At 44.8% G+C, this 233,675-nt stretch overlaps 1 protein-coding gene across 1 annotated transcript; it reads left to right on the top strand.

Moving 5' to 3' along the window:
• Positions 1 to 36,763: 36,763 nt before the first annotated feature.
• Positions 36,764 to 192,855, top strand: LOC120994873 (arylsulfatase H-like). Its single transcript, XM_040423745.1, has 10 exons — positions 36,764 to 36,816; positions 42,718 to 42,870; positions 77,089 to 77,210; positions 118,650 to 118,772; positions 123,931 to 124,351; positions 126,800 to 126,936; positions 182,273 to 182,404; positions 183,632 to 183,794; positions 189,473 to 189,594; positions 192,467 to 192,855. The coding sequence occupies exons 2-10, from the start codon at positions 42,725 to 42,727 to the stop codon at positions 192,817 to 192,819; spliced, it is 1,719 nt and encodes a 572-aa protein (XP_040279679.1). The 5' UTR covers positions 36,764 to 36,816; positions 42,718 to 42,724; the 3' UTR covers positions 192,820 to 192,855.
• The last annotated feature ends 40,820 nt before the right edge of the window (positions 192,856 to 233,675 follow it).

Below are 233,675 nucleotides of genomic sequence, written 5' to 3'. Positions count from 1 at the left end.
ACGGGCATTACAGTCCCCGTACACTACATACCCCACTGCTTTATGCTGAGTACAACCTCGTACTCCATCAGGGCTCGCCCAACTGGAATCTCTACCTGAAACAGAAAAACACATGCAGGCATACATATATGTAATTCATCTGCATTCACATTCACATCAGGTCCAATTGATAAAGGTGAAGGGTAGTGACAAGGGGCGTCGTTCTCTTCTCTCAGGATAATGAATGGAACTGGGGCGCTGACCTGGCACAGCGTAACATTATAACCAGGATAGTCCATGACAATGAATAAGTCCTTAATAGAACAGTAAAATAGATAAAACAGTATAAAAGTTCTTGGAGGCTCAAAGAACAAACATGAGTCCGTACCCAGGTTACTTTCTTATTAAATCACAGAGGCTCTCGTACGGTGGAGTCCATCTCTGGGCACATTTCCTTTCAAAAGAGCAAAAATCTCAGAGGCTCAGGTTCTTTTGAGTCTGTCTCCGGGCACGGTTCCTTAGTATCCAGTTGCACAATAAAATGACAGCAAAGGCAAGTGCTGCGATACCCCTGATCAACCTGAAAAAGGGGTTAAGGGTAAAAGGTGCAACTAAGGAACAGGCACAACTTGGCGTGGGGTAGCAAAAGCAGGCAGGAGGTCCTGGAAACAAACTTGGCTTCGTCGGCTTTAATACTTCAGTGGTCAACACCTACCACTGAGCCGTGGATAAAATGGCAGCAGCGACAAACGACCAGGAAACATAGGACTCCCGTCCTGGAATGGTTAATAACATCATTCTTTGGCGAAATAAATCAAAGGCCTAGCAGGCTGATTCACAGGGGTTTGTCATAATTACCCGGCTCTGCTGGCAAATACGGCCTGTAGTAGTCCTCTACAGGAGGATGGGCCCACATAACGGTGTTAGGGGGCAGCTGCAAGGTAAAGGGGCCCCTAATAGGTATTGGCCCCATGGGCCTAGGGGTAAACCCTTGGGTGGACCGTACCGGTCCCGGCATAATAATTGTGGGATGAAGTGGAGTTGATACCGCCGCCGCAAGGGGTCCGGTGGGCTCTGTGCAGCAACTTCCAGCAACAGGGGGTCTTCTTTGGGGCACCGACGGAGCGGTGGTAGCAGAAGGTGGTCTACGGGTGGTGACAGGCACCCTTACCTCGTCCGTCTTTGGCGGCGTCTGGATCCTGGCGGTCGCGATCTTGCGCAGCTCCCGCAACTTCTCCTCCAGCCGGACAATCTGCTCACCGATGCTCTCTGTGTCAGAGCCGCTGTCATCTGCTGGCGCCACCGGCGCAGGTACTGTCAACGATGGCGCGGACTCGGCCTCTGCAGGTTCTGGTGATGCCTCGGGTCTCCGACCTCTCCGGATGGTTTCAAAGGTATTGCGAAGTCCTTTTAAGTTTTCCATATCTTGTATGGTCTTCTCCCGACGGGGCAGCTCGGGGGAAGGATAGGGGCTCACCCATTTTTCCAACACGGTTGGCTGCCAGAAGACGTTAGGCCCAATGAAGGAGCTCCGCTCCTGGAAGGCGTGATGGGCCGGCTCTGGAGAGCGTTCCGGTTCCCGCTCGCAGCCAGAGTAGTCTTCTTCTTCTTCTGCCTCCCAGTCCTCAGGTCCTCACTTGGGACGGGTCACGGCAGTTGCATACGGGCCTCTCAGGCTCTCGGCAGGGGTGAACTCCACTTCCTCTCCCTCGCGGAGGCTGTGCTGATAGGAAGGGAGGTAGTCTCTTTTGACAGATCTTCTGTTGACATACAAGTCTCTGCCAGTTAGGTCATCCTGGATGAACCCGTAGCCACGGGTTTTGTCAAAGGACACCACCAACCCCTTTCTCCTTTCCAGGCGGGGTTGGGTGTTGGTGTGTCGTTCATGGATAGTCTTGGTCAGTTCCTCATAGTAAATTTTAGTCTTTGTATTCCGCTTGATAGCGGCCTCCCGGATCTCTGCCATCAATGAAGACCACTTGAAGGAGGGCTGAAAGAAGTCTCTCCAAGAGCCATAGCAGGGCTCTGGTTCTTTCTCCCGTGGCCGGCAGGCGGGTTTCTCCGGTCCCGGAGAGTAGGCCGGTGGAGCCTCCTCTGGCTCTACACCAATATCAGTCATCTCTGGTATTTCAGGCGCGGACGTTGCAGCAAAGCTCTGTTCACTCTCCAACATGCTCGATCCTTCTCTGGAGAGCGATAGGGTCACGTCCATTAAATCAGCCAGCTCCTCCCATTGCACGGGGAGGCCGCCCCCCAGGTATTCCAGGATATGGAAGGCGGAGTCCATGCTGGCAGACATGCAAATGTCCAGATAAGCAGTGGCGCCTGACCTTGAACTCATTCCCGCTATTTCCTCAGAAAGGCGCCAATTTTTCCCGCTTTTTCGGGATGAAGATGATGCAGCAGCTATTTCAGTAGCCTCAGCGGCCATCTTTGGGTAGAAACGCTGTCTATTCACTGACAGCAAGCAGGATGATGAAAAGTCCACAAAACCACACTCCAATGCGGCAATTTTCTTCCTCTTGATAGCGCAACACTGCACAGCGCTTTGTGGAGGTTTTTGGTACACTTTGGGTATGTTTTTCAGTCCACAAAGTCCACTTTAATAAAACAGGCAAATTGTCACTTTGGTCACAGGGCAACGGTATAAGGCCCAAAGTTCACGCTTCTTGCACTATAAAGCGTGCGAATCCTGTTCGTGACGCCAAAAAAGAAAGGTGCAGCGTACTCAAGTTGTGTTTTAGAAATGTTCCTGGGTGTTGTAGTGCAATGGACACTAACCTGAGACGCTGACTCTCTGCAAGGGTAGGGGATGATAGGAAATGTTCGTGACGCCAGTGCCAATTAAACGGTGGCACGCCGTTTGCTGCTAGCAGGAATAACTGAGAAACACGTGATGTTAAAGCAGAACTCCAACTTTAGTAGTTATCATGATTACAGGGACAATAACGGAAACACAGTTCCTTTGCATACAGTCGATCTTTCAACACGGTTGATGCAGGCAATACAGGTGTAGCAAGGTGACATTCAGAGTGTGAAACACAGGACTTGCAGTACAGGCAGCTTGCACTCTATTCCTGTCTGATCCTGGAATATAGAAATTCTTCTCCAAGGTCCAATGCCCTAGCTCTGGCGTATATCCTTGGTTTTATCTATTAAAGTACCTCCTCTGTTGTCTTGAGTACCTCTTGCTTTCCTTGGCTTGCCTCTGTCCCTCTCAGCTTCCTCAGGCTCTTGAAATGAGATATTCCTGCTTCTGCATATGGGATCTCAGGAGGGGAACCTTCTGACTTGGATTTGGAACCCGGTTACAGGGACTTCAATACCCTCTCCTGGTACGCAGGCTTCAGGCCTGGACTGGTCTCTGACATCGTCTAATCTCTGGTTAGACTAGACTCTGGACTAGACTCTGGACTAGACTGACTTTCCCTTCCTTGACTGGGCCTTATATAAACTAGGGCTCCCTAGCTCCCTCTAATGACCAAGAGCTGGAATGACACCCCTAGCAGGCCTGTACATGCAAGTTTCACAGTAACAGGGAAAAACATAGCATTACATTACATGACATTTTATAAAGATGACATATACCAACTTCTCCATAAGTAAGGGGGGGACGACAGCACACCAAGTGACCCTTTTGTAGTGACGGGCATTACAGTCCCCGTACACTACATTAGTCTCTAGGCACCAACACTGTGATGAGGTGCGTGCACGATCCTACCAACCCAGGTCTGCTTTGCATCCGCTGGTGAATCTGAAAATAACAAATGTCTCTCCAACAAGCATGCGGTACAGCAGTATATGTTGCTTTGTTCCTCTGCTCTCATCAGCATTCCTGGCAGATATCCTCCTTCCTCTGGGCAGAATCAGGATCTTGGACACGATCAGCTTCACTTAGCTGCAGCTCTGGTCACTGAGGGATGCTCTCACACCTGAAAGCCATCAGATTCTCTGCTCACACAATTACTTAGTTTCATCTCTCTCTAAGATGGCTGCTCTCTCTTTCTCTTCTCTCCAGACTCTGTGTAAAAACCCCACCTCTCTTCTGGAATATATGTGCAGAATGTAGCTGTGTTTAAGAAACAGCGGCATATAACTTCAGGACAATCATGATATGGACAACTTTTTTAATGTTTGAAGCAACAGTTTTGGGAACAACTATGTTTCATGTTACCCATCCGTGCAAGCTGTGACACCTTTGCACTCTCCCACTCCACTCATACAAGGTCCCATGAACAGTGGATCACAGTCCTATTTTGGTAGCCTTCAGTGTAATTATCCCATAATTCAGGCCTCTCCTGAACCCCGCTGATCAGCATGTCCAAGTGGATCTGTGACATTGTGGCTAGACAACACTTGGCACACCGTCTGTGGTGTAGGAGGCAAAGCCAAACCAAACAATCCAGTTTGGCATTCCGCTACGGGGATCAGTTGTCCTCATTTAACTGGAGCAGCAAACACATATGCATGTCTACTTCTCCATTTATCTCTGTGGGACTGACGGATATAGCAGGGTACAAGTGCTTGGCTATCTCCAACATCCCCATAGAGCTAAATGGAGCAGCAGTGACCATGCATGATCGCTGCTACATTCAAATTATGGAGCACAGGCCCCGGTTCTTGTGAATGGAGAAGGCCCCCATGGTCAGATCCCGCCGATCAGACACATACCATATCCAGTGCATAGGGGATGTGTTGTCTTAATGGTACACCCCTTTAATTCTACCTCAGCGAAACCTCTCTGGATGAGCTTCTAGCAATACTAAAATCTACCTCAACGAAACCTCTCTGGGTGAGCTTCTAGCAATACTACAACTAACACTAGACCCCTACACATAGAAGACTGATGGCAGAAAAAAGCTGCATGGTCTATTGCATCTGCCCTTACGTTATTTCCTTATTATTTTTCTCTTAGGATAGATATGTGTTTATCCCAGGCATGTATACATTTACTTACTGTCTTCCCTAGTAACTGCCAGCCACCGGACCTAGTGCAAATGGTATAGAAGCAATATACATAGTTAATTACAGAACACACAGTATATCCTCATACAGTGTATATACAGATTTACAACAAGAAGAGGAGATCTGTGGCACTCATCGATACACAAAAAACATTGTGATTCCAAGCAATTAAAATATACAGCATGATGGATATATAGACAACACGGGCAATAGTCATCTTGTGCTGTGTGCACTTAGGGCTGAGCACCACCATTTACTGCTGGAATGATAAGCTTGAGATCTGTGAGCGTTGATGTTTCCTCTCTTCAAGCCTGGCTGATATATACATAGCTTTAGGTTATCACATCCAACTTCCATACGTTTGGATCATCACATCCAACCTCTATATTGCCAGCAGTGCCAAGAGGAATAGTAAACGTTGCCATGTCTTATCCCAAGTCTGTCTACAAGGAATTGCAACAAGATGTGGCGCAGTCATATACCCAAAACTGCTAAGGGTGGACCCACTGGTAACAGAAAGGTGTTCTGTTCACTCTTCAATATCTGGACATCCTGGGTCCTATGTTGCTTTTTTCACCAGATGTTTTAGGATAGATTACTAAAGGTGTTTTCCCAAGACTTTTTATACTGATAACCTATTCTCGACACGCAGGATTCCCGCCGATAAGCTGTTTTTTTTAAGGCAAAGGCGCTCACAGCAGACTGAGCTGCGCCTAGGCCTTGGGAGTGAACAACGTGACGTCACATGGCCTAGGTTATGCTGCAAAAAAGCCGCAGCGCAGCCTATGTCATCAATATAAAGGTTACTGAAAACCTTTTTACTGCTGCGATGAATACACTTTATTAGATAAAGGAAAAAGTTCTGTTTCAGGAACAGAGCCGTTAATGTTCATGGACTAATATCGCATCTTAGCCCCGTTCAAGTGAATGATGTTAAGCTAAAACAACAGATACAGCCCATGGACATAAAGAGCACTGGTTCTCTAGAAGACAGGCCCTTATTCTATTCCCATATATCCTCTGTAAATGCTAAAACTAAAATATGACATCAAATTTATCAATAGAAAATATGTGATAATGTATATTCAAATACATTGTGTCCCTATATTATGGAAACTGAGTGAAACCATCTTGTAAACCACAGAACTGTGACTTCACAGTAAGAGATATGTCAAGGCACTTCTAGAACTCCAGTACTGTGACCTCACAATCACCAAGAAATATGCCATAAGTCATGTAATGACATCATTACATTCTAATTCCAAGTCAAACCACTTGACCAAATCACTGCCTCTTGCGACTCGGATAGGAGAGGTGGTCGCTGTGTGTTTCGTTTTAAACGAAGCGATTATTGACATTTACAATGATTTTATTGGAGGAAAGAAGAAGAATCCTAAGAGAAGGGATTCTTCAGAGGATGAGACGGATCATGGGAGATCCGAAACCTTTGTTCACTGTTGGACAAAGGAATCAGCAACCACTGGATATGGATAGTGACACCTCAGAAGTGGTGTCCAAAAGGAAAGATCTGGAGAGAAAAAGAATGATCAAGAGAGATGCGATCCTCACAGAAAAGAGGATAATGGAGAGCCTCAAAGAGGCTGACTCTGCAATCTCTGCCTATAAACAACTGCAGAAGACCATTTTCAACAACAGAAAGAACATCAGAGAAGAGGTACCTGCAAGACGGAGGATCAACAAGGAGAAGGTCCTCAAACAGCGCAGAAATATTAACAGCGCAGAGTTAGTACTAGAAGAGCTTCTCCAAGTAACACCAAAACGCATCACTTGCCCCAGATCTGAAAGCTCAGTGAGTCTAAACCTCCGAAGATTGGAAACCCAGAAAAGGATTAAGAACAACAGAGACTGGGTTCTCCAGAGTAGGAGGAGACTCAGATATCTGAGCCCAGTGGAAGACAAAAATGGCGCAAACAGGTCCAGGCCATCATCTATCAACACCACATCCAGACAATACGAACATCATAGCTGCATGGTGTCTCCAGCCAATACATCAGGTAAGATGGGAACAGGGAAACAGAATCAACCTGGAGGTAGATGATGGGGTTTGTACTGTTATTTTATTGCGTCATGACATATAATATATAGGATATAGATTTGAGTTCTGTGTTATGTAATATATTATAAGTGCAGATGATCTACAATTACCTGATATTTTTAATGAGGGCCTATTTTAGAGAGCATTTCAGGCCATAACGTGTATAGATAAATAGAGACAATCAGAATCCGATTCTATAGGATATATAAAATATTTCTATTACACTAGTTTTTAATGGTCATTATGTTAATCAGAAAAACTAACTATCCTGATAATGGACTGTGGAAGTATATTTAATAATGTATTTATTATCTCAGCAGGTGAAAGCCTAAAGCCATGTCCTGGCATTTGGCTCATACCAACTGAGCACTCCAACATCATGGCCCTACCAACAAAGGGCTCAAACATCTGGGACATGCCAGCAGACAGCTCTGATATCTGGGATATGCCATCAAAGGGCGCTAACATCCAGGACATGCCAGTAAATGGCTCTTTTAAGAACTGGGATGTGCCGGCAGAAGAAAGCCTTTCTCCATCATGTGGTCTTATTAACACCAAAACATCTATTGACCATGAGGACCTCCATTTCCTTAAAGAACTCGGAAAAGGAGGCTATGGAAAGGTAAGTGATTGATTTATATCCATTCATAATAGGAATGATCCGTGTCCCAACCAACTTAATAGTAGCTGTAGAGGCCGAAATATAATTTTATATCTGAGTAATCATTTCATTAGATACTTTACTGAATCGCTGTCCTGTGTCTTCTCCAGGTTCTTCTGGCACAAGATCAAGACACTGAGGAGCTTCTGGCTGTCAAAATAATGGAGAAAAAGCTCATGAACACCAAAATCTCAGTAGAGCTTGAGATCATGGAACTGGCTGTCGGGAGTCGCTTCCTGACCTACCTGCGAACATCTATGGAGACAGCAAAGTATTTCATCATTGTCATGGATTATATGGCCGGAGGAGACCTGCGCCAATTTATGGCAGGAAAGCTGCCTCTAAATATGGACACAGCAAGGTAAATGTCTTACTGATATATTTGCACTGACGTCTCAGAATGAACAGAAACATGTTTTGGATATGACAAGAAATAGATGTCTCATCATTGTGTGTTCTGTGTATGTTCCTGTATATAACACTGATCAACTCTCTTCTCCACTTCACAGATTCTTTGCATCAGAAATGGTCTGCGGACTTCAGTTCCTGCATGAACACGGCATCATCCACCGGTAAGTACAGCTGTTACATTTGATGACAGGACACAAGAGAACATTTAGATACTGTTTTATTATATCCTTTCCTGGATTGTTATGTGTAAAATATCAATGACACCGCGCTTACCCCAACCTACTGCTGTACACTTACTACACAATGGAGCAGTCACAGACCAGTGGGCTAATCGCTGGAGCTGCCGTAACTTCCTAAGAAGGAACTGCCGTACCTGTGTCCCAACGGTTTTCTGGTACCAGCTACGATCCGTAGCTGGAATAGTGACGTCACTATCCACTCGTGAGCGCGCGAAGTACAATTTGTAGAAACGCATCGTGCCACCGGCCGGGGCACGTACCGTGTAACAAACAACCCCAACCAAATACCCGGTACCACTTTTAACTACAGTCTACAGGAGCAAGCAGCCACGGAACAAGCATTGGGACACAGGTACGGCAGTTCCTTCTTAGGAACTTACGGCAGCTCCAGCCTTTAGCCCACTAGTCTGTGACTGCTCTATTGTGTAGTAAGTGTACCGCAGTAGGTTGGGGTAAGAGCGGTGTCATTGATATTGAGTTTATACTTTTACATTTGATAGCAGTTTGTGCGATTCTGCTACGGCACTGCAGCTAAGGATACAGAGGAGATAACAAGCGCCAGGATTATTACTTTATGTGTAAAATAGTTTCATCTAATCCCCAATCTAATACTTTTACAATGTTTCTCTCCCCAGTGACATAAAGCCTGCTAACGTCCTCCTAGATAACATCGGACACATCAGAATCGCTGACTTTGGACTATGTGCCATTGGCGTATTTGGGGAGGACATGCAGACAGGCTATGCAGGGACAGTTGGATACATCGCCCCAGAGGTAAGGAATATTCATTATAAATTATTACTGGGCAAAAGAGCTGCAAATGTGTCATGGAGGATGGGATCACCTATCGGTGTAATGTTTGGCATATGTGGACTGTACAAGCGTTACCATATCTGTAGTCACATTTGTATATCTGTCATTAGGAGGGTAGATACGATCAGTTTGGGATTATACTCAGAAAAATGTAGGTGAGAGATAAGATCCTTATAATATATGAGAAATAACAATGATCTGATAAGTGCCTGTGTGCATTTCCATTTACTTGCATCAACTTACCTCTAAACTGATGTCATTACAGATGATGAACGGAGAACCTTACAATCATCTGGTGGATTTCTTTTCCTTTGGCGTCACCGTATTCAAGATGCTAACAGGTGATCAGCCATTCAACAGCTACGGGACAAAAATGCAGTATAAACGATCTCTGCAAGAGGATGAGCCTTATTATCCAGCATGGATGTGCCCAGATGCCATCAACATCCTACAAGGGGTGAGTAGGATCATCAGGAGAAGAATGAGGGCAGGGAATAGAAGAAGTGGTGTCAGAACATTAGATTTAGACAAGAGAGAGGAGTGTGATTGTGAAATCTAATCCTAATCCTATACAGACCTTTATAACGTGACCTATTTTGTTATATTTATCTGTAATAATCCAGAATAATAATGGTTGATGGTCTCTCATTATGTTTTTAGCTCCTCAGCAAGTCCCCATGTAGCCGCCTGGCAGTAACATCTACCATCAGATCACACCCGTTCTTCAGACCAGTAAACTGGGCCAATGTGGAGTCCGGCAGCACCCACCCACCTTTCCATATGGACATTGTAAGTGTAATACATAGTGACACCTATAGTGTTATCATCCAGCTCTGTGATATCCATATATACAGTATAATTCTCATTATTATGGCCTATGATCTACCTTCATGGCTGCAGACAAATCACACATGATGCACTTGTAATTGTATTAATATGAAATACTTACCTGGAGGTGTCTGTGTGTCCTCTTACAGCGACCATCTCACAGTCCAGAACTGGAAATGAGAAGACGATCTTCAACATCGTCATCGTCTTCAACATCTACAGACTCCTAGATCCTGGCAAGTCCACAACATCTGGACACCTCATCTAATATATTAACATCAAGGAGCCAAGGACAGAAGAGTCTTATAATTCACCCTTAAAAAAAAAAAAAATTCCCTACCTTACCCTACCCCATCCGTCCCCACCCTACCCTACCCCATCCGTCCCCACCCTACCCTACCCCATATAACCCCTTAAAAAAAAAAAAAAAGAGAAAATTTCCTAACCTACACTACCCTACCATACACTACCCTACCCTACCTCACCCCACCATTCCCCACCCTCATCATAACCCCTTAAAAAAAAAATGAAAAATTCCCTACCTTACCCTACCCCATCCTTCCCCACCCTACCCTACCCCATCATAACCCCTTAAAAAAATAAAAAATTCCGTACCCTACACTACCCTACCCTACACTACCCTACCCTACCACACCCTTCCCTACCCTCATCATAACCCCTTAAAAAAAAAAATGAGAAAATTCCCTACCCTACACTACCCTACCCTACACTACACCACCCTAACCTCATCATAACCCCTTAAAAAAAAAAAATGAGAAAAATTCATCACCCATTTTCATCTCCAACCCTTTTCCCCTCATAATCACCAAAAAAAGAAAACAAAAAAATCTCATCATCCATCACCCCATCATCCCTTTCCCTTTTCCCCATTCCCCCTCCCCCCCAAAAAATAAAAAAATCTATTTGCATGATAGTGTCATCTTTTTTGCAAATGTTCTTTATTTACATGATAAACATCCTTCCATCTTTAGTGCATATGATAAAGATTTTACCATCTTATATTTGACTGTAGATACATATTCCTGGTTGCCAGCCATCCGTAAATGTACAGACAATCCCCAAATACTTGTTTTTCTAAGCCTTTCATTTTTTTTCAAGCAGAAATTTGCAAGTCAAATGCCATCTGCTATGAACAGTGCAGACTGACAGGGTCAGTCAGTGGCGTATTGTTCAAGCCAATGTGACTCTAAGGCCTGTGATCGACTGCAGGACGAGACCAAGACGCTTACTGGTCCAGCCGAGAATGGCAAGACCTTTCGACAGGTTAGGGTGGGTTCACATCGTTTAACATGTACAAAAAATTGTATATGTTAACGGATGCCTCAGCCTGATCCATACAGTGGCATCCGTTCACTATAAAGTTGCAGTATTAAAAAAAAGTATACTGTTTTTTTACCGAACTTTGCAGAAAACAAAAGCGCGGTGTGCTATGTTTTTGTATTCCTTTTTTCCCCCAACGTCAAACAGGTGGCAAAAACATGATATAAAGCCACCCTTAGACCTCATGCATAAGGCCGTTGCCGTATTGCGGCCCACATAGAGCAGGTCCGCAATACACAGGCATCGGCTGTGTGCATCCCGCATCATGGATGCGGACCCATTCACTACAGAGTGTTTCCGTGGTGTTTCTGTCCCTGCCTCCGCACTGCAAAAAAAATAGAACATGTTCTATGCCGCCGCATGGATGTTGCCCGTGGATTGGGGACCACAAATTGCGGTCCCCAATGCACGAAACAGCTGCACAATGGCCATGTGCATGAGGCCTTAGTGTGCATTAGGCCTTAGTTACAGTGAAGTCACGAACGAGGAAAGCAACCCCAACATCAGCTTTTGCCAAAACAGAATTTTACTTAAATGTGGCAATAAACACAACTACAAATGCTGGGAACATAAAATCAATTTACATACACCCAGCCCGAAGGCTGAGACCCTTGTGCTGCACAGCACAGCGCCGTCCGATAGATGGAGGAAAGTGCTTTAGTTTACCTACTGTCGGGCACAACTAAACTGCCACACCTTACCTGTTATTACCCTAAAAACATGAACCACTGTATGGGTGTGTGTTACGGGCTATACTATGGTGCAGCACAACAGCTTACAGTCTTATTAAGTTCTACAGTATTCCCCCTCCCATAACAGGTCCTGTAGCACGTGCCTGAGTATTCCCCGAGCAAAAAAATTCCAGTCTGGCTTGAGTTTGTGAGAATTTTATCAGCTCTCCAATGTGAAATGAACAGTAGTAACACTTGTGGCCTGACACAAACAAAAACCCTAACAAACTAACTACAGGCCTAGTCTCAGTCTCTAGGCGCCAACACTGTGATGAGGTGCATGCACGATCCTGCCGACCCTGGTCTGCTTTGCATCCGCTGGTGACTCTGAACAGCATCCGCTGGTGACTCCAACAAGCATGCAGTACCACAGTGAATGTTGCTTTGTTCCTCTGCTCTCATCAGCATTCCTGACAGCAATACTCTTTCCTCTAGACAGAATCTGGATCTTGGCCACGATCAGCTTCACTTAGATGCAGCTCTGGTCACTAAGGGATGCTCTCACACCTGGATGCTGTCAGATTCTCTGCTCACACAGTTCCCTAATTTCACCTCCCTCTAAGATGGCTCGTAGAGTCCCATAGGTAGGATGAAGGCCGTCTTCGCTTTGTCCTTCTTGGCCATACCTGACAATACTCACTGGCCTTGTCAAGAGTCGAGAAGAAATTCGCATGACTCAGGACGGACAACGACTTCTCAATCCGCGGAAGGGGGTAGGCACCTCGGACGGTCTGGGCATTCAGCTTCCGATAATCCACGCAGAATCGGAGACTCCCATCTTTCTTCGGCACCAAGACTACTGGAGCAGCCCAAGGACTTTGACTCTCCTGGATCACCTGGTTTTCCAACATGCTGGCTACCATATCCTTCACCTCCTGGTACATTTTAGGCAGGATTTGCCGGTAACATTACTTGATCGGTGAAGCATCGCCGGTGGTAATTTCGTGTTCGATGGCGGAAGCACACCTGAAGTCCTCATCCTGTCTCGAGATTGCATCCTAAAATTTCCAAAGGGTGTCTTCCAGCAACTTCTGTTGTCCTGGAGTCATGGTCTTGCAGTCCACCCCTATCCGGGCCATGATCATTCGACAGCTCCACTCATAGGCTGATCTCCTATCTGGCTGTAGCATGAAGCTCCTTCGTCGAGGAATATCCCCTTCGGACACATAAACTTTGGCCAGCAAGGTATTCCCAGGAGCGATTAACTCGCAGTCTTCAACAATGAGGCAGCGTGCAGGCACACATCCATCCTTCAAATTAGCGAGGGCCTGTGCTACCAGTGGGGAAGTCTACGTGTCCTCTTGATAAGCGGGCTCAATCCGGACCTCCAGTCCATTCAATTGTCATCCAGCCCCCACCGGCAGCATCAATATTTGTTCTTGTCGAGGTGGGATCTTCACCGGACATGTTGCCCTTTCGTAGACTACAGATCCTCATCATCTGCTGTAGAACCTTCTGGGTTGGCGTTGTGTGGTGGCCCGTTGCCAATACTTCGGCCCTTCTTTGGCATAGAGTTGATGGTCTAGGTCTCTCAGCACGTTCATACCTATCATCACATCCATCCCTCTCTGGGACGAATGGTTCACCAGCACTACCCCCTTCTTGACGACGTCTTGCCCAAAAAGCCGTACCCTTCTGGCCTTCCAACTCGGCTTCCATAACAGTGCTACTGGCATACAGGTCGTGTTCCTCACGCATTGGGCTTAGCTTATGGTGTACCGCCACACGACGCCCAGCTACTGCTGCGGTCAGAAGTTTAACGTCAGCTCGGACTTCATCTGTTCTGGGCACTCTCTGGCCATATGGCCGTACTGTCGACAAGCCCAACAGAGGGGCCCCCTTTTGACGTGCCCCCATGCCTAAGTTATCCTGGGTGGAGTTATATATATGAATATTTTCTCTAGGGTGTCTCTCTCAGATTCGGGCCTTACCATCACTATCCGTCTGATGTCACCCTCTAGAGCCCCCAATGCAACCTCTGCCCGCAGCTCGGGGGTCAAGTTACACATTCTAACCGCACTTCGCACCCTTTCAGTCCAGTCCTGCAAAGTCATATTTTTACCATCAAATTTTGGCAGATGACGCAACAGCGCCCCCATGGGGATATACCCTACTGGGACGGGCATGGCAGGGGCAAGCTGTATCAGCGGAATTGGAGCAAGTTGGTCTTGCACTGGCGCACCCTAAGCTGGGTCCTGGACCGGCGCCATTTACACAGGGGGAAGATCGACCGCCGCGTTTCCGTCAATAACGGTCGATGTATCCTGCCGACTACACCAAGATGTAAGCCGTGTACCAGGGTGGGTTCCCCAGGATACAGTGAAGTCACAAACGAGGAAAGTAACCCCAACGCCAGCTTTTGCCAAACGGAATTTTACTTAAATGTGGCAATAAACACAACCACAAATGCTGGGAAAATACACTCAATTTACATATACCCAGCCCAAAGGCTGAGACCCTTGTGCTGCACAGCACAGTGCCCTCTGATAGATGAAGGAGGAAAGTGCATTAATTTACCTACTGGCGGGCACAACTAAACTGCCACACCTTACCTGTTATTACCCTAAAAACAAGAACCACTGTATGGGTGTGTGTTGCGGGCTATACTATGGTGCAGCACAACAGCTTACAGTCTTATCAAGTTCTACAGTATTCCCCCTCCCATAACAGGTCCTGTAGCGTGTGCCTGAGTATTCCCCCTGAGCAAGAAAATGCCAGCCTGGCTTGAGTTTGTGAGAATTTTATCAGCTGTCCAATGTGAAATGTCACTTTAAGTTATGGAGTCCTTGAAATGAACAGTAGTAACACTTGTGGCCTGACACAAACAGAAACCCTAACTAACTAACTACAGGCCTAGTCTTAGTCTCTACGCACCAACACTGTGATGAGGTGCGTGCACGATCCTACCAACCCAGGTCTGCTTTGCATCCGCTGGTGAATCTGAAAATAACAAATGTCTCTCCAACAAGCATGCGGTACAGCAGTATATGTTGCTTTGTTCCTCTGCTCTCATCAGCATTACTGGCAGCAATCCTCCTTCCTCTGGGCAGAATCAGGATCTTGGACACGATCAGCTTCACTTAGCTGCAGCTCTGGTCACTGAGGGATGCTCTCACACCTGAAAGCCATCAGATTCTCTGCTCACACAATTACTTAGTTTCACCTCTCTCTAAGATGGCTGCTCTCTCTTTCTCTTCTCTCCAGACTCTGTGTAAAAACCCCACCTCTCTTCTGGAATATATGTGCAGAATGTAGCTGTGTTTAAGAAACAGCGGCATATAACTTCAGGACAATCATGATATGGACAACTTTTTTAATGTTTGAAGCAACAGTTTTGGGAACAACTATGTTTCATGTTACCCATCCGTGCAAGCTGTGACACCTTTGCACTCTCCCACTCCACTCATACAAGGTCCCATGAACAGTGGATCACAGTCCTATTTTGGTAGCCTTCAGTGTAATTATCCCATAATTCAGGCCTCTCCTGAACCCCGCTGATCAGCATGTCCAAGTGGATCTGTGACATTGTGGCTAGACAACACTTGGCACACCGTCTGTGGTGTAGGAGGCAAAGCCAAACCAAACAATCCAGTTTGGCATTCCGCTACGGGGATCAGTTGTCCTCATTTAACTGGAGCAGCAAACACATATGCATGTCTAATTCTCCATTCATCTCTGTGGGACTGACGGATATAGCTGGGTACAAGTGCTTGGCTATCTCCAACATCCCCATAGAGCTAAATGGAGCAGCAGTGACCATGCATGATCGCTGCTACAATCAAATTATGGAGCACAGGCCCCGGTTCTTGTGAATGGAGAAGGCCCCCATGGTCAGATCCCGCCGATCAGACACATACCATATCCAGTGCATAGGGGATGTGTTGTCTTAATGGTACACCCCTTTAATTCTACCTCAGCGAAACCTCTCTGGGTGAGCTTCTAGCAATACTAAAATCCACCTCAACGAAACCTCTCTGGGTGAGTTTCTAGCAATACTACAACTAACACTAGACCCCTACACATAGAAGACTGATGGCAGAAAAAAGCTGCATGGTCTACTGCATCTGCCCTTACGTTATTTCCTTATTATTTTTCTCTTAGGATAGATATGTGTTTATCCCAGGCATGTATACATTTACTTACTGTCTTCCCTAGTAACTGCCAGCCACCGGACCTAGTGCAAATGGTATAGAAGCAATATACATAGTTAATTACAGAACACACAGTATATCCTCATACAGTGTATATACAGATTTACAACAAGAAGAGGAGATCTGTGGCACTCATCGATACACAAAAAACATTGTGATTCCAAGCAATTAAAATATACAGCATGATGGATATATAGACAACACGGGCAATAGTCATCTTGTGCTATGTGCACTTAGGGCTGAGCACCACCATTTACTGCTGGAATGATAAGCTTGAGATCTGTGAGCGTTGATGTTTCCTCTCTTCAAGCCTGGCTGATATATACATAGCTTTAGGTTATCACATCCAACCTCCATACGTTTGGATCATCACATCCAACCTCTATATTGCCAGCAGTGCCAAGAGGAATAGTAAACGTTGCCATGTCTTATCCCAAGTCTGTCTACAAGGAATTGCAACAAGATGTGGCGCAGTCATATACCCAAAACTGCTAAGGGTGGACCCACTGGTAACAGAAAGGTGTTCTGTTCACTCTTCAGTATCTGGACATCCTGGGTCCTATGTTGCTTTTTTCACCAGATGTTTTAGGATAGATTACTAAAGGTGTTTTCCCAAGACTTTTTATACTGATAACCTATTCTCGACACGCAGGATTCCCGCCGATCAGCTGTTTTTTTTAAGGCAAAGGCGCTCACAGCAGACTGAGCTGCGCCTAGGCCTTGGGAGTGAACAATGTGACGTCACATGGCCTAGGTTAAGCTGCGAGAAAGCCTTGGCGCAGCCTATGTCATCAATATAAAGGTTACTGAAAACTTTTTTACTGCTGCGATGAATACACTTTATTAGATAAAGGAAAAAGTTCTGTTTCAGGAACAGAGCCGTTAATGTTCATGGACTAATATCGCATCTTAGCCCCGTTCAAGTGAATGATGTTAAGCTAAAACAACAAATACAGCCCATGGACATGAAGAGCACTGGTTCTCTAGAAGACAGGCCCTTATTCTATTCCCATATATCCTCTGTAAATGCTAAAACTAAAATATGACATCAAATTTATCAATAGAAAATATGTGATAATGTATATTCAAATACATTGTGTCCCTATATTATGGAAACTGAGTGAAACCATCTTGTAAACCACAGAACTGTGACTTCACAGTAAGAGATATGTCAAGGCACTTCTAGAACTCCAGTACTGTGACCTCACAATCACCAAGAAATATGCCATAAGTCATGTAATGACATCATTACATTCTAATTCCAAGTCAAACCACTTGACCAAATCACTGCCTCTTGCGACTCGGATAGGAGAGGTGGTCGCTGTGTGTTTCGTTTTAAACGAAGCGATTATTGACATTTACAATGATTTTATTGGAGGAAAGAAGAAGAATCCTAAGAGAAGGGATTCTTCAGAGGATGAGACGGATCATGGGAGATCCGGAACCTTTGTTCACTGTTGGACAAAGGAATCAGCAACCACTGGATATGGATAGTGACACCTCAGAAGTGGTGTCCAAAAGGAAAGATCTGGAGAGAAAAAGAAAGATCAAGAGAGATGCGATCCTCACAGAAAAGAGGATAATGAAGAGCCTCAAAGAGGCTGACTCTGCAATCTTTGCCTATAAACAACTGCAGAAGACCATTCTCAACAACAGAAAGAACATCAGAGAAGAGGTACCTGCAAGACGGAGGATCAACAAGGAGAAGGTCCTCAAACAGCGCAGAAATATTAACAGCGCAGAGTTAGTACTAGAAGAGCTTCTCCAAGTAACACCAAAACGCATCACTTGCCCCAGATCTGAAAGCTCAGAGAGTCTAAACCTCCGAAGATTGGAAACCCAGAAAAGGATTAAGAACAACAGAGACTGGGTTCTCCAGAGTAGGAGGAGACTCAGATATCTGAGCCCAGTGGAAGACAAAAATGGCGCAAACAGGTCCAGGCCATCATCTATCAACACCACAGCCAGACAATACGAACATCACAGCTGCATGGTGTCTCCAGCCAATACATCAGGTAAGATGGGAACAGGGAAACAGAATCAACCTGGAGGTAGATGATGGGGTTTGTACTGTTATTTTATTGCGTCATGACATATAATATATAGGATATAGATTTGAGTTCTGTGTTATGTAATATATTATAAGCGCAGATGATCTACAATTACCTGATATTTTTAATGAGGGCCTATTTTAGAGAGCATTTCAGGCCATAACGTGTATAGATAAATAGAGACAATCAGAATCCGATTCTATAGGATATATAAAATATTTCTATTACACTAGTTTTTAATGGTCATTATGTTAATCAGAAAAACTAACTATCCTGATAATGGACTGTGGAAGTATATTTAATAATGTATTTATTATCTCAGCAGGTGAAAGCCTAAAGCCATGTCCTGGCATTTGGCTCATCCTAACTGAGCACTCCAACATCATGGCCCTACCAACAAAGGGCTCAAACATCTGGGACATGCCAGCAGACAGCTCTGATATCTGGGATCATAGGCGTGCGCACGGGGTGTGCCGGGTGTGCCTGGGCACACCCTAATCATCACCTCTGTGCTGCACTGCCATCTGCCAACTCCTGATGCGATCCTTCTCATAGGCTTCAGGCTAAGGGTCTGAAGCCTATGAGACAGTAGAGCGCTAGAATGGATTTGCACTAGGGAGGTATGATGTCGGGAAAGAGGCGGAGTCTCATCATACAGGGGGCGGGGCCTCAAGATATGCAGGAAATTCAACAGAGCACGTTGCAGAGAGGAGCAGAAGGTTAGAGGGGTCTGAAGAGAGGGGGTGAAGTGATATTTTTTACCTGGGGATTCAGGGACTGTATGCTGGAGGGGCTAAAGGCAGAGATAGTCATGTATTTTACATGGGACTGTATGCTGGAGGGGCTAAAGGCAGAGATAGTCATGTATTTTACATGGGACTGTATGCTGGAGGGGCTAAAGGCAGAGATAGTCATGTATTTTACATGGGACTGTATGCTGGAGGGGCTGAAGGCAGGAGGGGTGATATTATTTTACATGGAACTGTATGCTGCAAGGGCTGAAGGCCGGGGGAGTTTTGTATTTTACATGGGACTGTATGTTGGAGGGGCGGAAGGCAGGGTGTGATGTATTTTACATCTGTATGCTGAAGGGGCTCAAGGCAGGCAGCGAAGAGAGGGTGATATTATTTACATGGGACTGTATGTTGGAAGGGCTGAAGGCAAGGAGTGATGTATTTTACATGGGACTGTATGCTGGAGGGGCTGAAGAGCGCCATAATTATTACTATTAGGGTTCATTCACAAGTCCGCAGTGTTTTGCGGATCCGCAACACACCAACCAGGCACCCCCATAGAACAGCCTATTTTTGTCCACAGCTGCGGACAAGAATAGGACATGTTCTATTTTTTTCCAGAGCCGCGGACCGGAAGTTCGGCAGGCCGCTCCGGAAATGCGGATGCGAAGAGCACACTGTGTGCTTTCCGCATCCATTCCGTCCCCATGGAGAATGCATGGGTCCGCACCCGTTCCGCACAATTGCGGAATGGATGCGGACACATTTTGCGGACGTGTGAATGGAGCCTAATACAGAGGGGACCATTATAATATTAAGAATAATAACAACAACACAGAGGGGCCAGTATATATCATAATTATACAGAGGGCATTATATTTATGGGCACTACGGGTGGAGGGGGGGGTCTGTTTTCTGAGGAGGATAGTAAAGTGAGAAATCTAAACATTTTTCTGTGAAACTATGCAGATACGCGGCTGAAAGAAGGTATCATGGCGGTCTTATCTCCGAATGAAGGCGTTGAGGAAGGTCTACATCACAGGAGACGTCACTGGATGTAACAGGTATGTGCTGCTGTACTCTACTGTATAGTGTGCACCATTATATGTAATGTCCATCCACATATCTGTTTGGGGGGGGGGCTATAGGATTTAGTCCACACGGCCGCAGTCCGGTCCCAGACTTCAGGTCACACTGTGCGTGTTCTGAATTCTGGGGCCTCATACCCATCTACTACATTATCTGTACTCAGAGAGTTACCACTGTGTCATCTGTGGTGTTACATAGGACTGCAGGTGACATGTACTGCATTATTTGTAAAAAGATTGGGGGGAGAAATACTTGGCTTGTCCCGGGTGCTGGCAACCCACGCTACACCACTGGAACTCTGCCCTGTATGTTCCCTGCTGCTTGCTACCCCTCCTCAATTACACCCCTGTATAATGTACCCTGATACCCCTCAGTTATATGATACTGTATAACTAAGGGGTAGCAGGGTAAATTACAGGGGGTAATATAACTGAAGGATCAGGGTAAATTATACAGGGGGTAAAACTAAGGGGTATTAGGGTACATTATTATACAGGGGTAATATAACTGAGGAGGGCTATCTCAGGGGACATGATGAAGGGGTAATATAACTTATATAATATAAGTTATATTACCCCTGTATAATGTCCCTGATAGCCCTCCTCAGTTATATTACTCCTGTATAATTTACCCTGATAGCCCTTAGTTATATTACCCCTGTATAATAATGTACCCTGATACCCCTTAGTGTATTTGTGTATGTATGTGTGTGTGTGTATATATATATATATATATATATATATATACACACACACACACACGCACGCAGCGTGTGTTTGTGCTTTAGGGTGCACACCCTAATGCAATAGGCTGCGCACACCTATGTCTGGGATATGCCATCAAAGGGCGCTAACATCCAGGACATGCCAGTAAATGGCTCTTTTAAGAACTGGGATGTGCCGGCAGAAGAAAGCCTTTCTCCATCATGTGGTCTTATTAACACCAAAACATCTATTGACCATGAGGACCTCCATTTCCTTACAGAACTCGGAAAAGGAGGCTATGGAAAGGTAAGTGATTGATTTATATCCATTCATAATAGGAATGATCCGTGTCCCAACCAACTTAATAGTAGCTGTAGAGGCTGAAATGTAATTTTATATCTGAGTAATCATTTCATTAGATACTTTACTGAATCGCTGTCCTGTGTCTTCTCCAGGTTCTTCTGGCACAAGATCAAGACACCGAGGAGCTTTTGGCTGTCAAAATAATGGAGAAAAAGCTCATGAACCCCAAAATCTCAGTAGAGCTTGAGATCATGGAACTGGCTGTCGGGATTCGCTTCCTGACCTACCTGCGAACATCTATGGAGACAGCAAAGTATTTCATCATTGTCATGGATTATATGGCCGGAGGAGACCAGCGCCAATTTATGGCAGGAAAGCTGCCTCTAAATATGGACACAGCAAGGTAAATGTCTTACTGATATATTTGCACTGACGTCTCAGAATGAACAGAAACATGTTTTGGATATGACAAGAAATAGATGTCTCATCATTGTGTGTTCTGTGTATGTTCCTGTATATAACACTGATCAACTCTCTTCTCCACTTCACAGATTCTTTGCATCAGAAATGGTCTGCGGACTTCAGTTCCTGCATGAACACGGCATCATCCACCGGTAAGTACAGCTGTTACATTTGATGACAGGACACAAGAGAACATTTAGATACTGTTTTCTTATATCCTTTCCTGGATTGTTATGTGTAAAATATCATTGACACCGCGCTTACCCCAACCTACTGCGGTACACTTACTACACAATGGAGCAGTCACAGACCAGTGGGCTAATCGCTGGAGCTGCCGTAACTTCCTAAGAAGGAACTGCCGTATCTGTGTCCCAATGGTTTTCTGGTACCAGCTACGATCCGTAGCTGGAATAGTGACGGCACTATCCACTCGTGAGCGCGCGAAGTACAATTTGTAGAAACGGCATCGTGCCACCGGCCGGGGCACGTTCCGTGTAACAAACAACCCCAACCAAGTACCCGGTACCACTTTTAACTACAGTCTACAGGAGCAAGCAGCCACGGAACAAGCATTGGGACACAGGTACAGCAGTTCCTTCTTAGGAACTTACGGCAGCTCCAGCCTTTAGCCCACTAGTCTGTGACTGCTCTATTGTGTAGTAAGTGTACCGCAGTAGGTTGGGGTAAGAGCGGTGTCATTGATATTGAGTTTATACTTTTACATTTGATAGCAGTTTGTGCGATTCTGCTACGGCACTGCAGCTAAGGATACAGAGGAGATAACAAGCGCCAGGATTATTACTTTATGTGTAAAATAGTTTCATCTAATCCCCAATCTAATACTTTTACAATGTTTCTCTCCCCAGTGACATAAAGCCTGCTAACGTCCTCCTAGATAACATCGGACACATCAGAATCGCTGACTTTGGACTATGTGCCATTGGCGTATTTGGGGAGGACATGCAGACAGGCTATGCAGGGACAGTTGGATACATCGCCCCAGAGGTAAGGAATATTCATTATAAATTATTACTGGGCAAAGGAGCTGCAAATGTGTCATGGAGGATGGGATCACCTATCGGTGTAATGTTTGGCATATGTGGACTGTACAAGCGTTACCATATCTGTAGTCACATTTGTATATCTGTCATTAGGAGGGTAGATACGATCAGTTTGGGATTATACTCAGAAAAATGTAGGTGAGAGATAAAATCCTTATAATATATGAGAAATAACAATGATCTGATAAGTTCCTGTGTGCATTTCCATTTACTTGCATCAACTTACCTCTAAACTGATGTCATTACAGATGATGAACGGAGAACCTTATAATCATCTGGTGGATTCCTTTTCCTTTAGCGTCACCGTATTCAAGATGCTAACAGGTGATCAGCCATTCAACAGCTACGGGACAAAAATGCAGTATAAACGATCTCTGCAAGAGGACGAGCCTTATTATCCAGCATGGATGTGCCCAGATGCCATCAACATCCTACAAGGGGTGAGTAGGATCATCAGGAGAAGAATGAGGGCAGGGAATAGAAGAAGTGGTGTCAGAACATTAGATTTAGACAAGAGAGAGGAGTGTGATTGTGAAATCTAATCCTAATCCTATACAGACCTTTATAACGTGACCTATTTTGTTATATTTATCTGTAATAATCCAGAATAATAATGGTTGATGGTCTCTCATTATGTTTTTAGCTCCTCAGCAAGTCCCCATGTAGCCGCCTGGCAGTAACATCTACTATCAGATCACACACGTTCTTCAGACCAGTAAACTGGGCCAATGTGGAGTCCGGCAGCACCCACCCACCTTTCCATATGGACATTGTAAGTGTAATACATAGTGACACCCATAGTGTTATCATCCGGCTCTGTGATATCCATATATACAGTATAATTCTCATTATTATGGCCTATGATCTACCTTCATGGCTGCAGACAAATCACACATGATGCACTTGTAATTGTAATAATATGAAATACTTACCTGGAGGTGTCTGTGTGTCCTCTTACAGCGACCATCTCACAGTCCAGAACTGGAAAGGAGAAGACGATCTTCAACATCGTCATCGTCTTCAACATCTACAGACTCCTAGATCCTGGCAAGTCCACAACATCTGGACACCTCATCTAATATATTAACATCAAGGAGCCAAGGATTAAAAAAAAATAAAAATCCCTACCTTACCCTACCCCATCCGTCCCCACCCTACCCTACCCCATCTGTCCCCACCCTACCCTACCCCATCATAACCCCTTAAAAAAAAAAAAAGAGAAAATTCCCTACCCTACACTACCCTACCCTACACTACCCTACACTACACTACCCTACTCCACCCCACCCTTCCCCACCCTCATCATAACCCCTTAAAAAAAGAAAAATGAAAAATTCCCTACCTTACCCTACCCCATCCTTCCCCACCCTACCCCATCATAACCCCTTAAAAAAAAATGAAAAATTCCCTACTCTACACTACCCTACCCTACACTACACTACCCTACCCTACCCCAACCTTCCCCACCCTCATCATAACCCCTTAAAAACAAAAAAAGAGAAAATTCCCTACCCTTTACTACCCTAACCTACACTACCCTACACTACACTACCCTACACTACCCCACCCTAACCTCATCATAACCCCTTAAAAAAAAAAAATTGAAAAATTCATCACCCATTTTCATCTCCAACCCTTTTCCCCTCATAATAACCAAAAAAAGAAAACAAAAAAATCTCATCATCCATCACCACCATCATCCCTTTTCCCCATTCCCCCTCCCCCCCAAAAAATAAATAAATAAAAAAATCTATTTGCATGATAGTGTCATCTTTTTTGCACATGTTCTTTATTTACATGATAAACATCCTTCCATCTTTAGTGCATATGATAAAGATTTTACCATCTTATATGTGACTGTAGATACATATTCCTGGTTGCCAGCCATCCATAAATGTACAGACAATCCCTAAAAACTTGTTTTTCTAGGCCTTTCGTTTTGTTCAAGCAGAAATTTGCAAGACAAATGCCATCTGCTATGCACAGTGCAGACTGACAGGGTCAGACAGTGGCGTATTGTTCAAGCCAATGTGACTCTAAGGCCTGTGATCGACTGCAGGACGAGACCAAGACGCTTCCTTGTCCAGAGTGGGTTCAACATGTGCAAAAAATTGTATATGTTAACGGATGCCTCAGCCTGATCCATACAGTGGCATCCGTTCACTATAAAGTTCCAGTATTAAAAAAAAAGTATACTGTTTTTTTACCGAACTTTGCAGAATACAAAAGCGCGGTGTGCTATGTTTTTGTATTCCTTTTTTTCCCCCAACGTCAAACAGGTGGCAAAAACATGATATGAAGCCACCCTTAGACCTCATGCATAAGGCCATTGCCGTATTGCGGCCCACATACAGCAGGTCCGCAATACACAGGCATCGGCTGTGTGCATCCCGCATCATGGATGCAGACTCATTCACTACAGAGTGTTTCCGTGGTGTTTCTGTCCCTGCCTCCGCACTGCAAAAAAAATAGAACATGTTCTATGCCGCCGCATGGATGTTGCCCGTGCATTGGGGACCACAAATTGCGGTCCCCAATGCACTGAACAGCTGCACAATGCCCGTGTGCATGAGGCCTTAGTGTGCATTAGGCCTTAGTTACAGTGAAGTCACGAACGAGGAAAGCAACCCCAACACCAGCTTTTGCCAAAACAGAATTTTACTTAAATGTGGCAATAAACACAACTACAAATGCTGGGAACATAAAATCAATTTACATACACCCAGCCCGAAGGCTGAGACCCTTGTGCTGCACAGCACAGCGCCGTCCGATAGATGGAGGAAAGTGCTTTAGTTTACCTACTGTCGGGCACAACTAAACTGCCACACCTTACCTGTTATTACCCTAAAAACATGAACCACTGTATGGGTGTGTGTTACGGGCTATACTATGGTGCAGCACAACAACTTACAGTCTTACTAAGGCTACTTTCACACTACCGTTCAGAGCGGGTCCGTCTGATGTCTGCCCAGACGGATCCGCTAATATAATGCAGACTTGGTATCCGTTCAGAACGGATCCGTCTGCATTATATTGTAGAAAAAATTCTAAGTGTGAAAGTAGCTTCAGACGGATCCGTCCAGACTTTACATTGAAAGTCAATGGGGGACGGATCAGTTTGAAAATTGAGCCATACTGTGTCAACTTCAAACGGATCCGTCCCCATTGACTTACATTGTAAGTCTGGACGGGTCCGCTTGCCTCCGCATGGCCAGGCGGACACCCGAACGCTGCAAGCAGCGTTCGGGTGTCCGCTTGCTGAGCGGAGTGGAGGCTGAACGCTGCCAGACTGATGCATTCTGAGCAGATCCGCGTCCACTCAGAATGCATTAGGGCAGTACGGATGCGTTCGGGGCCGCTTGTGAGCCCCTTCAAACGGAGCTCACAAGCGGACACCCGAACGCTAGTGTGAAAGTAGCCTAAGTTCTACAGTATTCCCCCTCCCATAACAGGTCCTGTAGCACGTGCCTGAGTATTCCCCGATCAAAAAAAACTCCAGCCTGGCTTGAGTTTGTGAGAATTTTATCAGCTCTCCAATGTGAAATGAACAGTAGTAACACTTGTGGCCTGACACAAACAAAAACCCTAACAAACTAACTACAGGCCTAGTCTCAGTCTCTAGGCACCAACACTGTGATGAGGTGCGTGCACGATCCTGCCGACCCGGGTCTGCTTTGCATCCGCTGGTGACTCTGAACAGCATCCGCTGGTGACTCCAACAAGCATGCGGTACCACAGTGAATGTTGCTTTGTTCCTCTGCTCTCATCAGCATTCCTGGCAGCAATATTCTTTCCTCTAGACAGAATCTGGATCTTGGCCACGATCAGCTTCACTTAGATGCAGCTCTGGTCACTAAGGGATGCTCTCACACCTGGATGCTGTCAGATTCTCTGCTCACACAGTTCCCTAATTTCACCTCCCTCTATGATGGCTCGTAGAGTCCCATAGGTAGGATGAAGGCCGTCTTCGCTTTGTCCTTCTTGGCCATACCTGCCAATACTCACTGGCCATGTCAAGAGTCGAGAAGAAATTTGCTTCTGCAGATGGGTCCCTAACACTTAGGCCCCATTCACACGGGCGAGTATTCCGTGCGTATGTGATGCGTGAGTTGAACGCATTGCACCCGCATTGAATACCGACCCATTCATTTCTATGGGGCTGTTCACATGAGCGGTGATTTTCACGCATCACTTGTGCGTTGCGTGAAAATCGCAGCATGCTCTATAGTCTGCGTTTTTCACGCAAGGCAGGCCCAATAGAAGTGAATGCGGATGCGGTGCGATTTTCACGCACGGTTGCTAGGAGACGATCGGGATGGAGACCCGATCATTATTATTTTCCATTATAACATAGTTATAAGGGGAAATAATAGCCTTCTGAATACAGAATGCATAGTAAAATAGCGCTGGAGAGGTTAAATTTTTTAAAAAAATAATTTAACTCACCTTAATCCACTTGCTCGCCCAGCCGGCATCTCCTTCTGTCTTCATCTTAGCTGTGTGGAGGAACAGGACCTGTGGTGACGTCACTCCGGTCATCACATAGTCCATCACATGATCCATCACCATGGTAAAAGATCATGTGATGGATCATGTGATGACCGGAGTGACGTCACCACAGGTCCTGTTCCTCCACACAGCTAAGATGAAGACAGAAGGAGATGGCGGCAGCGCGAGCAAGTGGATTAAGGTGAGTTAAATTATTATTATTTTTTTAACCCCTCCAGCCCTATTGTACTATGCATTCTGTATTCAGAATGCTATTATTTTTCCTTATAACCATGTTCTAAGGGAAAATAATACAATCTACAGAACACCGATCCCAAGCCGGAACTTCTGTGAAGAAGTTCGGGTTTGGGTACCAAACATGCACGATTTTTCTCATGCGAGTGCAAAACGCATTACAATGTTTTGCACTCGCACGGAAAAATCGCGCGTGTTCCCGCAACGCACCCGTACCTTTTCCCGCAACGCCCGTCTGAAAGAGGTTTAACATAACTGCCTCTCCTGACCTTGACTAAGCCTACAATATTCAGGGCTGTGTAGAAACCAGCTACATATATACTCTTCTCAGAAGCCCTGGGGAGATGGACGGGCTGTGCTCAATCTAAAAAAGGCAGCTACCCTCAATATATACTGCAAGAAAATTTCGACTAGCACATTCATAGTCACAGATGCATATCCATAAAGCTAACATACAGGAAGCAAACAAAAACAGGTAAGGCAGCACAATATTTCACATACAAACAATAAAAAAACTGAAAAATAAGGATCACTCTAACTTAAAGTGGTATTATACCTTCTATAAAGGAAAAAAATAGAAGCTCTTTGCGCGCATTTTTGATCAAACGTGTATCGGGTCCATCTTCCAGGCGTCAAGGTGGCTTCTGCAGATGGGTCCCTACACTAACAGAACTGCCTCATCTGGCCTTGACTAAGCCTACAATATTCAGGGCAGTGTAGAGTACAGGGAGTGCAGAATTATTAGGCAAGTTGTATTTTTGAGGATTAATTTTATTATTGAACAACAACCATGTTCTCAATGAACCCAAAAAACTCATTAATATCAAAGCTGAATATTTTTGGAAGTAGTTTTTAGTTTGTTTTTAGTTTTAGCTATTTTAGGGGGATATCTGTGTGTGCAGGTGACTATTACTGTGCATAATTATTAGGCAACTTAACAAAAAACAAATATATACCCATTTCAATTATTTATTTTTACCAGTGAAACCAATATAACATCTCAACATTCACAAATATACATTTCTGACATTCAAAAACAAAAACAAATCAGTGACCAATATAGCCACCTTTCTTTGCAAGGACACTCAAAAGCCTGCCATCCATGGATTCTGTCAGTGTTTTGATCTGTTCACCATCAACATTGCGTGCAGCAGCAACCACAGCCTCCCAGACACTGTTCAGAGAGGTGTACTGTTTTCCCTCCTTGTAAATCTCACATTTGATGATGGACCACAGGTTCTCAATGGGGTTCAGATCAGGTGAACAAGGAGGCCATGTCATTAGATTTTCTTCTTTTATACCCTTTCTTGCCAGCCACGCTGTGGAGTACTTGGACGCGTGTGATGGAGCATTGTCCTGCATGAAAATCATGTTTTTCTTGAAGGATGCAGACTTCTTCCTGTACCACTGCTTGAAGAAGGTGTCTTCCAGAAACTGGCAGTAGGACTGGGAGTTGAGCTTGACTCCATCCTCAACCCGAAAAGGCCCCACAAACTCATCTTTGATGATACCAGCCCAAACCAGTACTCCACCTCCACCTTGCTGGCGTCTGAGTCGGACTGGAGCTCTCTGCCCTTTACCAATCCAGCCACGGGCCCATCCATCTGGCCCATCAAGACTCACTCTCATTTCATCAGTCCATAAAACCTTAGAAAAATCAGTCTTGAGATATTTCTTGGCCCAGTCTTGACGTTTCAGCTTGTGTGTCTTGTTCAGTGGTGGTCGTCTTTCAGCCTTTCTTACTTTGGCCATGTCTCTGAGTATTGCACACCATGTGCTTTTGGGCACTCCAGTGATGTTGCAGCTCTGAAATATGGCCAAACTGGTGGCAAGTGGCATCTTGGCAGCTGCACGCTTGACTTTTCTCAGTTCATGGGCAGTAATTTTGCGCCTTGGTTTTTCCACACGCTTCTTGCGACCCTGTTGACTATTTTGAATGAAACGCTTGATTGTTCGATGATCACGCTTCAGAAGCTTTGCAATTTTAAGAGTGCTGCATCCCTCTGCAAGATATCTCACTATTTTTGACTTTTCTGAGCCTGTCAAGTCCTTCTTTTGACCCATTTTGCCAAAGGAAAGGAAGTTGCCTAATAATTATGCACACCTAATATAGGGTCTTGATGTCATTAGACCATACCCCTTCTCATTACAGAGATGCACATCACCTAATATGCTTAATTGGTTGTAGGCTTTCGAGCCTATACAGCTTGGAGTAAGACAACATGCATAAAGAGGATGATGTGGTCAAAATACTCATTTGCCTAATAATTCTGCACTCCCTGTATATATGTAGCTTGTTCCTGCACTGCTCTGATTATTGTAGGCTTAGTCAAGGCCAGATGAGGCAGTTCTGTTAGTGTTAGGGACCCATCTGCAGAAGCCACCTTAACACCTGATAGATGGGCCCGGACACACATTTGATCAAAAATGTGTGCAAAGAGCTTTAAGCTACGATGATCCTTATTTTTATTTTATTTTTATTCTTTGTATGTGAAATATTGTGCTGCCATTCTTTTTTTTGTTTGCTTCCTGCATGTTAGTTTTATGGATATACCTCTGCGACTATGAATGTGCTAGTCTACATTTTCTTGTAGTATATATTGAGGGTAGCTGCCTCTTTTAGATTGAGTACTCCCCGACCATCTGCCTGGGGCTTCTGAGCAGAGTATATACAGGTGAAACTTGAAAAATTAGAATATCGTGCAAAAGTTCACTTATTTCAGGAAAGCAACTAAAAAAGTGAAACTAACATATGAGATAGACTCATTACATGCAAAGCGAGATATTTCAAGCCTTTATTTGTTATAATTTGGATGATTATGGCTTACAGCTTATGAAAACCCCAAATTCACAATCTCAGAAAATAAGAATATTGTGAAAAGGTTCAATATTTTAGGCGCAAACTGTCACATTCTAGTCAGCTAATTAATACATAACACCTGCAAAAGGTTCCTGAGCCTTTAAATTGTCTCTCAATCTGGTTCAGTAGGAATCACAATCATGGGAAAGACTGCTGACCTGACAGTTGTGCAGAAAAACATCATTGACACCCTCAATAAGGAGGGAAAGCCTCAAAAGGTAATTGCAAAAGAAGTTGGATGTTCCCAAAGTGCTGTATCAAAGCACATTAATAGAAAGTTATGTGGAAGGGACAAGTGTGGAAGAAAAAGGTGCACAAGCAGCAGGGATGACCGCAACATGAAGAGGATTGTCAGTAACAGGCCATTCAAAAGTGTTGGGGACTTTCACAAGGAGTGGACTGAGAATGGAGAGACACGCAATGCAAGATGCTTGAAGTCCAGTGTGAAGTTTCCACAGTCTGTTTTGATTTGGGGAGCCATGTCATCTGCTGGTGTTGGTCCACTATGCTTCATTAAGTCCAGAGTCAACACAGACGTCTACCAGGAGATTTTGGAGCACTTCATGCTTCCTTCCGCAGACAAGCTTTATGGAGATGGTGACTTCATTTTCCAGCAGGACTTGGCACCAGCCCACACTGCCAAAAGTTCAAAACCTGGTTCAATGACCATGGTATTACTGTGCTTGATTGGCCAGCAAAGTCGCCTGACCTGAACCCCATAGAGAATCTATGGGGTATTGCCAAGAGAAAGATGAGAGACATGAGACCGAACAATGCAGAAGAGCTTAAGATTGCTATTGAAGCATCCTGGTCTTCCATAACACCTCAGCAGTGCCATAGGCTGATAGCATCCATGCCAGGCCGTATTGAGGCTGTAATTGATGCAAAGGGGGCCCAAACCAAGTACTGAGTGCATATGCATGATTACACTTTCAGAGGTTCTACGTTTTTCTATTTAAAATCCTTTTTTTATTGATTTCATGTAATATTCAAATTTTCTGAGATTGTGAATTTGGGGTTTTCATAAACTGTAAGCCATAATCATCCAAATTATAACAAATAAAGGCTTGAAATATCTCGCTTTGCATGTAATGAGTCTATCTCATATGTTAGTGCAATAGAGCAGGACCATGGTACGGTTACACGGACACCAAATTATGCAGTGGGTCAGGATATGGGTATAATAGTCTATAGTTTTGTTCGTGACGCCAGCTGCAGCATGCGCAGGGTACTGTCGCAGGGCCCTTTAAGGTGTTGTAACTCACGTACCAGGTTAGTAATGCTAGAGTAGTGTAATGTCTCTGTATGGTAGTGGCAATGGTGTCTCCTACCTGCGTACGGCTGGACTCCTGGATCCTGGCTCATTTGCAATAAAATAAAGTGTGGTGCTAGTAGGAGTAATAGAGGGATTTGCAGCAGAAATTGAGATCCAGACCCTTGGTAAAGTTCAAACTTGTTTTTACTGATGGTAACTTTCATCCAAGCAAGGTACAGCTTTAGTCTTAGGTCCCAGCAGGTATTGGCAATGGTTGGCAGGAATTTATCTTCTGCTGTCTCATGTACCTGGAGCTTGCAGGAAAGGACGTCTTCTTTGTAGTTCTATACTTTGGCAGGAATTTGGCTTCTGCACTTTCTATATTCTGCTGTCTGGGGACTGACTAGCTGAGGATGAATATGGCTTCTCCTAGGGTCTCTGGACTGTACTTACAGTTATCTTCACAGGTTATGCTTTCTTCTTTTAACTGGAGGTGTCTGCTTGCTTTCTTCCAGCTGAGTCTGAAGGGCTCAGGCTGGGGATGATGATCAATGTCTAAGCCGAGACAAGATCCTGGCTTGATTCCCTATATCTGGGAGCGCCTACACGCACAGCCTTCTCCTAGCAGGGGTGGCTGGCACACTGACTTAACTTCCTTCTCCACCAATGAGGCAGGATGTGGGAGCAACCCATTCTGCTCACAGAGGGGGGAGCTAAACTGGAATGAACTATTCCAGCCTAGGAACACTAAACTGAACTTAAGTCCTTGCCAGCACATTGCTGCCACCTGCTGGTGAACATGAAGAATGACAATATATATCTAACAAGGCTTACAATGCACAATTGAGAGAATATGATGTAAAATTACGTGACATGACAAAGTAAATGTTTTTAACAGATTGTAGCGTGGTAAAAGAGTTTGGTAACATAACTCTGGGGTGTTACAGTTAGTTTCACCTTTTAAGTTGCATTACTGAAATAAATTAACTTTTGCACAATATTATAATTTTTCGAGTTTAACCTGTATGTAGCTGGTTCCTACACTGCCCTGGATATTGTAGGCTTAGTCAAGCCCAGGAGAGGCAGTTCTGTTAGGGTAGGGACCCATCAGCAGAAGTCACCTTGCCATCTGGTAGATGGGCCCGACTCACATTTTTCAGTTTTTGTTTGTTTGTATGTGAAATATTGTGCTGCCATACCTGTTTTTGTTTGCTTCCTGCATGTTAGCTTTATGGATATGCATCTGCGACTATGAATGTGCTAGTCAAAATTTTCTTGTACTTTGTACATATTGAAAGTAGTTGTCAAAATTCAGAACATAATTGTATGTTACCTTATTCAAACTGCATGCCCATAAACTCATGGTACCTTGGACAGTGCCTTCAAGTGTCAGTTCTTAGCGAGTTGTTCAGGGATGGGCAACCTGCGGTAACACATCTGCTGTCAAACTACAACTCTAAACAGGCCCTGCTGGGGAATAATAACCGTTGGCTGTCTGGCCATGATGGGATTGGTAGTTTGGCAACAGCAGGAGGGCCGCAGGTTCCGCATCCCTTGAGTATTGCATTGCAAAAATCTGTTTTCCCACATTCAAACACACTACATACAACACACATCCCAATACATGTAAATGTTGGTTATACATGTTAGAACAAGAGGTATTAGAGGATTACAGTAGGCAGAAAAATGTCAGCTTAAATATTATTTATACTCATACTGTCATGCCCTGCTCGGACGGTGTGCGGAGGTCTGTCAGATTGGCAGCACGTGTCTAACCTTTTGTTTGTTTTGGAATCATGCTGGATCCGCCTTCCTTCAGGTGCTCTGGGTGGGGTCATTGGCTTAAATTGCCTTCAATCCCAGAGGGCCGTGTGGGTTTTGAAATTCAGTCTGGCCTTGGATTCAAGGAAGAAAGGATTGTCTGTTCCAGCTCAGATAAGTTTGGTTTCTGTTTGTGTTGTTTGCGGTCTAGGCTATTTGTGTGTCTTCTGCCCCTTCTCCCCTTTCACCATCTCAGGGATTCTAGGGTGTTTGCAGTCCAGGCACGAGGACACATCATTCCTACCATCAAGGTCTGAATGTGGGCTTAGCAGCATAGGGAGAGAAGTCAGGGATGTGCTAGGAGGTGACCTTTCCCCAGCATCTAGCCTAGACACTTGTGTATTTGGTCGTCTGTGTATCTGAGATCCTGTCCGCCGTGACACATACACATTTAAATTGCACTGTAAATCAAGATCACTTTTGCCAACATATTTTTGCCTGCTATCAATCCCAGCCCGCAAGCTCATGTCAAGGGTCCTCTTTGTCTTGCGAGTTCCTACACTATCTTCTAAAAATAAAAAAAAACTGTCTAAAAAAATTAAATATTAGTTACACAGAGTTTAGATGTTATTATTGTCTGCCCTGAACTGCATCTATCTGCCACTCTAATGCACCCTCAGAGCTAGAGAAGTACTTGGCATAGAGTTCTTGAACTGCGAGTCCTGCATTTCCAGGCTGGCCATGAAAAGTCAGGTCCAATCCTCCAGATGATGAAGAATATGTTCCTGAATACTCCAAACCAGCATCTTAGGGAGCATCATGAATGATCATCATGCAGGATCACACATGCTTGAATAACAAAAGTGGCATTCTCCGGTGCCATCTGTAAGGATGACAGGAATACTCTCCACTTGGTAAGTACTCCAAACGTACACTCTACATATCGACAGGCTCTTGTCAGCCGATAGTTGAATTTTCTTCTGTTGTCATCCAGGTTGAGTCTGGGGATGGGTGGCATGACATGTGGTGTCAAAGCAAAGCCTTCATCAAAACAATTACAAAAAGAGCCAGTGGGCCAGAAGAACCGACAGCCTTCTGGGCTCTAGGAGGGCAAGTTGGTTTGCATTAAGTCTCTCGCTCAATCTAGAGGGACTGAAAATGCGCGCATCTGCAGTGCTCCCATAGGCCCCCCTATCAACAATTATGAACTTATAAGTAGTGTCTGCCAAAGCCAACAGCACAATGGAAAAGTATTGCTTATAACTGTAGTACCGGCATTCTGAGTGAGGCGGCTTCTTAACACGTATGTGCTTGCCATCCATTGCCCCTAAGCAGTTTAGAAACTAGATGACAAACTTTCAGCAATTTGGATCCAATCCTCAGCCTTGAGCTTTGGCATCACTGCTTCCTGGAGTCGCTGCCAAATTATTTGATATGTTTGACGAACGATTTCAGAAATCGTTGAGACTCCCAGCAGGAACTCAAAATGCAGTAAAGGAAATGGATTACCAGTTGGCAGAAATCCCAAAAAAACATAACAAGAAAAAAGAACAAATAGATTAAAACATGCAAGCAATGCAACATTTAATAAATGTACTAAATACACCAAAAAACAAAGATATATATATTTTAAAAAACATTAACAATACTGCATATATTTTACAAAAAGACATATACAACAAATATATATTTGACAGCATTTAAATTTACCTTAGCGTCACAATGAGCCTTTCTGTGGTGAAATGCTGCGCCTCATATTTGTGTCCTGGTGTTAGGCCAGGATGCAGAACCACTAACAAAATGTCAAAGCTGCTCACAGACATACGACAAAACCCATAGTTGGCTGCTGTCGGTGTTGCCGAGAATGCAGCCAGCACAGGAGAACCTCTTCCTCAGAGTCATCAGCCATTATACAACTAGTGATGAGTGGCAGGGGCAATATTCGAATTCGCAATATTTTCGCTAATATTTGGGTCGAATATTTGTCATATATTCGCGAATTTGAGATTATTTTCTTGATTACGAAAAATCAGTAATGTAATATTCACGTAATGCGCGCAAAATACAAGCTGCTAGAAGTTTCCTGAGACTGGAGAAAATGGTTGGCACGGCAGAACATTACAATAGCTTTATATGCAGATAGAGTGCTCCAATATATTCGAGATTGTGAAATCGGCACTAATGATGCAAATATTTTGGCGCAATACGTGCAACTTCACGTTTTAACAAGTCTAACTAAATATTAGTAATTGGTGCACTAAGTATTGTTGTGAACTTGTGACAGCACTATATATGTATGTAGTATGTATGTATGGACAGCAGAACCTATCAGCTACACTATATCACTATCTAACCAACACTGACTATCTCCCACTAACTATCTGTATTATATATATAAGCGAACTAACTATCTAATGTAATGAGAGGAAAGCAGAGAGCACAGCAATGACACTGCTGTCTCTCTCAGATCTGCAAAATACTGGATACAAGGGCTGCTGGGGAGGTTCCTATATAGTAAGGGGTAGGCAACTTTCCTATTGGTTGCTAGGGATGTTGCTAAGCTCTGACAAAGACATTGCAGCCTTCTTATTGGCCCACAAGCAAGAAGGGAGGTTACTGAATGAAAAAAATCTAGAATATTCGAAATTACGAATATATATCACTATATTCTAAATATTCGCAAATTCTCGAATTGCCGATATTCGCAATTAATATTTGCTATTCGCGCCCAACACTATATACAACCAATAGCAATAATGAGACCAATGCCAGAAAAACACCAGCTTCAAACCAAGCTCTCAAAAGCTGCAAAAAGCAGCAGGTAGTGTGAAAAAGGTGAAGAGTCTAAAAGGTAACTGATTCATGTTTCCGTTTTATATCTACAAAAAAACGGAACAGAAACAGAAAGCATACTGAAGCTATATGGACAGTTTTTTACGGAAAAAAGGACCGCAAAACACATATGGTCATGTGAAAGAGGCCTAAGACTGACGCCTGTCACCTGTCTGTCATACTGACGCACAGTAACTGTTTTACTACCACAACGGACTAGCTAGATACTCTCTCGAGAAATAACTGATTTATTGTGCACTTCGTGACAAACAAATTTAGATTAAATAAAAAAATTATTCGGCAAAGCGTCAGAATAGAATTTCTGAAAACTTCACTCATCTCTACCAGAGACCTCCACAGCCACAAGAATGGGAGTCCCTTTTGTTATTGGAGCAGCAGTGCACAGGCTTGACTGCCCTTCCATTTACTGTCTACGGGACTGTCATCAGTCTTTTTACTTTAATTATGTGTGCTATGTCTGTATATAATCTTAATTTGGGATAATTAATAGGTGTATGTTAAACGTGAAGTATCTTTTTCACATCAATCATCTGTGTTTGACATGGCTTATATAACCATGAGTCATATTATTACAAATTAGAAATGGCAACTCTTCTGAACCAACAGGTTAAAAACTCTCTATAAAACCAAGTATGCCCCCATTTGACCTCTGCATTACCATATCACAAGCAGATATAAATGAATAATCTCATTGAGGCAGCATACCGCTTAGTCTTCACAGACCATCAAGCAGCCAAGCACAGCACAGAGAGGTCTCCACAAAGTGTAAGTAACAGATATTTGTTGTATAAATAAAATACAGACATAGACTATATACACTACATAGACACACATAGAATATATACTACATACTTCACAATCTATGCTGAAGAAAACAAAGTCAATAAACTGGCTCAGTAGCATTTAGAAAATCTTTTTAAGGGTGATATCTTAGACTTTGCATATTACCATAATTCAGTATTACAATAACTAATCAGAAATTCTTCTCCACAAACATTAACTTTGTATCTACTTGCAGCAGGAATATCAGCAACCCTCCTGAACGCCAACTGGGGTGAAACTACAATTTCCAGCAAGTAAACTTGCTTGGTTAATCTCATAACTCCCACAATAGTGATTGGAGCATGCTGAGAGTTGTAGTTTCACAACAGCTGGGGTGTCAGAGGTTGCTGACCCTTGACTTGCAGTATTTCTATTGTTGTTCTTGTAACTATGTTTGAGGCCAATTATTGGCTGGATTTGTGGGAGGAGCCCCGCACATTTAAACCCCTCTGGTTCCGCCACTCACCCATCGGGACGATCGAGTCATCTGGAGCTTCGTTCAGGCTTCCGGCTTCCGACCCGTGCGTCATTCGGCTGCTGCTGTCCGGCCTCGGCTGCCTTTGGTATTGATCGGCCGTTTTTCGTTCCTCTCCTTGCAGCGGGAGATTCTAATTTTCAGGGCTTGTGAGTATGCCTTTGAGCTCTGCCGTTTGCAGTTTCCATACAATACAATGCTTTGTTTCATTTCAGGCTGCACGGCCACTGCCTACCCTTGCTCTAGCTCACCTGCAACTGAGAGAAAAAAAATAATAATGTGTGTTTGAATTAGAATTTTTTTTTTTAAAGGGGAAGTGACATCCATTTCGGTGATTGTGTTTTTTTGTTGCGCTTGCTGCCTTGCGGGGGGTGTTGTGCTTTCCGTGGTTGCTGCATGTCGGTGCCCTTGTTCGTGGATGGCGGACGTGTTGCATGTGCAGGTATGGGGGTTTCCTGTGTGACTGCACATGTGCAGGTTCCGCTGGTCGTGACAGGGGGGGTTGCGTGGCGGCATGTGTCTGTCTGTACGTGGGGGCGTTTGGACTGTTGGTATGTGTCCGTGGTTCGGCTGGCGTGGGAGCTGAGGTTGCGGGGATGCTCATGAGTTTCACACTGATGTTTTCATTTATCGCAGGTCTGAGTGTGCGTGTGGATCCGCTGTTCCCTGTGGGAATTTGTGCTGCTTACTCGTTACAGGTGTGTGGAACTCTGTCGAGGGTTTCCTCGCATTTTCAGTTCATTACGTGCGCACATCGCAGTGCGCTACACCTCGCTACTCCACATACACTATGTCATAGGTCGTGGTGCTGTGGGGGATGCATAGGTGTTTTTCATCAAGCACGTGGTTAGCAGCCGCATTGCATACACATAGTCTCTACCCCGACAGGGGTCGGGGGAACTCTGAGTGTCTTTGGGTTTGATTGGTCACCATTGTCCTCGAGTTCCCTGCTCATACGTCATACGTCATATGTTGTCTTGCCACTCTCCACGTTACTGGCCGTCAGACGGACTTTGTTCTGCTCCTAGTCATTTACCCGCGGCGTCTCAGGTGCCGCCACGTGCATACAGTGTAATTTATGGGTACCTTATTGTACGTTTGCCCCCCCTCTTACACATGCAGCATTGCACGCCGAGACCTCAGTGTGACATGCCTGTTCGTTCCAGGCCTCGGTCACGTCTCGGTTAGTTAGCCTACACACGTCACGGGCCTCATTCTGCCCCACGTCTGTGTTGCCATTACGTTGTTCACGGTCTTTCTGTTGTCTGGTTTGTCGGGTGTCTGGTGGTGGGTCAGAGCACGTTGGCTTTGGCGCTCGTTACATTTCTTCGGTTTTCTCATTCGTATTCACAGGATATCTCGGGCTTCGGATTTAGATGAGTTGGTCTCCGTTCCACCTTCCTCTGCCAGGGGCTCCGAACACGGCAGTACTCCGTCCCTACGAGCATGGACCATCCCCTGTCTGACGGCTGAATTACGGCATTGCGAGGTTCCGTTTCCGGCGACTGCCCGCAAAGCTGAACTGTTTTGATTATTGTTTCCTTCTCCCCCAGCCGCAGCTGTCCCGGTGGTTCCCGCAGCCCCCCCAGTGCTCTCAGCTATCTCTGCTTCACCTCCCTCTGTTACTCCGGCTCACTTTGTGCCCCCTAGCATCAGGAAGGACATCCAGGAAGGGAAGGATGTGAACCTCGCTTCCTTGCTGATGGCGTCGCAGGACATGACCGAGAACAAGGCCTTTGCCTGCGGGGACAACCGTCTCAACCGTAAGCTGTCCCTGCCCGAGGTCATGCTGGCGTTCAGCGTGTACAGAGACGTGGTCTGTTCGGTGGCACTCAACAGGAGGGAGGAGTTTGACCTGTATCTGTACCGAGTGGTGGAGTTGGGTCACAGGTATGGTGGTTGGGCGTTCTACGACTACCACAGGTATTTTTTGGCTAAGGCAGCTAAGGCAGCGGCCACCCTGGGTCAGTTCCAAGTTGTGACCAACTGGGGTGGGGTGGACATGGAGCTGCTCTGCCATCATTTTGCAGGTTTAAGGACGCCGGGGTGTGCCAACTGCCAGTCCTCCTCCCATGCCACCACTTGGTGTCCCTCCGCCGAGATCCCGTCCGTCCCGGGTTCTTCCAGATCGGCTGCAGCCTCTCTCCCAAATCCTAAGCAGGCGGTGCAGCTGGATAAATTGAGACGGCCATTAATTTTTTGGGCAAGGCTCAGATATGCAACAACTTCAATCATACTGCCTGTAACTTTGGGCAACGCCGCCTCCTGCACATCTGTGCCTTGTGCTTTCGGGCCCACCCCAAATCGGCTTGTACCTTGCGGCAGGGGGATTCAGCGTGACTAAGCAGGGTTGAAGTGCGGTTCCTGAGTCACTGTCTGGTGGGTCACCCATTCTCGTCTTTCCGTGACTTCCTGGTACAGGGGTTCACCCTGGGGTTCCACACGGGGTTCATCACTTTGCCCACCTCCTCTTTTGAGTGCAGGAATTTGCTGTCGTCCTCCGTGGATCCGGACGAAGTTGATGGATTGCTGGCTCAGGAGCTGGAAAAAGGTTTTCTCATTGGTCCCTTTGCTGCCCCCCATTTCCGAACTTGGAGGGTGAGCCTTATTGGATAGGTCAGAGGTAAATTTTCCAATAAACCCCGCTTAATTTATGATTTGTCTGCGCGAGTTTTCGCTTAAATATTCTTCTGTGGATCAGGCGATTCAGACAATCATTCGGGCAGGCAGGGGTGCCTGGTTGTCCAAAGCGGACATTTCCAACGCTTTTAAGCTTCTCCAGATCCGGCCTTCTCTTTGGCAGTGGCACGGTGTCAAGTGGAGAGACGGGTATTACTTTGCCATGAAGCTTACTTTCGGTTTCAAGAGTAGCCCGTGGCTGTTTGACAGGTTCGCCCGGGCTTCGAATTGGATTCTCACCAACGTGGTGGGCTGCCAGTTGGTAATCCACTACCTGAATGACTTTCTTCTGGTTGAGAATCCGGCTCGGCCCCCTGTGGATCTGCTGTCACTGCTGGCCTTTTTCGCCAAATTTAATGTCCCTGTAGCGGCCCATAAGATGGAGGATCCGGATACTGCTGTAATTTTTTTGGGTGTCCAGCTGCGCAGGCCAGTTTACCCCAGGATAAATTTGACAGGATCAAGCTCGCCAGGCGCGCCATGCTCCGGGCTTGCTCTGCCACCAGGAGGGAGCTGCAGTCTTTGCTAGGCATGCTTAATTTTGCCATGCGGATTATACCGCAGGGCAGGTCCTTCATCTCCAGGTTGCTTGCGCTGCTGCCTTCGGCTCCTGATGCGAAGTACTTGGTTTGCTTGGACCCATGCGCACGAGTGGACCTGGCGATGTGGGAGGAGTTTCTCAGTCGATGGAACGGTGTGTCCATGTTTATCCCGCAGGCCTCGGTGTATTCGCCTCGTGTGATTACCGATGCCGCAACCTCAAGGTGCTACGCAGCTATTTTTGGCCCCCACTGGCTAACAGGCCCCCACTGGCTAACTGGCCCCCACTGGCTAACTGGCCCCCACTGGCTAACTGGCCCCCCCTGGTCGGAAGAGGTTTTGGAGATTCCAGAATTTTCAAGGACCTCTTCCCTTTTCGAAATTTACCCTATCGTGGCTGCGACCACAGTTTGGGGACACTTGTGGTCGGGTCAAACAGTAACGTTTCTCACTGATAATCAGGCTACCTCTGATATCATCACTAAAGGCATATCCAAGTCCCTAGTCATTATGTCCATCCTGAGGAGGCTGGTGTAGTTGTCTATGCAACATAGTTTCAATATAGCCTGTTCGTTTATTCCCGGGAGGGTAAACACTGCTGCGGATACACTGTCACGATTTAATTTTCCCCTTTTTTTCCAACAGCACCCAGAGGCAGACGTTACAGCCACTCCGGTGCCACCTTTCTCTCTGCTAATTCTGGACTGACCTCTCATTGGGCCACCACCTGTCACATCATTGAGAAGTCGTTATCCGAGAACACAAGGAGGGCTTACTCCTCAGCCTGTCTCAGGTTTCTAGAATTTCAGGAGAGGTACCCGAGACTAGACTCGGGCAACATCAAATACATACTGTCATTCGTATCGTATTGCTACACCAACCTGGGTCTTTCACATAGTACCATCAACCTGTATTTAGCTGGGGTGCAACATCACATGTCCCTCCGGGACCATCTCTCTATTCAGCACATCCGGTTAAGGCCATACTCAGGGGAATCCAGAAGCTGCAGCCAGGGCCAAGACTCACCCGCCTTCCCGTTTTGGCGGGCATTTTTACGGGATCTTTATCGAGGGCTGTCGCAGGCACCTTTCGGTGTACTGCCCAGCCTGGTTTTGAAGGCGGCAATCTACTTAGTCTTCTACGAGTTTCTAAGGCTTGGAGAGTTCCTGGTTACCAGGCCGCAGGGTCACGCTCTTGCCAGGAGACAGCTGGTTCGTCACCCCACCTTCTTCTCACTTTGTTTGGAACACTCGAAGACACTGCAACCTGGCAAAAGCGTGGAGGTCAAGTACTTCCCTTCACAGAATGCCTGGGTTCCAGTCAGAGTTCTGGACCAGCTGCTAGATGCTCTCGGTCATTCCTCTCAGGAGGTCCACTCAGTTCCGCACATTTTATTAGATATGTCCAAATCCTCCTAGCCAACAGGGATCTCAACCCGGAGCAATATTCCGGGCATTCCTTCAGAATAAGGGGCAGCTTCTGTGGCATCCAGGCAAGGTGTTCCAGTGCACGTTATTAAGCAGTTGGGAAGGTGTAGTTCAGGGTGTTATGCTAGGTATGTGCCTGATCCACAGCTGGAAATGGCCAGGCATTCTCCAAACTTCTGCTGTAGTTGTTACTTTAATAAATGTATCCCCTTTCCTACTGAGTGTTTTTTGGCCCCTTATTGCATACTGACCATAGTGACCGTGGCACACCTCAGGTCAAGGTTAGGTAGGGCCATCACCTGCATGTTGCAGGTACGTATCAGTGGGGCTCAGACTACAAGTTTGAGGCCAATTATTGGCCGGATTTGTGGAAGGAGCCCCGCACATTTAAACCCCTCTGGTTCCGCCACTCACCCGTCAGGACGATCGAGTCATCCCACCCTCCCGTACCCCTTCCAACAGCATTACTTTGAGTATGCCCCCTTATTGCATACTGACCATAGTGACCGTGGCACACCTCAGGTCAAGGTAAGGTAGGGCCATCACCTACATGTTACAGGTACGTATCAGTGGGGCTCAGACTACAAATACTGTTATATGGACCGGATAGAAGTTGAGTTATCAAATATTCTGGATTACTGTGTGTACATGGTATATATGTGTGCATATTATTTGATAATAAATTCACTTCTATTTAATTGCCATTCATTTTTTCCTTTTCAGGCTTCACATGGCCAATTTACCATTTTTCTTTTTGGTCCTCGGCTTATGTCCAATAATTAATGAAGCTGCTGTTCGAAAGCCAAGCATATTATTGCTTTTGGCTGATGACCTTGGAATTGGGGATGTTGGCTGTTACGGGAATGATACTATAAGGTAAGTGATTGTTGAGATACGTCGGTTTTCATTTTACATTTTAATATGGAAAACTCATAGAGCAGAAGCATAACTAGAAAAGCTACAATTTCTGGGGAAATTGTGTGAAGTGTTTTTGCCTCCTCCAGTAGTCTACAACTGGAGTGTGCGGAGTAACTGGGTGGAGTGGCTTGAGTAACTGTTGTGTGGTTGGAGTGGCTGGAGTAACTGTGGAAAGGTTGGACTGGGCAGAATAACTTTATGGAGTGGGCAGAGTAACAGTTTGGAGTGAGTAAAGATAGTCAACATTACACTAACCAATTCATTTATTAAATTTAAAAAGTGCACATGGCAAGCTTGATACAGTGAGAAATGCATTTCAACTTTTATTTATTTATATAGCACATTTAATTGCAATGTTGTTGCCCAAAGTGCTTCAGAGTTACATTATAACATACATTTATAAAAACATTAGCAGCATTATCAAGCCTAGCAGATAAAAGGTATTACCACATGCATTTGGGGGGGTCTCAGCATCTTGACATAGAATGGAGGTGAAGGGGTGCTATCTGCTTGATGATAATCAGTGTTCACAACCACTGTTTCCTGGCAACGCTCATGCCCCATTTATGCAGGCTCTAAGCGTGTTCACAACCACTGCTCAAAACACAATACACAGGATCATGATAGCTGTAATAACTGCGCAGTAATCCTGATGGAGACAGCTCTGCACCCTGGAGATGTAAATGTGATACAACAGTGTGTTTTTTCTGTGGTGGCTGCCCAGACCAGTTGGGTATATCCTTTTGAGTGAAAAAGGTCAGATATTGGCTTCTTTGCTCTGGACAGAAAATCTTCATTAAAATCTCCACATAGTATCATAGGTTGGCAATCCATTATTTCCAAAAATTCCAAGAGGCCCAGCAGGTTAGTAAGGAATTGGCCAATACTGTAATCCGGTGGCCTGTAAACAACAGCGATCAAAGCTTGTACAGGGGACTCCAGTTTGACAACCAAGAACTCCAAGTCAGTCACATTGTGATGATACTGCTTTTCAAAGGCCTTGAAACGGTTTCTGACATACAAGGCGACACCTCCGCCACTTTTACTTGCAATGTCAGGAAGGTTCATGAGAGGTGTCTGTTGCGTTTGAACAGGTTGTAGTCCTCCAGCTGGAGACTTTCAGCAACAGAAGAGCCTGAGAGATGAGTTTCAGTGAAACATAAAATATCTCCAAGTATCAACTCGTGGTGAGATATAATATTTTCAATGTGAGCTGGTAATCCTTCCGTGTTGTGATGGATAATTGTTAATGTTTGCTGTTTGTCTGTTGTCTGTAGAAACTTTAAGAGGGGCATAACACTTTCCATTGATGCCTTCTTCATTGAGTCCATGGAGGCTGTGATTTCAGGATCAACAAAGATCTTCTTCTCATCAAAGTCGGTTATGTGCAGTCCTTGCAGTGTAGTCGTTCTACTCAGAGCAACATAGGCCATTCCCGGTTGGAAGACCCGTTTCAATTAGACCACTGCCTACTGTATGTCACAGTAGGTGAGGGAAGGGAAGCAAACCAAATACAACAAAACACCAGGCTAGGCCCCAAAGCTAGGGAACAGGGAAAGGTCCCCACCTGACTATCCCTAAGCCTTTCCCTGACTGCTGACAACATGAGCAAATCCTTAGGGTGGGAGTGCTCATGCGCTGGAACCTAAACCTAGCTGAAACTGAAATAAACCCTCAGCTAGGGAACAGAAGATAAGACAACCAGTTCCTAGCGCAAGGTGCAGGAACCAGTGTCTTTCTGAGTTGTAACCAGAACACACAACAAAAGGGAAGGAGTAGGACTTAGCTTAAGACGGACAGGGAGCAGGAGATCCACCAAACACCAGCTGATAACTCCAGAAGCAAATATAAACCACAAGGGCTATAGTGAGAGGCGGGTATAAATAGCACCACAAAGCAGCTAATGAGCAGAACCTGTTGGGAGGTGGGATCCTGCCCAAAACTACACAAAGAGAAACAGAACAATCTGTCAGACTCATGTGTAGCAAGTCTGTCAGATCTTCTCAGGCCTCTCACGGGGCAGGGCGTGACACTGTGACGACATCCCCTGACACTTATGAATCGTACATGCAAAAGCCAACTTCAGGGGGAACTGCCTGCAAACAACTCCTTTCTCAGGTTTTCCTCTACCCTTTCTATGTACACCAAGTTGTCAGCATCACCAGATGACTTGTCCTGCATTTGGATTGTCCAGCACAAGTCCAAGCTTGTTTACTGTAGAAGCACCATTCTCAGTCTGGATGATTATTCTTGCAATCTTGCCAAATGCCCCGTTAACAAGCCAGTCTTCAACATCAATGTTTCTTGTGATCATGATACGGGCACCTTCAGCTGCTTGCAGTGTGTCAATCAGATTGTCTTTGTGTCCTTTGAAAGGTTGGTGTTGCCTCTGCATCAGTCCTATTTTAGGGTCTTTTCTGTAATTGTCGGCATCTATGTTGGTGATGTTTGAATGGAGAACAGACACAGTTGCGGCATTATGTTGCAGGGATCCAACTCACCCCTGCCACAGACTTTTCATTCCCCTACCCTCTGGTAAGTGTCTTAGAGCCCTACATGCCTGCACCACTAGGCTGAAGAACAGCTTTTACCCCAAAGCAATCAGTCTCTTAAATGCTCAGAGACTATTGCCCCTTCCTAGGATAGAAACTACCACTGACTGAAAGTGACTGCTGCATTCGTGAACCCATGATGATCTCTTGTCTGCAGTGGTGTCTGAATCAGCGTGTATATATACTCATAAGCACTTCCTACTTTGCTCTTGCTATATATATGCAGTAAGCCGGATTGGGACAGATGCACACTGGCGCAATATTAATAGTTTTTAGTTCGTGACGCCAATTGCAGCTTGCGCAAGTACTGTAGCAGGGCCCTTTAAGATGTTATAGCTCACGTATCCGGTGAGGAATGCCAGAGGGGGATAATGTCTCTATGTAGTGTCAACGGTGTCTCCTTCCTTGGTACGGCTGGACTCCTGGATCCTGGCTCACTTGCAATAAAATTTAGTGTGGTCAGTAGGAGCAACTGAGGAACTTGGGTAATAGTAAATGAGATCCAGACTTGAGATATAATCCAACTTGTCTTTACTGAGTGGCAGCTTAAATCCATACAAGTATACAGCAATAGTCCTTTTTGGTCCCGGCAGGAATTGGCAATATGTGGCAGAATCTACAGGGAGTGCAGAATTATTAGGCAAGTTGTATTTTTGAGGATTAATTTTATTATTGAACAACAACCATGTTCTCAATGAACCCAAAAAACTCATTAATATCAAAGCTGAATATTTTTGGAAGTAGTTTTTAGTTTGTTTTTAGTTTTAGCTATTTTAGGGAGATATCTGTGTGTGCAGGTGACTATTACTGTGCATAATTATTAGTCAACTTAACAAAAAACAAATATATACCCATTTCAATTATTTATTTTTACCAGTGAAACCAATATATCATCTCAACATTCACAAATATACATTTCTGACATTCAAAAACAAAACAAAAACAAATCAGTGACCAATATAGCCACCTTTCTTTGCAAGGACACTCAAAAGCCTGCCATCCATGGATTCTGTCAGTGTTTTGATCTGTTCACCATCAACATTGCGTGCAGCAGCAACCACAGCTTCCCAGACACTGTTCAGAGAGGTGTACTGTTTTCCCTCCTTGTAAATCTCACATTTGATGATGGACCACAGGTTCTCAATGGGGTTCAGATCAGGTGAACAAGGAGGCCATGTCATTAGATTTTATTCTTTTATACCCTTTCTTGCCAGCCACGCTGTGGAGTACTTGGACGCGTGTGATGGAGCATTGTCCTGCATGAAAATCATGTTTTTCTTGAAGGATGCAGACTTCTTCCTGTACCACTGCTTGAAGAAGGTGTCTTCCAGAAACTGGCAGTAGGACTGGGAGTTGAGCTTGACTCCATCCTCAACCCGAAAAGGCCCCACAAGCTCATCTTTGATGATACCAGCCCAAACCAGTACTCCACCTCCACCTTGCTGGCGTCTGAGTCAGACTGGAGCTCTCTGCCCTTTACCAATCCAGCCACGGGCCCATCCATATGGCCCATCAAGACTCACTCTCATTTCATCAGTCCATAAAACCTTAGAAAAATCAGTCTTGAGATATTTCTTGGCCCAGTCTTGACGTTTCAGCTTGTGTGTCTTGTTCAGTGGTGGTCGTCTTTCAGCCTTTCTTACCTTGGCCATGTCTCTGAGTATTGCACACCTTGTGCTTTTGGGCACTCTAGTGATGTTGCAGCTCTGAAATATGGCCAAACTGGTGGCAAGTGGCATCTTGGCAGCTGCACGCTTGACTTTTCTCAGTTCATGGGCAGTTATTTTGCGCCTTGGTTTTTCCACACGCTTCTTGCGACCCTGTTGACTATTTTGAATGAAACGCTTGATTGTTCGATGATCACGCTTCAGAAGCTTTGCAATTTTAAGAGTGCTGCATCCCTCTGCAAGATATCTCACTATTTTTGACTTTTCTGAGCCTGTCAAGTCCTTCTTTTGACCCATTTTGCCAAAGGAAAGGAAGTTGCCTAATAATTATGCACACCTAATATAGGGTGTTGATGTCATTAGACCACACCCCTTCTCATTACAGAGATGCACATCACCTAATATGCTTAATTGGTAGTAGGCTTTCGAGCCTATACAGCTTGGAGTAAGACAACATGCATAAAGAGGATGATGTGGTCAAAATACTCATTTGCCTAATAATTCTGCACGCAGTGTATATCTATTCTGCTTCTTGTCATATGCCTAGTAGATCTGGCAGGTATCTATCTTCTGCTCTGTCTGTAGTCTGCTTGATATGGGCCTGACTAGCTGATGGAGGAATTTGGCTTCTCCTGGTCTTTGGATTAAACACTCACAGTTCTGCTCGCAGGGAATGGCTTCCTGGAGGCTGGAGATGGCTGCTTTTCTTGTCAACCAGCTGAGGCTGAAGGCTCAGGCTGGGAAGAGTGATCTTGGCCTCAACCGAGACTTGATCCTGTCTTGGGATCCCTGTTTCTGGGAGCTCCTGCTAACACAGCCTTCCCCAGCCGGGGGGCTGGTTCACACTGGATCTAACTGGTTTCTTACCTCCCTTGCTGCAGGGAGTGGGGCAGCCCACTTCTGCTCAAAGAGGAGGGGGGACTAAACACTGGAATGAACTATTCCAGTCTAGCTATGCTAAACTGAACTAAACACATTGCTGCCACCTGCTGGTGTACATGGAAATTACAGCATAATATATGAAACAGGCATAGAAAATACATATAATGGAAAATGAAATGTTAGACTACACAAGATGACAATACATATGCACCTGACATGTTGTAGCAGGGAGAAAGAGTTTAGTGACATACTCCAGGATGTTACATATATATGCTGTGAACTGTGAATAGTAATGCTTTCTAGTGCAATGTTTTGCTTTTTTTCTAGTGTAATGCTTTAGTTTAAATGTCAGTTCTTGTTCCTCTGTCCATGTCTAGGATTGCTCCAAACAACATTTCATTGTATTGTACATTGTATTACATTGTATTGTACAGTGACAATAAAGGCATCTTATCTTATCTATGTTTGTGAACCTCTTTGTTGGTGGCAAAGATGTGCAGCACGTCATTAGGGCAGTGGGTGGGATCTGTCAAAGCCTGAGCAAGCAGAGCTTTGTCATCATTGCTTAAGGTGCCAGTCTTCTGCTTCACTCTGATTCTATTCAAAAGCTCAGCAAATGAAATGTCATCCTTCTGTCACATGATCTCTGTTAGCGTGATCATCTGAAAGTAGTCTTTCCAGACGTCATTGGTATTTCTCTCAAACAGGCAAAGTGGCTTACTTTTTCCCAGCGGGGGGACCTGGTAAAAGTTTCTTACTGCTAGTACGGACATACCACCAAAAGGTTTATTACTGCCTTTGATTTGCTGTAATCTCCAGTTGATGTAGGCAAACAGGGGCTTTGAAATCATTGACACCTCGTCCATAACAATAACTTCAGCAAAGAATGCAAAGTGTTGCCTGAAATGTTGAAAGCTGCTGTTTCTGTAAATGCAGTTAGTAAAACGCTGGGCATGGATATGTCTGCTTCCTCACATAGTCTGGTAAGTTTACAGAGTATCTTTGGCGCCTCAGCATAGATGCACTATATCAGGTGTGATTTGCCTGTCCCTGCGCCACCAGTGACAAAGTAATAGAATGACAAAGACTCGATTAGAGTCGAAACGCGTCACTTACTTGTTCCTTCATGTGGCAATAAATAAGAAAAAGAAAGTATCCATTTCAGCGAGTGCCGCTCCTTTCTTTTGGATGTTTGCGGGACGCCGACCCTGACACGTGCACCGTGAATGAATATTGGAGTGCCGGCTGTTCTTCTTTGTTAAAGTAAAAGAATGGGTCCGGATTTAGTCCACGCACATGTAAGAGTCAGTCAGTCTTATATTCACCAAGTTACATTGCACTGACATTTCTGGTGATAATGCTTCACACAGGCTGTGATGTCCTCCTCCAGCCACAAGAGGCTGCTGTGTCTTGGAATAAGGGAAAGGACAAGCTGAAGGAGGACAATAAAGTTTATCCCGGGCTGTGCTGGATGTCGACTATAAAAAAAAATATAATAGCACTATATTAGCTAAATTACAGTCTATATGTGTATTTTCCGAATATTCGCTATATTGCTATAACTTTGTTTTTTTAGAATATGACGAATATTCTAAAAAACAAAGTTATAGCAATATAGCGCATATATTCGTTATTTAGAATATTCGTACCTTTTTTTTTTTTCAATCTGTACTGTTATTCCACTTTGGCATACTCCTCCCCGACAAGCATACCCGTCACCATGGGAACGCCAGTGGGTTAGAATATACCACCGGATCTGAGTTTTCACGATCTCAGGGAAAACTCAGATCCGATGGTATTTTCTAACTGTAGGAAGCCACAAGGATCCGTCATTGACGGAAGGTACGTGTCACCGAGGTTCCTGGCCTCGGTGAGATGGGAACCGGTTATTTTGTTGTCAGCCGCAGCTAGTGCTCGCTGACACAGTTTTTTCTTAGTGTGGCTGAAAAGCCGATCCGGGCCGGTTCTTATTGGGAGCAGCCAAAGTGCAGGGTGGGTGGCTGTTCCCCACGTCCAGGCCAGGTTTTGGGCTGGGGTTTAAAATTCCAACCAGCAGCTTAGCTGGGTGTGGAATGAACCTCCAGGTGATAGTGGAGCTCTGTGTTTTGGGAGCTGAGGAGTTCTACCATACTACAAGGCTGAGAGCTGCATGAGAGCTGCCAGCTGAAAGCCAGGCGCCCTAAAGCCTGCTGTGGACTGCCAGGTGACGTGTTTCTTGGAGTTCTGTGGACTTTTGCTGTGTGAATTAACACGAGGATTCCTGCAATGTAAATTAATACCAGGGCCCTGCCTAGTATTGTGTTTTTTCCTGCCTTTTTTTGTGTGAATAAACACTGACTTTTGTTTATCAACCGTGGTTTTGCCTCTGTATTGCGTCCGCTTACTCTGCCTACCAGAGCAAATCCCTACATAACCCACAGGGTTCCCATGGTGACGGGGATGCTTGTCGGGGAGGAGTATGCGAACAACTGTACAAAATAAAAGGCGAATATTCTAAATAACAAATACATTCACCATATTGCTATATATTTGTTTTTTTGAATATTCGTCATTTTTTTTCCATATGAAAACATGATTCCTTCCTGCTTAAGTTGCTTGTGGGCCAATGACTCATTGACCAACAAGAAAGAAGCATGGAGGAATCATGTTTTTAGATGTTAAAAAATGATGAATATTTGATATAGCGAATATATAGCACTATATTAGAAATATTCGTGAATAAGTGAAGTTGCGATATTCGCGGTTAATATTCGCTATTCGATGTCGCACGTCCCCGTGATGTTCACGATCCAATTGGATATCTGCTCTATCAACTTTCGATGTTCTTTTCTGCTCCTACCATGTTGATCAAGGTTAGCGGCGAATCAGGGTTCCACCCCGGAGAGGGAGCCTGAGAAAGAGAGACCACATCCAAGGGAGATCAATGGATGAAATTTAATTGTGATCGAGCGGAAATGTGGGAGAAGCTATTAAAACTGAAGAATTGAAGGAAAGGAGGGGGCGCGCGGCAATTACCCACTCCCGACTCAGGGAGGTAGTGACGATAAATAACAATGCCCTGGTATTTGAATTATTAATTAAAAAATTATAGGGAATGTCACTGCAGTATTTTGGATTAGGAAACGTTAGACAGGAGAGGCCCTGCTGCCACTTTGTTGACTCTTGATAACTTCTGCCTGATCGCACGTCCCCGTGACGTCCACCATCCATTTGGATATCCTCTCTATCAACTTTTGATGTTCTTTTCTGAGCCTTCCATGTTGATCACGGTTATCGGCGAATCAGGGTTCCACGCCGGAGAGGGAGCGTGAGAAACAGAGACCACATCCAAGGGAGATCAATGGATGAAATTTAATTTTGATCGAGCGTAAATATGGGAAAAGTTATTAAAGCAGAAGGATCGAAGGAAAAGGCCAATTAAAGACTAATTTTAGTCACCCACCAATGGAACAGAATTTTTTTTTTATTTCGGTCCCTGTCATCTATGCAGAGTAGGGGTTTATTCACGTCAATAATTGTAAAATGTCAACCCAAGAATGTAACAGAAAAATTTGTGAAATTTATTAACCTGTCTACTAGGTAGAGCAGGGGTATATCACAGCCCAAAATTTGTTAATTTCACCTGAAAATGTTTTGTTTAGTTTTTTTACCTGTCTAATGCTATGTGGTATATCACACCCAAAAATTGCTGAATTTCACACTAAAATGTAACAGACAAAATAGTGAAATAACATAAAATAAAATACAAACAAATAAAAAATAAAAAAAATTTATGAGGTGAAAGTCCATATGAAGTAAGATTTTGAGGAGGCGGTGGACGTAGCGGTGTAGGTGGAAGCGGCGGTGGAGGAGGACGAGGTAGCCAACACTGTTTTTTGGTTTTAATTTATTTTTATTTTTTATTAGGGTGCACCCCAAAAGAGTGTGAAATATCAAAAATACAACAATAAGCAATTACGCTGTAGTATAACAATGGCTGGGTAAGGCCGGTAAACATTTCTATTCTGCACAAGGTACGGACAAGTCCTGTGGGATCCATACCTGGTTCATTTCAATGAACGTGAGCTTGTCCACATTGGCTGTGGACAGGCGGCTGCGCTTGTCTGTGATAACGCCCCCTGCCATGCTAAACACACGTTCAGATAATACACTGGCTGCAGGGCAGGTCAGCACCTCCAAGGCGTAAAGGGCAAGCTCAGGCCATGTGCCCAATTTGGAGACCCAGAAGTTGAAGGGGGCAGACCCGTCATTCAGTACGTGTAGGCGTGTGCACACATACTGCTCCACCATGTTGGTGAAATGCTGCTTCCTGCTAAGACGTTCCATATCAGCTGGTGCTGCTAGTTGTTGTGGCGTGCTGACAAAGCTTTTCCACATTTCGGCCATGCTAACCCTGCATTCTGAGGTGCTGGCGGTGCCCCAGCTGCGTTGGCGACCTCTTTCTCCTTCTCGGTCTTCGCCTTGGGCTTCCACTGTGCCCCCGCTGTCAGGTGGGAATGCCACCAGCAGCGCGTCTACCAGCGTGCGCTTGCACTTGCGCATCTTACAATCACGCTCCAGTGAGGCAATTAAGGACGGTAAGTTGTCCATGTAACGGGGATCCAGCAGCGTGGCCACCCAGTAATCAGCACAAGTTAGAATGTGGGCAACTCGGCGGTCGTTGCCAAGACACTGCAGCATGTAATCGCTCATGTGTGCCAGGCTGCCCAGATGCAACGAAAAGCTGTCCTCTGTGGGAGATGTATCATCTGTGTCCTCTGTATCCCCCCAGCCACGCACCAATGATGGCCATGAGCTGGTCTAGGTGCCACCCTGCTGTGAACAAGGTTCCTCCTCCTCCATCTCCTTCTCCTCATCCTCCACCTCGTCATCCTCCAGAACTGTGCCCTGGCTGGACAATTGTGTACCTAGCGTTTGTGGGTGCAGGAATCCACCCTCAGAGCCACTTGTGAATGACTGGTTGGAAACCCTACAAAATGATCCCTCTTCCTCCTCCTCCTCCTCCTCCTCCTGTGCCACATCCTCTTCCATCAACGCCAGCAGTGTTTTTTCAAGGAGGCATAGAAGTGGCATGGTAACGCTGAGAACGCGTTATCGGCACTGGCCATGTTGGTGGAGTACTCGAAACAGCGCAACAAGGAACACAGGTCTCGCATGGAGGCCCAGTCATTGGTGGTGAAGTGGTGCTGTTCCGCAGAGTGACTCACCCGTGCGTGCTGCAGCTGAAACTCCACTATCGCCTGCTGCTGCTCGCACAGTCTGGCCAGCATGTGCAAGGTGGAGTTCCACCTTGTGGGCACGTCGCATATGAGCCGGGGAGCGGGAAGACCGAAGTTACGCTGCAGCGCTGACAGGCAAGCAGCAGGGTGAGAATGCCAAAGCGCGCACAGACGGTTTATGTAGCAGCTCTGACATATCGGGGTATTTTTTAAGGAATCTCTGCACCACCAAATTCAGCACATGCGCCAGGCAAGGGATATGTGTCAAACCGGCTAGTCCCGGAGCTACGAGATTTCGCACATCATCGCACCCCACCAGGCTCACTGGCACCAACCACTCATCGGTCTGTTGTTCAAGGCCCGTCCACAGCTCCTGGGCGGTGTGGGGTTTGTACCCCAAACAGATAAGTTTTAAAACTGCCTGCTGTCATTTACCCCTGGCTGTGCTAAAGTTGGTGGTGAAGGGGTTACGCTGACTGACTGAGGAGTCGGTAGAGGATGAGGAAGTGGAGTAGGAGGAGGAAGCAACAGGAGGCAAACTGAAGCGCCCTGCAATCCTCGGTGATGGAAGGACATGCGCCAAACTGCTATCCGCCTCAGGCCCAGCAGCAACTGCATTTACACAGTGTGCTGTTATAATGATATAACGTCCCTGACCGTGCTTACTGGTCCACGTATCCGTAGTGAGGTGCACCTTGCCACTGATGGCGTTGCGCAGTGCACACCTGATTTTATCCCCTACTTGGTTGTGCAGGGAAGGGATGGCTCGTCTTGAAAAGTAGTGGCGGCTGGGCACAACGTACTGTGGGACAGCCACCGCCATAAGGCCTTTAAAACTATCCGTCTCCACCAGACGGAATGACAGCATTTCAAAGGTCAGTAATTTTGAAATGCTGGCATTCAGGGCCAGGGATCGCGGGGGGTAGGGGGGTACTTCCTCTTCAGCTCCAGTGTTTGGGAGATGGAGAGCTGAACGCTTCCGTGGGACATTGTGGAGATGCTTGGTGACCCAGATGGTGGTGTTGCTGCCAGATCCTCTGTTTGCGGGGTGGCAGGTGGCGCTGTCACTCCATAAGTGGATGAAGAGGCCGAGACTGCAGCAGAAGAGGAAGCAGGAGGAGCCAGAGACCTTTCTTGGTTTTTGAGGTGTCTACTCCACTGCAGGTCGTGCTTTTCACTTAGATGCCTGGTCCTGCAGGTTGTGCTCAGGTTGAAAACGTTTATGCCTCGCTTCAGGCTCTGATTGCACAGCGTGCAAACAACTCGTGTCTTGTCGTCAGCACATTGTCTGAAGAACTGCCACACCAGGGAACTCCTTGGAGCTGGCTTTGGTGTGCTCGGTCCCTTGCTGCGGTGGGCAGTAGCAGGCGTACTGTCTAGGGGATCGCCGCTCCGCTTTTGCACCCTGCTCCCTCTTCTGCTGTGATGGGGGCTCTGTGCGACCACCGCCTCTTCCTCTGAACTACACAGGTCACTCGCATGACCTTGATTCAATGTGGGTCGAGGACCTCATCGTCCTCCACATCATCTTCCACCCAGTCTTCACCCCTGCCCTCCTTGTCGGTCTGCACACTTTTGAAAGCCCCAGCAGTTGGCGCCTGTGTTTCGTCATCATCCGAGACGTGCTGCGATGGTCCTCCCATGTACTCATCTTGAAACATAAGTGGTTGGGCATAGGTGCACTCAATCTCTTCCACTTCTGGGGCAGGACTAGGTGGATGGCCCTGGGAAACCCTGCTAACAGAGTTGTCAAAAAGCAGAAGAGACTGGTGCATGACTTGGGGCTCAGACTGCTTGGCTGATTTGCAAGGGGGTGAGGTGAAAGACTGATGGACATCGGCTGCAGGTGCCAACTCTGATCTTTCAGCAGGAGACTGGGTGGGAGACAATGTGAAGGAACTAGAGGCACTGTCAGCAACCCAATCTACTATCATCTGAACTTGTTCTGGCCTCATTATTCGTAGAGCCGCATTTGGCCCGACCAAATACCGCTGCAGGTTCTGTCGCCTACTCGCACCTGAGGAAGGGGTTTCACTTGTGCGTGTAGCTGGCACAGATCGACCACGTCCTCTCCATGCAACAGGAGCTCCACCAGCAGCACCACGACTGGGGCCACGTCCTTTATTTGACGCTCTCCTCATATTTCTCTAATTTAGGATCTTGCCCAAAATGGGTGTTTTTCTAATAGCAGAATGGAACCACAGTATCTAAAGTGTGTATCTCACAAGTACAGATGCAGACTAGGCCGCAATTAAAGATTTTTGCCCAAAATGTTTTTTTTTTTTAAATAGCAGAATAGAACCACAGTATCTAAAGGGTGTATCTCACAATGACATATGCAGCAAAGGCTGCAAAACTAAGTTTTTTGCCCAAAATGGGTGTTTTTTTTTACTTACAGAATATGAAAGCAGTATATAACGCTTGAATTTCACACGTGCAGATGCAGCAAGGGCTGTGAAATTGTGTATTTTGCCCAAAAAGGGTGTTTTTAAAAACCCTGAAAATTATATCTGTATTTCTAGCTTAAATTGCACACTGACTAATGCTGCAAAGGCACCAGATGTAGGATATTGTCAAAAAAGGGTGTTTTTTTTTTAAAACCAGATTATTATTGCAGTATTTCAAGCTTGGATTTGAATGTCACAAAAGCACATATGCAGTGCTGGTGCATTGAGCTTGCATAAAATGGCCGTTGCCGCCCACCTAACAGACGGATAAAAGTTTTATTTTTCTCTGTCACTGGGCTCAGGGCAGAGAAAAAAGATTGTGCACTGCACCCACACAACTAAATCTATGTAGATCGCTGAGTTCAATTGGAGTTCTGATTAAAGATTCTGTCCTATTCTCTCCCTCACAGCAGCAGCATCCTCTCCCTACACTAAGCACAGCAGAGTGACGTTCAGTGCTACGTGACTCCAGCTTATATAGAGGCTGGGTCACATGCTGCACTGGCCAATCACAGCAATGCCATTAGTAGGCATGGCTGTGATGGCTTCTAAGGTAACACAGTTAAACGCTTTTTCGGCTGCTCTGCAGCCTTACAAAAAGCGCTAAGAAATCGCCGAACACCGAACCCAAACTTTTACAGAAATGTTCGGGTCCGGGGTGCAAAAATCCTAAAGTTCTGTAACGGTCACGTCCACACACACACAGGGGGAAGGATAGTGAGCACTGCGCTCCACCCTCACCCCTGGCCCTGCCTACTTGCCTCACGAGTCCTGATGACAGGGGAAAACTGGACGACAACTTTGGATAACTTAGGATACGTGCAGGGAAGACAGACAAGACAAAATACGGAACGTGAACGGACCGGGTCAGAACCAAGAGAGCTACGCAGTACAAAGGGTTAAGCAAAGAATGGTCAGGAGAAGCCGGGGTCAAATAACAGGAGAGTAGAGAAGTACCAGAGGAGTTCGCAAAGAGTAGTCAGGTGGGAACCGAGGTCACAATACCAGGAGGGATGCGCAGTACAGGAGGAGCTGGCAAAGGATCGTCAGGGAACAGGATCAGGTGAGTATTCAGTAGTCCAACAAATAGCCAGGAACCTAGAATTAACAGGCAACCTGTGGCTAGCAGGCTGACTGTATTTATAGTGGGGAGTGAGGGTCATGTGACGTGGCCAGCGTCACATGACCGACAGACCAACCAGTTGAGCACCGAGTGATCAGCTCGGCGATCAAGGCAGACTTAGGAGCAGGAAGCCATCCAGCAGTAAAGCCGCCCTGGGAACGAGGTCAAACACAGATCCTCATTCCCAAAGCTAAGCAACAGTTCTGCGGGCAATGGGGGACCGAGTGCACCTTCAGAACCCCGTTACAAGTTCTGTACGAACCCGAACTTTACAGTTCGGGTTCGCTCAATCCTAATAGCCAAGATCTCCGGAGATCCAGTAGGCTTACTGCAGGGGTTCCACCAAACAGGTACGCTGCTGATCAGTTCATTTGGTCTGCCTGTATATATTGTGGACAATGTTGTACTGTCATTTAAATGTTCCCTTAACCACTTTGTTTTTATGGACTATATATCAAGGCCGAGGACGGCCACCTTTAAGTGGGGAGGCATTTAAGAGTCAGCCTTATATTCACCAAGTTACATTGCACTGACATTTCTAGTGATAATGCTGCACACAGGCTGTGATGTCCTCCTCCAGCCACAAGAGGCTGCTGTGTCTTGGAATAAGGGAAAGGACAAGCTGAAAGAGGACAATAAAGTTTCTCCCGGGCTGTGCTGGTGGTTGCCGAACTTGCCGTGTCTGTCTTGAGAGGGAGAGAGTCTGCCTGTTGGGAGGTATAACAGAAAGACTATAAGAAGTGATTTCTTCCTGTCCGCTGTGGAGCAGAATACAGGGACTGCAAAGTGTGTTCCAGAGGAATGAGATCATGCCATTCAGAGACCAGTAACAAGCCGGATTCCTCCTGTCAGAGCTGATCTAGGTGGATGCCTGCACCTGCTGCAATTCAACCAGAGAGAAAGAAAGACCACGCTGGGACAAGCAAGCAACCGTATCTGGAGTCAGACTGCACCTTCCGTCACGTACCGGACCAAGGACAATCTGCAGAACTGTGAGTGGCACCGGTGCTTATCTGCGATAGGTCATAGAGTAAGGGAATTTAGTCAGTGCGCTGTAGAAGCGTACCCTGGGTAGCACGGGTAGATAGGAAACTATTAGTGAAGAGTAGCTTGTAAGCTGTGTGTTTGCTGTTTTAGCTCATTCTGTTTCTATGGAAAATTCTATTAACCACTTAAGGACCACAGGTTTATACCCCCCTAGTGACCAGGCCCTTTTTTACAAATCGGCACTCCACAACTTTAGCGGTTTATTGCTCGGTCATGCAACTTACCACCCAAATGAATTTTACCTCCTTTTCTTCTCACTAATAGAGCTTTCATTTGGTGGTATTTCATTGCTGCTGACATTTTTACTTTTTTTGTTATTTATCAAAATTTACTGATTTTTTTGCAAAAAAAATTTCATTTTTCACTTTCAGTTGTAAAATTTTGCAAAAAAAACGACATCCATATATAAATTTTTCTCTAAATTTATTGTTCTACATGTCTTTGATAAAAAAAATGTTTGGGTAAAAAAAAAATGGTTTGGGTAAAAGCTATAGCGTTTACAAACTATGGTACAAAAATGTGAATTTCCGCTTTTTGAAGCAGCTCTGACTTTCTGAGCACCTGTCATGTTTCCTGAGGTTCAACAATGCCCAGACAGTAGAAACACCCCACAAATGACCCCATTTCGGAAAGTAGACACCCTAAGGTATTCGCTGATGGGCATAGTGAGTTCATAGAACTTTTTATTTTTTGTCACAAGTTAGCGGAAAATTATGTTTTTTTTTTATTTCTTTATTTTCCTTACAAAGTCTCATATTCCACTAACTTGTGACAAAAAATAAAAACTTCCATGAACTCACTATGCCCATCACGAAATACCTTGGGGTGTCTTCTTTCCAAAATGGGGTCACTTGTGGGGTAGTTATACTGCCCTGGCATTCTAGGGGCCCTTATTTGTGGTAAGTAGTTTGAAATCAAAATCTGTAAAAAATGGCCGGTGAAATCCGAAAGGTGCTCTTTGGAATGTGGGCCCCTTTGCCCACCTAGGCTGCAAAAAAGTGTCACACATCTGGTATCGCCGTACTCAGGAGAAGTTGGGCAATGTGTTTTGGGGTTTCTTTTTACATATACCCATGCTGGGTGAGAGAAATATCTCGGCAAAAGACAACTTTTCCCATTTTTTTATACAAAGTTGGCATTTGACCAAGATATTTATCTCACCCAGCATGAGTATATGTAAAATGACACCCCAAAACACATTCCCCAACTTCTCCTGAGTACGGCGATACCACATGTGTGACACTTTTTTGCAGCCTAGGTGGGCAAAGGGGCCCACATTCCAAAGATCACCTTTAGGATTTCACCGGCCATTTTTTACACATTTTGATTTCAAACTACTTCGCACGCATTTGGGCCCCTAAAATGCCAGGGCAGTATAACTACCCCACAAGTGACCCCATTTTGGAAAGAAGACACCCCAAGGTATTTCGTGAGGGGCATGGCGAGTTCCTAGAATTTTTTATTTTTTGTCACAAGTTAGAGGAAAATAATGATTATTTTTTTTTTTCTTACAAAGTCTCATATTCCACTAACTTGTGACAAAAAATAAAAACTTCCATGAACTCACTATGCCCATCACGAAATACCTGGGGGTGTCTTCTTTCCAAAATGGGGTCACTTGTGGGGTAGTTATACTGCCCTTGCATTTTAGGGGCCCGAATGCGTGAGAAGTAGTTTGAAATCAAAATCTGTAAAAAATGGCCGGGGAAATCCGAAAGGTGCTCTTTGGAATGTGGGCCCCTTTGCCCACCTAGGCTGCAAAAAAGTGTCACACATGTGGTATCGCCGTACTCAGGAGAAGTTGGGCAATGTGTTTTGGGGTGTCATTTTACATATACCCATGCTGGGTGAGATAAATATCTAGGCAAAAGACAACTTTTCCCATTTTTTTTATACAAAGTTGGCATTTGACCGAGATATTTCTCTCACCCAGCATGGGTATATGTAAAATGACACCCCAAAACACATTCCCCAACTTCTCCTGAGTACGGCGATACCAGATGTGTGACACTTTTTTGCAGCCTAGATGCGCAAAGGGGCCCACATTCCTTTTATGAGGGCATTTTTAGACATTTGGATCCCAGACTTCTTCTCACGCTTTAGGGCCCCTAAAATGCCAGGGCAGTATAAATACCCCACATGTGACCCCATTTTGGAAAGAAGAAACCCCAAGGTATTCAATGAGGGGCATGGCGAGTTCATAAAATTTAATTTTTTTTGCCACAAGTTAGCGGAAATTGATTTTTTTTTTTTTTTTTCTCACAAAGTCTCCCTTTCCGCTAACTTGGGACAAAAATTTCAATCTTTCATGGACTCAATATGCCCCTCACCGAATACCTTGGGGTGTCTTCTTTCCGAAATGGGGTCACATGTGGGGTATTTATACTGCCCTGGCATTTTCGGGGCCCTAAAGCGTGAGAAGAAGTCTGGAATATAAATGTCTAAAAAATTTTACGCATTTGGATTCCGTGAGGGGTATGGTGAGTTCATGTGAGATTTTATTTTTTGACACAAGTTAGTGGAATATGAGACTTTGTAAGAAAAAAAAAAAAATAATTTCCGCTAACTTGGGCCAAAAAAATGTCTGAATGGAGCCTTACAGGGGGGTGATCAATGACAGGGGGGTGATCAGGGAGTCTATATGGGGTGATCACCCCCCTGTCATTGATCACCCCCCCTGTAAGGCTCCATTCAGACGTCCGTATGTTTTTTACGGATCCACGGATACATGGATCGGATCCGCAAAACACATACGGACATCTGAATGGAGCCTTTCAGGGGGGTGATCAATGACAGGGGGGTGATCAATGACAGGGGGGTGATCAGGGAGTCTATATGGGGTGATCACCCCTGTCATTGATCACCCCCCCCCTGTAAGGCTCCATTCAGATGTCCGTATGTGTTTTGCTGATCCAATCCATGTATCAGTGGATCTGTAAAAATCATACGGACGTCTGAATGGAGCCTTTCAAGGGGGTGATCAATGACAGGGGGGTGATCAGGGAGTCTATATGGGGTGATCACCCCCGTCATTGATCACCCCCCTGTAAGGTTCCATTCAGACGTCCGTATGTGTTTTGCGGATCCGATCCATGTATCAGTGGATCCGTAAAAATCATACGGACGTCTGAATGGAGCCTTACAAGGGGGTGATCAATGACAGGGGGGTGATCAATGACAGGGGGGTGATCAGGGAGTCTATATGGGGTGATCACCCCCGTCATTGATCACCCCCCTGTAAGGCTCCATTCAGACGTCCGTATGTGTTTTGCGGATCCGATCCATATATCAGTGGATCCGTAAAAATCATACGGACGTCTGAATGGAGCCTTACAAGGGGGTGATCAATGACAGGGGGGTGATCAATGACAGGGGGGGATCAGGGAGTCTATATGGGGTGATCAGGGGTGAATAAGGGGTTAATAAGTGACAGGGGGGGTGTAGTGTAGTGTGGTGCTTGGTGCTACATATTACTGAGCTACCTGTGTCCTCTGGTGGTCGATCCAAACAAAAGGGACCACCAGAGGACCAGGTAGCAGGTATATTAGACGCTGTTATTAATACAGCGTCTAATATACCTGTTAGGGGTTAAAAAAATCGCATCTCCAGCCTGCCAGCGATCGATCGCCGCTGGCAGGCTGGAGATCCACTCGCTTACCTTCCGATCCTGTGAACGCGCGCCTGTGTGCGCGCGTTCACAGGAAATCTCGGCTCACGCGAGATGACGCCAATCGGCGTAAGTGTAGCCTGGGAGAGCCGCCGCGATGACGCCTTTCGGCGTTAGGTGTGCGGCAAGAGGTTAACATTCTAGCCGATTTATGTAAATCTGTTTATATCATTGCTGTCATTAATCCATTGTGCCTCTGGTGCTGTGGTACTGTACTGTTAATCCTATTTTCCGGCAGTTACATTGTGTTCTTTAATAAAGCCGGTGTATGCTTCAGCCTCCTTGTTTGCTGTACTGTATTTGAATCCTGCCTTGCAGTCTCTTCCTCGCCTGACCGCTACACACACGGTTAGTGCACCAGTCACAAACTGAGTAGAATGTCTGAGCTTGTGTCCGGTTAAGGTTTCTTTACATTTTCCAAAGGAAATCAGGGCACATTTGTAGGGCCTCCACAGTAAGCGCAATTCCACCTGTTTGTTTGTGACGTGTATACTCCGGAACATCATCTTGTTCATTCTCATGAAGTGGCTCCCCTTCTTTGCGTTCCTCTATACCAGGGATGCTCAACCTGCGGCTCTCCAGCTGTTGTAAAACTACTACTCCCACCATGCCCTTCTGTAGGCTGATAGCTGTAGGCTGTCCGGGAATGATGGGATTTGTAGTTTTGCAACAGCTGGAGGGCCGCAGGTTGAGCATGCCTGCTCTATACATTCCAACCTATCCAACTCAGCTTCTGGGGCAAAGATGATCCAAGCATCTTCAACAGGGCCGTTTTTTACAAAGTCATCCAAGACTTGTTCCACAATTTTGTTGTGTTATTCGAACTTCCTTTGGTTGCTGGTAACAATTGCAGACACTGCTCGGATTGCTTCTTCTCCTGTTAAGCTCACACAGGAGCCTTTGTAAAAATCCTGGTGTGTTGGGAACCTTACAGTTTGCAGTGATGACTCTGAATGGTAGGGTAGGTAGAGTTCAAGCAGTCTGCCATAGTAGTTCTCAGGGTCCTTCTTCTCTGAGAAGCGTGCGTACCTGATGGTTGCAGGCTTCCCTCTCGTGCGTTTTTGAATCATTCCCATTTCATTCAATAGGCTGACACGCTTGCTGTCTTCCTTTTGCTTGCCATCTTCCTTTTGCTTGCCATAGACAACCCTGTAATGGGATGCAAAATCTGCCAGACACATGGACTCAAACTCTGGTGTTTCGGGTCTGGCTCTGAATTTGTCGACAAAACTCGTCATCCACACATTAAGGGAATCAGCTGGTTTGTTCTGCAACGCACTGAGCGGGAGACTCATTTTCAGTGCGTTGTCACTAGTTGGCAGAAAAACAACCTCACGTGAGCAAGACTTAATTTTCAGGCTGCACATACGGGCCACAGACTCCTGGGCGCTGACCTCTCCGTGTTTTGAATAAGCCTGAAGAACTTCTTTCATTTCTTCTCATTCTGTTTCTGCGCTCATTTCTTTGACTATTGTTTTGAGATAGTCACTCAGCTCGCATTCTGGCTTGGATATGTAGGACAACATGCACATGATGCAACCATACTCATCAAGAATGTACTGGATGTCCATGTTGGCGTCCCAGGCCGTCAGCAAATGTGGATTGTAGTTGTTTACCCAGCAGTCCTTGACATCACGCTTCATTAGAATCACTCTTGAGGAGGTCAATGCCTTAATGTACGAGTTGTACTGATTCAAAGTCATATCACACCGTGCCAGTAGCTGTGACATGTCTTCAAGCTGCACTTTCGTGTTATTTAGCAAATCCCAGACTGGTTTCAGTTTGTTTTTGGCTGCTTGTGGTTTCATTGCACGATCTCCTTGTTCTTCTGGCATCGGGTAAGTTATCCTCGTTTTTCTAACAGGTGGCTTTGGAAATCCAAATCTGCATACTCTGTTACCTTTCTTGCACAATTTTGAATGAGATCTGCTGTGCATTTGAAGTGCTGTTACAAATCTGTGTTTGGCTTCATCAGGCAGCTGGCATGAGATGTTATGATCTATAAAGGCACACAGCAGTCATCGCTGTCTTGTCCAAATATAGGAGCTCCTGCTACCCAACAGAGACAATGTAAATGCGGGCTACCTCTCGCCTGAAATTCAACCTGGTAAAAGTAATCGATAACTTTACTGATTGGCTGTGCAGGACCCGACAGCAGCTCTCGCATTAGAGCATCAACCCGTCTGTCAAACATGCGCATGGTGGTCACTGGGTTGCCTCGAAGAATGTCACACTTTTCAGCCCAGTCTAGCTCTGCAAAATCCACCTTTTGACTTTGTTGCGCCTTTATTGCCGTTATTACTATCTGAATTCTGCAGCAGAGAAGGTAAGAAAAAAAGTTGGCATTCCCAATTGTCTGACCATGGCTAGCAAATTCTTCATATTTTTATCCCAGTATGCTGGACTCCCTCTCAGTGGTTGCATGAACCTTGTGGCATCTATGTTTCGCACCGACCTCTCAACCTCACGTTTGTCCTGTAGCAACTTGTTGGATTTTTTCTGTCCATCCCTGGTATTGGGTTTTCCTTTCCTTAACTGGATGGACATGCTGCTTTTGGCCATGTGTGTCTCTGTGACAAACTGCGCAAAGAAGAGGTAGCTAGTGTCTCTTACAAAACGAGTATCAACACAAAAAAGCCTTGCATTGAAATACATGCTCGGGCACAGTTTGACTTGTCTTGCCTGGTCCAATGTATTCTGTCAGTAGGGAACTGAACAGGGAAAGCCATTGCCTCAAGCCTAGGAACTTTAAAGAAGCTAAGTGTGTTTCCTTGCGCAGGTGCAATGCTGAATATTCCATCACCATGTGTCAGTGCTTCATTTCCAAGGTCAGATGGCTGCAAACAACTGTCTAGGCCAATTCCTTAGTGCATCCTTCTCATCCTCTGCATTGGGAGGTTGTAGGTCATGGCCTTTCTGTTGCTCAGAAGCAGCTGGTAAACCTGCAGACTGTACCTCTGATGGATCACAATTTGATGCGTTCAAGTATCTCCATCATTTCAGTTTCATCACAAATGTCGATTTCCATCCCATCATCATTATCATCATCAGCGATTGTCTCATCCACTCTGATTGAAATGTCACTGTAGTCGGGCTGTGTGTCAATGAGTTTTGACAGACCTACTACTACATTTCTCATGTTGACATTGTGAAACAGCTGGTGGCCTTTGTAAGTCAGACGACTTTTCAGCTTCACTCTGTGTAACTGGGATGTGCTGTGCGATCTTGGTAGAGTATTGACCGTGGTTTCCACCTCGAATGGCACACACCCTACAGCGCCGTGTATAGCTGCCTGTCGACCTTTGTGAAGTGTGATGATCTTGGCAAATGGCAGTATGTTGGCCAAAAGTTGTCTTTCCAGCACATTCAAATCGCAGAGCTCTGGGGGAGTGGGCACCAGCTCCATGTTAGCCACAGCGATGGATGATTTGTGTCCTACTTTTAAATGTGAATCACAGTTGTGACAAATCCATTCTTTGGTCCTTTCATCTGGTATGGTGCATTGTTCAGGGCCTTGACAGTGATTGTTACACACATGGACATATTTCCCTGTCAAACAGGCAGCCACAATGTGTAGATTCATCTTGTATTTGCTGTGAATGCAATGTTTCACTTGGTTAGGGAAAAGGGTGCGATGACACATCGTGCACACAAAAGTTGGCCCAGCCCTAATGCATTCATGGAAAGTGGATATAGCTGTCTGCATTAGGCTGTTGTCCACTGGTTGACTGCATTCCTGAATGACACGAGTCCATCATCTGTATTTCATTCTTATTTTGAAGGCACATTGCATGTTATAGGAAAATCTGCTTGAGTGTGATGCTTCATTTTCATGTAACTCATACACTGTTGCAAGTAACGTTTTCTGAAAGCAGGATCATTATGATATTTTCTGGTGATGTATTGCTTCTTCTTACAGTTAAAATTGGCATCTGTCACATATTTGCTGGTTGTGTATTGCTTCTGCTTTAACTTGAAACATGCATCTATTGCATATTTTCTGGTGATGTAATGCTTCTGCTTCAAGTTGAAATCGGCATTTGTCGCATATTTTCTGGTAATGTATTGCTTCTGCTTCAACTTAAAATCAGCATCTGATCTGTATCGGCTGGTGATGTATGTCCTCTTCTTATTGGTGACAGACATCTTTGTAGCCTTGAAACCACGCCTTCTTTCATTTCTGTGTCTTGTCTTCAGTTTTTGTTGTCGCTGTGCATTTAATTTGGAAAATGGCTTACTGTTCTTCCATATGCCCTGGGAGGATTTTGCATCAAGTGACCGTGGAGAATGCTTGCTGGCTGGGAATCCAGTGTGTGTTGCATCGTTGGTCATCTCCGTAACTTTGTTCTCCACATGCTTTCCATTATGTGGTTTGTCAGATTGCACCAGTGGGGACAGCAAACTTCTGAAAGACATCTTGCATGATGAAATGAGACTGGCATGAAGTCATACCGCAGTCCATCAATAGGGCCTCCGGTGTCTGTAAGGAGCAATTCATACAACTTATAAATCCTTTCCCCCATATCTCTCAAATGTGTAAAAGTGATCATAACAGCTTTTCCTTTTCCAGTGGCAGGAAGTCCATCCTTATTTCGACTATGAGAATCAAACAGTGCATATCTCCCAGACTTGTCTCTGAACAATGCAATGAAATATGGCACTACTATAAAAAGTGCATGTGTAACATCTGCATTGAGGCACTGAAGTCTTGTGGAGAGATCAACAAACCAACCTTGGTTGTCACCGTCTACCGTGGCTCTCACACATCCCGATAAGGCCTAGTTCACATGAACGTGTGTGATCCGTGGCCGTATTGCGGCCCGCAATACACGGCCACAGTTCCGTGTTCATTCCACATCACAGATGCGGACCCATTCACTTTAATGGGTCCGCAAATACGGAATTGCGGAACGGCCGCACGTGTAACATCTGCATTGTGCATGTGTAACATCTGCATTGAGACACTGAAGTCTTGTGGAGAGATCAACAAACCAACTTTTGTTGTCACCGTCTACCGTGGCTCTCACACATCCCGATAACACTGGAGATTTCACAACGTTATACTCATATTTGTCAGTGTTGACTCTGAGGGGCACTTCTTCCATTGTCAAGTGTTGGTGCTGATAGACATTTCTTCGTTTTACTAGTTTTTTTATTGTTGTGCCATACAAGCTGTTGCCCTTCTTCAGTATTTGATCAAGATCTTCCTTCCTCACATCATCAAGCTCACTGTGGTATGCCAAAAATGTCAGAGCCATGCATGTACACTGTTTGTTCCTTAACCTTCCATAGCCATGATGACCCGATGAAATGATGCCTGCACAGATATCTCACTTGGTACACATGGTTCTTGCATGCCATGGTTTTCAGAAGTGCCCATCACACTGTCACTGTGCTCTTGAACTTGACACTGAGTTGAACATGGGAATGACACCACAGGTTCACCATGTACCTCCTGGGCACATTCACTGTCACAAACCTCCTTTTCCACAATGCTGCTATGGGGCTTCGGATCCCGAATGTCACAAACCTCCATTTCCACTATGCTGCTGTGGGGCTCCGGATCCCGAAAGTATGGGTCTGAAATGTCCAGTTTAGTCCAGCGTATCTTTGCAGCTCTAGATCTCTTTCCTTTAGATGGCATGATGATATTCACACAGCTCTAATTTCTTTTCATAAATGTAGCTAGTTGAAACACCTCAAATACTCTCTACTGTATAAAACTTATTTCCAAACCTTTCACCAGAAGCCGGCCAAACTGTCACAAATTCTAAATTAGATTTCAAATAGGGCAGAGAAGAGCGGTTAAAAACAAACTGCTCCAAATTGCTCACTTCACTGGCAGTTGCCATCTTCAAATGGTATTAGTTTTAAAAACTATAAATCCTACAGTGAAGAGCTTTATATTGTGAGAATCCCAAGACCCAGACCTACATTTCAATGCATAGTATGTCTCTGAAATATTAAAAATGAAGGCACAGTCGCAGTTTAGAAATTGCCATTCAAATTTGAGGTAGCTAGAGTGGAGTTTGAATTAATGTCAATGGGCAGCGTAAGTTGCAAACAAATAGCCATATTGTGAAAACTATCAGGACTATGGCTTAGCATTATTTTTAGTGGCAGCAGGGATAGCTGAACGTTTTGATATAAGATGTGTGTAGTTGGGCTTGAAAATGAGGGAGTGGTGGCAGTTTAGAAATCATGTCCTGATTTTTCAGCTCCCACTCTAGCTTTTGTCAGCTCCCACTCTAGTTTTGAACATTCCGCCATTCATTTCTATGGGACCAATTTCGCCACAAAAACACGGATATTTCGTGAACCATTTGGCGAAACATTCCACAAAGTAATAGTACACCAATTGGGAACAATCCACACGTTTCGGTATATTACTGTCTATGTAGTGTAAAAACTGTGGGAGGCGTTAGGGTGGTAAATTTGGCTATAATAATAAGAATATACAGTCAGGTCCATAAATATTGGGACATCGACACAATTCTAAAAATTTTTGGCTCTATACACCACAATGGATTTGAAATGAAACGAACAAGATGTGCTTTAACTGCAGACTGTCAGCTTTAATTTGAGGGTATTTACATCCAAATCAGGTGAACGGTGTAGGAATTACAACACTTTGCATATGTGCCTCCCACTTGTTAATTGACCAAAAGTAATGGGACAGAATAATAATCATAAATTAAACTTTCACTTTTTAATACTTGCTTGCAAATCCTTTGCAGTCAATTACAGCCTGAAGTTTGGAACGCATAGACATCACCAGATGCTGGGTTTCATCCCTGGTGATGCTCTGCCAGGCCTCTTCTGCAACTGTCTTCAGTTCCTGCTTGTTCTTGGGGCATTTTCCCTTCAGTTTTGTCTTCAGCAAGTGAAATGCATGCTCAATCGTATTCAGATCAGGTGATTGACTTGGCCATGGCATAACATTCCACTTCTTTCCCTTAAAAAAACGATTTGGTTGCTTTTGCAGTATGCTTTGGGTCATTGTCCATTTGCACTGTGAAGCGCCATCCATGAGTTCTGAAGCATTTGGCTAAATATGAGCAGATAATATTGCCCGAAACACTTCAAAATTCATCCTGCTGCTTTTGTCAGCAGTCACATCATCAATAAATACAAGAGAACCAGTTCCATTGGCAGCCATGCATGCCAACGCCAAGACACTACCACCACCATGCTTTAATGATGAGGTGGTATGCTTAGGGCTTAGATCATGAGCAGTTTCTTTCCTTCTCCATACTCTTCTCTTCCCATCACTCTGGTACAAGTTGATCTTGGTCTCATCTGTCCATAGGATGTTGTTCCAGAATGTGAAGGCAAACTCTAATCTGGCCTTCCTGTTTTTGAGTCTCACCAATGGTTTACATCTTGTGGTGAACCCTCTGTATTCACTCTTGTGAAGTCTTCTCTTGATTGTTGACTTTGACACACATAAACCTACCTCCTGGAGAGTGTTCTTGATCTGGCCAACTGTTGTGAAGGGTGTTTTCTTCACCAGGGAAATAATTATTTGGTCATCCACCACAGTTGCTTTTCGTGGTCTTCCGGGTCTTTTAGTGTTGCTGAGCTCACCGATGCGTTCTTTCTTTTTAAGAATGCTCCAAACAGTTGTTTTGGCCACGCCTAATGTTTTTGCTATCTCTCTGATGGGTTTGTTTAGATTTTTCAGCCTAATGATGGCTTGCTTCCCTGATAGTGACAGCTCTTTGGATCTCATCTTGAGAGTTGACAGCAACAGATTCCAAATGCAAATAGCACACTTGAAATGAGCTCTGGACCTTTTATCTGCTCATTGTAATTGGAATAATGAGGGAATAACACACACCTGCCATGGAACAGCTGAGAAGCCAATTGTCCCATTTCTTTTGGTCCTTTAACAAGTGGGAGGCACATATGCAAACTGTTGTAATTCCTACACCGTTCACCTGATTTGGATGTAAATACCCTCAAATTAAAGCTGACAGTCTGCAGTTAAAGCACATCTTGTTTGTTTCATTTCACATCCATTGTGGTGGTGTATAGAGCCAAAAATGTTAGAATTGTGTCGATGTCCCAATATTTATGGACCTGACTGTATATGTGAGATAACAGTAAGTGGTCTTGCCATGCAAGAACACTTAATTAAATATACATAGATTGCAAATATCGGAAAACACGAACAGATACAGAGACCCTTCCCTTTATTCACTGGTACGATTGACTGAGGTTGCAGGTGGTTGCCAACAGTTGTCTTGATCATCTACTCTCACATTTGACATTTACATAAGACTGCTGCCAAAAAACAATAATCTACATTACAAAAAAATCTACATTACATTTGTACAGTGATTACCTTAACAAACTGCCGCCGCCCAGCACGTCCCTCCAGCCCGCCCATCTCCTCCGGAATGCGATGCTCCTTGTGCGCGTCTGTATTCGGCGCATGCGCAGTGAATGTCTGACCGCTTCCCTGCTCAGACATCTCCACTGTGCCTGCTCCTCGGAGCACTATGACGTCATCGGCGCAGGCGCAGTGGAGATGTCTGAGCAGGGAAGCCATCAGACATTCACTGCGCATGCGCCGAATACGAGGAGCATCGCATTCCAGGGGAGATGGGCGGGCTGGAGGGACGCGCTGGGCGGCGGCAGTTTGTTAAGGTAGACGGAGCCTCTAGGTGCTAATCACGCCCCCATAGCACCTAGAGGCTCATTTGCATATCTATATAAGTTATTTTTTAGCTAAACGGCAGGACAATAAGCTCTTATATTAGGATGGTTTGTTAGAGCAGACACTAGCGGATCGCTAGTGTCTGAAAGCTAAATAGGTGAAACGAAGTAGGAAAAGAGCTGTGAAAAGAGCCATTGTTTCTTAGATAAGATATATTTTTTTTTTATTTTTTATTCATCTGTACTAATGATTTATGCAGTTATGTGAAAGTTAGTGGCTGTTGAAAGCAAAATTGTTCTACAAGACTATTATCTAATGAATCAAACTAAACCTGTCATCCTAGTCAACCACTTGATTTCTTTATATAGCACCAACCAATTCTACATCACTGTATAGAGATCACAGTCTAAATATTTTTCTGGACTATCGGAGGCAGTGGCGTGTGTTTGGCACCCGGGGCGGGTCCTTTCTCTCGAACCCCCACCCCCAATATTTTACAAAAATTGTACCCCCTCACAGTAATATTGCCCTCATTGTACAACCTTTACAGTAGTTTTGTACAGATGTGTGCCCCCTCACAGTAGTCATGCCCACATTGTGCCCTCTCACAGTAGTTATGCCAACTCTGTGCCCCCTTCACAGTATTAATCCCCATTGTGCCCCCTTCACAGTAATAATCCCCATTGTGCCCCTTCACAGTAATAATCCCCATTGTGTCCCCTTCATAGTAATAACCCCCATTGTGCCACCTTTATAGTAATAATGCCCACTGTGCCCCCTTTATAGCAATAATGCTTATTTTGCCCCCTTCACAGTAATAATGCCCATTGTGCCCCCTTAATAGTAGTAATGCCCACTGTGCTAGTAATGCTCTCTGTTACCCCTCCATAGTAGAAATCCCCATTGTGCCCCCTTCACAGTAATAATGCCCACTGTGCCCCCTTCACAGTAATAATGCCCACTGTGTCCCCTTCATTGTAGTAACGCCCTCTGGCTCTGTGCCTCCTCCATAGTATAAATGCCCATTGTGCCCCCTTCACATTAGTAATGCTCTCTATGCCCCCTCCATAGTAGTAATGCCCTCTGTGCCCCCAGCTGTTTGAAGAGAGGGCAGCGCTCATATGAGAGCTGCTTTCTCTGTTCTGTTCATCTGCTCGCCGTAGCATTTGCAGTGATGAGCAGGTAAATAGAGCAGAGAAGGCAGCGCTCAAACCAAAAAAAAAGCAGACAACCCCTTTAAAGACATACTTGGAAAACATTACATACAGCGCTGTAGAACATACAGGGTCATACAGTGCCACATACCTCTTACATCCAGTGACTTCTCTTCTCTGATGTAGATATTATCTTTCTTCTTCTTCTCCTGTTAGACCAGACCACCATGGTGACTTCTTTCAGCCGCGCCTCGTCTCTGCACAGTTTAACAAACAGACATCTTACTTTCCTACTTCCTCTCACCTTCTCAACACCCCATCCTGCCACCACGAATACTGTCTCCACTGTGCTCCCCAATACTTTCCTGCAGAAACAGTCCCCATGAAAATACTGGTACCACACAGATAGTACATCAGTATAAAAACACCCCTTTATATTGTGCGCTAGTACAAAAAAATCCCCCCCTTTCTTTCAGATCAGACCCCCATATAAAACCCTAAATGAGATCCCCCCATCTCAGACCAAACCCCCTTTAGACCTCTATGTAAAGACCTCATATAAGACCCCAGTTTTAAACCTCAGATCAGACCCCCATTAGACCTCCATGTAAGACCCCGACCCAATATCATACCTCAGATAAGACCCCCATATAAGACCCCCATCAGACCTCAAACCAGACCCACATATCAGACCTCAAACCAGACCCCCATATCTGACCCGCATAGGACCTCCAGACCCCTAGTCAGACCTCCAGACCCCCAATCAGACCCCCATTAGACCTCCAACCCCCTCATTAGACCTGCAGACCCCCAATCAGACCCCCATTAGACCTCCAGACCCCCAATCAGACCCCCCAGTCATACCTCCAGACCCCCCAGTCAGACCACCCATTAGACCTCCAGACCCCCATTAGACCTCCAGACCCCCCATTTGACCACTCCAGACCCAGCTGTCAGACCTCCAGACCCCGCAGTCAGACCTCCAGACCCCTGCAGTCAGACCTCCAGACCCCCGCAGTCAGACCTACAGACTCCCCAGTCAGACCTTCAGATCCCCCAGTCAGACCTTCAGATCCCCCATAGACCACTCCAGACCCCCATTAGACCTCCATATCAGACCTCAGATCAGACTGTAAAATAATAAAGTAACTTACCTCTCCTGTCACCACTCTGCCTGTCCTGGCTGTCTTCTCTTCTCAGGGCCCACACTGCACTGCAGTCACCTGACCTCCTGCAGCGTCAGGTCAGAGTGCACTCTGTACGTCCTGACGCTGCAGGCAGCCAGGACACAACAGCGCGGGCCCTGAGAAGAGCAAGCAGGAGGAAGGGTAAGTACTGTACAGTGCTCACAGCACTTCTCTCCCCCTCCTCCTGCAGACTAGTGAGCGCTTCCATTATGGAAGCACTCACTAGTATTCCCTTTATAAGATGCACTACTGCATCTTATAAAGGGAAAAGCAATGAGCGCTTCCATCTGTATTGATTGAAGCGCTCATTGCTTCTGTTCTGGCACTTCCTTGAGAGCTAGCACCCGGGGCGGACGTCCCCCCTTCCCCCCCTGGGAACACTACTGATGGGAGAAAATCCCAGTATCCAGAGGAAACCCACACAAACACAAGGAGAACATACAATTCCATACAGATGTTAACCTTGGATAGATTTAAACCCAGGACCCCACTGAGCCTCTGTGATCCTTATGGTGGCTCCATGGAACAATCTCTCATACTGTATTCAGGCTTTATGGATGAAGCCTCCTTGTCCTCCTCTCTCTCCGATCCCTGCAGGGGCGGACTGAACGGTCGGGCACTTCGGGCATGGTCCGAGGGCCCGGGCGGGATGGGGGCCCGCTGCAGAATAATATTATTTATTATCAGCAGCGCAGTGGAAGAGTCTCTCCCTCCCCCTGTGCTGCTGCTGCTGCCGCGGCCAATAAGAAGAGGGACAGGGGGAGGGGCTGTGGCCAATGAAGATAACTGAGCTGTTAATACAAATACAGGAGGCGGGTGCCGGAATCAAATAGCGGCACCCGACCTCTATGACAGGGAGCTGCACCAGAGGGGTTAACTGCCGCTGATCGCAGCTCCCTGTCACAGAGGTCGGGTGCCGCTATTTGATTCCGGCACCCGCCTCCTGTATTTGTATTAACAGCTCAGTTATCTTCATTGGTGGCGCCCCCCCCCCCCCAGTATAATAAACATTGTGTGCGGCGTCCCCCCCCAGTATAATCAACATTGAGTGCGGCGTCCCCCCCAGTATAATCAACATTGAGTGCGGCGTCCCCCCCAGTATAATCAACATTGAGTGCGGCGCCTCCCCCCCCCCAGTATAATCAACATTGAGTGCGGCGCCTCCCCCCCCCAGTATAATTAACATTGAGTGCGGCGCCTCCCCCCCAGTATAATTAACATTGGTGGCGCAGTGGGAAGTGCCAATGAGGGTTAAAATAAATAAATAAAAACTAACTCACCTCCTCCAATTGATCGCGTAGCTGCTGCCGGTCTCCTGTTTTCTTCAGGACCTGTGGTGACGTCACTGAGCTCCATCACAATGCCCATTACCATGGTGATGTATCATGTGATGAGCACAGTGATGTCACCACAGGTCCTGCGTCCTGAAGAAAGTACAGAAGACCGGCTGCTACGCGATCAATTGGTGGAGGTGAGTTAATTTTTATTTATTTTTTTAACCCTCATTGGCACTGCCCACTGCGCCACCAATGTTTATATATTTATTATACTAGGGAGGGGGGGGGGGGGCGCACTGCCCACCAATGTTTATATATTTATTATACTAGGGAGGGGGGGGCGCACTGCCCACCAATGTTTATATATTTATTATACTAGGGAGGGGGAAGGGGCGCACTGCCCACCAATGTTTATATATTTATTGTACTAGGGAGGGGGGGGCGCACTGCCCACCAATGTTTATATATTTATTATACTAGGGAGGGGGGGGCGCACTGCCCACCAATGTTTATATATTTATTATACTAGGGAGGGGGGGAGGCGCACTGCCCACCAATGTTTATATATTTATTATACTAGGGAGGGGGGGGGCGCACTGCCCACCAATGTTTATATATTTATTATACTAGGGAGGGGGGGGGCGCACTGCCCACCAATGTTTATATATTTATTATACTAGGGAGGGGGGGGGCGCACTGCCCACCAATGTTTATATATTTATTATACTAGGGAGGGGGGGAGGCGCACTGCCCACCAATGTTTATATATTTATTATACTAGGGAGGGGGGGGTGCACTGCCCACCAATGTTTATATGTTTATTATACTGGGGTGTTGGGGGGGGCGCACTGCGCCACCAATGTTTATATGTTTATTATACTAGGGAGGGGGGGCGCACTGCGCCACCAATGTGTATTATGTTGGGGGGGGCGCACTGCGCCACCAATGTTTATATGTTTATTATACTAGGGAGGGGGGGCGCACTGCGCCACCAATGTTTATTATATTGACCTTCTACTACGCATTCTGCATTAAAGAATGCTATTATTTTCCCTTATAACCATGTTGTTATAAGGGAAAGTAATACAGTGAATAGACTTTCATCCTAGCAACCATGCGTGAAAATCGCACGGTTCAACCGGAAGGATGGATCCGGCATTCAGGCAAATCTTCTGTTTTTTTCGCCAGAGATAAAACCGTAGCATGCTGCGGTTTTATCTTTTGCCTGATCAGTCAAAAAGACTGACCTGAAGACATCTTTTCCAGTATTGAGCCCCTGTGACGGAACTCTATGCCGGAAATGAAAAACGCTAATGTGAAAGTACCCTAAAATATTAAGTTTAAATCCCCCCCTTTCCCAATTTTACATATAAAATATATAAACAATAAATAAACATATTACATAGCGCTGCGTCCGAAAAGTCCAAACTATTAAATTATTAAAAAATATCTCCTATGCGGTGAGCATTCGCCATTTTTAGTCACCTTGTCACCCCAAAAAATAGGATAGGACTGTTCTATTATGGTCCGAACGTTTCATAAAATGCGAAATGCACACAGCTTTTTTTGGTGTTTTTTTTTTGCACGGTATTGAGTATCGCAATACTTTTTTATGGTGACGAAAGCGAATCAAAACTTTGGTATCGAAACAACCCTACGCCAATCTGATCGGCGTAGCGTTGTCACGATACCAAAATTTTGATTCAGTTTTGATTTGGCGACTAAAAATGTAATTTGGCTCCTAAATTTTTCAGTTCAGGAGCCAATGGCTACTAGGTATTTTTTTTAGTCTGGAGCACTGTGCCCAGCACCCCGATTCCGAATGTTATGCTGGCCTGGTAATGGCAGCGGGGCTCGGTGCAGTCACTGTATTCTATTACACCGGGCCCCGCTCACTGTAATACTAATATTCATATGTGAACAACTTGAAATCCTCTGCGATCCTCTCCCTCTCTGTACTCACAAACTCAGTAGCAGGCTGGGCGGCAGCGCAACTCACTGACGTCACGCGCCTGCTCCGCCTGCTTCATTCATAAAGTAGGAGGAGCAGGCGCGTGACGTCAGTGAGTTGCGCTGCCGCCCGGCCTGCTACTGAGTTTGTGAGTACAGAGAGCTCAGAGGGAGAGGATCGCAGAGGATTTCAAGTTGTTCACATATGAATATTAGTATTACAGTGAGCGGGGCCCGGTGTAATAGAATACAGTGACTGCACTGGGCCCCGCTGCCATTACAGCACCAGATGCCGGCCCCCAGACCCTGTATTGGGGATCATTCACTCACAGGGACACTGTTATGGGGGGATCTGTGGATGACACATATATAGCATAAGGTGCTATATATGTGTCACCCACAGATCCCCCCCCCACAACAGTGCCACCCACAGAGCCCCCACAACAGTGCCACCCACAGAGCCCCCACAACAGTGCCACCCACAGTGCCCCCACAACAGTGCCATCCACAGAGCCCCCATAACACCTTTTGGTTCAAAATATTTTTTAATTTGGCTATTCCCCACCCCTCTTGTAATTGTTCCGCTACTTGTGGGCTGCGCGGGAATGAGTTCAGTCACTTCGGTGCGCAATCCCGTCCTGCAGCGCGTGATCCCGCAAGACCCGCCACTGTAGGTCACGGGTCTCGTGGGATCACGCGCCGCAGGATGGGATTGCGCACCGAAGTGACTGACATTGAATCAATGCTTTCCTATGGGGAAAAATTTGACCCTGGAGGTCATCATGCAGAGTGTGAGGACGTCCAGCGTCAGATACCGGACCAAAGGTCTGTTTTACTCCAGGAAGCCCTCAGGTGGCTGCCAGCCACTAGAGGCCGACTTATTGCTGGAACGTAAACAATGCAGTTTCTCTAGAACATTGCAGCTCGATTTGCAAAAGGGGACACTGTACCCAGACCACTTCAATGAGCTGAAGGGGTCTGGGTGCCTTTTGTGTCGCTTTAACTTTGAAATCTTATTAAAGATTGTGTAGGGTGTGGCTGGAGGCGGGGCATGGAGGCGGGACAAGGGTGGGGCTTGCAGCAGAACATGGGTGGGGCCTGTAAGGGGGGCCCTTGATTTATTTTGCCCGGGGGCCCTGAGGGTTCTCAGTCCGCCCCTGGATCCCTGTTTAAATTCTTGTCTGTGACCACAATGAGCCTGTAAGGAGGAAGGACTCTGTGGTCTCTGAAGCAGAAAGTGATGACATTTCAGTGACAGATGCAGATAGGAGATAATAATTTTAGATCTATTTAACAGTTTGATTATTTGATTGTGCTAATTAAAGTTTTCCTGACATTTCAGGACTCCAAACATTGATAGACTGGCCAGGGAAGGTGTGAAACTGACTCAACACATTTCTGCAGCCTCTTTATGTACCCCAAGTAGAGCAGCGTTTTTGACTGGCCGGTATCCTATCAGAACAGGTAATAAATACATAATTGTTGATTGAAGGTAACCTAAAAAAGGAAAATTGTACAGGGAGCCATCACAGCACTCCCAGATTTTCAGCACTCAGATGACATGGTCACATTTGACCACAGCATCTGAGGGGTTAAATGTCTGCAACTGATTGTTATTACTGATTATATACATTACCCCTAATGTCTGCTGTGTAAAACAGCATGCATCCAGAGGCTATGGTACTCATGGACAGGGTAACATCTTTAAAGAGACAACTTCCGACATACATTTAAGGCGCTGGTTGTCAAGGGGTTAAATAAGTAGTCTGGCTCAATTTTATGCACTATGACAAAGTAAAATTTGGGCAGTACTATGCCATTGAAAATCAAATATAAAAAATTGTCCTTCTACAAAAACAATAGGACCTTCTATATAGCTAGGGAACTCATTGTTATATACTGCAGCTGCAAATATGTTATCTTGTAGTTTAATAGTAGTTGTAGAATTTAGAATGACAGTATGAAAGCTTTATTGTTTTCTTGATAGCCCTAGAAAAGATGACAACAAAAGAGCATGGCATATATCTTCATAATGGGACTGTCTTACTTCAGAAAAAGGTGTTTATTATGTATACAAAGTTAAAACAAGGCCCTTACTAATGCATTGTGATTGTCCATATTGCCTGCTTTGCTGGCTGATTCATTTTACACTGCTTGTATCCAGGAGTTACGACCAACCTTCAATTCGTCATGAGAGGGGCATGGCCTATATGTCATCGATCGGGCGTGGCCTAAACATCATGAGAGGGGCATGGCCTAAATGCAGAGTCACCAAGGGGCTTGGTATGACAGCACGTCTGCACCGCGCTGCAGTGTCCGAGCCCCAGACTGCAGCGCTGGAGCTCGGACAGGCAAGTTGGTGACATTACCCCCCCTTTTATGAGGGGCCAGAAAGTTTCCCATAACTGTGGAGCTTTTTTTGAGAAGATTACATCAGGAAAAGGTGACAGGGGCTGTAATGCTAATATAGGGGTGCTATACTGCTCTACTGTATACTATGGGGGTGCTGTATACTGTATATTGTGGGGTGCTTTATACTGTGGGGGGCTGTATAGTGTGGGGTGCTGTATACTGTGGGGTACTGTATACTGTGAGGTGCGGTATTCTGTATAGTTTGGGGTGCTGTATACCGTAAGGTGCTGTATACTGTAGGTGCTGTATATTGTGGAGTCCTATACTGCTGTACTGTATAGTGTGGGGGGCTGTATAGTGTGGGGTGCTGTATAGTGTATAGTTTGGGGTGCTGTATACTGTGAGGTGCGGTATTCTGTATATTTTGGGGTGCTGTTTACCGTGAGGTGCTGTATATTGTGGAGTGCTATACTGCTGTACTGTATAGTGTGGGGGGCTGTATAGTGTGGGGTGCTGTATAGTGTATAGTTTAGGGTGCTGTATACTGTGAGGTGCGGTATTCTGTATATTTTGGGGTGCTGTATACCGTGAGGTGCTGTATACTGTGGGTGCTGTATATTGTGGAGTGCTATACTGTATAGTGTGGGGGGCTGTATACTATAGGGTGCTACACTGCATACTGTGAGTTGCTGTATACTATAGGGTGCTATACTGCATACTCTGGGGTGCACTGTAACGCTAGGGTGAACCGAGCCCCGGTCTCCTTCCTGCAGAGCGGTGCCCACTTCCAGCCTGAGCCCAGCTGCCCAGAGCACTGATCCTGAGCCGCTGGAGTCTTCAGAACTGGAAGTATTTATATCACTGTACTCTACCAGGTGTGTGGATTTTTTGTGTGTGTGTGTTGTGGTGGAGGCCGTGATTGCATGCTAGGGTGTGGGAAGGCGGGATCCAGGGGGCCCAAGTAAATTTTTGCCCAGGGTCCAATCAATATTAAAGAAGGCCCTGAGAACAGGTCTCAGCTCTCTAGGACGTACCGTTCCTGAGATATTCCCAAAAAATGCATTAGCCAATAGAAGCTTGGTCACATGACCCTTATCAGCCAGTAGAAGCTCGCAGGTCCTCCAGCCTCCACATACAGTTTTACTCCAGGTTTCCATAACAACCCAGCCATTTATTTTCACTGCTGTAGGTCAGCTTTAAAGGAAATCTGTCACCAGGATCATCGCTGTTGAAGTAAAGCCATGGCCTAATAGCACTCAGTACCTTATTTCAAGACGTGCCTTTGTTCCCGCAATAGATGTTCTTATCCTCTGAAAATCTGGTATGCAAATTAGCCAGTAAGGTGCCCAGAGAGGCGTCACTCTTGCAGTAAGGAGCCCAGACACGCCCCCTGCCACAATGTGTCCACCCTCAAAAGACGAATTTAAATCATGTGTATTTACAATCACAGCCGCGTGTCGGGCAGTGATTGGAACTGGGTGCCTGCTATGACCCCCCATATTGGCGATCGCAGCATACCGCAGGTCAATTCAGACCTGCGGTTTGCTGCGTTTCCGGGTTATTCGGGTCTCTGGTGACCCGATAACCCGGAACACGATTGTGATTGGTGGTGTGATACTACACCACCAATCACCATCCTGCGATCCTGAGAGGTGATGGTGACATCACCTCTCAGGATCACTTCTGATTGGCTGCAGGGCGGGCAGGAGGTTTAAACTTACTGCAGATCTGCCTCCTCTTCCTTTCTGTGTCCGGAGACCGTGGAGAGAGGAGCCTGCGTAGGATCTGTGCCCAGCAACCCTCATCTCTGCCCAGCAAACCCCTTCTGACCGTCCACAGGGCCATCTTGCACTAAAAGGTACATAGGGACAGGTTAGGGAAAGTTTAGGTTAGGCAGGGATATTCAGGAAAAGTTTAGGGAAAAAAAAAAAAGTTGAACTGTTGCATCACCCTGATAGGGTGTCTGGGGTCCACAGCACAGCTGCCCCCCTGCCCCCCCCCCCTCCCCCCCCCCCCCCCACACACACACACACACACACACACATTTTCTGTGGCGCAGGCGTTTTTTTTTTTTTTTTGCATACGCTGACTGTGGCCAGCACTCTTAGCGTCCGGCCACTGTTAGCGCATCGCCCACCCCACCGCTGATCAGCTTTGGACTGCTGATCAGCGAGTTTGAATCTTTTTTTCTATTTTTTTTTCCTTTTTTTGGGTTTTCACTTTTTTAATTTAGTTATTTTTTTCTGTTAGGTTTAGGGCAAAGTCCGCGAACATCCATGCCCCCACACACACGCACACTAAATAAAGTTTTCCATGCATGCACACACACATGCACTCACTCCCCTATGGCCCGCCAAATGTTCTTGGCAGAGGAGGCATATGCCCTGCTTGCCTACGACTCAGAGACCTAGTGAGGACAAGGATGACCCCACTTTCCTCTTGTCATCCGCGTCCTCCTCATCATCTAGCGATGATGATGATGAGCCCCCAAGGCGGCGGAGACGCCGCCAGGCGGAGCAAGAGGACCGCCATGCCAGGGACCCTGTGGCCCACACTAGTACGAGCAGCTCTGGGGCTCGTACTAGTTTTCCGGCCCACCAGATAAGTCCACCTGAGCCCCCTACCGGTGAAGTTGCATGGTGTACCCCAGAGGATTTTGAACCCATGATTCCTGATTTTGTTGGCTAACCAGGAATCCAGATTCCCACAGTGGGCTTTACTGATTATGACTATTTTAGTCTTTTTTTCAGTGACCACTTTGTGAATATGATGGTGGAGCAAACAAACTTGTACGCCCATTGCTCAACATCCGGGCTCCTTTTTGGCTAGGGCCGGTGGCTGGACTCCGGTCAGTGCAGACGAGATTAGGACGTTTTGGGGCCTCATGCTGCACATGGGCCTAGTCAATAAAAACAGTGTCAGGCTGTACTGGAGTGGGGATGTCCTCTACCTGACCCCACTTTACAGTACGGCCATGACACGCTCCCGTTTTGCGGCCATTCAGAAATGACTGCATTATGCAGATAATGCAGCATGTCCCCCCCCTTCTCCCAAGGTGATTCTGCCTATGACCGCCTGTACAAAATCAGGACGGTCATTGATCACTTTGGGGCCAAAGTTTTGGAGGCCTATGTTCCTGGAAGGGAGGTCGCGGTTGATGAGTCTCTCATTGCTTTCAAGGGGAGACTCATTTTCCGCCATTATGTTCCCTCTAAGTGGGTGAGGTATGGCGTGAAGCTGTACAAACTTTGTGAGAGTAACTCAGGGTACACTTACAAGTTTCGTGTGTACGAGGGGCGAGATTCCCGTATTCAACCCCCAGAATGTCCCCCCACTCTGGGTGTTAGCGGGAAACTTTTGTGGGACATTATGCACCCACTGCTAGATAAGGGTTACCACCTGTATGTGGATAACTTTTATACTAGTATCCCCTTGTTCCAGTCCCTCGCCGCCAGATCCATGTCAGCTTGTGGGACCGTGCGGAAAAATCAACGTGGCCTCCTTACCCCCGGCCTCAGGTACCTACCCCCGGCCTCAGGTACCTATCCCCAGCTCTTACCAGTGGAAACCTGTTGCTGGTCAGATGTTCGGGTACGACCTGTTCGGCTGAACTTCACAAAAAAGTTCGAGTTCGGGACCCGAACTTGACCCCGAACCCAAACCTCATTGAAGTTAATGGGGACCCGAACTTTTGAGCACTAAAATGGCTGTAAAAATGTCATGGAAAGGGCTAGAGGGCTGAAAATGTGGTTAAGAGCATGGCAAGTGCTCTGCAAACAAATGTGGATAGGGAAATGACTTTAAATAACATAAAATACGTAAAAATAAAAAATAATAATCTTGATCTTGGAGGACGAGGTCCATATGGAGTAGGAGGTTGAAGAGGCGGTGGAAGCAGCGGTGGAGGTAGCCTACACTGCTTTTTGGTTTTACATTTATTTTTATTTTTTTAAATTAGGGTACACCCCAAAACATTGGGAAATATAACCTGTAATAACCCCCTCCAGTCATGCTAAACACATGTTCAGACAATACACTGGCTGCAGGGCAGGCCAGCACCTCCAAGGCGTAAAGGGCAAGCTCAGGCCATGTGCCCAATTTGGAGACCCAGAAGTTGAAGGGGGCAGACCCATCATTCAGTACGTATAGGCTCCACCATGTCGCACGTCCCCGTGATGTACACGATCCAATTGAATATCTTCTCTATCAACTTTTGATGTTCTTTTATGCGCCTACCATGGTGATAACAGGTGGCGGGGAATCAGGGTTCCAGGCCGGAGAGGGAGCCTGAGAAAGGGATAGCACATCCAAGGGAGGTCAATGGATGAAATTAAATGTAATCGAGCGGAAATGGGGGACAAAGTATTGAAGCATAAGCTTCCAAGTTAAGGAGGGGAGCGCGTGGCAATTACCCACTCCCGACTCGGGGAGGTAGTGACGATAAATAAAAATACAGGACTCTTAAGATGCCCTGTTATTGGAATGATTAATAAAAAATTATAGGGAATGTCACTGGGGTATTTTGGATTTGGAAACGTTAGCCAGGAGAGGCCCTGCTGCCGCTTTGTTGACTCTAGATAACTTCTGCCTGATCGCATGTCCCTGTGACGTCCACCATCCATTTGGATATCTTCTCTATCAACTTTTGATGTTCTTTTCTGAGCCTACCATGTTGATTACGGTTATCGGCGAATCAGGGTTCCATGCCGGAGAGGGAGCGTGAGAAAGAGAGACCACATCCAAGGGAGGTTAATTGTTTCAAATTAAAGATAATAGAGTGGAAATGTGGGACAAATTATTGAAGCACAAAAGGATCAAATGAAAGGGCCAATTAAAGACAAATTTTAGAAATTTAAGTCCCTGTCCCCTATGCAGAGTAGGGATTTTTCATCGCCAGAAATGGGTTAATGTCACCCACCAATGGAACAGAATATTTTAAAAAATTTCTGTCCCTGTCACCTATGCAGAGCAGGGGTTTATTCACGTAAAAAATTGTAAAATGTCAACCCAAGAATGTAACAGAAAAATTTGTGAAATTTATTAACCTGTCTACTAGGTAGAGCAGGGGTCTATGACAGAAAAAAATTGTTTAATGTCACCCGAAAATGTAAAAAAAAAATTTATGAAATTTATTAAACTGTCAACTAGGTAGAGGAGGGGTATATTACAGCCAAAAATTGGTGAATTTCACCCGAAAATGTAACAGACAAATTAGTGAAATGATTTATGAGGTGGAGGTCCATATGGAGTAGGAGTTTGAGGAGGCGGTGGACGTAACGGTGTAGGTGGAAGCAGCGGTGGAGGGATGAGGTAGCCAACACTGTTTTTTGGTTTTAATTAAAAAAAAATTAAATTAGGGTACACTCCAAAAGAGTGTGAAATATCAAAAATACAAGAATGAGCAATTGCGCTGTAGTATAACAATAGCTGGGTAAGGCCAGTATACATGTCTATTTTACACAAGGTACAGACAAGTCCTGTAGGATCCATGCCTGGTTCATTTTAATGAACGTGAGCTTGTCCACATTGGCTGTGGACAGGCGGCTGCGCTTGTCTGTGATAACGCCCCCTGCCGTGCTAAACACACGTTCAGATAATACACTGGCTGCAGGGCAGGCCAGCACCTCCAAGGCGTAAAGGGCAAACTCAGGCCATGTACCCAATTTGGAGACCCAGAGGTTGAAGGGGGCAGACCCGTCATTCAGTACGTGTAGGCGTGTGCACAAATACTGCTCCACCATGTTGGTGAAATGCTGCCTCCTGCTAAGACGTTCCATATCAGCTGGTGGTGCTGGTTGTTGTGGCGTGCTGACAAAGCTTTTCCACATTTCGGCCATGCTAACCCTGCCTTCTGACGTGCTGGCGGTGGCCCAGCTGCATTGGCGACCTCTTCCTCCTCCTCTGCCTTCGCCTTGTGCTTCCACTGTATCCCCGCTGTTAGGTGGGAATGCCACCAGCAGCGCGTCTACCAGTGTGCGCTTGTACTCGCGCATCTTACGATCACGCTCCAGTGAGGGAATTAAGGACGGTACATTGTGCTTCTAATGGACATAAGTTAGAATGTGGGCAACTCGGCATTCAATGCGGAGACACTGCAGCATGTAATCGTTTATGTGTGCCAGGCTGCCCAGAGGCAACGAAAAGCTGTCCTCTGTGGGAGGTGTATCATCTGTGTCCTCTGTATTCCCCCAGCCACGCACCAGTGATGGCCATGAGCTGGTCTGGGTGCCACCCTGCTGTGAACAAGGTTCCTCCTCCTCCATCTCCTCCTCCTCATCCTCCACCTCCTCATCCTCCAGAACTGTGCCCTGGATGGACAATTGTATACCTGGTGTTTGTGGGTGCAGGAGCCCACCCTCAGAGCCACTTGTGAATGACTGGCCGGAAACCCTACAAAATGATCCCTCTTCCTCCTCCTCCTCCTCCTGTGCCACATCCTCTTCCATCATCGCCAGCAGCGTTTTTTCAAGGAGGCATAGAAGTGGGATAGTAACGCTGAGAACGGCGTTATCGGCACGGCCATGTTGGTGGAGTACTCGAAACAGTGCAACATGGAACACAGGTCTCGCATAGAGGCCCAGTCATTGGTGGTGAAGTAGTGCTGTTCCGCAGAGCGACTCACCCGTGCGTGCTGCAGTTGAAACTCAACTATCGCCTGCTTCTGCTCGCACAGTCTGGCCAGCATGTGCAAGGTGGAGTTCCACCTTGTGGGCACATCGCATATGAGGCGATGAGCGGGAAGGCCGAAGTTACGCTGCAGCCAGGGCCGTCTTTAATATTGATTGGACCCTGGGCAAAAATTAACTTGGGCCCCCTGGATCCCGCCTTCCCACACCCTAGCATGCAATCACGGCCTCCACCACAACACACACACACAAAAAATCCACACACCTGGTAGAGTACAGTGATATAAATACTTCCAGTTCTGAAGACTCCAGCAGCTCAGGATCAGTGCTCTGGGCAGCTGGGCTCAGGCTGGAAGTGGGAGCAGCGCTCTGCAGGAAGGAGACCGGGGCTCGGTTCACCCTAGCGTTACAGTGCACCCCAGAGTATGCAGTATTGCACCCTATAGTATACAGCAACCCACAGTATGCAGTGTAGCACCCTATAGTATACAGCACCCCACACTATGCAGTATAGCACCCTACACTATACAGTATACAACACGTCACAGTATACAGTAGAGCAGTATCGCACCCCACAATATACATCACCTCACAGTATACATCACCCCAAACTATACACTATACAGCACCCCACACTATACAGTACAGCAGTATAGCACTCCACAATATACAGCACCCACAGTATACAGCACCTCACGGTATACAGCACCCCAAAATATACAGAATACCGCACCTCACAGTATACAGCACCCCGAACTATACACTATACAGCACCCCACACTATACAGCCCCCCACACTATACAGTACAGCAGTATAGCACTCCACAATATACAGCACCCACAATATACAGCACCTCACGGTATACAGCACCCCAAACTATACAGAATACCGCACCTCATAGTATCAGGCACCCCAAACTATACACTATACAGCACCCCACACTATACAGCCCCCCACACTATACAGTACAGCAGTATAGCACTCCACAATATACAGCACCCACAGTATACAGCACCTCACGGTATACAGCACCCCAAACTATACAGTATACCGCACCTCACAGTATACAGTACCCCATAGTATACAGCACCCCAAAATATGCAGCGCCCCACAGTATAAAGCACCCCACAATATACAGTATACAGCACCCTCATAGTATACAGTACAGCAGTATAGCACTCCACTATACAGTAGCTTACAGTATATTAGCATTACAGCCCCTGTCACCTTTTCCTGATGTAATCTTCTTCTCAAAAAAAAAGCTCCACAGTTATGGGAAACTTCTCCTGCAGCAACACTCCTGGTAGACAGGACCTGTGATGACCTCATAGCCATGTGACCAGTAATATTGCTAGGTTACTGGTCACATGGGGATGATGTCATCTAAGGTCCTAGAAAATCACAGCACTCACAGTACGCTGCCTGGAGTGCCGGCAGGCATGGCATGGCATGGCAGCACCCCCCTGTGTAGCTGATAGCCTGATACTCAGGGCAGTGGCCAGCAGGGCTCAAGAGGCAGCTGCCTTGGGCCCCCCAGGAGCAACTGGGCCCGGGGCAGCTGCCCCTTTTGCCCCTTGTTAAAGACGGCCCTGGCTGCAGCACTGACAGGCGAGCAGCAGCAGGGTGAGAACGCGGAAAGCACACACAGATGGCCCGCACTTTATACAGCAGCTCTGACATATCGGGGTAATTTTTCAAGGAATCTCTGCACCACCAAATTCAGCACATGCACTAGGCAAGGGATGTGCATCAAACCAGCTAGTCCCAGAGCTGCTACGAGATTTCGCCCATTATTGCACACCACCAGGCCAGGCTTTAAGCTCACTGGCACCATCCACTCATCGGTCTGTTGTTCAAGGCCCGTCCACAGCTCCTGCGCGGTGTGGGGTTTGTCCCCCAAACAGATACGTTTTAAAACTGCCTGCTGTGCTGAAGGTGTTACGCTGACCGGATGAGGAGCCGGTAGAGAATGAGGAAGCAGAGTAGGAGGAGGAAGCAACAGGAGGCAAATTGAAGCGCCCTGCAATCCTCGGTGATGGAAGGACATGCGCCAAACTGCTATCCGTCTCAGGCCCAGCCGCCACTGCATTTATCCAGTGTGCTGTTATGGAGATATAACGGCCCTGACTGTGCTTACTGGTCCACGTAGTTAGGTGCACCTTGCCACAGATGGCGTTGCGCAGTGCACACCTGATTTTGTCCCCAACTTGGTTGTGCAGGGAAGGGATGGCACGCCTGGAAAAGTAGTGGCGACGTACTGTGGGACATCCAACCCCATAAGGCCTTTAAAACTCTCCGTCTCCACCAGACGGAATGACAGCATTTCAAAGGCCAGTAATTTTGAAATGCTTGCATTCAGGGCCAGGGATCGCGGGTTGGTAGGGGGGTACTTCCTCTTCAGCTCCAGTGTTTGGGAGATGGAGAGCTGAACGCTTCCGTGGGACAATGTGGAGATGCTTGGTGACCCAGATGGTGGTGTTGCTGGCAGATCCTCTGTTTGCGGGGTGGCAGGTGGCACTGTCACTCCAGAGGTGGATGAAGAGGCTGAGACTGCAGCAGAAGGGGAAGCAGGAGGAGCCAGAGACCTTTCTTGGTTTTTGAGGTGTCTACTCCACTGCAGCTCGTGCTTTGCACTTAGATGCCTGGTCATGCAGGTTGTGCTCAGGTTGAGAACTTTTATGCCTCGCTTCAGGCTCTGATTACACAGTGTGCAAACCACTTGTGTCTTGTCGTCAGCACTTTGTCTGAAGAACTGCCACACCAGGGAACTCCTTGGAGCTGGCTTTGGTGTGCTTGGTCCCTTGCTGCGGTGGGCAGTAGCAGGCGTACTGTCTAGGGGACGGCTGCTCCGCTTTTACACCCTGCTCCCTCTTCTGCTGTGCTGGTGGCTTTGTGCGACTACCAAGTCTTCCTCCGAACTACACAGGTCACTTGCATGACCTTGATTCCATGTGGGGTCGAGGACTTCATCGTCCTCCACATCATCTTCCACCCAGTCTTCACCCCTGCCCTCCTTGTCAGTCTGCACACTTTCGAAAGCCCCAGCAGTTGGCACCTGTGTTTCGTCATCATCCGAGATGTGCTGCGATGGTCCTCCCATGTACTCATCTTGAAAAAGAAGTGGTTGGGCATCGGTGCACTCAATCTCTTCTACTTCTGGGGCAGGGCTAGGTGGATGTACCTGGGAAACCCTGCTAACAGAGTCATCAAAAAGCAGGAGACTGCTGCATGACTTGGGGCTCAAACTGCTTGGCTGATTTGCAAGGGGGTGAGGTAAAAGAATGATGGACATCGGCTGCAGGTGCCAACTCTGATCTTTCAGCAGGAGACTGGGTGGGAGACAATGTGAAGGAACTGGAGGCACTGTCAGCAACCCAATCTACTATCGCCTGTAATTGTTCTGGCCTCACCATTCTAGAGCCGCATTACGTCCAAACAAATACCGCTGCAGGTTCTGTTGCCTACTTGCACCTGAGGAAGGGGTTTCACTTGTGCGTGTAGCTGGCACAGATCGACCACATCCTCTCCCTGCAACAGGAGCTCCACCAGCAGCACCATGACCTGGGCCACTTCACTTATTTGACGCTCTCCTCATATTTATAATTTTGCACTAAATGGGTGTTTTATTAATAGCAGAATAGATCCACAGTATGTAAAGGGTGTATCTGACACGTACAGATGCAGACTAGGCCGCAATTTAAGTTTTTTCCCCAAAATGGTTGTTTTTCAAATTACAGAATAGAACCACAGTATGTAAAGGGTGTATCTCACACGTACAGACCCAGACTAGGCCGCAATTAAAGATTTTTTGCCAAAATGGGTGTTTTATTAAGAGAAAAATAGAACCACAGTATCTAAAGGGTGTATCTCACAATGACATATGCAGCAAAGGCTGCAAAATTTATTTTTTTGTCCAAAATGGGTGTTTTTTGTAATAACAGAATATGACAGCAGTATTTAACGCTTGAATTTCACACGTGCAGATGCAGCAAGGGCTGTAAAATTGTATATTTTGCAAAAAAAAAAAAAGAAAATTATAGCTGTATTTCTAGCTTAAATTGCACACTGACTAATCATGCGAAGGCACCAGATGTTGGATATTGCTAAAAATGGGTGTTTTTTTTTTAAAAACCAGATTATTAGTGCAGTATTTAAAGCTTGGATTTGAATGTCACAAAAGCACAGATGCAGTGCTGGTGCACTGAGCTTGCATAAAATGGCCGCCGCCGCCCACCTAACTAACAGACTGATAAAAGTAATTTTTTTCTGTCACTGGGCTCAGGGCAGGGTAAAAAGATTGTGAACTGCACCCACACAACTAAATCTGTGTAGATTGCTGAGTTCAATTGGAGTTCTGATAACAGATTCTGTCCTATTCTCTCCCTCATAGCAGCAGCATGATCCTCTCCCTACACTAAGCACATATACAGTATACACTCACCTAAAGAATTATTAGGAACACCATACTAATACAGAGTTGGACCCCCTTCAGAACTGCCTTAATTCTACGTGGCATTGATTCAACAAGGTGCTGATAGCATTCTTTAGAAATGTTGGCCCATATTGATAGGATAGCATCTTGCAGTTGATGGAGATTTGAGGGATGCACATCCAGGGCACGAAGCTCCCGTTCCACCACATCGCAAAGATGCTCTATTGGGTTGAGATCTGGTGACTGTGGGGGGCATTTTAGTACAGTGAACTCATTGTCATGTTCAAGAAACCAATTTGAAATGATTCGAGCTTTGTGACATGGTGCATTATCCTGCTGGAAGTAGCCATCAGAGGATGGATACATGTTCTCATTCTGTTTACGCCAAATTCGGACTCTACCATTTGAATGTCTCAACAGAAATCGAGACTCATCAGACCAGGCAACATTTTTCCAGTCTTCAACAGTCCAATTTTGGTGAGCTCGTGCAAATTGTAGCCTCTTTTTCCTATTTGTAGTGGAGTGGTACCCGGTGGGGTCTTCTGCTGTTGTAGCCCATCCGCCTCAAGGTTGTGCGTGTTGTGGCTTCACAAATGCTTTGCTGCATACCTCAGTTGTAACGAGTGGTTATTTCAGTCAACGTTGCTCTTCTATCAGCTTGAATCAATCGGCCCATTTTCCTCTGACCTCTAGCATCCACAAGGCATTTTTGCCCCCAGGACTGCCAGATACTGGATGTTTTTCCCTTTTCACACCATTCTTTGTAAACCCTAGAAATGGTTGTGCGTGAAAATCCCAGTAACTGAGCAGATTGTGAAATACTCAGACCGGCCCGTCTGGCACCAACAACCATGCCACGCTCAAAATTGCTTAAATCACCTTTATTTCCCATTCTGTCATTCAGTTTGGAGTTCAGGAGATTGTCTTGACCAGGACCACACCCCTAAATGCATTGAAGCAACTGCCATGTGATTGGTTGACTAGATAATTGCATTCATGAGAAATAGAACAGGTGTTCCTAATAATTCTTTAGGTGAGTGTATACTCCCTACACTAAGCACATATACATATAGCTAATATAGAGGCTGGGTCACATGCTGCACTGGCCAATCACAGCCATGCCATTAGTAGGCATGGCTGTGATGGCTTCTAAGGTCACACAGTAAAACACTTGTTGATTGGCTGCTCTGCAGCCTTTCAAAAAGCGCCAAGAAATCGCCGAACAATAAACCCGAACTTTTACTGAAATGTTCAGGTTCAGGTCCGGGGTCCAAAAATCCTAAAGTTCGGTACTAACACGAACTTTACAGTTCGGGTTCGCTCAACCCTACTGCAAACTACAGAATCGGGGAAATAAATATTGAGTTTTGTTTGGCTGTTAACCCTTGCTTTGTTACTGGTAAAAATGGATTAAAATGGAAAATTTTCCAAAAAATGTAAATTTCTAAATTTCATCTCCATTTGCCAATAACTCTTGTGGAACACCTAAAGGTTTAACAAAGTTTGTAAAATCAGTTTTGAATACCTTGAGGGGTGTAGTTTCTTAGATGGGGTCACTTTTATGGAGTTTCTACTCTAGGGGTGCATCAGTGGGTCTTCAAATGGGACATTGTGTAAATAAACCAGACCAACAAAATCTGCCTTCCAAAAACCACACGGCGCTCCTTTCCCTCTATGCCCTACCGTGTGCCCGTACAGTAGTTTACGACCACATATGGGGTGTTTCTATGAACTACAGATTTAGGTCAATAAATATTGAGTTTTGTTTGGCTGTTAACCCTTGCTTTGTTACTGGAAAAAATGGATTAAAATAAAAAAATTGCCAAAAAATTAAAATTTCTAAATTTCATCTCCATTTGACAATAACTCTTGTGGAACACCTAAAGGGTTAACAAAGTTTGTAAAATCTGTTTTGAATACCTTGAGGGGTGTAGTTTCTTAGATGGGGTCACTTTTATGGAGTTTCTACTCTAGGGGTGCATCAGGGGAGCTTCAAATTGGACATGGTGTAAATAAACCAGTCCAACAAAATCTGCCTTCCAAAAACCACACGGCGCTCCTTTCCCTCTATGCCCTACCGTGTGCCCGTACAGTAGTTTACGACCACATATGGGGTGTTTCTATGAACTACAGATTTAGGTCAATAAATATTGAGTTTTGTTTGGCTGTTAACCCTTGCTTTGTTACTGGAAAAAATGGATTAAAATTGAAAATTTGCCAAAAAATTTAAATTCGTAAATTTCCTTTCTATTTGACAATAACTCTTGTGGAACACCTTAAGGGTTAACAAAGTTTGTAAAATCAGTTTTGAATACCTTGAGGGGTGTAGTTTCCAAAATAGGGTCATTTTTGGGTGGTTTCTATTATGTAAGCCTCACAAAGTGACTTCAGACCTGGACTAGTCCTTAAAAAGTGGGTTTTAGATTTGCTTCTAAACTTCTAGAGGGAGTGCAGAATTATTAGGCAAGTTGTATTTTTGAGGATTAATTTTATTATTGAACAACAACCATGTTCTCAATGAACCCAAAAAACTCATTAATATCAAAGCTGAATATTTTTGGAAGTAGTTTTTAGTTTGTTTTTAGTTTTAGCTATTTTAGGGGGATATCTGTGTGTGCAGGTGACTATTACTGTGCATAATTATTAGGCAACTTAACAAAAAACAAATATATACCCATTTCAATTATTTATTTTTACCAGTGAAACCAATATAACATCTCAACATTCACAAATATACATTTCTGGCATTCAAAAACAAAACAAAAACAAATCAGTGACCAATATAGCCACCTTTCTTTGCAAGGACACTCAAAAGCCTGCCATCCATGGATTCTGTCAGTGTTTTGATCTGTTCACCATCAACATTGCGTGCAGCAGCAACCACAGCCTCCCAGACACTGTTCAGAGAGGTGTACTGCTTTCCCTCCTTGTAAATCTCACATTTGATGATGGACCACAGGTTCTCAATGGGGTTCAGATCTGGTGAACAAGGAGGCCATGTCATTAGATTTTCTTCTTTTATACCCTTTCTTGCCAGCCACGCTGTGGAGTACTTGGACGCGTGTGATGGAGCATTGTCCTGCATGAAAATCATGTTTTTCTTGAAGGATGCAGACTTCTTTCTGTACCACTGCTTGAAGAAGTTGTCTTCCAGAAACTGGCAGTAGGACTGGAAGTTGAGCTTGACTCCATCCTCAACCCGAAAAGGCCCCACAAGCTCATCTTTGATGATACCAGCCCAAACCAGTACTCCACCTCCACCTTGCTGGCGTCTGAGTCGGACTGGAGCTCTCTGCCCTTTACCAATCCAGCCACGGGCCCATCCATATGGCCCATCAAGACTCACTCTCATTTCATCAGTCCATAAAACCTTAGAAAAATCAGTCTTGAGATATTTCTTGGCCCAGTCTTGACGTTTCAGCTTGTGTGTCTTGTTCAGTGGTGGTCGTCTTTCAGCCTTTCTTACCTTGCCATGTCTCTGAGTATTGCACACCTTGTGCTTTTGGGCACTCCAGTGATGTTGCAGCTCTGAAATATGGCCAAACTGGTGGCAAGTGGCATCTTGGCAGCTGCACGCTTGACTTTTCTCAGTTCATGGGCAATTATTTTGCGCCTTGGTTTTTCCACACGCTTCTTGCGACCCTGTTGACTATTTTGAATGAAACGCTTGATTGTTCGATGATCACGCTTCAAAAGCTTTGCAATTTTAAGAGTGCTGCATCCCTCTGCAAGATATCTCACTATTTTTGAATTTTCTGAGCCTGTCAAGTCCTTTTTTTGACCCATTTTGCCAAAGGAAAGGAACTTGCCTAATAATTATGCACACCTAATATATGGTGTTGATGTCATTAGACCACACCCCTTCTCATTACAGAGATGCACATCACCTAATATGCTTAATTGGTAGTAGGCTTTCGAGCCTATACAGCTTGGAGTAAGACAACATGCATAAAGAGGATGATGTGGTCAAAATACTCATTTGCCTAATAATTCTGCACGCAGTGTAAGCCTTCTAACGTCCCCAAAAAATAAAATGTCATTCCCAAAATGATCCAAATATGAAGTAGACATATGGGGAATGTAAATGAATAACTATTTTTGGAGGTATTACTATGTATTATAGAAGTAGAGAAATTGAAACTTGGAAATTTGCTCATTTGCAAATGTTTCCCAATTTTTTGTAAATTTGGTATTTTTTTTATAAATAAAAAAGTATTTTTTTTACTCCATTTTACCAGTGTCATGAAGTACAATATGTGATGAAAAAACTATCTAAGAATGTCCTGATAAGTAAAAGCATTTTAAAGTTATTCACACATAAAATGACACTGGTCAGATTTGCAAAAAATGGCCTGGTCCTTATGGTGAAAATGAGCCCAGTCCATAAGGGGTTAAAAATCAACTTCTAGGTCCCGCTAGGCCATGCCCACTATTCAGTTGGACCACACCCCCGCCCACTTCTTAGCCGACAGGGATTGAAAAAATGAAGTTAAAAATCAACTTCTGTCAGCTGCAGAGGTGGGAGGGAATGTGACTTTCTTCCTGCAGCTCACACTCAGACAGCACAGTGCTGCTGTCTTAGACTGAACTGTTCAAAAGGACACGCCCCCGATCCAGTTAGGCCATGCCCCCTCCCACTCCTCAGCTGACAGGGATTGAAAAAATGAATCTAAAAATCAACTTCTAGGTCCCGCTAAGCCACGCCCTGATCCGGTTAGGCCACGCCCCTCCTAATCCTTAGCCGACAGGGATTGGGAAAATGAGGTTAAAAATCAACTTCTGTCAGCTGCAGGGGTGGGAGGGAGGGTGACTTTCTTCCTGCAGCTCACACTCAGACAGCACAGTGTTGCTTTATGAGAGTGAGCTGTTCAAAAGGACATCCTTGTGTCCATCCAGGCCCTACGCCAGATGGAGGACAGGGAGTCTGAAAGTCGGACTGTCCATCCTAAAACTGAACCTATGGCCACCCTAGGGGCAGACTGCTGTGGAGGTCACAGTTAAGGGGAATGTCCGCTATGGAGGTCAGTGTTAAGGGGCAGATTGCTATAAAGGCCACTGTTAAGGGGGTGGTATGCTGTAAAGTCACTTTTAAAGGGGAGGGCTGCTGTAAAGGTCAAAGTTAAGGAGATGGGCTGCTGCCGAGGTCCAATTTTAAGGGACGGGGTACTGTGGGTGGGGGGTCAGTGTTAAGGGGTGGGGGGCTGTGGAGGTCACTGTTAAGGGGGTGGGGTGCTGTAGATGTCACTGTTATAGTGGATAGTGTTGATATATTTTAACGACACACACAAACATTAAATGAAATAGATTATGTATACCCGAGCGAAGCAGGGTTCTTCAGGTAGTCAATAAATAAAGTAGACAACTCTTTAGCATTGGGGAGTTTTTTTAATGGGATAAGATGACACATCTTTGTAAACCTGTCTATTACAACCCAAATGACGGACCTACCCTGGGAGGGTGGAAGTTCAGTGATAAAGTCCATAGAGATGTGGGTCCAGGGCCTCTGAGGAATAGACAAGGAGCAAAGAAAACCCGCAGGACATCTCCTAGGTACCATGGCCCTAGCACATACGTCACAGGCAGAGACGAAGGCCACTACATTACGTGACCAGGTAGGCCACCAGTATACCCGAGATATTAGATGCTTAGTCTCTGCAATACCTGGATGACCTGCCAACATAGAACAATGAAATTCCTCCAGTACTTTAAGACTTAAATTTGGAGGTAAAAACAGTTTGCCAGCAGGAAGACCATTGGGAGCAGAATCCTGACAACCAGCTATCTTAGTGGCCAAATCAGAATTAATAGCGGCAAGCACAACCCCAGGAGGCAGAATATTTTCAGGCTCCTTAACAACACTCTGCTCCTCATCAAAACTCTGTTATAAGGCATCCGCCTTTACATTAGCAGACCTTGGACGATAGGTTACAACAAAGTTAAAACGCGTAAAAAGAATAGAGCCCACCTTGCCTGCCGGGGATTCAAGCGCTTAGCAGTATCCAGATAGGTAAGGTTTTTATGATCAGTCAGCACGACGATCTTGTGCAGAGCTCCTTCAAGGAAATGCCGCCACTCCTCAAAAGCCCATTTAATAGCCAACAACTCACGGTTACCAATATCGTAGTTTTTCTCTGCAGGAGAGAATTTTCGGGAAAAGAAAGCACATGGTTTCAAGTTAGTCAGGGAGGACGGCCCTTGAGATAGAACAGCCCTAAAACCTATCTCAGAGGTGTCCACCTCAACCACAGAACAGCCTCAGGACTCCAATGGAGAACATCAGCCCCCTTCCTGGTTAAATCTGTCAACGTTTTGGCAATGACTGAGAAATTCTGAATACATTTCCGATAATAATTTGCAAAGTCGAGGAACCTTTGAAGGGCTTTAACCTCCTCAGGACCGCCGTACGCAGGATTGCGTCTTTGCGGCGGTCCTGTTACTCTGGGTGGACGCGCCGGTGCGTCTTCTCGCGAGACGCGAGATTTCCTGTGAACGCGCGCACACAGGCGCGCGCGTTCACAGGATTGGAAGGTAAGCGAGTGGATCTCCAGCCTGCCAGCGGCGATCGTTCGCTGGCAAGCTGGAGATGTGATTTTTTTAACCCCTAACAGGTATATTAGACGCTGTTTTGATAACAGCGTCTAATATACCTGCTACCTGGTCCTCTGGTGGTCCCTTTTGTTTGGATCGACCACCAGAGGACACAGGCAGCTCAGCAATATGTAGCACCAAGCACCACACTACACTACACCCCCCCTGTCACTTATTAACCCCTTATTATCCCCTGATCACCCCTGATCACCCCCATATAGACTCCCTGATCACCCCCCTGTCATTGATTACCCCCCTGTCATTGATCACCCCCCTGTAAAGCTCCATTCAGACGTCCGCATGATTTTTACGGATCCACTGATAGATGGATCGGATCCGCAAAACGCATACGGACGTCTGAATGGAGCCTTACAGGGGCGTGATCAATGACGGGGGTGATCACCCCATATAGACTCCCTGATCACCCCCCTGTCATTGATCACCCCCCTGTAAGGCTGCATTCAGATGTCCGTATGATTTTTACGGATCCACTGATACATGGATCGGATCCGCAAAACACATACGGACGTCTGAATGAAGCCTTACAGGGGAGTGATCAATGACGGGGGTGATCACCCCATATAGACTCCCTGATCACCCCCCTGTCATTGATCACCCCCCTGTAAGGCTGCATTCAGATGTCCGTATGTTTTTTACAGATCCACGGATACATGGATCGGATCCGCAAAACACATACAGACGTCTGAATGGAGCCTTACAGGGGGGTGATCACCCCATATAGACTCCCTGATCACCCCCCTGTCATTGATCACCCCCCTGTAAGGCTGCATTCAGATGTCCGTATGATTTTTACGGATCCACGGATACATGGATCGGATCCGCAAAACACATACGGACATCTGAATGGAGCCTTATAGGGGGGTGATCAATGACAGGGGGGTGATCACCCCATATAGACTCCCTGATCACCCCCCTGTCATTGATCACCCCCCTGTCATTGATCACCCCCCTGTCATTGATCACCCCCCTGTAAGGCTGCATTCAGATGTCCGTATTATTTTTACGGATCCACGGATACATGGATCAGATCCGCAAAACACATACGGACATCTGAATGGAGCCTTATAGGGGGGTGATCAATGACAGGGGGGTGATCACCCCATATAGACTCCCTGATCACCCCCCTGTCATTGATCACCCCCCTGTAAGGCTCCATTCAGACATTTTTTTGGCACAAGTTAGCAGAAATTTTTATTTTTTTCTTACAAAGTCTCATATTCCACTAACTTGTGTCAAAAAATAAAATCTCACATGAACTCACCATACCCCTCACGGAATCCAAATGCGTAAATTTTTTTAGACATTTATATTCCAGACTTCTTCTCACGCTTTAGGGCCCCTAGAATGCCAGGGCAGTATAAATACCCCACATGTGACCCCATTTCGGAAAGATTGAAATTTTTGTCCCAAGTTAGCGGAAAGGGAGACTTTGTGAGAAAAAAAAAAAAAAAAAAATTTCTGCTAACTTGTGCCAAAAAAAATAAAATTCTATGAACTCGCCATGCCCCTCATTGAATACCTTGGGGTTTCTTCTTTCCAAAATGGGGTCACATGTGGGGTATTTATACTGCCCTGGCATTTTAGGGGCCCTAAAGCGTGAGAAGAAGTCTGGGATCCAAATGTCTAAAAATGCCCTCATAAAAGGAATGTGGGCCCCTTTGCGCATCTAGGCTGCAAAAAAGTGTCACACATCTGGTATCGCCGTACTCAGGAGAAGTTGGGCAATGTGTTTTGGGGTGTCATTTTACATATACCCATGCTGGGTGAGATAAATATCTTGGTCAAATGCCAACTTTGTATAAAAAATGGGAAAAGTTGTCTTTTGCCAAGATATTTATCTCACCCAGCATGGGTATATGTAAAATGACACCCCAAAACACATTGCCCAACTTCTCCTGAATACGGCGATACCACATGTGTGACACTTTTTTGCAGCCTGGATGGGCAAAGGGGCCCACATTCCAAAGAGCACCTTTCGGATTTCACAGGTCATTTACCTACTTACCACACATTAGGGCCCCTAGAATGCCAGGGCAGTATAACTACCCCACAAGTGACCCCATTTTGGAAAGAAGACACCCCAAGGTATTCCGTGAGGGGCATGGCGAGTTCCTAGAATTTTTTATTTTTTGTCACAAGTTAGCGGAAAATGATGATTTTTTTTTTCTTACAAAGTCTCATATTCCACTAACTTGTGACAAAAAATAAAAACTTCCATGAACTCACTATGCCCATCATGAAATACCTGGGGGTGTCTTCTTTCCAAAATGGGGTCACTTGTGGGGTAGTTATACTGCCCTGGCATTTTAGGGGCCCAAATGCGTGCAAAGTAGTTTGAAATCAAAATCTGTTAAAAATGGCCGGTGAAATCCGAAAGGTGCTCTTTGGAATGTGGGCCCCTTTGCCCACCTAGGCTGCAAAAAAGTGTCACACATCTGGTATCTCCTACTCAGGAGAAGTTGGGCAATGTGTTTTGGGGTGTCATTTTACATATACTCATGCTGGGTGAGATAAATATCTTGGTCAAATGCCAACTTTGTATAAAAAAATGGGAAAAGTTGTCTTTTGCCAAGATATTTCTCTCACCCAGCATGGGTATATGTAAAAAGACACCCCAAAACACATTGCCCAACTTCTCCTGAGTACGGGGATACCAGATGTGTGACACTTTTTTGCAGCCTAGGTGGGCAAAGGGGCCCACATTCCAAAGAGCACCTTTTGGATTTCACAGGTCATTTACCTACTTACCACACATTAGGGCCCCTAGAATGCCAGGGCAGTATAACTACCCCACAAGTGACCCCATTTTGGAAAGAAGACACCCCAAGGTATTCCGTGAGGTGCATGGCGAGTTCCTAGAATTTTTTATTTTTTGTCACAAGTTAGCGGAAAATGATGATTCTTTTTTTTTTTTTTTTTTCTTACAAAGTCTCATATTCCACTAACTTGTGACAAAAAATAAAAACTTCCATGAACTCACTATGCCCATCACGAAATACCTGGGGGTGTCTTCTTTCCAAAATGGGGTCACTTGTGGGGTAGTTATACTGCCCTGGCATTTTAGGGGCCGAATGCGTGAGAAGTGGTTTGAAATCAAAGTCTGTAAAAAATGGCCGGTGAAATCTGAAAGGTGCTCTTTGGAATGTGGGCCCATTTGCCCACCTAGGCTGCAAAAAAGTGTCACACATCTGGTATCCCCGTACTCAGGAGAAGTTTAGCAATGTGTTTTGGGGTGTCTTTTTACATATACCCATGCTGGGTGAGAGAAATATCTTGGCAAAAGACAACTTTTCCCATTTTTTGTATACAAAGTTGGCATTTGACCAAGATATTTAGCTCACCTAGCATGGGTATATGTAAAATGACACCCCAAAACACATTGCCCAACTTCTCCTGAGTACGGAGATACCACATGTGTGACACTTTTTTGCAGCCTAGGTGGGCAAAGGGGCCCACATTCCAAAGAGCACCTTTCGGATTTCACCGGCCATTTTTTACAGATTTCGATTTCAAACTACTTCGCACGCATTCGGGCCCCTAAAATGCCAGGACAGTATAACTAGCCCACAAGTGACCCCATTTTGGAAAGAAGACACCCCAAGGTATTTCATGATGGGCATAGTGAGTTCATGGAAGTTTTTATTTTTTGTCACAAGTTAGTGGAATATGAGACTTTGTAAGAAAAAAAAAAAAAGAAAAAAAATCATCATTTTCCGCTAACTTGTGACAAAAAATAAAAAGTTCTATGAACTCACTATGCCCATCAGCGAATACCTTAGGGTGTCTACTTTCCGAAATGGGGTCATTTGTGGGGTGTTTGTACTGTCTGGCCATTGTAGAACCTCAGGAAACATGACAGGTGCTCAGAAAGTCAGAGCTGCTTCAAAAAGCGGAAATTCACATTTTTGTACCATAGTTTGTAAACGCTATAACTTTTACCAAAACCATTTTTTTTTTTTACCCAAACATTTTTTTTTTTATCAAAGACATGTATAACAATAAATTTAGAGAAAAATTTATATATGGATGTCGTTTTTTTTGCAAAATTTTACAACTGAAAGTGAAAAATGTCATTTTTTTGCAAAAAAATTGTTAAATTTCGAATTTCGAAAAAAAGTAAAAATGTCAGCAGCAATGAAATACCACCAAATGAAAGCTCTATTAGTGAGAAGAAAAGGAGGTAAAATTCATTTGGGTGGTAAGTTGCATGACCGAGCAATAAACGTTTAAAGTAGTGTAGGTCAGAAGTGTAAAAAGTGGCCTGGTCATTAAGGGTGTTTAAGCTAAGGGGGCTGAGGTGGTTAAGCAAGGTCAGCCTGGCCTACTCCACAATCTGTAAGGTAATTTTGGAGAACCATTGAGCTCCCACAATCTGATTAAACAGATCCGTAAATCAGAGGAAGAGGATATTGATTCCGGACGGAGATTTTGTTGAGCTCCCTGTAGTCAATACAAGGGCGAAGACTACCGTCCTTTTTCCCAATAAAAAATAATTCAGCCCCTACAGGAGAAACAGATGGACGAAAATGCCCCTTCCTAAGGCTATCTTGAATGTACTCCCTCATGGCCAATCTCTTAGGCCCTTAGGAAGTTTAGCTCCAGGGAGTAAATCAATGGCACAGTCATATTCTCTATGTGGCGGCAAGGCCTCATAACCCTCTTCTATACCCAGGCCAGCAAGCTGAATAGACCGACAGTGACTAGAGCACTGGGAGCTCCATTTAATCAATTCTCCAGTACTCCAATCAAAATTTGGGGAATGGTTCTTTAACCAGGGTAACCCCAAAACAACCTCAACAGATAAATTATGCAAAACAAGAAATGACCTTTTCTCAGAATGAATAGCACCCACAGTCCTAACTAATTCAATAGTCTGTAAATCAATGTACCCTCCGGTCAATGGTGTGGTGTCAATTCCAGATACCGGAATGGGTTCAGATAATTTACGTACTATGGGACCCAGAGCAGAAATAAATTCATAATTAACGGGATTCGAAGCAGACCCTGAATCAACAAATGCATGACCAGTAACAAACCTCCCCTGTGAGGATAAACTCACAGGCAGTAGTAATCTAACACAGTTGTCGGGAAATACCTGTGCGTCTCATTGAACTCCCCGAACTTCACTCAGACGCTGAAGTTTTCTGCCTTAGTTTTTTTTAGGACAGGATCGTATCTGATGTGTGGGGCTGCCACAGTAGAAGCACAGACTGTTCTTTCGACGATGCTCCGTCCGCTGCTGAGACGCCGTAGCGCCAACCTGCATAGGAACCTCTGATTCTTCAGGTGCTCTAGTATTACTGACAGAGGAAGAAAAAGAGGAATAGACACTGACAGACCTCGCTTGCGTTCTCTTATACGCCTATCAAGGCGAATAGCCAAAGACATAGCATCTTCAAGGGAACCTGGGGTGGGATAATTAACTAACAGATCTTTTAGTTTGTCAGACAGACCCAACCTGAACTGAGACCTCAGGGCTGGATCGTTCCACCCGGAGGCAGTACACAATTTGTGGAACTCTGCACAGTACTCCTCAACAGGTCGCTTGCCTTGAGTAAGGGACAGAAGCTGACTCTCAGCATAAGCCGCCCTATCTGGCTCATCATATAGCAAGCCCAGAAATGAAAAAAAAACAATCAAACGAACATAATTTAGGGGATCTAGCTGCCAGAAAAAATGTCCTCTCTTGAGGATCTCCCTGTAACAAGGACATAATAATGCCCACCCTCTGAACTTCCGACCCAGAAGAGTGAGGCCTAAGACAAAAGTACAATTTACAACTCTCCCGGAATGTAACAAAATTTTTACGATTCCCAGAGAACCTATCACGAAGCTGAATCTTAGGTTCAACTGACATAGGAGCAGGAAGGGTAGGGGACTAAGACTCCTGGTGATAAACACTCTACGCTAAGTCTTGGACTAGCTGGACAACACCCTCCATCTTGTTGGCTAGGGCTAGCATGGGATCCATAGCACCATCACCCCTGTGGTGGAGGGAAAAACTTTTAAGGCCAGTTATACTGTCATGACCGTAGGCAGGGACACGCACTCACACAGTGAGCCCTAAATTGAACCCAGCCCACTGACCCTGCCTACTTGCAGAACAAGTCAACTGGTCGACGTTCCTGCGAAACCGCAGGTACCTGTTTACACACAGGACAGACAAACAAACGCCAAGGGATGTCGTGCCAGAAACAGTCAAACCAGGAGATCAATACAAACAAAATCACAAAGCAGAAGGAGGAAGCAATAACAAGCCAAGGGTCAATACCGGACAGGAAGAAGGTACAGAATCGCTAAGCAGTGAGAGAGAGGTCTAGGTATAGCCGAAGTCAAGTCCAAAAGCAACAGTTCAAATAACACACAGGCAGCAGATGTCACAGCCAGACAGCTGAGAAGCGCTCACAGGAGCTTCTCAGATCCTCCTCCTTGAATTTCTTTGTTTTGGTTTAGTTTCTCATCTCGTTAGTCTATCTCAGCTATCATGCAGTCAGACTGATCGCTACCCTTTAAGTTCCTCCCCATAATGCAGTAGTGTGCGGCTGATACAACTTCCTGGAGTGTGTGTGCATGCTGTTCCCAGTCCTCAGTCCTCTGCAGATAAGTGCTGTTTATGTATTTATGTTTTTGTCTTTTCTGGATCCAGGTGACCCTGACTCCCTCCGTGTCAGTGTAGGGAGCCGGTGGTCGTGTCCCTTCACTATTGTAGGGTCTTCAGGTAATAGATAGCCGAGGAACGTGGATATGCGGCCATCCACCTTTGGGGTGTTCGCATAGGCTGAGCAGTGAGGGAGAGCGGCAGCTCTATTGCAGGGGTCTCCCTTTGTTCCTTAGTTGTGGATCCAGAGAGACATTGTTTATATGGTATTGTCTTGTTTCCTGTACACCATCCGTGACATTATGCTAATTAGCCCTGAAGGTGCCCAGAGGGGCGTTTTATTCCTCTTAGTGTGCCCAGTAACGCCCCTCTTACAGTGCCCAGAACGCCTTCCTTCTGACTGCCTAACCGCCCACAGCCTCTCATCCCTCTCCTCCCCCTCCCTCACGGCCGAGTGAACTCTCGCGCAGGCGCAGTACCCACTGAGGGCTGCGCCTGTGCGATTTGCTGGAGACTGAGGGAAGAGCGAGCATCGGACGTCACTGGGCTCGGCGCATGCCCAGTGACGAGGATGAAGCTCCTGCCCTCAGTCTCCTGCAGATCGCAGTGGCGCAGCCCTCAGTGGGTACTGCGCCTGCGCGAGAGTTCACTCGGCCGTGAGGGAGGGGGAGGAGAGGGATTAGAGGCTGTGGGCGGTTAGGCAGTCGGAAGGAAGGCGTTCTGGGCACTGTAAGAGGGGCATTACTGGGCACACTAAGAGGAATAAAACGCCCCTCTGGGCACCTTCAGGGCTAATTAGCATAATCATAAAAGTCGTTTTTATCATAAACTACTGGACGGATTACAAGATAGAAGAGCACAGCCGATTCAAGGTAAGCTGTGCTGCATGACTGCTTTAAAATCCGATTTTGGGTTAGGGGAGGTGACAGAATCCCTTTAAAGCAGAAACATTCAGTTCCTGCCAACCATTGCTAAAAGCTGCTGGGACCAGAGACCAAAGCTGTATATTGCTTGGATACAAGTTATCTTCAGTAAAGAAACGTTTGAACTTCATATAAAGGTCTGGACATCATTTCTGCTGAAAAATTCCTCTATTACTCCTACTATCACTACACTCAAATTTATTGCATTACACCACTCTGGCATTCCTAATCTGGGATGTGCGTTATAACACCTTGGAAAGGCCCTGGGATAGTACCCTGCGCACGCTGCAATTGGCGTCACAATCAAATACAGTCTATTATCCACCTGACCCGGCCACTGCATTAAAGTGGCATCAGCGTACCCCGTTCCTGGTCATTGCATTTTTGGCGTCCCACGAACAGGATCGGATTGTGTGCCTATCACTGCTACAACAGGATCGAATTGTGTGCCTATTACTACAAGGCCTAAGAACTGTGTTAAAACCCCAAAAATGGACTTTATTGCCTTTATTGCGGTGCCAGAAAGCGCTAAAATGTGTGCACCAGCACTCCAGTGGTTAGGAGCGTGAAAATGATGACTATGCCCTCCTAGGAGCGGGAAAACTAAAGCCTGCCCACCAAGTATTTTGCAATATGAGCCAGGGGAGTGAAGTCTCCTCCCCATGGGCTCCACCCTCACTTCCTGCGCCCAGCATGTCTGAGGATCAGAGGAAGATGGCACGTCTGCCAAAACGACACTGGGAAGAAATGACCGTTAAAGGCGAACCAGTATTTGAAAAGCACCCACCGGTGATCCGGGTCTCTCAATTGATACAGAAGAGCAGCCCCTCAATGCTTGTCATGATCCCCGAGGCAGTGGATCCCTCCGTGGCTGCCAAACCAGCAGCCCAGCCGTCCGTCAAGATGGCCTCCACAGCCAAGCTCGCTCCTGCGGAAGATCCCACCTGTCAAGTTGTCCAGGCACTGGGAGCGCCTACACCGTCAAGTGCTCCATCGTCATCACCAGCGACCAACATCTCGGCCCAGGAACAAGTCTTCGGAGGAGTTGACCGCCGCTCCGAAGACAGCCCTGACCGCCGAAGATGACCAGCAGGAGGCACCGGAACCGGCCGCCCGGCCGCGACATCAGGTAGTAGCAGTCCCACTCCCTGAGGCCCCGGTCCAACCCGTAGCTGCCCCTGCACTGCGCCCGGTGGTACCCGACTCACCTACTAGGCCCAGAGAGGCCCCGCTTCGCACGCCCGCTCGTGCGGGGGAGGCTGCAGGAGTTTCCACTCCCCCGCCCAGCAAGACCAAACCTAAACCGAGTCACCTCAATCCTGAGGTCCCATTTGAAATCACCTGTCATGCTTATGCCCAAAGCCAGTGGGAGTACAAGACAGCAGTTGAGGAATGGGTGAAACAAGTCCTGGATGACCCCCAGCCCGGCGATCCAAAACTCGCCTGGCGCACCGTAACAGTTCTCTGTAGAGAGGGGAGTCGGCTTCCTCCAAGATAATTACTCAGGAGCCAAAGTATTCGTGGGCTGCCGCTCTGTCAAGTGGACCTACCTGCCGCAGGCCCGGCACAACTTATATGTTGGGGGATCAGGTGGAATATACCCCAATGCGGTCTGTACAAGGCCCCTTTGCCGCAGGAGTGACCCTTTTGGCCAAGCCATTAACCCCTGCTTCTACCCCAGAGACCTGGCAGGAAGACCCAGGCTCTGCAGGGAGGGTCCGATGCTTTCAGGAGACCCCGAATGGTCAGCTGCGTTTTTGGAATTGGGCACAACCTGAGCCAGAGCCCCTCATCCCTGACCTGGCAGCACCCCCAACACTACGGGTGGGCCAGATTAACAACTCTGTCCTAACATTTAATCCCAGGGTGCAACCTTACGTTTTGCCATGGAAGCTCCCACAGGCACCCCCAGTTTGTCTTCCAGAGCCTCTCCAGCCGGAGGTTTTGCCCACCTCTGCACCGGCAAGGGATTCCGGCTTGCAGTAGGTCACTGCAGCATTCACCAGGCTGACTGCTCAGCCAAATCCAAAGAACACCACTAGAGGGCAGTGGCGCACCACTACAGCCGCCAAGTTGAGCTACCAAAGGCAGGAGCGCCCCCTAATGAGCTATAGTAGCTCAAGTAGTGAGGAGGACCTGCAAGTCCTTCTCTAAATGTCCTTTTCAACTTAAAATAAAGAACTTATGGGAGCCTCTGTATGGACTGATCCTGAAGACTGAGAGACTGTTGGCCAGTTTTGTTTTCTCCGTTGCCGTCTAGTTACAGCCTCAGCTGGATGGCCACTCTTGTGAGGACTCCCCCCAACTACGTTAACCTTTTACATCCCAGTTTGTACCAAGTTTGCACATTGTTTTACCCTCTTTCTCAGGTTATTTGAGACCCTCATGGGACTATGGTTCTCATTTTTGCTGCTATTTTATGTGCTTTTATCTACTGTTTTATACTGTTCCTTGGACTACAAATATACCTCCTATTGGATTACAATTAACTGTATTGTTTCCCTTCGGAATACAAGTGACTTTTGTGTGTTTCCAGAGGATTCCAACTTTTAAAGCACTTTAAAGAAAAAGGACCCAAGTCATATTTGAGCGTATTATTGAATATTGATTGCACTAATAAATGCATAATGTTTTTGAACTGTTTTTCCCAACATGTTAACAGGTTATGCAAGTTACAAGCCATCACCCAAAGAAAGGACTCAAACGTGTACCTGAGCTCTTTGTGATCTCTATTGTTATATTTTTGCACTCAAGTTTACAGGTTGAGCAACATTAAAGCACTTATGCCCATTGTGTGTATTCTTTTATAGGTGCCGCAATGTGAAATTATGCACTTTTTGTGATATTGCACTTAACTTTTGCCTTTAGCCAGATCAGTAGCACCTTGCTTCTGTGTGCCTTGATGTACAGCTCTGTAATCTTTATACGGACTGCCTCTTTGGATGCTTAATACTAATGGCCTACATCTGGTGTCATATATCCCGGGTACCCAGGTAGGACAAGTGGTAAGTCCCAGGCAGGTCCAGAAACTACAAGGGTAACCCCGCTGCTTCGGGAATGGCTAGGGGAGTCATATACCACTCCTTCCTGTTTGTTATATGTGCCAGGACTTGTAATGGGACTACTAAATCCCCATCCTTGGCTGTCTTCCAGGAGTTCCATGGGATTATTATACCCTCCTCCTGTGACTGCCAGAACCGTTTAGAGAAGCTGATACCTCCCCCTTCTGTGCCTTTGCCTAAGGTATGGCGCCTCCACCTTAGAGCCATTTTGCTACCCTTAGTCACCATAGTGATCGTGCTATAAGCCTTATATTTAGAATTTGGTGCAGGGAAGGGAATTCAGGATAAAGGCACCCTTCTATTTGCTGGCATTTCATTACAAAATGGTGGGATTACAGAGTAAAGACACCCCCATGCTTCCTTTGGTGTTTTCGGAGCTCAAAACACTTCAAAGTTAGTCAGTAGTGATTGCTTAGTGCAGACCTTTGGTTCACTGGTTATACCGAGAGGGAAACTGTTAATAGGACACCCTACTCATGCGGGCAGGAACCTTGGGGTAGCCGTTATATGTTTGTCTTTGTATGTCTTTATGTGTTTCTCATGCAGCACTTTGTATTTAATTGGGTACCCCAGAGCTTATTCCTCTCACCCTAAGCATAAGCCGAGGGCGGCTTAACTAAAAGTAAGGGGGAATGTAACACCCCAGAGTTGTGTTACTACACGCCTCTACCCTGCTACTATCTTCTAAAAGCCTGTATATTGTCATCTGATGTAATTTATATTATGTCTTCACAAATGTGCATCTAAAACCATGCTAAACACAATTGTTCCTATAATTCTCCAGGTTCACCAGCAGGTGGCAGCAACTCCATTGGCAAGGTACTAGTCCCAGTTTAGTGTATCTAGGCTGCAATGGATTATTCTAGCTTAGCACCCCCTCTGTGGAGTTGTGGACCTTTCCCACATCCTGCAGCATGGGTGGAGAAGGAAGTTAGAGTTAGTGTAGCCCACCCCCTGCTAGGGGTAGGGTGTGTGTAGGAGATTCCCTGCATAGGGAAGACAGCAAGGATCTTGTCTTGGCTGAGACCTGATCATATTCCCAGTGTGAGCTCCTTCAGCCTCAGCTGGATGAAGAAGCAGAAAACTACAGACAACCTCCAGAGTTCCAGGAAGAAAGCATCCCCTGAGAAACCATCTGAGAGAAGTCCAGAGACCTAGGAGAAGCCATTCCTCCTCAGCTAGTCTGTCCCCATACAGCAGAAGTTACAGAAAAGTGCAGAAAATTAATTCCTGTCATAATTAGAGAGCTACCAAGCAGGCGACTTATCCTGCAAGCTCCAAGTTTAAAGCAGAAACATTCAGTTCCTGCCAACCATTGCTAAAACCTGCTGGGACCAGAGACCAAAGCTGTATATTGCTTGGATACAAGTTATCTTCAGTAAAGAAACGTTTGAACTTCATCTAAACGTCTGGACATAATTTCTGCTGCAAAATTCCTCTATTACTCCTACTATCACTACACTAAAATTTATTGCAAGTGAGCCAGGAGTCCAGCCGTCCCAGGTAGGAGAAAGCATGACTCAATTATCACCACCCTATAGAGACATTATAGGCCATTACACCTTGGAATGGCCCTGGGATAGTACCCTGCACACGCTGCAATTGGCGTCATGAACAAATGCAGACTATTATCCAGCTGACCCGGCCACTGCATTAAAGAGGCGTCAGCGTACCCCGTTTCTGGTCATTTCACATACTGTGAGCAAACACAGATGGCAGCCAGCCACCGCAGCAGGAGTTCCCGATTTCTCCTGGTCCCTTTTGTGGCAGCCAGGCTGCAGCCATGAGCAGAACGGCGTTTTTCACATCGTCATCATCTCTTTCCACTTCTCCCACTCAGACTACTCCTCTGCTCCATCATCAGCCATTGATAATAGAATGCTTAGCCAGGAAACATCTACGTGCCCAGCAATCCATCCAATGGTGTGCAAGCTCCCATCTGGCCAAATTACTGGTGGTGCAGTTACTGCCATACGATTTATTCCAGTCTGCTTTCTTTAGGGAGTTAATGGTGTGCGCTCAGCCTAGCCCAAATTATATCTCCCAAAAAGCTATCCCTGCCTTGTAGTCTCATGTGATGGACAACATGGGCACTCTTTGCAATTCTCGCTGTCCAGCAAGGTTCATGCCACTGTGGACAACTGAAGCAGCTTCTACAAAGGGACTGCAGCTATTATCAGCACGAAATCTAATACATAACACTTTTGTATAACTGAAGCAGCTATAATTGGAGGTGACAGTACATATCTTTCATGGCCCACTGAGTCACAGTTTTTTTCTGGAAGCAGTGAGGCAGCACCACGGCAACCAGGCCAGGTCCTTTTGACCCCGGCACAATTGTGTCAGCCTGGCTCCACCACCAGTCGCTTATCCACCACCTCCTCTATGGATATGTTCCTGTCTCCAAAAGCAGCAGGGCAGAGGGTTGCTCGCACTACCCCTCCTTCCTATCTCATGTGTCAGGTCAAGCATTGCCACCCTTTGTTGGAGCTGATCGACCTGGGAGAGAGTAGCCACAACAGCAAGCAGTTGCTCAAGTACATGAAGCAGCAAAACTCCTGCTGGCTGTCACTCCACTTACTCCAAATGAGCAAGGTGGTCAACTACAATGGGAGCAACATCGTGACTGCCCTGAATCTGGGAGAAATAACACATGCTCCCTGCATGACACATGTCATCAACCTAGTGGTGCAGAACTTTCTAAACACGTACACTGGCTTGTGCAAGGTGCTGGCAAAGTCCAGGAGGCTGTCCAAGCACTTCAACCACACTTTTGTGGCGAAGAACGCTCTCCTGGACCTGCAGCAACAGAACGGCCTGCCACTACACCTCTTAAATCGCTACATGCCAACTCGCTGGAATTTGACATTGTACATGCTCGAGCAGCTGTACGAGCAGCGGAAAGCTGTGAACAATTTTTTTTGTCATGCAGCAGACAGCCTCAGCAGCAGTAAGCATGTGTTGCTTCCAGGTCAGGCTGTGGTAGCTCATCAAAGATGCCTGTCGGGTCCTCAAGCCCTTTGAAGAGACCACAAAGTTTGTCAGCAGCAACAACTGTGACATGCACAATGTCATCCCTCTCATATTTATCTTAGAACAGACACAGACTCTCATGCAGCAGGGGACCACAGCGGAAGAAGAACAGCTGATACATCTTGCTGTCCGCCCTATAGCTGTTGATGACACACAAAGGGAACCTGCCATGGAGGAGGAGAATGATCAAAATGAGGATGAGGAGCAAGAGGACAATGATGAGGATGGCACCAGACAACACAACCAATCGTCTCAGTGGGGGACAGAGTTGGAAATAACTAGCTCCTCGGGCACACTGGCTAGAATGGTGACCTGTATGCTCACTTGCTTATGTAGTTGATTACTGGATAGTAGTGTTGATCGAGCATGCTTGGCACATGGGGGTATTCGGCCGAATACCGCATGTGCTTGAGCGCAATGCTTGAGTCTCCTCCCCGCACGTTTCTTGGCTGCTACGCAGCCAATAAATGTGTAGGTACAGTAAGTACTACTCTCACTGTAATGCCGTAGCCATGTTGGTTACTGGCATTACAAGATTGGCTGACCGGAACGTGTCATCGGGTGCTATATAGCACCCGATGACCCGAGTTCGGCTCAGTCTTAGTGTCACGAGGGTGTCAAGAGCCACGTCTGACTCCGTTATACCTGGGGTCAGGAAGTCGCAGCGGGTGGCTGCACGCTCTATGTCTAAAGATAGCGCTGTTACTTAATGGTAGCTTTCTGTGTTTGCCATGCAATCCTTTTTGTCTCACTCAGGGATCCGTAGCTTCTTCTCCTCAGCTGTTTCTTATCTGGCACTCCCAACCTCCTTATATTACTCTCTCCCACTTCTCTGGTTGCCAGATATAGAGCTTCCTGCCTGGACTTCTATACTGACCCACTGGAGCTGAGTTGCTGTTATCTCTGGTTGTCGTACCAGAGCATTACCCTCCGGATCCCTGTTGGTTGTTTGTTGTCGCCCACCTGGGACTATTTGTTTTGTCAGTATTGTCTGTCCTCTCCCTAGTGTTTCCCTTTAGTGTTAGTGGTGCAGACTAGTGTTCCCACCGCCCTATTCACTACGTAGGGCTCATCTTAGGGAAAGCCAGGGCAATCAGGTGCCAGCCTCAAGGTGAGTTAGGGGTCACCATCTTTCCCTCTCCCTTGGACAGGGCCTTCCTTTTCCCTCCCTTTGCGTCACGTATGTGATCGGCACGCCGGTCGTGATATTATATCTGGCCCTTATTTTTATTTTTTTGCTCTTCTGCCTATTTAGAATCCAGCATGGATCCTATTGCCGCTTTGACAAAGCAACTTCAAGGCCTGTCTTTGGAGGTGGCAGGATTGAAGGCGTCGGTCCTCCAGCAACAGCAGCAATTGCAGCAGACCGCAGGTCCTGCAGTTGCTATGGGTAACCAGGTTGCTCCGGAACCCAAGGTTGTTCTTCCTGACAGATTTTCTGGGGGAAGGGACAAATTTGTGACGTTCTGTGAGGCCTGTAAGTTATATTTTAGGCTGCTCCCCTAATCCTCTGGTAATGAAGAACAGCAGGTGGGGATTGTTATTTCCCTGCTTCAGGGGGGATCCGCAATCCTGGGCGTTCTCTTTACCCACTGATTCTCCGGCTCTCCGGTCTGTGGAGGAATTTTTTGGGGCTTTGGGTCTCATATATGATGACCCTGACGAGTCGCCCTGGCTGAGTTGAAATTACAGAGACTCCTACAGGGAGATCGGCCAGCAGAGGAGAATTGCTCAGAGTTCCGTAGGTGGGCTACAGATACCCAGTGGAAAGATCTGGCTCTCAGGAGTCAGTTTTGCTCTGGGTTATCTGAAAGGGTTAAGGATGCGCTTGCGCTGTATGAGACCCCGTTTTTCCTTGATGCTGTTATGTCCCTTACTATCAGAATAGATAGACGTCTTAGGGACAGATTGAAAGATCCTGAGCAATTAGTAACCCCTTCCAAGCAGCAGCTAGTCTGTACGGACCTAGACAAGCCTATGCAGCTAGGAGGAACTACTCGTCAGGTCAGTCCTCCTGAGGCTCGCCGTAGGCGTGGGGTTTGTTTTTTCTGTGGGGGGAGGGGTCATTTCATTAATGTCTGTCCTTCCATACTCAAAAACAAAAGACTGTCGGAAAACTACTAACCCCAGGCTGTGTGGAGGATGTCAGCCGGGGGGTATACGTTTCCTCCATACGAACATCTCAATTTGTGTTGCCAGCGGTTGTTGTTTTTGGTGTTAAGACGGAGACTATTTCTTTCTTCCTTGACAGTGGAGCAGGAGTAAATTTGATAGATGCCCAGTTTGCCCAGACTATGGGTTTGTCTTTCTGTATGCTACAGAGACCTATTCCCATTTTCGCTATCGACTCTGCTCCTCTGTCTCAGAGAAACCTTACTCATATTGTCCATAACTCACACCTTCGGGTAGGGGACCACCATAACGAGTATCTTTCATGTTATGTTCTGGAGGGCCTTCCCACTCCTGTGGTATTGGGTCTTCCCTGGTTGGTAGCGCACAATCCAGTGGTGGATTGGCAGGCCAGGGAGATATTGGAGTGGAGTGAGCATTGCAGAGAAAATAGCTTAAATAGCAATTGCTTAGTCGCCTCCATAGCTACTCTACCTAATTTTGTTTCGGACTTAGAGGACATTTTCTCTGAAAAGGGGTGTCAGAAGTTAACACCTCACCGTCCTTATGATTGCCCGGTTAACCTGATTCTCAGTGCGAAATTACCCAAGACCAGGTTATTTAATCTTTCGGGTCCAGAGAGACAAGCCATGAAAGATTATATCTCCGAGAGCTTGGCTAAGAGACACATCAGACCCTCTTCATCACCCGTGGCTGCAGGGTTTTTCTTTGTTAAAAAGAAAGATGGGGGCCTGCGTCCTTGCCTAGATTTCCGCGAACTAAACCGGATAACCATCCGAGACCCATACCTTCTTCCTCTCATTCCTGACCTGTTTAATCAGATTGCGGGTGCTAAGTGGTTCTCCAAACTTGATCTTAGGGGGGCCTACAATCTGATTTGTATCAAGGAAGGGGATGAGTGGAAGACAGCCTTTAACACCCCGGAGGGGCATTATGAAAATCTAGTCATGCCTTTCGGTCTGACCAATGCACCCGCTGTCTTCCAACATTTCGTTAATGATATTTTTAGTCATCTTATCGGCAGGTTTGTGGTGATATACCTAGATGATATTTTAATTTACTCGTCTGATCTGAAGACACACGAGGTACATGTCAGACAGGTACTGCAGGTCCTACGGACGAATAAATTATATGCGAAAATTGAGAAGTGTGTTTTCGCCGTTCAGGAAATACAGTTCCTGGGATATCTATTATCTGCTTCAGGTTTCCGAATGGATCCTAGGAAAGTCCAGGCAATTCTAGATTGGGATCTTCCTGAGAACCTTAAAGCACTGCAACGTTTTTTGGGTTTCGCTAATTTCTATAGAAAATTCATTAAAAACTATTCTGTGATTGTCAAACCCCTTACTGACATGACTAGGAAGGGGACTGATTTTTCTATATGGTCTGACGCCGCAAAAATTGCATTTTCCTCTCTAAAAGAGAGGTTTACCTCGGCACCGGTACTAATCCAACCTAATCTCTCCCAGCCTTTTATTGTTGAAGTAGATGCATCAGAGGTGGGAGTGGGGGCTGTACTGTCTCAGGGTCCGTCCCCTGGCAAATGGTATCCTTGCGCTTTCTTTTCAAAAAAACTATCTGCAGCGGAGAAGAACTATGATATTGGCAATAGGGAACTATTAGCTATTAAACTAGCATTTGAAGAATGGCGTCACTTTTTAGAGGGGGCAATCCACCCCGTCACTGTGATTACGGACCACAAAAACCTTCTGTACCTCGAATCAGCTAAGCGTCTCACCCCTAGACAAGCTAGGCTATTTTTTGCCAGGTTTAACTTTTTCATAACCTATCGTCCTGGGACAAAAAATACCAAGGCAGACGCATTATCTCGTAGTTTCCCTGGAGGGGGTAATGTAGGTGATCCGGTACCCATTCTACAAAGAGGAATGGTTGTCTCTGCTGTACACTCTGTTCTGGAGGGGAAGGTGTTAGAGGCCCAGGGGGACGCCCCGGTCTCTTGTCCCTCAGAGAAATTGTTTGTACCGTTAAACCTGCGTCTCGAATTATTAAAGGAACATCATAATTTGGCACTTGCTGGGCACCCGGGTAGTAAAGCAACCTTGGAGCTATTGTCTCGTCGTTTTTGGTGGCCAAGGTTGCGTCAGGATGTAAGGGATTTTGTGTCTACTTGTTCTACTTGTGCACGAGCTAAAGTCTCTCATACACGTCCTGCAGGGTCTTTATGGCCACTTGTCATTCCCAATAGGCCATGGACACATCTGTCAATGGATTTCATCACTGACTTACCTTTGTCTGCGGGTAAAACAGTTATCTTGGTAGTAGTGGACAGGTTTAGCAAAATGGTACACTTTATTGCGTTACCCGCACTACCTAATGCTAAGACTCTTGCTCAGGTACTCATCAGTGAAATCGTGAAGCTTCACGGGGTCCCTTCCGATGTTGTTTCGGATCGGGGAACCCAGTTTATTTCTAAGTTTTGGAAAGCTTTTTGTTCCCGTTTGGGGGTACACTTGTCCTTCTCCTCAGCTTTCCATCCTCTGTCGAATGGACAGACTGAGCGTACCAACCAAAACCTTGAGACATACCTAAGGTGTTTTGTGTCTGAAAACCAAGAGGTGTGGTCCTCATATTTACCGTTAGCCGAGTTTGCTATAAATAATCGCCGTCAGGAATCCACTGGCAAGTCACCATTTCTTGGTGCATATGGTTTTCATCCCCAATTCTGTACTTTCAAAGAGGGGGGTCTTCTGGGGTTCCCAAAGAGGAACGGTTTTCGTCATCTCTTTCATCTGTATGGCAGAAAGTGCAAGCTAACTGGGAGGTAAATATAAATGCATGGCTGATAAGAAACCAGTCCAGACCTAGGAGTGAATGACTATGTGTGGTTATCTACTAGGAATATTAAGTTAAAGGTTCCCTCTTGGAAACTGGGTCCAAGGTTCATTGGTCCTTACAAAATAGTAACCATCTTTAACCCCGTGGCTTTTCGCCAGGAGCTACCTCAAACTTTTAAAATCCATAACGTCTTCCATAATTCGTTACTCAAAAAGTATGTTTCACCTCTAGAACCGTCACCACTGCCACCCCCTCCTGTTATTGTTGATGGTAATCTAGAGTTTCAAATATCCAAAATTGTTGATTCTCGTCGGGTCCGCCGCTCTCTTCAATATCTGGTGCATTGGAGGGGTTGCGGTCCCGAAGAAAGAATGTGGGTTCCAGCGTCAGAGGTAAACGCCGACAGGTTAGTTCGGGCTTTTCCTGCCTCTCATCCTGAGAGACCTGGTCCTGAGTGTCCGGAGGCCCCTCGTGGAAAGGGGGGTACTGTCACGAGGGTGTCAAGAGCCACGTCTGACTCCATTATACCCGGGGTCAGGAAGTCGCAGCGGGTGGCTGCGCGCTCTATGTCTAAAGATAGCGCTGTTACTTAATGGTAGCTTTCTGTGGTTGCCTTGCAATCCTTTTTGTCTCACTCAGGGATCCGTAGCTTCTTCTCCTTAGCTGTTTCTTGTCTGGCACTCCCAACCTCCTTATATTCCCCTCTCCCACTTCTCTGGTTGCCAGATATAGAGCTTCCTGCCTGGACTTCTATACTGACCCACTGGAGCTGAGTTGCTGTTATCCCTGGTTGTCGCACCAGAGCATTACCCTCCGGATCCCTGTTGGTTGTTTGTTGTCGCCCACCTGGGACTATTTGTTTTGTCAGTATTGTCTGTCCTCTCCCTAGTGTTTGCCTTTAGTGTTAGTGGTGCGGGCTAGTGTTCCCACCGCCCTATTAACTACGTAGGGCTCATCTTAGGGAAAGCCAGGGTTTAGGCACGTGATCGGCGTACGGGTGAGAAACCCGTCTAGGGACGTCAGGGCAATCAGGTGCCAGCCTCAAGGTGAGTTAGGGGTCACCATCTTTGTCTCTCCCTTGGACAGGGCCTTCCTTTTCCCTCCCTTTGCGTCACGTATGTCATCGGCACGCCGGTCGTGATACTTAGTCTGGGAGAGCTGTGCTGAGGAAGGGACAGACAGTGTAGGGAGTGATATAGGAATATTTTTATTAGAAAAACTTTTCAGAGACCCAAAAGTCCTTTTAAGAACTATTGTATGTGGCAGCAGCAGTATATATTTTTAGCGCAACTTGCGCTAAATTGCTAAAACTTTATAGACCCAAAAGTCCTTTTAAGGACTATTGTGTGTGGCAGCAGCAATATCAATTTTTAGCGCAAACTGCGCTAAATAGCTAAAACTTTACAGACCCAAAAGTCCTTTTAAGGACTATTGTGTGTGACGGTAATATCTATTTTTAGCGCATCCTGCGCTAAAAAGCGTGCAATAGTTAGGCCGCTGCAGGCAGCGACATTAGCTGCACCACATCTCCAGTGTAAAGTGCGCGCATCTAAAATATATCTGTGACATCCAGTGTACTTTTTCCGTAGACGGTGTCCGATGCGGACAGGGGACATTAGCTGCGCTACATCTCCTGTATAACGTTTGCGTATCCGAAATATCAGTGACATTCAGTGTAATTTTTTTTTGCCGCTGGTGACAGCGACATTATCTGCGCTATATCTCCTGTGTAACGTGTACACAGCCTAAAAATATCTGTGACATCCAGTGTACTTTTTCTGGAGACGGTGTCCACAGCGGACATTTACCGTATTTATTGGCGTATAACACGCACTTTTTCCCCCTGAAAATAGGGGGCAAATGATGTATGCGTGTTATACGCCGATATAATGTTAAGAAGCCATGTTTTTACAGTATTAACAAGTACCGTATACACCATATACACCGCCGATATAATGTACATACCGCACAGCAGCGAGTGGATCAGTAGCAGCGTGTGGAGTGTGAGTAACGGCAATCAGTAGGCAACGGCAAGCCCAGGCAACCCGCGCCTTCCTCACGTCTAATTCTCGCGGCCGTCGGAGCGTAACCACGGTAACGCTCTGCACTGCGAGAGTTTGCAGACTCGCGAGAGTTTGCTGTCTGAGGCAGGAGAACTTGTACCCGTCAGGTACAAGTAAAGTAGTGAAGTAAATAATTATACAAAGTGCTAACATGCTAATTCCCATATGTGCAAAAACTGGTGATACAATAGTGCCAGCATGCTGGATCCAATATGTGCAAGTACTGTAGATACGGTACTTTTTAACAAAGTGCTAGTGCATTACATAGATGCTGTGCAGCAGTGTGCACAGATTTAAAGGGGACCAGAATGGCAAAATAAATCTGCTGGGGGAGGGGGGGCAAAGAAATACGGTACTGTTTGGGGATGGGATCTAAGAGACACACAGGACCCCATCCCTGCAAAGGATCACACAGGATCCAGCGCTGCTCATCATCAATCATAGGTCATTTTAATTTTTTTCCTGAAATTTCCCTCTTAAAATGAAGGTGCGTGTTATACGACTGTGCGTGTTATACGCCGATAAATACGGTAAATTACCTCCAGTATAACGTTTGCCCATCCTGAATATCAGTGACATTAATTCAGTGTAATTTTTTATTAGCCGGTGGTGACAAGCGACATTTCCAGCACCAAATCCCCTTTATAATGTGTGTGCATCCTAAATATCAGTGACATTCATTCAGTGTAATTTTTTATTAGGCGGCGGTGGTGGCAGCGACATTACTTGCGCTATAACTCCTGTATAACGTGTGCGCATCCTAAATATCAGTGACATTCATTCAGTGTAATTTTTTATTAGGCGGTGGTGGCGGCAGCGAAGTTACTTGCGCTATACCTTCTGTATAACGTGTGTGCATCCTAAATATCAGTGACATTCATTTACTGTAATTTTTTATTAGGTGGTGGTGGCAGCGACATTACTTGCGCTATACCTCCTGTATAACGTGTGCGCATCCAAAATATCAGTGACATTCATTCAGTGTAATTTTTTATTAGGTGGTGGTGGCAGCGACATCACTTGCGCTATACCTCCTGTATAATGTGTGCGCATCCTAAATATCAGTGACATTTATTCAGTGTAATTTATTAGGCGGTGGTGGCAGCGACATTACTTGTGCTATACCTCCTGTATAACGTGTGCGCATCCTAAATATCAGTGACATTCATTCAGTGTAATTTTTAATTAGGTGGTGGTGGCAGCAACATTACAAACGCTTTTGGCCAGGGACGCTACATTTCCCTGACTGCACACTGGGTGAACGTTGTGGAGGCTGGGAGCGAGTCGTACCCTGGGATGGCACAGGTGCTACCGACGCAAAGGATTGCGGGCCCTACTTCCATCAGGGTTTCCGCCGCCACCTACGTTAGTGGCTGCAACCCCCCCTTCTCCTCCTCCGCCTCCTCCACTTCCACCTCTGAATTATCATCTTACAGCACCATTCAGTAGCTGGAAGCAGTGCAGTGCCAACATGTACCATATGAGTGCTGCTGCAGCCGCCCCTGCCTCAGCTGTTGCTGCTCCTCACTGTTAAACCCTACTGCCACTACTTTTTTTTCTGACAATAAACACTTGTGCGTGTCATATGGGCAGGTATTCTGGCCCTGTCAAGGGATAACTTTTTGACGCTTGGTCCCCCAAACCACTTTTTTAATATTATGTTTTTAATCCCATAATACCATGTGTGTATAAACATCATCTGCCCTTGATAAGGGACAATTTTTGGAAGCTTTGGAACATGAAAAAGCATAATATGTGCCAGTGCCGTGTGTTTTTAAACACGATGCATGTAACGTCATCAAACAAGCGTTTACCCACAGTTATGTATGTCAGTCTCACTCAGACATCATTTACTATTGCTGTCATTGCATTCCAGAATTTGGGAAGGGTTAAAAAATCATAAAAAAAAGAAAAGAGATATTAAGTTTTTCTAGGAGCCTAGAGGGGGATATATAAGAACTTTCAGGGGAACTCGAGCAACTTTGGATCAGCTTGAACCGATTTGGGTCTAAACCAAACTTTTAAAAAAAATTGGTGAACCGGACCCAAAACAAATCTCAACTGGTTCACTCAAGGTATCTGTATTTTGTGGATTCCTGATTTGCGGACTGTAATACAGACATTACTGTGTGCATGAGACCTAACATAAATACTGTTACCAAGGTTAATATGAATCACATAACATGTATACTTTGGGAGTATTATTGTATGTATTGAACTCGAAAAGCACAACAATAAATGACTTACCTATTACATGGTCTATTTTGAATCTGTCTAGGTATGAGTGGCCATGCTAAAAAACGGGTGCTTATCTGGAATGCTGCATCTGGAGGGCTTCCAACAAATGAAACAACATTTGCCAAAATCTTAAAGGACCAAGGCTATGCTACAGGGATCATTGGTGAGAATTAGCTGATTTGGTATTTATAGATCCAGATCAAAGCCAAAATTGAAAATGGGTTGTCTGTAGATTTTGTTGCCTATTCTGGCTGTCTACATTTTGTAGCATTGTATTTTGCTATGTTAATCAATGACATATAAATCCCTTCCCAACACGGTTTTGGTTTTTTGATTGGTATCATTTTTATCACCTTTTTATTTTATTTTATTTTATTTTATTTAGGGAGGCATTTAGGGAAACATTTCTGGCATTGCATGTTTTTTTTTTTTTATTAACCATACTTATGATTCAGGATAAATAGCTTAATATTTTAATAGTTTGGACTTTAATAGACTCAGCAATACCACTTGTTTTTATAATTTTTTTATATAAGAAATGAGAACGGGTGGTCTCCATTATGGGACCTGAACATGCAATCACTTGATCACTTTCACAATACACTGCAATACAACTTGAAACGGCATTGCTTGCTATGCTGTGTTGTTTGTGCCAATCACTGCTATGGGAGTTAGGGCTCATGCACACGACAGTATTTTGCGTTCAGTATACTGGCCGGTTCACCAAAAAATACTGAAGTGTCTCCGTTTGCATTCCGTTTCAGTATTTCCGTACCGTGAAAAGATAGAACATGTCCTATTCTTGTCCGCAAATCACAGTGCTTGGCTCCATTCAAGTCAATGGGTCAGCAAAAAAAACTGAACACATACGGAAATGCATCCGTATGTCTTCCATATCCGTTCCGTTTTTGATGAGCCATCTATTGAAAATGTTATGCCTAGCCCAATTTTTTCTATGTAATTACTGTATACTGTATATGACATATGGAAAAACGGAAAGGAAACTGAACCACAACGGAAACAAAAAACAGAACAACGGATCCGTAAAAAACGGACCGCAAAACACTGAAAAAGCCATACGGACGTGTGCATGAGCCCTAACAGAAACAGCAGAGTGTTGGCCATGTCCTTAACCCCTTAAGGACTTATGACGTACCGTTACGGCATGTTTCCCGAGTCCTTAAGGACCCATGATGTACCGGTACGTCATAACTTTAAAACTGGATTGCGACGCGGCAGGGGTTAATAGGAACAGAAGTATTGGAATGCATTGTAAAGGATTAGACCCCCAAAAGTTCAGGTCCCAAAGTGGAACAAAAAATAAAGTGAAGAAAAGGTAAAAAAAAAGTTTTCCCCACAAAAAATGTAAAGTTTCAAGTAAAAATAAACAAAAACGTAATTTTCCCCAAATAAAGTTAAAAAAAATTGGTAAAATATAGGGGGGGGGAAATACATATTAGAAATCGCCGCGTCCGTATCGATCGGCTCTATAAACATATCACATGACCTAACCCCTCAGATGAACACCGTAAAAAATAAAAAATAAAAACTGTGCTGAATAAACCATTTTTTTTGTCACTTTACATCACAAAAAGTACAACAGCAAGCGATCAAAAAGGAATTTGCCCACCAAAATAGTACCAATCTAACCGTCACCGCAAAAAATGATCCCCTACCTGAGACAATCGGCCAAAAAATAAAAAAAACTGTGGCTCAGAATATGGAGACACTAAAACATCATTTTTTTTTTTTAAAAAAGCTGTTATTGTGTAAAACTTACATAAATAAAAAAAAGTATACATATTAGGTATCACCGCATCCGTGACAACCTGGTCTATAAAAATATCCCATGATCTAACCTGTCAGATGAATGTTGTAAATAACAAAAAATAAAAACGGTGCCAAAACACCTATTTCTTGTTACCTTGCCTCACAAAAAGTGTAATATAGAGCAACCAAAAATCATATGTACCCTAAACTAGTACCAACAATACTGCCACCCTATCCCGTAGTTTCCAAAATGGGGTCACTTTTTTGGAGTTTCTACTCTAGGGGTGCATCAGGGGGGCTTCAAATGGGACATGGTGTCAAAAAAAAACAGTCCAGCAAAATCTGCCTTCCAAAAACCGTATGGCATTCCTTTCCTTCTGCGCCCTGCCGTGTGCCCATACAGCATTTTAAGACCACATATGGGGTGTTTCTGTAAACTACATAATCAGGGCCATAAATATTGAGTTTGGTTTGGCTGTTAACCCTTGCTTTGTAACTGGAAAAAAATTATTAAAATGGAAAATCTGCCAAAAAAGTGAAATTTTAAAATTGTTTCTCCATTTGCCAATAACTCTTGTGGAACACCTAAAGGGTTAACAAAGTTATTAAAATCTGTTTTGAATACCTTGAGGGGTGTAGTTTCTAGAATGGGGTCATTTTTGGGTGGTTTCTGTAACGGACCGTTTCAGCAGACAAGGGGTTAAAATCCGTTTAGGCGATATGCCCCTTTCTGAGAGACAGGCACAGCTACTTGCAGAACACCAATGTCCCGAACTGGATACAAAATAGAACTCCAAACTGGAACCTCACGAATAGTTGTTAGCAGACGAACAGGGATCAGCTTACACTTCTGGCAATCGGTCTTCTAACAGCATACAGTGAATCCCCCCAATAACGAGACAAGGCTCCGTGTTGAGGGTCAAGCAGTGGTCTGACTGTACTTCAAGTACAGCCTCTTTTATTCATAAACCACAAACATAGTACTGCCCACAGGGGTTTGAAATACAACCAATCAGTAATTTACAACACATACAATGTAACTACAGCAACCAATCTTTCACGCCCCCAGAGGACCAGAATGAAGACTGTGACATAGGACAGATACAACATATCCCCACAATGCATCATGGTTCCCTCCTCTCTGTCCCGGAGACAACCTGAGGAGCAATCCAATTATCTCTCAAGACAAAGAGAAGTCACCAATACACATGTGCAGACAATAGGACAGACATCACCCTTTAAACACACAATGGGACAATGGCACAATAGAAACACACCCAGCATTTCCTCCCAAGCTGACAAGTTACACTTATTATAAATTGTTACAACTTTGTGAGTTTACATTGGCCATACATATAACTTACATTAATTTAAACAGTATAACTTGGGGACAAACCTATCCAAAATTCACTTGAATAGGTTCAGGGGTTTAAAAGTTAGTATATGGCCCATAATCCTGGGGCAAGAGGCCAGCAGCCAGTCCTCTCCAAAACCCAGTGGCGAGGTTGGTTTCGCCACAGTTTCTATTATGTAAGCCTCGCAAAGTGACTTCAGACCTGAACTGGTCCCTAAAAATTGGGTTTTTGAAAATTTCTGAAAAATTTCATGATTTGCTTCTAAACTTCTAAGCCTTGTAACATCCCCAAAAAATAAAATGGCATTCCCAAAATGATCCAAACATGAAGTAGACATATGGAGAATGTAAAGTAATAACTATTTTTGGAGGAATTCCTATGTATTATAGAAGTAGAGAAATTGAAACTTGGAAATTTGCTATTTTTTTTAAAAAAATTGTAAATTTGGTATTTTTTATAAATAAAAATGATTTTTTTTCACTTCATTTTACCAGTGTCATGAAGTACAATATGTGATGAAAAAACATTCTCAGAATGGCCTGGATAAGTCAAAGTGTTTTAAAGTTATCAGCACTTATAGTGACAATGGTCAGATTTGCAAAAAATGGCCAAGTCCTTAAGGTGAAATAGGGCTGAGTCCTTAAGGGGTTAAAGGAGTTGGCCTATGTCAGACTTTGATGGTATATCGCTAGGATATGCCCTTAGAGACATAAAGGAGCAGGTCCCAGAGGTGGGACGCTCACCTATCTTCAGAACGGGGATCCCAAAGTAAAGAAGAGCACACCGCAAGTGATCTCCATTCACTGGTAATGAAGCTTTGAAAATAGTCGAGCAAGTGCGGTTGGATATTTTCAGAAGCACTATAGTGGTAAATAGAGAGCGCACCACACGTGCACAGCCATCTTTCCATTATCCATTAACTTCTATGGTACTTCCAGAAATATCAAAGCCAGCACCATGGTATTGACAGGAGGAAGGCCTGTTGTGTACCTGTCTCACATTGATGGCATATCCTATTGATATTCCATCAGTGTCTGAGATGAGTCAAACCCTTTAACTCCATCTCCCCCTACAGCACTTACTGTGGTTATTCCCAACTTATGAAAGATGGAGGTTGGACAGCCCTCTAAAGATGGCAGACTTGAAGGCCTTCACTAGGCCCCTAGCTGCCATGACAAACAATTGGCACTCCACCATCCCATCCCAAGAAATTCAATAGGATGACAGAGGAAGCCCCTCATTTTGTCAAACTGCTAAAATACTGCATTTGCTATTGACTGCCACATCTAAAGGGTTAAACAAACAGGATCAGATTTACCTCCAATTTCAGATATTGTAAACTGGTGCCAGTTGTATAACACAGCCAGCTCTCACCAAGAATAGAGGTGGCTCAGTTCCTGAGCATGTTCCATATAGTCCCCTGTTATGGCTTCTTTCAGAAACTATTCACTACTTGTAGTTCTTTCATCTGAATTTTTCCATTTTTTCCCCCATCTATTTGGTCAGAAGATAATCGGTACAGTTGATAAAAATGCTGAGGTTATTCCATTTATACTGACCCTGCACCACATGATGTCTAGGGAGGAAACACCTACCTTGAGTAATGAAGCTTTATTCTACCAAAACATCATATGGCGGAGTCCGTGTAAATGGAATGACCTCAGTATTTATACCCACTGTACCGATTAGCTTCTGAACCAATTAATTAAATAAATGGAAATAAATGGACAATTCCGATGAAAGAACTACTGTAGTCTTGAACCAGGGTGCCAGCCTTCAAAAGAGAGGGAGGGACAGCTATCAGCTATCTCAGGCCTTTCCTCAGCATCAAACCCTTCTTCTGCCCAGGAGGAGACTGGAGAAGCCAGCCCTATGCCTCACCTGCATTGTTTTGCACCTGAATCCCTCCAGTAAAGAAGCACCCTGGTTTACTGCAGACCCTGACTCTCTGGACTTATTTCCCATTGGGATGCACCATGCCTTACTATCCCTTCCGGAGAGCAGCTAGATGTGGTGACACCTCAACGGTGTCTGTGTGACCCTGCATAGCGTTGGGGCCACCCCAAACCCAGCCACTGCACTACAAGTAGTGAGTATTGTGTGAAAGAAGTTGTGAAAAAGCCCATGAGTAAAACCAGCACTCATCTGTAAGTAATTTACCATTAATATGCAAATGTCTGTTTTTATGTTAAACAGGTAAATGGCATCTTGGGGTAAACTGCAAATCAAGGGATGATTTTTGCCACCATCCATTAAACCATGGCTTTGATTATTTTTATGGTTCTCTTTTTTCACTCATAAATGACTGTGAAGCCTCAAGGCCAAGTGAGCTAGCCATAGAACAAAGGAATGAATGGTTAAATGCACAGATATTCCTCATCACAATGCTAACACTTATAGCTGTCAAGAAATGGAAATTAATCAATATTCCCTGGAAAATTATTGTGATCTGTGCCCTGTCAGGCACATTGTACTTTACGTATTGGTATATTGCCTTTGCATTACTACCATATTGGAACTGTATATTAATGAAGAACTTTGAAATTGTTGAACAGCCGATGGACCTGGAAACAAAAGCTGGACAAATAGTTAAGGAGGCCAAGGCGTTTATTAACAGGTAAAACATACATTGCACTTTACCTGTTCACATAGCCATATGAGGGCTTGTTTTTTGCAGGACAAGTTTCATTAACCCATCCCCCTGCCAGATTCTGCACTCTGTGCTCAGGGCGAAGACTCATTATAAAGTGCTCTCTCTGAGTGACAGCACTACCGGTCTCCTGGTTGGATGCTACAGTTGTTCTTCATATTCTCACTACTAATGAGGAAACTCCACAAAATATATATGTGTACTGCACTCCCCATCCCCTACCTAGTGCTTTTAGCAATTTAGCAAGGTCAAAACTGCTGACAGCTCTCATTTTAGTACTGGAAAGCCCCTTTAACCCTATTCAGTTCCCCTATATCATTTTTGCAGTGCACAAACCTGTATAACATTTTTTCCAGAAAAATAAATATATAGATATTTTGTGGCCAATGCCAATTTTATTATAAATATATATCCGTCCCCATTATTAAATGAATCAAAACCAATAAAATTGGTATACAGTCGTGGCCAAAAGTTTTAAGAATGACATAAATATTGGAAATTGGAAAAGTTGCTGCTTAAGTTTTTATAATAGCAATTTGCATATACTCCAGAATGTTATGAAGAGTGATCAGATGAATTGCATAGTCCTTCTTTGCCATGAAAATTAACTTAATCCCAAAAAAACCTTTCCACTGCATTTCATTGCTGTCATTAAAGGACCTGCTGAGATCATTTCAGTAATCGTCTTGTTAACTCAGGTGAGAATGTTGACGAGCACAAGGCTGGAGATCATTATGTCAGGCTGATTGGGTTAAAATGGCAGACTTGACATGTTAAAAGGAGGGTGATGCTTGAAATCATTGTTCTTCCATTGTTAACCATGGTGACCTGCAAAGAAATGCGTGCAGCCATCATTGCGTTGCATAAAAATGGCTTCACAGGCAAGGATATTGTGGCTACTAAGATTGCACCTCAATCATCAATTTATAGGATCATCAAGAACTTCAAGGAAAGAGGTTCAATTCTTGTTAAGAAGGCTTCAGGGCGTCCAAGAAAGTCCAGCAAGCGCCAGGATCGTCTCCTAAAGAGGATTCAGCTGCGGGATCGGAGTGCCACCAGTGCAGAGCTTGCTCAGGAATGGCAACAGGCAGGTGTGAGCGCATCTGCACGCACAGTGAGGCGAAGACTTTTGGAAGATGGCCTGGTGTCAAGAAGGGCAGCAAAGAAGCCACTTCTCTCAAAAAAAAAAACACCAGGGACAGATTGATCTTCTGCAGAAAGTTTGGTGAATGGACTGCTGAGGACTGGGGCAAAGTCATATTCTCCGATGAAGCCTTTTTCCGATTGTTTGGGGCATCTGGAAAAAGGCTTGTCCGGAGAAGAAAAGGTGAGCGCTACCATCAGTCCTGTATCATGCCAACAGTAAAGTATCGTGAGACCATTCATGTGTGGGGTTGCTTCTCATCCAAGGGAGTGGGCTCACTCACAATTTTGCCCCAAAACACAGCCATGAATAAAGAATGGTACCAAAACACCCTCCAACAGCAACTTCTTCCAACAATCCAACAACAGTTTGGTGAAGAACAATGCATTTTCCAGCACGATGGAGCACCGTGCCAGAAGGCAAAAGTGATAACTAAGTGGCTCGGGGTCTAAAACATTGACATTTTGGGTCCATGGCCTGGAAACTCCCCAGATCTTAATCCCATTGAGAACTTGTGGTCAATCCTCAAGAGGCGGGTGGACAAACAAAAACCCACTAATTCTGACAAACTCCAAGAAGTGATTATGAAAGAATGGGTTGCTATCAGTCAGGAATTGGCCCAGAAGATGATTGAGAGCATGCCCAGGCGAATTGCAGAGGTCCTGAAAAAGAAGGGCCAACACTGCAAATACTGACTCTTTGCATAAATGTCATGTAATTGTCGATAAAAGCTTTTGAAACGTATGAAGTGCGTGTAATTATATTTCACTACATCACAGAAACAACTGAAACAAAGATCTAAACGCAGTTTAGCAGCAAACTTTGTGAAAACTAATATTTGCGTCATTCTCAAAACTTTTGGCCACGACTGTAATTAGTGATGATCCGAACTTGGCTTCGGTTCTGAGGTAACAATTGGAACTGAAGCCGAGTCCGGATCCAAGTTTTTAAAATGTTTTTTCTGTTTAAAACACTTATACTGACGTTATTCACCGAAATCTCTGAAGACTTTGGGAATAACTCACTTTGCCTCGTCAGAGACCATACTTTTTAATGCTGTACTCAGACAGTTCTCCGTACAGCATTAAACCAAAGTTTTGAGCGAAGTGACTTTGGATCTAGGATCCAAAGCTCGCTTCTCTTATCCCTAGCTATGTATATTCTCTGAACTTTGCATCCCTGTAAATTATGTAAAAGCTGTACAGTATATATTTTTCCCACCAAATTACCAACCACTGAGTATATACTGTACATTTTCTATCACGTTTCAGGAACAAAGATGGACCTTTTCTTCTCTTTGTGTCTTTTCTTCACATCCACACTCCTTATTATACTACTAAGGAGTTCAGAGGAAGAAGCAAACATGACTTATATGGAGACAACTTAGAGGAAATGGACTGGATGATTGGTAAGTTCTATATGCAATTCTGTATATTACCTTTTTTTTGTGGTTTATTGGATGGAAATTTGGTGTATCCCCATTGTAGTGTGATATGATTCTGGAGATCAGAAGGTCCTTCCAGATCACAACCCCCTACTTTTTTGTATAAAAGTGTTCAGATCATAATAATATCCTCAAAATAATGACATTGTAGTATTAATAGATAAGCTTATGCAATGCAATATTGCTTGATATATTCTAAATTTGGATGGTTGGGTTATGTTATAAAACTTCCCTGAAGCTTGGTTATTATCAATTGAAATTGAATGAGCCAGTTGAGATTTGTTTTGGATCCGATTCATCCATTTTTTTAAAAGGTCATTCATGGAGCATGTGTTATTTCCCCCAGTTTCAGAGTAGCCAGGATGTTGTGACCATTTTCGCTCACTACCTTGGGGATGCAGGTTGGCTGGCACAAAGAGGACTAGGAGAAGAAGGACTGACTTGTTCTGATTGGGAATGCTGGCCAGTTGTATTTTTCCAAAGGATCTGGTGATGCCGTCTCATGTGCTGAAATAGACCTCTAGTGCCTATAATTGTGTTTGTATGGCCAAGGCTTATTTTAATCCTGACGATCTTGCACAGCGCTGTGGTTTTTTGTGCTCACCTCGTGGAGAAAAAGCACCATAAAGGAGTTGCTCACACAGAGCTACAGGTAGCCAAGCTGGGCTTAACTCCTGCATGTTTTGGGCCTAATCCACCCACAGCATTAGTGGCATAACCAGAACCCAAAGCAGACGTGACATCTGCACTTTCTTGTTGCTGCCACCACCCTTCTCCACTGATGTTGCCTCCTCCTCAAAACTCAGATCTGGCTCCCAGGTCCTATCCAGCACACAATCGGTGTCCTCAACCTTCCTGTTGCTTTTATCAGACTGTGAAATACGTATCATGGTGGGCTCCTGGGCCCCCCTCCCCTGTTCTGCCCCGACTGCCACTGTCGATGCCCTCATCACCAATGCTATGGCTACAGGTGCCACTGTTACCACCACCATCAACACAGGTATGCATGTGGTCACTAGTCACCTCCTCTTCAGGGAATCCCAAGTGATGAGGGCTCTCACACAAGTATTCAACAGGGAGACTCTCTTGACTATCTGTCGTACGGTGTGTTGGCATTTTCTTGCCGCTTCTTAGGAAAAAGTAAGGTGTCACACTAGGAAGGGACAGTGAAGACTGAAAAAACTCCACTGAAAGCCTTCTTTGGGGCTGCAAGGAGTAGGAGCAGGATGAATGCAGTGACCCCTGGCTCCAGGGCACGATGTCAGACTCTGAAGTCACCTCCACATCATGCTGTTGCAAGTGAGAGGAGAATGAGCCATGCAATCCACAATCTTATCCTCTTTCTTCTCAACTATAATGTTGCACCTTCCCAAATCCAGCAGGGACAACTGCAGCCTACTAAGACTTCTACTACTGCTACTTCTGGCAGGATAGTTGGTGCTGCTACTACCCACATTCTGTCTCTGGGTCTTTCGTTTGGAACCCTTCCGTAGCCTGGACATTTTTGGGCCCTTTTTAGATGTTGTGCACTACCTTGTGTACTGGTGTAGTAAACACGTATATATGCTGATTTGGACCTAAATTTATTATCCCTCATAGATACTTTTGTGTGCAGGCCTGTGTATTTGTGTTGATCACCTATATGCTAATTTAACTAATTTGAATAAGTCCTAAAGAAATTGTATCCTTTATACCAGGATACCACATGACATATGGGTTTAAGCAATCAGTTAGGCAATACTGATAAAAACCATAGATATTGCCAATTCATTACAGAAGCACTCAACTTCATTCTCTCCAGCAATGTTTTTATGTTTGATAACCAATGGATAGGCAGAGAGTAGGAACAGCTATGGTTACGCCTGTATCTTGCACGTATGCAAATGTGTTTTTACCGTATTTGAGGATAGACATGTCTTCACTACGGTCAACCCATACTTGCAATATATACAGTTGTTCTTGATATATGTCGACAATGTATTCATGATATGGTCGGGTAATGAGATGCAATGTAGGGATTTTGTTTCTTATTTGAACAATAGCAACAGCATGAACAAGAGATTTACCCTCAATTATGGGGGTCAATCTCTGGAGTTCTTAGATGTACATGTAGAGGCTGGAGAGGATGGCATGCATACTAGCGGCCACCGTAAGCCCACAGCTACAAACTCCCTTTTGCATCACAGAAGTTTTCACCCGGACAGCGTCAAGAAGTCCATACCCTATGGCCAATTTATGCGGCTTAAAGGGAACCTGTCACCAGTTTTAAGGTGTCCTAACTAAGGGCAACATAAATAAGTGACTGATTCTCTTAGCAAAATGCTGGGTCACTTTCTTTAATTGACCCAGTCAATCTGCCAACATCTTGTATTGAAAAGCTCCAGCTCATAATGATGAGTCCTGAATATTTATGAGCTCCTGACTCTCCCCGCCTACCTGCTGCTGATTGACAGTTATTTTCCATATGAATCAGCAGAAGGTGGGCAGGGGAGTGGCTATAGCTGTGAATAAAAAAAAAACGCTGGACTCGCTGACATCACGCTGGACTCAAATCAGCTCATTAGCATGCGGCATGTGGCATCTTTGTGTGTATATTATGAGGTAACCATCTGTCACACCAGTAAGTGAATATATCTAAGGCACTTTTTAGTAGTTAATGATTGCATATAATTAGTTAGATTATAATCAAATATCCACATGACAGGTTCCCTTTAAACGTATAAACAACACTGAAGAGGGATATAATAGACAGTCAGAGGAACTAAAAGGTAGACTACTTGATAGAGGATACAAGGAGAGGGATGTAGACACAGCCAGAAAGAAAGCAGGTTCCTTCACTCAACAAGAGTTATTGTATAGGAAAAGAAGAAATGTTCGTAATGAAATGGAGAGATTCGTTTTTACTTTCAAATACAGTCCCGCAGCAAATCTCATCAAACGTGCCATCGGTAATTGGGACATTTTGAAAAATGAGGAAGGTTTGGAAGGTATTGCAAACAATAGACCACTTATAGCCTTTAAAAAGTGCCACACTAGAAAGATCAAATTGTAAGGAGTAGATTCAGGAACAAAATGACCAGCAATTGGTTGTCATCTAATAGACCAGAGGGCAATTTCAAATGTGGGAATTGCTCATTCTGTAATTATAACAACCAAAGGAAACATCTGGCTTTTGGTGGGGCTTCACACCGAGTCACACAATTTATCACCTGCAGAAGTAACTATGTCGTCTACTTGATCACCTGCCATTGCGGTGCCTTTTACATAGGGAAAACAATCCGCCCCTTGTTTGAGAGGTTTAGAGAGCATCTAAATTCCCTTAAAACAGGCAAGAGTTGTACCAGGCTTATTGAACACTAGAGATGTCGCGAACATAAAATTTTCCGTTCGCGAACGGCGAACGTGAATTTTTGCAAATGTTTTGCGAACCGCCATAGACTTCAATAGGCAGGCGAATTTTAAATCCCCCAGGGACTCTTTCTAGCCACAGTAGTGATGGAAAAGTTGTTTCAAGGGGACTAACACCTGGACTGTGGCATGCCGGAGGGGGATCCATGGCAAAACTCCCATGGAAAATTACATAGTTGACGCAGAGTTGGGTTTTAATCCATAAAGGGCATAAATCACCTAACAATCCCAAATTTTTTTGAACAACGTGGTTTAAAACATCCAGTGTGTGTATACGATCAGGTATGATGTTGTATCGATCAGGTAGTGTAAGGGTTACGCCCACTTCACAGACATTGACAGACCAAACTCCCCTTTTAATGCACCGCAAACAGTCCATTTGCCCAACCGCAAACTCCCCATTTGCACAAGGTTGGATACCAAGCTAGCCATGTCCCGTTGATGTCATTGAAGGTTTCTTCCTCCACCCAGCCACGTACAACACCAAGGGTCCCCGAAAGGTGAATTGAATTGATTTTTCGAACGGGGAGATGGTTAAAAAAACGCTGGCTCCCTCCCCTTTGTTTGAATCCACAGTCACTGCGTCTGCACCGTGCAATTTACTGTCACACCCGATATGAGTGGTATTTTCTGTAGTTCTCTTCTCATCAGTTTAATCCCTGTTACGTCCCCAATCTGGGGTCCATTTATTGAATTAATTGTTCGAACGGGGAGATGGTTAAAAAAACGCTGGCTCCCTCCCCTTTGTTTGAATCCACGGTCACTGCGTCTGCGCCGTGCAATTTACTGTCACACCCGATATGAGTGGTATTTTCTGTAGTACTATTCTCATCAGTTTAATCCCTGTTATGTCCCCAATATGGGGTCCATTTATTGAATAGATTTTTCGAACGGGGAGATGGTTAAAAAAACGCTGGCTCCCTCCCCTTTGTTTGAATCCACGGTCACTGCGTCTGCGCCGTGCAATTTACTGTCACACCCAATATGAGTGATATTTCCTGTAGTTCTCTTCTCATCAGTTTAATCCCTGTTACGTCCCATATCAGGGATTGCCTTTTGTGAAAAAAAAATTTAGGCCGGGTACCTTCGACTGCCTTCACAGTGACAGACCAAACTCTGATACACCAAACTAAATTGATTTTAGGAACCGGGAGATGGAAAAAGCAACTTGGTCGGTCCTCTTACTCCCAAGTTGGGGCACTGCGCGTGCACGGAGCAATGTGCTGTGACACCTTATATGAGTGGTGTCTTAACTAGTATTATTCCTATCAGTTTAATCCCTGTTACGTCCCATATCAGGGATTGCCTTTTGTGAAAAAAAAATTTAGGCCGGGTACCTTCGACTGCCTTCACAGTGACAGACCAAACTCTGATACACCAAACTCCCTGTTACGTCCCCTATCCAGGGACGTGTGTCGAATTGATTAACCATTGTCGAATTAACGAACCATTATGACATCCTGAAATAATTTAGTTCTGAGCTCTGTACTTGCTTTGTATTGGAATTGATGGGGATTATTTAAATTGTCTGCATTATTTCTAATAAACTATTAAGAGACTTTATTATGATTTTTTTATTTTATGTATTAAAAACCCATACAACTTTAAAAAAAGAAAATGTATGTTTTTTCTATGAAAAATTATCCAGCCGATCACTTTTGGTCTGATCATAATGAAGCAACGGCCTTATCACCTGGGGTGTGGCAACATTGCCAACACACTCATAGAGGTGATGATCGCTTCATTGTGATACGCAAGCCCCTTCACCACGACAAGGTAACGATCACGAAGGGGAATTGACACATGTATGTGCCTTTTTTTTTTGTTTGTTTTTGCAGCCACAGTGCAGCACCAGAGGCCAGAAAAATTAGGCATGTACACATGCCTGAAAAATAATGGTATTGTTGCAGCCGCTGTTGTAGCAGCGGCCGGAAAAATTGATGTTTTCCAGGCAGAAAGGTGACTAAAACATTGCGGCTTGAACCCTAGTTGGTGGCAGAGAATTCACGAAAGTCATCTGGTATGCAGACATTAAATACAGCAGCGTGGGGACCATTTTGAGGCCAAGGCATGTCATCAGGCCTTTTGTTAGTCAAACGTATCCCCCACTGTCAGTCCCTTCGGGATCCATGCCTCATTCATCTTAATGAAGGTGAGGTAATCAACACTTTTTTGACCGAGGTGACTTCTCTTGTCAGTGACAATGCCTCCTGCTGCACTGAAGGTCCTTTCTGACAGGACACTTGAAGCGGGGCAGGCCAGAAGTTCTATCGCAAACTGGGATAGCTCAGGCCACAGGTCAAGCCTGCACACCCAGTAGTCAAGGGGTTCATCGCTCCTCAGAGTGTTGATATCTGCAGTTAAGGCGAGGTAGTCTGCTACCTGTCGGTCGAGTCGTTCTCTAAGGCTGGATCCCAAAGGGCTGTGGCGATGTGTAGGACTGAAAAAGCTCTGCATGTCCTCCATCAACAACACATCTGTAAAGCGTCCTGTCCTTGCCGGCGTGGTCGTGGGAGGAGGAGGATTACTTTCACCTCTTCCCCTGTTAGATTCCCGTTGTGCTGTGATATCCCCCTTATAAGCTGTGTAAAGCATATTTTTTAGTTTGGTTTTGAACTGCTGCATCCTTTCCGACTTTCAGTAATTTGGTAACATTTCCGCCACTTTCTGCTTATACCGGGGGTCTAGTAGCATGGCCACCCAGTACAGGTCGTTCTCCTTCAACCTTTTTATACGAGGGTCCCTCAACAGACATGACAGCATGAAAGACCCCATTTGCACAAGGTTGGATGCCGAGCTACTCATTTCCCGTTCCTCGTCCTCACTGATGTGATTGACGGTCTGTTCTTCCACCCAGCCACGTACAACACCACGGGTCCCAGATAGGTGACAACAACGAGCACCCTGGGATGCCTGCTGTGGTTGATCTTCCTCCTTCTCAAAGCCACATTCCTCCTCTGACTCCTCTTCCTCATACTCCTCTTCCAGCGTTGCCACAGGTCCGGCAAGCGATGATGACAAGGCTGTTTCTGGTGGTGATGGTGACCACAACTCTTCCTCTTCCTCTTCACGCTCATCTACAGCCTGATCCAGCACTCTTCGCAGGGCACGCTCCAGGAAGAAAACAAATGGGATGAGGTCGCTGATGGTGCCTTCGGTGCAACTGACTAGGTTTGTCACCTCCTCAAAAGGACGCATGAGCCTACAGGCATTGCGCATGAGCGTCCAGTAACGTGGCAAAAAAATTCCCAGCTCTGCAGAGGCTGTCCTAGCACCCCGGTCATACAAATACTCGTTGACTGCTTTTTCTTGTTGGAGCAGGCGGTCGAACATTAGGAGTGTTGAATTCCAACGTGTCGGGCTGTCGCAAATCAAGGGCCTCACTGGCATGTTGTTTCGCCGCTGGATATCTGAAAAGTGCGCCATGGCCATGTAGGAACGCCTGAAATGGTCACACACCTTCCTGGCCTGCTTGAGGACGTCCTGTAAGCCTGGGTACTTAGACACAAAGTGGTGTACGATGAGATTCAACACATGTGCCATGCACGGCACATGTGACAACTTGCCCAAATTCAATGCCGCCAACAAATTGCTTTCATTGTCACACACCACTTTGCCGATCTCCAGTTGGTGCGGGGTCAGCCACTGATCCACCTGTGCGTTCAGGGCGGACAGGAGTGCTGGTCCGGTGTGGCTCTCTGCTTTAAGGCAAGTCAACCCCAAGACAGCGTGACACTGTCGTATTCTGGATGTGGAATAGCCCCTGGGGAGCTGGGGGGATTCAGTTGATGTGCAGCCAGATGCCGCAGCAGAAGAGGACTCAGCCGAGGAGGTTATTGAAGAGGATGGAGTAGGAGGAGTAGAGGAGGTGGCAGTAGGCCTGCCTGCAAGTCGTGGCGGTGTCTCCAACTCCGCTGCAGAGCCACGCATTCCAGCCATCAGCAGGTTGACCTAATGCGAAGTGTAGGTGATATACCTGCCCTGACCGTGCTTTGCAGACCAGGTATCAGTGGTCAGATGGACCCTTGCCCCAACACTGTATGCCAGAGATGCCATGACTTCCTTTTCAATAACTGAGTAGAGGTTTGGGATTGCCTTTTTTTTAAAAAAAAATTCGTCCGGGTACCTTCCACTGTGGTGTCCCAATAGCGACAAATTTTTTGAAGGCCTCAGACTCCACCAGCTAGTATGGTAAAAGCTGGTGGGCTAAGAGTTCCGTCAAGCCAGCTGTCAGACGCCGGGCAAGGGGGTGACTTTGTGACATTGGCTTCTTACGCTCAAACATTTCCTTGACAGACAACTGACTGTGGGCAGATGAGCAGGAACTGCTGAAGGCAAGAGGCGGAGTGGCGGGTGGTTGAGAGGGGGCAAGGAGGACAGCAGTGGTTGACGTGGCTGAAGATGCTGGACCAGGAGGAGGATGGTGGCTTTGAGTTTGTGTGCTGCTTGTACTCATGTGTTGATCCCAAAGGCATTTGTGATGTGCGATCATGTGCCTTCGCAAAGCAGTTGTACCTAGGTGGGTGTTGGACTTCCCACGACTCAGTTTCTTTTGGCACAGGTTGCAAATGGCATCGCTGTTGTCAGAGGCAGACACACAAAAAAAATACCACACTGCTGAGCTCTGCAATGGCGGCATTCTGGTGGTGGCAACAGCATGCGTTGATTGGCGTGCTGTCTGCCTGACCCCGGGTGCCGATACATGCTGTCTGACTGTGCCACTAGCTCCTTGCGACGACCTCCCCCTGCTTCCAACTCGTCTCCTCCTTCTCTCTGTCTCCCCTTCTGAACTTTCCCCCTCTTCTTCTTCTTCTCTTCGAGCAGGCACCCACGGACACATCGTCATCATCAACCACTTCACTTGTATCTGACACCTCAGCAAAGGAAGCAGCAGCGGGTACAACATCATCATCATCATCACACTGTACGTCCATGTGTGTAATGCTGCCTGACTGAGACATATCCCTGTTATCTACATCCTCTGGCAATAATGGTTGCGCATCACTAATTTCATCCAACTGATGTGCAAATAACTCCTCTGACGGATCAAGTGAAGCGGCTGTGGTGGCTGTGGTGGTAGTGGTGGTGGTGGCGGTGGGCGGGAGAGTGGTAACTTGAGAGCAGGTGACCGAAGCTGAGCTGGAGGAGGATGGTGCATCAAGGTTCTTAGCGGAAGCTGTTGAAGATTGGGTGTCCTGTGTAAGCCAGTCAACTATTTTCTCCGAATTTTTCGGGTTCAGGGTACGTGGCCTCTGAACACTGGGCATCATTCCAGGGCCAGTGGAAATCACAGCACCACGACGTCCCCTGCGGGGTGGCCTGCCTCTGCCTGTCATTTTTTTTTAGATAAGTGGTACTATGCATGCAAGGTACTGTGCCACCCTATATAAGTGGTGGGCAGTGGGCACAGTACAGTCTGTGTGGGCCTGACACACACTGGCTTGCAACTGCGATTATATCACAGAGAAATAATAAATGGACTTTTTTTTATCTGCAAGGTACTGTCTGTGACACCCTGTATGAATGGTGTGCACACAGTACTGTCTGTGAGCCTGCAGCCTCTCACTGGCTTGCAACTGCGATTATATCACAGAGAAATAATAAATAGACTTTTTTTTATCTGCAAGGTTTTGTGAGTGACACCCTGTAACGGTATGAGTGGTGGCCTAGCCAGTGGCCACAGTACAGTCTGTGGGCCAGACACTCACTGGCTTGCAACTGCGATTATATCACAGAGAAATAATAAATGGACTTTTTTTATCTGCAAGGTACTGTCTGTGACACCCTGTATGAATGGTGTGCACACAGTACTGTCTGTGAGCCTGCAGCCTCTCACTGGCTTGCAACTGCGATTATATCACAGAGAAATAATAAATGGACTTTTTTTTATCTGAAAGGTATTGTGAGTGACTCCCTGTAACGGTATGAGTGGTGGCCTAGCCAGTGGCCACAGTACAGTCTGTGGGCCAGACACTCACTAGCTTGCAACTGCGATTATATCACAGAGAAATAATAAATGGACTTTTTTTTATCTGCAAGGTTTTGTGAGTGACACCCAGTAACGGTATGAGTGGTGGCCTAGCCAGTGGCCACAGTACAGTCTGTGGGCCAGACACTCACTGGCTTGCAACTGCGATTATATCACAGAGAAATAATAAATGGACTTTTTTTATCTGCAAGGTACTGTCTGTGACACCCTGTATGAATGGTGTGCACACAGTACTGTCTGTGAGCCTGCAGCCTCTCACACACGGGCAGGCAACAGCAATATATATATATATATATATATATATAAAAAGCAGACTGATGTACCAGCCCTAAAAAGGGCTTTTTGAGGTGCTGTCAGGACGCTGTCCTTACAGCAGGTGAGTCTGTGGACACAGAACACTGCCCTAGCTAACGCTTTCCCTATTAAATCAGCAGCAGCAGCAGCACTGTCCCTCCTCTCACTAAGAATGCAGCTTCCGAATGAATCTAAAATGGATGCTGTCCAGGAGGTGGGAGGGTCTGGGAGGGAGGGTCTGCTGCTGATTGGCTGGAATGTGTCTGCTGACTGTGAGGTACAGGGTCAAAGTTTGCTCAATGATGATGTATAGGGGGCGGACCGAACATCGCATATGTTCGCCCGCCGCGGCGAACAAGCTATGTTCGCCGGGAACTATTCGCCGGCGAACTATTCGGGACATCTCTATTGAACACGTCCGTAATGAACATGGTGGTAACCCACAGTGTATTTTCTTTGCGGGGATTGAGCAGGTGCCATCTAGGTCCCGAGGTGGGGACAGGCACCATGCACTCCTCCAAAGGAAATCCAAGTGGATAATAAAAGCTGATGCCTTAGGTCCTCTGGGACTCAATGATAGAAATTATTTAAGCGTATTTGTCTGACCTTTTTCTCCCCTTATGCCGCATTAAAGTTACTATGTTCAGTGGGGCTGGATCGTATGGGCGGTTGCAAAGAAGTCTAGCGTCTTGCTTGCCTTGACAACCTGACGCAGTGACGTGTATAAGATGCGCGTGTTAGCGCAACTATGTCACTGGCCCGACGAAGCGCAAGTTAGTGCGAAACGGCTATTGCCGCTGACTTCAGCTGTGTTATTTCACACCACATGCTCCAGCCCGAAGATTTTACCTTTTGTACTAATAAAGGATCGTCTTATTTACGCTGGTGAGTGCCGCCTATTCTATTACCCTTCTCATAGTCATATTATTTGCTGTTGAGGCTGTGCACCACCGTTGGCATTTTAAAGGGACAGGTAGTTGAGGAACGGGTATATATACATATATTGTGATGTCTGGCAGTGCCCCCTATCTCTCTCTTCTCCTCACCATTACTACCCACATTCTGTCTCTGGGTCTTTCGTTTGGAACCCTTCCGAAGCCTGGACATTTTTGGGCCCTTTTAGATGTTGTGCACTACCTTGTGTACTGGTGTAGTAAACACGTATATATGCTGATTTGGACCTAAATTTATTATCCCTCATAGATACTTTTGTGTGCAGGCCTGTGTATTTGTGTTGATCACCTATATGCTAATTTAACTAATTTGAACAAGTCCTAAATAAATTTTAATTCCAACTGTGTGGAAATAGAATGAACAGAAATGGACGATTGAGGCCTGGCACTCAATTTCTCATTATCATTCAGAGGTAGATTGTCTATTTACTACCCTGTGTCTTGTAGTATTCACATATATATGCTGGTTTAATTAAATTGAACAATTCTCCCAAAAATTTTAATTCTAACAGTGTGGATACTGAATATATGCAAATAGTTGATTGAGGCTTGACGCTCAATTTCACCTTAATACACAGATAGATTGATGTCACACCTTGGGTATTGCTGCAGTAATCACATATATGCGAATCATAATTAAATTGAATCCCACAAAAAAGGATTTCTGTGAAAATGGGGGAAAAATAAAAGTATTTGCTTGCAAGTATCTGTTTTTGAGGTCTACAGCATCTGCAGTTCTACAAGTAGGCACAGCGGCCACAGCTCCTCACTCCTTCCTCCCTGGCTGACAGTTTCCCTGCCTCCCTATTCTATACGCATAATTCTTCTTCTTCTTTGTAATCCTAGCTTTTCCCTTCACTCACCCTGGCAATAAGCTTGATTGATTTCTGACTGTTAGGGCATCTCCCTGCCTGCTGCAGCACTGATTGGTTCCCAGTGCTTTTTTTCCCCCTGACATGTGCACCAAAATGGCTCTATGCACTGTTTTAGTGGATTTGTCTTAAACAAACCTGAAAATATTCAGGTTGGTCTACCATCTGAAACTCTATTTGATCCGAACTGGTTAGCTCATCTATAATTGGCACCATTTACTACTAGGCTCATATGTAGGAAGTGATTGTGTTTTGCAGTGGCATACTGTACATAAAACCAATTAAAATGGAATTTAGTGGTGTTTCCCATTTATGCATAATTTCTTCTAACATGTTTTTTCCCCACCATTAGCATCATAAGGACATATGGCTGTCTTCACAAAATCTTTTTTGGTGACTTTAAGCTGACCGTATTTATTAGCTCAAAACATTGATTTTGGCATGTTCAGCTGATCATCTAATGTGGATGTGGCTTTCCCCGATTGCTAAATGCCAAATGCCTAATCCTTTAGATCTTAAAGGGTTTGTGTCACTTTAGTAAATAGCATTTATTATGTAGAGAATGTTACTACAAGGTACTTACTAATGTATTCTTATTATCCATATTGCTTCCTTTTTTGGCTGGATTAATTTTTCTATCGCATTATACACCGCTTGTTTCCATTGTACGACGACCCTGCAATCCTTCAGCGCTGTTTATGCTTGCACAGAGAAAAGCACCGGCCTATGTGCGCTCCCACAATCCCGGCCATCAGAGAGGCCAGCACCTTTTCCTAAAGTGTGCAAGCATGGCCACCTCTGATGGATTGCAGGGTGGTCATAAACATGGTATCAAGCTGTGTATAGTGCGATGGAAAAATGAATCCAGCAAGCAAAGGAAGCAATATGGATAATAACAATACATTAGTAAGTACCATGTATTAACCTTCTCTACGTGATAAATGCCACTTGCTGAAATGACACAACCCCTTTAACAAAGAAACCATTAACTGTCTACACATGCATGCTATATGATCTAATATTTAATGTTGATGATCTAATGTCTTGTATGTACTTGAAAAAAGGAAATACAAAAATGTAAAAATTGGAATATATGGATACTAGTGTTGGTTGAGTACCAAAGTGCTTGGCTGCTCGAGTAGAACACTTTGGGATGCTCAGGTGCTCTACCAAGCACCTGAGCACAATGGGAGTCAATGGGAGAACCTGAGCTTTAAACCAGGCACCCCCTGCTCTGAAGAGTGGAGGGTGTCTGGTTCATAGAAAAAGGTCAGAAATTGATGGAAACACCACTAAAATGGTTCGGGAACAGCATGGGGAGGATGTCTGGATGCATCTTGGACTCCCAGGTCGTGCTGGGAACAATGCTGTCCGAGTAGTATGCCACTTTTACAGACTGACAATAATACGCACCAAACCGAAGATAAAATTGATTTAGAAGAAAACATTCTTTCCAGTATACTGTATGTACTTGTATATAAAGTGCAAGTGCTGCCAAAAATTACAAGCAAGAGGCACTCCAATACAACCTGTATATCACATAAAGGAGGGCCTCATTCACATTGTGGTACAATTGTTCAGGTAGTGGGACTCCTACACTCATAAAGCCTATGCACTAAGGGATTCTTTCCAGTAAATGTACTTGTATATAAAGTGCAAGTGCTGCCAAAAATTACAAGGAACCGGCACTCCAATACACCCTTTATTACACATAAAGGAGGGCATCATACGCACTATTAAAAAATTATGATTGATGGCCTGCTGGTGACCCTCAAAAACATTAGGAGCAAGGGCCTGCTGCTGATCTGACCATCTAAAAAATTTTGTCAAGCGAGAGCCTGCTGCCGAGCTGACCATCTAATAAATTTTGTGGGCGAGTGCCTGCTGCGAAGCTGACAATCTAAAAAAAATTGTGGGCGAGGGCCTGCTGCCGAGCTGACCATCTAATAAATTTTGTGGGCGAGGGCCTGCCGCCGAGCTGACCAAATAATACATTTTGTGGGCGAGGGCCTGCTGCCGAGCTGACCATCTAAAATAATTTGTGGGCGAGGGCCTGCTGCTGAGCTGGCCATCTAAAACATTTTGTGGGCAGGGGCCTGCTTAGGGTTGCCACTAGAGTTGAGCGAACCCGAACTGTAAAGTTCGGGTTCGTACCGAACTTTATGTTTTTCAGCACCCGAACCCGAACATTTACGTAAAAATTTGGGTTCGGTGTTCGCCGCCTTCTTGCCGCTTTTTGGAAGGCTGCACAGCAGCCAATCAACAAGCGTCATACTACTTGCCCCAAAAGGCCATCACAGCCATGCCTACTATTGGCATGGCTGTGATTGGCCAACTGCAGCATGTGACCCAGCCTCTAGTTAAGCTGGAGTCACGTAGCGCCGCCCCGTCACTCTGCTCGGATTAGTGTAGGGAGAGGCTGCAGCTGCTGTGAGGGAGAGATCAGGGAGAAATCTTATGAAGAACTGCTTTTTTACTCAGCGATCTACAGCAAATGTGTTTTGTGGGTGCAGTGCACAATTTTTTTAAGCCTGCCCTGAGCCAACTACTACTGAAAACAAACTTTTTTTACTTCAGTTAGTCAATATACATAATACTGCCAATACATAATCGGCAGCCATTTTATGCAACGATAGTGCACCAGCACAGGATATTAGCATGTCTGCAAGTCCAGAAATACAGCTTTTTGCTTACTGGGGTTAAAAAAAACTTTTTTTTCATATAGTGCACATCTGGGATTAGACGTCCATAAGTGAGTGTCACATTTAGGCCAGAAATACAGCTTTTTGCTTACTGGGGTAAAAGAATACTCTGATATACTGCACATCTGGGATTAGACGTGCATAAGTGACTGTGAAATTTAGGCCACAAATACGGCTTTCTCATACTGGGGTGAATAAAAAACATCTGTTTCATATAGTGCACATCTAGGATTAGACATGCATCAGGGTTTTTATTGGCGGTTAATTATTTTTAACAGACTTAACCACTTTTTACTTTGCTTTGTGAATGCTAACTTTGAGGCAAACATCTAATAAGGGACGCTGTCATGGTCGTGGTGGTGGAGCCTCTGGTGCAGGGAGAGGACGTGGCCGTTCTGCCACAGCTACACGTCCTACTGAACCTACTACCTCAGGTCCCAGTAGCCGCCAGAATCTACAGCGATATTTGGTCGGGCCTAATGCCGTTCTAAGGATGGTAAGGCCTGAGCAAGTACAGGCGCTAGTCAATTGGGTGGCCGACAGTGGATCCAGCACGTTCACATTATCTCCCACCCAGTCTTCTGCAGAAAGCGCACAAGTGGCGCATGAAATCCATGCCCATCAGTCTGTCACATCACCCCCGTGCATATCGGGGAACCTGTCTGAGCCTCAAGTCATGCAGCAGTCTCTTATGCTGTTTGAAGACTCTGCTGGCAGGGTTTCCCAAGGGCATCCACCTAGCCATTCCCCAGGGGTGGAAGACATAGAATGCACTGATGCACAACCACTTATGTTTCCTGATGAGGACATGGGAATACCACCTCAGTACGTCTCTGATGATGACGAAACACAGGTGGCAACTGCTGCGTATTTCTGCAGTGTGCAGACCGAAAAGGAGGCCAGGGAGGAAGACTGCGTGAAAGACGATGCAGGGGACGATGAGGTCCTAGACCCCACATGGAATGAAGGTCATGCCACTGACTTTCAGAGTTCAGGGGAAGAGGCAGTGGTGAGACCGAGCCAACAGCGTAGCAAAAGCGGGAGCAGGGTGCAAAAGCAGAGCAGCCATCGCCAAAACAGTTTGCCTGCTACTGGCCACCGTCACCAGGGACCGAGCACACCAAAGGCAGCTTCAAGGAGTTCCCTGGCATGGCACTTCTTCACACAATGTGCTGACGACAAGACCCGAGTGGTTTGCACACTGTGCCATCAGAGCCTGAAGCGAGGCATTAACGTTCTGAACCTTAGCACAACCTGCATGACCAGGCATCTACATGCGAGACACGGGCTGCAGTGGAGTAAGCACCTTCAAAACCAAGAAAGGGCTCAAGCCCCTCCTGCTCCCTCTTCTGCTGCTGCCTTGGCCTCTTCCTCCGCCTCTGGAGGAACGTTGTCACCTGCCGCCCAGCAAACAGAAGATGTGCCACCAACAACACCACCTCCGTCACCAAGCATCTCCACCATGTCACACGGAAGCGTTCAGCTCTCCATCTCACAAACCTTTGATAGAAAGCGTAAATTCCCACCTAGCCACCCTCGATCCCTGGCCCTGAATGCCAGCATTTCTAAACTACTGGCCTTGTAATAAATTTAGGTGTAGTGATAGTATAAAATTAATTTAGGTGTAGTCTTTTGATAGTATTCACGTATCAAAAGACTTTACTTCTTGCAAAGAGAACCAAACATACATGAATAAACAATACATCAACTGTAACACATATGGTGTAGTTTACCTTATTACCTGCAAAACTTGCCGACTCCAATATGTAGGGTGTACATCTGACCCGTTAAAAATTAAGATTAGACAGCATTTGTCGGATGCAATCAAAGATGACAATGAAAACACAAATATATTCCGCCATATCTCAGCAGTCTCCCATCATGTCTTACACCATCATGGATGGGTTGTGAGTTACATTATGGTACAGGGTATTGAAAAAGTAAGATCATATGAGAGGGGTGGAGATTTACAGAGAAAACTTTTTAATCGTGAGGCTTTGTGGATATTCAAGCTTAAATCATGTGTCCCCCATGGATTGAATAGAAAACAAGATCTAATCTTACATTATTAATCTATGTTTGAAGATTGTCATGTATATTGTTGTGACAGTGCACAAAGTATTACATTTTATGTAAGGAAATCTTTTGTTGTATTTTGTGTTCATTTGGCAATGTCGTTTTAAGGTCCTAGTTTTTCTATGGTGGTCAAGGAGTTAATTTGGAAGTGGCTAGTATTCCTCTATGCCAATCACACCCACAGGGTGTGTCCTCTCCCTCCTTTCCACCATAAAACCTGACTGGTGTAGTCATCTAGTGACTCTATGACTAAGGGTGCTACAAGCGTGTACCCGAAACTCGTCAGAGAGATGTGCGGCCTGTTTTGTATTTACCTTTTGTAACTGCTTTTAATGGAGAAAAAATTAAATTTAATGGATTTTACCAATACCGGTGGCTGGAAATCTCTTACATTTATCGCTGTGGGAGTGCAGTCCTGCACCATCCGTGCCCTGGAGGTCCGAGCAGAAGCTGGCGTTTGTTATTATACTAGTGATAGTAGGAGTAATAGAGGAATTTTGCAGAAGAAATTATGTCCAGACCTTTAGATGAAGTTCAAACATTGCTTTACTTGAGATAACTTTCATCCAAGTGGTATACAGCTTTGGTCTCTTGGTCCCAGCAGGTTTTAGCAATCATTGGCAGGAATGATTACTTCTGCTTTAAATGTAGAGCTTGCAGGATAAAATGTCTGCTTGGTAGCTCTGTAACTATGGCAGGATTAGCTTCTGCACTTATCTGTACCTTCTGCTTTGTGGGGACAGACTAGCTGAGGAGGAATTGGCTTCTCCTAGGTCTCTGGACTTATCTCACAGATGGATTCTCAGGGGATGCTTTCTTCCTGGAACTCTGGAAGGTTGTTTGTAGCTTTTTTGCTTTTCTCATCCAGCAGAGCTGAAGGTGCTCAGACTGGGTATATGGCCAAGTCTCAGCCGAGACTAGGTCCTTTCTGTCTTTCCTATGCAGGGGTTCTCCTGGACACTATCACACAGCCTTCCCCTATCAGGGGGGAGGCTACACAGCTCTAACTTTCTTATCCACCCATGCTGCAGGATGTGGGATCAGCCCACTCTCTCCACAGAGGGGGAGCTAAGCTGGAATAATCTTTTCCTGCTCAGAAAGACTAAACTGTGACTATTACCTGCCAATGTTTTGCTGCCACCTACTGGTAACCAGGCAAATTACAAGACATAATGTAAAATTACATCAGATGACAGTATAAAGGGTCTTAGAAGATAGTAACGGGGTCGAGGCGTGTAGTAACACCACTCTGGGGCGTTACACACACATCCCGCATGGAGGCCCACTCGTTGGTGGTGAAGTGGCGCTGTTCCGCAGAGCAACTCACCCTTGCATACTGCAGCTAAAACTCCACTATCGCCTGCTGCTGCTCGCACAGTCTCTCCAGCATGTGCAAGGTGGAGTTCCACCATGTGGGCACGTCGCATATGAGGTGGTGAGCAGGAAGGCCGAAGTTACGCTGCAGCGCAGACAGGCGAGCATCAGCAGGGTGAGAACGCTGAAAGCGCGCAGAGACGGCCCGCACTTTCTGCAGCAGCTCTGACATATCGGGGTAATTTTTCAGGAACCTCTGCACCACCAAATTCAGCACATGCGCCAGGCAAGGGATTTGCGTTAAATCCCTTAGCCCCAAAGCTGTTACGAGATTTCGCCCATTATCGCACACCACCAGGCTGGGCTTGAGGCTCAGTGGCACCAACCACTCATTGGTCTGTTGTTCTATGCTCATCCACAGCTTCTCCGCGATGTGGGGTTTTTTCCCCAAATAGATGAGTTTCAAATCAGCCTACTGTCGTTTCCCCCTCGCTGTGCTGAAGTTGGTGGTGATGGTGTTACGCTGACCAGATGAGGAGGTGGTAGAGGACGAATCGGAGTAGGAGAAGGAGGCAACAGGAGGCAAAGAGAAATGTCCTGCAATCCTTGCTGGCGGAACGACATGCGCCAAACTGCTATCCGCCTCAGGCCCAGTCGCCACTGCATTTTCCCAGTGTGCAGTTAGGGAGATATAATGTATTTGCCCGTGCTTACTGGTCCACGTATTGGCGGTTATGTGGACCTTGCCACAGATGGCGTTGCACAGTGCACATCTAATTTTGTCCGCCACTTGGTTGTGCAGGGCGGGGATGGCTCGCCTGGAAAAGTAGTGGTGGCTGGGAACCAGGTACTGTGGGACAGCCACCAGACGGAATGACATCATTTCAAAGGCCAGGAATTTTGAAATGTTGGCATTTAGAGCCAGGGATCGCGGGTGGGTAGGGGGTACTTCCTTTTTCTCTCCAGTGTTTCAGAGATGGACAGCTGACTGCTTCCATGGGACATTGTAAAGATGCTTGGTGACGGTGACGGAGGTGGTGGCGTTGTTGCCACATCCTCTGTTTGCGGGGTGGCAGGTGCCACTGTCACTCCAGAGGGGGAGGAAGAGGCCGAAACTGCAGCAGAAGAGGGACCAGGAGGAGCCTGAGATCTTTTGTGGTTTTTGAGGTGTTTACTCCACTGCAGCTCATGCTTTGCATTTAGATGCCTGGTGTCACGGTCTTTGGTGTGCGCTGTGACACTTATGCCACGCCTGTGGCAACGTGTTGCTGTTTCAGCATGTGGGGGCAGTATCACGGCCTTTGTGGTGTGTGCTGTGACATGGTTGCCTTGCATGTTGTTGCCTGTAGCTTTTTATGCTGGTGTGTGCACTTCCCCTTTCAGTTTCCTCCTCTGTCCGGTGCTGGAGGGGTTAACCACCTTGTTGGGTGTGATCACTAGGTGCTTCATCTTACCTGTGGCTAGAGGCCAGGAGTCAGTGGTACTCCAATCATGGTGTGTGTTGGAGTTATGCTCCTGATCTTCATGTTCCATCTCCCAGAGTGAGGGCCTCCTAGTGGGACATCGAGGTCTACAGCGATGTCTTTCCTCCCTTACATGCAGGCTCGGACTGGCCCACAGGGGTACAGGGGAATTCCCCGGTGGGCCCCTGAGTAAGGTTGGCCCCTAGTCTCCCACCCCCTGCACAAGTGGCACATAACACATTAGATTTAGTACATTACATACATATATTCAATTTACAGCACATCAACCAGCTTATGTTCATATAAAAAACTTGTTAGATTATTTATTATATTTGAATGTATCCGTACGGTGGGCCCCCAAAATACATTTTACTGGTGGTCCCTAGGTACCCCAGTCCGACACTGCTTACATGTGTTGTATGTTTGGTGTGGGGTTATGATTTGGTGTGTTGTTATTGAACCACAAGCCTGTATGCAGTGCTGCCTGGGGCTGCCATGCACCTTGCGGCATGGGGGTCCTAGCGGAGTCTGGTGTGCTGGATACCTGTGTGTGTTTCTGGTATGGTGTCCTGTTTGGTGTTAGGGCTCCGGTACGTATTCACGGGTTCCAGTTGTTGTGGCAGCGGCAGGTAGGTGTGTTGTCTTGTTTTCTTACCTGCTGTTTCTCTTGCTGCATATGGTCTTTTCCTTTCCCTGCTTCTAGGCCTTTTGAGACTCCTGTTCTTCCGTGTCCTGAAAGAACAGGGTGCCTGTCCTCAGCTCCTTTTGTGAGGGATTCTCAGGGCGACTCAGGGCCTTAGGTATCCAGGGTATGAGCCGTCCTACCATCCAGGTTCGCTCATGCGGTGAGGAGTTAGGGCTAGGTATAGGGACGCATTAGGAGGTGACCTGCTCCCTTATCCTTATGTTCAGGCCTAGTTGCTTTCCTTATCCCCCAGTCATCGTATGGTGGGGGGGTTTCCCCACTCCCCGCCGTGACACCTGGTCATGCAGGTGGTACTCAGGTTTAGAACATTTATGCCTTGCTTTCAGGCTCTGATTGCACAGCATGCAAACCACTCTCGTTTAGTCGTAAGCACATTGTCTGAAGAACTGGCATGCCAGGGAACTCCTTGGAGCTGGCTTTGGTGTGCTCAGTCCCTGGGTGCGGTGGGCAGTAGCAGGCGTACTGGCTAGGGGACGGCCACTTTGCTTTTTCACCCTGCTCCCTCTTTTGCTGTACGTCTGGTGCTGTGTGACCACCACCTCTTCCTCCGAACTGCACGCTTCACTCGTAGGACCTTTATTCCATGTGGGGTCTAGGACCTTATCATCCTCCACATCACCTTCCACCCACTCTTCACCCATGCCCTCCATGTCGGTCTGCACACTGCAGAAAGCCGCAGCAGTTGGCACCTGTGTTTCATCATCATCAGACATTCTGCGGTGGTCCTCCCATGTCCACATCCTGAAACATAAGTGGTTGGGCATCAGTGCACTCAATCTCTTACACTTCTGGAGCAGGGCTATGTGGACGGCCCTCAGAAACCCTGCCAGCAGAGTCATCAAAAAGTATAAGAGACTGCTGCATGACTTAGGGCTCAAACTGTTTGGCTGGTTTGCAAGAGGGTGAGGTGAAAGAAAGATGCCCATGGGCTGCAGGTGCCAATTCTGCGCTTTCAGCAGGAGACCGGGTGAGAGACAATGTGAAGGAACCAGAGGCACTGTCAGCCACCCAATCTACTACCGCCACGTCCTCTCCCTGCAACAGGAGCTCCACCACCCCAGCAGCACCACGACCAAGGCGGCGTCCCTTATTTGATGCTCTCCTCATACTTTGAGGTCACCCACTGAACTAACAGACAGATTTACTATATTTTTTTCCCTGTCAAATATGCAGTGCAGGTGTACTTCATGCAATAAATGGTCATATGACTAGTGTTATGTGCGAATATTCAAATAGCGAATATTAATCGCGAAAATTGCAACTTCGCTAAATCGCGAATATTTCGAATATATATTCGCTATATCGAATATTCGTAATTTTTTAACATCTGAAAACATGATTCCTCCCTGCTTCATTCTTGTAAGTCATGGCCCACAAGCAACTTAAGCAGGAAGAAATCATGTTTTCATATGGAAAAAAAATGCTGAATATTCAAAAAAACTAATATATAGCAATATAGGGAATATATTCGTTATTTAGAATTTTCGCCTTTTTTTTCAAATCTGTACAGTTGTTCGCATACTCCTCCCCGACAAGCGTCCCCATCACCATGGGAACGTCTGTGGGTTAGAAAATACCATCGGATCTGAGTTTTCCCTAAGATCATGAAAACTCAGATCCGATGGTATATTCTAACCCACAGGCGTTCCCATGGTGACGGGGACGCTTGTCGGGGGGAGTATGCCAAAGTGGAATAGCAGTACAGAATGAAAAAAAAGACGAATATTCAAAATAACGAATATATTCGCTATATTGCAATAACTTTGTTGTTTAGTATATTCGTCATATTCGTCAACAAGAATTTATAGCAATATAGCGAATATTCGTGAAATCCATATATAGACTGCAATTTAGCTAATATACGGATGGAGTAGAGTTAACACTCCTGTTTTCTGAGATTTCTGAGTTGTGTTATCTAATCTAAGCAAACACCTTCAATTGTTTTTCAATGGATTTTGTCTCAAGATAACGCGATGAGGTAAGAAATTTGAGTTAAGAGCTGGAATGCTAACCCTGCTACATCTGTAGTGCTCTAGTAATTTTTTTTAATAGTCTAAAGTTTTTTCCAAATGTTAAGTTCAGAAGAGACAAAAAAAAATTTGACTATAAAAAAAAAAGTTATAGCACTATATTAGCTAAATTGCAGTCTATATGTGTATTTTCCGAATATTCGCTATATTGCTATAACTTCGTTTTTTAGAATATTCGTTATATTCGTCATATTCTAAAACAAGAATATATAGCAATATAGTGAATATTCGTAAAATACACATATTAGCCATAGCCATATCCAACCAATAGGAAAGTTTCCTTATACAGTTAAAAGAAAATCGCAATACGCGAATAATTAAATCACATATTATAATGACGAATATTCGATTTCGACGAATATTCAATCGAATATTTGCGAAATATCGCGAAATCGAATATGGCACCTCCCGCTCATCACTATATATGACGTGCACCTAACTAACAGATGGATTAACTATATCAATTTCCCTGTCACATATGCAGTGCAGGTGTACATCACGCAATAAATAGGTATATTACGTGCCCCTAACTAACAGATGGATTAACTATATACATTTCCCTGTCACTAATGCAGTGCAGGTGTACTTCATGCAATAAATGGATATATGACGTACACCTAACTAAATACATAGGTAAGAGAGAAGAGAGACAGGAGGCAGCGCCTCGTGTGTAGAACCGGTTAACAGGTTAAAAACAAAAATACACTGATTGTGCTTACCGTTTTGGGTTGTGATGAGTCACAACCCCTGTAAATGACTTTTGCTGGTATAAGCCCGTCCAGCTTACGGGGGTCTGCTGCTGCTGCCAAGGTCCTTACCCGTTGCCGTAGGATACGGTTTTAGGGATGTAGCGGATAGTAGATGAATTGAAGAAATTGACCTTTTTTGGAAGCGGCGCTGCTGCAGAGGAAATCAGGACTCAGTTGATAGGTAAAAGTGGATCTTTATTTCTAGTTTAGTTTAGTACACCTAATTAACAGTCAGATTAACTATATCAATTTCCCTGTCACGTATGCAGTGCACGTGTACTTCACGCAATAAATGGGTATATGACGTGCACCTAACTAACAGACATATTAACTATATAAATTTCCCCGTCACGTATGCAGTGCAGGTGTACTACATGCAATAAATGGGTATATGACGTACACCTAACTAACAGACAGATTAACTATATAAATTTCCCCGTCACGTATGCAGTGCAGGTGTACTACATGCAATAAATGAGTATATGACGTACACCTAACTAACAGACAGATTAACTATATCAATTTTCCTGTCACGTATGCAGTGCAGGTGTACATCACGCAATAAATGGGTATATGACGTGCACCTAACTAACAGACGGATTAACTATATCAATTTCCCGGTCACTTATGCAGTGCAGGTTTAATTCACGCAATAAATGGGTATATGACGTGCACCTAACAGACGGATAACTATATTAGTTTCCCTGTCACGTATGCAGTGCAGGTGTACATTACGCAATAAATGGGTATATGATGTGCACCTAACTAACAGACGGATTAACTATATCAATTTCCCTGTCACCTATGCAGTGCAGGTGTACTTCATGCAATAAATTGGTATATGACGTGCACCTAACAGATGGATTAACTATATTAATTTCCCTGTCACCTATGCAGTACAGGTGTACTTCACGCAATAAATGGGTGTATGACCTGCACCTAACTAACAGTTGAATTAACTATATTAATTTCTATGTCACTTATGCAGTGCATGTGTACTTCATGCAATAAATTGGTATATGACATGCATAACAGACGCATAACTATATTATTTTCCCTGTCACGTATGCAGTGCAGGTGTACATCATGCAATAAATGGGTATATGTCTTGCACCTAACTAACACACGGCTTAACTATATCAATTTCCCTGTCACCTATGCAGTACAGGTGTACTTCACGCAATAAATGGGTATATGACGTGCACCTAACTAACAGATGGACAACTATATCAATTTCCCTGTTATGTATGCAGTACAGGTGCACTTTACACAATATATGGGTATATGACATGCATCTAACTAACAGTGGGGTTTGCCCCTGTGAAGCTGGTCAGGACAGGCGGAATTTTTATTGAACAAAAATCTCTGCCAAGTATCATTAATTAATTAATTATTTAATTAATGCCCCCCCCCCCCCCCCTATATAACCCGCCCCTTGCCTGGACGGGGTTGCTTTTTTTCTGTCCTGTGGACTGGAAATGGACAGGCTAAACTGGGGTTGAGTATGTTAATGTGTTTTACATTTTTGTTTGTTTTTACAGGTCCGCTGCCTGCTGCTGCAGACGATGGATCCGGCCAGGATATGAGGAGCGTCCGCTTAGAGATCCTTTATCTCCCCTTCCCCCCCTTTTTTTTCTTCCCCCTCCGATGCTCATAGCCTTACCCTGCGCTTTCGTCAGTGCCGCAGGCTAGTGCTGCGTGCGTACACCGCCTCTCTCTGCCTTTCTCGTAATACCGGAAGTGCGTCATGGATCTCTTCCGGTTTCAGATGCCGTTCGTGCGCTCCGAAAAATAATAAAACAAGAAGGCTGACTCCACTGGGGCTCTTTCCCTCAGCGGTACAGGGTAGTGCATGCAGGTTCCCTTAGTTTGATTAAAATCAAACAGGTTATTAGTAGCTCCAAGGGCTGGGGCGGGGGGGGGGGGGGGCAGAACAGGCGGGGGCGTGGCCTACCGCCCTATTTAAACCTCCAGGTGCTAAAGCTCAGAGTTGCACTCAATTTGTATGCAACTGACCTGTGGATTGAGTGGTGTCTTCTGTCTCTCCAGCATGTCAACTAATCCAGATCCCTCTATGCCCTCTCTTGGTAAGGTGGAGGTCAATTTTTTCCTAAAGTGAGGTTAATACACCTATATTAACTGTATTATTATTATTATTCCTAGGGAAGTCTACGCACAAGCAGAGACATCTGGCTTGTTCTAATTGTAGCACCCCCTTGCCTGATGGATATAAGTTCCACCGCTGTCCAGGTTGTCGACCCAGACCTGCGAATCCGGAACCTACTATGGTGGAGATATTCTCCTGGATGAAAGAGTTCATGGACACCTCCGTCGCGCAGATAAAAGGCGCGGTTTCTAATAAGAGACCTAGAGAGGCTTCTCCGGGCCAGTCCCCATGTTGGAAGAAGTTGTCTCCTTAAAAGATAATTCTTCCTCTGATGAGGACGTGCCATTTTTCTTCCCGGCCGAAAAAACTCAGAGGTTACTTCGCTCCATCAGGTCAAGTGACCAGGATGTTGAGCATGGGGAAGCTCCACAATCCACCTCTAGGGGGCCAAGGGCCTTCAAAGTGGACGATTCTTTGAAAAGAATGATGGCCTTAGAATGGAAACACCCGGAAAAAGGTCCGGTCCTGACCAAAAGATTTAAACTAATGTTTCCCCTACAGGAGGAAGACTCGCAGAGTTGGTTTCCACCTCCTAAAGTAGATATGGCAATATCTAAGCTGAATGTTAACTTAGACGCAACTATACTGCTGCTGCTGCCTCTGCCTCTGTGGCTATCGCCAGCAATGAAGTCTCAAATTTCATCCGCGCCCGCACACTTAGAATTCAGTCTGAGCTGGATTCTGGGGTTGCCAGAGATGATATACTGGACCAGTTCAAGACCCTTTTGTTAGGGATAGATTTTTTGGCTGATGCATCCCAGCAGCAGCTAAAGTTAGCTGCTAAATCTATGGCACTTTCTTCGGCCAGTAGACGCCCCCTGTGGCTGAAGCCATGGGTAGCAGACAACACGTCGAAATTTAACCTCTGCTCCCTTCCCTATGAGCCGGGTAGACTATTCCGTTCTGAGCTGGATCGCTTAATGGAGGACCTCGCTGATAAAAAAAGGGAAGTCCCTTCCTCAACAGTCCTTTTGGGGTCGAGGAAGAGGTAGACCAGCAAGGTTCCAGAGGGGGGACAGGACCCAGAGGCGTCCTGAAGGAAATAAAAGAGGTAGAGGACGCGGTTCTGGAAACCGCAGGGCTGAACCATGACTCTCAGCAGCCCGACGGCCCCCCGTCCCCCACCGCTGTGCCAGCCCCAAACCCTCAGTTCATTCCTCCAGTTGGAGGTCGTTTAAGTTTATTTCGAGTTTTTTGGAATCAAAAAATTCCAGACCCATGGGTGTTAGAAGTCATAACATCAGGGTACAAGATCGACTTTATTTCCCTACCTCAGGAGAGGTTTATCCTGACGAGGGTTTTGACTCCCACCAGGCAGTTAATCATGGAGGAATCAGTACGGCAGTACGTACAAAAGGGGGCACTGGAGGAAGTTCCTCCGCGTGAGCAAGGTCGGGGAATCTATTCTCCCATATTTCTGGTCCCAAAGCCATCAGGGGATTGGCGTATGATCATCGACCTATGCTATTTAAACAATTTTATCAGAAAGAAGCGTTTCCGGATGGAAACCATTCGTTCAGTTCTAAACATCCTGAACCCAGGAGACATGATGGTGACGATAGATCTGAAGGATGCTTACCTTCATGTTCCCATCTATCCAGCGCACAAAAAATACCTCAGAGTTGCGGTGACCATAGGCAGTGCAGTGAAGCACTACCAATTTGCGGTGTTGCCCTTCGGCATCTCCTCTGCCCCGCACACCTTTACAAAGGTGGCGGCTCTTGTTGTCATGCATTTAAGGCTTCTAGGGTTAGAAGTCGTCCCCTATTTAGACGACTGGCTGCTAAAAGCCGCCTCCACAGCCATCTTGCAGACTCACCTCCAGCAAGCTCTCCACACTTTGCAGACTCTAGGTTGTCTTATAAACTGGGACAAGTCACAATTGATCCCATCCACCAAGAGAACATTCCTAGGGTTTGTGATCGACTCACAGCAGATGATCCTCTCCCTGTCGCCACAGAGGAAAGACAGAGTAATAAAAGCAGCAGAGTTTCTACTTCCACCCAGACGGGTGTCTATCAGGGTTCTCATGAGGATGTTAGGCCACATGTCAGCATCTGCAGAGGCAGTTCCATGGGCCCTATGGCATCTACGCCCACTTCAGGAAGAACTGTTAACCGTATGGAGTCGCAAGCCAAAGGACTTGGATCGGATGCACTCCCCGTCTGCAAAAGCCCGTTCTTCACTCAGGTGGTGGAGGAACCTAACAGATGGGAGGTCCTTAATCCAACCGCGTTGGATTACGTTGACCACAGATGCCTCCCTTCTAGGTTGGGGAGCCCATCTGGAGGACTATCCAGTACAAGATACCTGGAGTCCTCAGGAGAGACTCCTCTCTTCCAATTTGAGGGAGTTGAGAGCGGTCAGACTAGCCCTCAATCATTTTGCTCCTCTCATTCGCAGTCAGGCGGTGAAAGTCCGAACAGACAACACAACAGTAGTGGCTTAACTAAACAGACAGGGAGGAACGAGATCCCAGACTCTCCTGAGGGAGGTGGGACTAATTCTCGCTTGGGCAGAGACCAACCTATCCTACTTAATGGCGGTCCATATCAGAGGAGACCTCAATGTAGTGGCAGATCGCCTAAGTCGGGGCCTTCCCGTTCCAGGGGAATGGTCATTGAACGAGAACATCTTTTCCAGGATTGTCCAGCGTTGGGGTACTCCAGAGATCGATCTGATGGCAACTAGATTGAACGCCAAAGTGAACAGGTTCTGCTCCCTTTACAAAGAGGACAACCTTGTAGAGATAGACGCTCTGTCCATAACTTGGAGGTTCAGGCTGGATTATGTGTTCCCTCCAATTTCCATGATACCAAGGGTATTGATGAAGATCAAGCAAGACCAGACCTCAGTGATAGCCATCATACCATTCTGGCCAAAGAGGTCTTGGTTCACCCAGCTCATGCAGATGAGCCAAGGCACATATTGGAGACTTCCCCTAATACAGGACCTAGTGTATCAGGACACAGGTCCCTGTCTAGATCTGAGGAGGCTCAGTCTGACAGCCTGGAGATTGACAGGTCCCTTCTAGACGCTAGAGGGTTATCTGTGGAGGTCTTGAGAACAATCTCGCACTCCCGGACGGAGTCCACAAACAAGAAATACTCCAGGATATATAAAATTTTCATTCTATGGTGTACTGAGAGAGAGGTAGTTCCCTCAGATCCTCCTCTCTCTGCGATCCTACAATTCTTTCAGGATGGTCTAGACAAGGATCTAAGACCATCCACACTCAGAGCTCACGTCTCTGCTTTGTCGGCATGTATTGGTAGGCCGATTTCTCAAGACCACCTAATCAGGAGGTTCCTTAAAGGAACTCAGAGACTTAAACCTAGCACCCTGAGACCGATCCCTGAGTGGGATCTAGCAATAGTGCTAATGGGGTTGTGTGTTCCCCCTTTGAGCCATTAGATGAGGTAGACTTGAGATTCCTATCTCTCAAGGTCACCTTTCTTTTAGCAATTGTGCTCGGATCGGCTCATGCTGAGAGGGTACCCTACCTAAGCCTATACTCCACCCCCCCAACCTAGAAGCAGCAGAGTTATGCCGGAACTGCTTATCGAAGGGTAGCCTAAAGGGGGCTACCCCAATGATGAGACCTGAAAGAAGGGAGGGCTCCTGGGTGGGTTGAAATCGTTCGAACCGACAAGTGGGGGGAGGAGGGCCAGGTTTAAATAGTGAACGCCCCGCCTCCCCTCACACAAATGCGGCACTCTTAATTGCCTACCACTTGTGCTCGGATCGGCTCATGCTGAGAGGGTACCCTACCTAAGCCTATACTCCACCCCCCCAACCTAGAAGCAGCAGAGTTATGCCGGAACTGCTTATCGAAGGGTAGCCTAAAGGGGCCAAAAGAACCATGCATAGGAGTTAGAAAACTTGATAACAGAAACTACAGACCAAAACTCGAAAGCCAATGATATTTCGTATAAGGATCCGGGATATTACGCATGGAACACGCGGAACTGCGACGACCCAACCGTTTGATGACATGTACTGGCACCTAATGCATGGACGCCGCCGCTGCCGCGCCCATGCGGAAGGAATGTCCTGTGATCCAGCGAGGACCGACCCCTGAACCTGTCAACTAACCTGAATGTACGTAAGAAAGGCCGCGGTGGTTAGCCGGGCATTGCCTAGTTCGAGTACGGGAGAACATGCCGCTTGGACTAAATACTACGCAGCCAAGCCTCCAAGGCCTGCACCGGACACCATCTGCTGTCCGTGGGAAAGTATCTGACCGCCACTGGTTGCCCCGGCCGTGACGTCTTGGACGAGGCCAAGGTGAGGACATAGATGGACCCGCGCCGGATGAGCTGACCTTTCCGCAGGCACCCAGCCAGCGTATTGGTGCCCATGAGCTCGCCTGACCTGAGGAATCCATGGAAGGCCAGGTACAAGGCTGTTTCTACCAGAGCGCTAACCTGTGGCCCGAACGGTTTGCCCCTGCAGTTTGCCTGTCACGGCCTGAACAAGCTACCGGTAAATGGCTGACGCCCATGTCGTTTCACAACAGACATCTTGCGCAAACCCTTCAACGCCGCTTTGATCGGGTGGGCGGAGAAGAGTGACGGTAGGTCCGGATGTAGGATGTACCAATGGTGCTGAATACCTGCCAGGTATAGTTAACAATGCTATAGGACAGGTTTAATTGAGAGTGGCAAAAACCCTGACAAAGCCCAATAGGTGAGTGATAGGCCCCCCTTTTTTTTCTTTTTTTTTTTTTAATCTCCATGCGTGAGAGACTCTAATGGCGGAGTCCTGTGTGTAAACCTAAAGCGGAGAAGCCATGCGTGAGAGACTAATGGCGGAGCCATGCGTGAGAGACTAATGGCGGAGCCATGCGTGAGAGACTAATGGCGGAGTCATATGTGTAAAACTAAAACGGAGAAGCTCTGCGTGAGGGACTCTAATGGCGGAGTCATATGTGTAACCTAAAACGGAGAAGCTCTGCGTGAGGGACTCTAATGGCGGAGTCATATGTGTAACCTAAAACGGAGAAGCCATGCATGAGAGACTCTAATGGCGGAGTCATTTGTGTAACCTAAAACGGGGAAGCCATGCGTGAGAGATTCTAATGACGGAGTCATATGTGTAAACCTAAAACGGAGAAGCCATGCGTGAGACTCAGATGGCGGAGTCATAAGTGTAACCTAAAACGGGGAAGCCATGCGTGAGAGACTCTAATGGCGGAGTCATATGTGTAACCTAAAACGGAGAAGCCATGCGTGAGAGACTCTAATGGCGGAGTCATATGTGTAACCTAAAACGGAGAAGCCATGCGTGAGAGACTCTAATGGCGGAGTCATATGTGTAAACCTAAAACGGAGAAGCCATGCGTGAGACTCAGATGGCGGAGTCATATGTGTAACCTAAAACGGGGAAGCCATGCGTGAGACTCTAATGGCGGAGACATATGTGTAAACCTAAAACGGAGCAGCCATGCGTGAGAGATTCTAATGGCGGAGTCATATGTGTAAACCTAAAACGGAGCAGCCATGCGTGAGAGATTCTAATGACGGAGTCACATGTGTAACCTAAAACGGAGAAGCCATGCGTGAGAGACTCTAATGGCGGAGTCATAAGTGTAAACCTAAAACGGAGAAGCCATGCGTGAGAGACTCTAATGGCGGAGTCATATGTGTAACCTAAAACGGAGAAGCCATGCGCGAGAGACTCTAATGGCGGAGTCATATGTGTAACCTAAAACGGGGAAGCCATGCGTGAGAGACTCTAATGGCGGAGTCATATGTGTAAACCTAAAACGGAGAAGCCATGCGTGAGACTCAGATGGCGGAGTCATATGTGTAACCTAAAACAGGGAAGCCATGCGTGAGACTCTAATGGCGGAGACATATGTGTAAACCTAAAACGGAGCAGCCATGCGTGAGAGATTCTAATGGCGGAGTCATATGTGTAACCTAAAACGGAGAAGCCATGCGTGAGAGACTCTAATGGCGGAGTCATAAGTGTAAACCTAAAACGGAGAAGCCATGCGTGAGAGACTCTAATGGCAGATCCGTATGTGTAAAACTAACACGGAGAAGCCATGCGTGAGAGACTCAGATGGCGGAGTCATATGTGTAAACCTAAAACGGAGAAGCTCTGCGTGAGAGACTCAAAAATGTTTTTTTTTTTGTTTGTTTTTTTCACTATCAACCACTTAAGCAGCTCCCGTATGGGCACAGCTCTGAGTACGAGCATGAATAGCATGGTATAACGCAGATCACCTGCACGGACTAACTAACATCCTGTGCCTAAATAACCCCCTTGGAACCTAATGTACGGCCGGCAGCAGGAAGCCACCGCCTATGATCTGCTCCCTCTGACCGAGCCAAGTACTCCTTCCCCTGATCCCTGCCTACCTAACGGCACGGCGGCCCGTGCCAGACTTTATTGAAGATGAGGAGCCTTTACCCCCAGCCGCGTGGGGAGCTCACGCTGCTCCCTGGCAGAATGCACCAGTGCGGGGGAGCCCCCCTCCTCAGCTAGGGCCGACCCACCGCCGGCTGGACACTCGTACCGCGTGGGGAGCAGCGCCACTCCCTGGCAATGTGCACCGGATCAGAGGGAGCCCTTCCTTTACCGTGGGCCCCGGCCCCCGCTGGTTTGATCCGTGTGCCGCGTGAGGAGCCGCACAGCTCCCTGGCATTGTGCGCCGGTGCGCGAGTGCCCCCCCTCACCTAGGGGCTGGTTATTGTGACTGGAACCCGCTGGGAGACTGAAGCCTAACTGGACCTACCTGTGACCGTGAAGGCTGACCTCCCAGGCCGTGGCTGACCCACGTGCGTAGTCGTGACGCAACTACCCGTAGATGCCCACCCAGTGCCTGTAGTTAACGGGAGTGCGACCGAGTCTGTGGATGTGACCGACTAGCCCCTGTAGTCGTGAGGGGACCCTACATCGAGAGTAGCGGTAACGGACCATCGCCTGTAGACGTGGTAGTATTACCTCATGAGTCTGTTGACATGAGACTAATGCCTGCAGTCGTGGCCGGTCTTAATAATGAGTCTGTAGTCGTAACGGATTTGTGCCTGCAGTCGTGGCAGGGCTTTAGAGCGGGTCTGTAGTCGTGACAGACTGATGCCTGCAGTCGTGGCAGGACTTTATAACGAGTCTGTAGTCGTGACAGACTGATGCCTGCAGTCGTGGCAGGGCTTTATAACGGGTCTGTAGTCGTGACAGACTGATGCCTGCAGTCGTGGCAGGACTTTATAACGAGTCTGTAGTCGTGACAGACTGATGCCTGCAGTCGTGGCAGGGCTTTAGAGCGGGTCTGTAGTCGTGACAGACTGATGCCTGCAGTCGTGGCAGGGCTTTATAAGGAGTCTGTAGTCGTGACAGACCTGGCAAAGCAACATTCCTATCTATACCATTATTATTATTATTATTATTATTATTATTATTTTTTTTTTTTCTTCCCCCCCCACCAAAGGCCACGACTGTAGGCGCCACCCTGTAAGAGATGCGCCAGAGGCCTGGACATAATAGTCCACCATCCCCCGTCCCCCAAGCCTATGCAGGAGGAAAGAGGGGGTTGGCCCCCGCATGCACCACCCCTGACTCACCTGGCGGCCATGACAGCCACGAACCCCACAGTATCGTAAGTTAGCCCACCACCTGTGGACCTGAACAACCAAGAACAGACGTGTGAGTGAGCGCACGCCAGCTGGGCGACACTTCACTCATGCCACCGCTCCCTAGCTAACCACCGGATTATTGTGACTGCGCCCGAACCAACCCCCTGACTGACCGTATGGGCTTACGGGCGGCCCGGCTGCGTGCGCAAAGTGACTTGGCCAGCCCCCCTCCTTGAAGCCCTCTTTATATTTGATCCTTGAACATATTCCAAATTTTATTTAAATCTTTTTTTTTTTCCTTTTTTTTTTTTCTTTTTTATTATTATTTTTTTATTTTTTATACTCCTGCCTTAGTACCTAGCCACTGTGCCTGAGCAGAGGAGCCCTGCACCTGGACTGCAGTACCAGTATGGGCCTGTAGGTGTCGACCATCCCCCGCCCTCTCTCAAGCCAGGACCTGCTGGAGCGCAGCAAGCCAGTGATTCCCTTCTAGGTTAGAATTAACCATTGAAATCCTAACTTGTTATACAGTGCACATGTCTGAGTATCTGCTTATCTTGTCTTGCCTGAGTTTGGCGCAGTAAAGAAGACGAGTTTATTCTGCAGCGGATTCCTAGACATGACTGAAAGTCACATAAGCATGTCCACCTTAACAGCCTCGCTAATTGTAATTACCAGGAGAACGTGCATCAGGATCGGCTGTGAGGGATTTGCGCTCCGCCATGTGGAACATTGCATCCCGTGCCCACCGCTATCGACTATTTGTACAGGGAAAGCCGCGGCGTATTAATCGCCTATAGGTTTCGGCTTCCGTCCCCTGATCCTGCAGCTGGACCTCCGCTTACTGATTGCAGCTAATGAATAGATCCCTGTGTGAGCGGACGGCGTTTTCCTCTACGGCGGAACGTTCTGATACGGGAGTGAGTGATATATAACGCTGCGTCGTGGAGCCGACGGCCGGCGTGACCGATGCTCAGGGTATGCGAGCGGACGTCGTGACCCGTCGCTGCTGAGCCACAGGTGAGGGGTGCCTGCCTGGGGGACGCTGCATGTGGGAGCGGGGGTGCTTAGCGCAGGGCCTGGAGCGGATCGGGGTGCCTGTCTCGGGGTGCCGGAAGCGATCGGGAGTGCGGGCAGTCTCCAGCGCAGCTGGGGACCGGCGGCACGCTCGGCAGCCCCACATGTTATACATAGCGAGACGGGTGTGCAAGCCACCCTGCCTACCTAATCACCGTAGCGACGAGCTCGACGCAGCCGATCCCCCGATCCTCCAGTGACGCATGCCCTTCTCTGGCACCAACCCACAAGCCGATTTGAAATCGTTCGAACCGACAAGTGGGGGGAGGAGGGCCAGGTTTAAATAGTGAACGCCCCGCCTCCCCTCACACAAATGTGGCACTCTTAATTGCCTACCACTTACCTCGGCTAAAAGAATTGGGGAACTTCAAGCTCTAGAAGCGGCAGAGCCATACCTAACTTTCCTCCAGGACAGGGTCCTGTTGAGGTTCTTGCCAACCTTTCTGCCGAAGGTGCCTTCATTCGCAAATCTTAACCAGACAATAACATTACCAACGTTTTCCCCTGCTCCAACATCTCCAGAGGAGGAAAAGTTACTTACCCTGGACATTCCGAGGGCTCTAAAAATATATTTACATAGAACACTGGACTTCAGAAGATCTGAGAATCTCCTTCTAGCCTACTCAGGAAAAAACAGAGGGCTTAAAGCCTCCAAGCCTACCTTGAGTAGATGAGTCAAGGACACTATCCATTTGACCTTTATATCACAAAATCTGTTACCGCCATCATTTGTATCTGCCCATTCGACCAGGGCAGTATCCACATCGTATGCTGAAAGGAAATTAATTCCTTTAGACCAGATTTGCGCTGCCGCCTCTTGGAGTTCCCAGAACACCTTTATCTCTCACTACTGGATAAATTCAAGGCGAGCAGAAGGAGCTGCCTTTGGACACTCCGTTCTAAATGCTGTACTCCCTTAGAGTGAGAGAAATTATTAGTTGGTGTATATGTTCACACATAATATTTTTCCCTCCCAGATTTGTGTAAAGTCCTTGCTACTTCCCCACTTGTGCTGCTGGTTAGGACGAAAGGGAAGCGTCAATTTTGACGTAAATTTGTTTTCCCTTAGTCTTAACAGCAGCACACAAATTTCCCACCCTTTTCGGTTGTGTGAATTACTTGTTAAAAAAGCAACCCCGTCCAGGCAAGGGGCGGGTTATGTGGGGGGGGGGGGCATTAATTAATAAATTAATGACACTTGGCAGAGATTTTTGTTCAATAAAAATTCCGCCTGTCCTGACCAGCTTCACAGGGGCAAATCCCACTTGTGCTGCTGTTAGGACTAAGGGGAAACAAATTTACGTCAAAATTGACGCTTCCCTGTCACCTATGCAGTGCAGGTGTATTTCATTCAATAAATGGGTATATGACGTGCACCTAACTAACAGACGGATTAACTATATCAATTTCAAAGTCATCTATGCAGTGCAGGTGTATTTCATGCAATAAATGAGTATATGACATGCACCTAACAGACAGATTAACTATATCAATTTCCCGGTTACTTATGTAGTTCAGGGGTACTTCATGCAATAAATGGGGATATGACATGCACCTAACTAACAGACGGATTAACTATATCAATTTCCCTGTCACTTATGCAGTACAGGTGTACTTCACGCAATAAATGGGTATATGACATGCACCTAAGTAACGGACGGATAATTATATCAATTTCCTTGTCACGTATGCAGTGCAGGTGTACATCATGCAATAAATGGGTATATGTCTTGCACCTAACTAACAGATGGCTTAACTATATCAATTTCCCTGTCACCTATGCAGTACAGGTGTACTTCACGCAATAAATGGGTATATGATGTGCACCTAACTAACAAATGGACAACTATATCAATTTCCCTGTTATGTATGCAGTACAGGTGTACTTTACACAATATATGGGTATATGACATGCATCTAACTTACAGACGGATTAATTATATCAATTTCCCTGTCACGTATGCAGTGCAGGTGTACTTCACGCAATAAATGGGTATATGACGTGCACCTCACTAACAGACGGATTAACTATATCAATTTCAAAGTCATCTATGCAGTACAGGTTTGCTTCATGCAATAAATGGGTATATGACGTGTACCTAACTAACAGACGTATGAACTATATCAATTTTCTGGTTACTTATGCAGTACCCGGGTACTTCATGCAATAAATGGGGATATGACATGCACCTAACTAACAGACTGATTAACTATATCAATTTCACTGTCACTCATGCAGTGCAGGTGTACTTCGCGATATAAATGGGTATATGACGTGCACCAAACAGACGGATAATTATATCAATTTCCCTGTCACGTATTCAGTGCAGGTGTACATCATGCAATAAATGTGTATATGACGTGCACCTAACTAACAGACAGATTAACTATATCAATTTCCCTGTCACGTATACAGTGCAGGTGTACTTCACGCAATAAATGGGTATATGACGTACACATAACTAACAGACGGATTAACTATATCAATTTCCCTGTCACGTATGCAGTGCAGGTGTACTTCATGCAACAAGTGGGATTATGACTTGCACCTAACTAACAGACATTTCTGTACATGCTATTCTATATGTCTTACTTACAGAAGCCATACCAATTCGCAATCCTGTTGACCAATAAACAAGTTAGACTACAGAAAACAGTCCTCTTATTTGGAAGACAGGAATGGTTTATACTGAATGTCAGACTGCACACTGTGTGAACGTGTATGAAGACAGAACAACGCCGTCATCAGTGTTACTCTCCCGCTTCTATGCCTCCTTCCATCCTTATCGTCCATCGCTTCAGGCGATGATGGATGAGGATGTGGCACAGGAGCAGGAACAGGGATCATTCCCATGGTTCTCAGGACAGTCTTCCACACGTGGCTCGGTGGGTGGGTTCCTGCACCAACAGCGGACAGGTACTCAACTGTCCAGCAAAAAAAATCCAAATTGATCCAGCGAGTAAAATCAACGAATCTTTATTTCTTCAATAAATTTATTTTTTTATAAACAAGTAATCCTCCTGCATAAAATCAATGCATTTCAACCATAAGACAGGTCTTCTTCATGGATTCATAGTATAAAGTATTCTGATACAGGCATGTAACTGCTTTTTAAGCAAAAAGGGGGGAATGAAATCAATTGAAAATGTTAAGGAACCCCGCTGTGCAGGTGTAGGGTAAAATGTAGATAACATTAACTCTTCATGTACATGTCTGTGGCTGAAGACTGACTTGCACTAAAAAATATATATGCGTAAATAATATAATGACACGATATACAATAATGCAGGAATGAGAAACAATCATATATTAATAATGTAATGAAATATCTGTATGATAATTCATTCCATAAGGGTGAGCTGTGTTTAAGGTAAAAAAATAAATCCAGAAAGCTTCTCTCTCCAATAATAATCTCCAATAATAATTTTTGAAACTGCTCCCTCGCTTGTATAATTTAACTTTTTCTTTACCAATTAAACTGAGGGACGCAACCTTACTATTATGTTGTTCCAAAAAATGTTTAGATGCGCCAGAGATGTTACGATTTTTATTTTTGTTGGTGATATCATTCAGTTGCTCAAGAAATCGCACCTTCAGTTTTCTGGTTGTACTGCCTATGTAAGATAAATTGCATAGTGTGCACATGATCATATATATGATGCCTTCTGTGTTGCAATTTATGTAGCTTTTTATTTAGTATTTTATTTCTTTTTGGGTGTGTGGGAATTTTTTGGTTGAGTGAACGGAAGAGCAGGTTTTGCAGGGATGTTTCCCACAGGGATAAAATCCTAAATTGGAAAGCCATGTGAGAGATTTGAAATAATTAGTTTTTAAATGGCTAGGTGCGATTTATATATATTTTTTTGGCCTATTGTTTGAGCTTTCCTGTAAGACACTCTAAATCCTCCTGATAATATGTGGTGTAATTTTTCATCTTCATAAAGTATTGGTATGTATTTATAAAATAAAGAGCGCAATTGATATAAAAGAGGATTATATTGTAAAGTAGGTGTTGGTGTGAACTTGCTTTTATTTTTGTTCCTGTTTTCATTATCTTCTTTTGTTAAAAGCTCATGTTGTGTTAAAGCCTCATTCACACGCCTAATTGGATGCTAAAACAACCCACTGCCCGTGTTAACAAGTTAGACCTAATTCACATGAGCGTGGAACACGGTCTGTGAGATACCGGACTGGCATCCTGCTTAGTGCAGGAGCGCACGGCGTCATTGGTTGCTATTATGCCGTGCGCTTTGTGCGGCCGCTGCTGTACAGTAATACACTCGTATAGATCGTGTCAAATTTTTTTACTTTGTTTTTCAAAAATGAGAGTGGTCAAAAAGTTGTGTTTTGGTTAGCAATTTACAATAATATTTACAAGAAATGGCAATTACATTGTTTTGCTTGGTAAATAGCTACTTAAATTTTGTGATATTTTGACGTTTTATGTAAAATTCGCAGCAAACTGTCTTCTTTCGAGAAGTGCCTTCTCATTATTTCTGTCTGTACTTCTGCTCTAAGGTTAAGAATATACTTATATAATACTATAAAATATGTAAAAAAAAATGTTACTGTATGCCATTCGTAAAAGTTTTTAAACTAGCAATACTTATTTGCAGCAGAGTGTCTTTTTAATAATTTTTACTAATGTCATACTTTATCAATTTTTATCATAGTGTCATACAAATAGTAACATTTTCTTGTCTTTCTTTTTCAGGGCACGAATAGTTTCTTCCACTTGCACAATCTGAAAATTCAGAACCATGGCTAGTAAAAGGAAGACAAGACTGGGAACTTCCACTCACATGAGTAACTTCATTGGAACTGGTTGAGAAATGCTGCCTTCTGAACTCCCAACTCTGCGTGATGTTCTAAGAGAGCAGAGTGGAGAGAATGTCAGAAATTACCCAGCAGCCACTCTTGCAAAGGATATTTATCCAAAAGTGCTTGAAAAGTGGGAGCTAGAAAACTGTTGTTTTGTGGTGACAATTTAAAATTTGAGAGTCAGTCCTGAAGAAGATAGAAGAAAACTGGGAAAAGGCCAAAAACATATCACTTGGCAGAGGCAAACTGGAAGTGAAAGAGGCTTTCATAGCAACGTTAGACAAGCTCTTTGACATCCTCAATTGCAAGTGTGAGATTAAGCTATGTTCAGAATTTGAGGGTCCATGTCCAGGTGGTGCTGACTGTAAACATGTAGTGCACATCTCATGCTCTTGTTCTACGGACATGAAGATCCCTGTCAAAGAACTAGTGTTTATTAATGGTCAAAGAGAGAAGTTTGGACAGCATCAAATTGGATTACCAGATCTACGTGAGCACAGAAGACAAATTAAAAAGCAGAAGAGGCAAGAAGATGAAGTAAGAATAATTTCTGAATATAAGCAGAAAAGGAAGGAAGAGTTAACATTACAGTCATTACAACCAAATGAAGTTATTTTCTCCGAAGAAGATGAAGAGCCAACTGATGTTGAAGATGAAGATTCTGAAGAACCTTTGCAGATACCATGTGATGATTCTGATGTACCTTCTACTTCAAGTACAAGTCAGTATAATAGATTACAATTGCGCAATGTTGCATTGCAAAGTATTAGGTTTGGTGTCGGTCTACGTGCTACAGCTGCATCTGCATTTTTGGATGCTGGATTAATTACTGAAGGAGACAGGAGACTTGTGGTTGATCACAATAAAGTAAAAAGGGCCCAAGAAAAAATCATGAAATCACTTGATGGAGAATTTCATGCTCGATGCCTGATAGGCAAGATTGAATGTATCTTCTTTGATGGATGCCAAGATTCCACTAAAGTTCTGTTACAAGCAGATAACTCAAGTCATCAGTTTCCAAGTATTGTGAAAGAAGAGCATTACACTGTTTACAGTGAGCCAGGTGGAAAGTATCTTTGCCATTTGACTCTAGAGAAAGACTTAAGGAAAAAGAAACCTGCTGAAGTTATTTCTAACCATCTTGTGGATTTTTTAAAGAAAAACAACATTGATAAAAGTTTGCAGGCTATTGGTGGTGACTTAACGAATGTTAACACTGGTTGTGAAGGAGGAGTCATGCATTGGGTTGAGGTAAAGCTGAATCGTAAACTCATCTGGTTGGTTTGTGCTATTCATACTAATGAGATACCTTTGCGGCACTTGATCAAACAGTTGGATGGGAAAACTTTGTCTAACAACAAGTGGAGTGGTAAAATTGGCAACATGCTTGATAGTGCAACTGAACTTTAAATCAATCCCTCATTTGTCAGAATATCCTTTCCAGAGCCTTTGGTTCCATTGAATGACACTGTTGTCAAAGATCTCTCTACAAATCAGGCTTATGGTTACAGGATAACTCAGGCCATAAGGACAGGTGTACTTCCAACTGATCTGGCATTATTAGAAATTGGCCCTGTAAGCCTCTCTCGAAGGTTAACAACTGCAAATAGGATTTGTGGTCAAGGCTGCAGGGGATGAGGAACCCGACTGGAGGCAGTTTGCCTATCTCGCTTACCGATACCGAACCAATCTAAGATGGCTGGTGGTGTGCCCTTAGCCATGAGCGAGGGTATGCCTATAAGGGGGCAAAAGCCAAACCCTTTACTATGTAGCAATTTATTTGAAACAGCAACTTACAATGCCAGGCTGGAAAAAGCGGTGGATATCTCCGCCTGTGGGTTCGGAACATAACAAGCAAAACAGGATGAGTGCCAGTGGCCCATTTTCCAGATAATGTGGGCAGGAACCCCATGTCTAGAAGCCGAATATGCAGCTCCAATGCTGAAGGAATGTCCAGAGATGAATTTGGAGTTGAAACCTAAACCTGAGGCCAGTGTGCGAATGTGGGAGATGAACTGCGTTGAAGTGAGAGGTTGGTTTTTGAAAGGTAATAGCGGGCTATCCGGTGAGGAGTTACCCAGAATGGACAGCAGCTTTGTAAGGACCCTGATGGGGCACCACTCGTTGAACATCTGAAAATAATAGATTTTTATTGGCAGCCCTGCTTGGGAAGTCTTTGTGGAATGTAGGTATAAAGTGAAATGATTACTGTGTCGTACCAATTGACCTATGGACAAGCCTTTGACCCTGGGAGAGGTGCGAGTGAACTCCCCGGGTCTCAAAAAGCTGTAAAAGCTGAGATACATCGCTGTTTTAATGATTGTACTGGTATAGGGCCCAAAAGAATTGCCGTCTAGGGAGGTAGACAGTTTCCTAAATAGTTTTCTTGAGACTGGTTGTCTACCTGGACCTGGATTCTTGGAACTCTTCAGTATGCCCCTTAAGGTTGCTTTGATTGCTTGTTTAGCAAACAATGACCTGCTGTCTGGGTGTCTTAGCATGTACTGGTGCTGCACCCCGGCCAAATATAACCTGATTGTGTTATGGGAAAGTCCTAGCTCTTTATGACAGTAGGCTAGAAAAGCCATAATGTATGTGGTTCTGTTGATGTTATTCCTGGGATGACGGATTGTGGATTGGATAAAGGTATTCCAGACAGTTTTGTAATTCCTAGCAGTGTTGAATGATAGGGATTTGTGGATGAGTGACTTGGCTGCTGAGATATGACTCATTAATCCACTATCAGTGCTGTGAACGCTGGCGGGGATAGTCCTGTCTGTTCCGCCTCCAGCATTGCCTGAAAGAAAGCGGGGAAATTGAAACATGATAACGCATCCGCCGCCAGATTTAGTGCCCCCTGGATGTGCTTACATGAGAAATGGAAATTGTGATGCTAGGAGAGCCACACTAATTTACGAACGAAGGGCATGATTTGTGGAGACTTTGACCTGTCTTTGGTGAGAATGTCAACTACTGCTTGGTTGTCTGTGATAAGGGCAACTGGGGAGTTTGTCCAAAGCCTACCCCAGACCTGAGCTGCCGCCACTATTGGATATATTTCTAGTAACGGGGAGGACTTTAAAGATTCTTTGACTAATAAAACTTCTGGTGGCCACGAACCTGCGAACCATTGATTACCATATATTGCTGCGAACCCTCCGGATGCAGCTGCGTAAGTGAAGAGAGTGGGTGAAGTGGGGCTCCATTGTGGGACAAACAGGGAAACGACGTTCCAACTGGACAAGAAGAAATTTCACATGGAAAGATCGGCTAAGGCCTCGTTGTCTAAGTCAGTGTTTCCCAACCAGTGTGCCTCCAGCTGTTGAAAAACTACACCTCCCAGCATACCCGCACAGCCAAATGCAGTCCGGGCATGCTGGGAGTTGTAGTTTTGCAACAGCTGGAGGCACGCTGGTTGGGAAACACTGGTCTAAGTAAATGAGAGAATCCTGTGCAGGGGCTGTGGGGATCAGCTGGAGTAGTCTAGCTATGAAAGCCTTGCCTTGTGGCATGACCTTGGATGCGAAATTTAACATCCCCAATAATGACTGCAGCTCCAACTTGGTGAGTGCTCTGGAAGTCGCTGATTTGGCTATGGTTTCTTTGATTTTAACTAATTTGTCTTCCGGAAGCGTGGCCTACATTGCATCGGTGTCTAAGACAATACCCAGAAAGGTTACCAAACTGGAGGGACCTTCGACCTTTGAGGGTGCTACGGGAATGTTTAGCTCGGAGAAAATTGTTAAGAGTTGGTTGTTGAGTTTGTCGGGACTATGGTCTGGATTAGGGATCGACCGATTATCGGTTTGACCGATATTATCGGCCGATATTCAGGATTTTGAACGTTATCGGTATCGGCATCTATTTTGCCGATATACCGATAACATATTGGGAACACAGAACGCGCTGCTCTCAGCGCTCTCTGTGTTCCCTCCGCAGCACAGGGGAGAAGGAAGCAGTGTCTCCCTACCCCTGTGCTGCTGCTGCCGCTGCCGCCAATGAGAGGAGACAAGATAAGAGGAGGGGCGGGGCTGTGGCCACCGCTCCACCAATGAAGATAAGCCTTTCATTAATTCATATACAGGAGGCGGGAGCTGGGAGCTGGCTGCAGAATCACATAGCCGGCTCCCGACCTCTATGAGCAACAGCTGCCGTCCGCGGAAAGTAACCCCTCAGGTGCCGCAGATCGCAGCTACCGCTCATAGGGGTCGGGAGCCGGCTATGTGATTCTGCAGCCAGCTCCCGCCTCCTGTATATGAATGATTGAGAGACTTATCTTCATTGGTGGCGCAGTGCGCCCCTTCCCCCCAAGCCCCCCAGTATTAATCATTGGTGGCGCAGTGCGCCCCCCCACCCCCATCCCAATAGTAAAAACATTGGTGGCGCAGTGCGCCCACCCCCCCCACCCCCCCCCACCCCCCAGTATTAATCATTGGTGGCAGTGGCCACAGGATCCCCTCTCCCCTGCTCCTCCGATCGGAGCCCCAGCAGTGTAATCCTGGGGCTCTGATCGGTTACCATGGCAGCCAGGACGCTATTGAAGCCCTGGCTGCCATGTTCAGCTCCATGCTGCTGTGTGCACAGAGCACAGAGCAGCAGGGACAGTGTGAGCTCCTATTCACCCTGATAGAGATCTATCAGGGTGAATAGGACAAGGGTTCTAGTCCCTAAGGGGGCTAAAAGTTAGTAAAAAAAAAAAACAACAAAAAAACCCACAAAAATATTAAGTATAAATGAAAAAGATTTACAAAAAAAATAAAAATACACATTAACAATAAACATATTAATTTTCTGTAGATTTGTGTAGGAAATTATTTTTTTTCTCAAAAATGAAAATTCCCAGAATATCGGTATAAATTATCGGCTATTGGCCTGAAAGTTCACAAATTATCGGTATCGGTCCTAAAAAATCAATATCAGTCGATCCCTAGTCTGGATGTTCTATTAGTAAGAAATCGTCCAGCTAATGGATAACCATGGAGCACCCGGCATGATTAACCAAAATCCAGTGGAGGGCCTCGGCGAGCTGATCAAAGAGCCACGGGCTGCTTTTGGACCCAAATGTTAAACAATTTGCAAAGTAATAGCAACCCATCCATTTGATTCTGTAAAATTTCCATAACTGTGGGTGAATGGGTAGCAACTTGAAGGCGTCGGCAATATCAGCTTTGGACAACCAGGTTCCCCTGCCTAACTTGATGATAAGCTGAATGGCCTTGTTTATGGAAGAGTATTGCATTGAAAATTCTTCGGAAGGGATGAGGGAGTTGAGGCTGGGTGTACCAGAAGCATGAGGCGCTGACAGATCGTATATTAAGCGTTTTTTATTTGTGAATTTTTTGCTTACGAGCCCGATGGGACTGACCCTCCAGGAATCGAAAGGGGGCGCGGAAAAAGGACCTATAAGGAAGCCCTTTTGTAATTACGGATTGGATTAAGGTGTTGACCGAATCCGGGTCTCTGAGTGCTGAAAGGAGGTTGGGGCCCTCCCAGGTGGATTGAGGCAGAGCTACCAACCCTGTATGGAAACCCTTCCTGAAGCCGGACACTAGGAACTGTACAAAATTGGGATTGTGATGGTCCTGTAAGAGGACTGTCAACAGGTCCATGTTGACCCCGCCTAGTCACGTATACCTAGACGACCTTTGAGGACAGGTGAATTGAGGATGGGCCCTGAAACAGACCGAGCAGACATGGAAGGCCCTGCAGATCGATAAATTGTAGTTGTTGCATACCTGGGTTTTGCCAAGAAAGACAATGGGTCTGCCTAATTTGTCAACTGTTGGGACGGGTTTAGGCAGTCCAGGGGGACCAGAAAAATACCTATCCTGAGGGGCGGGACTCAGGTTGGGAAAACAGCTCCATATCCATGGTGGCCCAATTGGTGACATGCTGAAACTGGGCCAATGCGGCAGCAGCTTTTGCGGAGAAGGAACAATGGTAATCGTAAAAAGCATGGCCACTGTATTTGTGCCCCAGATCTGTGACCCAGTTCCTCCCGTCTACCTGGCTGCGCTGAACATGTGGTACAGACCAAAAGTTTGGACACACCTTCTCATTCAAAGAGTTTTCTTTATTTTCATGACTATGAAAATTGTAGATTCACACTGAAGGCATCAAAACTATGAATTAACACATGTGGAATTATATACATAACAAACAAGTGTGAAACAACTGAAAATATGTCATATTCTAGGTTCTTCAAAGTAGCCACTTTTTGCTTTGATTACTGCTTTGCACACTCTTGGCATTCTCTTGATGAGCTTCAAGAGGTAGTCCCCTGAAATGGTTTTCACTTCACAGGTGTGCCCTGTCAGGTTTAATAAGTGGGATTTCTTGCCTTATAAATGGGGTTGGGACCATCAGTTGCGTTGAGGAGAAGTCAGGTGGATACACAGCTGATAGTCCTACTGAATAGACTGTTAGAATTTCTATTATGGCAAGAAAAAAGCAGCTAAGTAAAGAAAAACGAGTGGCCATCATTACTTTAAGAAATGAAGTTCAGGCGGTCAGCCGAAAAATTGGGAAAACTTTGAAAGTAAGGGCTATTTGACCATGAAGGAGAGTGATGGGGTGCTGCGCCAGATGACCTGGCCTCCACAGTCACCGAACCTGAACCCAATCGAGATGGTTTGGGGTGAGCGCAGAGTGAAGGCAAAAGGGCCAACAAGTACTAAGCATCTCTGGGAACTCCTTCAAGACTGTTGGAAGAGCATTTCAGGGGACTACCTCTTGAAGCTCATCAAGAGAATGCCAAGAGTGTGCAAAGTAGTAATCAAAGCAAAAGGTGGCTACTTTGAAGAACATAGAATATGACATATTTTCGGTTGTTTCACACTTGTTTGTTATGTATATAATTCCACATGTGTTAATTCATAGTTTTGATGCCTTCATAGTCATGAAAATAAAGAAAACTCTTTGAATGAGATGGTGTGTCCAAACTTTTGGTCTGTACTGTATATCCGGGCGGTGTCAAGTCAGTGTGTGTGTTGAGGATGAGAATGAAGAGAGGAGGCAGTTAATGGAGAAGGTGGAAATTTGTTTTTCCACCAAAATAATTCATAAAAGATTTTACCACATACAGTCAGGTCCATAAATATTGGGACATTGACACAATTCTAACATTTTTGGCTCTATACACCACCACAATGAATTTGAAATGAAACGAACAAGATGTGCTTTAACTGCAGACTGTCAGCTTTAATTTGAGGGTATTTACATCCAAATCAGGTGAACGGTGTAGGAATTACAACAGTTTGCATATGTGCCTCCCACTTGTTAAGAGACCAAAAGTAATGGGACAGAATAATAATCATAAATCAAACTTTCACTTTTTAATACTTGGTTGCAAATCCTTTGCAGTCAATTACAGCCTGAAGTCTGGAACACATAGACATCACCAGATGCTGGGTTTCATCCCTGGTGATGCTCTGCCAGGCCTCTACTGCAACTGTCTTCAGTTCCTGCTTGTTCTTGGGGCATTTTCCCTTCAGTTTTGTCTTCAGCAAGTGAAATGCATGTTCAATCAGATTCAGGTCAGGTGATTGACTTGGCCATTGCATAACATTCCACTTCTTTCCCTTAAAAACTCTTTGGTTGCTTTTGTAGTATGCTTTGGGTCATTGTCCATCTGCACTGTAAAGCGCCGTCCAATGAGTTCTGAAGCATTTGGCTGAATATGAGCAGATAATATTGCCCGAAACACTTCAGAATTCATCCTGCTGCTTTTGTCAGCAGTCACATCATGAATAAATACAAGAGAATAAGTTCCATTGGCAGCCATACATGTCCACGCCATGACACTACCACCACCATGCTTCATTAATGAGGTGGTATGCTTAGGATCATGAGCAGTTCCTTTCCTTCTCCATACTCTTCTCTTCCCATCACTCTGGTACAAGTTGATCTTGGTCTCATCTGTCCATAGGATGTTGTTCCAGAACTGTGAAGGCTTTTTTAGATGTCGTTTGGCAAACTCTAATCTAGCCTTCCTGTTTTTGAGGATCACCAATGGTTTACATCTTGTGGTGAACCCTCTGTATTCACTCTGGTGAAGTCTTCTCTTGATTGTTGACTTTGACAAACATACACCTACCTCCTGGAGAGTGTTCTTGATCTGGAAAACTGTTGTGAAGGGTGTTTTCTTTACCAGGAAAATAATTCTTCGGTCATCCACCACAGTTGTTTTCCGTGGTCTTCCGGGTCTTTTGCTGTTGCTGAGCTCACTGGTGCGTTCCTTCTTTTTAAGAATGTTCCAAACCGTTGTTTTGGCCACGCCTAATGTTTTTGCTATGTCTCTGATGGGTTTGTTTTGTTTTTTCAGCCTAATGATGGCTTGCTTCACTGATGGTGACAGCTCTTTGGATCTCATCTTGAGAGTTGACAGCAACAGATTCCAAATGCAAATAGCACACTTGAAATGAACTCTGGACCTTTTATCTGCTCATTGTAATTGGGATAATGAGGGAATAACACACACCTGGCCATGGAACAGCTGAGAAGCCAATTGTCCCATTACTTTTGGTCCCTCAAGAAGTGGGAGGCACATATGCAAACTGTTGTAATTCCCACACCGTTCACCTAATTTGGATGTAAATACCCTCAAATTAACGCTGACAGTCTGCAGTTAAAGGACATCTTGTTCGTTTAATTTCAAATCCATTGTGTTGGTATATAGAGCCAAAAATTTTAGAATTGTGTCGATGTCCCAATATTTATGGACCTGACTGTATAACTGCAGCGCTGAATGTTGCATGAAATTAGTTTTTTCATCGAAATAATTCACAAAAGATTTTACCACATATAACTGCAGCGCTGAACGCTGCATGAAATTTGTTTTTCCACCGAAATTAGTCACAAAAGATTTTACCGCATATAAGTGCAGCGCTGAATGCTAAATACAATTTCTTTCCACCGAAATACATCACAAAAGATTTTACCACATATAACTGCAGCACTGAAAGCTGAATTAAATTTGTTTTTCCACCTAAATAATTTCATGTCGGGGGCCCCAGAGAACCTACCTGGGGAGAGTGAGTGGGAAGCAGAGGGACCTGGGATGGGTGAGGCTGGACAGCTGGAAGCGGGGGCCCTAGCTTCCACTGTGAGCAGTCTGTTCTGTATGTCGATGACTGAGCTGGAGATTTTGTTAATGGCAGAATGCAACTGCACCAGAGAAAGTTGTATTGTGGACATAGGAACCTGCTCAACCGCTGGAACGGCTGAGTCTGTAACCAGAAGCCTGTACAACTCTGCCTTCCGGGCGGATGCTGGATGACGGATCCCTCTTCTGTTCAATTTGGCGATCAGTTTGGGGATCGTCCAGCTCCTTAAAGACAAGTTGCTTGTGGGTTGTGAAACTGCTGTTTCTGGGACCAAAAGTGTGTCTTCGATGTCAGACAGTTGTGACATGATTACACTGCAGAACGAAGCCAAGCGATTATTGTCGAAAGAACCCGAAATGTCAAAGCACCGAAATGCGAAGAGAAGAATTCGTGGAAAGGTGGTGAATTTGGTATGACGTGCCAGCGAGCAGGCACGGTGTGTGAAGAGGTATTAACCTTTTTTTTTTTTACCTGGATCTGGATTGCCTAAACCTGAAAGCACGGATGCCGTAAGGGAAATGACCGTAAGCCTGAACGACTACGAATGTGGTCTGGACATGCCAGATGATAGGTAGATGATGAGGAAGCTTGAGAAGTACATAGCAGGAGAAAAATATAACGTCATGAACCAGAGCAAAGTCTTAAAAAAGGGGGCCTGTCGACCTGCCTTACTGGGGTGATAGGTTTCAGGAAACCGAAACCTGAGTGACAACACCGGCTGTGATTTTTCTTGAATGAGAAGGGGGTGTGAAACAAAAAACAGCCGACATGTATAACCCTGGTGAATGATGTACCTAAGGTGGGGCACTGGTGGATGGAATGTGATAGTGAAGTTAAATGACGGAAGGCTATGAAATGACAAACATGGCTGCGTGAAAAAACGGGCCAAAGGAGGTGGTATGTTTGACCGACGTGGGCCTGGAACGTGACTGGCTAGATATTGACATGACAACGTGGGTACTGGAAAAAACGTGAGCGACCAGACATTGATTTTGACAAAAAACCTGAGCTTGGAAACGTAACCGGCTGAAACATTGATCTTACAAACGTAAGCCTGGAACATACCCGGCTGCAACATTGATTTAACAAACGTAAGCCTGGAACGTACCCGGCTGCAAGATTAATTTAACAAACGTAAGCCTGGAAACGTACCCAGCTGCAACATGAATTTAACAAACGTAAGCCTGGAAACGTACCCAGCTGCAACATTAATTTAACGAACGTAAGCCTGGAAACGTACCCGGCTGCAACATTAATTTAACAAACGTATACCTGGAAACGTACCCGGCTGCAACATTAATTTAACAAACGTAAGGCTGGAACGTACCCGGCTGCAACATTAATTTAACAAACATGAGCCTGGAGAAATACCCGGCTGCAACAATAATTTAACAATGTAAGCCTGGAACGTACCCGGCAGTAACATAAATTCAACAAACGTGAGCCTGGAAACGTACCCGGCTGCGACATTGATTTACAAAACGTAAACCTAGAACCGAGACCGGCTAGACATTAATTATTATTTTTGCAACGTGGGCCTGGAAGAGGGACCGGCTAGGCATTGATGTTAAAACAAACAGGAGACTGGTGACGTAACCTGTAGGAATTTTTTTTACTTGAGCAAAGTGAGCCTGTAACGTGACCGTTTGTTTTATTTTTTGGATGCATTCCCAAACATGTCCACTGGGTGGCGATAGAGCTCCACCCTGGGATGTGCACGCAGCGGTGAGTGACAGTAACGGGCTTTGGGAATGTGGGGACACGGGCAGCGGCGCATGCAGAGACACAGCGGAGGAAGGGGCGCCTGGCACTACTGGAGGAGAGGGCCAGGTGGGAGCCTGAAAAAAACCTGCCCCCCACTCCTTGCGGACAGCTGCAGCCATTGCATGAAAACAGGCGGCTCCCTACACAATGCCAAAGCTACCGTCCCATCTCACTAATTAACGTGGACCTAAAATTGTTCTCGAAAATACTTGCTTCACGCCTCCTGCCTCATCTCCAAAAATTAATTCATCCAGACCAAACTGGGTTCTTACCCTTAAGAGAGGCCCGAGACAATACGATGAGAGCAATAAACATGATTTATCAAGCTGTTACTTCTAAGATCCCGACATTAATCCTGTCAACTGACGCCGAAAAGGCATTTGACAGGGTTAATTGGAAATTCATGTTTGAGACCCTACGTCATATTGGACTAGGAGAGAAGATGATGTCTAGAATTATTAATCTTTATTCCAATCCCACGGCAGTTGTCAAAGTGAATGGCCAATTTTCCTCGCCCCTGTCCATCCGCAATGGAACGAGACAGGGTTGCCCCCTTTCCCCTCTAATATTTGTACTATGCCTAGAGCCGCTTCTGTGTCACATAAGGGGGAACCCCGATATTTCTGGATTACGCTGATGATCTCCTATTTTTCCTTACCAACCCAAGGGTTACCATCCCAAATCTGATGCGGGAGCTTAAAATATATGCCCACCTTTCAAACTTTAAGATTAATTATCAGAAATCTGAAGCCTTAAACATTAATCTCCCGTCTGCCACGGTCACGTCAATTTCTGAGAACTTCCCCTATAAATGGGCACGCTCGTCGCTAAAGTACCTTGGAATACTCTTGACCCCTACACTCTCTGACCTTTACCAGGTTAACTACCCGCCTCTTCTCCAGACCATAAAGTCTGACCTAGACAGGTGGCATAAAAACACGTTTTCATGGTTTGGTAGGATTTCTATCTTTAAAATGAACATATTACCAAAAATCCTTTACTTCTTTCAAGCCCTTCCGGTCCATATTCCTAGACTCTTTTTTCACAATCTTTTGAAAATGTTGTCTCAATTTATCTGGGCTGGCAAACCGTCCAGAATAGCTAGGTCGACACTTTTTCGACCCAAATTGGAAGGAGGACTAGGGCTACCTGACTTTATTTCATACCACAGAGCATCTCACCTCCTTAGAATTGTAGACTGGTGTCGACACAAAGCCTATAAACAATGGATCTCGGTCGAACAATCTTTTCTGTCTACTCCTCTGTCTGCTACTCCATGGTTGGCCACCCACATACCACTAGATGCCCGTTTGCACCCGACCATAGGCCCCTCCCTGAAGGTTTTCTCCTCAATTCAGAATCACCCCAACATCTCTCCTTCCCCCTCTCCTATGTTCCCTCTGTTGGGTAATCCACAATTTCCCCCTGGGATGGAACGTGGTCCTTTTCGTGCTCTGGTGAACTGCAACAAATTCAGGGCCCATCATCTGATCGCCTCGAATTTGTGGCTTTCCCCACAACAAATCTCAGAGATGTCTGGTATACCTACCATTAATCCCTGGCAGTCTCGTCAACTTAAACATTTCATGGCCACTCTCCCTCCAGCAGAGTCCTATGTCCGTGACAAGACAGACTTTGAGTTTCTATGTGACCAATCAGGTGTGTCGAGACGCACCCTTTCTCGAATGTACAACCTACTACTTAATTCGACCAATCAATCCCCTCCCAACTTTATCACTCAATGGGAAGCGGATCTAGATTCCACACTTTCATCGGAACAAAGACTAAGATTATATACATGCATTCACAAAACATCGATTGCCAGCAATGCCCAGGAAGCTGGTTTCAAACTGATGTCCCGTTGGTATAGGGTCCCTACTAGACTTCACTCCATTTTTCCGCAAACCTCGCCTTTATGTTGGCGCTGTGGCTCAGAAAGAGGCACTATTCTACACACATTCTGGAGCTGTCCTTGTCTTTCGGGTTTTTGGGATTCGGTGTGGTCAATTACATCTAAATTTACCTCATATACTCTCCCTAAGACGCCTGGTTTCTTCCTGCTCCATCAGTGCGAGATTCCTCTCTCCTCCTACAAAAGGTCTGTGGTAAGACATCTAGTAAACGCTGCGAGAGCTTGTATCCCGTCTCTCTGGAGGCAATCATCTTTTCCCTCTGTTTCCATGTGGATCAACAAAATCCAGGAGACCATGAGAATGGAAGATCTCACCTCCTCATTAAGACACACTGAGAAGAGGTTTACTAAAACTTGGAGCCATTGGTTGGAATTCTATGATTCCGCAGAATGCAGAACACTTCTATCACAGCCGTGAGAGTGAGGTCTGTTGATGTCTTTCCTCTCCCTCTTCCCCTCCCCTCCCCTTTCCTTTCTCTTTAATAATTGCATCCTTTCCCCCTCTTTTTTTTTTATCCATTATTTGCCTGTCTGTGATCCAGTTTATTCAAATTGTTCCACATATGTCGGCGTGGTATTCCAATGGGTACTATGCTTCTTTGCTTAACAATTGCCATTTGTTATATTTTCACCCTATTCTGTGAACTCAGTTCATTCTCTGTTTTATGCTTGGTAATTGGAAATGAAAATGAAAATGAAAAACCTTAAATAAAGAATTTACAAAAAAAAAAAAGAAAACAGGCGGCTGCCGCTACTTTGTCCTGGATCGGGGAGGTCTTGGGGCGGGTCGGCCATGCTGTGTCGGACTCCGTGAAGTTTCCCTGTGGACAGCGACCGGGCCGGCATCCTGAAACAGGGGGCAGACTGTGGTGCATGGCCGCGCTGTTTGGGCCGCACCACGTGTAAGGAGCTGGCGGTGTGTTGTAGCCATACTTACTGGTGTGCTGTATGCGGGCCGGCCGTGTTGCAAAGAGGTAGGGAACTTACCCAAGTGAGCTCCTGGAGGCTTGAGTCAGCGCGCAGGTTCAGCTCTTTGCACCGGAACTGCACGTGCACAGGTGAATAGGTGGGAGGAGAATATAAAGACCGTACGAGTATTCAGCCTTCCCTATTTGTCGCATATGGGTTTCAAAACATGGCCTTAAAGGCAACAACTTGAAGACGTTGCAACTGCTTGTGGAATACATTGTTGGCGTATACTATCCCTGCTGGTTTACAATCAAATCAAAATTATCTTGGGTGGAAGGAACCCGCCACATTCTTTATCAATTTAAGCTCCTAAAATCCCAGAAGGCACTAGCAGATATTGTTTTGCAAACAATCCAACGTTCATCGTGGTTCGCATTTAGTGAAATGGTGCTTCAGACACTTTTATGCTCGGTAGACCAAGAAGAAAGGAAAGCAGGGGTCCAGAAGATAATTGAATTAAGGAATGAAGATGATGATACACCAGGAGACCTATCTGTTCGGCCTAGGAAAACACCTGCAGTAAATCCAAATGCAACTTCACTTTTGGAACTGATAGACTGGTCAGAAAAAGTATATGAACCTCCACTTGTAAACTCAAAATATCAGAAATATGAAAGTTTGTTCAAGAGCCAATGCAAGTTCCAAAGTGGCCATGTCATAGACAGTCCATAGAGAGGTGTGTGAAACAAGTAACAGAGGCTTCTGGCAAAGTGTATACTCATGAGAAACGAGAAGGATTCATTAGAGGCCAGGAAGCAAGCAGAAGAATGATGTCTAGGAATGAATCAAAGCAAGATTTGATGAATATTGTTGGTTGAAGCTTTATAAAAAAAAATTACAATGTGTTTTCAGTGTTTGATAATAGAGACAGAATATAAATAAAATTGTTTCACTTCATTAAACAACTTTTTGAGCAAATTTTTGTGGAGTTTATATTAATTTATTCAATTTTTTCGGAAATTTGAATATACATTATAATCAAGCACAAATTTACCAAGCTAAATGTTTATCAAATAACGAAAAACCTTTTAAATTACGATATTACACATCAAAAGGCACATTTTTGTACCCCTCATTTACATAAATCCCACATTTTTTATTTTTCTCCTCTAAATTGACACGCTCTAGCACAGCGTCATAGCAACCAATGACGTTGTGCGCTCCTGCACTAAGCAGGATGCCAGTCCGGTATCTCACGGACCGTGTTCCTCGGACGTGTGAATGAGGTCTAGCTTGTTAACACGGGCAGTGGCTTGTTTTAGCATCCAATTAGGGTAACCCCTGACTGACAATCTATTGAGTATAGCTTTCTGTTCACATTGGTAGGTTTTTTCTGTGCTGCAATTATGTTTGGCTCTGATTAATTCACCAGTGGGAATAGCTTTCAAAGTATGTTTTGGATGGAATGTACCTGCATGAAGAATTGTATTACCTGAGATGGGTTTTCTATATGTAGCTGTGATGATCTCCTGATTTGGTATACCCAGTAATTTTAGGTCTAAAATTGGAGGTGGGATCCTGCACCAACAGTGGCCAGGTACTCAACTGTCCAGCCAGGGCACAGTTTTGGAAGATAACGAGGAGGAGGAGGAACCATGTTCACAGCAGGGTGGTACCCAAAGCAGCTCATGGGCATCAGTGGAGCGTGGCTGGGGGGATACAGAGGACACAGACAATACACCTCTCAATGAGGACAATTTGTCATTGCCTCTGGGCAGCCTGGCACACATGCAAGTACATGCTGCAGTGCCTGCGCAACGACCATCAAGTTGGCCGGATTGTTACCAGTGGTAATTACTGGGTGGCCACCCTGCTGGATCCCCATTACAAGGACAACATGCTGTCCTTACTTCCATCACTGGAGCGTAATCGGAAGATGAGTGAATACAAGCTCACGCTGTTAGACGCTCTACTGACGGTGTTCCCACCTGACACCAGGGCTCAGTGGAAGCATGAGGTGGAGGATTAAGTTGCCAACGCAGCTGGGGCACTGGTGCCACCTCAGAAGGGAAGGTTAGCATGGCCAAAATGTGGAAAACCTTCATCAGCACACCACAACATCCAGCACCACTATCTTATACAGACCGTCTTAGCAGGAGTCAGCGTTTCAGCAACATGGTGGAAGAGTATGTGTCCACACGTCTGCACGTTCTGACTGATGGGTCTGCCACATTTAACTTCTGGGTCTCCAAATTGGACACATGCCCTTTACTCCTTGGAGGTGCTGGCCTACCCTGCGGCAAGTGTATTGTCCTAACGTGTGTTTAGCACGGCAGGGGGTGTGATCATGTACAGGTGCCTCTGCCTGTCCACAGCTAAAGTAGACAAGCTCACGTTCATTAAAATGAACCAGGCATGCATCCCACAGGACTGGTCTGTACCTTGGGCAGAGTAGAGAAGCATAGCTGCCGCACCCAGCCATTGTTACACTCCAGCTCAGTTTGCTTGTTTTGTTTGCCATTTTCTAATGTTTTGGGGCCTCCTCAAATAAAAAAATGAAAGAAAAAAAAAAACAACAAAAAAAACTACAAAAACAGTGTTGGCTACCACCTCCGCCTATTCCACCTAGACCACCATGTCCACCTCCTCTTCCACTAAGAACCTTCACCTCCTGGTTTAAGATTATTAGCTGGTTTAAGACAATGATTTGTTATATTGGCAGAGTAGAGAAGTATACCGGCCGCACCCAGCCATTTTTATACTCCAGCACAGTTCGTTCTCTTTGCCATTTCCTAATGTTTTGGGGCCTACCCAAATAAAAATTAAATAAATAAATAAAAAGCCACCTTCTCCACTTGGATTTCGGCCTCCTAGTTCAAGATTATAATTTTTTATTCTTTCTATTATATGTTGTTTTAAGTCATTTCCCTATCCACATTTGTCCTGCTTTTGCTTCCTTTTGCAGCCCTCTAGCCCTAACTATTTTATAGCTATTTTACAGCGCCAAAGTTTGGGTCTCCATTGACCTCTATGGGGTACAGGGTCAAGTTTGGGTCCCCGAAACAAACTATGGACCAAAGTACGGCCGAACCAGCCGAACACGAACATCCACGGGTTCGCTCATACCTAGTCAGCAGTAGATGTCCTAGAGCCTGTTGATGACAAATATGTTGCTAATCGGTATCTTTGGTGAAGTTCCATACTGAAGGGTTATCTTACAAAGGACATTTAACTCCTATCCAAAAAAATGGTGATAAATGTTTGACTCCCTCCAATCACAAGAACAGATGTTTTGATTCCCCCGACCTCTGCATGTTCTTGGTGATGATGACTTTGAATGAAGGAGCAGTCAAGTGTTAATTACATAATAGACATACTAGCATTTTTATTTCCATCCACATTACAGGGCAAATTCTTGAGTCGATTGATCAAGAAGGTTTAATAAACAACACACTGACTTACTTCGCATCTGACCATGGTGCATACTTGGAAGGAATGGAAGGAAGTCAACTGAGGGGTAGCAATGGAATTTATAGAGGTAAGGAAAACTAATCAATTTTTTATATACATTGAACATTGTTTATGCGAAGGTTCACAAAAAGACCATATCTTTAAAGGAGGCAATTGAGCCTGAAATATTTGTCACCTATCTCTTGAAAGGGTGATAAATGTTATGGTTGTATAGGTCCAACTGCTGGGACAACCATTGATTTCCAGAACAGCAGACCCTGGTCCCCTGTCTCCCTACCCTCAAGACGATTCCTAGAAGCCATTTAAACGGAATGACAGTTAATGGTAATCAGGATGAGAACAGCTCTTTACTGTTTCTGTCAGTGCATTAGACTTTGAATGGAGTGGCAGGGTGTCTACTCAACTATTGCTTCATTCAGAATCCTTCTATGGTTTTGCCGCTGGGCTAAACATGTGTGTGGGAGGTGGTTACTTACAATCGGTGGAGGTCCCAATGATCACACCCTAACATATTTTGCATTTATCACTGTTAGCAAACAAGTGAATGGGAATTGGTCCAAGAGACAAGGAACTGGTGTAGAGTAGTCCCTTTGTCACCTTTATGGGGGCATCTATGGTCTGTGGCCTGTTCTTCCAAATGTATAGCACAAATTATACTATAGCTCTACAGAATATATTTTACAATTTGTCTTTGGCTTAGGCTACTTTCACACTTTGGTGCGGATCCGTCTTGTATCTGCACAGACGGATCCGCACCAATAATGCAAACGCTTGTATCCGTTCATAACGGATCCGTTTGCATTATTCATAAAAAAAAAAAGTCCAAGTCAAAACGGATCCGTCTTGACTTACATTGAAAGTCAATGGGGGACGGATCCGTTTTCAATTGCACCATATTGTGTCAGTGAAAAATGGATCCATCCCCATTGACTTACATTGTAAGTCCGGACGGATCCGTTTAGGGTCCGCATAGTCAGGCGGTCACCAAAACTCTGCAAGCTGCGTTTTAGTGACCATCTAAAAAACGCAACGAAGACCAAACGCAGCCAAATTGATGCATTCTGCATTGGGGCTTAACTGATCCGTTTTGGGCCACTTGTGAGAGCCCTGAAACAGATCTCACAAGCGGACCCAGAAACGCCAGTGTGAAAGTAGCCTTATCTGTTCATACATTTGTTCAAAAAAAGTGGGCACCTCTGCTCTATGCTATGCTTTTCAAGTGTTTATGATTACATGTCACTCATCTAATTATCCAGCTGTACATACATATTCCTCTGGTCTGTACACACCCTAGGTGGTAAAGGTATGGGAGGACTGGAAGGTGGGATACGAGTGCCAGGAATCCTTCGTTGGCCAGGTGTTCTTCCTGCAAATACTGTTGTTGATAAACCAACAAGTCTCATGGATATTTATACGACAATAGCTAAGCTTGGAGGAGGCACACCACCACAAGACAGGTAATAAAATGTAATCTAGTGACTGTGAAATCAAGGTTCACTGTGACAAATCAGCAGATGGACGTATAGTTTATACAGATTAGCGATAAGGATTCAGCTGCGTCTGTGTGTCCCGAAGATAAGGATTCAGTTGTGTGTGTGTTTGTCTTGAACATAAGGATTCAGCTGTGTCTGTGTGTATCGAAGATAAGGATTTAGCTGTGTCTGTATGTCTTGGAACAGAGCTCATCTCATGCACATATACAGTTGCAAGAAAAAGTATGTGAACCCTTTGGAATTATATGGATTTCTGCACAAATTGGTCATAAAATGTGATCTGATCTTCATCTAAGTCACAACAATAGACAATCACAGTCTGCTTAAACTAATAACACACAAAGAATTAAATGTTACCATGTTTTTATTGAACACACCATGTAAACATTCACAGTGCAGGTGGAAAAAGTATGTGAACCCTTGGATTTAATAACTGGTTGAACCTCCTTTGGCAGCAATAACTTCAACCAAACGTTTCCTGTAGTTGCAGATCAGACGTGCACAATGGTCAGGAGTAATTCTTGACCATTCCTCTTTACAGAACTGTTTCAGTTCAGCAATATTCTTGGGATGTCTGGTGTGAATCGCTTTCTTGAGGTCATGCCACAGCATCTTAATCGGGTTGAGGTCAGGACTCTGACTGGGCCACGTCAGAAGGCGTATTTTCTTCTGTTTAAGCCATTCTGTTGTTGATTTACTTCTATGCTTTGGGTCGTTGTCCTGTTGCAACACCCATCTTCTGTTGAGCTTCAGCTGGTGGACAGATGGCCTTAAGTCCTAGTGCAAAATGTCTTGATAAACTTGGGAATTCATTTTTCCTTTGATGATAGCAATCCGTCCAGGCCCTGATGCAGCAAAGCAGCCCCAAACCATGATGCCCCCACCACCATACTTCACAGTTGGGATGAGGTTTTGATGTTGGTGTGCTGTGCCTCTTTTTCTCCACACATAGTGTTGTGTGTTTCTTCCAAACAACTCAACTTTGGTTTCATCTGTCCACAGAATATTTGGCCAGTACTGCTGTGGAAATCCAGGTGCTCTTGTGCAAACTGTAAACGCGTAGCAATGTTTTTTTGGACAACAGTGGCTTCCTCTGTGGTATCCTTCCAGGAAATCCATTCTTGTTTAGTGTTTTACGTATCGTATATTCGCTAACAGGGATGTTAGCATATGCCATAGACTTTTGTAAGTCTTTAGCTGACACTCTAGGATTCTTCTTCACCTCATTGAGCAGTCTGAGCTGTGCTCTTGCAGTCATCTTTACAGGACGGCCACTCCTAGGGAGAGTAGCAGCAGTGCTGAACTTTCTCCATTTATAGAAAATTTGTCTTACCTCGGACTGATGAACAGCAAGGCTTTTGGAGATACTTTTATAACCCTTTCCAGCTTTATGCAAGTCAGCAATTCTTAATTGTAGGTCTTCTGAGAGCTCTTTTGTGCGAGGCATCATTCACATTAGGCAATGCTTCTTGTAATGCTTCTTGTGAAAAGAAAACCCAGAACTGGTGTGTGTTTTTTATAGGGCAGGGCAGCTGTAACCAACACCTCCAATCTCATCTCATTGATTGGACTCCAGTTGGCTGACACCTCACTCCAATTAGCTCCTGGAGATATCATTAGTCTAGGGGTTCACATACTTTTTCCACCTGCACTGTGAATGTTTAGATGGTGTGTTCAATAAAAACATGGTAACATTTAATTCTTTGTGTGTTATTAGTTTAAGCAGACTGTGATTGTCTATTGTTGCGACTTAGATGAAGATCAGATCACATTTTATTACCAATTTGTGCAGAAATCCATATCATTCCAAAGGGTTCACATACTTTTTCTTGCAACTGTATCTGAAGTGTCTTCTAATGACACACCTACCCTACAGCAAAGTGTGTCTGGTCCCACTTTCCTACACCGCAGCAATGTGTGTTTGACGTGAGCTCTGTTCCGAGACACACACATACACACAGCTGACTCTTTATGTTTGAGACACACAGACACAGCTGAATCCTTATCTTCGAGACACACAGACACAGCTAAATCTTTATCTATAAAGTGTCTAAACTATATACCCATCGGCTTAGCTCCTCCTGCTCTGTACCATGCGGCTCACAAATAGAACTACATACGCATCATGACAGGTTTCCTAAAGTTTATTTCACCTGTCGTTAAAGCCTCTTTCACACGGGCGAGTTTTCCGCGCGGGTGCAATGCGTGAGGTGAGCGCATTGCACCCGCACTGAATCCGGACCCATCCATTTCTATGGGGCTGTGCACATGAGCGGTGATTTTCACGCATGACTTGTGCGTTGCGTGAAAATTGCAGCATGTTCTATATTTCACGCACGGTTGTTAGAAGACGATCGGGATGGAGACCCGATCATTATTATTTTCCCTTATAACATGGTTATAAGGAAAAATAATAGCATTCTGAATACAGAATGCTTAGTTCAATAGGACTGGAGGGGTTAAAAAAAAATTATTAACTCCCCTTAATCCACTTGTTCGCGCAGCCCGGCTTCTCTTCTGTCTTCATCTTTGCTGTGCACAGGAAAAGTACCTGTGGTGACGTCACTACGCTCATCACATGGTCCGTCACATGATCCATCACCGTGGTAAAAGATAATGTGATGGACCATGTGATGAGCGCAGTGACGTCATCAAAGGTCCTATTCCTCAAAGAAAAAGACAGAAGAGAAGCCGGGCTGCGCGAACAAGTGGATTAAGGTGAGTTAATTTTTATTTTATTTTTTTAACCCCTCCAGCCCTATTGTACTAAGCATTCTGTATTAAGAATGCTATTATTTTCCCTTATAACCATGTTATAAGGGAAAATATTACAGTCTACACAACACCTAAGCCAAACCCGAACTTCTGTGAAGAAGTTCGGGCTTGGGTACCAAACATGCCAATTTTTCTCACGCGCGTGCAAAACGCATTATGTTTTGCACTCGCGCGGAAAAATCGCACCCGCATCTTTTCCCGCAACGCTCGTGTGAAACCAGCCTAAGACTGACTTTTCATGGTCCTGTGATACAGGTATTCAAAGGACAATGAGATTGTTAACCTGTAACTCAACCTAGATATTTATTTGTTCTTATTAATTAATGAATTTAAACCACTTGATGTTTTATGCTATACGATTCAGAATGCTTATACTTAGCTCTCAGTAACATACATTTACGTCGCTGTGATCATGGGGGCGCAGTAATTGTACCATGGAAAATGGGTGGAATCCATGGCACTCAGTAGTTTGATGCTCAAAGGATTAATTTATTATTACACATTCATTAATAGGGTCCAGAAAAGGTAAGATTGTAGTTAGAGTTGAGCGAATCGAAGTTGACGAAGTGGAATTCGATCCGAATTTCAGGAAAAATTCGATTCGCACCAAATACGAATTTCCTCATGCTTTGTGGTAAGGAATTGCATTTTTTCCTAAAATGACTGCAGCATGTGTGAAGACATGAAGCAAAGAACTCTGGGGACAAGGGATCACCTACAATGCTATGAATGCAGCCAATCAGCAGCCAGCCAGCCCCTGTGATGTCACAGCCCTATAAATAGCCTCAGCCGTTTTGGATTCTGCCATTTTCCATTGTGCTTAGTGCAGGGAGAGATGTCAGCTGGTGCTAGGGACAGTGCTAGGAAAGACTGTAAGGAAGGTGTAGGGAAAGGATAGGGAGGAATTATCTACACTATAAAAGGAGAACAGGATCCAATAGGAGAGTGTACGGCCTGGGTAATAGGAGCGATTCTATTACACCTTGCTGCAAATTTCGTTGTTTGCACTATTTGTTTGCTTGCAGTATATGATACATCACTAATTCCAGCAAACCTTGCTTCTGATTAAGGTGCAAGTTCTGTGTGATACAGCCATTTGTGGGGTGTATTAATAGGAAAGATACGTACATCCTATTAGCTGTTCTGCGTTGATTTTACATTGTTTTACTTTTTTTTGGGGGGGGGGGCGGTTATTAATAGGAAAAAAAGGGAAAAATATATGATATAATTGCCGTTCAGCTGTGAAGTTACATTGTACTACAGCCATTTACGGGGGTGTATTAATAGGATAGATGCCTATGTCATATAGCCCATTTGACATACCTTTTGTTTGGTTCTGCCAGAGTGGTTCCTGCAAAGACACATTACCCACAGTGACCATGTCTGGGACCCCCACTGATTCTGAGAATGAAGAAACATAGTTATGGAGTAATTCAGCACAGTAAGCAGGAAACACAGACAGTGATCCCTGACTGGAATCCAGACCGTTATCCCTGCCAAGCCCTAAGTGGCAAGTCTGCAACTGGTCGACGTATCCTGTTCTGCTAAGTGCAGACAAACACACATAGAGACGAGATAACACAAAAATGTGGTTATACAGGAATGGGTCAGAACCAAACTTAATAGAGCGCTAAGTCCCTGGATCAAACTTATAGGTCCAGGGACTCTGGCCCCATTGGACCAGAACACCAGTTGCCCCTATGACAGGCAGGCTGAGCAGTCAATCAGCCTGCAATAATGAAACACACCTAACCCTAAATATCACTCTTCCTCCAGCATGGATGCGCTGTGGGGACAAACATAACGAGTGCTCCATAAATATGGATGCACTCATTTTACCAGAGGACGTGGCTTAGACAGCGTGTGCAGCCCGACATTGCGTATCACTTCTAACCTGGCTCTTCAGAGCACTTTGCAGTGTTTACTTTCATCTATTATTTAAAGAAGTTGTCCAACTTCTAAGTGGGTTTTAAATAACCCCCTCCCCAAGGACCTGTGAAGGGAAGCATACTTATCTGCTTGGTTATCTGCATCCATCCCAACATGTAAACTTCCAGCACAATGAGGGTCTCATGTGCCATTGCAACAGTGACATGTCCTCAAGCAGCACATCACTGCAGGTACATGTCACAGTTGCGTTCAGTTATTGACTGCAGCAGCACAAGTGACACCACCCTCTCCCCAAATCTATGTTGAAAGTTTATAGGCGGGGACGGAAGCACAGTGAGGACAGAGGTGGACCCACAAAGCTGGAACCGAGAAAAGGATGCTTCCCCTGACAGGTCCTGCTGTGTGGCTGTTTTTTTTTTTAAACCTAATTAAGTTGGCCATACACATTAGTCTTTAGATGGTCAAACCCACCAAGAACAGTGGGTTTGGCAAACACACTAATGTGTGTGGAAACACTCGTCTGATCTTTTTGTTCTCCTGGGAGATAAGTTGCCACCAGAAGTGGCTTTCTCCTCTTTCCCTATAGAACACACAGATACGTTCTACCGGGGGGGGCAGCCAATAGCAGGCCCGCGATGCTAGGGAGGCTCGTTCCTGTCGCGGCCTGCTATTGGCTGCTCCCCCTTCACCGGATGTTTTTATCTGCCCAACGGGGAGATGTGGGCATCAGAAGCGACGCGGGTGCCGGTGAGCAGGGTAAGTACAATATGTGTGAGGGACCCGGGCATTTGGGGAGGCATTTTAGGGGTTTGATAACCCCTTGAAGGTGTACTATGTATATAGGAAATCCGGGAGAGATAACTGTTATTGATTGTGTATGGGCAGCTTTAGACTAGATGAACCATATGATCTTTTTCTGCCGCCATTCTCCTATGATTCTAATACATGTATTGACAATATATTATCTATGGTTTCAGAGTAATTGATGGCAAAGATATCATGCCACTTCTGCAAGGACTTGTACCTAACTCTGATCATGAATTTATGTTTCACTACTGTGATGATTACCTGCACGCAGTTCGATGGCAACAGACCAGCAGTAAGTACAGAAATTTTTGTTTTGTTTTTTTAAAACACAGAACATACTTCACATATCTTTTAGTTCTGCCAAAGTAGTACCTGCTGAGCCACATTACCCCCATGTCTACCTGTGGGACCCCCAACTGATTTTGAGAATGAGAGAACACAGCTCTGGTCTACCACTGTAGAAAAATATGGAAACTGCCTTAGTTTCCATAATTTTTCTGACTTTTGATCAAGTCTTGGAAAGTGTCCACCATGAAGCTTTAGGGTTCCAGTTCTGCTTCCTTCTGTTGATTCTAGTTTTATTTGTTTTTTTGTCCTTCAAAGTGGCATAAGATAAAGGGGCCAGATGTAGTTGTGCAGAGCCACACCTGGGTGTCCTGTTGTGCATGGAACAGTTCAATAAAGTACACAGTGCTAAAACCAACAATGTGTCTATGCTCAAAATGGTAACATTGGAAAATCCCATTAATGGCAGCCTATTCTCTGTGACATGGACTCAGGATGTCCACATGGGCATTTTGATTGTCTGAGCATTCACATTTGCTTAGATGGTATGAGTGTTCTACAGGCAGCTCTAGTAGGGCAATGACTGAAGACTTCCAAGACCATGCAGTTTAAACTGAATATGTTATCAGAAAGTGACAACAGAGCTAGACAACAGAAAGCCACTATCAGGATTTTTTTCCCTACAACCTAAATGCACCCCTTCAACTTTTAGACTCTATATCAGCTATAAGGTGTTTTTAATGGGAATATGTTGCCAAAAAATGACCCACTGTTTTTATGTTAAATATACAGTACAGACCAAAAGTTTGGACACACCTTCTCATTCAAAGAGTTTTCTTTATTTTCATGATTATGAAGGCATCAAAACTATGAATTAACACATGTGGAATTATATACATAACAAACAATTGTGAAACAACTGAAAATATGTCATATTGTAGGTTCTTCAAAGTAGCCACCTTTTGCTTTGATTACTGCTTTGCACACTCTTGGCATTCTCTTGATGAGCTTCAAGAGGTAGTCCCCTGAAATGGTCTTCCAACAGTCTTGAAGGAGTTCCCAGAGATGCTTAGCACTTGTTGGCCCTTTTGCCTTCACTCTGCGTCCAGCTCACCCCAAACCATCTCGATTGGGTTCAGGTCCGGTGACTGTGGAGGCCAGGTCATCTGGCGCAGCAACCCATCACTCTCCTTCATGGTCAAATAGCCCTTACTTTCAAAGTTTTCCCAATTTTTCGGCTGACCGCCTGACCTTCATTTCTTAAAGTAATGATGGCCACTCGTTTTTCTTTACTTAGCTGCTTTTTCTTGCCATAATACAAATTCTAACAGTCTATTCAGTAGGACTATCAGCTGTGTATCCACCTGACTTCTCCTCAACGCAACTGATGGTCCCAACCCCATTTATAAGGCAAGAAATCCCACTTATTAAACCTGACAGGGCACACCTGTGAAGTGAAAACCATTTCAGGGGACTACCTCTTGAAGCTCATCAAGAGAATGCCAAGAGTGTGCAAAGCAGTAATCAAAGCAAAAGGTGGCTACTTTGAAGAACCTAGAATATTACATATTTTCAGTTGTTTCACACTTGTTTGTTATGTATATAATTCCACATGTGTTAATTCATAGTTTTGATGCCTTCAGTGTGAATCTACAATTTTCATAGTCAGGAAAATAAAGAAAACTCTTTGAATGAGAAGGTGTGTCCAAACTTTTGGTCTGTACTGTATATATTTTAGAATATTTGTGATATTTAACACAAAAAAAGTGATTTAAAGGGAACCTGTCACCCGGATTTTGTGTATAGAGCTGAGGACATGGGTTGCTAGATGGCCGCTAGCACATCCGCAATACCCAGTCCCCATAGCTCTGTGTGCTTTTATTGTGTAAAAAAAAACAATTTGATATATATACAAATTAACCAGAGATGAGTCCTGTCCCTGACTCATCTCACGTACAGGACTCATCTTAGGTTAATTTGCATATGTATCAAATCGGGTTTTTTTACACAATAAAAGCACACAGAGCTATGGGGACTGGGTATTGCGGAAGTGCTAACGGCCATCTAGCAACCCATGTCCTCAGCTCTATACACAAAATCCCAGTGACAGGTTCCCTTTAAACAATGGATCATTTTCTGGTGACACATTCCCTTTAAGAACACATCATAGATGCTATAGAGACTAAAGGCTGAGGGATGTGCTTTGGTTTGTTGGGGGGGGGGGGGGAATTGAATGATTCTCTTTCTTTTGCTCAGTTTTTTGCTATACTAAATCTGCATTATGACATGGAGCCAAGGGTCCGTTTAGAGGACCTAATGCTGAACCATAATGAGAGCCCATTAAATCAGCACTTGTTTACACGCACCAACCAAAACCATATGGGGTCAAACAATCATTAATACTATCATTCATCCCCCATACACTTTGTTTACACGGTGCAGACGACCAGTGGCCATTTTTATGCTTACCTATGGTAACTTATCTGATCAGCCAACAAACAAGCTTATGTTAGGGTTGGGTCAAACACAGGTTCATATTTACATAAATCCCATACAAATGTACTTAAAAATTTCTATCAATAAGTAATGGATGTGGATAAAAGACATTTAATGTAAAGTTGTCCCTAGTTTTGCTATTGGATTTATGAATTCATCTTATGCTAGTGAATGATGGTGTTTTTTGGGGGAAATGCTGATTATTGATTTATCTAATATAGTCATGAAATAGACCCCAAAGATGGAGGTTTTAAACAGGATTCTAGTGCTACCTATCAGATTTGTATAATGAAAAGATATATAATTTCCAGTTCCTCACAGACTTCAAGATCTGTCTGCAGTCATTAGGCATACATGTAATAATAAGATATTTGTGTTATCAGGTGACACTGTTTGGAAGGTTCATTATTTTTCTCCAAAGTTCAGTTCAGATGGAGCCGGGGCATGTTATCAATCTAAGATGTGCGCCTGTAGCGGTGAAAATGTGATCTATCATGTTTCGCCACTGCTTTATAATCTCTCCAGTGATCCTTCAGAGAAGAATCCTCTCCCTAATGATTCAGGACTATACAAAGAGGTGCTGCAAACCGTTCAGAGGGCTGTAGAACGCCATAATGCAACTCTACAAGCAGTACCCCTGCAGCTGTATGGATTAAACAATGCATGGAAGCCTTGGCTGCAGCCGTGTTGTGGACCTTTTCTATTCTGTTGGTGCAAAAAAGAAAATTCTAAATAATTGTAGTATAAACATTTTAGCCATTAAATAAATAAAATACATGTAATAAATTCATAAAATGGATTATAATACAAGTATAGTTTTAGTTGCAAAGAGTTGTGGTAATGCACTTTGTAAAGCTATTGAAAATCTGCATCTAATTTTTTGTCTGTTTAGTCTTATTTTTAGGTTTTTGAAGCCATAGCTTTGTTTCCCAGCAGACATATACACTAAAAAGGGTTGTCCCATCTTGGACATTGGAGATATATCGATATGCATCCAATGTCTGATTAGTTGTGGGTCACAACTATCCTTAGCTCTGCTCCTATCCTTAGAAGAAAGTCTGCAAAGTGACAGAGGGCATCTATCAGACATTGGGGGCATATCCTAACAATATGCCCCCAATGTCCAAGATGGGACAACTCCTTTAACCCGTTCAAGACCCTGGAATTTTTCATTTTTGAATTTTTTTCTCCGCGCCTTCACGGAGCCTAACTTTTTTATTTTTCACTGCACATACTGTAGATGTATGAAGGCTTGTTTTCTGCAGAATGAGCGGCAATTTCTTATGGCACCATATAATATTGCATATGATGTAGTGGGAGGCTGAAAAAAAAATTCTAAATGGTGTGAAATTGGGAAAAAACCTCAATTCCACCATAGTTTTATTGATTTATAGTTTTTTTACAGCCTTCCTTATTCAATAAAACTGAACTGTTCCTTTCAGTACAATCACAGTGATACCACATTTGTATAGTCTTTCTTCTGCTTTATTACTTATAAAAAATAAAAACTTTGAAAAAAACATGATTTGTATTACCATATTCTGTAACTTTTTTTATATTATTATATTATATTTTATATTACTGCAAATCTACTGTGTCACAGCCGGCTTCGATCTCGTGGCGTCCCACGACCATGTGGTTGAGGGCTGGTTCTTTGATCAGTCTCAGGCTTCTATTGGATGAGCGGTACATGTTGCTGCTTGTTGTTTTTCTCTGCAGGAACAGCTCTATGAAAAGCGCTTCAATATGCCTCTATAATTAGGAAGTTATTATCTAGAAGCAGGTTAGGATGATAAAGGTAACATTCATATTCCTTTCGGAGGTATATATTCACCAAACGTGTTTTGGAGTTACATACTCATTCCTCAGTGGTTAACAGCGAGCTTTGATTGGGGGGGGAGATGTTTGATTGGGTCCAGACACACACAAAAAACTGGATTGGATCAATATACTTTAAATTGGTATTGTGACAAATATCGCACTTCGCGGCCCCGCTTGACGTCAACTCACGAGATACGATTTAGTCAATGGTTTCCATTCCATTGACGTGACATTGCGCCCTCCCTGGGAGCACGTAAGGTCAGCTTGATACAGTTTACACAAATGCCTTCTGTCCACGTGGGCACAGAGAGACAGGGGAGTGAAAGGGCCTTTTCACTGCCCCAGTGAAACAGAGCGTTCTCAGCCCGGTAGACTGCCACCAGTTCCTCATTTGTATTGTGCAGCAGTTGTGTGCGGTTCTGCTGCGATACTGCAGCTACACAGAGTGCCAAAAGCTATTGGAACAAATAATTTCTACTGGTGTGATATACCAGTTGCCCCCCCCAAAAAACTGATTGAAGCAGGATGTTATATACCAATAATATATTTTCTATATAGTGCATTTGGGTAGTGCAGCATTTGTTTGCGGTTTAGCTGCGTTAGCTCAGCTACAGATAGTGACAAACGACATTGGAACAAATAATTTCTACTGGTGTGAAATACCAGTTGCCCCCTAAAAAAACTGATTGTAGAAGGGGTGTGATATACCAATAATATACTTTCTATATAGTGCATTTGGGTAGTGCAGCATTTTTTTGCAGTTTAGCTGCGTTAGCTCAGCTACAGATAGTGACAAACGACATTGGAACAAATAATTTCTACCGGTGTGATATACCAGTTTCCCCCAAAAAAAAGTGATTAAAAAAAGTGGGCTACAGTAAAATTGTTATTCAGTGAACGCATAATGTACCTCGAGCCACATAATCACAATTTCTTTTATGTCAGGTAAATGCCTAATTTTTAAGGCCCATAGTCCTGTGGCCTAAAATACAATTTTTCTAGGCTCCAACAATGCACATTTCAGAGAATATCCCTTTAAGACGCATTAAAATCTCTCCTGATTAAGATACATATTTTTTGTTGGAATTTTTGTCATTGTTCCCCCTCTAGTATGTCACTGTCCATGTTGTGGGACTATTTGTACACTTCAGCTCATATTTGCAGCCACCAAATACTTAGTAGAAGGTTTTTCAGGTTCGCCTGCCATTAAAGTGAATGTGGTTCGCGAACATTTGATCGTGTTCGTGAACCGTCCCGGCTGATGTTCGTCCATCACTACGGGTGAAGACCAAACATGGCACCGTTATTAGGTTTCTGCTGGGAGATCTCTATATATCCCCTTCCTGGTATCCTACCACCAAATTACGACCAAGGGTGAAAGAAATCTGCTTCTGAATGCACCCTGATTCCTCCTCCGTCTCCAAATACAGGTGGCTGGAGAACTATCTCAATGATACACACAGACGGTATGTCTCTGAAACAGCTCTGATTTAATCTTGACCATACGGCCTCTTATACATATAGGAAACAGGTGTGGCTTACATATACAATAGTACTTGAGTAAAACCAATTCTATATATGGACATAAGGCTAAAGTAAATACATTCACCCTCTAGTATGATGTCACCCAACATCTTGTCATTCCTACAGATCATATAGCTTATTCTATTTAATCCTTTAATCCCCTCTTAAGTCATGAATATGACTTATCTTCTTTCTCTCATAGAGAGGTAAGTAGCATATGATTGTCCAGGGTCTGTGGGTTTTGGACACATTACACAAAACATCTGTATGAGGGAAGGGATACATTGGATACAACAACATATGACAATCAAGGAAGCAATTATAATTATAATACTGATAAATAAAATTCTTAACCAACTCAAATCCGGCAGCCAGCTCAATAACCAGTCCCACCAAGAGGATGAATTAACATCCTTCTTGATATTATTGGCAATTTCATGTAACGCTTGAATATGGGACTGGATTGATCTGGAATGGTCAGATAAATTAAAGCAACACATTCCTTTAAAATCTTGACATCCTATATTATGTTTAAGTAACAGATAATCCACAGCAAATCTAGTTTCTAGCACTGCTCCTCTTACGCCTTGTAGATCTAAAAGCATGTCTGATAAGGCGATGGAGGTATGATTCAGAGATTTAGCTAAGTCACATGCAATAGAATTTATAGTACGAGTATTATATATAGCCAGTTCAGGTACTCCTAATATAGAGGCGCCCAAACTTGTATATTCTGTATGGCTGAGAAGTGGTAAAGTAGAGTCACAGTCTTCTGATAAAGTCTTGGTAACCGATCTGTAAGCTCTCCTGATAGGGGGTTGACTGGGAAGGGCCAAGGTCAGCCTGGATAACACACAGGGACCTCCAATAACATTAGCAGGAATGTAATTGTAAATGCTGTTACCACAAGACAAAAACCATCCCTTAGGGAGCATTATATTATAGATAAAACTGTGAGTCACAATGGTCTTATTACAACTCATGGAATTATTCAGGGAGCTAGCAAGCCTACTATTCTTTTTACAAGTGTCGTCAATATAATCATATACACTATTCTTAGGTAATCCACTTTTTATGTCTCTACCATCACAATATAAAGTCATCCTGGGAAAAGGTAAAACAAGTCTCTGCTGCAGTCACATTAATAGTAATTATTCTAATATTATCCCTGCTATTTCCTAATTTCTGACAATCCCCACAGAAGTCATACTAGAAGGGAATAAAAGATTGTGTATTATTAGCCTTCGACCAGACTTCAAGGAGGGATTCATCGGGTGTAGGCACAGCAATAACACATGTTTGTTGTATAAGATCCCGTGGGCTCTGTAAGTCTTTAATGCACAATGAACTAACATTTAGGGCATTTGCCATCCTCACTATACTATTCTGTTCAGAATAAAAGGGGACGGGAGCAAAGGCATCTTGCTCCTGAGCTCTTTTATATACTGACTGATTATTTGGTGCACCGCAGAAGAAACTCATCTCTTCTGGGTGATAAATACATGTAGTAATAAGCCAGACTGGCAAGAAAACACAAAGATGAATAATTATCAGCAGACAAACAAATCTCCCAGAATATTGTGGGGTCATCATCTTTAGCCTGTGGCAAGGCACTTTTCAGGGAAACTTCTTCTGAGCTCCCCTCTTTGTTCATGGATTTCACACCTTTTTCACCCTCTTTGTCTTTGTCCGTCACCGGAGAAGAAGCCTCAGGGACCCTTTTCACTCTGCTAGCCTGAATCCACATTGGAACCTCTTCTGTGAGAATTCTTCTGTGAGAATCGCTGTTCTGGTGACTGCTACCACTCGGGTGGGCGGTCCAAACGGGAACTCAGTCTGTTTTCGTCCTTTTGCCAGGCGCTGGACTATCACCACGTCTCCTGGTTGGAAAGGATGCGTAGGTTCCTGTGGAGAGAAAGGAGAGGCACGAGCAACATCTCGTTCAATTTGATCTAAAATTTCTACAAGTTTCCTCACATATTCTGCCTGTACTACTTCTAGATCCCCTTTTTCTATCACGGGGATCTTTGGACCCCAAGGGGTGGGGAAGGGTCTTCCCATTAGGACCTCAAACGGTAAGTAACCAGTATTCTTATTAGGCTGCATCCTTTTTCCAATTAGTGAATGTGCCTCCAGCAATTTTCCTTATTTTCTCTTTAATTGTTCTATTCATTCTTTCTACTACCCAGGAACTCTGTGGGTGATAAGGGAGGTGGCACTTCCAGTCAATCCTAAGAGCTTTGGAAAGCTCCTTACATACCCTGGACGCAAAAGCTGGGCCATTATCTGAGTCAATTTGAACAGGACACCCCCATCTGGGGATGATCTCTTGTAACAAAATTTTTACCACAATTTGTGTGGTTTCATTGGTGGTAGGAAAAACCTCCGGCCATCTAGAGAACATATCCACAATTACAAGGGAATACTCCTGCTTTCATCCTGTCTTTGGGATATGGGTGAAGTCAGTTTGTAAGTGAGTGAATGGCGAAGTCGGGTAATTCAGATGCTGGTGTTGGGCCTTCTTTGAATTATTTGGGTTGTTTCTGAGACATATAATACACCGTGAAACTTAAGATTGTACCTTTGATCTAAGACCTGGTATAAAAAAATCTCTCCGAATGAGGTCAGTGGTTGCCTGTGCTCCCCTATGGCCAAGACCATGATATTGTGCAATTAAAATCAGGGCACTTGCAACTGGGATACATGGTTTCCCCTCTTTGCAGATAAGACCCGTATCAGGATCTTGTACTGCACCTACCGACTGCCATTCTATTTTGGATTAGTAGAACTACAGGTAACAGCACTCTGCTAGTCAATTGCACAAAGATATAAGCAAACACTGAAAAAATAACTGCTTGGTGGCCATACTGCTCTTTGCGAATATAATTGATCAAAAATATTTCGGGCCCATCTACCAGACGACAAGGTGGCTTCTAATCAGATGGGTCCTACCAGGAGAGGCATGTTAGAGTAGGACCCATCTGATTAGAACCTGTCTCCTGAAGAAAGAAATGCCATCAGTGATATTACGGAACGTCAGGATCTTACAATAAAACCCTCAGATAAAGGGGGAAATATTGTATTAATGAATACAGAGGAGTATATAGGGATGGTGATGAGACTATTAGGAGATAACACCACCTACAAAAAACTAGATAGTAACCCCACAGAAAGATACAATAAAGACCTGAAAAAAATATTGATGGAAGCAAGAGGGAAAGACCTGATTACAAAAGAAGAGTACAAAATCCTCTATAAACCATACCCAACAATAGCAACGTTTTATGCGTTGCCAAAAATACACAAAAAACGGGAACCAATACCCGGAAGACCAATCGTTTCAGGGAACAACAACATATGTGAGGGCATAAGTGCCTACGTAGATGCCATTATAAAACCTTTTGTGCAGACTCTCCCCTCATATCTGAAGGATACGAGTGACACAGTTATGAAATTGTGAGAAATTCATGTGAATGACAACACCCTGATAGCAAGCCTAGACGTTGAGGCTCTATATACAAGTATAAATCACGAACTAGGGATTAAGGCAGTGGAATATTATTTAGGCACAAAAGGCACACAATTCCATGAGCACAATAATTTTGTTATCACCTTATTACGGTTCTTACTTACACACAATTATTTTATTTTTAATGGGCAATATTATTTACAGGTTACCGGCACCGCGATGGGGACGGTATGTGCACCCAGTTTTGCCAATTTATTTTTGGGGTGGTGGGAAGACAAACAGGTCTTCACCGATAAAAATGTACATCACACGGAGCATATAATGTATTGGGCTAGATACATAGATGACATTCTGATATTTTGGAATGGCACTATACCACAGTTTGAGACATTCACTAGAGACCTCAACGTGAACGACATCGGCTTGCAATTCACAAATGAGATAAATAAATATAGAAAAAGAGGGCGAAGTGACGACTGAAATATATAGGAAGACCACAGCCAGCAACAGTCTCCTTCACTGGGAAAGCTGTCACCCTAAACCTCTAAAAAGAGGTATACCTGTCGCACAATATCTGAGAGCGAAAAGAAATTGTACAAATGAGACAGCTTTTGAAGAGGAATGCAAGATACTGTATCAGAGATTCCTAGAGAGGGGATACCCTAGGAAGGTGCTCTATAGGGCCTATAATAGGGTCAAGAAGATGGAGAGGGAGAGTCTGTTCAAAAGAAAGGTACCAAAAAATGATAAAACAATAAGATGTATAGGCACGTTTGATCATCAACATCAGAGAATATATGGGATACTTAAAAAATATTGGCATATATTGACCTCAGATAAAGATCTAAAGGAGGTGCTGCCCATTAACCCATCGGTAAAATACAGGAGAGGACAAAATCTAAAAGACCTCATGGTTCATAGCCATTTCCAGAAAAAAACGTGCACAAAAAAGAACTGGTTATCCACACAGGGGTCATACCCTTGTGGGGGATGTGTATTTTGTAAATATATGGTACCAAAGAAAGAGTTTATAAACCCACATGATGGGAAAAAGTACACCATCAGGGAGTACATCAATTGTAAAAGCACTGGCGTAGTCTACGCGATACAATGTAGATGTCCCAAAATCTACGTTGGAAAAACGATACAGGAATTGAGGAGGAGGATTTCGAAACATCTAAGTACCCTCAACACTGATGATGATACACCCCTAGTGAGACATATAAACAAATATCACAAGGGAAATCCAGCAGGTCTAGAAATTTGGGGTATACAGAAGGTTAAACTGGGCCCTAGACAAGGAGATGTGGACAATAAACTACAACAGGAAGAGGCCAAGTGGATTTACCGGCTGAAATCCCTGTCACCAATAGGAATAAATGAAGGATTTACCTTCCAACCGTTCTTATAAAGCAATTTAGCAGTAAAAAGAAAAAAGGAAAAATAATGAATAATAATAAATCTAAAGTATCTTCAGAGTATCAATAATAAGGCTATGTAGATAGACTAGTTAGAGGGGCAAAGGAAGATCATCCGAGTGAATTGAAAAGACATTTATATGTATAAAGAATAAATGAAAAGTGAAAAATCTAAAATCTGGAAAAAAGAAATAAAAAAGAACTAGAAAACTTTTCAAAAAATATATTTAAAAAAAAGATTAATAATATGGAAATACTTACCATACGAACGGATGAAGGGGTCCAGACCGTGGGAGGTCCATTTTGGAGGCTCATCTTGAAGTGGGGGGAGTCGTTGGAGATGAAAATATACACGAGGAGGTATGGCCCTAAAAAATATAAATGTGTTGTGGGTATGAGTGGTTAGTGAAACGAAAATAAATGATAAATTATCATATCCTTTAAAGTAAACATCGAAAAATTAGACACAAAAAACTCCCTCTATCTCCATCCCCCCCAAAAAATGAATCCCCACTTTGACGAGCGTATATAGGCATAGATACAGGTATATACATGCATATGCCTACCATGGGAATGAAACAGTAACCACAAAATCCAAGAGGTCAATGAGCTGGTTTAAAAAGAAAGAAAAAGAAAAAATAAATATATATACAATATAAACACCCCCTATAAAGAAAAGAATGTTTAAATATCAAGGAAATTAAAGTAAAATGTTACTCCGGTGTAAAGGATGGTATATGTACATGGTGTATGTGTGTCAATACGTATACACCATTACATATGTCATTAAGGAATGATCACCCTGAGTAATGACATCCTTACTGAGACCAAGTTAGAAAACAGGAGGACCAACTGGAGATAAAACCCAAACCTGTAAAATATAATTAGGAAAATGTGGGTACATGAAGGTTTTGGCAATAAATGCACTAATATAATAATGAAGATAAGTGCTGAACAGAAACTGCATACAGTACCAGTATAAAGAATGAAGTACTACAGAAACGATGAAAGGCCAGGGTAATCCAGCTAAGAGTCCGCGCGTCGATAACGCAATAGAATAGAAGCGAACTGTCAAAGCCTAAGTCCGCAAGCATGCGCGGATCGGGTAGTTAACAAATCCAATGACAGAAATATATAAGTTCTTGCGCATGCGCGAGAATAGCGGAGGTCTCGCGGCAACGCAGTGAAAGATGATCATAGTGACGTGACATGCAAATGTAAGTCATGATCACGTGATGGACCGGAGCCAACTGAAAAAGAGGGTGTGAATAAATTATCATGCCGTGCATTACGATCCTAGTGACGTGATGCATGTCTGTGAGTCACCAGCACATGACGGACTGGAGCCAATTAAAAAAGAGGGTGTGAATATGTCATGACCCGGGTTGTATTCGAACCGGGATCTTCCTGGTCTCTTAAACCATAGCCTTACCTGTTGTGCTACAGAAGAGATCTAGACTTTGGGAATGTCCTTACTGTGTTCAACACTACATCATACTCTCTAGCTCCACCTGCTGCCAGCTGTGGACAATTCTCAATCTGGACAGCCTTTAAATAGGAAGTGAGGTCATCACTCAGTGCCCGTTTATTTGGATTTCTTCCCTGGGTGTTTTGACTTCAGTGATCTTCCTTGTATTTAACTCCTGCCTGATATCCCGACTATTCTACAGCCTGCTGATTTTGTACCTTGCCGCCAGATCGTGAATGACCTTAGCTTGCCTGACTCTTCTCCGGATTTTGATTGTGAACTATTTGCCTGACGACGCTTTTGCCTGGATCTCAAGCACTACTTCCACTTCGGACACTACCTTTTACAGGTACCTTACATAATAAACGGGCCACAATGGCAGTGGACCCTGCTGAGATGGTTAAGGCGATCACACGTCAGGGACAATTGATCGGAGCTCATGAACAGCATCTTTCTTCCCTGGACGCCAAGTTAGATGAACTTTGCACCATGCTCAAATCTTGTCTGCCTGGTTCCTCTGCAACGGTTCAGACTCCGGATCCTACTCCTGCTACGGTCCAACCCGCCTCTTCTGTACCACCAAAACTTCCCTTGCCTGACAAGTTTGGTGGTGATACTGAGGACTGCAGAGGCTTTTTAAATGTTTGCCGTTTGCATTTCCGCAACAACCCTGCGACTTTTAGCACTTCGTCTGCCAAAGTGACTTTTGTAATTTCCTTGTTAAAGGGGAAGGCCCTGGCCTGGGTCTCTCCTTATTTGGAACGCAACGATCCTGTACTCCAAGATGCTGAAAAATTTCTGGCCTCTCTCCAGATTGTATTTGACAAGCCAGGTAGAGTTTCTGCAGCTGAGTACTCCCTCTTGGACATACAACAAGACACCAGATCTGTGGCACAGTATGCTATTGAGTTCCGTACCCTTGCTGCTGAAACAAATTGGGACTCAAGGGCATTACGTGCAGCCTTCCGAAAAGGTCTTACGGATCGCATCAAGGACGAATTAGTCTATAAGGATCTCCCAGAAGACCTTGAGAAATTCATAGAGCTGTGTGTTCGTCTGGATGTCCGGTACCATGAAAGGTGCCAAGAGAGACTTAGAACCCGCAAGTTTCCTAAGCCAGTTTACCGTTTGGCCCCTAACTTCCAAGCACCACCTCAGCCAGAACCTGAAACCTCTGTTGAACCCCAGACACCTGTGGAACCCATGGAGGTGAGCCGTCTCCACCTAACTGTGTCAGAGAAACAAAGGAGGCGTTCATTGGGCCTATGCCTGTACTGCGGACTTAAAGGACATTTAGTATCTGTCTGCCCCTCCCGTCCAGTAAAAGGCAGGGTCTAACCAGTGTTGGAGGAGCTGGCTTAGACCTTATAGGTAGATCCTCCAAGACCAAGATTACTGTTCCGGCTACTATCCATTTATCTTCTAAGCTTGTTTTCTGTGAGGCTTTTGTGGATTCCGGAGCTGCGGGTATATTCTTGGACTACACTTTTGCAAGAAAGAACAACATCCCGTTTGTTCCTAAGTCTAGACCCCTAAACATTACCACCCTGAATGGACATCCCTTGGGAGATGGTATTGTGAAATTCGAGACTACGACAATCACCCTGCAGGTAGGCCTCCTCCACAAAGAGGAAGTTGTCTTGTCTCTTATTGATTCTCCGCTTCTGCCTATCATCCTTGGTTACCCATGGTTACAACTTCACAACCCCTCTTTTGATTGGGAAAATGGAGAACTAACCTCCTGGGGATCGTCCTGTCGCCTTCGCTGTTTGTCTCAACCCAAAAGACTTTCTGCTTGCATGTTGGCTCCTGTGACTATCCCACCTACCTTGCCTCGTGAATACCATGACTTTGCAGACGTATTTTGCAAACAAAAGGCAGAGGTGTTACCCCCACATCGTCCTTTTGACTGTACAATTAAATTGATTCTCGGAGCACCTCTTCCCAAAGGAAAGACCTACCCCCTGTCTCTGCCCGAACAAAACTCTATGGAGGAATACGTAAGAGACAACTTGGAAAGAGGTTTTATCCGACCCTCTTCTTCTCCAGTAGGAGCAGGTTTCTTCTTCGTTGAAAAGAAAGATGGGGGCCTTCGACCATGCATAGACTATCGGGGGTTAAATCAAATCACCGTAAAGGACTCCTACCCTTTGCCACTCATTCTTGAACTATTTGATCTACTTAAGGGGGCTGTTATATTCTCCAAGCTAGACCTACGAGGGGCTTATAACCTGATTCGAATTAATGAGGGGGACGAGTGGAAGACAGCATTCAACACTCGTAATGGACACTTTGAATATTTGGTCATGCCATTTGGCTTGTGTAACGCACCTGCTGTCTTTCAACGTTTCATGAATGAAATTTTTCATGATTTCAGCAACCGTTTTGTGATCATCTACTTGGACGACATTTTAATCTTTTCCAAGACTCTTCCAGAGCACATCTCGCATGTGAAACAGGTATTACAACGGCTTAGAGAAAACCATCTTTATGCAAAAATCGAGAAATGCAGTTTCCATCAAAGCTGTATTCCTTTCCTTGGGTACATCATAAGTGCTGACGGTTTCCAAATGGACCCTCAAAAACTTTCCGCTGTCTTGCAATGGCCCCAACCGACCACTTTAAGAGGACTCCAAAGCTTTTTAGGATTTGCAAATTACTACAGACGCTTCATTAAGAGTTTTGCCTCCATTGCGGCACCCCTTACTGCCATGACTAAGAGGGGTACAAATTGCAAGGCGTGGTCTTCAGAAGCAAAATCAGCTTTCCAGCGATTAAAGGACATGTTCAGTAAAGCTCCAATTCTTCAGCATCCAAATCCTGACCTCCAGTACATTGTTGAGGTTGATGCCTCTGAGGTTGGAGCAGGTGCCGTACTCTCCCAGAGACAGCCAAAGTCTGGTAGAATCCATCCAGTAGCTTTTTTCTCTAGAAAGTTTTCTCCGGCAGAGATGAATTATGATGTTGGGAATCGAGAATTACTGGCCATCAAATTGGCATTGTCTGAATGGCGACATCTTCTGGAAGGGGCTTCCAAACCTTTTACTATCCTCACTGACCATAAAAACCTACTGTATCTTCAGACTGCTAGACGTCTGAACTCACGTCAGGCTCGATGGGCTCTGTTTTTCTCCCGTTTTAATTTTGTCCTTTCTTACGTTCCAGGGCATAGACACAAAAAAGCCGATGCTCTTTCCAGACAGTTCGCTTCCTCTGAAGAAGATCAACCAGCCGAGCAGTATATAATCCCACCTCACAAAATTGTCGCACAGATCTCTACGGCCCTTTCCCAACAGCTACAAGAAACCCAGAATCGTGTTCCCCAGGGCTTGAAGATATCACCAGGTCGCCTGTACGTAGCCCCTAGTCTCAGAAAACCTATACTCCTCTGGGCACATGATGGCGTGTTATCCGGTCATCCTGGTGTCACCATCACTCTTAAGACCTTGCAGCGTCATGTCTGGTGGCCTCGTATGAAAAGGGATGTTACTGACTATGTGGCTGCCTGTCCAACTTGTGCTGCTAATAAAGTACCCCGCACATTACCTGCTGGACTGTTACATCCACTTCCGGCACCTCGCCAGCCTTGGACCCATTTGACCTTGGACTTCATTGTAGACTTACCCAAGTCCGAGGGCATGACTGCTATATGGGTCACAGTGGATCGCTTTTCCAAAATGTCTCATTTTGTGCCGATTCCGGGATTACCTACAGCGAAAGCACTGTCCACTCTTTTCCTTTCCCATATTGTAAGACATCATGGCATACCTACCAATGTCATCTCAGACCGCGGATCCCAGTTCGTTTCCCGATTCTGGAGAGCGTTCTGCAAGAAACTGGGAGTAACGCTCTCACTCTCTACCTCACATCACCCTCAAACTGATGGTCAAACCGAACGCATGAACCAGACCCTAGAAACCTACCTTCGACATTATGTCAATGCCTTACACTCCAACTGGTCTGAGTATTTGCCTTTAGCCGAGTTCGCCCTAAATTCCCGTTGGCACAGTGCTCTTCATACCACACCATTCTACGCAGCCCTAGGATATCACCCTCAGACTTTTCCCCTACTTCAGCCTTCTTCTGGTGTACCAGCAGCAGATCAGCGGGTGAAAAATATTCTACTACATTGGAAGAAGATTCGTTTATTACTACGGAAATCAGCAGGCAAGTACAGGCTTTTTTCCAACAGACGAAGACGCCATATACCTCCATATGTGGTGGGGGACAGAGTTTGGCTATCAACCAAGTATGTGAGACTGAAACAACCTTCTACCAAATTGGGCCCTCGATTCATTGGTCCTTACAGGATCATTGCTCGAGTTGGACCAGTTTCCTATCGCTTAAGATTACCTTCTTCTCTCCGGATACATCCCGTGTTCCACGTTTCACTCCTCAAAAAAGCTATTTTCAACCGCTACTCCAGATCACAACAGCTACCTCCTCCTGTTCTTGTTGATGGACAAAATGAGTTTGAAGTCTCCAAGATTCTTGATTCCAGAAGACAGGGCCGTGGCCTTCGGTATCTGGTTCATTGGAAGGGGTATCCTGTCACAGACCGCTCCTGGGTTCCAGCCAAAGATCTGCATGCCCCTTCTCTTATACGAGACTTCCATACCTCGTTTCCCACTAAGCCCCGCTAGGCCCCCGGAGGGGTCCATTGGGGAGGGGGCCCTGTCATGACCCGGGTTGTATTCGAACCGGGATCTTCCTGGTCTCTTGAACCATAGCCTTACCTGTTGTGCTACAGAAGAGATCTAGACTTTGGGAATGTCCTTACTGTGTTCAACACTACATCATACTCTCTAGCTCCACCTGCTGCCAGCTGTGGACAATTCTCAATCTGGACAGCCTTTAAATAGGAAGTGAGGTCATCACTCAGTGCCCGTTTATTTGGATTTCTTCCCTGGGTGTTTTGACTTCAGTGATCTTCCTTGTATTGAACTCCTGCCTGATATCCCGACTATTCTACAGCCTGCTGATTTTGTACCTTGCCGCCAGATCGTGAATGACCTTAGCTTGCCTGACTCTTCTCCGGATTTTGATTGTGAACTATTTGCCTGACGACGCTTTTGCCTGGATCTCAAGCACTACTTCCACTTCGGACACTACCTTTTACAGGTACCTTACAGAATAAAAGACACATATGGGTATGACGGACCAGCAAGGGATTGGAGGATGAAAGCATGTGACCCAAAGCGAGCCCTCAAAGGCTGGACCCCGCCCCCAACACTCACACCTGCATCATCCCCTGAAGACGCTGTGTAACAGCGAAACATGTCGGGATGCAGGGCGTGTGAGATTTAGTGTTTTTAGGCAGTGATATGCGGAAAAGCTCTACTAACAGTGTCAATAGAGAAAACGCTATAGCAGCAGCGAACCATAGGGCTTAGACCTGAATAGATGCAGTCAGTATAGGAGGTAGTGGCTATTAGGAGTACATAGGAGATGGAGATAGATTGATATGAAGTGAGAGGAGGAACGTACATAGGAGATAGAGAGTGACTGATAAGAAGAGAGAGGAGGAACGTATCAACAAGAAAAATAATAGGTGATACTACCAGTGTAATAGCATGATACATGTCCCTATACCTAAGGGAATGGTAATAGTCAATAGATCGTGACGCTCCTATAATATATCGTCTCCTTAGTGAGGGCACTAGATAATATTCCCTCACCCCCCCTCCTCCCCCTGTCCCCCTGTCCCTTCCCCCCCTCCCCTGATCAAAATAGTTGCCACACATGAATAGGAAGGAAAAAAGAGCCATGTATTAAGAAGGTCGCAGCAAATACTATGTACCAATATAAGTATATATATATATCACCAAGAGTGAAGAATCTAGAGCTATTCCGCATCACTGATAGTTTTAAACACGTCTGTAACATAGTAATAAAATAAATATTTGAATAAAAGGACTGTATTTCTTAAAATAATGAAATAAAAGTGAAGTTTTAAAAGAAAAAACAGTACTGGATCCAAAAACGTAAACAGGTCCTTAGGGACCACTAGTTAGCAAATGTAAAGTCTAAAACGTTGACAAGTACTGTGAGGTCAAAAGCTATAAAAAAAAGGATTGTCAATGCAACCCTTTTCTCCCACTCTTCACACATTGATAGCAACACCGCAGGAGAAATGTTAGCACAGGCTTCCAGTATCCGTAGTTTCAGGTGCTGCACATCTCGTATCATCTGAAGGCAATCGTCTATGCTGTGAAGATACGAGATGTGCAGCACCTGAAACTACGGATACTGGAAGCCTGTGCTAGCATTTCTCCTGCGGTGTTGCTATCAGTGTGTGAAGAGTGGGAGAAGAGGGTTGCATTGACAATCCAACACAATGGGCAGCACATTGAACACATTTTATAAGTGTTCAGAAACTTGTAAATAACTCATGAAAGAATAAAGTTACGTTAAAACCAAGCACACCATTGTTTTTTTTGTGAAATTCCCAATAAGTTTGATGTGTCACATGACCCTCTTCCTATTGAAAAAACAAAAGTTGACTTCAAAATGGCCGCCATGGTCACCACCCATCTTGAAAAGTTTCCCTCCTCACATATACTAATGTGCCACAAACAGGAAGTTAATATCACCAACCATTCCCATTTTATTAAGGTGTATCCATATAAATGGCCCACCCTGTATTTTGTCACTACTGGTAGCCAAATCCTGGAGGCTGAGCAATAGATTGTCAGTAAGGGTAATGTCTGGAACAAGGGAGGTCATTTGAACTGTTGCTGCCGTTCTAATAGCAGCCTCTTTTGCCGCCTGATCAGCTAGGGCATTCCCTTAGCTATGTGTGTTTGGAGACCAGTATGTGCCTTACAATGGATAATAGCAAATTTGCTTGGTAATTGGATGGCGGCCAGGAGATCATGTACTAGGGTGGAATGTGAGATTTGACTCCCATCTGCAGCTATGAAGCCTCTCCTCTGCCAGATTACCCCATGATCATGTACAACCCCAAAGGCATACTTGGAATTGGTGTATACATTTACATCTCTCCCCTCAAAAAGACAACAAGCTCTAGTGAGGGCAATCAGTTCAGCTGCTTGGGCTGACTAAAAAGGTATAGGATTCGATTCCAATATAACATCAGGGAGTTGAACCACAGCATATCCTGCATGCTAAGTGTTGTCATTAGGGCGGGAACAGGATCCATCCACAACAAAGGTAAGTAATTTTGAAATGCTGGCATTCAGGGCCAGGGATCGCGGGTGGGTAGGTTGGTACTTCCTCTTCCGCTCCAGTGTTTGGGAGATGGAGAGCTGAACGCTTCCGTGGGACATTGTGGAGATGCTTGGTGATCCAGATGGTGGTGTTGCTGGCAGATCCTCTGTTTGCGGGGTGACAGGTGGCACTGTCACTCCAGAGGTGGATGAAGAGGCTGGATGAAGAGCCGAGACTGCAGCAGAAGAGGAAGCAGGAGGAGCCAGAGACCTTTCTTGGTTTTTGAGGTGTCTACTCCACTGCAGCTCGTGCTTTGCACTTAGATGCCTAGTCATGCAGGTTGTGCTCAGGTTGAGAACGTTTATGCCTCGCTTCAGGCTCTGATTGCACAGCATGCAAACCAATCGTGTCTTGTCATCAGCACATTGTCTGAAGAAATGCCACGCCAGGGAACTCCTTGGAGCTGGCTTTGATGTGCTCGGTCCCTTGCTGTGGTGGGCAGTAGCAGGCGTACTGTCTAGGGGACGGCCTCTCCGCTTTTGCACCCTGCTCCCTCTTCTGCTGTGCTGGTGGCTATGTGCGACCACCGCCTCTTCCTCCGAACTACACAGGTCACTCGCATGACCTTGATTCCATGTGGGGTCGAGCACCTCATCGTCCTCCACATCATCTTCCATCCAGTCTTCACCCCTGCCCTCCTTGTCGGTCTGCACACTTTCGAAAGCCCCAGCAGTTGGCACATGTGTTTCGTCATCATCCGAGACGTGCTGCGATGGTCCTCCCATGTACTCATCTTGAAAGAGAAGAGGTTGGGCCTCGGTGCACTCAATCTCTTCCACTTCTGGGGCAGGGCTAGGTGGATGGCCCTGGGAAACCCAGCTAACAGAGTCATCAAAAAGCAGAAGAGACTGCTGCATGACTTGGGGCTCAGACTGCTTGGCTGATTTGCAAGGGGGTGAGGTGAAAGACTGATGGACATCGGCTGAAGGTGCCAACTCTGATCTTTCAGCAGGAGACTGGGTGGGAGACAATGTGAAGGAACTGGAGGCACTGTCAGCAACCCAATCTACTATTGCCTCAACTTGTTCTGGCCTCACCATTCGTAGAGCCACATTAGGCCCGACCAAATACAGCTGCAGGTTCTGTCGCCTACTCGCACCTGAGAAAGGTGTTTCACTTGTGCGTGTAGCTGGCACAGATCAACCAGGTCCTCTCCCTGCAACAGGAGCTCCACCAGCAGCACCACGACCAAGGCCACATCCCTTATTTGACGCTCTCCTCATATTTCTCAAATTTAGGATCTTGCCCTAAATGGGATGTAGACTAGGCCGCAATTAAAGATTTTTGCCTAAAATGGGTGTTTTTCTAATATCAGAATAGAATCACAGTATGTAAAGGATTTATCTGACACGTACAGATGCAGACTAGGCCGCAATTAAAGATTTTTGCCCAAAATTTGTGTTTTTTTTTTATAGAAGAATAGAACCACAGTATCTATAGGGTGTATCTTACACATACAGATGTAGACTAGGCAGCAATTTAAGATTTTTGCCCAAAATGAGTGTTTTTCTAGTAGCATAATAGAACCATTGTATCTAAAGGGTGTATCTCACATGTACAGATGCAGACTAGGCCTCAATTAAAGATTTTTGCCCAAAATGGGTGTTTTTTTAATAGCAGAATAGAACCACAGTATCTAAAGGGTGCATCTCACATGTACAGATGCAGACTAGGCCTCAATTAAAGATTTTTGCCCAAAATGGGTGTGTTTTTTTTAACATTAAAGGTTTATGGTATTTTATTTTTTCAAAATAAGTGACAGAGGTACATTACAGAAATTTCAAGATTTCTAAAGTGATCACATCAAGAACTATAGTAAGTACAAAATACAAGGAAACAGTTCTCGAGATCTCCAATGACAGGTTCACAACCGCAGTCTATATATTTAATTTGAGTCTAGGTGTGGCAACAGAAAGAGTGCTAACCAGGGGCTCCAGGACTTCAGAAAAGAACCCAAATTATTTTTGCGATAAGCAATTAACTTTTCATATACGCAATGGGTTGAAATCATGTCAGTAACATTATCTATAGATGGGATTATTGTAGATTTCCAATTTCTAGCTATCAGAAGCTTAGCAGTCAATAGTATATGACATATCAATTTTCAGTGAGAGTATAGAATCCTGCCTATCCCTAAAGATAGTAATGCTAAGCCTGGTGATAGTTTGACTTTTATAGCTGTCACGATTTGAAGGAGCTTTTCTATTTCCAACCAGTAAGAGTTAAGTGTAGCACAGCTCCAGAATATGTGGAGTAAATTACCAGGGGATCTATCACATCTCCAGCATCTGTTTTCTACATTCGGGAAAAATTGGTTTAACCTGGCGGGGGTAAAGTACCATCTAGTCAACAGCTTATGGTACCCCTCCAAGAGGTTTGAGCAAGCCGTGGACTTGAGGGTATTTTTTATTGCTACCTGCCATTCCGTTTTTAGATATGTCTGCTGAAGATCTCTTTCCCAGTTTAGCATGTGTTCTTTTAGTGAAAGAGAGATCACCCAAAATGCTTCTATATATCTTTCTAGTGGGAGTTTGCATGTTGCCATTCGGCAAATAAAGGAAGGTATACAGGGCAAGTGGGAGAGAAACCTTTATTGTAGAAAGGCTTTTCAATGCCTGGGAAATATGGAGGTAGTCAAATTGCTTATTTCCAGAGATAGCATAAATGGCTTGTATAGAGGAAAAGGATCTCACCTCATTCCCATCATAGAAGTCCTCAAGGAGGCGTATACCCCTATTTTTCCATATTGCCGTAGATAGGTCTGGTAGAAGGTATTCTAATATTTCTAGAGGTAGGGGAATCTCTTTTTTAGCCTCTATATGTTGTGTCTTCTTAAGTACAGATAACCATATTTGGATTGAGGCCTTTAATGGGAGGGCTAAAGGCAGAGGGCGTTTCGGATCAATAGCGTGAGTTAAGAGGAGGACTTCAAGGGGTTTATCTGCATTAAGGTCCCTTTCTATTCCAATCCATCTTATGCCATTTTCTCGTCTGCACCAATATCTCAGCTGTGTAAAGAGGATCGTCTCGTAATATGCTAGGAGATTTGGTAACCCTAGTCCACCATTTCCCCTATGTGAAAATAAGATAGAGGCAGCTACCCAATGATTGCTATTACCCCAAATGTAATTTGTTTCTTAAATTTCTGCAGTAATGTATATGGTACAGGGAGTGCTAAGGTACGGAAATAATATAATAGTTTCGGTACCACCATCATTTTGTAAATCGTTATACGACATAACCAAGATAGTTCTATTTTGGAGTATTTATCAAGTTCCGACTGCAGGGATTTGAGCAAGATGTCATAGTTGCAGGAGAGGAGCCCAGAGAGAGGGAAACATAATTGCATCCCCAGGTAGGTTACAGAGGATGTGGCCCATTGGAAAGGGAATTCTCCTCTGAGCACCTCCCGCAACGACGATGGGATCATAATGGCTAGAATCGGGTACTTATTCTCATTTATCTTATAATAAGAGACTTATCCAAATGATCGGATAATATCCATGGCTGTTCTCAGGGATGTTAGTGGATCCGAAAGAGTCAAAATTACGTCGTCCGCAAAAAGACCTAATTTATGTTGTCTATGACCAATCGGGGTGCCTCTAATGTCACTTGACATTCTGATCTTTTCTCCAAAAGGCTCCATCACCAATAGGAATAGAAAAGGGGAAAGAGGACACCCCTGGCGCGTCCCATTAGTGATGGGAAATGGCATGGATAGGGTACCATTAACTAGAACCCGGGCTGAGGGCTGGGAGTATAGGGCCGGAATAGCATATAGGATAGGGCCCCAAAATCCAAACTTACTCAAGACTGCGAATGCAAAGTCCCAATGAATTCGGTCAAACGCCTTCTCTGCATCCAGGGTAAGGAGCAGAGAAGGGGTCCGTAAGCCACCCGCCTTCTGCATGATCCCTAAAATACGCCTTGTACCATCCGAGGCTTGTCGCCCTTTTGTAAATCCCACCTGGTCACTATGAATTATCAGTGGAAGAACCTGCAAGAGTCTATGAGAAATGATCTTGGCATACAATTTGACATAACTATTTAGTAACGATATAGGGTGGAAGTTAGCAGGGGAGTCCGTCGGGTTTTGGGATGGTGACTATTGTAGCTTGGAGCATATCTGCTGGAAATTGTTGACCGTTTAGGACAGCATTGAACATGTCTAAATGTCTAAATGGGGAAGCAGCGTTGAAGCATAAATTTGATAATATTAATTTGAGAAGCCATCAGGCCCAGGGGCTTTGTTTAGTTTAAGAGTTTTTATAGTTGCCTGCAGGGGCGTACATAGAAATTACTGGGCCCCATAGCAAGAATCTGAATTGGGGCCCCTAACCCCGCCCACTACCCACCCCTGGCCCGTCGCGGGTAGAGCTGCAGTAAACGATTACCGTATTTTAGCAATCGAGTATTCTACTGATTATTCGAGTATTCTGATAAGAAAAACCTTCTAAAAATAACATATTGCTTTATAAAAAACTATATTTTTATTTCTTACAGTGGCACAGCAAATAATCGTGACTCCCCCCCCCCCCCATCCTCATGAATGTGACATAGGACAATGAACTGTAGTCAGAGCATTATGGGAGTTGTAGTTTCAAAGCAGCTGGAGTCCTGGAGGTTTCAGATCCCTCCCCCCCCCATACTCAGGGCCCTGGGAAAGCTGGGTGCCTGCCTCTAGGAGCTGGATATTATATTTAGGACCCTAGGAAAGCTGGGTGCCTGCCTCTAGGAGCTGTACCTCATACTCAGGACTCTGGGAAAGCTGGGTGCCTGCCTGTAGGAGCTGGATATTATACTCAGGACCCTAGGAAAGCTGGGTGCCTGCCTCTATGAGCTGGATATTATATTCAGGACCCTAGCAAAGCTGGGTGCCTGCCTCTAGGAGCTGAATTTCATACTCAGGACCCTAGATGGATATTATATTCAGGACCCTAGGAAAGCTGGGTGCCTACCTGTAGGAGCTGGATCTTATACTCAATGGGACTAAGCCGAGAGCGGGACTGTGCCACTCAGAATGAGAAACCACAGCAGAAACCGCATGGTGTCATGGGACAGGCGGTGGTGTGAACATACCATTAAAATAGTAAAATGCATAACATCACGTGCAGCTTCTGGGAGATGCGTCTAGCTCCCTATGGAGGCACAAGACATCACTGACCACCGCCGAGGTCTGCAGTCAGGGTGCCCTGCCAGACACGTTCCTCCCCCTCTCCGGCCTCCGCACTCACCGGTCGCCGATGGTGTCCTGTCCCCGACCACTCGCTCTCACGTACGCTCCTCACTTTGAATCTAAACATTTGACAGCCTCCAGCATGTGCACTTAGTGTTACTTAGGAAACGGGGCAGCCAGCCGGCCAATAGACGCGTGTGATATATTTTCCCTTCTTTCAATAAACTTTATTGTACAGAACAATTAGGGGGGGGGGCCTCGAGGGAGAACAAAAGTGGGCGGGCCACGGGCCGCCTCATTGCCGGCCCATATTAACTATGAATAAACTGAGCGGAATAGGAGAAGGGGGCGGGGCCTTCCATGCGCTCCGGGCCCCCCTGTGCCGCGGGCCCCATAGCAACGGCGTGGTCTGCCTATATTGGCAGTACGCCACTGGTTGCCTGGACTTCCATTAGTGTGATAGCAGAGTTAAGGGCAGTAAGTTGGCTATCAGTCAAGGAGGGAAGAGGGATAGCATCCAAAAATTATGCTATTTTCTCAGTCGTGGGTTGCGATGTCAAAGGGTCCAATTTTAAATTATATAATCTTGTGTACAAACCGGATTCCAAAAAAGTTGGGACACTAAACATATTGTGAATAAAAACCGAATGCAATGATGTAGAGATGGCAAATGTCAATATTTTATTTGTAATAGAACGTAGATGACAGATCAAACGTTTAATCCGAGTAAATGTATTATTTTAAAGGAAAAATACGTTGATTCCAATTTTCACGGTGTCAACAAATCCCCAAAAAGTTGGGACAAGTAGCAATAAGAGGCTGGAAAGAGTAAATTTGAGCATAACGAAGAGCTGGAAGACCAATTAACACTAATTAGGTCGATTGGCAACATGATTGGGTATAAAAAGAGCTTCTCAGAGTGGCAGTGTCTCTCAGAAGCCAAGATGGGTAGAGGATCACCAATTCCCACAATGTTGCGCAGAAAGATAGTGGAGCAATATCAGAAAGGTGTTACCCAGCGAAAAATTGCAAAGACTTTGCATCTATGATCATCAACTGTGCATAACATCATCCGAAGATTCCGAGAATCTGGAACAATCTCTGTGCGTAAGGGTCAAGGCCGTAAAACCATACTGGATGCCCGTGATCTCCGGGCCCTTAAACGACACTGCACCACAAACAGGAATGCTACTGTAAAGGAAATCACAGAATGGGCTCAGGAATACTTCCAGAAACCATTGTCAGTGAATACAATCCACCGTGCCATCCGCCGTTGCCAGCTGAAACTCTACAGTGCAAAGAAGAAGCCATTTCTAAGCAAGATCCACAAGCTCAGGCGTTTTCACTGGGCCAGGGATCATTTAAAATGGAGTGTGGCAAAATGGAAGACTGTTCTGTGGTCAGAAGAGTCACGATTCGAAGTTCTTTTTGGAAATCTGGGACGCCATGTCATCCGGACCAAAGAGGACAAGGACAACCCAAGTTGTTATCAACGCTCAGTTCAGAAGCCTGCATCTCTGATGGTATGGGGTTGCATGAGTGCGTATGGCATGGGCAGCTTGCATGTCTGGAAAGGCACCATCAATGCAGAAAAATATATTCAGGTTCTAGAACAACATAAGCTCCCATCCAGACGTCATCTCTTTCAGGGAAGACCCTGCATTTTTCAACAAGATAATGCCAGACCACATTCTGCATCAATCACAACATCATGGCCAGTCTGCAGTCCAGATCTTTCACCTATAGAGAACATTTGGCGCATCATAAAGAGGAAGGTCCAAAACGATTGAACAGTTAGAGGCCTGTATTAGACAAGAATGGGAGAGCATTCCTATTTCTAAACTTGAGAAACTGGTCTCCTCGGTCCCCAGACGTCTGTTGAGTGTTGTAAGAAGAAGGGGAGATGCCACACAGTGGTGAAAATGGCCTTGTCCCAACTTTTTGGGGATTTGTTGACACCATGAAATTCTGATTCAACATATTTTTCCCTTAAAATGGTACATTTTCTCAGTTTAAACTTTTGTTCCATGATTTATGTTCTATTCTGAATAAAATATTAGAAGTTGGCACCTCCACATCATTGCATTCAGTTTTTATTCACGATTTGTATAGTGTCCCAACTTTTTTGGAATCCGGTTTGTAGTATGTGCTAAAAGCATCTGCTATATCTTTGGGGTGATAAAGTTTGGTGACACCATCAACATCTAAGATGTATGGTATGTTAGATTTTTGCACATTGGTTTCACTTTTCTCGCCATTAACCTGCTATGTTTATTGTGCGATCGGTAATAGAGCATGCATAGGGAGGTAATCTGACGCTCGTAATCCATTTGTAGAATAGAGTGGATTTCGTGTCAGAGAGACATTAATGACCTGTGTAAGTCTAATAAGGGATTGTCTTGTAGCATGCCTTCTAATTTGGTGACTTCTAGCAATAGTGAAGTTAGTTTGGCTTCCTTACGTTTTTTTAAAATGTGAACTTTGTTTTAGGAGAATTCCTCTTATAGTAGCCTTGTGAGCTTGCCAGAGAAGGAAAGGGCTAATATTTTCTATCTTGTTAAAGCGAAAATAATCAGTTAAGCAAGCCTCCGTTTGACCTTTGTAGTTGTGATGTCTAAGCAAGTATACATTATTTCTCCAAGACCTCTGAGGGGAGGAGGCCGGAGATATGGAAACAGTACAGAAGATTGGAGCATGGTCAGACCAAGAAGTTATTCCTATCTTGGCCAAGCATACTCTAGAGAGCAGAGGTCTATCCACAACAGCTAAGTCAATATGAGAAAAAGATCTATGGCATGGGGAATAGTAAGTAAACTCTCGTGAGCAAGCATTCAGACAGCGGAAAGTATCATATAAGCCGGAATCTCCCAACCCTTTACTAATGGTAGGGGAAGGAGTCCTGCCACTTCCTGTGGAATCGATCATTCTGTCAGGGATGATATTAAAGTCTCCACATAGAAGTAAATAACCTTTTTGGACACTCCTGATCTTTTTCAGTATTTTGTTCAAGAAACGTATCTGAGATTTATTTGGAGCGTAAATATTTGCCAATGTCAGAGTAGCTGTTCCTATCCTGGTTATTAGTATGATATAGCTGCCTCTCTAATCTACTATTTCCTCGTCTATCTGAATGCTTAGGGAGTCCCTCAACACAATAGCCACGCCAGCTTTCTTTTTGTCTGAATTAGCTAGGAATACTTTAGAAAAACCTTTTTGTGAAAATGTTGGATGCTTTAGTTTGGCAAAATGAGTCTCTGTACGCACACTATGTCAGCCTGGTTAAGACGGGCCTCCCTCCATAATGAAGCCCTCTTGTAAGGGGAGTTCAGACCTTTAACATTTATGGACATAATTTTAACCGCCATACCAAACCCATCTTAAAAATGCTCTAATTAGTATAAAAGCACCTGATACTGTGAACTGCCAATAGTAAAAATAGATATTTGGAGATCCAAAGAGATAAAGAAGACAAAACAGAACGATGTGGAACAAACACATAATATAGAACATTATTTTCTAACAGGATCCATAACACCTGGGTCCCTAAGAACCTAGACATGGAGAAATCAATCTCCCACAGTAGACCAATCCGGCAGTAGACGAGAAGGATTCTTCGCATTACGGTGATCCCCAATGGAGGAAAATCGGGATGTTCCACTCCTTCAAAAGGTTTTTGATAACATGGATTTTGCTATCTTTGTAGATCAATAGCTTGAGCGGGAAAACCCCATCTGTAGACAATTTTCTTCTCTCTCAGGACACTGGTTACAGTGCTTGCTTGAAGTGTAGCATGAGAAAGGACAGAATAAATTTGTATTTTCTGGTAAGGAAGTGGTAGACCCTTATTTCTTCTTACCGCAGAGATTAGGTCCTCCTTGATATGATAAAAGTGAATTCTAGCAATCACATCTTTAGGGAGAGCTTCGGCTACATGCCTCGGTTTGGGGAGACGATGTGCGCGATCAATGAGAAAAAATGGAGGATCTGCATCTGGTAAGGCAGCATGTAGAAGGTCGTGCAGGTATCTATTGAGGTCCAGAGAAGGCACCGAATCTGGAATACCTCTGAATTTCAGGTTATTACGCCTATTCCTGTCCTCTAGGTCAGCCATTTTAGTTTTCAAGAGGGCTACTTCTTCTTCCAGAGCATAGTGAGCATCAATTAACTCATTATGGGAGTTAGTAAGTTCGCTCATCTTGTTTTCTATATGGCCCACTCTTGTGCCAATGTCGTCTATGGACGAAGTAATGGCTGAGGCTACTCGGTGGAGCTGAGATGTAAGGGAGTGGTGCAGGGCAGACATCATGGCTTTTAAGACTCCCTCTGATGCAGCTTCATCTGTAGCAGGGAAGTAATGCATGGGATCATCTGCTAAGGCGAGTTCGGTGAGAAGAGGATTGATTAATTTTGCAGGCACTGGAGGCCTCTGATGAGGGAGACCAGACGGCGAATTGAACTCTGAAACACTCACCGCAGAATCAGATGCCATTTTATCTCCCGCATCCACACATGCCGCCTCCCGCTGCGCCGGTGTGGCGGGCGGGCGTCCTCGTTTCTCTCTCCGTCTGAGCCCGAAGAGGAAGGGGGCCTCGGTGTCTGCTGGAGTGGAGGTGAGCGAACCTCCGCCACTGGAGCAGGTCTTTGCTCATCAACTTTCAGCCTCTGGGGAGAAGGCCGTGCCAGGAGCGCACCATTGCCGGGCTCCTGTGCTGAGTAAAAGTCCAAACGGCGAATCCCCAAGCGGTTGGACCTCTTACGGGTCATCATAGCGGTCGCTGATAGTACCGGCTTGGTGTTCGGGAAGGGATGTCCCTCTAGACAAGCTTTCGAGTCGTTTTTTTGGGGAAAAGTCAGTGGAGCTCCTTAACAGTGCGGCCATCCACCTCGCGCTGCAGGCAACACCCCCAAAACTGATGTTTTTTTTAATAGCAGAATAGAACCACAGTATCTAAAGGGTGTATCTCACAATAATATATGCAGCAAAGGCTGCAAAATTAAGTTTTTTGCCCAAAATGGTTGTTTTTCTAATAGCAGAATAGAACCACAGTATGTAAAGGGTGTATTCTCACACGTAGAGATGCAGACTAGGCCGCAATTTAAGATTTGTGCCCAAAACGGGTGTTTTATTAATAGCAGAATAGAACCACAGTATGAAAAGGGTGTTTTTCACAATGACAGATGCAGCAAAGGCTGCAATATTAAGTATTTTGCCCAAAAAGAGTGATTTTTTTACTAACAGAATATGACAGCAGTATATAACGCTGGAATATCACACATGCAGATGCAGCAAGGGCTGTAAAATTGTGTATTTTGCCCAAAAAGGGTGTTTTTAAAAACCCAGAAAATTATAACTGTATTTCTAGCTTAAATTGCACACTGACTAATGCTGCAAAGGCACCAGATGTAGGATATTGCCAAAAAAGGGTGTTTTTTTAAAACCAGATTATTATTGCAGTATTTCAAGCTTGGATTTGAATGTCACAAAAGCACAGATGCAGTGCTGGTGCACTGAGCTTGCATAAAATGGCCGCCGCCGCCCACCTAACTAACACTGGCCTCAGGGCAGGGTAAAAAGATTGTGCACTGCACCCACACAACTAAATCTATGCAGATCGCTGAGTTCAATTGGAGTTCTCATTACAGATTCTTTCCTATTCTCTCCCTCACACCAGCAGATCCTCTCCCTACACTAGTAACAGTAGAGTGACGTGCAGCGCTACGTGACTCCAGCTTATATAGAGGCTGGGTCACATGCTGCACTGGTCAATCACAGCCATGCCATTAGTAGGCATGGCTGTGATGGCTTCTAAGGGCACACAGTTAAACGCTTGTTGATTGGCTGCTCTGCAGCCTTTCAAAAAGCGCCAAGATATCGCCGAACACCGAACCCGAACTTTTACAGAAATGTTCGGGTTCGGGGTCCAAAAATCCTAAAGTTCGGGTTCGCTCAACCCTAGTTAGGACGCCTAAAGGGATATTTTTTTGGTCATTTGACCGCAGTTTAAACTGTTAAATCCATCATCCAAAAATGGAAGGGGTATAGCACAACCTACCAAGACATTATTTGTTCACCTAAACTGACATCTCAGGTAAGGAGAGAACTAATTAGAGAAGCAGCCAAGATGCCTATGGTCACTCTGGAGATGCTGCAGAGATCCACAGCTCAGATATGGGAATCTAGTTTACCACGAGCCATGTAGGGGACACAGCAAACTTGGAAGAAGGTTCTCTGGTCAGATGAGATCAAAGTTAAACTTTTGGCCTAAATGCAAAACGCTATGTGTGGTGGAAAACTAACAGCACATCACCCTGAACACACCATCCTCACCGTGAAACATGGCGGTGGCAGCATCATGCTGTGAGGATGCTTTTCTGGTAGAGGCTGCAAAAGATTTGAGACTGGGGCAGAGGTTCACCTTCCAGCAATACAACGACCCTAAACATACAGTCAGAACTACAACAGAATGGTTTAGATCAAAACATATTCGTGTGTTAGAATGGCCCAGTCAAAGTCAAGAACTAACTCCCATTTCGAATCTGTGGCAAGACATAAAAATTGCTGAAAATCTGACTGAGCTTGAGCTATTTTGCAAAGAAGAATGAGCCAAAATGTCAGCCTCTAGATGTGCAAAGCTGATACAGACATACTTGTAAAAAACTTGCAGCTGTAAATGCAGCAAAAGGTGGTCCTATACAGTATTGACTCAGGGGGGAGAAATACAAATGCATGCTATATTTTCCTTTTCACGTCACACATACTTGCTACTTTGTATTGTTCTATCTCATAAAATCCCAATAAAATACAGGTTCTTTTCAAAAAATTAGCATATTGTGATAAAGTTCATTATTTTCTGTAATGTACTGATAAACATTAGACTTTCATATATTTTAGATTCATTACACACAACTGAAGTAGTTCAAGCCTTTTCTTGTTTTAATATTGATGATTTTGGCATACAGCTCATGAAAACCCCAAATTCCTATCTCAAAAAATTAGCATATTTCATCCGATCAATAAAAGAAAAGTGTTTTTAATACAAAAAAAGTCAACCTTCAAATAATTAAGTTCAGTTATGCACTCAATACTTGGTCGGGAATCCTTTTGCAGAAATGACTGCTTCAATGCGGCGTGGCATGGAGGCAATCACCTGTGGCACTGCTGAGGTGTTATGGAGGCCCAGGATGCTTCGATAGCGGCCTTAAGCTCATCCAGAGTGTTGGGTCTTGCGTCTCTCAACTTTCTCTTCCCAATATCCCACAGATTCTCTATGGGGTTCAGGTCAGGAGAGTTGGCAGGCCAATTGAGCACAGTAATACCATGGTCAGTAAACCATTTACCAGTGGTTTTGGCACTGTGAGCAGGTGCCAGGTCATGCTGAAAAATGAAATCATCTCCATAAAGCTTTTCAGCAGATGGAAGCATGAAGTGCTCCAAAATCTCCTGATAGCTAGCTGCATTGACCCTGCCCTTGATAAAACACAGTGGACCAACACCAGCAGCTGACATGGCACCCCAGACCATCACTGACTGTGGGTACTTGACACTGGACTTCAGGCATTTTGGCATTTCCCTCTCCCCAGTCTTCCTCCAGACTCTGGCACCTTGATTTCCGAATGACATGCAAAATTTACTTTCATCCGAAAAAAGTACTTTGGACCACTGAGCAACAGTCCAGTGCTGCTTCTCTGTAGCCCAGGTCAGGCGCTTCTGCCGCTGTTTCTGGTTCAAAAGTGGCTTAACCTGGGGAATGCGGCACCTGTAGCCCATTTCCTGCACACGCCTGTACACGGTGGCTCTGGATGTTTCTACTCCAGACTCAGTCCACTGCTTCCGCAGGTCCCCCAAGGTCGGGAATCGGTCCTTCTCCACAATCTTCCTCAGGGTCCGGTCACCTCTTCTCGCTGTGCAGCGTTTTCTGCCACACTTTTTCCTTCCCACAGACTTCCCACTGAGGTGCCTTGATACAGCACTCTGGGAACAGCCTATTCGTTCAGAAATTTCTTTCTGTGTCTTACCCTCTTGCTTGAGGGTGTCAATGATGGCCTTCTGGACAGCAGTCAGGTCAGCAGTCTTACCCATGATTGCGGTTTTGAGTAATGAACCAGGCTGGGAGTTTTTAAAAGCCTCAGGAATCTTTTTCAGGTGTTTAGAGTTAATTAGTTGATTCAGATGATTAGGTTAATAGCTCGTTTAGAGAACCTTTTCATGATATGCTAATTTTTTTAGATAAAAATTTTGGGTTTTCATGAGCTGTATGCCAAAATCATCAATATTAAAACAAGAAAAGGCTTGAACTACTTCAGTTGTGTGTAATGAATCGAAAATATATGAAAGTCTAATGTTTATCAGTACATTACAGAAAATAATGAACTTTATCACAATATGCACATTTTTTGAGAAGGACCTGTACATTTAGGTTTGTGGACGTAACGTGAAAAATGTGGAAATTTTCAAGGGGTCTGAATACTTTTTCAAGGCACTGTACATGCAGCTGTTGCCACTGCCTGTGGCATGTAAGGGGTTAAATGGACTGACTCTGCGCTTCTGCCGATCCTAGCTGTTGGGCAGGAGCCTGTTTCTCATGTAAGTGCTGAGCTCCCAGGAGATCCGTGAAGTGCATAGACTAGGCTGCCATAAAAAGCCTAAGAGCCGTTAGAGACTGCTGTAAAAAGGCGTATTGGTGGTCACTATTGGGTTAAAATTTAGCGTAGCCACTAGGTTATTCAATAAAATATATCTCTATAGCGGCACTTGCTGTTTCCTTCTTTGTCCTGTTCACTGAGAAGGCCGCACATGCTCAGTTCCATCCTTTTAACTGCCTCCTGAGCTGTGATAGGTAGAGCATGGACACTCCCCTTGAGCTGTCAGCTTGATATAAATCTAGCAGAGCTATGAATGGGGAGATCTCTGGATCCATATGAGGTACAGGGCTGGTTCTAGCTTTGTTAGAAAGAGGTTGTCGTGTTCTATATGATGTCAGATTTTTTTACAGTAGTGATGGGATAAATCCTTTAATTAAAGAACATACTAAGAAATTGTCAATTACTACTGGAAATGCATTATTCAGAGACCTATTACAGGACTCAAATATAAGGTGGTCGAGAGGAGCATTTTCTCAACCTTTTCAATTCAAGTACCCCCCAGTGACAGGCAGTGTTAATCGAGTACCTGCAAGAAGCCTTTTAGAGCCTCCGTTGGCAGTTCTGTCAGATTTGACGGGAGGAATATCACATGTGCAGTGCAATTCTTCCTGTCAAAATGATGGTCAGAATACCAGGGACCTACCCCATTATAACTTACCAGGGTCCGTCAGGTGTCATTCGTGTCTTCCAGGTGACAGATCTGACACCACATCGCCAACCAAAGGCACTTGAATCACAAACAGCATATACAGTATAACCTACTTTGGCAGACCATAAAATGAATATAGTTCATACACGAACCAACCCTCCTAAAGAAAAGATATAGGGGACGATTTATCAAGAGCAGAGTCAGTTTTGCAGGAGTCTGTGTTGCCATAATTAGCACCAAATTTATCAAATGTGGCAGGATATTTGTAATATTTGGTGCATCTTTAAAAGGGATTGTCTGGAAATACTAATGTTTTAACAGCCTGCCTCCATTGTAGAAAGAATCATACTTACCTGTTTCCCGCTGCTCTGGTCCTTTGCTGGCTCCAGCATGTCCACTTTCCAGTCCGCAGCTTGTTTACAGTACGTCCTTGCCAGCATGGGCATGGTTACATAATAATCCTAACATTTGTCGGACTCAAAGCACTCAAGAGCAGCAGCCACAAAAGGCGCGCTCAAGGGGCCACCCTGCAGTGTAGGACTTCCTACTGAATTGGTACTGACCCTACCTAGCCAGGATTCGAACCCTGGTCTCCCATGTCAAAGGCAGAGCCCTTAACCAGTACACTATCCAGCAACTCGTCTCTTGTGTACACATCACCACTGAAGCCAGTAGTTAGTTGCAGCAGACCATGTAACCATGCCCTTGCTGCGGATAAATAAACAAGACACAGATCGGAAGACAGGTATGTGGGAGCTGGTGTGCAGGACTAGAGTGGCGGGGAACAGGTGTGACAGGTGCAGCATTATGAAGTGCCTTTTGAGCTGTGGCATTAGAAGAATTTGATATCTCTAACTTTTTAGTCCAACCAGACTGTCTGTTACTCTGATTTCCTTTGAGCTAATTCTTCTCGCACCGTTCTATGGAAACGGTAGGCCTTAGAAGCACACCAAATGCACACACGTGTTGCATAAAGTATCACAAATGGCAGTATGCACAAAATGGTGGTTTAACTATTCATTCAACATAAATGGTGGATATATTTCTCTCTTCAGTATCTGTACTTTCGCTTTAAGTTATTTAGGCACTTTATAATTGCTCTGAGAGGCATATCTGAGAGTTAACAAGTAGTTCTATTAAACCGATAATGTTCTGATAAGTGGTTTGTACAGTTTGCGATATGAATTGCGCTGTTTGGTGGAACTGTAAATAAACATATACAACTGGTCTCAGTATACAGTTCTGATCACAGTATTAACAATATAAACATCATATAACCTTTCTAAATACCCATTTGGCCTCTTGTTCCCATAAAACACAGCTCTGACTGGAAGTGACTGTTCAGCTCCTCTTCTGTGGTCTATACTAACTCCAGAAAATTCTACTAGGGGGTTTCCCACTCATGCTCAGTATGAAGTTGGCTGAGATTGGTCAAGACTCTTGGGCAGTAACAGTTTAAGTCTAGGTTTTCTGTTGTTAATTCTGCTGTGTCATTAACCTTACCTTAAATTCACTTACTGAATCTAAAAGGTATATTATCTTTCTTCTGTGAACACAATACATAACTGTTATATGACATCCAGAACATTAAGTCACTGAACATAATTATTTCTGTCTCTAATATATAAACATAGGAACTGTATTAAAATTATTGGCAAGTCTAGCCATATAAACATTTAAGCCATATTAGCAACCTAGGACAGGTCTTAGCTGGCCAGCTACAACAGGTAAGTATGATTTTTTTAAACCGTAGAGGCAGGCTGCGGGTATTACTGAAAAGGTATTTATTCCTGGACAATGCTTTTAAGTCTTGAAATATTCTTTTCACTCTGATCCCACCCTTTAAGAATGAAAATTTTTGCAACTTTTTGACTCCTTCCAAACATCTGCCATACATGTTCAGCAGATGTTGGGTCTTCAAAGGTGGAATTACACAGCAGACGCTGGCAATTGATAACACCAGTCATGGACTTTTAACTGCTCAGATGCTTTGGTCAGTTACAATAGCATTTGAGAGTTCTTTCCCTGGGAGCGCTGTGCTCCTGGGGCCAGAACTGCTCCCCTGCGCCGACCTGTGGCAGAGCTCCGTGGGAACTCAGTGAATCTCCCATAGACTGCAATAGTAATTCACTGCAGTCTATGGGAGAAGCAATTCGATATATAAAAATATATATTATATACACACACAAACCACCCTCCTTTCGCCATATTAAAAATAAATATAACCAAAAACATAATTGGCATCATCACATCCCAAAATGCCCAGCGATGCCCTTGCACAACTCTGAAGAAGTAAATATAAAAAGCTATGCGGGTCAGAATATGGCGATGCAAAGAAATTTTTTTATTTTTTCCAAAGTTTTAATTTAATTTAATTTTTTTTAGTTTCCGGACCAGATCCCACATCAAATCCCTTAACTCCTACTCCAGGATAGTTTTCGCCCTCCTGCCCAGGCCATTTTTTGCAATTCTGACATGTGTCACTTTATGCTTGGAATGGCTTTTACTTATCCAAGCCATTCTGATATTTTCTTCATTACAGTGGCAAATTTGAGTCGATATATATCACCTTTATTTATATAAAAAATAATCAAAAATTTACGAAAAATTGGAAAAAAATTGGTAATTTTCTAAATTTCAATTTCTCTGCTTTGAAAACAGATAGTGATACCTCATAAAATAGTTATTACTTAACATCTCCCATATGTCTACTTTATGTTGGCATAATTTTGCAAATCCATAAAAAAATAAAAATTATGACGCTAGAAGGCTTCAAACTTTAGAAACAATTCTTAAAATTTTTAAGAAAATTTCCAAAATTCAGTTTTTAAGGACCAGTTTAGTTATGAAGTAACTTTGTTACATCATAGAAACCACCCATAAATGGCCCCATCTTAGAAACTACACCCCTCAAGTTATTCAAAACTGATTTTACAAACTTTGTTAACCCTTTAAGTGTTCCACAAGAATTAAAGAAAAATGGAGATGACATTTCAAAATTTCAACATTTTTGGCAGATTTTCCATTTTAATCCATTTTTTTCTGTAACACAGCAAGGGTTAACAGCCAAACAAAAGTTAATATCCATTACCCTGATTCCACAGTTTACAGAAAAACCCCATAAGTGGCTATAAACTGCTGTATGGTTTTTAGAGGGCAGATTTTGCTGGACTGGTTTTTAGGCATGACATTTGATGACCCCCTAATGCACCCAATAGTACAAACTACCAAAAAGTGACCCCATTTTGGAAACTACAGGATTAGATGACAGTTTGTTGGTACTATTTTGGGGAAAATATGAGTACGCTTTTTGTGAGGCAAATGATGGCTATTCTGGCATAGTTTTTATTTTTAGTTTTTTTTTACAATTGTCACATGACAGGTTAGTTCATGTGCTATTTTTATAGAGCAAGTTGTTAAGGACGCAACTATATCAAATATGTAATTTATTTTTTTTGTTTATTTCAGTTGTACATAAACATTTTTGGGAATAAAACTTTATGTGGAAAGGTGACCAAAAAATTGGTTGTTTTGGCAGTTGTTTTTTTTACGACATCCACCTTAGGGATTAGATCATGTGATATTTTTATAGAGCCAGTTGTTACGGATGCGGCAATACCTAATGTCTACTTTTAGAAAATGTAAAAAAATAAATAAAATTATTTCCGTTTTACATAAGCATTTTTAAAGTAAATATCATGTTTTAGTGTCTCCATTTTCTGAAAGCCATATTTTTTTTAATTTTTGGGTGATTGTCTTATGTAGGGTCTCATTTTTTGCGAGATAAGGTGATGGTTTAATTGGTACTATTTTGGGGTACTTTTTTGGCACAGTTTTTATAAATTTTTTAATACAGAGTTTATCTGTGGGGGTAGGTCATGTGATATTTTTATAGATCAGGTTGTTATGGACATGGTGATACCTAATATGTTTATTTTTAAAAACTTATTATACAATAAAATCATTTTTGAAAAAAATAAATTGTTTTAGTGTCCCCATTTTCTGAAAGCCTTTTTTTTAGGCAATTTTCTTATGTAGGGGCTAATTTTTTGCGGGTTGAGCTGATGTTTTGATTGGTACTATTTTGTGATACATATGTCTTTTTGATCGCTTCATATTACACTTTTTGTGATGTAACGCTTTATACAGGTTTAGTTTTTTTACGGCGTCCATCTGACGGGGTGGATTATGTGATACTTTTATAGAGCTGGTCATTATGAATGCAGCGATACCTAATATGTCTGTTTTTCTTTCTTACAACTTTATTGGGGTCATTTATGAAACTGGTGTAAAGTAGAACCGGCTTAGTTGACCAATAGCAACTAATCAGATTCCAGCTTTCATTTTCCAAAGGAGCTGTCAAAAATTAAATGGAATCTGATTGATTGCTAGGGGCAACTAAGCCAGTTCTACTTTACACCAGTTTGATAAATGACCCCCATATATGTGTATATTAGAGAAAGGGAGTGTTTTTTTTTTTTGTTTGTTTTTTACAAGAAACTTGAAAAACAATGAGACTTCAAATTTTGGGGTCTGCTCCCCTCTGCAATGCATTACAGTACATGATTATTGTAATGAATTGCCTGTCAATGTATTACCAGTGCAATACACTGACAGTTGCCTAGGAGACCCAGCCTAAGGGGCTGGATCTCCTAAGCTCCCATAGAAGGCAAGCCCCGATGCCTGTGCAACACATCGGGCTGCCTTCTCGCCCATCAGGTCCTCGCACTGCGAGACCCTTACCTACCACAAACATCTTCTATAGCGATGCCAGTGAATACAGCAGGGCCACTGATTAGGCATGCACAGCTACGGTGCCCACCCGATCAGCATGACGTACTAGTACATCAAATTGCGTAAAGTCACTTCACGCTATGACGTACTATTAAGTCATATGCGGGGAAGGGGTTTAAGGGGTTGTCCAGGCTTTTTCTACTGATGACCTATCCTCAGGATAGGTCATTAATATCAGATTGACGGGGGTCCGACACCTGACACCCCCGCTGATCAGCTGTATGAGGAGATGGCGCACGCAGTGCACACATGCCGTCTCCCTTCTCCCTTCCTGTCTACTGCCGCTTTGCTATAAACAGCAGCGGTGAGCTAGAAGAGCGAAGGGAGATGGCAAGTTTCGAAAAATTTTATTCAGCAGCTTCGTCGAATTTCGTCAAGAAATTCAAATTTGTTATGACTTACTCATTGCTTTTCATTGTATGGAGTGAACGCAATGACAGGGAATAGTGATTTCCCGACCCCCCCTCCATTGTTTAATTTAATCCTTCAGATGCCGCGTTCACTGCTAATTGTGGCATCTGAGACTCACATTCAGGTGCTTAGGGGGTTAATCCGGTGTTTAAAAAAAATAATTATATTCACCTCATCCATTTGATCACGGAGAGGCCGTCATCTCCCAACTTGATTGAAGAAAACCTGCCAAAAGACCTGCGTCAAGAGTGATGACATCACCACGTGATCACGCTGGGAGTGCGCAGGGACATCATCACTGATGACGTCACCGTGCACGGCCAGAGTAATCATATGGTGACGTCTTCACCTTTGTCTAGGGTTGCAACCTGGCGGGTAATTACCGGTAATTTAGTGCCCCTGCCAGTGCCGGTAATTTTTTTCTACCGGTAATAATAATTGCCGATATTCCTATCTGGACTGTTACTAATGAGTGCTTCCATTGTGGAGCGCTAATTAGTCCAACCTTTAACTCCCAATCCCACTCCCTTCCTTGTGTTGAGAAGAAGAAAAAAAACAAAAAAAAACACTCACCTCATCCATTTGATGGTGCCGGGGTCAGGACCTGCACTCCAGTGTGATGACATTTCACAGCATTGACTGGAAGCAGCAGGACCTGCGAAACGGCATCATGCTAGAGCAGGTCCTGTCCTGAGCTTCCAGTGAGAGGCGAGTGTTTACCGGGGCATTAGTAATTCTGGGGGGGGGGGGGGGGCGCTAATGGGGGCATTAATAATATTGGGAGCATTACTATTACTGGGGGGCACTACTATTACTGGCGACACTAACAGGGTCATTGATATTACTGGGGCAATTCTGGGGGCATTAATATTACCGGGGGGCACTAATGGAGGCATAACAATTACTGGGAGAAGTAATGTGGGGCATTATTAATACTGGGAGCCACATTATGACACCCCGTGTTAAGTCATGTTCCCACAACCAATTTGGGGGTGTGGCTTAACTTGGCCAGTATTTTTTGTTGGGAAAGGTGACAATCCTTTGTTCGTCGCAGGTTCTTTGGTGGGTTTTCTTAAATCAAGATGAAGCGGACGGCCTCTCCGCAATTAAGTGGATGAGGTGAGTATATATTTTTTTTATTTTCAGCCACCATTTTAGGAAAAATTTATATGTTACCACAAATTCCTTCAACACTACTCCTGTACATTTTTTTGTACTGATTGGTTCGGTTTCTTTAATTCTGTTCCCTTTTATGGTTACCATTCTGTGTAATGATCTGCCTTGTAATGTAGTACCCATCCCCCATTGTGCTAATAAGACCACATTCCTGAGTAATCTCAGAGACATGCATGATGCACACTGGAGGGGCTAAAAGGCTTAAACTTTGTGACACACATACTTTCGTGGGGACTCCAACTAGAACTTCATCCTACGTAGGATAGTCATATCTCTTGTACACCCTGGGGTCTCGGTCATGTGTTATAACATGGTAAACTGCCATGTATTATAGAAAGACCGACGGACACTCATCCCATAATATTACATATTAAGGCCAGGGATGTATTTATTATTCAGTATGTGTTTTGTCCGTGTTATCTTATATTTAAACACACTTGGTAAATATATTTATTAAATATCACTTCACTTAGCTTATTCATTCTCACATCTTTTGAATTCACATTTTGAAACATCCTCCAAGAAATGTATACCTCAATTAAAAAAAGCAAGCATTATCACGCCTGTGACGAATACCACACCTCGTGGCCGCTTGACGTCGCCTACGTCGAGCTCACGAGACGCGGTATGGTCACGGATTACTAAAAACGTGACGTTATGTGCAACCAGCTTCTCGTTTGATATAAGCCCAGTCCCGCTAACGGGATTAAATAGGGTGAGAAACCAACATGGGGTAGCTTATAATTAGGCCAAAACACAGACGTGGAGATTAGTGATCGAGATACAAGATAGAACAAGATTAAATTATATATTTAAATCGCCTTAAGGGCACACTAGATCTAACACAATATGCACAGAGAATATATACAGTGGTCTGAGGTTACAGATACAGGTTATATGGGTACAACAGGGTTAAGCAGTGCAAAAGTCAGTTACTGAGTAAGATGAAAGTTCCTTTCGGTTGTGGTGTGTTCTTTGCTGTAGTCACATAAAGGGCAGTGATCTCAGCTAGTTCCTGGGTCCCCCCTAAACACATTACACGATGTGACCCTTCTTCAGAGAAAGGCCCACCTGCTTGCTGGCACAAGCCTTTTAACCTGTAGCCAGCCACTCCCCTCCCGGCCTTTGGGAGGGGTTCACCCCCCTCTGCTGGACTGGCTGCAAATGACCAACAAAACCCTTTAGGATTCATAGCTCCAGTCCAGAAGGTCACAGGGAGATGGTTCTGGGACCAACGGATCTGGGAGGGGTTCCGGCTACAACTAGCATCCAAACATGGTACTGTTAGTTGGTTTCTGTGGGAGATATACATATCTCCCTTTCCTGGCATCCCACTATCAAACCAAGAACATGGGCACGTTCCTCGTGGCCACCGGGACACACATGTATCCAGTTTGTGCCTGCGATGGCCGGGTGATTCATAATTCCTTATGAAATGTAGGTGCCAACATGTCTGGGAGGTAGCATTGATCATGGCAAGGGCTGATACCTCCTGCTGGTGGTTTTTCCTGCAGGATCCGGGCTGTCTGACTGGAGTTTTCTACTAACTGGCTTCGGCTTTGAAGCAGGGCCCCCCGTGGAGCTTGATTTCCTCTGCCATCTTTTAGCAAATGGTGGGTGTGAGGACATGGCTGACAGTAAATATTAACCCATATTCCTGATTGCTTTGTTAGACTGTGTAGAGACATTTCTCGGAGGAATAGCATACATACAGCTCAATGAAGTGTGGTATCAAAGTTAATACAAGGCACTTAATAATGTATTGCGATTGTCCATATTACCTGCTTTGCTGGCTGATTCATTTTTCCATCATATTATACACTTCTCGTATACAGGTGTATGACCATCCTGCAATCCAGCAGTGGTGGTCATGCTTGCACACTATAGAAAAAGCACCACCCTCTCTGGTTACTGGGACAGTGCACACAAGCACAGCAGCTCCCGTCCCAGGATCCTCATATCTGCGCTTCGGCAGACACGAGCCAGCAAAGCACCTAATATGGACAATCACAATACATTAGTAAGTGGCTTGTATTAACTTTGATAAATGTATTAACACAATAAATGCCATTTGCTGAAGTGAGATAATCCCTTTAAAAGACAGCTCATTGATTTCAATTAGTACAAAAGCTTCAAAATACAAAGAAAAAAAAAGAAAAAACTGAAACAAAACAACAGCCTAAAATTTAGAGCATCTTATTTTAGACATTCTTATGAAGAAAGTCAAAAAGAATAGTCTACTGCACCTCGCCCACTATGGAGGGGTGACTACACTGTAGCGTCAGGACAACTGTCCCAGTTTTACCCCCTCTCCCCGGCACCTTATCAGTTCACCATAGTCCCTGCCATGGCTCTAAGCAGTGCCTTCCTGCATGCATTTGCGACTCCAGAATGCTAATGTTACTGAACAGCTGCTTCAGCGTTGGCTGGATAAGGGAGCCATTAGTTCCCTGCCCCACAATTCGGTGCCCTCTGTGATGCAATGATGTCATTGCACCGCCTGAGATATTCTGCAGGAACAAGACTGGCCCGAAGAGGCCTGGATCACAGGTTTGTTTACACTATGAGGCACTGAATCTTTGGTAATATTGATAGAGGGTATACAGCATGTGGAACTATATAAAAGGGGGACAGACCATGTGGCACTATAGCTATACCTTATTGTTACACGCCTCTAAATAAGCCACTCACATCTTTGCAATCACCTGCTGTGCTATCAGCCAATGAAAGGATCCCACAGGTTGACATAAGTGCTATAGGGAAAGTCACCTAATGTTCCTAGACTGTGGATGTTAGAGTTCCACCTTTCACTGCATAACTGGACAGATTTGGCTTTCAGCAAGTCCTGGGAAAGCTGGGTGACAACACAGGAGCTGCATTGGTGACCATAGACTATGATCCCCGATACCATAAATATACACCGAGTATCAGAGCAGCATTGTATTTGTACATTTGTATTTGTCCTTCCTTGGCCAGATCACTTTAATGGCAGTGCAGACTCCCATTGGAAAGAATGGGAGGCTGATTGTTTGTGGCCCCTAGCTGTCAAAGTTACCATGTGAATAGGACCTAAGGGGATCCAGATGCACACAAGCAAGTTCAATACGTGGAACTCGCAGCGTGTCCGTGCGAGTTCCCGGTCGGACCTCTGCTTCCCTGACAGGATCGCATAGCTTTAAAGAATGATTGATAAGCCTGTGTGACCCTGAGAGTCCTGGAATCTATTGTATTACACTGACAGCATTATGTCAGTGTAATTCAGTAGATTGATCCTGTCAGAGGAGTTACACGAGCGAGTTCAGTTCGTGAGTGTCTGGCCTAAAACAGCTGTGTGCATATTTTTGGCCAACACCAATCTCTACCACCCCTCCCATGAATGGGCACATTCAGATCTGCTGACTGGGCATGTTTATTTGAGGGGGGTAAGACAAGGCCCGGGGTCTACTGTAAAATCTCCCAATACATAAACTGTGACAGTAAACACACTGCACAAAGAAATAGAAAAACAAACACATTTATTTAGAGCACACTGTAACAGGCAATTTGTAAAGGAACATGAATAAAAACCACACAAGAAGGTAATGCAAGTATTGTATTTTTTTGCAGTATATAAAGAGCCCTAAAACCTTGACCATTCTGTAACAATTATATCAAGTCTTATTAATTTGTACGGATAGCTATTAAAAAGACTAAATTCATTGTATATGCCTTACATCCGAGCCTCTCCTACTAAACTAATGAAAACACATACCCTATTGAATAGGACTTTTCTGCCACACCAGAAAAGAGTCAGCAGTGAGATACCGCCATTTT

The sequence above is a fragment of the Bufo bufo genome, chromosome 3 (assembly GCF_905171765.1).
Source record: "Bufo bufo chromosome 3, aBufBuf1.1, whole genome shotgun sequence".
Classification (NCBI taxonomy): domain Eukaryota; kingdom Metazoa; phylum Chordata; class Amphibia; order Anura; family Bufonidae; genus Bufo; species Bufo bufo.
The sequence above is the reverse complement of the archived record's forward strand: the minus strand, read 5'-3'. Positions and strand labels throughout refer to the sequence as shown.

Bases quoted from the DNA above. Each gene is read 5' to 3' on its own strand.
- LOC120994873 (XM_040423745.1), top strand. From the start codon at position 42,725: ATGGCCAATTTACCATTTTTCTTTTTGGTCCTCGGCTTATGTCCAATA. The intron at 42,871-77,088 runs GTAAGTGATTGT...CTGACATTTCAG, and splicing joins TACGGGAATGATACTATAAG to GACTCCAAACATTGATAGAC. The intron at 189,595-192,466 runs GTAAGTACAGAA...TTGTGTTATCAG, and splicing joins TCGATGGCAACAGACCAGCA to GTGACACTGTTTGGAAGGTT.